Here is a 288,358-nt window from a genome sequence, read left to right on the forward strand (position 1 = left end):
AATACTTTATAATATTTTTATTATATAGTATTTCAGATGACGATATGCTTAATTTTGATCAAGTAAATTAAGATTATTATTTCCGAGTCCGTAGAAATTTATTTATGGTCATATAAAAACCGGGAAGAAACAAGAGCATGACATTGCTAATATGTTGATGGATATTGATGAAACTTCTTAGAAGTTATTTTTCTTAAATACTATATAATATTTTTATTAAAAAATATCAAATATACAAAAACTTAATTTTTTATCACAATTTGTAATAATACATTTTTACTTAATTGTTGGTAAAATTTTTTTCCCAAAATCCATCACTTTCAAACCGCAGGTACGGCAACGATATGCTTAATTTTGATCAAGTAAATTAAGATTATTATTTCCGAGTCCGTAGAAATTTTTTTATGGTCATGTATCCGAAATCAAAAATCATTAACCCTTTAAAACCCGGGAAGAAACAAGAGCATGACGTTGCTAATATGTTGATGGATATTGATGAAACTTCTTAGAAATTATTTTTATTAAATACTATATAATATTTTTATTAAAAGATATCACATATACAAAAACTTGGTTTTTTAACACAATTTTAATTTTACTTAATTGTTGGTCAAATTTTTTCCCGAAATCCTTCACCTTCGAATCGCAGGTACGCAAAACTGTGAGAGGTATTGAGCTCATTCTTTTTATGTTTAATTCTTATATATATATCCCTTATAAAATACAGTATAGAAAATTTCAGTAAAAAATATAGCTGAAGCTCATTTGATTAATTCCCCAACGATAAAAGTCGTCCGACTGCAAGCGACGCCTTTAATAATATATGATTGGGAGAATACTCATCGGTTTGGGTTTTCATGTTTATGAGCCCATTTATACCTAAACAACGTTTACGCTAAATAACCAGTAGTGGTATTATGTTACACTTTTGGTCCAAAGAAGTCAACCTGATTATTAAATCTTATATTATATTGGAGGTAATTGCGCTTTTATAAAGCCAGTGTCCATTTTCAATACAAATCCAGAAAAAAACTTGGTAACCACTTATGTTTCAATGACTACTACTTACCATCTCATTACATAGAAGTGCTAACTTATACTTTCTTATTATCTAATATAGAAGTACTTTATTTTTGTTTTTTTTTCATTTTGTTTGGTCATTTTATTTAATTGCGTGTTAAGAATTGTGTTTTATAAAAAAGAAAACCATTATTTGACACTCAATAAAATAGATATGCATTGGTGCAATGAGTAGAACATTTGACTAACAAACCGAAGTCCCTACTTCGTATTATCGCTGGCTCTTTTTATTATTATAAAACAAAACAATTTACTAAATAACTTCTTTGTAAGATAAATTGTAAATACTTCTTTTACTCCCTATTTGTAAGCGAGCGTTTTTCCTGGGAACCAAATATCATCAACATATATGTTTGTGTAAAATTTTAGCACTCTAGCACCTCCCTATCAACCTAGATCGACTTGGTATCGAATAAGCATCATCTTAGAATGTAACATCCCACATAAATATGTACAATATTTTATATATTCGCACTTAGAATGTTTAAATTCCTTTGTCCTTTTTAATTTATTCTACGCAATTCTAACTTGTTCTTCATAGTCTATTTAGTTTATTTAGGTGCTGTTTCTAGATAGCATGCGAGCACTTTGAGTTAAAATTTTATTTGTATTTTATTATTGTAACAAAAACAAAACACATTTCAAATTATTACTCAAGGTACTCACATGTTATTTGGAAACTACACATTAATCTGATAAAAATGTAAAGTTTATTTCACAAAATGTGACATTTTGTGCAAAGCATGTTGATGCCTGTCATGTTGTTTACTTATTTCATTTTAGTTCTCGTTTATAATAAAATGCATACGTATGGAGAAAACAATTAAATGATAACTTCATGAGAGTTCATTGAATATGTTCTTCTGCTGAACTCTGAATTAGTAAGTAAACCATACTTAGTAAATTAACCATACCAATCAAATATTTGAAGCATGGATGCGAATAAGGGCGTAAAAACCACCTTTTCAAAATCGCGTTTTTTCGCATAATTATATTAAACTAACCTTTTTACATCTATTCATAAAAAAATAAATTGAAAAATATAAATTTTTCGCTAAAATAGATAGTTTTAAAAGCACGATTTTTAAATACTATTTATTTTTTTGGGTAAAAAATATTAGCAATTTAATGTATTTTTCTGTAAAAAATCGTATAAATTATAATTCTAATTGCACCAAATTTGCAGAATGGTTGGAAAACATTTCAAATTTATTAATTTTTTAATTATATTGCAAAAAAGATTATTATTGAATGAATTATTTAAGTATGAAAGTGTGGACAAGAAGAAGGGCGTATATCGATAACTATAGTTATATTTTAAAAAACTATTATATCTTGTTATTTTCGGATTATTTTAGTTAAAGTTTTAATTACTTATAAGGATAATGAAGGATGTCCTTGAAACTTTAGCAAATAATGCTCTAGACTGTTATGTTGAGGCTGTCCAAGTTTTATATAATAAAATAATTAAGAAGTATATAAAAATAACATTTATTTATATATACTTTCAACTAAAATATATGGATATATGCCCTTATTCCATTTTAGCAAAATTTCAAGTATTAATTTTGGCAAGTTGTGACTCGAATTTTTTACTGAGTTTTAGCACATGGATAGATGTGAGTTATATTTATGCATATATGTGAAAAAAGTAGGAAAAAATGCCGATTTTAAAGTTTTATGATGTTTTTATCGTCTCCTGTAAAATTTCCCAAATGGTTTATACGCCCTTATTCGGCTCCATGCTTCATTTGACGAAAAAGGAGTAACCACTATTTATTTTATAGTGTGATACAGAAAAAAATCCCTTTTTGTAGGGATTTTTTTCAAAAATTTCACGTGTAGGGAAAAAGGGAAAGATTTCTAACTATTGTCAAATTGTAGGGATTTTTCAATTTCATAGTTTTTAACAACTAAAAATACACTCTTTCATGTATTAAACTTTTAAATTAAAAATGAAATCAGTTTTAAGTGTATCGTCAGTAAAAATTCTGCTTGTAATTTCTACAATATATGTACCTACATATCGCTACAAGACTGGAATAATCCAAAATTCGGCTTTCTTGAACTAAGGTCTTCAAAACATGCGACATACTAAAATCTTCCATATAGATCAGAGATGCTCAAACACATACTACCATAGACTACCATAGTTTTATTTGCGTTAGTAAAGCAGCAGAGAACAGAATTCAATTCAAAATAAAAGTATACTAATAAAATGACTACAAACTATAAAGTATATGCTAACTGTCAAATATTTATTACGGAGTTTGACAGCCAGCGTATATCAAAGTCTATATATAAAAAACTATCAATTGTTCTCTCATGTTCTCCTACATTAATTCGGCTTTCTCAAAATTGTGTTGTTGTATTTCTGTGTGTATTTTAAAAACGTCGCGCACAGACCTTGCTTTGACAAGTGCTGATCAGCAACTGATTTGATTTTGTTTTTCAAGTTGAGAGCAAACCAACTGATATTGCTCATTATAAAAAGAAGAAGAATTAAACCTATACTGTATGTGTATCAACTTAGCGTCAGCAGAATTTTCTTACCCTATCACGCGTGCTATGTAATGGCAATATTGAGCTTCTCTGATATAGATTTATGAAATTTCAAATATGTCTATTATTTTCGATGTGAAATCGATAAAAACTAAAACCCACGTTTTTGTGAGTATTAGACAACTAAAAATTTAATTTCAATTTAGATGAGAAACATATTAACCTCAACTATCTGAATCTGGACTTTTAAAACCCCTTGAATTGTTTAAACGTTATTAAAAAAATAGTTAAATGTCATTAAATATTCATATCCATTTTTCTTGAAACGATTTTTTGGATTATGCCAATCTTGTAGGGCGATATATTCTGACTCCTTATAGATAGAGTAGTCGGGGGCTTAATGCAGTAACTCAGGATTGAAAAAATGAATTTAATGTTCTGAAAATTTATAAAAGTAAACCGCAAAAAGTAAACGCAAAAGTAAACCTTATTTAAAATAATTATTTTATGAAAATTTTTTTTGTTGGAGGCACATAAAATAATTTTTTATCACGATTCGATATACTGCCATAAATCTTTCAATTGTTTTTTTTAATCTTAACTGAAGAGTCAGGGTTGGAAGATTTGTATGATGTAAAATTGAAAGAAAAAAATTTTAAATTTAAATTCTAGAAATTTCATTCCTAAAAATTAAAAAAAAATACATACATATATATATTATAAAACGGAGCTAATATTTTAGTTTTTGATGTTATTTTTGTATTTTTTTAAGATAAACTTTGAAAAAAATGGAAAAAAGTAGTGTAGGGAAAAATGTAGGGAAAATAAAAAGTGGGTGTAGGGAAAAAAGGGATTTTTTCTCATAAGCGTAGGGATTTCTGAAAAAAATCTCCTGGCATCACTGGTGTGATATGATATATATGATTTATATGATTTTTATACCCTACACCACTATAGTGGGGAGGGTATTATTGTATTTAATTGCAAATAATATCAAAATAAATAATAAAGACATTCTAAAGTAATATCTTCAAAGATATTTATATGAAAACTGTGTAAATAAATATTTGAACGAAGTCAAAATGTAGATATTTTACGGGTCACGTCATTTTCATCGAATATTTAATTTTATGGTGTGAACGCCTTTTTATATTATAAACGAAAAACGTCACGGTATAAGCGTTATCGCAAGGGAAACTAAAATATGCAAATTCATGTTTTTAATAGTGCATCGTATGGACTCATGGATAAAATATTTATATGTTTATATAACTTTAATAATAATATATATATATAATATTTGTTCAATTATCTTTTTCCGTCTAAGAGTAATAGAAGCTATTATTTTACAAAGTCAAATTCTACATAATGTACATTATACCTTATGTAGGGGGTTTTCTTAAGGTCTTTTGCATATAATATTTTTGTTATAGGAATCAATGAGAAAACTTTAAAAATAGTTGAAATTTAATGGTATGTGGTCAAAAAATTATTTTTTTTTTTGTACAGACGCTTTATTAAATTAGTTTTAATAAATTATAGACTAACAAGTGAGAGTGTCATATTCGGCTATGCCGAATTATGTTACCCACTATCAAACTGTATGCCGTGAAAGGAATACTTACTTTTGAATTAAGAAAATATTATTAAATAAATATTAATAAAAATATTTTTATAAACTAAATATTTTTATTCAATTTGTAAACCGTGAATCAGAGCTGTAAATGAATCATTCACTTTTGATTTAAATTCGTTAAGAATTGGCTAAATTTTGAATTAATTCTTTTTACAAAAAAATAATTGAATGAAATTTTAATTAATTCAAATTAATTTGATAAAAATTAAATACAATTCATTTCCAATTCAACTGAATTTGTCAAATGAATTGCAATTCGTTTCTAATTTAAATGAATTTGTCAAATGAATTGCAATTCATTTCCAATTCATTGGAATTGATTTTGAATTAATTCAAATGAATTCGAACAAGGAATTGCAATTCAAATGAAAGAAATCAAAAATGAGTTGCAACCAAATTGAAAAGCAGATCTATGGGAAATAAAAAAAGAAAAAAAAAAGTAAATTTAAAACCTTTGCTTTAGTTGTACACAGAAAAAACTGAAAATACGTTTGACTATTTAAGAATTCGTAGCATAAGAAATCAAAATAAAATTTAAAAAAAAAATCTAAAATAGAAAAGTTGGCCAGAATTTTTTTTCAATCAATAAAAAAAATTATTATTATTGAAGTATTATTGAATTATTATTATTATTATTATTGTTATTATTATTATTATTATTATTATTATTATTATTATTATTATTATTATTATTATTATTATTATTATTATTGAATTAATTGAAAATTTAATCAAATTTATAAATTGAGGTTTTAAACAACGAGATAATTCAGACAAATAAAAAATTGTTTAAATGAAAATTAAAGAAAGAAAATAAACTACCCAGCAGTTCGACGGGACAGTCTCGAACTAACCACTTGACTTACCACTTATGGTGGCCCCTACCTAGGTGACCAACTATTTTCACATGGGCTTATCCTACGAGGAAGTCAGTCGTCACTCTACAGCCTGCAATGAGACTGTTAAGAGGTAGTCAAAAGTAGTCAATGGATGGTAGTCTCCAAATGCGTTCTTAGGATTCAGTCACATTACAAGCACTTTTACTAGTTACTTTACTTGCTATTGACGTGTCCTAGAGGAAAGTCAAGGGTCTCCAAGTAGCTTGTCCAATGGAAAGGTATTGCAGTAGGGTTAAATAACCGGTCCGTCGAAGTATAACTCTCAAAACTTATGAAAAATAAAAATAAAAACACTTAAAAACAAGTAAGAAATTATAGTCGGGCGAGGCCGACCATATAATACCCTACACCTGTTACAAAAATAAAATGTGATTTAGTTTTCATAATAAAGCATTTAAGTTGAATTGTACCTTGCCTTGAATTATACTTAAGCCATTTATTGTTGAACAAAATTGTGGACATTTTAATAAAATTTTGAAGGGGGATTTGTATAGGGGCTATGGTGTAATGAGACCCTATAATTATAAAATTCATGAGAGTCCTTAAGGCTTGGTTTTGCAGCATTTTGTCGAGATACGAGTATATTAAACATAATTATGAACTTAAAAACCCTATTCGTCGGGTTCAGTTGTATGGGGGCTAGGTGAAATAATGGACCGATCTTAACCATTTCCAATAGTTTTTTTCCCTGGGACAATGTGCCAAATTTCATTGAATTATCTTCAAAATTGCGACCTGTAGTTTGATTACAAGGTTTACATGGACGGACGGACAGACGGACGGAGCTAAATCAACTCAGAAAATTATTCTAAGCCGATTGATATACTTGAAGGTGGGTACAGGACCAATATTATTGTGCGTTACAAACATCAGCACAAACCCAATATACCCAAGACTAAAGTAGTGTAGGGTATAAAAATACTTTTATTTCTAGATTAAATAAATATTGAAATAATATCTTCAGTTAAATTGGACCTTTAAACTTTGGAATTCATTAATGACTCTGAAAGAATAGAATTTGTTATATTACGGAAAGATTATTTTTTTCCGTAATCTCTGCTAAAGTTTTTTGATTTTACTCATCTTAAATAAATTCACTATTCCAAATTGTAAATAACTATTTCTTATTTAAATTTTACTATTTTTTAATTAAATTATTTTTTTTTTTATTTTAAAATTCACACAACAAAACTTTTGCGAGAACTGTCTTAAACAACTTATTAAAGTCAACTAACATAAAAATCAAATAACTTAAAAAGTGATGAAATAGTATTCATTTTCATTGATATTCATTTCATTGTCTCTGCACTCAGACAAAACTGATCATGTTTATTCTTTTTCTCTTCACTTCCAACACTGAACACTAAGAAGCATAGAATATTACCGTAGAAGGCCAACTCTCCCGGAAAAAACCTAACTCAGCTGTCAAAAAAACCTAACTCTAAATATGTATTAGTAAGATTTTCTTTAAAAGTGTTAGTGTATAAAAGCTTTTTACCACACATAAAATGCCCACATAGTTGCATAAAATCGGTCGAAATAATAGTAAAATGTTTTTATAGCATTAATTTTCTTATATTATTACATTTTAAATTGTATATTGCATTTATAAAAGCATGATAATATTTTTCCTGCATTTTATATTTGCTAAAATGTAAATTTCTTTAATTTTTTCGATATTCATAAATTTGTTTGCTACTAAAAAATGCTACTCTGCACCTTCAATTTGAAATTAGAAAAACAAAAAATGAAATGTCAAATAATTAAAAAATTAAATTTTTTGGTTTGTGAAAATTAAAAAGATTTTGCTAAAGAAATTATATTAAAATAATTGTAAAAAAATAAAAAATGTGTGTTTGTGTTATAAAATGTGTGTCCGTATTGTTTTTATGTGCGAATTTTGGAATTAAAATATTGAATATTTGTTGTTGTAGCTTTGTGTTGAATTCACACAGAACATGTAAGTGTGAAGAGAGAAAGCTCTTTTATTCGTGGTAAAGCTTGAGTTGGCTATCTATGTCATCTATGCTAAGAAGTGAGACGCTATCATTTTTTCACAACAATAACGTTACGCTCTTTGTCGCGAAAATTCGTGGCTTATAGCACTTGAATATATTTTTCATCACTTAACGTTATATTTTATTATTTTTTTGCACACTTTAAATATATTTAATAGCCCGAAAAAATTTAATTTTTTACAAACGAAAAAATATTTTTTTATTTTTTTGACATTTAATTTTTGTTGTTGAAATTAAAACTGAAAAAAACAATGTTATAAATTTTAGTATGGTACAAGACAAAAATATTTAAAATAATTTATTTATTATTTCAATATTGCAGATTAAAAAGCAAAGATACATTCATATATAACACCTTACAACAAATTGGGAAAAATTGTTGCACACATGACCAAGACCATATACGTTCGAAACTACATACTTGATATAGTTATACTATATTTTCGGTTTTTTATTTTCTGATCGTTTCTTTCTTCACTGAAAGAGGAGAAGAACAGTATTTTTACGAATAAAATAGTTTTAAAATGTTAGAATAAAAAAAACAAAAAAATGTTCTTTAAAATTTTAATCCTTTCATATCCTTATTTTTTATAGTCAGTTTTTTTTTTTGAAAAAAATATATGTCAAATTTACAAATATGGAGTTGCAGACTCCCAAATTTCATCTCTTTATCTTTATTAGTTCTTTGTAAAAAAATTAAAAGTTAAGTTATATTCAAATTACAAAAAATTTTGTTGAGAATATTTTGTAAATTTATTATATTTATATACCAATTACAGACATTGAGATAATGGGGATATATCTCAATGTCTGCTAATTTTTTATCCTAACGTTAAATTTACAGTTTTCAGACAAAATATCTACCAATTAAATTTAACCGGTGGTTGAGATAACAGGCCTTAAAATATATAAAATTTTATTTCGTATGATTATGACTGTTTAGTGATTAAAACATGCATGTTCCGAACTCTAAAATCCACTTCAGGATAATATGATAAGCGCAATATTATTATAAATATAAATTATAATATAATTAATATAAACTTAATTTTATAATATCCATATTAAAGGCCTGCACAAGACAACAATAATGCGACAATTTGTTAAAAAATTTCGTGTGCTTATGATGGCGCACACGATATTTCTTTTACAAATTGTCGCCTTATTATTGTTGTCTTGTGCAGGCCTTTAATCTCTATTTGATTCTAGTCCCTATATGAAGCCACTTTCAGAAAATTATTCTTTCTTCAATATGTCGCAATTGAAATAAAATTCAACATAAATATTTTATTTGCTAAAATAAATCACATTTGAAAGAAACTCAATCACTTTCCTACTTGTTTAAATATTTATGTATATCGTGTTTTACTAATTGCACATGATATACCTTCGCCCTTTTGTATTTAATATAATATATAATAAACTACTTTGATAACATTATTGGGAGGTCAAATGTGTTTTTAAAAGATATATAGAATTTAGAATAACTATAGAGTTCGGAATAATTGTGTTAAATTAAAAAGGAAAATATACTTTCCCAGAAGGTAGTTTTAACATGAAAGGATAAAAAATGAAAGATATCCTTAATCGATTTTTATCCTTTCATATTCTTCAAAGCTTCCACTTTTTTAACTTTTTATCATAGAGATAAAGAAACTCGGTTCCACAATATCAAATTTATAATTTTTGTACATAATATTTTAATTAAAAAAGGACTTTGAAATTTTCAGAGGGGAAAATTTTATTAATTAATTTATTGAGATATTTAAAAAAAATTATAAAAATTAAACAAATGGAGCTATGAAGACCAAATTTCAGACTTTTGTACTCCATTTTAATGTCTTTATTATGAATATTTTTTGTTGAAAAAATTTGTAGAAAATTTCAAGGATAATAAAGGATAAACTTTTAGAAGGATATTTTTTACATCTTTTTATTTAAAAAAAAATAAAACGAAATACGAGATATAAATACTGCAATTGTCCTCTTTAGTTCGATACCCATATTGTTATAATAGGGTGGCTAAAAATATTTTATAAAAATTTTTGAAAATTGTATGTACCTCAAATTTTAAAGTCCTTTAAAAAGGACAAACGATCAGAAAATGAAAAACTGAGTACGCAGTTATACCACATAAATTATGTGCTTTCGTATGTATATGGTTTGGTTCGTGTGTGAAAAATGGTGTTGGACGGTGTAATGTTTATAGATAAATTAATTAATTAATAATTATAATGTTTATAAATATTTAAAAAAATCTTTTAAAATATGAATTTAAATGTAATAATTTTTTTCAATACTTTTAAATCCCATTTTTTGCAACTCTGTTGACTTGAGAATACTACTAATACATTCTTAGAGTTAGGTACCGACTGACAGTAGACTTAGGTACTTTTTGACAGCGTTTCACTTCTTAGTGTTCAGTGACCTCCAATTCTTAAGATTTTTTAAGGGTCCCCTCTCTCGTTTCTGAATGACGTGATGAATGTGTGTACAAAAATATATTTTAATTTCCTTTCACACACGTGCATGCATGCAAATTATTAAATTCGCTAAAGCATATTTTAGGGCGCTATAAAATTTAAATGTTCAATAAATATTGCAATTGTAACACATTTAAGGTATTTACATCATGGAGTTTTTCTATTAAAAATATAAGAAAACTCATTTCCACAAATATTTGATCAATTAAAAGTAGCTGGTGGAGGGTATCTAAGATTCGGCTCAGTCGAATATAGCACCGTAACTTGTTCTTTGCATCACTTCTGCATGCAAAAATACCAAACAATGCAAAATATGCTTGATTTTTTGGCATGTTATATACATATAAGGTAAAAAAGAAGTCATACGAATTGTTCTACTCTAGTTTGTGATCCACCTATGTTTACATATGAACATAATGAACACTATATTTGCATATAAACTTTATTACACTGGAACATTTTCTGATTTTTGATAGTAAGCCTGCTGCAGCTTATGTAACAAAATTAGTACAAATTTCATGCAAAAATAAGTAACTACATATTCGTATGCAGTCTAGTCGTCTTATGAAAACTGTAGACAGATGGCTAAATTTTAGCATACAAATTGCTTATTTACGTAAAGAAGATCTATGAATGACAAAAGGCACAAATTCACACGCTTATCAAATAAGACATATCTTTTGTGTCCTATTTGATACATGCCAACAAACATGATATGTAAATATCCATATAGTTCATGTTTGTGTGTCAGAATTTTTTAATAAATTTTATTAAATAATTTTTAACAAAATCTTTAAAATACCCCCTGCAAAAATTAAGACTACTCCTCAAACGCGTGTAAACAGTACTCCTCAAAGGACTCTCCAACGAGATATAAAACGTTTATTATTAGTGGTAAAAATACTTCATGTCATTTACAAATTTCCGCTATTAAAACACACCTGTAAGACTAGGAGTGGTACAAAATCAATCCAAATATATCGTAAAAACATTATTTAATATTGTGATGTCCTAGGTGAGGTCCATTACATCAGAGTAGTCCAAAACTAGCCCCTTGCTGAAATTATGGGAGTACATGACCCTTAACATGGTCCTATGTAATGCAGGCTATGTACCATGTTGTTTTTAAAAATAATAAACATGATCCATTACTGCATTACATAGGACTACTAAACGGATCAATAATGTTTACAGGCGAGTAGTTTTTGGATTACCAAAATGGATTATTTACTCCAATAATTTTTGCAGTGATACAGGGTAGCCTACTCAAGCCAAATTTAGTTTTATGGGCTTAAATTAGACTTTATTTTCCAACACACGTACAGCACTTCCACAAACAATGGAAATATTTCATTCTCGCTTGACATTTGAATCAAGCAGGTTGTGTAACGGATGCTTTTTCTTATTTTGTTTGTACACTTAAAGAAATGTTTGACCAAAAATGTGAAATGGAATTCTTGTTTGCCGAAAATTTAAAACGACATTTCCAAACATTCCACGGTGAATATGTGAATATCATCGGGGATGAGCGGAAATGTCTTGTTTTAAATTTAAAAAAATTTTATGAGAAAATTATTGCAGATTCTCAAGATTCTACAATTATTAATGATATTCCCTTATCTTCTCGGACAATTGCGCGACGGACTGAGTCTATAAGTGACTTCATCTATTTAAACTTAAGGAATAGAATTTTGAACTGCAAATTCTTTTCCATATGTTTAGATGAAAGCACTGACAGGAACGTCATTGCCCAATTATTGATATGTATAAAAACTGTTGATAACAACTTTGACACTCATGAAGAAATGGTAAGACTAGTTTCTTTACATGAAAATGTCAAAGTAAAGCTTTTATTTGAAATAGTAAATGAAGAAACAATTTCTCTTGCGGATAAAGAGAAATTATGCTCGGTGTGTACGGATGGTGCAAATGTAATGGTAGGAAAACAAAATGGTTTCGTAGGAAATTTAATAAAAAATAATTTTGATATATTTGCTGTTCATTGTATCATTCATCAGCAAGCATTATTTACAAAAGATCTAAATGTAATGGATACAATGAAAATTTCAATTAAAATTGTCAATAAAATTCGGGGAGGCCATAATTCATTGAGCCATAGACTGTTCAAGGAATTACTTGATGAAGTAGATGCAGAATTCGGTGATTTAACTTTGTTCACCGAAGTAAGATGGCTTTCCAAAGGTCGTTGTCTTCAAAGGCTATTCAGTCTTCGGAAGCATGTTATTACATTTTTCGAAGAAAATTCAAGTCCTGGAACGGACGAAGTACTCGCCAGTTTGAAGAATCCTAACTTTATAATCAATTTAGCTTTTTTGACTGACATGACAGAGTTCATAAACGAGTTAAATCTCCAATTGCAGGGGAAAAATAAAACAATTTTTGAACTCGTATCGTCAGTCAGACAATTTGTAAGAAAACTAGAAATTTTATTGTTAAATATAAAGGATAGAAACTTAATTGGTTTGAAGAGAACATTCGAAATTTCAAATGTTTATCCAAACATCGAAATTAAATTTGTAGATGTCATTGAAAGTCTTTTAAGTAATTATAGGGCCCGCTTTGCAGATTTTAATAAAATGGATTTTTTAATCGATTTGCACAATAATCCATTATTGTGTGATCTGCAAAAGCAAAGCCCTATAATTCAAGAAGAGGTAAAGAGGATTAGATTGGATCTAAGTTTACCCCTTTCTAGTGAAAAGGAGTTTTGGGTAAACTTAGATCAAAACCTCTATCCAAATACCAAAAATGAAATCTACAAATTGTATTCGATGTTTGGAACAACATACGTATGTGAATCTTCATTTTCCAGTCTGAAGTTAAAACTCAGTCAAAGAAGAAGTAGACTCACGGACGCAAACGTTGAGCATCTTCTGCGAATCAAGTGTTGTCCTTATGAAGTAGACATTAACTTGATACTGGAAAATGAAAATCATGGAGATTCGGTAACTTTTCAAACTAATTAAGTCTAAATCCTTTGAGTTATACAATAAAATTTCTAGTTTTTCTAAAAAATTGCGTAATTGACAATACGAGTTTTTAATTCTTTAAAAATTAATAAATGTTTTCGAATACTGCATATCTTTGGAAAGCCATCTAATTTCGGTGATTAAAGCCGAAATTCTGCATTTCTTTCTTCAAGTAATTCCTCGAATTTACTATGGCTATTTGTTCTATAGCCAAACTGAATTTTATTGACGATTTTGATTGAAATTTTCATTGTATTCATTACATTCAGATATTTTGTGAATAATGCTTTCTGATGTATGATACAATGAAGAGCAAATATATTAAAATTATTTTTTATTAAATTTCCTACGAAACCTACATTTTTCCTACCATTACATCCGTATCCGCAAAGGGAAACACTTCTTCATTTTTTATATCGAATAAAAGCTCATTTTACATTTCCATGTAAAGGAACTAGTTATCATTTAACTATCAACAATTTTCACACAAATCATTAACTGGGCAATGTCGTTCATATCAGTACTTTCATCTAAACATATTGAATATAATTTACAGCTCTGAATTCTATTCCTTAAATTTGAGTAGATGAATTCACTGACATTTTCGGTTCATCGAATAATTGGCAAAGAAGATAAGGGAAATTCATAAATAATTGTGCAAACTTCATCGGACATGGGACTTTAACTTACATACATTTCGGATATTTAAAAATACATACACACACACATACATACACCCATACATTTACACATACATACACATATTCATTCATTAATTAATTCATTACTTAATCAATTAATTAATTTATTCATTCATTTATTCATTAATTCATGATTCATTCATTCATTCATCCATTCGTTCATCGTTCAATTCATCCATCATTTACTACATACATTCATATGTTTAAAAATATATATAATAGTACACTGTAAAGCAGTGTGCAAGTGTACTAAAAACACACAAAATTATTAAAAATCTTTCTTTCAGTGCTTGTGGAACGCAAGAGTCGTAACCCTGCCAGCAATTTTGTAGTCGACTACGAGAAAAATTCACTTCTAGTTTACTTTTACAGACTGACTATAAGCTAACTACAATGTAGTGCAGAGCTATCCCGAAATTTTGTATTTGGCAACGTAAAGAACCGACTTTTAAATACTAACTACAAGCTAACTATAATGTAATGCAGAAGTGCCTCAAAATTATCTGGAGAGAATTGTATTTCAACATGTTTCCTCTTATTTCTCTATTATTATGATTTTATTTGTTAACTTTAGTAGACTGACTATAAACGAACAACAATGTAATACAGAAATGTTCCAAAATTTGGTATTTATTAACGTAAACAACCGACTTTTAAGGAGTAGCTAAAAGCTAACTATCATATAATGCGAGAGTACCCCAAATTATCTGGAGAGCATTTTGTTTCGACATGTTTTCTCATGTTTCTTTATTATTTGGAATTTTGTTTTACATTTTTGTAATTTTCTTGTATACGTTGTGAAATTAGAGTCAGTAAATTGGAAAAATTAATTGTGAAAGGTTAAATATTTCAAAACTCGGTCCCTAAATTCTAAATTCTGCTGATTAATACTGTAAATATAATACATTAACAGTTAACATTACACATAACATTTCAAAATTTATTTTAGATTTGGATCAATGGGAATCATGGAAATAATGAACAAATCATTCCTAATTTTATGGATACCGGTGTTATTATTAGTTCCCCTGCAGAAAACTGATGTCTATTAATTTTAACGAACTAATATCATAACTTGTATTAAAGCGAAATGTAATTTAGATAACTAGAAGTTAAATTTTAAATATATTTAATTAAAATGTAATTAATTAATACAGTAGGGAATACAAAAGAAAACTATTACTTGACTTTTCTGCAACTAACTTTAAGTTAGTTAATAAAGAGTTACCTTTAAGCTAATTTTTTAGTAACTAACTTTAAGCTAGTTGAAAAGTCATGCAGAGTCGGACAATTGACTACTGCGTAGGATATCGCCATGTTAAAATAGTCAGTTGGCTCCATTAAAAATAATCCAAGAATCAACCATAACTAGTTGATGAAAAAGTCGGCTTTTAATGCATTTAAAGTTAGTTGAGTTGCTGGCAGGGAAAACTCAAACTGCAATAGTATTAGTTTTGGAAATTAATTTTTCGCTCTGCCGATGTGCGGCTTAAATGGTAATTTTTGCCGGGAAACGGTGTTGTCAATTTAACTTTTTCATGGCTAAATTTAGCACATTTCAATTTCGTTTAGCCATCAAAAAATTCTTTTCGTCATTAGTTATTTTTGTTTTTATTTAGCCATTTTTGGCCATTTAAAAATTCAACTTATTACCCTTAAAAATGCATAAATTTATTAGCTCTTTATAAAATTCTAAGGTCATTATGCTAGGTATGTTGTTTTTTTAAAGACACAGAATCAAGTACAGAGTGTAAATGAGCAAAACAATTTTAAACAAGTATGAGTGCTATATTCGGCTGAGCCGAATTTAAATACACTCCACCACCTACTTTTATATTAATACATTTTTAATTGATCAAATATTTATAGAAATTTTTCTCATGTCTAAAATAGAAAAACCACAAGATTTAAACAGTTTAAATCTGTTACAAATGCAAGATTTATTGAACATTACAAACTCAATTTTCTTTAATATTTTTAATCTTTAGCGATATTTAATAATTTGTGTGAAAGATTTAAGGAAATTCAAATTTTCGGGGTAGGATTTAGTATGGGAAATATGAACAATTATGGACCGATCGTAAAAAAGTCTTTAAGTAACATTTCTGTATATAAAAGCTATATTTCAATCAAATTTTGTATCTATATCGTAATTTAGTAATAAGTAATGTGTGTTAAAGTGATTTTCGGAAAGGAAACTTGCATGGGACCGATCGCACATATGAACCGATCGAGAAAAAAATCTTAAAATATCATTTTTGTGTACAAAACTAATATTTGTGCAAAATTTTGTATCAATAGCTTTATTTTGTAATGAGTAATGTGCGTTTAAGAGATTTCCGTAAGAGGACTTTGTATGGGAGCTATGACCAATTAAGGACCGATCGGGAAAAAATTTCACAGTAGCATTTCAGTATTTAAGAACAATACTTGTACCAAATTTTATATGGATATCTTAATTAAGTAATGAGTTATGTGCGTTAAAGTGATTTTCGGGAGGGGACCTTATATGGGAGATATGACCAATTATGGACCGATCGGAAAAAAATTTCTCAGCAATATTTCTGTATATAAGAGCAATACTTGTACTGAATTTTATATGGATATCTTAATTTAGTAATGAGTTATGCGCGTTTAAGTGATTTTCTGGAGGGGAGCTTGTATGGGAGCATTGACCAATTATGGACCGATCCAGAAATTTTTTCTCTATATGAATTCTATTGACATAGAATTTTAATTTGTAAAATTTTTTGAAGATATCAACATTCTGACGGAAGTTATTAACAATAACCTCATTTTCCGGATATATGTACTTTTGTATGGGAAGTATAAGAAATTGTGAATTGATTCCGGCAATTTTCAACAAGAATAAAGTTCTCGTGTAAAAACAAATGTGTTATGATTTTCATGTAATTAAATTACATCAGATTGTGTAAAAAATGCTTATTTTTTCTGAGTTGTTTTAAATTTTGATTTATAACTTTTCCCGATGTGAACCGATTTTGCACATTTTCAATACCAAACTGCCTAGGACAATAGGAAATATTCTGACCAAATGTTAATAATTTGTTTCACTTCGTTTTTACGTGAGCGTGTTTTACACAGACAGACAGACATATGGACGGACGGACAGACGCACATTGCTAAATCGACTCAGAATTTCATAAGGACCAAGCATTTATATATTTCTTGGTGTTACACACGGAATGACCCTCTATCACCACTCATGGTGGTGGAGGGTATAAAAAGTTCATACTACAATGACTACACCAGGGTGCACTTATAAGGTGAAGTCAATTCTACAAAAACAACAACAGTTGTATCTACCTCAAATAAAAAAAAATTTGTGATCAGCTGTTGAATTGACTTCACCTTATAAGTACACCCTGGACTACACCAATGAACGTCAAACATAGACCAGGAGACAAAACACAACACAAACTCTCAGGTATCTTGTTGAAAACATTCTCGATTTTATTTGTTCACTATATTGAAGCATTTCACCTTATAAGTGCACCCTGGACTACACCAATGAACGTCAAACATAGTCCAGAAGACAAAACACAAAACAAACTCTCAGGTATCTTGTTGAAAACATTCTCGATTTTATTTGTTCACTACATTGAAGCATTTCTGTTTTTATATCCTACACCACTACAGTGTGTTTGTACTGATGTTTGTAACACCAAACAAGTTATAGTGCTACATTCGGCTATGCCGAATCTTAAATACCCTCCACAAGCAAGTTACTTTTTATTAAAACCCATTTAATTATATAATTTTTAGATAACTTGACAACATTTTTGTTTCCGTATTGAGGATACTAACATTTATGCATATGTCGAACTAATTTTGATTAGGTCCATTTTAATAGAATGATTTATCTATACACATAACACAATCATGTCGAATTTTATCCGGTTATAATCATTTAATAACGAATTAAGTGATTTTCAGAAGTTAACCTTTTATGGGGATGGACCGATCTGGAAAAAATTCCGTAGAATGATTTATATGTACAAAGTACACATTTATGTCGAATTTTATCCTGATAACTTTGATTATCAATGTGCATTTAAGTAATTTTCGGAAATGGTTCATATGTGGGAGTTGTGACCAATTAAGGACCGATAAGGAAAAAATTTCGTATAATGATTTGTATAAAAAAAATTATGTCGAATTTTACTCCAATAGATTTTATAATTAGTGAAATATGTGCGGTTAGGTGATTTTCGGAAGTGGACTTTATATAGGAAGTATGGCCAATTACGGGCCTACCCGGTAATATATATGTACACAAAACACATTTGTGTCGAATTTTATTAAAATGTCTTTATTTGATAATGAAATATGTGCGTTGAAGTGATTTTTTGAAGTGGACCTTATGTAGGAGCTATTTCAAAATATGGACCGATCAGGAAAAAATTTGGTAGAATGATTTATATGCTCACAAAACAGATTCAAGTCGTACTTTATCCCGACTGAGACATACGTTGGTAGTATGATTTCTGTTCTTATTATTATGTTTGTATGTATAAAATTTTGTGTTGATACCGATATATTTGAGGGAGTTATTAATGATAAACTAATTTCCGGGAATACACACCTTTGTATGGGGGCTATGGGAAATTTTTGATCGATTATTTTGGTTTTCAACATAATTGATCCCTGGTTAAAAAAAAATAATGTGTGACAAAATTCATCGAATTATCTTTTGTATTTTCTGAGAAAACGACTTAAGAATTACGAAAAACACCGTAATTTTTTCGAGGTAGCCTGAAATTTTTACTCATAACTTTTAACGTTGTGAACCGATTTTGCTGATTTTCAATACCAAACTGCTTAGGATAACAATGAATATTTTTGGTGAATTTGGTTGATTTCTTTTGCTTAGTTTTAACTTGAGCGTGTTTTAGGCAGACAGACGGACATAACTAAATCGACTCAGAATTTGATAAGGAACCGGAATATATATACTTTGTTGGGTCTCAGATGAATATTTCTTGGTGTTACACACGGAATGACAAACTTATATATACCCTCTATCACCACTGATGGTGGTAAAGGGTATAAAAAAAATTAACATCAGTAATTATATTCAAGATTTAAAATTAGTGAATATTTTTATACCCTCCACCACCATCAGTGGTGATAGAGGCTATATATAAGTTTGTCGTTCCGTGTGTAACACCAAGAAATATTTATCTAAGACCCAACAAAGTATATATATTCTGGGTCCTTATCAAATTCTGAGTCGATTTAGCTATGTCCGTCTGTCTGTCTGTCTGTGTAAAACACGCTCACGTTAGTTGAAAATGTTTTGTGTACATACAAATCATTCTACCAAATTTTTTACGGATCGGTCCATTATTGGTCATAGCTCCCATATAAAGCCCACTTCCGAAAATCATTTAAAAGCTCATATTTCATTGTCAACTAAAGCTATTTTGATGAAATTCGACACAAATATGTTTAGTCGAAATATAAATCACTCTACGAAATTCTTTCCGGATAGGCCCATAATTGGTCATAGCTCCCATATAAGGTCCACTTCCGAAAATCATTTAAACGCATATATTTCATTGAATTATAAAGCTATCGGGGAAAGATTCGACACAAATCTGTTTTGTATACATACAAATCATTCTACAAAATTTTTTACGGATCGGTCCATAATTGGTCATAGATGCCATATAAGGCTCACTTCCGAAAATCACTTAAAAGCACATATTTCAATGCCAAGTAAAGCTATATTAATAACATTCGGCACAAATATGTTTTACCTAAACATGAATCATTCTACGATTTTTTTTTCGGATAGGCCCATAAATGGTCATAGCTCCCATATAAGGTCCACTTCCGAAAATCACTTAAACGCATATATTTCATTGAATTTTAAAGCTATCGGGATAAAATTCGACAGAAATATATTTTGTGTGCATTGAAATCATTTCACCATTTGTTTTACGGATCGGTCCCTTATTGGTCATAGCTCCCATATAAGGCCCTCTTCCGAAAATAACTTAAAAGCACATATTTCAATGTCAAGTAAAGCTACCTTGACAAAATTCGACACAAATATGTTTTGCCTAAACATGAATAACTCTACGAAATTTTTTCCGGATAGGCCTATAATTGGTCATAGCTCCCATATAAGGTCCACTTGCGAAAATCACTTAAACGCATATATTTCATTGAATTCTAAAGCTATTGGGATAATATTCGACTTGAATATGTTTTGTGTACGTACAAATCATTTTATAAATTTTTTACCTGTCGGTCCATTATTGGTCATAACTCCCATATAAGGTCCACTTACGAAAATCACTTAAAAGCACATATTTCATTATCAAATAAAGCTATCTTGATAAAATTCGACACAAACATGTTTTGTCCAAATATGAATCACTCTGCAAAATGTTTCCCGAATAGGCCCATAATTGGTCATAGTTCCCATATAAGGTCCACTTCCGAAAATCACTTACACGCATATATTTCATTGAATTCTAAAGCTATAGGGGTAAAATTCGATTTGAATAAGTTTTGTGTGCACATAAATCATTCTACCACTTTTTTCTCGGATCGGTCCATTATTGGTCATAGATTCTATATAAGGTCCACTTCTGAGAGTCACTTAAACACTCATATTTCATTGTCAAATAAAGTTAATTTGAGAAAATTCGACACAAATATGTTTTTTCTTAACATAAATCACTCTACGAAATGTTTATAAAACATTGTACCAAATTTTTTCTGGATCGGTCCATATTTGGTAATAGGTCCACTTAAAAAAATCCCTTAAACGCACATATTTAATTATCAAATAAAGATATCTTGATAAAATATGATTTGTGCACATATGAATCACTCTGCGAAATTTTTCCGGATAGGCCCTTAATTGCATATAAAGTCCACTTCCTAAAGTCACCTAAACGCACATATTTCATTGATTAATAAAGCTATTGGAGTAAAATTAGACCTGATCTTTTTCTGCATATAAATCATTATACGAAATTGTTTCCTGATCAGTCCATAATTGGTCACAACTCCCATATTCTGTGTATAGATATGTCATTCTATTAAAATGTTTTCGAACTGGCGTATTAATATAAATTTTTCTGGACCTAATCAAAATTAGTTTGACAAAAATTTTGGCAAGTTATCTAAAAATTAGATAGTTAGATGGGTTTCAATAAAAAGTAGTTTGCTGGTGGAGGGTATTTAAGATTCGGCATAGCCGAATATAGCACTCTAACTTGTTTTTCCTCTGTTTCCTCAATTTTATAGAAAACTCAAAAAATACCAGACGAAGGCCGAAAAAGTTCTAAAAGTGCCGTTTTATAGATTCTCATTGTCATTCTCTACATGATTAATTTCATGCTTCTATGTTCAAGAATATAGAAAATTTAAAAAGTACCTTTTGAAGAAGGAAAAATACCAAAACGTCCCCTTTTTTTCTGTCTGAGTTGGGACCAATTATCAAGATAGCTTTATTTGATAATGAAATATGTGGGCCTTATATGGGAGCTATGAGCAATAATGGACCAATCCGGGAAAAATTTGGTAGAGAGATTTATATGTACACAAATGTAGTGCTTTATCCCGATAGCTTTATTATTCAAAGAAATATATGCGTCTAAGTGATTTTCGTAAGTGGACCTTAAACGGGAGCCTATCCGGAAAAATTTCGTAGAGTGATTCATATAAAGACAAAACATATTTGTGTCGAATTTTATCAAGATAACTTTATTTGACAATGAAATGTGTACGTTTTAGTGATTTTCGGAAGTGGGCCTTATATGGGAGATATGACCAATAATGGACCGATCCGGGAAAAAGTGGTAGAATGATTTATATGTACACAAAACATATTCAAGTCGAAGTTTATCCCTATAGCTTTAGAATTCAATGAAATATATGCGTTTAAGTGATTTTCGGAAGTGGACCTTATATGGGAGCTATGACCAATTATGGGCCCATCCGGAAAAAGTTTCGTAGAGTGATTCATATCTAGACAAAACATATTTGTGTCGAATTTTATCTAGATAGCTTTATTTGACAATGAAATATGTACGATTAAGTGATTTTCGGAAGTGGGCCTTATATGGGAGCTATGACCAATAATGGACCGATCCCTGAAAAAAGTGGTAGAATGATTTATATGTACACAAAACACATTCAAGTCGAATTTTATCCCTATAGCTTTAGAATTCAATGAAATATATGCGTTTAAGTGATTTTCGGAAGTAGACCTTATATGGCAGCTATGACCAATTACGGGACTATCCGGAAAACAATTCGTAGAGTGTTTCATATATAGGCAAAACATATTTGTATCGGATTTTATCAAGTTAGCTTTATTTGACAACGAAATATGTGCGTTTAAGTGATTTTTGGAAGTGGCCCTTATATATGAGCAATAATAGACCTATCCGGGTAGAATGATTTATATATATATAAAACAAGTATACATATAAATGTTGTATTTTAGTTGTATTTTATACCGATAGCTTGAGAATTCAATGAAATATATGCGTTTAAGTGATTTACGGAAGTGGACCTTATATGGGAGCTATGACCAATTATGGTGATTCATATATAGACGAAACATATTTGTGTCGAATTTTATCAAGATAGCTTTATTTGAAAATTAAATATGTGCGTTTAAGTGTTTTTCGGAAGTTGGCCTTATATATAAATGTGGTCAATAATGGACCGATCCGAAAAAATTTTTGTAGAATGATTTGTATGGTCACAAAACATATTCAGCTTGAATTTTATCAACGTTATTTATCAATAAAGGTGATTTTCGGAAGCGGACCTTATATGGGAGCTATGCCCAACTGTGGACCGACTGAGATCTACGTTGGTAGTATGATTTATGTTCATATTATATTAGCATGTACAAAATTTTGTATTGATGCCGATATATTTGAATTTACACCTTTGTATGGGGCTATGGGAAATATTGGATAAATTGTTATAAGTTTGAACACACTTGATCACTGGCAGAAAAAAATAATGAGTGATCAAATTTATCGAAATATCTTTGTAGTTTCTGAGAAAACTACTAAGAATTGGGAACAAACGTTATTTTTTCCGAGGTAGTCTGAAATTTTTACTTATAACTTTACTTTACTTATAACGTCGTGAACCGATTTTGCTGATTTTTAATACCAAACTGTAGCGGATAATAAAGAATGTTTTAGGTGAATTTCTATTGCTCCGTTTTAACGTGAGCGTGTTTTACACAGACAGACAGACGAACATAGCTAAATCGACTCAGAATCTCACAAGGATCAAGAATATATTTATTTTGGACGGACATCGTTGATAGTTTTTGAAATCTGTCAAATATTTCCAAGTTCTAGTTGAAAATAGCTAATAACTATAAAAATGAACATTAATTACTATAAAACTTTAAAAATACTTATATCACCGTAAAATTCAGCACAAATAATTTTGACATACACAAAAATCTTTCAACCTAATTTATTAAAAAAATTGGTCTCTGATTAGGCATAGCTTCCATACAAAGCCCACTTTGATATACCCATAAACTTGGATATATTAACTTAAATATCGCCATTCTGATAACACAAATACACAAACAATTTCTGATAATACAATAATAGGTCATAACTCCCATATAAAGCCGATAACTGAAAATCCATTTTTTCCATACATTTCTTAAAGATATCATTTGTTGAATTTCTGTGCTCTTTTTTCCACTAATCAGCAAAAAATCATAACTATCACCTAATTGAATAAATCACATAAATATCATTGAGAAATCATACGTAATGTGACGTGATGTGACAAACTGTGAAATTTTAACTTTGGTTAGAGTATTAAAACTCCCAAACCGTTCGGCGTTGTTAGGTCAAACTATTGTTATTAAGTTAATTAATACTTTACAAATACTTTCAGAATTAACTTGAAAAATATATTTTCTGTTTAGCTACCTGCAGAGCAATTTCGCAAGGAATATTATTTAGAGATTTTTGACGACAAATATTGAATTTTAATGCGTCATTCGGGTCCATTTTGAAAAAACTTGTTATGCAAAGATATAAATGTTTATAATAGGGTGACAGTGGTATCAATTATGGGGCATTTCAAAAGCGCATTAAGATATGTAAAAATATCCAATTTATTTGAATTATATGTGATGGAATGAATCTTGTATCAATATACATAAAAATTAATGTGTGTTTGTATGTATGTTTGTTTGTTTGTTTGTGCTTTATAGACAGCTAAACGGCTGAACCGATTTCCTTGAAATTTTCTGAGTGTCTTCAGCTATGTCCGGAAGGAACTATAGGCTACCTTTTGTTTTGGAATTTCAAGTAGGCGAGGTGCCGCGCCCACCTACAAAATAAGTATTAAAAGTCGCATATCTCAGAAATTGCAACAGCCAGAGTCCTCAAATTTTGTATGAACAACTTTGACATTCATATGAACACATGTTGACAAAATGGGCAGCATAGGTGGACGTGGCACCTCCCATATAAAGAAAATCTTAAATTAGTATATCTGAGAAAATATAACAGCTAGAGTCCTCAAATTTTTTCGGAGCCACTGTAGTATCGACATGAATATTTAGGACGAACTACCAATAGGGGGCGTGGCAACTCCCTTAGGAATTAAATACCAAAATTCGTTTATCTGGAAAACTATTGGAGTTATAATCTTAAAATTTTGCACGAAGACCTTTAACATCCATATGAATGTTTGCGAGAAAAATGGGCGGACTTTCATAAGCGGTGCTCGGCACCTCCCACATGAATCTACCTATCTTCTATATATATAAAAACTAGCTAAAACCCGGCGTGCTTTGCTACTCTAATATTTACTACTAAAAAATTTTCTAAATATATTGATATACATTTTTGTCTATAAAAATTTTATTAATATTTGTTTGTCACTATCCAAAACCATAAAGTAATAAGACAAAGAAAGTTTGATATTTAAAGTATTTTATTAATTAATGATATTTATGTACATATATTATTTCTTAATAATTATTTCTTACAAGGAGGATTTTATTTCATTGATGCGCCAGGAGAAACCGGAAAAACCTTTCTCATCTCATTAATTTTAGCTAAAGTTCGATCACAAAAGAATATTGCCTTAGCCATTGCGTCATCAGGTATTGCAGCAACACTTTTAGATGTAGGCAGAACTGCGCATTATGCACTCAAATTACCGTTGAAAACACAATTTTCTGAAGATTATGCATGTAATGTTAAGAAAAATTCTTCAATGGGTAAAATACTGCAAACATATAAAATAATATTGTGGGATGAATGCACCATGGTCCACAAAAAATCCTTAGATTCAACTTCAGGTTTTGCAAAACAATTGCTGGATTTAGGAAATGGAAAAATGCCAATTGAGCCAACCACAAATTGTGTAAAGTTTCCCTTTAACTTTTGCAGGATCACACAATCAAAGGAAGAGTTAATAAATTGTGTTTTTCCAAATCTTCAACGTAATTTCAAAAATAGGCAGTGGTTATGTGAGCGTGCTTTACTGCCACCCAAAAACATTGACGTTAATTGTATCAATAATATTATTTTGAATAGAATCGATGGTAATTTAAAAACATATAAATCCTCGATACTGTTACAAATAATGATGATGTCATCAATGTATCCCCACGAATTGAAGTTGAAAATTGGAGTTCCAATTATTTTATTGCGAAATATTGATCCACCACGTCTTTGTAATGGTACTCGATTAACAGTTAAGAAATAAATGAACAACTTAATCGAAGCAACGATTACAACTGGCCAATATAAAGGAACGGATGTCTTACTACCTCGGATCCACCCAATGACAACATCGGAAATGCCATTCGACTTTAAACGGTTGCAATTTCCTATACGTTTGGCATTCGCGATGACAATAAACAAATTTCAGGGTCAATTCCTGCAAGTGTGTGGAATAAATCTTGAAAATCAATGCTTCTCACATGGTCAGCTTTATGTTGCATGCTCACGAGTTGAGAAACCTTCAGATTTGTATATCTACGCGCCTAAGGGGAAAACGAATAATATTGTATATCCCAAGGCTTTAGAATAGGAAATAATTATTAAGAAAAATTTTAATTGTAAATATTAAGTCAATTATATTTTAGTAATTTTGTAATATTTTGTAAATTTATGCTAATGAATAGGAATAAGAAATAATTATTAAGAAATAATATATGTACATAAATATCATTAATTAATAAAATACTTTAAATATCAAACATTCTTTGTCTTATTACTTTATGGTTTTGGATAGTGACAAACAAATATTAATAAAATTTTTATGAACAAAAAATGTATATCAATATATTTTAAAAATTTTTTATTTTATATCGACAGGAGTAGCAAAGCACGCCGGGTTTTAGCTAGTTTTATTACCCAGCAAAAAAATGTTGAAGTTGTTTAAGAAGAAGGGATATTTTCATGATTTCTTTAGTAAGTATTCTATTTAATGCGTTTTAAATACATGCCTAAATTCTAATAAATTTGTCAACAGTGAAGGCATGAAAAATGCACCCAAATTCACTCATGTAACTCCACTATAGGAATTGTAATATTTTACTCTAATTTGGTATTCTCTTAGGAGATTTAACGAAAACGTGCATTTCATACAATAAAGATTAAAAGTGACATTAATTTTTTTATTAGATTTTTGTTAAAATTAGTAATATTAAGTCCATTAAAATTAGTAATATTAAGTCCATTAATAAGAGAAGGAAAAAACCAAGACTGCTTAACGGATTTTAAAACACAATGGGTATTTTTCCTCTGCATGAATTTAAATCCAATCAAAATCAGTTAGTTATGTTTTATCTTATTCTATTTTTGTCAATATCACTCAAAAATATTATTTAAATATTGATAATTAAATCGAAATACCATTAATGCATTTTTAAATAAATATAGTGCACCAATGAAAATTCGTTTGAGAATCATCGAATATTCATTGGTTATAAGAACTCATTTAAATGACGAACTATTTTTGCAAATACGAACCCATGCATGCCAATGACACGCTAATGTTAAAATCATGCATGTTTCCCCTAAATATGAACCAGTTCATTATCAGTTCAACCCATGCATTTACTACTTTTTTGCACGTCTTTTTTTGCTGGGTATATTTTTTATATTCGCAATATAGAAATGTATATCAACAAGTTAGAATGCTGTATTCGGCTTTGCCGAATCTTAAATACCCTCCACAAGCTACTTTTATGTTAATAGTTTTGTAATTGATTAAATATTTGTAAAATAAGTTTTCTCATGTTTTTGAACAGAAAAACCATGATTTAAATAGCTTAAATCTGTTACAAATGCAAAATTATTAGAACATTACAAACACCATTTTCTTTTATATTTTAATAGCGCCCTAAAATATGCTTTAGCTACATAATAATTTGCATTGTTGAATGTGTGTGAAAGTTCCTTGTATGGGATTTAAGAACAGTTATGGAGTATCGTTAAACAAACCCAGTTGGGCATGTCTTTAAGACATCCTCAACGATGGGTACACGATAATGTAAAGTTCTGGGAGACAAATGTAGGACAGTTGGAACAAATCGTCAACGACATTTTTGAACAAGTGTCACGAAAATCGTGGACGATTCAAAGGGAGACAATGTCGGCTTTATGTTCACTGACGACATTATAGAGAATTTAATCCACCGCTTGATCGTCAACGATTACATTGTTGACAATGTCGTCTACTTTAGTATCAATGATTTTTGGACGACAATATCGTCTACTTGGTCATCAATGATTTTTGGACTACAATATCGTTAAATTTGTCGTCAACGATTACATGGATGATAATGCTAGAAATATTATCTTTTCTTTGTTGGTACCACTTAGATCCTACCAGGGATGGCAAATTTGGTACGATGGTACTTTTTTTGATACTATTTGATGTTCAAAAGTACCGTGATACTCCCGAGTCTTATTTGATACTCTCAGGCCAATATCTCAACCTCCGGTTATCGTTTAACAGGTGGATATACTGCCGGTTAAAATAATTTTTGTATGTAAAATGTCAATTTATCGTTATGATAAAACATAATCAGACAATGAGAAAATGGGGTCAAAGTATCTTTAAAAGTTCAAATTTGAAATTCTAAGAATGTTTTGAAATCTAGTTTTAAAAGCCACTTTTTAGAAGTATGTTTTGCAAATAACCAATGCAGCTCATTTCGAATTTTTATCTTGATTGACATTATATGAATATTAATCTAATTAAATTCCATTGTTAATATTATATGAAAAAAATTACCAAAAATTTCAATTTTGAAAAAATATTTGACTTTAAACTAATTATTTCCAAATGATAGAAGCTCGAAGGACTCAATTTCTATCTAATATAAAACGATATGTTTTGAAACTAAGAATTCAACCATAGATAATAAGAGAAATTTTTTGGTGAAAATTATTTGGACTTTAAAGCAAATTACTGTTTCATGTCATGGATGGTCTTATGTATGGTCTCATGTGTAGAATTTGATATGACTATTGATTTTTTAAAAAATGAACACCTATGTACATCGAATTTTAATTTAATAACACATATGTATATTAGGGTGGCCCCAAAATGGAAATTCCTGATGTTCCCACCAAAAATGAAAATTTAGTTCATTCTAAGATACCATTTCTCAAAATTTTTGTCCTGACGTCAATATTTGGTGAGCTGGATCAAAGGATAAAAAGGTCCTTTTTAGGGTTTTTATGTTATTTTTTTCACATTGTTGACAAATAAACCATATGCAAATTTAGTATCATATGAAAGGTCCTTGGGAGACGATTTCAATGACATACACCAAAATGATTACAAATGTCGTATTTTTTCGGAAAAATTTTAAGTTTTTCATATTTTTACATAGAAATATATAATGTAATTAATTGAAATTATTATATTTAAACCTCACCTCACCTAAATTTCACCGAAATGGTTTTTTCTGTTTTTCGAAATTCTTTATATTTTGTATTTTATCTTAATATTTTAAACTATATTTTGTCTCAGGTAATCTGTTAGCTATATTTATCTAACATACATCAGCATACGCGTAATTTCATTAGCTTTACAATGGTATATAACACTTTATTCTATTACACAGTGATACAGCAAAAAAATGCAGGGGTTCTCATATACCAATTCCATTTCGTTATAGTCCATAGAGTAGGAATATATTTTTAATTTTTCCCGATCACTTCGTTTAGTTCCTTTTTAAGAGCAAAAGATGTGAAAAAGAGCTATTTTTGAAGTTTTAACTTTAAAAAAATATAAGTTGGGTAGTTTGCAACCGATTTTCAAATTGGATATTTTGTTTTAATGATACAAGTGTTGTCTTTCAACCCAAAAAAATAAATCCAAAATTTATGATTAATGTCTTGGTTATGGCCATTTAAGTAAAAAAACTCACACTTTTTTCACAATTTTTAATTTTCATACTGCTCTACGTTGGCCATGAAGCAGTAACTTTAGCTTTTATTACATTTGAAAAAAGGCACTTTAAGTTGGGTTTCCAATGATGGTCAATTTAAAATAATCGATGAAAAAGGTTATGAGTTGTGCTAAGTTTTGTAAAAATATTGCATATTTCTTCCATACAAAAACATTCATGTTTCTGGTTTTCTTTGTAACAAGTTTAAAAAATGTTTATAAACATTTTTATACAAAAATTAATTTGTATGGAGAAAACCTAAAATTCGAGGAACATGCTATTAGAAAAATTGGCATAAATCATCCAGTTTTTCATAGATTTTTATGAAATAACAAGTTTTAGAAACCTTCCTTTATGTGATTCTTCAGGAAAGTAATATAAGATGAACTCACTGCCTCATGGCCAAAGTAAAGCATGATGAAAATGAAAATTTTTTAAAATAGTGTGAGTTTTTTTACTTAAACGACCGTAACTCAGACATTTGACCATAAATTTTGGATTTATTGTTTTGGATTAAAAGGCAACACTTGTATCATTAAAAAAAATACCGGATTTGAAAATCGGATGAAAACTTCTAAACTTATGATTTTTCAAATTTAAAACTTCAAAAATGGCTCTTTTTCGCATATTTTGCTCTTAAAAAGTAAGTTAACGAAGTGATAGGGGAAAACTAAAAATATATTCGTACTTTATGGAATATAACGAAATAGAATTGGTATATGAGAACGCCTGCATTTTATTTTTCTTCACTTTTGTATCACAGTGTTATCAATAAAATTTTTCAGTTTAACTATTTACCAATGTCGGTTTTTTCTAAATGTTGATTTTCTCGAATATCGAATAACCCGGTTTTTTAACTTTTTAAAAGCCGGTTTCGAATACTTTTATTTGCTTTGTATTCAAAGATTACTTCAATTAAATTTTGAAATAAATAATAATACCTGTCTAAATTTTAAAATATTCGAGTCAAGAAACTAGAGTATATTTTTCTAAAGCACCTTTGGTTAAACTTTTTTGATTTTCCTAATAATTTTAAAAAAAATTATTTGTAAAATTGATTGGAATAACTGTTGGATAAAATTTTATCAATCTTAAGATTATATTCCAATTACAATAATTAATTTGGCGCTGAAATATTATAGCAGTGTTGGAATGCCTATGAAAATTTACTAAACAGGGACTTTAGAATAAACTAGGATTATGATTCTTCCCAATTTTTTACATTAAAGAAATAATGTTTATTTTAAAAAATCAGTTCGTATAATAAAAATCCGTTTTCTCTGAATTTGAAAAATATCAACCGGTTTTTTTCAAATGTCAACTATTCGAACTACTCGAAAACCGGTTTTTGGAAAATGTCGAATAATAGATCACCCTACCGTATATATAATACCTTTTCTACTTCTGTTGTTAATTATTTAAAAATGTCTAAATATGTGAAGGTGTATTTAAAAAATTAACAACTTTCAGCAAAAAAAAAATATTTTAGTACTCTAAGATCCAAAAAAGTACCCTCTGAAATATTTTTTGATACTGAAACAAAATCTCATTTTCCATCCCTGGATCCTACATCGATGTAGGTACGCCCATCTCCCTGCAGATACTGTTTAAAATGTACGTATTTTAAAACTTATTTAGACGATTTATCCACTTTATCTAAAATAATTTAAATATTTTAAATAAACGGCCACAATTTTTCACGCCTTGAAAAGTAGTTTATATTACTTACCAAAATTGGAAAAAATTATATTTTGACTCAATTTAAATGAAGTTTTATTAATTGAAATTTTACTTAACTAGCTAAAACCCGGCGTGCTTTGCTACTCCTGTCGATATAAAATAAAAAATTTTCAAAATATATTGATATACATTTTTTGTTCATAAAAATTGTATTAATATTTGTTTGTCACTATCCAAAACCATAAAGTAATAAGACAAAGAAAGTTTGATATTTAAAGTATTTTATTAATTATTGATATTTATGTACATATATTATTTCTTAATAATTATTTCTTATTCCTATTCATTAGCATAAATTTACAAAATTACTAAAATATAATTGACTTAATATTTACAATTAAAATTTTTCTTAATAATTATTTCCTATTCTGAAGCATTGGAATATAGAATATTTTTCGTTTTCCCCTCGGGCGCGTTGATATACAAATCCGAAGGTTTCTCAACTCGCGAGCATGCAACATAAAGCTGACCATGTGAGAAGCATGGATTTTCGAGATTTATTCCACACACTTGCAGGGATTGACCCTGAAATTTGTTTATTGTCATCGCGAATGCCAAACGTATAGGAAATTGCAACCGTTTAAAGTCGAATAGAGTAGATATACAAATCTGAAGGTTTCTCAACTCGTGAGCATGCAACATAAAGCTGACCATGTGAGAAGCATTGATTTTCAAGATTTATTCCACACACTTGCAGGAATTGACCCTGAAATTTGTTTATTGTCATCGCGAATGCCAAACGTATAGGAAATTGCAACCGTTTAAAGTCAAATGGCATTTCCGATGTTGTCATTGGGGGGATCCGAGGTAGTAAGACATCCGTTCCTTTATATTGGCCAGTTGTAATCGTTGCTTCGATTAAGTTGTTCATTTATTTCTTAACTGTTAATCGAGTACCATTACAAAGACTTGGTGGATCAATATTTCACAATAAAATAATTGGAACGCCAATTTTCAACTTCAATTCGTGGGGATACATTGACGACATCATCATTATTTGTAACAGTATCGATGGATTTATATGTTTTTAAATTACCATCGATTCTATTCAAAATAATATTATTGATACAATTAACGTCAATGTTTTTGGGTGGCAGTAAAGCACGCTCACATAGCCACTGCCTATTTTTGAAATTACGTTGAAGATTTGGAAAAACACAATTTAGTAACTCTTCCTTTGATTGTGTGATCCTGCAAAAGTTAAAGGGAAACTTTGCACAATTTGTGGTTTGCTCAATTGACATTTTTCCATTTCCTAAATCCAGCAATTGTTTAGCAAAACCTGAAGTTGAATCATAATTTTGCAAATGTACACGCAGGTTTGTTGTTAATTTTAACGTGTGAACATGTTGCCAGAGATATGATGATTTCAGGCAAGCATTGAGTTCATCAGCTGGTGTTGAACCAGGTATCACAGGAAGTTTCTGGCGAAAATCACCCGCTAAAAGAATTAATGCACCTCCAAATAAATTAGAATTACTTCTCATGTCCTTTAAAGTGCAATCAAGCGCTTCTAAGGATTTTTTTGTGGGCCATAGTGCATTTATCCCACACTATTATTTTATATGTTTGCAGGATTTTACCCATTGAATAATTTTTCTTAACATTACATGCATAATCTTCAGAAAATTGTGTTTTCAACGGTAATTTGAGTGCATAATGCGCAGTTCTGCCTCCGAACTTTAGCTAAAATTAATGAGACGAGAAAGGTTTTTCCGGTTCCTCCTGGCGCATCAATGAAATAAAATCCTCCTTGTAAGAAATAATTATTAAGAAATAATATATGTACATAAATATCATTAATTAATAAAATACTTTAAATATCAAATTTTCTTTGTCTTTCTTTGGATAGTGACAAACAAATAAAAATAAAATAAACAAAAAATGTATATCAATATATTTTGAAAATTTTTTATTTTATATCGACAGGTGTAGCAAAGCACGCCGGGTTTTAGCTAGTTTTTATATATATAGAAGATAGATAAATTCATATGGAAGGTGCCAAGCCCGGCTTATGAAAGTCCGCCCATTTTTCTCGCAAATATTCATATGTATGTTAAAGGTCTTCGTGCAAAATTTTAAGATTATAACTCCAATAGTTTTCCAGATAAACGAATTTTGGTATTTAATTCCTATGGGAGATGCCACGCCCCCTATTGGTAGTCCGTCCTAAATATTCATGTCGATACTACAGTGGCTCCGAAAAAATTTGAGGACTCTAGCTGTTATATTTTCTCAGATATACTATTTTAAGATTTTCTTTATATGGGAGGTGCCACGCCCACTGTAGCTATGCTGCACATTTTGATAACATGTGTTCATATGAATGTCAAAGTTGTTCATACAAAATTTGAGGACTCTAGCTGTTGCAATTTCTGAGATATGTGACTTTTAATACTTATTTTGTAGGTGGGCGTGGCACCTCGCCTACTTGAAATTCCGGACAAAGCTGAAGACACTCTGAAAATTTCAAGGAAATCGGTTCAGCCGTTTAGCTGTCTATAAAGCACAAACAAACATCCATACAAACACACATTCATTTTTATATATATAGATATAGATTTCACAACTTAAAATCAATATTGCTTGTTCAAATGTTCGTACTCAAATAAATATTTTTTTAAGTTGTGTCTTTTATCATATCGCAGTTATTTTACCGTTATTTTAATTTTTTTTGCATAGCAATATAACGTATAAGACAAGATGCAACAAAATTGTCGCTGAAAATTTGCGTCAGACCTACTATCCAAAAGTACTAACCGTTGCACAGTGAGAAATTTGGCACTTTTAGAACGACAAAAATAAAAAATAAACGCTTTCCAATTGTCTTGTTTGTTATTATAGGTAACAATAAACATTCCATATGCAAACCTCCTTTAACCCGAAATATAGGGGCTCAAAGTTGCTCCTGAAGCGGCATATTAATTTTAAATTAATTTACAGTATCTTTTCTGTATATAAGAGTATTATTTGTGCCAAATTTTGTATGGATATCATAATTTGAAAATGAGTTATATGCGTTTAAGTGTATTTCTGAAGAGAACCTTGTACGGAAGCTATGACCAATTGTGAACAGATTGGAAAATATTTTACAGTTAAATTTCTATGTAAAGAAGTAATATTTTTTTCTAATTTTGTATAAAATGGCAAATTTTGTATAAATATCTTAATTAAGTAATGAGTTAAGTGTGTTTTAGTGATTTTCGTGTGGGGACCTTGTATGGGAGCTATGACCAATTGTGGGCCCATCGGAAAAAACTTTTACCGTAACATTTCTGTATAAAAAAGTAATATTTGTTCCAAATTTTGTATAAATTTTGAATAAGTAATGAGTTATGTGCGTTTAAGTGATTTTTGGGAGGGGACCTTGTATGGAAGCTATGACCAATAGTGGACCCACCGGAAAAACTTTTACGTTGGCATTTCTGTATACAAAAGTAATATTTGTGGCAAATTTTGTATAAATATGTTATTTAAGTAATTAGTTATGTGCGTTTTAGTGATTTTCGTGTGGGGACTTTGTATGGGAGCTAAGATTAATTGTGGGCCGATCAGAAACAAATTTTAAATATCTTATTTATGTAATGAGTTATGTGAGTTTAACTGATTTTCGTGAGAGGACCTTGTATGGGAGCTATGACCAATTGTGGACCAATCGGAAAAAACGTTTACGATAACATTTCTGTATACAAAAGTAATATTTGTGCAACTTTTGTATAAATATCTTAATTAAGTAATGAGTTATGTGCGTATTAGTGATTTTCATGTGGGGACTTTGTATGGGAGTTATGACCAATTGTAGGCCGATCCGAAAAAACTTTTACTGTAACATTTCTGTATACAAAAGTAATATTTGTGCCAAATTTTGTATTAATATCTTAATTAGGTAATTAGTTATGGGCGTTTAAGTAATTTTCGGGTGGGGACCTTATATGGGAGCTATGACCAAATATGAACCGATCGGAAAAAAATTTAACAGTAAACTTTCTGTTTACAAAATCAATACATGTGGCAAAATTTGTATCGATATCTTGATGTTTTAGTGAGTTATGAGTGTTTAAGTGACTTTTGGGTGGGGACCTTGTATGGGAGCTATGACTAAATATGGACCGATCGTGAATGTTTTTTCTTTGTATGAATTCTATTGATATTAAACTTTATTTTGCTAAATTTTGTGAAGATATCGACATTCTAAGGGAAGTTATTAACAATAAACACATTGTGATTATCTTGGAATTATATTGCACAGTTTTTGTGAAAGTTACATTAAAAGGTGTAAAAAAGTGTAAATTTTTCGGAGTTATTTTAAATTTTGATTCATAACATCTCCCCATGTAAACCGATTTTGCTCATTTTCAATAGCAAACTGCCTAGGATGATCTTTTGGTCGAATTTCATTAATTTACTTAGCTTCGTTTTTACGTGAGCGTGTTTTACACAGACAGACGGACATAGCTAAATCGACAGAATCAGAATTTGATAAGGACCCAGAATATATATACCTTGTTGGGTCTCAGATGAGTATTTCTTGGTGTTACACATGGAATGACAAAGTTATATGTACACTCTATCACCACTGATTGTGGTGGGGGTGTAAAAATAAATATTTAATATGGGTAAAAAACTTTAACATTCGTCATTAAAGAAACATTCACAATGCTAGCAATAATGTGTTTTTTCCATCCATTTCTTGTTTATAAATTTGCAGAGCGAAAAATGGTTTGAATACAATAATGGCATACTTTTAAATATTCAATATTAGTGCAATGGAAAAATAATGCATTATACGCCAAAAATAAGAAATGTCTTCAACTAAATTGTAGGAAATTTAATTGCCTACAGAACTGTATTAGTATCTGAACTCGTACGAATCACAATAAGCGAGATATTTGTAAAAAAATGATTTTTGTAACTTTCTATATCTCCCAGACAAAGCCCTGTTTACCTGGGCTATATATTGGAGCTATGGTAAGCTATCCAATTTTCACCAAACTTTTCAATATGATTTTTATTAAGCTTATTTTTGCAAAATGTTGTTACAGCTACACCATAATTAACAAATTTATGTATATCTTTTATATTATATTCTAGTAAGACATTTGTGTGGTGGTAGGTAAAATCATGGACCAATTTAACCATTTTTATCTATTATTTAATACCGATATATTGCCAAACAAATTGGATTTTCCGTTATAACCCCAAATAATAAACAAATTTTTTAAATATGTAAATCACTAGGTTACGAATCAAGAAAAAATTAGTATACAACTCTAATAGTAAATATTTTTTGTAAGAGCAAAAAATAATTCAATTTCAGTTTGCGCATGATGTAAAAAATTTTACAATTTGACATGTTGAAATTATCATGAAATGTATTTATTTTTAAAATGATATTTAAATGTAGTGTGTAAAACGCATTACTTTTTGCATCTATGTATATAATATTATTTATATACATATGTATGTATGTACATTCATTTGGGTGGCCCCCCGAAATAAGTTACTGATGTTCCCACCGAAAATCAAAAATTTGTTCATTATAAGACACCGCTTCTTTGGTGGGATGGGTCAATGAATTGTAATTGTTTAACTTTTTAAATTTTTTTCATATTTCAAAAAAAGAAATAATATAAAATTTTTTCATTTGAAAGGTCCATGAAAGGTGCTTCAAAAATATTGCTTTCACCGAAACGGTTTTTTCGCTATCGAAATTCAATCTAGATCAAAAGAAGTGATGATTTAAACATAGGCTTGTCATAGGAGGGATGTTCTTTTTATTTGATTCCAAATTCACTGCTTCTGAAGTCATTATTAAGAAGTAATTTTTATGTTTTTTTTTTATGTTATTTTGATGCGAAATTGTATTATAGAATGCAACTAATTTGACTTAAATAATATTAACATTAATAAGGGAAATAGACACGTTTAATACAAAAGTCCAAAAATAAAATTTTTTAACTCATAAAAATGTAAGATCAACAAAAATATATCTTCCGCTTTTCCGAAAGTCATTAAACATAACTTCCACAGAAGGTTAAAAGAACACTTGCTACTATTTCGTTTTATTTTAACTGGGACATTATGCATAATGTTCCAATCCCCATGTTAGGGATGTGTTTTGTTTTCTTTAAAACAATAATAAACTAAAATTAAATTAATATTGTCAACAATAAAATAAATGTATATAAATATTAATATATAATAATTTTAAAGGCTTTATTCATAAACAAATCTTTATTTTATAAACGATTTATAAATCAAATTTTGTATGAAAATTTTGTTTTATAAACTTTTTATGAAATAAAATATATTTTATGAATAAGGGTAAAAAATACAAAACAAATCATGAGAAGTACCTTTTTATCCTGAATGGTATCATCGAATGAACCAAATTTTAACTTTCGCTGGAAACATCAGCAAATTTCATTATAGGGCCACCCTAATATACATAAATATAAATTTATTTATCGCCCGTAAATAATTGTTCTAATCAAAAATAATGACAGGTAAAATCATATTGTAACAAACAGTTCAACATTTAAAATTCAATCACAGCGATTGACATCTACATACAAGCCACTTTGGTTGATAAAAAAGAAAAGAAAATGTTTTTTCGAAACTGTAAAACAAGCAATAAAATTTATAAAATAAAATTTGGAAAAAAATTAAAAAAAAAATGATTAAATTTTAACCCCTTATTCACAAACAACATTTTCATTTTATAAAAGGTTTATAAAACAAAATGTCCATACAAAATCTAATTTATAAAATGTTTATAAAATAAAAATTTTGTTTGTGAATAAGGGCGTAACAATATATATAAAAATTTAAAATATATACATATGTACGCAAGCACCATTTTTTGTGAGTCGGTCTAATATTAGACCGACTCACAAAAAATGGTGCTTGCGTTAACCCCCTCAAAATATTCACTGTTATGTGATATGATGTTTCCCAAAATATTTTGGTTTCAGTGTTGTCCGTTCGTGAGCTGGACAGTTTTCAAGAAAATATCCTATGGGGGACGTGATTTTTCATGTTCAATTCAGCTTCAAAAAATCTTTGTTTTGTTTTATGATGGTTCCCAACAAAGAATAATAAGAAGTTGGACTATGACATTGTTTTACAACAATAACATTTCCTTCTCTTCACAGACTTCTGTGTAAATTCAACACACTTGTGAGAACTCAATTCTCTCACAATACTTCAAAACTTTTTCGCGAAAATACCGGGATAATAGGACTTGAACGACGTTTTTTCACAAACACATAATTTTTTACACAATTTTATCGCATTTAACAATCCGAAATATTTTTATTTTTCACAAACTAAAAAAATATTTTTTAAATTTTTTTGACAATTAATTTTTGTGTGTTGAAATTAAAACTGACAAAACAAAGTTGTATATTTTGGTATTGAAAATGAAAAAAATATTTAAAATAAATTTATTTTTTTGCAAAAAAAGAGATTTTAAGTCCGAAAAATATATTTATTAAATGTTTAATGATTAGATGTGGGCAAAATAAATTAAAAAATCTGCGAATGTAGAAATTTAAATGTTATTTATTTTTCCTAAAATTTTTATGTACGATTTTATGCAAGTATGTATGTTTGGAAAGTGTGGTGAAAGTGGTTGGAGCTCAAATACTAATACAAAAATTCTACCAATACATACTTAGAGTTAGGTACCGAATGACAACTCCTTTACGTACCAACTGACAAGCCCCAATTTCTTTATATTCTTTGGTTCCCAAAATATTTTGAGTCTATCGATATACAATATGTGGTATCATTTGAAAGGTGTTTTAAAGGCGCGTCCAATGATGTGTTAATCATAAATAACAGTCTCCTCATAATTGTCATATTCCAAAAAGATTTAAAATTCTTAGGTTTAATTATATAATTTTTAGATAACTTGACAAAATTTTTGTTTCCGTATTGAGGAAACTAACATTTATGCATATGTTGAACTAATTTTGATTAGGTCCATTTTAATAAAATGATTTATCTATACACAGAACATAATCATGTCGAATTTTATCCGGATATAATTATTTAATAACGAATTAAGTGATATTAAGTGATTTTCAGAAGTTAACCTTTTATGGGAGTTAAGACAACTTATGGACCGATCTGAAAAAATTTTCGTAGAATGATTTATATATACAAAGTAAAGACCGATAAGGAAAAAATTTCGCATAATGATTTATATAAAAAAAATCAAGTCGAATTTTACTCCAATAGATTTATTAATTAATGAAATATGTGCGTTTAAGTGATTTTCGGAAGTGGACTTTATATAGGAGGTATGACCAATTACGGGCCTATCCGGTAATATATATGTACACGAAACATATTTGTGTCGAATTTTATCAAAATATCTTTATTTGATAATGATATATGAGCGTTTAAGTGATTTTTTGAAGTGGACCTTATGTAGGAGCTATTCCAAAATATGGACCGATCCGGAAAGAATTTGGTAGAAATATTTATATCACAAAACATATTCAAGTCGTATTTTATCCCGATAGCTTTATTATTCAAAGGAATGTATGCGTCTAAGGGATTTTCCTAAGTGGACCTAATGCGGGAGCCCACCCGGAAAAAATTTCGTAGAGTGATTCATATAAAGACAAAATATGTTTTGTCGAATTTTATTAAGATAGCTTTATTTGACAATGAAATATGTGATTTTAAGTGATTTTCGGAAGTGGGCCTTATATGGGAGCTATGACCAATAATGGACCGACTGAAATCTACGTTGGTAGTATGATTTCTGTTCATATTATATTTGTATGTACAAGATTGTGTGTTGATACCGATATATTTGAGGGAGTTAATAATGATAAACTAATTTCTGGGAATATATACCTTGGTATGGGGGCTATGGGAAATTTTGGATCAATTATTTTGATTTTCAACATAATTAATCCCAGTTAAAAAAAAATAATGTGTGACAAAATTCATCGAATTATCTTTTGTAGTTTCTGAGAAAAGGACTTAAGAATTACGAAAAAACCCATAATTTTTTCGAGGTAGTCTGAAATTTTTAATCATAACTTTTGACGTTGTGAACCGATTTTGCTGATTTTCAATACCAAACTGCTTAGGATAACAATTTGGTTGGTTTCTTTTGCTTAGTTTTAACGTGAGCGTGTTTTAGGCAGACAGATAGACAGACGGACATAGCTAAATCGACTCAGAATTTGATAAGGACCCGGAATATATATACTTTGTTGGGAGTCAGATGAATATTTCTTGGTGTTACACACGGAATGACAAACTTATATATACCCTCTATCAGCACTGATGGTGGTGGAGTAGGGTTGCCAGCCTGGCTGGATTGTCGAGCTTTTTTGATGCTTGTCCAGTTTTAAGCTAAAATTTAATTTGTCCAGCTAAATAAAATATTTTTAGTACACTGCAATAATTTTACCCTACAACACTTTAGTGGGGAGGGTATATTGGATTTGTGCTGATGTTTGTAACATACAAAAATATTCATCCTAGACCCACCTTAAAGTATACCAATCGGCTTAGAATCGCTTAAGCTTAATGAGTCGATTAAGCTATGTCCGGCCGTCTGGCTGGCTGTCCATGTAAACCTTGTGCGCAAGGTACAGGTTGCAATTTTCAAGATAATTGGATGAAATTTGGCACGCACTTTTTATTTGGACGAAGCCTATTGAAAATGGTTAAAATCGGTCCATTATTTCATCTAGCCCCCATAGAACAGAACCCCCCAAAAAGGGCTTCTGAGCTCATAATTATGTTAAATATACAGATATATCGATAAAATACGGCATAACTAAGTTTTATAGAAGTCTTGATGACCCTACCAAATTTCATAAAGATGGAGCCCCATCTTTATGAAAATTCCTTGAATGTCCCAAATTAACTTATAAACACAAATATCGCGATGAAATTCATCACAATAAAATATTATGTAAATATAAAAATATTCACATAATTTTATCGGGCTTGGTCCATATTTGCCCCTAGCCCCCATATAAAGCCTCTTTCAGAAAATTAGTTTGTCATCCATAAATTGCTTAAATGTATGGGAATAAGGGAATATTGAAGATAAATGCTTTATTATGAAAAATAAATCACATTTAATATTCATAACTGGTGTAGGGTATCATATGGTCGACCACGCCCGACTATACTTTCTTACTTGTTTTTATGTTATCTTTGTCAAATCATGTTAGCCAACACTGATTGTACATTTGTTATACAACTATGTTATGATTTCCCTCTTCTATCATCATGTCTCAACACTTGAACACTCGATAATTTGTAACAATTGTTATTGGATTCCGTTCGCGTACTTTCGAAAACTTGCAACGAGAGAGTAAGAGAGCGGTAAAAATTACAGTTCGTTGATAGAGAATTTTTTGATTTTACTGAATATTTTTTCCCCAGTAAAAAATATCCAACTTATATTCACAACATATATTTGATTTATGAATATGTAAACAAACCAAAGAAATCAAAAATTTGGTAAATTTTAAATTTTTTTAAAGAAATATATAAATTAATAACACACGAATATTAAAAAATTATTTGTAATTATATTTATTTTAATTTTATTTATCATAAATTGGTTTTTAAAAGAGTTTATTTGTCATGAAAAATCATAACAAATATTGTCAATCTAGCGTTTTTAAAACAATTTAGTTTGTCTTTCTCTTAGCGATTTTGTGTAAATTTTTATTTTAATAATATGTTTGTATCATGAAGTTTTAAAACAATAATATATTTTTAATGATACTACATGTTTTGTTAACTTTAAATATTCATTTATTTATAGGAAAAATCAAAGTTACAATTATTTGTTTTTTAGTGTTTTGTTAGCGATTGAGATTTCAGCAAAAGGGCATTACCAATCTTTGTTTATAAACAAAAAATTGGATTTCGCGTATTTTTTTGGATATTTTTTTGATTGAGAGTAAATTAAAAATTACTCTCTATCATAAAGTTACTGTATATTTCTTACAGGAAAGTACGCGAAAAGACCTATTATTGCGAGCGAAAGTCAATTTCTTTACGTACAGCTTACGATTTTTAAAATTTAAAACTTCAAAAATGGAGCTTTTTCACATCTTTTGCTCTAAAAAGTAAGTTAACGAAGTGATCGGGGAAAACTAAAAATATATTCATACTCTGTGGACTATAACAAAACGGAATTGGTATATGAGAACCCCTGCATTTTTTGGTGTATCACTGTGAAATTATTTACACAAAACCAAAATCAGCATTTTCTCAGTATTTTTTATGTCCAGCTTTTTTTGTTTTATCCAGCTTTTTAAAGCCCAATGTCCAGCTTTTTGCGAATCGGAATCTGGCAACCCTATGGTGGAGGGTATAAAAAAATAATTCAAAAATACATTTTTTAAATTTGTTCCAGCTCACGAACGAACATCGCTAGACTTAAAATATTTTGGGAATCATCATAAAACAAAGCAAGGTAAATTTTGGGAGGGGTAACAAAAACACGTTTTTGCTTTCCATACAGAGTGAGTCGCTCTAATATACATATATGTAAAATGCCAACATAAGCTTTAAAAAAGTAAAATATGTTTAAAAAAAACTAAAAAATAATCCGTAAACCAGTGGTCATATCTTCCAATGTAAAAGTTCCAAAAAAATTAACTTAAGCGGATATCTTACTTAGCACTAAAGGATGAAATTATCACCAAATAATTATCACAACAACAAGAGCTTTACACAATTTTAAAAAAAATAAATTTAATATTTTAACATTACACACTTTATTTATTTATTTATTTTATTTATTTATTTGTTGTTCCACACACAAGACTTAAGAGTCTTATATTACAGTACAGAACTGATTAAATGTAATACAATAATGGTATAAAATATTAATTTAAATTATGTAAGAAAGTTATTCAAAATTTTAGAGATCATAAATTGTTTAACAATAATGAAACTAATTACAAAAGTATGAAACTAATAACAAAAGTATAATCACGCATAAAAGGTGTACATTTAATCATATTTAAAATCATGAATATTAGATAAGTTAATTCGAGAATAGTTTAATAATGTTTCTTTTAAAGTTAAACCCGTTACTTAACATTTGAGAACTGTGAGGAATAGAGTTCCAGAGAGGTATAGCTGATGTAAAAAAGTGCCATTTTGAAATGAGACTGCGGTGTTTCAAAACAATTAATCTTTTGCCTCTGTTAGATCTACCAAATCGTAGTCGTTCATATAGGTGGTAGGGTTGTTGGGTATATATTATTTTATGTAGAAAGATCAATCGACGAATTTTTAGTAAGTTATCCAAGCTTGTTCCATAGAGTTTAGAAGAAAATTCTGAGATGTGATCATAACGTTTCAATCCAAATACATATCGAACTACATTATTAAATGTAACATTTAGTTTTCTTGTACTCACAGCGTCACAGCTAGCGAAAAGTTCACAACCGTATAGCAGAATTGGTATTAGATACGTTTTAGCAAGCAAAATACGAATATTCAATGGGGTACAATGTTGAGAGTGCCAAAGAGACCGGATCATGGAGAAGGTACGTCCACAAATATAATTAATATGATCAGGCCACGAAAGATTACTGTTGAATATAATACCAAGATTCTTGGCACTGTTAACAATTTCAATAGGTTGATTATTGATTATTATATTAACATTAGATGATGCATAACTGGTGTGAACGGTTTTACCAATAACTAAACATTTTGATTTATTAGGATTAATGCTTAGTCCATTTGATGTAGCCCACAGATAAATATCATTTAATTCCTTGTTTAACGTTTCAGCACATATGACAAAAGAACTAAATTTACAGCTAATGTAAAGCTGGATGTCATCCGCATACATACGTATTTTACATTTTGTAAGTTTACTTTGCAGATCGTTTGAATACAGCGAGAACAAAAGGGGGCCTAAAATAGATCCCTGAGGAACACCTCTGCATATCGGTAATGGATTACCTTTGATAGTTGGAGTTTTGACATACTGAGATCGGTTATTTAGATACGAGTGAATTAAATTTATGGCGGTACTCGAAAATCCGAACATATTTTGCAGTTTGTAACATAAGATATTGTGGTCGACTGTATCAAAAGCTTTAGAATGATCAAGAAGAACTAAAAATGTAATGTTTCCGTCATCAACATCCTTCCGAATATCCTCAGCGACATCCACAAGTGCAGTTAAACAACTATTATTCTTTCGAAATCCGGATTGGCGATCTGTTAACAAGTTATAATTTTCGATGAATTGCGTTATCTGTGCATGAATGAGTTTTTCAAAAACCTTCGAGAGAAATGGTAGAATAGCTATTGGTCTATAGACCAATATATAGACTATATATAGTCAGAATTTGATTTGGGTATGGGTATTATCTCTGCAGTCTTCCAACGTGTAGGGTAACAACTAGTGGTAATAATTTTATTGTAAATAAAAGTCAAGTAAGGTAATAGTTTAGGTAGGATTATTTTTATGAATTTTGGATGTATACCATCAGCTCCAATGGCATTCGATTTGATTGAGAAACAGGTAGACAAAACATCATATTGATAGACACAAGCAAAAGAAAAATTATTACGAAGTTCATTATTATAATCTCGGTAGTAATTAAGATCAGCCGTAACCATTGGGATATTGAGAAATTGCACATTCATTTCATCGGGATTAACTGATGTACATTCTTGGTTCGCCTTACCTATGCCAATTTCACGAATTACTTGCCATTTTTTTTTTGCGCTCAAAGCATTTGTAAATTTTTTTGCATATAAATTAGATTTAGCTTTTCGAATTAGTTTATTAGCCTCGTTTCTGAGTTTACGATACTGTTCATGCAAATACGTGGTTTTAAAACGTTTCCATCGATCATATGCCAAGTCTCTGCTAAGAATCGCCTGCTTTATGTTATTAGAGAACCAAGGTTTTTTCTTTCGACTAATAGCTATTGTTTTTAAAGGTACCGATAAGTCATACAAGTTATTAATGTTAGATTCTAAGAACATGATCTGCTCATCCACTGAGTGCATATAAAAAAGATGATCCCAATTGATTTGTTGAAATTCATATTCAAGTAAATTAAAATGTATGTTTTTAAAATTACGAAATGTTACGTGTTTATCAGGAACAATGTGTAATTGAAAGTTGTAAGTCATAAATATAAGATCATGCTTTGAAAAACAAGACGCAGAAAGTTGATCATACATTAATATTTTGTATAGTCTATTAACAAAGAACAGATCCAAGAGGGTATTATTAGTTGCGGTGAAGTGAGTAGGCATATTTAAGTTTGGTGATCTAAGTCCTAGCGATTTCATAACGTCCAAAAAATTTCGTTCCACTAATATGTTGGAGTTAAAATCACCAGCAATAACAACATCATCATATCGCACTGATAATAATTCCAGTTTTCTAAAAAAGTGATCCATACGTATGTTCCTATTAGGTCTATAAACACAACATAAAAGTAAATGACGTTCTTCACTGCTTACATCGATAAATATATATTCCACTTGGTTTTCTTCATCAATAACACCATCTAAATGAGTGTTAATAGAGTTATCGGGAACAGCAGATTTGCCAATAACTTTAAATTGAATACCCTTTTTAATATAAATAGCAACGCCACCATAACCATTCCTATCATTTCTACATACATTGTAGCCATCTAATGAGATAGAAGCATCAGAGATACTGGCATCTAACCATGTTTCCGAAATACAGATAAACTCAATTTCTGTGTTTTCAAAAATATAACGGAATTCATCGGTTTTATTTTTAATACTCTGAGCATTGATGTGACAGATTCTGCTACCATTTCTCTGTTTAGCCAAGATATTCACCATATTAGCTAAGCCATCTCTAGAACGAACTCGAGTATTATTCAAAATGCGCATATTCTGACAGTTTCAACAAAAGTAACGATAACATATACATGATTTTAAAGAAAAGAAACATTATTAAATACAAAATTGAGTACAAGATTGACATTACCTTTGCAAACAAATTACACAAATAATACGAAAAAAATATAATGCGAGATATGAAATGTACAAAATAGAATATGATCAAATTTGTAAGAAGTTGATTAAGAAACAGAATAATAAAAAGTTTAACAGTAAGGACAATAATAATTAAAATCAGATTTGACAAGTGAATACTAAAGACAATAATATTAAGGCTAACCATGAAATAAATTATTTAATTGTCCGATATCATCGATTTGGATTCCAGTATCATTAATGGTTTTCTTAACATATATCAAACCACGCATAGAAAAAGCACTGTAGATAAGTTTATCCTTCTTGAGTCGAACTGCCGCTCGCAATATGTTAAAATTATCAGAAGTGAGGTTTTCGTTGACATAGAAATAATTGTCAGAATCGAATCCGATATGACTAAGCTTGAATACAAAATCTTTGTTAGATTTGCGAAAATTAGCTAAAGATTTAAGAAAAAAGTTTTTGTCATATGGAGACCACATTTTAACAATTATTACAGCATCTTTAGAGTTCGTTTTATGCTTGTTATTTTGATTTTGTAAACGAAAAATAGATTTGATTGCTGGAACTGAAACATTTATTGTAGTGCAAATGTTGTTAAAGATTCCATATAAGTCTTCATTTTCATAAAAAGGAATTTCATTAAGACGAATATCACACGCCACAGTATTGTTTTCCTGCCGTTTTATTTTCGATTTTAAAGTTTTAATTTCCTCCTGTATACTTTTAATTTCCACCGTGACTGTTTCCAATTGTTTAACTCTTTAAGTTACATCTTCCAAGTTACTCTTTAACGTGCTAAATCTTTTATCTATCTCATCTAAGAGATCTTCCTTGTACTCCTTAAATTTTGTTTCTATCATTATTTGTAATTGCTCAGTAAGCTTATCAAAACGTTTATCCATGATTGTTATAAACCTGAGTGGAGATTCTGTATTAGCTAAACGTGGAGTTTTACATGCATTATCAATAAAAGAGTTATTTATTTCTCTTAAACGTTTTTGTGCGGGAGTATCAGCCATAGTTAGTGTGTCAGTTGTATTCTTATGAATTATGAAATATTACTTGTTGAACGACTATTGTTATTGTAATTCACTATAGAGAGCAGTATGTACGTTAAGTTCACTGAACCCTCGTTTTAGATCAATATTATTTTGTTTTGATGTTAATATTAGAGTTTTGATGTTGTTTTCAGTGTTGTTGGCACTCTTATTCTCTTTTCTTTTTCCTTGTTATTTTGTTCACACTTTGAACTAAGTTGATGTATTTAGTTTGTTATTGTTTTTTGAGTAAATACAAAGATTGTTCATTTATCTTTTTATATTGTAAATAAATATTAATACGTTTATGTTTGTTTAATTATAGTTAATAGACAACTTTCCTTTTATTATTTATTATATCTTTATTATAACTTTTTTAAATATGTAAAATGTTCATTTGCTATAAAGCTATTTTTATTATCAAATTTGAAAACTAATAAGTTACAAGAGAAAACACAACCGTTCACGTTCGAATACAAATTCTCACTTTGTTGTTATAAAGAAAATTAAATTTACTGTTTACATTATAAATAAGTATGTATAAGTTAATTTTGTTAATTACTTTATCAGTATAAATAATAAATTACTTAATGTAATCATTACCCCCAAGCCTGCTTAACAATTTACTAAAGTTAAGACTGTTAAGTTAGCTTGTTTTGAAAATAAGATTTGTCATTTAATTTACTATATTAAAGTGTCTGGGATTAGCTTGGAGTCACGGATGGAGACGGACGGACAGTCATAGCTAAATCGACTCAGAAAACGAATCTAAGCCGATTGGTATACTATAAGGTATAGGACGAATATTTTTGTAAATTACAAACATCAGCACAAACCCAATATACCCTCCCCACTAAAGTGGTGTAGGGTATAATTAATTGTATTGTCGAATTTGGTAATTAATATGACAATTGGTTTGTCGTAATTTTTGTCTGTGTACATAGATTTTAACCATTTTCGGCCAAGCCATAAATTTTTATTTCCAGAACTTAAATAATGTTTATTTCTGTCTTGATATTATAAATTATGTAATAAAAATAATCCATATTATTACCAAATAATAATTTAAAGGTACAAGTTTATTGTGTTCATCTTGTGTTTCAAAGTTAATTGAATAAATTTTATGTTTTTTCTTTTGTCCATGACCAACAAAATATTGAATGAACAAAATCATAAAATTCAATTACCTTTATCCAATATTTTTGTCTTTTTATCTTGTTGACAATTCATTACGGGAATTTTTTGTTACATCAAAGTTGTTGTTTTATTTTTTTTTATAAAATGATTGATGATTTTGATGGATAACAAAAATTACATTTTGGCATTTTTTCAAGCACTAGAAAGTTAATATTATTTTATGCGTTTAAATATAAAGCGCTCTTCAGTTTAAATTTGGACGCACTTTAATTTGAATTTTGGCGGCCCTGGTGTAAAGAAGCTGCAAATTGATGCTGATGTTCAAATTTATTTCATTCTAAGATGCCATTTCTCAAAATGTTTGTCCTGACGTCAATATTTGGTGAGCTCAAAGGATCAAAGAATAAAAAGGTCCTTTCTTAAGGTTTTTATGATTTTTATCATATTTCATGCAAATAAACCATATGCAAATTTAGTATTATATAAAAGTTCTTTGGGAGACAATTGCAATTACATAACACAATTTTGTCGACAACTCCAAAATTATTATAAATGTCGTAATTTTTCGAAAAATTTTTAAGTTTTTAAAATTTTTACATAGAATTATTTACTGAAATTAATTGAAATCATTTTATTACACAGAAAAAAAGCTTCAGCATAAATATTATGAACTGCTTTCATTGACAAAAGTTAATAATATTTAAGAATAAGTTCCTAAATGGTATGATTTTTTTTAATTTTATTTTTTTAACATAATCTAGAAGCCCTGACTTAAATTCATTCAAATTTATTTTTATACCCACCATCAGAAAAGATGGGGGTATATTGATTTTGTCACTCCGTTTGTAACACATAGAGATATTGGTCGTATACCCATAAAAGTATATATATTCTGGGTCAATATTCTAAGACGATCTAGCCATGACCGCCTGTCTGTCCGCCTGTCAGTTGAAAGCACGGTAGGGTTCGAACGGAAAGAGCTAGAGACATAAAATTTTCTACAAATATTCCTTAAACCCCCTTCACACGAGCACACAAGTAATATGATCTGTCAAAATTTTGTGTAGAAGAGAACGGATGGGATCGTCTAAACGCAATATGTAATGAAACCATCACACATTGAGAGAAAATACGGATGGAAAATTTGACAGTCGTATGGCTCTCTTCATTTTTTGAAATGATTCAAAAAACAAGTAAGTCACATTAGATCAGGGATGTATTTTTATGTAAACCCATACAAAAAAGTGAAACAGCTGTTCTATCTTACTTTGTTATTGTTTTATACCAATCGTGTAAACACAAAAAATATAAATCATACGACTTTTATTCTCTTTTTGGTCATACGGATGGAATTTCATTTTACTTTTTCATTAGACTTGACGTATGTAAAGTGTGACCGTGATAAGGGCCCTTTATATGTAAAGTTTGTTTGGTATTGCAAATGGGCAATATCAGTGCACGATTTCGCATAGCCCCATACAGTGGTCCCCCGAAAAATAGCTTTAAAAGTCATAACTGTTTTAGAAATACGACTATAGCGATGAAATACGATATGTATGTATGTATGTATGTATGTATGTATGTATGTATGTATGTATGTATGTATGTATGTATGTATGTATGTATGTATGTATGTATGTATGTATGTATGTATGTATGTATGTATGTATGTATGTATGTATGTATGTATGTATGTATGTATGTATGTATGTATGTATGTATGTATGTATGTATGTATGTATGTATGTATGTATGTATGTATGTATGTATGTATGTATGTATGTATGTATATACATATGTCAATTGATCATATCTTCTCCTATTCAGAAAGTTTTGGAATTTGTTAATGGTGTATTAAAAAGAAGTATACGAATTTTTATTTTAATTCATATGGGAGGTACCATACATACTCTTTATTGATAGTCCGAGTTGAGGCCATAGTACCTACAATGATGGCATAAATGTCAAAGTTTTTGTAAAATTTAAGGATTCTAGATCTGGTATTATCTCAGCTAAAATTATTTTCGTATTTAATTCATATGGGATTTAAAGATTCCAGCTCTAATAATTTCACTGATAAAAGAATTTTTGTATTTAATTCAAATGGGAGATACCACGGCCCCTATTGCTAGTCCTCACATTTTTGGACCTTCTTATTGATGTTGATACTAAAGCGGCTGTTATATTTTCTCAGGTATACTAATTTAAAGTTTTCTTTATATGGGGATGCCACGCCCACTATAGCTAGCCCAAAACTTTTTTATTGTTGCTGAAAATGAAGATTCCATATTTTATTGCAGTGTATAACAATTTTTGAATTCTACTTGCTACTTTTCGTTGCAATAATCTTATTTATTTTTTGGTAGAAACGATGTAAAATTTTTAAAATTTTTCAAAAAAGCGACGAAAATATTTGCGCAAACTTTTTTTCTAGTCATATCTCATATCTTATATGTATATGTTTCAATGAGTGAAATATCTAGCAACGTTTCTATAGCCTAGCTTGACGTTGTGCATATGACACCATTTGTGCCCAAGCAGCATGTACGCTGAACTCCCTGTCGTAGTTTGATATTATTAAAATTTTTGTCCAAAGAAGTCAACCAGATTATTGAAGCATAAGCTAGAATTAGTCTAATTACACTTTTATAAAACCAATGTGTCATAGTAGGACTAAGACTTCATATAGATCACTTACATATCGCCCAGCACCGATGTGCCATTTTGGTGTCTCCATTTTAATTTTTGGTGAAGGTTTACACTCTGTCTGTCACCGGTATCTTCTTGCCCATGTAACAGGGTTCAGTATACTTAGAAATTGTTGTCGTTCTTGTGAAAAGACAGATACTTAAAGAACCAAATTAATTAATGTTTATCTGTTTCACTTATTGCAAACATTTAAAAAAATGAAGGGAATCACTTATAAAACAAGAACCATTTAATTTTTAAACATAAATTTTTATAAACCGCAAAATGTAGGAAAAGTTTTGTTTCAATTATAACATATCTTTATATTTAGATTTGATTTACAAAATATCAGGGACCGTAACAGTTATAAGTTATATCAAAAAAGTTAATTTATAACAGTTATTTTGTGACTTTAAAAATAAAAATCCATCTGAAAAAGTTATTTTTCAACCTAAAAATAAAAATTCAAATGAAACTTTAAAAAAAAGAGTTTTATTTTTCCGTCATAAAATAAAAATTATTTGAGGAGTTTTATTTTTTCCGTCAGAAAATAAAACTCATTTTCAATAATAATGCCTTCCGAAGAAATTAAAAAAGCTTGTGTTCAGTCATAACAGAAAATTACCATTTGCCATTTTTGATTCAAATGTTTTCAACGTCAGTTCAAATCAACTATTTAATGGACTTGGTCAGATAAACTCAATAAAATAAGAGACGGAAAAGATATATAAAAACATTGTTTGATTTTTTGACGGGGAAAACGAAACTCCCCAAATGAGTTTTATTTTCTGATGGAAAAAATAAAACTCCTCAAATAATTGTTATTTTATGACGGAAAAATAAAACTCATTTTTTAACTGTTTCAATCAGACTTTTATTTTTCCGTTAAAAAATAACTGTTATTTGTAGAGCTAAGAGCGTTTTTTTAAATCACCATATATTCTGAAAAAGCACTTCTTCAATACGATTATATTGGTATATAATAGTATAGGTCTACGTTGACTCCAATATAGAGATTTTTTGGGTTAAAATTTTCAGAATAACTGTTATTTACAGTCCCTGCAAAATATTAACATAACTTCGATGCTATTTATAATAAAATATTCGTAAAAAGTAACATTCAAATATAATTCGAATATTCTATTAATCGACAAAAATTGTTCGAATTATTCTTTATTCTAAATTGGAAAATTTTTTCCTCCATTAATCGAATAATTTTTAGTCGAATGACAACCCTACTGAATATAGAGAGTATATATTGCAGAGGTATATAACTAAATCGACACAGAAAATGATTCTAAGCCGATTGGTATACTTTAAGGTGGGTATAGGACCAATATTATTGTGCGTTACAAACATCAGCACAAACCCAATATGTTTGCTGATGGAATTTACATATATCTCTCCAGGTTACTTAAACGTTATATGTATATGTCATTATAAAGGCCTCAGCTTCTGTTTTCCAAATTCATGGAGAAACTTAAAATCGGTTCAGATTTAACTATGTTACTGAGTTATAAGTGCTTAAAGATACGAAAACCCGGTTTTTTACCCGTAACTCAAGATTTAAAATCAAAACTAATCGATTTTAAATTTCAAAATCGAAAATAATTTAATTTTTGTAGTTTTTAGATTGAAAAACTTTATTTTGTTGATTTCTATATTTTCCAAAAAAATCATATCATTGCCAATTTTCATTCGATTGAAACACTTAATGTCTCTTTGTATTTGAAAAAAAATAAACATAAAGAAAAAAATTAAGTTAAAATTACCTTTTTTAAAGTACAAAAATAGGTAAGAAAATAAAAAAAATTTATTAAGTTCCTAATAAGTCACTTATTTATTTTATTTATTTATTTATTATTTATTTATTGCAAAATAAATTTACAATAAATACAGATTTTTAAAATTAAGACTAGCTACTAGGGCCTTCATCATTTATTTAAATTTGAATTATATTTAGATATAATACAGAAGTCTGTATACTTTTAAATTGAGATTAAAGAAATCGGATTAAAGAAATTTTTGATAAAAATTTTTAAGTCCGACAACTATTTAAAACCGGGGATAACTCCCTATTTTCGGGGTATATTAAAAATTCTAAATATTTCACAGATATTTAGTTAAAGTTTTGTACTAAAAATTAACGGAAAATATATGTGTGTATCAAATTATGAACATGAAAGATATTTAAAAAATACACCATTGTTGCGAGCTTTGTGAATATGGCTTTGTCTCTGAACAGCTAAATAAAGGTTTAGACTATAAGATTTTACGTACGGCTAAGTATATAAAATAAAATGAAATTTCATTAAAAAACACGGATTCGGCTGTGCCGAATCTCTTATTCCCACCATCAAATCGTCAGTCTTAAATTTCAAGTGAATTTCGGAAAGTGGACCTATACTATATAAATCGATATTTTTGCTACCACAATTCAATCCTTTATTGGATTTATTCTAAAATGTTTTATCTATATATATCAAAATGTGCTTGTATGTTTGTTTTTTTTTTTTTTACTTTTTTGGACAATTGGGTTTGTGCTGATGTTTGTAACGCACAATAATATTGGTTCTATACCCACCTTAAAGTATACCAATCGGCTTAGAATCATTTTCAGAGTCAATTTAGCTATGTCCGTGATTTACATTATTTCACCTAGCCCCCATACAACTGAACCCCCGAATAGGGCTTGTAAACCTTGTAATCAAACTACAGGCCGCAAGTTTAAAGATAATTCAATGATATTTGGCACATGATCTTCTATGGTACCGGAGACGAAAATGGTTAACATCGGACCATTATTTCACCTAGGCCCCATACAACTGGTCGGCCTCGGCCGACTATAATTTCTTACTTGTTTTTATATTAAGCTATGTATACACGGTTGTCAGATCTACTAACTTTGGCAGAAAAATGTTCAGAAAATATCTAACAACCGTGTGAACTTATAATTTTTGTCTTGCAACTTTGTTAGAAAAAGTGTTGTCAGTATATTGTAAAACAACAATATTGTCAGGCATCTAACAACCGTGTAAACACATTACGCCTGCCAATAGTGTAAACTGACAATTTTTGTTGTCAGATAATTTTATTGTCTCACAATTGTCTGGCAATGAAATTGTAAGGTCAATTGACAATTTATCTGTTGCTAACAATTTTATTTTGTCGTACATTGACAGATCTAACAACGTTGGTAGATCTGACAACCGTGTATACATAGCTTTATTAAAATTTTTCATAGGTTACATTAAAATCTAAATTAACGTTTGGAAAAATTGGCGAACTTGCAGTAATTTGCGTGGTATTGTAGTTAGAATCTTCAAAATCGTAAAGTGTGTTTTTATTTACATGGCTTTAGTCAGGATGATTGTAGTACTTTTTTATCATATTTTTATGATTTCCTGTAAATTTACTTATGGTCAATTTTGGACCGATCCTTACAAAGATTTTGGTTTCAATAAAACATTTTATAGTATTTCTAAACCATTTATGGCCGTTAATGTCATTCTATAAAAAAGGCCATATTTAGGGGATAAGGTCAATTATGGACCGATACCCATAAAATTTGACAGTTAAAATTATTATACTATCATTTTGAAGAAGTTGTTTATGTCGAATTTCGTTACTATTCTTTAATGTTGAAGCAAGTTATAGTTACGTCGAATTTCATTGCTTTACTATAATTTTGCAGCAAGTTATAAGCGTTATAGTCATTTTCTGAAGGGACCTTATATAGGGGGTAGGGTCAATTTTGGACCGATCATCATAAAATTTGGTAGAGAGATTTATGCTTTTCTAAAACTTCATTATGTTGAATTTCGTTGATTTACACGAATTTTGAAGCAAGTTGTGAACTTTAAAGTAATTTTCTGAGGAACCCTACAGGGGGGTAGGTCAATTATGGGCCGATATCTATAAAATTTGGTAGAGAGATGTTAGTTCCACTAAAACTTGTTTATGTCGAATTTCATTGCTTTGATATCACTTTGAAGCAAGTTATGAGCGTTATAGTCGTTTTCATAGAGGGACCTTATATGGGGGGTAGGGTCAATTATGGACCGATCCTCATAAAATTTGGTAGAGAGATTTTGGTTCTATAAGACTTGTTTATGTGAAATTTTATTGACATACTAAGGTTTTAAATCCAGATATGATTGTTTACACGGTTTTTCGGGGGGACCACTTTTATGGCGGCTATGCGAAAACATGAACCGATATGCCCATTTTATAAAATAAAAAATGCAAAATTTCAGCTCCTTAGATCTTCTCGTTCGGACTCTATCGTGTGGGTCTATGACCAATATTTCGATGTGATATAAACGGAATGACAAAATCAATATACTCCCCACCTTTTTTGATGGTGGGTATAAAAATAATAAAAGTCGTATGATTTATATCATGATAAAAATATGAAGGTAGTGTCATTCCTCTCTCTCAAAAACAGTTTTTGAAGTTTGCTGGTATTTTTTGAAATTCGTATTTTCTAAATAAATAGAACATCGTTGCCACGTATGAAAAAGGGAAAAATAGTTTTTAAGAAATTTGTGTTGTGATTGTGGAATTTATGTTGCTACTTTCAAAAATAATTTAGGTCCAGAGATAACTGTTGTTGAGCTGCCCCGATTAAAAAATGTATTATTTTAGTTTGTTATTTAAATTGTATGCAATGTAGGTTATCATTTGAAAGGGTTTTAAAGCAATGTATAATCATGTCCTTAGGTTTAAGTTAAGAAGGATTATGTGCCATAAAAAGGACAACATCCACTCTTAGACCATAAGGTGATTCCCTTCAAAGAGACTGAAGATCCAAAGACGGAGAAACAAGAACACTAAAAGAAAACAAGAAAGAAATAAAATAGATAGAAAGGAAGGATGAATTGAAACGGGTCCATTCTCATGGCGTATCAACCCAGAATATTTATCGAGCCAATTCCCTAATTAAAGAAACGTGAGATAAACCTAATCTCCAATCGAAGATAATCCTAATCTGCAATAAAAGCTAGTACCCTGCGGGGATTAAATCCCGCAACTTCTTCCAGTTTGTTTTGGAACCTCTTCCCCAGCCATTTCAAACTAATATTCTGTGTCCTCGGACAGTGGCAAATTAGAATGCCTATCAGAATCCATGGAATGTATTTAAGTCCTATGAGTATCTTGGTAACCATCAGGATCTGTCCCTAAGGCATTTCCTCGAATAATAATGGTGTCCATATCAAAGGTTTCACGAATGTTAAATTTTTTCACTTGAAGAAAACCGTGTATTCTTGAACCGGATGGAGCAATTTGATATAGGACTTAACAGGAAGTTTATAGTTTTGGTTGCCCATTTTTCTTCAAATGCATTTTTATTTTTTGTACATTTATTTAAATTTTTATTGAATTTTTTTATTAAATTTGTTTGATTTTTAGTTTAGTTTAAATTGAATTTTATTTTTATTTTGATTGAAAAATAAACAAACAAAAATGGGATTTACAAAATAAATGTGGTAGCTCGATTTATTAAAATACCAGCAAACGTCAGAATGTTAATATGGCGACAAAAAGAGAGAATGACACTACCTTGATATTTTTACCATGATTTATATTTTTTACGTTTACAATATTAGTATAACTAGGCTTGCCAGATTTGAAATCAACAAAAAACGTACATCGTAGTTTAAAAAGGAGTACAATTGAGTAGAAAAAAGTACAATTGTTTATTTTTAAAAAATGTCAATTAAATTGTTCTAAAAACGCTATATTGATGTTGGTTGTTATGATTTTTCACAACAAACTCAATTGAAAACAAATTTATCACAAATAAATTTATAATTAATCCAATTACAAATCATTTTTTAATATTCGTGTGTTATTAATTTATATTTTTTCTTTAAATAATGTGTTGTGAACATTCATATGTTTGATATCTTTTGCTGGAGAAAAAATATCCAGTAAAAAATTCTCTATCAACGAACTGTCATATTATTCATTCTCATACTCTCTCGTTGCAAATTTTGTAAAGTACGCTAACGGAATATAGTAACAAATTGTTACAAATTACCGAGTACTCGAACTGATTGATATATTGTTGATAGAAAAATGTACTAAAAATCCATACAATTTTATTCTGATATTCAAATTTGTCATTTAGCTCTTTTTTATTTAAAACATATTAATTATTACAAGTCAATAACTTTCTTCCAACTACCTCAGATACTTCATTTACGAAAAATTAGAATGGCAGGATCGTTTTTCTTTAAATCGTTCCACAACGGGGATGGATAAAGTCATCGAATGGCACATGACGGAGCATTACAGACTATTTTAACATTCACCTTCGTGAGAAGGGTATATATAAGTTTGTCATTCCGTTTGTAATTTCTATAATATAATTTTCCGACCCCATAAAGTATATATATTCTGTATCATTATAGGTATCGGAGTTGATTAAGCTATCCGAATCTTCAATAATTCTGTTAGACATGCTTTCGAGAAGATCGCTATTTAGCAAAATCGGTCCATAAATACAGGAGATATGAGCAAAAATCCGAGACAACATCTGAAAATTTCATAAAAAAGAAACATTTTTTTTCATGCTTTGATATATTAGTAACAACAACATTGCTTTTTCATTGAGTATTTCGTTTCATATGTTTGGATGGCTGTGTGTTTCATTGCTTTCTGTATATTATTTTTGTTTCTTGGTGCATTCAGTTTCGTATGTTTGGATGTCTGTTGGTTTCATTGCGATGTGTATTTTGTTTTTGTTTTTTTTTTAGTATTTCGTTTGGTATGTTTGTATGCCTGTGTATATTTTTTTTGTTTCTTGGTGTATTCAGTTTCGTATGTTTGGAATCCAAACTTTGGATGTCTGTTGGTTTCATTGCATTGTGTATTTTGTTTTTTTTTCTGTATTTCGTTTCGTATATTTGGATGCTGTTGGTTTTACTGCCTTATGTATTTTGTGTGTTTATTTCGTTTAGCGTTGTTGTTCATTATACCCTCCACCACCATCAGTGCTGATAGAGGGTATATATAACTTTGTCATTCCGTGTGTAACACCAAGAAATATTCATCTGAGACCCAACAAAGTATATATATTCTTGGACCTTATGAAATTCTGAGTCGATTTAGCTATGTCCGTCTGTCCGTCCATTTTTTACACATTCTGATGTAATTTTCTCGAAAACTATGAAAGATAATTCCATGAAAATCAGCATACATTCGTTTCTACACAAGAGCTTGACTCCTGCTGAAAACTGCCAGAATCGGTCCACAATTTCATAAACCTCCCATACAAAAGTACATATTCCCGGAAAATGGGTTTTTTGTTAATAACTTCCGTCACAATGTCGAAATCTTTACAAAATTTTATAAATTACAATGTTATGTCAATAGAATTCATTCAGAGAAACAATTTTCTGGATCGGTCCATAATTGGACATAGCTCCCATACAAGGTCCCCTCCCGAAAATAACTTAAACGCAAATAATTCATTTCTAAATCAAGTTATCTATATAAAATTTGGTATAAGTATTGCCCTCACAGACAGAAGTATTACTGTGAAATTTTTTTTCCATCGGTCCATAATTGGTCATAGCTCCCATACAAGGTCCCCTCCCGAAAATCACTTAAACGCGCATAACTCATTACTAACATAAGACATCCATATAAAATTTGGCACAAGTATTACTCATGTGCACAGAAATATTATTGTGAAATTTTTTTCCGATCGGTCCATTATTGGTCATAGCTCCCATACAAGGTCCCATCCCTAAAATCACTTAAACGCGCATAACTCATTACAAAATTAAGATATCTGTATAAAATTTGGTACAAGTATTGTTCATATGCACAAAAATATTACTGTAAAATTTTTTTCCGATCGGTTCTTAATTGGTCATAGCTCCCACTCAAGGTCCCCTCCCGAAAATCACTTAAACGCACGTCACTCATTACTAAATTAAAATATCCGTATATAGTTCGGTACAAGTATTGCTCTCACATACAGAAATATTACTGTGAAATTTTTTTTCCGATCGGTCCATAATTGGTCATAGCTTCCATACAAAGTCCCTTCCAGAAAATCACTTAAACGCGCATAACTCATTACTAAACTAAGATATCCATATAAAATTTGGTACAAGTATTGCTCAAATGAACAGAAATATTACTGTGAAATTTTTTTCCGATCGGTCCATAATAGGTCATAGCTCCCATACAAGGTCCCTTCCCGAAAATCACTTAAACGCGCATAACTCATTACTAAATTAAGATATCCATATAAAATTTGGTACAAGTATTGCTCATATACACAGAAATATTACTGTAAAATTTTTTTCCTATCGGTCCGTCCTTGGTCATAGCTCCCATGCAAGGTTCCCTCCCGAAAATCACATAAACGCACATAACTCATTACAAAATATTGATATCCATACATTTAGCACAAATATTGCTCTTATATACATAAATTACACTATAAAATTGTTTTACGATCGGTCCATACTTGATCATAGCTCTCATACTAGGCACCCTCCAGAAAATTACTTAAACGTACAATATTAATTACCAAATAATGATATAAATGCAGAATTTTGAAATTTTGTTTTTATATACACAATTGGTCATAGCTCCCATACAGAGTCCTCTTTCGAAAATCTCTTAAATGCACGTTACTTATTACCAAATACGATCGGTTCATAACACACATTACTTATTACTAAATTACAGATACAAAATTTTACTGAAATATATCTTTCATGTCCAGAAGTTTTGCTTAAAGAATTTTTTACGATCGGTCTATAATTGGTCATATCTCCCATACTAGGTCCTGCCCCTAAAACCGTATTTAACTAGTTGCATTATCAATTTGTGTAGAACAAAATTATATATATGTATTTTGAAAATCCTTAAATCTTTCACACACATGCATACATGCAAATTAATAAAAATCGCCAAGCGTTGGTAATGTTCAATAAATCTTGGAATTGTAATAGATTTGAGCTGTTTGAATCTAGGGATTTTTCTATTTAAGATATGAGAAAACTTATTTCTACAAATATTTGATCAATTAGAAAAGTATTAATATAAAAGTAGCTGGTGGAGGGTATTTAAGATTCGGCTCAGCCGAATATAGCACTCTAACTTGTTTTGTTTTGCTATTACTACAACAATGATATAGTCGGGAAAATGAAATAAATTTAAATTTTATGAAATTGATATTTATTAAATACACTATGGTGAAGGGTATATAAGATTTGGCACAGCCGAATATAGTACTCTTACTTGTTTTATTTCGAAAATTCATTAAAAACTTTTATTACATTGATGTCTAAATCAAATTTTAATAACTTTAAAGCAGTTTTAATAAATGTATTATTTAATACATGACAAAGGCATCCAAACCTCATATCAAATGGATGAAAATTATATATTAAGTCCTTAAATAGCGATTCTATAAGTAGAATAATTGTCTATGATCATATTTATACCTATAAAATTATGGTAAAATACAAAAAGAAGTACAAATACTAAAAAGAAGTACATTTGCGTACTTCTTTAGGGGTTATGCAGTTAAAAGTACAATTACTAAAAAAAGTACGCGTACTGCTGAAAACAGTACGTCTGGCAAGCCTAAGTATAACACAATATCAAAGTAAGAAGGAAATAGCTGTTCCACTTTTTTGCATATGTTTACATCCATCCATGATCTAATGTGACTTGCTTGTTTTTTGAATTATTTCCAAAGATGAAAATGTCAAATTTTCCATTCATATTATCTCTCAATGTTTAATTTCGTTTAGACGATCTCACCCGTTCTCTTCCATACAAAATTTTGATATGTCATATTGTGGTATAATGTAAATAAGCTTGAACATACTTTGCTGGAGTATTATTTACATAATTAAATAGAATAATTTGAAATGTCAGTACTAATTTTAAGACAGTGATTTATGTGTGTTCTAAAGTACATACATATAAAAACCTTTTTATATTTAGTTTAAGTTCTTCAGCTCTTTAAAATACATATTTCCTGAGTATATACATATAATAAAATTAAAATTAACTTGATATTTTGATTAAATTTGTTGACATTATATTGAAACGACCCCCTGTAGGTTTTTTTTTTCAAAACACAAAAAATAATAAAGGGATAAATAAGTTTTTCAATATTGGAAATCCTTATCAAAGTAAACAAATGACAGCAAGTGTTCTGGGTTTCGAATCATTCTATCGTTTTTCTTTATTTGACAAATCTACTTCATACGTAGTATGTATGCATTTGCTCGTATACAAACTACAATATCCCACACTTATGATATTATAGCTTGAATATGTTGTTGATTCGACATTGTTCAAATAGTATTTTTATTTTCTTTTTTAATACAGTCTCTTGCCATACTTAAAAAACTCCCTTTAAAGCAAATGTTATTTATACTTATGAAGCGAAAATGTCAATGTGTAACAACTTTTAAAATACCAACCCAGTCATAAGAACGTGGTACAATTTAAAAGTAATTTTATATATAAAGAATTTTTACGTTGTAATGTAAAATTTTTATATTGAATCTTATCACAATAGGCATACAAAAGAAATAGAAAACTTATAACTATAAGCTAATTATATGACTTGTATAAAACTATAATTCTCGACTGTTATTTGTCTATTCATATTGTGACTGATTAACGTTTTTAACAAATTATCAATATTACTACTCACACATTGTGTAGGATTTTTATGCGAATAAAAAACCACTGTTTCAAGAAACAGAACATAGAACATCATACAATCATACTCACCGGCAGATTGACCCTTGGGATCATCTTTAGTAAAATAGAAAATAAAGAAGAAAAAAAAAGGTTAAAAACAACTAAAACTTTTCATTTAGAGAAATGATTATTCAATTGACGGATTAAAGGGAATCATTTCACAAATGCCAGACTTAATGTTTCTGCATGGGTATATGCTTGTACCTTCCAATTTAGAAGTTTAATAAAAAATCAGCAATCATTTCGACTTTTAATATGATGTCAGTTTTAACTTTTATATGTTGAAAGAGACAACAAAACCAAAATATTGTTTTTTTTAATTCAAATGTCATTTTCCTTTATGGGTAAATGTCAGCAAATACCATTGCTACAAATAAAAGGATTCAACGAACGAATTAATCAAATACAATAATTTATTGGTTTTGAACATTTTCTTCTGACAAGGGCTATTCGAAGATGTTTTTTAACAAGCATTTGGATTATTGGTACATGTGTTTGCGGTATTGCTGTATATAAACGGAAATCTTTTTTGTATATGTATTTCCAAAATGAAATGAAGCTATTTGTGAATATTATTTAATGCTTAATTTGAAAGGGATCAAGTTGATATAAATGTCAAATCTTTTTTGCAATATACCGCGTTTTAACTGAATATATAAAGGAAAGGTGAGGAAATGGGTCACCGAATCGTAATTCTGACGGAAAGGGATAATAATGCAGACCAATAGCTAATTTATTAAATTTAGCGTCCAAATATAACACAACAGATCGTCCACGGTCGTTAACAGGCGCAGATGCTCGTCAAAGTGAAGAGTTAATGAGAAATAAAGATACTTCAACTCCAAAAATATATGGTAGTACAATAAATAAAAGTTTTAATCAATGGACTGTTTGTTGATATTCATGTAGAATTGATCAAGCCAAATGAACCGTTGTTCTAAACTAAAACTTGAAGACGTATCTGAATTATTGTATAATGCAGACACGCCTTCGGAATATAGAAATAAGGCAGTGAAAGATTGAAACCGGTTCATTCTATTTAATTGGATCAAATTACATGTTTTTAATCTGCTGCTACCTTTTATACGTATTTTTTACAATAATACAGAAGCGCCTTCGCGTTTTTGATTTATAGCACTAGTTTCTTTTGCTCGATTGATGAATGTAGAACTTCTCTTCTAGAACTTCGTAGTGATCAAAGAACAGTGCTTTTATTTAATGCCTTTGCATCTAATTTTGGAGTTATGGTATCATTATTTCAATTTGTCGTGTTTTAGTGACCTTATGGAGAAGGTATTTATCCACGTGGCCTTAATCCAAGAAGTAAAGTTCGAAGCGCCCGATCACGAAACAGCTGAAGGTAAAATAAAGAGCTGTGTTTTTAAAGTTTTATTTCTATCTAATTACAGTTCTGGTGATTTAACGGTAGTTGCATTAGGGGGACAAGGGCTGCGTTCTTACCTTACGACGAAGATAATCCGCCCACTCGTGCCATACGCACACTAGTAGAATGGTGTAATACCAGGGGCCATGATCTTGTCATCGGATGCTAATGCCCATCATACTCTGTGTTTACTGCTATACCTTCTAACTACCAACCTAAGTGTTTGCAATAGGGATAATAGACCAACGTTTTTCAATAGGATAAGGGAGCAGGTCATTGATATTATTTTGGTAGGGAACTCAGTTAGAATTCTTGATTGGAGAGTATCATTTTCCGATCACCACAGAAAATTTTTACGATACAGGTTACGATGGTTAGGGTCAAATTCAGTAATCTGATTGATACCATACCACCTTCAGAAATGGATGGATTACATGCTACAAAAGACTTGGACGACTCAGTAGATTATCTATCCTGGACTTTAAGGAAAGCCTACTATTCTTCATGCAGGGAGCGGCAGGTACCTAGGAAATGCAGCTAATGAAAGAATTTAGGAAACTATTTAATAAGGCTTGGACGCTTATCGTCAAAGACAGAAATCAGACGAGCTAAGAAGGAATCTTGGAAGCGTTTCTGTGAGGTACTGGAGAGTACCTAGAAGGCATCACGTCTACGCAAGGTGCTATCCAAAGACGCCGGCTAGTCATGCCATAGCTAACTATGATATTTAAGAGCAACCTAGAAACAGGATATATTCCTAAAGTATGGAGAGAGGTTATAGTGGTATTTATCCCCAAATCGGGAAAAGTGGACCATAGTTCCGCTAAAGACATGTGTCAACGCACCAAAACCGAAATATTTTTTTCACCAAGAGTTACAAAATCCCAGAATTCAGACCTCCGCGTTTGGATGGCACTATTTTGAATAACTCAAGCGAAGCTTAATATCTTGGCGTAATTTTAGACTCTAAGCTAACGTGGAAACGTAATGCTGAGAGTCGATTGAAGAAGGCACTATGTGCCTTCTATATATGTACACTGGATGTACACCGCGGTCAGAAGAAATATTTTGACCTACGGAGCTCTTGTTATGTGGAGAGCGGTGGATACCAAGACTCACCTCTGTATTCTAAACAAGTTACAAAGATTAGCATGTCTTGCAATCACTGGCTGTATGGGTTCCACCCCTCAGGCTAGTCTAGAGACGATGTTAAATATAACTCTCCTTGATATACTTATATATCACATGCATTTCTGCTAAATCTGCTGTACGATTTAAATAGTTGAACGGACCATACTACAAAACATATGCAGGCCAATCATGGGGCAGGAAACGGACTACATACTATTTTCACTGAATTTTAATAGGTCATTCAAGACCAGAATACCGCCAAGGGATGATTGGGCCGCGAACACTATCGTAAGGGATGACGTGATCTCAATCTATACTGATGGCTCAAAGACAGAAAGAGGCACGGGATCGGTAATCTCCGAAAAAACTGAATTTTTTACTGTCCCTTTGACTACCAAACACCTGCACGGTCCTTCAGGCAGAGATATATCGATACAGCCGCGATAAGAATCCGGGAACTGAATCTCGAAAATTCGACTATACATATATACATGGACAGGCTTGCATTAATCAAGGCTCTTAAGTCGACATGTCTTCTCAATTGTATTCAATCATTGGCAAAACTGACACAACATCACAATAAGTTGATATGGGTTCCAGGACATGAGGGCATCCGGGGAAATGGAATATCTGATGAGCGCTCAAACAAAGGGTCGTCCCTAGACTTAACCTAACTTAACTTGCGCAAAGGGATATTCATACTTCCCTGGTCACCCTATCGAAATTGGGCTTTGAGTGAGACGGAACTCAGGTGGTCAAGTATCACCACTTGTAAAATATCGAGACTGCTCTGGCCCACTCTGACAGCGCATAGGACTCTTAGTTAGAACTCGATTAGGCTTCTAACTGGTATAATTACTGGGCACTGTATGATTGGACATATGTCGGAACATATGCTCTACCCACGTTATAGCTACTGTAGAAGCTGTTTGGGCGAAGAAGAAGTGGAATCGGTACAACAACTTTTATTTTCATGTGACTACCAAGCCTTACAACAGCTCAAACTACTCTTTCTTGGCGGAGCTCTTTTTTATGATCTGGACTGTCTTGTCTCACAGATGCGTCACTAGTAAATATTATTAGAAATACCGGCTGGTTTTCACGGAGACCGCAAGAACCAAGTAGTCAACGAAATTAGGGAGCATTTCTATAGGTTTCACAATGAGCTACAAGGCCTCCGAGTAAACTCGGCGTGTAACCTAACCGACATAGAAAAAAACACATGTTTGGTTAAAATGTCAAACTTTGACCCACTATAACTCATAGAGTTCTTGACCGATCTTATTGAAAAATTTGTTCAATCTATTATTCAAGACTTACATTGGTCTTTGGGAATACTTCGGTTTTCGGGTTTTTTGATCGAATACAAAACCGTAATGATTTGCAAATATCGGTATAACGTTTTGTCAAAAAATGTACAATATCAGTATAAAAAATAATATTTTATTATACATATAACTTACCTTTTTCATTATTTATTTTATTAAAGAAAATTCAGTAAATTTCATTTAATTGTATTAATATTTTTTCCGTTTATTTATTTCTTAATTTTTTATTGACTAAAGAATTAAATTTACAAAAGGTACATTATTTTCAAAATTTAAACTTTAAACTAATACAAATAAATGAATTGGTTATCATGTCTTTTAATAATTTTATAATTTTTGTTTATTAAATTTTTTAACTAACAAATATCAACCAATGAGAAAAAATAATTTATTTGTTCTTTATTTCTATTTTTGGATTATTCGTACACTTCTTGTACTTCTTCTCTCTAGTCTTATAATTATTGTATTTATACATACTAGTACATAGTAATTTTGTCATTATTAAATTATTTAAAAGTTAATTTAAGTTTTTAGTTGAGTTTTTTTTTTGCTTAGGTTTTTAAATTTACGGTTTTTTGTTTAATATATACAAACATTTTCTTAAATATATAATCTTACATATACACACACATTGTAATATACAACACACACACACATTTACATACATGGTACAGGCAGAGAATATACATGATAGCGATATTATCACAGAGACCATGTTGACCGCATAATGAGGTCCTTAAAGATCATAATCTTACTTACATTTCGGATTTGTATGATTTTGATAAATAGTACTACGGTAATCGACTTGGTTTTGTGTTCTTCAAATTTTAAATCATTATTTTTGTTTTTTGTTTTGTTTGTTAGAGAAAATATATGATCGCTCATGGTTACAGCAAATCATATGAAAATTTTAAATTTATTTTTTTAGGAATACCTCTGAAACAATGCTTATTAGGTGCAAAATATTGTTAAATTTATTGTAGCTATGTTTTCTCTGCGTGCAGGGTTGCATTTATTATTGCATCAATTGTAGAATAGTCATGTATTTTCTCTGTGTAAAATATAAATAAATGCATTAAATATAATTAAATGTATTTACATACTAATAGTTTACCATTAAAAGTAACTTAAATACATTGACATATTTTATATGTATTTAATGTATTAATTTTTAACTAAACTCTCATACACTTAGTACATACATACTTGTGTACATATCGTAGTTTGGTCAAAGAAGTTTGATTTTTAACAACTATTCAATGATGCTAAACATTGAATATTTTCAATAATTTTAGAATAATGCACGACAATCTGCCAAGGACGCAACTACGATATGTACGCATTGAATTCACTATTAATATAGTTTGGTTCTTAACTTTTATTTAAATAAAATATGTGTAGGATGTGTGAATTACTTTGTCTGTATTTGTGCATCTTCGCTGTCAGTTTGACCTTTTCAGTATTTTCCAATAATATTTTTAATTTTTAAAATTGTGTCAGTAATGTTAAATTAAAGAATTAGAATTATATTTAAAAAATTTAAAACTTACATATCGATCATTTACCACAAGATTGGCATAATCCCAAAAAGACGTTTCTAGAAAAATGGCTTTACTATTCCAACGCTGTTCCCTAAATGTCAACCTTTCTCTCTCTATGTCATGTCATGTGAAAATAGGACAAACCAGACTTTAATTTTTCTATATGTATTTCCTATTTCAAATATTAGCAACTGTTTTTTTCGAAATTTTTTATCTATAATAACTTCCAATAAAACAGTATAACTGCTTAAAGCCCCCCAGCACAAAAGAACTTCAAAAGAAGCGAAAAATAAGTAGAATTTACTCTATAGAAGTACTGAAAAAGTGATGATTTTAACACAGACTTGTCTAGGAGGGATATCTCCTTTATTTGATTCTAAATTCACTACTTTTGAAGTCATTCTCAAGATGTAATTTTTATGTTGAAATGTGAAATTATTTTCCTTTTGATTTTTTTAAAATTTATACCAATTTTCATTTTATTTTGGCAGTATAAAATGAAAATCTAACCACTTACATATATACATATATCATAGTGTGAAGTCAGCTCTAACAGGAATTATTGACATCAACAATTCTAATGTTCAGTTTGTGAACAAACTAAATCAAAATATGTTTCCAAATATTTTTTCCAAATTAGCTTCAACATTTTGTATTTCGCAATATAATCTTTCTTTTCAAATTCACAAACCAACATGAGGTATATAAATTATTGTTGTGTAATTTTTAAGTAAAATTAAAATTTATACTGAAAATTTATATAAACTTAAAAATACACCACTATGTATTAGTATAATTGAAATGTATTCTAACATTTTATTTAGACGATTTTGTAGTGTTTTTGTAATATACATATGTATGCGTTTAATTTATGATTTGTTCTAAAATAACTTTCAATACAACTTTTAAAGAAATTATAAAATGTTTATTAAAAGGTACCCTAATATAGTACAAATGGCAAACATTTATAAATATATTCTCAGGATATTTTATACACAAATTTAAATACAATAAGTAAGTATACATATATGTATGTAAATAAACATATTTTAAATGTTTTTTTTCTAAATCAACATTATAAGAATTATTTTATGAAATATTTTATATACATTCAATCCCAATGTGTAAATATTTCATACAAAAATATGTAGGTATAAGTATGTACATTGCACATATATACATATGTATGTATTTAGAATATTGTACTCGAAACTAGTCGCAATGTATTGGAATGTTTAAAATGTTTATTAAAATTTAATGACAATAACTTTGAAAATATCGAAAAAGAGGAAAATATACAACTTAATGACTAGTAATAATATTTGCATTTTTTATTAATAAATCATAGGTACATGATTTTTAGGTTACTAGAAAAATATATAAAAATTTCTTTTTTTAAATATTATATAATAACCAGTGTTGCCATGAGCCTTAGAAAAAGAGGACAAATTGGATTTTTTAAAATGCCAGAACAGGCTGTTTCTAGATAACGTGCGAGTACTTTGAGTAAAAATTTTACTTGTATTTTGTTATTGTAACAAAAACAAAGGCAATGATGTCGCTCTTGTCATAAAGAAAAAATTGTGAACATATAGAATCAAAACAAGTAGGAAAGTATAGTCGAGTATATTTTAAAAACTATTTATTTTTCATAAAGAAGCTTTTATGTTGAATTTTACCTTAATTCCAATGTATTTAAACAAAAACAAAATTTCTAAAAGAGGCTTTATATGGGAGTTATGGTCCTCAACAAATTGGGAGGAAGGATTTTTTTATAAAAAGGTTAGTTATGCGGAATCATTCATTTATCACGATACTGTAAGGTATAAAACGTGGTCTTCATTTTTAAAAAGTTGTAAAAAGTTTTACATTGTGAAACTGCACTATTTTTATTTACGACACATGTACGTATACGTGTTAATATTTATTGATATTACAAATATTAAGTATACGCCTAATTTAGAGTATTTTGTGATTTTGTACTTGAAGATGAATCGTAATTTTGAAGAGAACAAAAATAAGTTTGGTACATACGCAGTTTGTTTACAGAATTAAATACATACATACAAGTATAAACATTATTAGAGTATTTTGTGATTTTGTACTTGAAAATGAATCGTAATTTTGAAGAGAACAAAAATAAGTTTGGTACATACGCAGTTTGTTTACAGAATTAAATACATACATACAAGTATAAACATTATAACAAATTCTGTAAAAATTGGTAATTTTGGATATATTGCCATTCTAGACCTTTCGAATATCATTGGTTTAGGGGATAATACGGTCGCAATGCCGGACTATAATTTTTCACATTTTAAATTCAGATTTTAAAGTATCAAAATTAAGCCTTTTTTTAACCTTATTTTTCAAACGTTTTAGCCTTTTCTTGCCTTTTTTAAAGTCACTTGAATACATAGTAAATATTGGATAATCGAAAAATCAACATTTAGGAAAAAATCAACAGTAGTAAAACAGAAAATTATTAATAAAAAAGAATCCTTAAATACTTGAAACTAATTAAGAATAGTTAACAGTAGTCATCAATATCTTCAAAGATAATTTAATTGTTCATTCAATAATAAAAAATAATTAAAATGCAATATAATAACACACTACGTATGTATGGATAAATTTAATTAAAAATGTTCATAGAATTTTTATTAAATATAATTTAAATTTATTACTGTAACTGTATTCTAATATAAAAAGAAAATATTTAAGTTATTTCAAAATTATATAAATATGCAAGTATTTTATTTCAGGCAAAGGCACATAGTGTTTTCTCTCTATTTAATTTATTATTTTTAATTTCTATTTAATAACAACAACAATAAAACTTAATAGGATATTTAACGTAAATCAATTATTTTTTAATAATATAACTAGTATAATTTAAATAATCCAACAAATTTAATAATAATGGTCAAATACAAATAAATAAACTAACCAATCTACAAAATTATTTAAATTGTTTGCAATATTTATTAAAGTTTGCCAATGTGTTTAATTCCAATTTACATAAGTATGTGTGTGTATGTGCTTAGAGATTGAATAACAAAACATGTTTATGCATGATTATGTGAATTTGAAAAACCGCCCTAACAGAAAAACTATCGATGTGTGTAAATAATAATTAAATTTCCAAAAATTTTATATAATTTATTAAATAAAGAATGACATTCCATTGGTGATTATGATGATAATAATGACATTGATAAGGACCATTACACGCACACACCATAACTGTAGGCAATGTGTGTCTAGAGTGTGCTAGAGTGTCTGTACCCAGTAGTTTTGAGACACAGTGCGGAATTAGCTATTTAATCGTCCTAGTAAGAAGTCAATTTTTACTTCATACATTACAAAGAGACTGTTAGAGAGCTAGTTCAAAGGAGTCAATACAAGACAATGTACCTTTTCGCTTAAGTTTGATTTTTAAGTTTCTACTCTCTAGAAAGCTTGAGGACAGTAAAGTGACTACAGTCTCCGCTCTCACTAACAGAGGGCACACTCTCGTTTACAAAGAGTACATTCGTGACAAAAGAAGAATTAGGGCCGACCAAATGGTTAGACGATGGATTCATTGACTGCTTGTTGAACTGTTGGGTATATATTCATACACATAAACATACATATGTGGGTGGATTGGTGATTCTGTGGTTTTGTGTGAGAAAATTTGTTTAAATATGCAAATAACTGATACAAAAACACAGTAACAATAACAAAACAATTAGTTACATTTGGTTTCATTGTTATTGTTGCTATTTTATTTAGTTATTTTAATTGCGTTATGGAAAATGTGATTTTTAGTAACACTCGTTTCAAATAATTAACATTAAATAAATTGCTTAAAAATTATTTATTTCGTTTATTTCACAAAACTCTATGTAATGCCAGTAAGTAATAAGTGAAGTGATGGTCGAATATATGATAACCTTTACTATACATAATGATTTTTTATATAGCTATTTATTTCCTTTATTTAATAATATACGGATATCATTATATAAAATATTAATTTATAAATGTATGTATGTCAATGTAGACGTTTTTTGAAAGAAATACTAATTTACTTGGTTCAAGGAAATAGTCCACTGAATTTGATTTAAACCTGTTCATGATTTCACATAGCCTTCACACAAATGCATCTTGTTGAAATTTGTGTAATTGTATAAGCTTCCTTAAACATAAATTAATCTTCCAAAATCTATTAATATTGGTTCATATTAGGAATTCTGAAAATCACTGGAGTACATTATTTGACTATAATTTGTTACTGTTTAACATTAAATATCTTAGTAATTAATTACGTAATGGTAAAAGGATTCAAGTTTTCTTTTGTTAAAATGTTGACTTTGTGAAAATTTATTTTTGGTCGAATAGTATATACTAAAACATTAAAACAAACAAGTACGTGTTGACCAGTGAAATTTGTGAATAAATATGACCTTGTCATAGTGACATGACATTACTTCTCACTGGCTATGAATGTGTCAAATGTATAAAGGAGAAAATATTATAGTTGGCAGTTTGATAGGCCTTAACTTTATATATATACCTTCATATAAGAAGTTGAAGCTCTGAACAGACAGAGTTTTATCAAAAGTAATCTTTGGTCTCCACCAGAATTAAGTTTAAGAGTTTTAATGGTCTTCACCAGTATAAATTGAGTTTAAATGGTCTACACCAGTAAACCTCACTCTGAAGTAAAACAAAAGTACGCGTTTAATGCAAATAACTCATGTCATGGAAACAGTTAAAGAAATACACTTAATTAGTGTGAGTGAGACTCAATTTTGCCAATCTCTAGAAGTTCTTCAAATACCCTTTTTAAGTGGACCTAAATACATATAAAAATATAAGAATAGGTTAGTCATTGAACTCCATAATGCATAGAGTAAATTTTAAAATAAGGCCTTTAATATGGCCCATTGAATATTTTTCACTCTTCTATATACATATATGTACTTAAATTTACTTTATTCTGAAGTTTATGCATGTGTAAATGTATGACAGCCATTATTTATCGGTATTTGCTATTTTCTTCTTGCTTCTGTCATTGTTATTTAATACAAACAATTAGAACCAATTATGGGCTATTTATATTAGTTAATTTATTGAAATATGTAAGTAGTTTTATGAATCTCATTTATATTCATATTGCTGTATATATGTATATGTACATATGACATTAGAGTGACTTAAAAAATGTCATACATATTTGTGGCATTAGAGTTTGGAAAAAAATCTGTTAAAGTTTTCTTTACATACATATGTATGTATGTATCTATAGCTAAATAAATATAGAAAATTTATTTTTATAGTTATTTTTACGTTAGCTTGATACGAAGGAATAACCCTAATATTTATGTCCTTCATGTGATACTATGGCTTTCTAAAAGTGTTTGAAACTAATGAATTGTAATAGAAAGGGCATAGTATGTATGTATGCATAGTATGTATGTATGCATATACCTACATACATATGTAGATAAAAATATGTAATATACAATATAAATATAATTTAGTATTACATCTACATTATGATGAAGACATTCTATTTTTATAAAATTTAATTATATTCACATGAAATAGCAAAATTTAAATGAATCGATTTTTACGCTTCGACGCAATTTTGATTAATTTATTAATAATATAAACAATATGTAAATAAAATACTTTCAATACTTTGTATCTAGATATAAAGCAGATTATTTCACAACTCATGAAAATGACTTACATTTATTTTATTTATATTTAATTATTTCTATATTTTTTCTAAAGAACTCACAGAGATCGATTAGCAATTGAATTTCTGTAATAGAAAACCTAATAATGGTTGTCTGTTGCACAGTGGTATAAAAAAAAGGAAATAATTATGTAATATATAAAGGGTTTGTCCGAGGAAATATTTAATATTTTATGGTAAAATTGTCAAATTCATATTATGTATGTAAAAAACAAATAGAGGAAATTTTACCATGACATGTTAAATATTTCCTCCATAATTTTGCATGTAAAAAGAATTCAGAAATTTATACATTTTTTAGCTTTTTTAAAAAAATGTGTCAAAAATAAATTTAAATATATTTCATTTACAGTTAGCTTTTCAAAAAATATAAATCGTTTATATGTACATCTTTTCAGAAATGTTGATATAATTTAAAAGGAAATAAGTACATTATCCAAAAAATCAGTCATGATTTTTAATTTTGATACATACATACATTTGACGGCCTTCGGACGGGCGCAGGGGTTTTAAACTCTGGGGTGTGTCATTTAGTTAGGTCTATGGACATTATGACACTGTACATTATGACACGTCATCTGTAATTTGCTAATGTGCAGAAACACAGAGGAGTTAAGGTTTTAAATATCGCTCATTTACTGCAAGATTGGCATAATTATTAATAATGACTGACAAAAGTTTTTCTATAAATATTTAACATTTTATTTTAATTTCAAAAAAGCGTATAAAGAAATTTTTAGTATGTTTGAACAATTTGTTCCATTCACGATAATAATTTGCAATATTTGATTTTATGAATACTTGATCCATTAAAAGTATTTCGGACATTTCTCTTGTATATTCCAGTAATTTATTGTTAAGTGTTAAATTAAAAGTAAATTGGTAAACATAAAAAATAAGAAAAAAAAAAAAAAAATATAAAAAAAACCAAAAAGTAATGTCACTAACTTTTTTCCTTTGTCCAAAATAAAACATTTTATGTTTTATTTTTGTATATACCTAATATTATATCTTCATCAGCAACCTGAACTTTAAATAGGTTGTTTTTTTTATATTTAAAAAAAAATGTGTGAAAGGAACCTTTTTTTCATTTTTTCAACGAATTATTCCAACATAAAAATAGCTTTTGACCGAATCTTTCAGTAAAACCTCTATTCGTTTAACCATTAAAATAAATATCATATAAAACACTTATACAGAAAAAATCGGTAAAAGATATTTAATTGATTAATAGTGTTTCATGAGCAGGATAACCAAAATATGCAAATGGTTGTTTTTTATGGTGTGTCGTATGGGTTAATTGACAAGATATTTACACGTTTCAAAATAATTTAAGAATTCTCTTATTGATTTGTTAGAGCATACATTTGATTTAAATAGCATATTTAAGGCATTATTTCATATTATACATTTTTAGCGCATATTTTGGTATTTTATGCATAATTTTTTTATGTCTGTATATTTTTAAGATTTTTCCTAATTTATTTTTTTTACACTTGGGGAAGGACAGGTGTCATGAGTAAGCTCAATCTAACCCCGACAAAGGAAAAGGCAATCACTAGTTAGATTCAATAGAAGGGGCCTACCCAACATCAGGTGAAAACACCCTATTTATTTTATGAGGAATGCTCATGTCCCTAGAAAACATTCTCATCATCTAAAGACTCACCACAGTGCAATCCTGGACCTCTTCCCGCGAATTTGGGTTTAAACCACAGCCACTATGTGGATCTCGAAGGAACCTCAACCAGCCAGGACAAGTCCTGTGGGCAACAGGCCACCCGTATTACCAGATTATGTGGTTCTCTGGTTAGACCTCATGCTAAATCATACCAAAGACTAGCCGAGGAGTGAAGTGACATCACCAGTTTATAGTACCGGCAGACTAGAGGTGCTGGTAGCACCTCTCTTCCCCCGGATTGCAATACACCAAGATGCGGTCTATCATCAAGGAAACATGTCCAGTTTTTACTGCATGTTTTATGCACTTAAAACACTTTTAGGGCATATTTTTGGTTTCCCTGCTGATGAGCAAAAAAGGTAAAATTACAAAAAAGAAAAATTATCAATTTTATCATGCTCTTCTAGAATCGAAGTTGAGTATGTCAGGATTTTTCGTATTATTTGTAAACAAACAGATTTACGTCTTCCTTGGTTTGACATTCAGCCCTGATGGTTGACATTTCAAGGAATTTCTTCAATATTCGACGTATTTAATCTTTAGTTTTTTTACTTTAACAGTATCACAAAACTACAAATATCAATCTACGTTTTTTGTTTCGATTTATTTAAATTTATGTTTGCCTTTTTGGCCAGCTTTTTGGTTTAAACACTACTTAGTACGATTATTGAAATGCTAAAAAACCAAAAAATAAACTTTAGTTAGGATAAAGTTCTAAGTACACAATCGTGGTTACTCAAAGAAATATTTTGAAGAAATTTGTAAATTTTTTTTTATATTAGCATCATTCAAAACTTTGTACAACAAAACTCGGAAAGTTAATGTAAATATAAGAACACTACATACAGTCCATTGCATAAGATCAACGTTGCACAGTGGTTTAGAAACTTTTATTTTTGGAAATAATTCGTTATCTCTAGAACTATTGGATATATCGCAATGAAATTTCACACATTTTGAGTTGAGGTGTTTTCGAGTTGATTGAGAGTTTTAGGTGATCGTGGGCGAAATGAGAGCCAGTGGGTAGCCCTTCAAAGTTGGTCACCTCGGGTATTATTATTTTTTAAAAAAATCGTCAAAAACTGATCTGAATGTTTCAGCTCATTAAATACATCTACTACTTAAGAAAATCTAAGAAACTATGTTTGTTTGCACATTTTATTTAATTGCGTGTTAAGAATGTTGTTTTACAAAAAAGTAAACAAAATTAAATATGTATGTGAAAACCATTATTTGACGCGCAATAAAATAGTTAAGCAGTGGTGCAGTGAGTAGAAAAGTTGACTAACAAACCGAAGTCCCTGGTTCGTATTCTAGCTGGCCCTTTTTATTATTAAAAAATAAAATAACTTACTAAACAACTACTTTGTAAAAAAAATTGCAAGTACATATTTAACTCCTTATTTGTAAGCGAGCGTGGAAGTACTTGACTCAAATGACATCACCGTGTTGAAATAATGACTTAAAATATAAATGAAGAAGTAGTGAAGAGAGGTTTTATTAGCTTTTTAACTCATTAATGTGAGTTTTTACTGGGTAGAACAGTTGACTAACAAGCCGAAGTCCCTGGTCCGTATTCTAGCTGGCTCTTTTTACTATTAAAAAATAAAATAACTTACTAAACAACTTTTTAGTAAGGGAAATTGCAAGTACTTCTTTAACTCCCTATTTGTAAGCAAGCGTGGAAGTACTTGCCTCCAATGACATCACCGTGTTAAAATAATGACTTAAAATGTAAATGAAGAAGTAGTGAAGAGAGATTTTATTAGCTATTTAGCTCATTACTTTTCAATGTGGGTTTTTCCTGGGTTATTATTTAAACTCTTCATGAGCAAAAGAAAAAAATCTTGTTTAATTTATACAGTTTATGTTCGCAATAAGACAAGCTATGATTAGTTAATATATGTATGTGCATATATACCTATGTATGTATATGCATGTAGTTTATTTATTTTGCTAAATGTTTCCTAATTAATTTAATAATTTTCCTAGAAGTTTATATACAATGTTTCTCTCAGCCTGTCGGTAGAGCTGTCTATCTGTCAGTTTGTTTGTCCGTTTTAATATCTACATGCATATCACAACTACTTTTTCACATTCCTAAATTCATTCTATTTCCAGTGGTATGTAAACTCGTGAACAATAAAATAATTGTCAATATTTTTATAAAATATTTTTATATTTTATAAAAAGAAATAACTCTAATTAAATAAATTCATTCATTATTACTTGGACAATGAGAAGAAAGTGTGAGAATAACTATTTTCGATAAAGCATAGTATCATGGAATTTCGTTATAATTTTAAATTAAATTATTAAACTTTATTTAACTTTCAAATAAAAGTAATACACACATACACACCTATTTTTCTGTTCACACGTGTATTTTTCTTATTTATACTAAATTGTTGATTGTACTTTTAATACATACACACTCATGCATTTCGACACACACAATTACGCACATATACACCCACGCCCACAATAACTTGAGTCAATTTAACAATCAAATGTATATTAGGGTTGCGGAAAAATAAGGTACTGATGTTCCCACCGAAAATTAAAGTTTATAAGTTACCATTTCTCAACATTTTTGTACTGAGGTCAATATTGGGTGAGCTGGGTCAAACAATAAAAATTTCCTTTTTTAAGGATTTTCCATTTTTTCATGTTTCACTCATAGGAATGATATGCAATTTTGATGCCATGTGAAAAATATTTTATTCTAGTTCAAAAATATTGAATATTTTATAAATTTTCCGAAAATTTAAAATTGTTTTAAATTTTTGGTTACGTCTTTTTAGTTAAATATTTTGTATGTGTGAAGGAACATTAAGTGTTTCAGTTAAATGAAAAGCTTATGAAATTACACGTTTATATATTATGTAGACATATCGATTAGAATATATACTAGATGGAATTTTTAAAAACAGAAAAACCATTCTGATGAATATCCTTTGATACAGCTCACCAAATATTGAGAAATTACATCTTTGAATAAACTAAATTTTCATGTTCGCAGGATTTCCACACCCTAATGTATGTATATGGCTAAAAGTCATTGTATTTAATGTATTATATTATCCTGTCCATGTATGGTTAAAAATGTATGTACGTATTGTATATGTACATATGTAGATATAGACAACATTATTGGTTTTTGTTATATTTTTACTTAAATATAAATATTTTGTTAGTTAAATTGTATATATTTACATTACCGGAAGCTCGTCCATTTTTTTGTTGTAGAAAGCAAAATGTTCACTCTTGTTGTTGTTGTTGGTTGTTTTGGTGGTAGTGGCTGTTTGTTGCACGATGTATTTTTTCAAAAAATATTTCTTTCAATTGAATCCCGATAAGTTCAAGAACTTTCAGATATACATATAATAGAAAGAAAACAATATTTCAGAAGATGGTTCAATGGCTGGTTGGCTGTTAACAACCAGTGCTGTCAATATATTGTTGATTTGCATGAAGTTGTCCTTTTTAACCGAGCAATATTATTTGTATTGTACAACAATGAAAAGATGTTGTCAATGCCAGATAAATTTCTGTACCTTTGTTTAATATATTTTTTATTTTTACAGAAATAGATCTCATATTTATGTAAAGGTATTGTCCTTTCTTCTTTCATTGCATGCTTGAGAGCTCAACAATGCTCAACAATTTTCGACTTTTATTGAAATAACAAGCATTCCAGAACAATTGTTTACCATTTTAGGCAATATTTAGTTCAGTTCATTTTATTGTTTGTTTGTCTTTTCAGTTTGCTTGTTTATTTGTTCTTTTCATCTGCTTTTCTTTTATTTTTGCTCCTTTTTATTATCAATTGAATTGGCATATTATCGCTATCAACGTTTACGCCAATTTTTTAAGTGGTTCTGAAGTTTTACTTCGAGAACAATTACTGGTTTGCTGCTGTTATTGTTGTTGTAAAGACGGTGATGATGACTTGGCTGCGGCCGCAGCACTGTACATTGTATTATGCTCATTTTGTCATCCGTAATAGAATTGCGAGTTAACAGCCACCCCAGTTGATAAAGTACGTGGAGCCAAACCATCATAGGTTGACGTTGAACCTGCTGCCATTGATTGTTGCTGTTGTTGGTGGTGATGAGGAGCGGACGAAGGTGGTGGTGGCGATGCTGTAGAAACAGCCGCAGAATTTGCCTGTTTCATACGTCTGAGTGTGGCAGTCGTTGACGTTAAACCACTATTGCTAGTTGTTTGCATTTGTATCGTTGGTTGTTGCTGCTGGTATTGTTGGCACAGGTATGTTTCATTGTTAGACATTGACGTTGGTGGTGTGCTCATATTGGGCGGCCTTTGTAGTACATTTTCACTGTTCAGTATGTAGCCGGAACGAAAAGTTGGCGCTGTCGTGTATTGTGCCAACGAAGAAATGGGAACCACAGTACCTTCATAGTAACAATGAAATGAATAAAATAAAAATAAATAAATAAAACTGTGCACTTTAATGTTTGAATAGACAAATAAGATTGAAAGCATAAATGTTTTATACATTTTGGGAGGGGAAAAGCTCTTAAGCACTACAATATAATTTCAAGAGGTTTCTTTTATTTTTTTTCATGGTGTCTATGATAGTTATTAAATTAATCGAGTTTCACTTCAAATAATTTTCAAATACTTGCAAGTATTTTCACATTAAAACACGATAACAAGTGAAAAATTATAATTGGTCCTGCCGGCCCATACGTTATTTGTGGAAGTAATTGTAGTATTCATACATACATGGTAATTAAATTATGTTATTTATGAACCAAACTTAAATGATTCATTTGTATGTATTTTTAAACTGACAAACTAATTTTGTGAAAAGTTATTTATAACGGGTTTGGTGATAATTTAATGCAGATTTTCATAAGAATTGGTATATGGTTTTGCTATAACCTACACTCACATAGTGGGGAGGGTATTATACGTTTGTGCTGATGTTTGTAAGTCACAAAAATATTGGTCCTACACCCTTAAAGTATACCGACCGACTCAGAAACACTTTCTGAGTCGATTAAGCCATGTCCGTCCGTCTGTCCGGCTGGCTGGCTGTCCATGTAAATCGTGCGCTCAAGGTACAGGTCGCAATTTTCAAGATATTTTGATGAAACTTGGACCATACCCAACGACGAAGCCTATTGAAAATGGTTGAAATCGGTCCATTATTTCACCTAGCCCCCATACAACCCTACCCCCCGGAAAGGGTTTTTGAGTTCATAATTATGTTAAATATTGTAGTATCTCTACAAAAATCGGCAAAACTTAGTTCTATATAAGTCTTAATAATACTACCAATTTTCATAATTATCGGACTTTATTTGACCCTAGCCCCCATAAAAAGACCCCTTCTGAAAATGACTTGAAAGTCAATAATTCCCAAATAAACACTAGTATCACTATAAAATGCAGCATACATAACCCTAATGTAAATGTAAAGCCATGTACCAAAATTTATATGGATAGGCCCATATTTACCCTTGCCCCCATATAACCTCTCTTTTAAAAAATCACTTTTTTCAACAAATTGTTAAAATATTTCTGAATTAAGGTAAACAACTTAAATGCTTTGTTATTAAATATAATCCACATTTTTAACAAACTCAGTGGTGTAGGGTATCATATGGTCGGCCATGCCCGACTATACTTTCCTACTTGTTTATTTATATAAACCTAATAATTATGTCGATTTCATTGTTAACCACATCACCTAAACTTCACATTCAAAGGTGAACGCCTTATAAAGAAACGTAAATCACTCCAAATTTAGACGAACATAAAAAATGCAAAAAAAACTTACCGATAACATTACTACCCGAACTAACAATTGAACCACCGCCGGCACTACCAAGAACAATTGCCGGTGCTAAAATTCCACTTATTGCAGGTGACCCTGAACTTGAACCGCTTGTTGGAGCGTATACTTGAGATGATATTCCCAAAATATCAGGTGATTGTCTTGGACCACACAAAATCGTTGTATTGCTCATTAGACTTGATGATACGGATCCCGCCGTACTACTCTGTGACATTAGTGTATTTGAAGGACCCAAGGTACCGTAAAGATTCGTAGTTGGTGCATAACTCATGTAATTCTGCATTAAAGAAAAAAATACAAAAAGAACACGGATAAAGAACATGTTATTAAATGAATATTCACAAACATTTTATTAATTTATGGCAACCGCACAGTCTATGAACACAAATTAAACTGTACAATTTATGTACCAAAAAACTCATAGTTGTTTGGGGCCAAAACAAAAAAAAAAAAATTAAATGAAAAACCAAAATCATAAATATTTAACAACAAAACTGAAAATATTAATGTAAGTAAGTATAGTTGTCCTGTAATAGTTTTTGCAAAGATTGCAATTGTCGTAGCCGTTGTTCTTTTTGGTCACTTGAGTTTATTTACTTACCTCGTTCTTTGACACACTTGGCACTGGAATTGGCGTTTGTAAATCGATGTCAGCATCTACTTCGGAAATTGTGTCGTTAAAGCCGTTTGGTATTGTAGTCTCACCGACTCCTTCGTTGCCTCCTGCACCGCCCCCACCACCGCCTAGAGTACCACCAACACCTCCTTTGCCGGACGAGGTTGAATGGGTGTCAGTTGCGCTCTCGTGACGCTTCAACAGCACCACTCTGACCGCAACAGCAACTATACAAAGTATTACACCCACTGAACCAGCCGTCAGAAGATAGACAAACAAACGTTCTTGGTCGCCTGTGCATTCAATGGTGCGGTGCCCACAAAAATATTTTGTGAACAACATTGGAAAATGAAAAATAAGAACAATGGAAAGAAAGAGGAAAATAAAAGAAAACACCAGTTAAAATATAACCACAAAACTTTTTTGTTTATGTGTTTGTGTGGAAAATCCTAAATGAACACTGGTAATTGGTAGCTATGAGTAACATGTACTCCTATATATAAACGTGGCAATAAATCCTTAACTTAATTGCAATGTCATTTGTTAAGTTCATCCATTTCTTCGTCATTCAGTTATTTTTCACTCTTATAAACCGTTTTGCGGTTGGAGGTGAACAAACATGTTTTTCTTCGGTTCGTTTGCAAAAACTTTTCTTCTAATTTGTGTTCAAATGTACATATTTATGTGTATTTTTTTCTTTTTGCTTTAATTACCTTCTAAACTTATATCGGCGCTATGTGTCATGACGGGATTTACGCTACCAATATCACCATCGAAACCCAACGAACCATTATTGGCTCTATTAGCACTTGTGGCAGTGTTATATGTTGCATTAACAGCTGTTGTTGTGTTCGCATTGTTGCGAGCAGCGGGCGCTGTTGTATTGCTATACAGCTTTGGTATTGCTTCAGATTCTTTGTAGAACAATTCATCATCGTACAAATCATTAACATCACCCTCAAAGTCTTCTGGTTCATCAGCTTCAACCTCTGTTTCATAGCGATCCATAAGCACTTGTTTCGGTACTGAAATCAAATAAAGCAGAAATGTTTTTCATCATCACTTGGTTGGCTGGATGGTTGACTGGCATCATAGCGAAAAAATAAATGTTTGTATAAAGCAAAATGATTTATGTCTGGTGTGATGTGATTTCGCTTCGCAAAAGTACACCCCCCCCCCCCCCCCCCTCTGTGTCAAAGTTTCCACACAACAAGTGCGTAAAGTTTAGTTATACATATTTCTTGAGTAGAAAAAATATTACAAGTTAACATAGTATATAACATGGTGTTGACAAGGTTAAGTAGTAAATAGCCTTGTGGTACACAGAAACTTAACTCAGCAATTTTTGGACATTTTGGATAACCACAATGAAATGGCTTTTTTAATTAATCGATTTTAAATGTTTTGAGTGTTAAATGAAAACTTAGTAAATAATGTTATTTAATTAAAATTTAAAGTATGTCACTAACTAATAACCCCAAATGTATGCTATACAATTTGTAAGGAAAACAAACATATAAAAGTAATATTTAACTTAGTAATTAGATTTAATTTTTAAATTATTAATTTCGTCATTAACATTTAATGACGTCGTTATTTTTATTACATTTTAGTTATTTATTTTGCGCAGGCGTAGCGAGTATTCGAGTTTATATTTTGAAGATGGACCCACAGAGCTATAACGAATGTTACAGTGGACGTTCAAATTGTAAATGTTTTTTTATACCCACTATCAAAAAAGATGGGGGGTATATTGATTATGTCATTCCGTGTGTAACACATCGAAATATTGTTCACAGACCCCATAAAGTATATATTTTCTGGGACCTCCTAAGATTCTAAGACGATCTAGCTATGTCCGTCCGTCTGTCCGTTGTTGGCACGATAGCCTCCACAAAAAAAGAAATATTGAGATGAAATTTTTCCTAAATATTTCTTATTGATCAGAAATATTTGGTATTGAAAATGGGCAAAATCGGTCAACAATTTCACATAGCCCCCATACAAATGTACCTCCCGGAATATTGTGTAAAGAGCTTCAAACATTCACAAATTCGTTGTTTATGAAGAAAATGCCACAAAATTTCGCATAAGTCAGTTTTTGACATCTGAAATGGAATTCTAAATCATGACGAACATAGGACCATAATTTCCCCTTCAGAAAATTTTAACCCTCATTATTGGTATAAAAAGAGGAGTATAGCGAAAAAAATTTACATAAGTAAGTATCTTAGGAGCCAAAACCTCTCCACCAAATTGTATGTGGATCGGTCCATAATTGACCCTACTCCCATATTAGGCCCAGACAGTACGATACCTAAATTTCAAATTAATTTTCGAAATTTTTACATTTCTTGAAATTTTAGTTTTAAATTCAACTTATTTTACCTGTCCATCAAGATACTTTGATATTTAAGCCCCTTTTTAACCACCAAGAATGGGTTGATTTGCCAAAATGTGAAATATTGCTTAAAATCGTTAGCAATTTCTTTAACTTTTTTAACTTTTTATTAAAGAAAATTTGAAAGTCGTGGCTCCAATTCAGCCGTCAGAGCTCATATGGTCAACCAAGCGATGAAAAAACACACCTTATCATAAAGAACCGAGGAAACAGTATATTTTGATATTGGGAATATCATTTACAATTAAAATTTTTAAAAATAAATACAAAACGCAGTTTAAGAAATCTCAGCTTATGTCCCCAGTGTAATACTGTGAACGTTTCTATTATTTTTTCCAATGCCAAATTTTTTTAATACCAATAAAATACGATGGAGCAAAAAAAGTTACAAACTCCATTTATCATAGGAAAGTAGACCTAAATACCTTGTATATTAACCAAATTTTATGTGGATCAGAGGTTAATTGACTCTACCCCCATATCATTACTGGCCTAAAAAACGAGTATAGCGATAAAATTCGATATAAACATGACTTGTATGAACCAAGATCGTAATTTTACGTGGATCGGTCTATAAATGACCCTACCCCCATATAAGGCCCCTTCAGAAAAAGACTTTAAAACTTAGTACTGGCTTAAAAATACTAGTAGATCTATGATATTCGACATAAACTAGTTTTGTATGAGCCAACATCTCTCTACAAAATTGTGTGGGGTCGGTCCATAATTGACCCTACCCCCCTTTAAGGTCCCCATCAGGAAATTACAGCGATGAAATTCGACACTGATAAGTTCTATAGGAACCGAAATCTCTCTATCAATTTTTATGAGGAGCAGTCCATAATAACCCTACCCCATATAAATTCCCCCTCAGAAAATGACTACAACGCCAAATATACGAATACCACAATGCAATTCGACATAAACTAATTTTGAGCTAAAATCTCTTAACCATATTTTATGAGGATCGGTCCATAATTAACCCTAACCCCGTATAAGGTCCCCTTAAAGAAAATGGCTTTAATGCTCATTACCGGCTTATATATATAAATATAAATTAATATTAATTACTGATCTGATAATAATCCAAGCTTAAAAATTTCGTAACTTCTTTTTTATGAAAATTTTATGTATAATACGAAATATTATTTAATTAACCCATTTCTTATTTTACGAAAATACGAAGAAAACTAATATTTAAATAGAAATTTATGATAAACAAAACATTTTAAATAATTTTATAAATATTTTATTTATTTTTTATTTTGTGGTAGCGCAAGTTTGTTAAATCTTTAACCATAATAGGTTTCCAGGAAAAAATAATATTCTATTGTATACATTCATATGTATGTAAGTAAATACATATGGGCAATTTCGTGTCAAGTGACCCAATTTAAAAAATCGATTAGGATGATACATATTTGCACTAAGGTTAGTCCTATTGGATAGTGGGAGAGACAGACACAAATTTTAATTTTGTTTAATTACAAAAAAATCAAAATGTGATATTTTTACCAGGCATGGGGGGTAATGATTACACAAAGAAATTAATTACAAGGTCAATTACAATTACTTGTAATGTTGTAATTGAACAATAACCAATTACAATTACTTGTAATTGTAACTGAAATTTTTCCAATTACAATTACATACTTGTAATGTGGCAAAACTTCAATTACAATTACAAATAATTGTAATTGGCAAAACTTCAATTACAATTAAAATTAATTGTAATTGGAAAAACTTCAATTACTATTACATGTAATTGTAATTGGTAATGCTTCAATTACAATTACATTTGAAGTAATAATAGTCTTTACTCGCCAAGCCTGATTTTTACTCAAAAGAAAGCTTATACAATTTCCTTTAAGGGTTTATAATGGGATGGGAGTGGGAATTCTATCAAAAAATTATTTTTTAACTCAAGAAAAAGATTTTTCAATATTTGTCACATGTACCATTTTCATTTTCCCCTTTTTTAAAAATTGACTTTTTATGTAAATTAAAAAAAAAAAAATAAAGATTGAAGAAATTTGCTAGAAGCAATAGGTGACAATTTACACTAATTTGGAAAAAGTCCTGTATGACCAATGTCCAACTTTGACCTCTAACTCCAGCATTTCATGAACGATAGAGTTGAAAATTGTGTCTTTCCTACTTTCCAATAATACTTAATTTGGTGCAAATTTCATCCAAATAGATTTTTAAAGTTGGGTCACTTGACACGAAATTACCCATATATTAAATCTATTAAAAGTTAATATACAAAAACCAACATTTTCGATTTTAGTCGAATGTGACCACACATTCATAAATATTGAGAGCGATGCAAGTTTATACATTAGGGATATAACTATATTTTGCTAGTTGTTTGGCATGCCTCCACGTGAAGGCCAATTTTGTATAAGTAATGAAATTATTTTTTTTAGGTCATTTGGAATCAAAAACATTAAGCACCAATACCTGTTTCTAATATACATAAATCAATTTTTCCACATTTCCACCGAAACGTCTTTTGTTACATTACGTCAAGCATTTTTTAACTGCCTATATCTCGAGACTTTTCAATTCGATTGGTCTCCACAAAAAATTTCCATAAAAATAATAAGAAACTCAACATTCACGCACTAAACGAGTTGAAATATTTTGATCAGATTTTTTTTCGTTCATATCTCCGATACTTATAGACTAATTTTACTGGTTTTACACATCTCTCTCACCATGCACCCCAGAAAATGGCTTTAACGTACATAATTTACTTATAACATTACCACACGATAAAATTCGAAATAATTATAAGTTTATGGGGATCGGAAAATTTTTGACACCCGCCCCATATAAAACTTCTTTTAAATAATTAATTTTTTTATAAAAAAATGTAAAATATAACGGAATTAAAACAAAATTCTACATAAATGCGCTAATATTTGTATTAAATCATATTTAAATATATTCGTAATTTTTGTAGGTTATCATATGGTCGGCCGTACTCGACTATACTTTCCTGTTATAATTCACACATGTTCGTTATTTGAATTATTGCCATTCTCGATATCGTGACTCGTGGATTTTGGGAAAATCACATATTTTTAATATTTTAGAGAATACGTCATAATTCCCTACTCCTGTACATTTCAAATAAAGTATTTCTAGAGTATTATAGCCCAGATAATATAAAATATACCTCCGAAGTTTTATTCAAATCGGGCAATTTTAACCCATAATCTGTGGAGGTCAAAGGTCAAATTTTTCAATATTTGTGAATTCTCAGTTTGAATTATTATTTATAGTTTTACAGCCCGAAGAATAATTCTAGATGGGGGAGGATAAAATTCTTAACTTAATTTTTTGGAGCACTCTAATGTACATATACATATGTACATATATGTATGTATATTACTATTATATGATTTTTTATTTATTTAATTTTTTTTTATTCTATTTTTTGTGTCAGAATTTATAGCATAAAATAATATAAATTTAAACATATTCAACCCGGCTTTTGTCCTCTTGTGAAAAGTATTGAGGTTATTTTCAAAGTTTATGGTACAGGAAAATGACAAAATAGTAATATAGATAAAAATTTAAGAAAACAAAAGAATACTATTTAACTCTTGTTTTTTTATATTTTAGAATTTAATAATTAAATTTATAAGTTTTGGAAAAATTTCTTATAAGACCTAATTGGAAATTGTATCAACTATTGGTCGACTTTATCATATGTTAGGTTAGGTCAGGTTAGGTTGATACTACATCAAATCCAAAGAAATACACTTAGGCCACTATCGGGCCTGTTGTGCGCTCCTTTTCATATGTAGTTCAGATATATTTTTTAAAGATTTTTTATAACATTATTTAAATTTTCCACAAAATAATTTTATCTTGCTGAAAAATGCACAGAAAAATTCTGAGAGTGCTGTTCTTTAGATTTTCATTTAAATTGGAATTATTGTGTAAAAAATCTTGATAGAGCTTTCCGACATTTCTCGGAAATATTTCCTATTGGGCATGATAGCAAATAATGTTTAATTCATTAAATAAATGACTTTAGGGTAGTATTTTGTTTGATATGTAATTGAATTTGCAAAATTTCACAAAAAACTTTATATTTTTTATTTGCATATAATAAAGAACAATAGGATATTCTTCGGAATATTGCAATGTTATAATTTTACAATAAATTTATACAATTTTTGACAAGATTTTAATTTAATTCCTAATTTTTAGACTCTCTACCACGATAAATGGAGATAGAGGGTATATATGTATAAGTTTATCAGTCCGTCTGTAACACTGCAATGTAAATAATTGTATGAAAATCACCACACATTTGTTTCTATAAGAAAACTTGATTTCTTTTGAAAATTCGAGGAATCGATCTACAATTTCATATACCTCCCATACAAATGTACATATTCCCGGAAAATGAATTTATTGCTAATAATTTCGTTAGAATATCGATAACTTTACAAAAATGTACAACTTTTAGAGCGGGTTTTTGAGTTGGCAATCAAATGCCAATTAATAATCAGATTAGTTAACCTAATCAAAAATTTAATCTGATGTTTTTGAGTACAATATTAAACTTCGCAGTGTTGCCATACAAAACGACTGAAAATGTCACTGTTCGTTATCAAAACAATGCCTGTTTTATAAAACAGAACAGACAATTGTGAATTTAATATGAAAATTAATGAAAACTTAAATTTATAAATTTATTTATACTAATCAATAAATAGAACATTTTAATGTTTATATTTATAAAAATTGTATTAATTTTTTTGCATCAGCTGTTTATATTTTGCATTTCATGTTTAAGTTTAAACCACCTCCATTGGGCGCTTAAACTTGCAAACAAAATTAACTAACTGAGTACTCAAAAACAACTTTCGAGGATTAATTTGAATTTAATCGCTAATCTTTTTCCTAAAGATTGGCCCTTAAAGTTCAAGTCAGTAAAATTCATATAAAGATAAAAAATTATAAACCAGTCCATAATTGGTCAAAGCTCTCTTATAAGATCCTCTTCCAAAAATCACTTAATCGCAAATTACTTATTACGAAATAATAATATCCATACAAAATTTGGAACAAATATTACATTTATTTACAGAAATGTTATTGTAAATATTTTTTTCGATCGGTTCATGATTGATCATAGCTCTTATACAAGGTCTCCTTCCGAAAATTAAACGAAAATTACTCGTTACAAAATAAACGATATACATATATACACAATTTAGCACAAATATTGCTTTTGTATCGGTCCATTTTTGGTCATGGCTTCCATACAAGGACCCCTTGAGGATGTTATTAACGATAAATCCATTTCCGGAAATATGTACCTTTGTATGGGGGCTATGGAAAATTTTGGATCGATTGTTATGATTTTGAACATAATTGATCCCTGGGTAAAAAAATTCGCAACAAATTCTTTTTGGTTTAAAATTTATACCAAACATTGATCATGTATTGACGAATCCTTTGCCATCAAAAACTCATTTTGGCCCAATATTGATATATAATTTATAGGGTCGGAAAATTATATTGCAGAATGTCTGCAAATGCAATGACAAACCTTCATACATATATACATATAAGTACCATTCTCACGCAGGTGAGAATCAATGTAAACAAATCACAAATCATTTGATACAGCTAGTCAAAGAACAAAAGAAAATTAGAGAAACGATATTTTAGACATATTTTTCTCAATTTATCTCTGTTAGGAAAATCTACTTTTGATACCACCCTAATATACATAGGTGTATCTATGTTGTACAATGTATGTATGTGAAGCATAAATTAACAAAACTAAATCAAAGAAACACACTGATAAAGGGTATAATACTGTAATAACAATTGTTCATATCGTACATAAGTCACGATTTACTTACCACAAGTGTAAACAACTTTCAGATACATCCGTGAATTGGGTTGACATGGTGAACCGAACGTATTGGCATCTGCGGCCAGATTGCAACGTCGACGTCCATGACAGATTTGCATAACGGTTTCAGTGGCGTACGAAGCCAAACAAGCTGAACGGTTCAATTGTTAAATTAAATTGCAATATCGTTGCATAAAACGAGAAGAACAAGATTAAAAAATACACAAAATCAGCATATAAATGAAATGCATAAAAACAAAATCAAAAACATTACAATAAAAAAATACATAAAACAACAAGATGTAAAAGAAAAAGGAAACCGAGAAAATTGAATTAATTAAATTGATTCTATGCTCGTTTTTTCTACCATTGTTATATTGCTGTGGAATTGGTATGGGTTCTATAATGGACATGGGTACATAGTGCTGATGGTGATTAAGTTTCATAGGCTTCCTTTGATTCTACTTTTCACAATCACCAAATGTTTCCAAAAATACCAATACCACAACAACTGTATACCGAAAAAACCTCTTTCCTTTTGTACTTTTGACATTTGGAAAGTTTTATTTTTTAACTACGTTTGCAGTTTAACAAACAATATTTGATCTATACTGTAGAACAATGGTAAAACCTCAATACAATGTCATTTACATACATACATGAGTATGTAATGTAGAAAGAATCTACTCACTTTCTTCACGTACACCCTGTGGCTGGGGACACTGTATGCTCTCGTATTCGGTTCGTCCAAAACTTGCACTATAGACAGCAATACGAGAATATGGATTACACTCCAGCTGTGCAACATCATTGTGGCAGGCCACCTTGCTGCGAAATTCATCTGTAAAATTGAAAATGCATTTAGAATACAAAATAAAATTAACACTTGTATATCCTTTCATTACACAAATACGCACACACACCGACACTGAGAATCTTGAAATCTAAACACAGATACTTAGACGTACCATGTATATTCTTTTCAATCCCAACAAACAACAACTCAAATATGAATTCATAAAATGTGACTTGAATTAAAAAAGTTTATTAAATTTTTATTTTCATACATATTTTTCAGTCTAAACAAATTATTTTAAACTAAAACAGCCCAGGAAAATTGTATAAAGCAGTTTCGCTATTAATTCTAGAATGCAAAAATTTCTATTTAAAATACAATTGTTGTATAGTTCTGAATATTTATCTATAATTGCAGATACTTTTTGAACACAAAACATTTGTAAAACTTTTAAGGCCCTATTCATAAACAAATTGTTGTTTTATACACATTGGTTATGAATATGGGGGTTAATATTCAAAATTAAAAAAAAAAAAAAATTGCAATCATTTTACGTCGATCGTACTTATGGTTCAAAAGTAATATTAACTATAGGAATCATAAATTTTTTCGTGGACAGGACTTATAAATTGTGTAATTGTTGTATGAAATATTTTAACCTTTATGTAAGTATTAAAAAAATTCTTGACTTTTTATAAAAAATAAAAAAATAAAAAAAAATTGAAGAATGGCAGAAAAGTTTTGTCAAGACTAGTTCAGAACCTGGTTCTACATCTTACATTTTATATTATGGTCATAAATATGTATGTATATGGTTTAATATTCTAATTAACTTCAATCCAAAATGTTTGTTGGCACAGTTGTGTCCCAGAATGTGTTAAATTTTCAAATTCATAAGAGTTTATATTAAAGCGAATAACCATAAAATGGGTAGATGTACGACTAAACAAAGCAATTTTACAGGATACAGAAGTATACCAAAGACCTTTTCTCATAACTACACATACATACATACATATGTATGTACATTAGGGTTAGAACTTTTCTGTGATAATAAAATAATAAAATGCAATTTTCAATTTGGTGAAAAAACTTCCCGCACCGAAAGCAATTTCTAAAAAATTAATTTTAATAATTTTTATATAAATGTATACTAATACTATTGCATATTCAATATTATAGCGATTTATTAGAAATTGCATAACATAGCTTTAAAGAACAATATTAAGATAATGTAATAATGTATTTAAAATCCAAAACACTAATTATTCCCGTTTTTCGCCTTTTTTCCCCATCTTTACACCCCTTTTGGTACTAAAAGCTAAATGGAAAATATATTTTAGCTCTAGAACAATACAATAATCATTATTTAATACCAAAAATGCTAATTATGCCCGTTTTTCCCCTTTCTCCTTATCTTTTGACCACTTTTGGTCCTACTTTCGAAAAATAATATAGCCTATTGACGCTTCCAGACATTAATCTATCTATGTTCCAAATTTCAAGGACCCCAGCCATTTAGGCGTGATTAACGCACAAACAAACAAATAAATAAATAAACTTACAAAGAGGTTTATAATATATATTAGGATTAAGAAAATGTCATAAATATTCCATGTATATTTTTCTCGAAAATATAGTTTTTGAGTTATGAGACCATTGTAGGTAAATAAGCGACATGTTTTGTTCATTGTTATTAGAGTATGCTTTTGATAATGTTTGTCTACGGGCCATATTTAGCTTTCATTGGTGTCAATGTAGTATAAAAATTTTAAAAATTGTTTTGCACATTTACATTCTTGCTATCGAGTCCTAGGCTATCCAATGGACTCTGTGTCTTTAAAAATCCGACATACCTAGCTTGATTGTCTTAGAATTACATACATATGGGGAATTTCATGTCAAGTGATCCAACTCAAAAAAATCGATTTCGGCAAAGTTGGGTCAAAGTTGGACATTTTGGTCATACAGGGTTTTATTCAAATGACTGCAACTTTGCACCTATTAGTCCTAGCAAAAATTGTCCAAATGAGTTCAGATAGCTATTTCTCCATTTTTCCCAAAAAAAATAATATTCTTTTCTAATATATTTAAAAAAAAAATTTCAAAATGGGCCTTATTTCTTAAAAGAAAGCTTATACAATTTCCTGAAAGGCCTTTATAGTCCCATAATGGGATGCGAGTGGGTGGAGGGTATTTATGATTCGGCATGGCCGAATATAGCACTCTGACTTGTTTAAGCTTATACAATTTCCTTGAACGGCTTTATAGTCCCATAATGGGATGCGAGTTGGATATCTATCAAAAAAATTATTTTTTAACCCAAGAATAAAATTTTTTTCAATATTTGTCAAAATGGACGTTATTTTGTATTTAAAAAAAGCTTAACCATTGAACTATGAGATAGTAGGCCGCAAGTTCTATACTAGCCTTGATGACTCTCATGAATTTTATAATTTTAGGGTCCCATTTGACCCTATACAATTTTACTTAAATGTCCACAATTTTATTCAACAATAAACGGCTTAAGTATATCTGAGGCAAGATACAATTCAACAAAATGATTTGATACCGATATCATCATTCAGTTATGAAATATCTTTTTTTGTGTTTTTTTTTTTTTGATCCAAAATATATTTTGCAGTGTGATATATGTATACACAATAAATATTTATGGTGAATATTATTTCAATATCTTTATTTCTAAATTAGTTATTTGTATTTTAGTATTTTTCGAAAGTGGACCATATATGGGAGCTGTGACCAATAATCGACCTATACAGATCTACGTCGGTAATGTGATTTCTGTTCTCATTATATACATATGTGCAAAATTTCGTGGTGATACCGATATTTTTGCCGAAGTTATTAACGATAAATCTATTTCCGAGAATATGAACCTTTGTATGGAGTCTATGAGAAATTTTGAATCGATTGTTTTCAGTTTGGACATTTTTGATCCCAGGGTAAAGAAAATAACATGTGACAAAATTTATTCTATTATCTTTAGTAGTTTCTGAGAAAACTACTCAAGAATAAGGAAAAAAACTTAATTTTTTCGAGGTAGTCTGAAATTTTTACTCATAACTTTTTACGTTGTGGACCAATCCCGCTTAGGACAATAGTGAATATTTTCAGTGAAGTTGGCTGATTTATTTCGCTTAGGTTTAACGTGAGAGTGTTTGAGGCAGACAGACGGACACTGCTAAATCGACTCAGAATTTCATGAGGATCCAGAATATATATACTTTGTTTGGTCTCAGATAAATATTTCTTGGTGTTACACACGGAATGACAAACTTATATATACCCTCTTATCACCACTAATGGTGGTGGACCAATAGGTAAAAAGTTACACTCATTTGAATAAAACCCTGTTTGACCAAAATGTCAAACTTTGAACCCCTCTAAGTTCGGCAGTTCTTAACCGATAGAGCTGAAAATTTGTATCTGACCTACTATCCAATAGTACTAACCTTAGTGCAAATTTCGTTGGGTCACTTGACATGAAATATTTATAAAGAGCTAATGAATATACGCTTTTCTAAGGGTATTTATTTGAATGACCAAAAATGGGCTAAATGAAAATAAATAAATGGCTAGAAAATTTACTAAAAACTATATTATGAAAAGGATTAAGGTATACTCTATAGGTGTTTAGATACGTTTTTCGCGATTCTGAAACTTGTACTTTTATAAACAATTTTTGATCGAATTTGTCACTCTCGAATATTTTGAATTCATTCAACTGCCACTATTTTCTGTTAAACGATTATTTAACAAAGGATACACTAATCTGAACGAGATATCTTCAATACTCCTGGTACCTTGCTTAATTTCTTATATGGTAAAAATTATTTTTTAAGTCAAGAATAAGATTATTCAATATATATTTAACACATATTCTCTTTCTGTTCGATTAACCGAATAAATTTAAATTATTTGATTATCTGAATAATGATCTGAAATCTGATGGAAACTGTGATCACTAGGTATCCTGACACCATTCATATTTCCTATAAAAATTAATGTACATAGCAAGAAGATGGAGTTTTATGCAGTCAAAAAGCACTATTGCCATATACTTAATACCAAAATAAATTTTCTAATATGTACGAATGAGTTTTTTAAAAGATCTGAATTCAAATTCTATTTTTTTATATTTTTTTATTTTTAAACTTCACTTGTGTTCACACATTGTAGAAAATTAAAACGATAAATCAGTGAGGTTACAATAAGAAATATCATGTTAGTATGTGTTTGTTGGAATGTTAGAAATCTATGTATCTGTGTGTGTGGAAGGAAGTGAAAATATGTGTGTGTATGTGTGCGAGAGAAAGTATGACTGAACAATTTAGTTGTAAATGGTACGTGTTGTAATATCTTTTGGTATTCAAATTGTTTAAATTCATTTTGTTTTTAGTATTTTTGTGAATATATGTAGTATGTACTTTCTTTTCATTTCATTTAAGCTAACGAAAACTATAAAAGATTATGCTCTTTATCTACATGCATACACATACAACCAGTGATGCCAGGAGATTTTTTTCAGAAATCCCTACGCTTATGAGAAAAAATCCCTTTTTTCCCTACACCCACTTTTTATTTTCCCTACATTTTTCCCTACACTACTTTTTTCCATTTTCTTAAAAAAATATAAAAATAGCATCAAAAACTAAAATATTAGCTCCGTTTTATAATATAAATATATGTATGTATTTTTTTTTTATTTTTAGGAATGAAATTTCTAGAATTTAAATTTAATTTTTTTTTTTTTTTCAATTTTACATCATACAAATCTTCCAACCCTGACTCTTCAGTTAAGATTAAAAAAAAAACAATTGAAAGATTTATGGCAGTATATCGAATCGTGATAAAAATTTATTTTATGTGCCTCCAACAAAAAAATTTTCATAAAATAATTATTTTAAATAAGGTTTACTTTTGCGTTTACCTTTTTTTTTACCTGAGTTACTGCATTAAGCCCCTGACTACTCTATCTATAAGGAGTCAGAATATATCGCCCTACAGGATTGGCATAATCCAAAAAGTCGTTTCAAGAAAAATGGATATGAATATTTAATGACATTTAACAATTTTTTTATAACTTTTAAACAAATCAAGGGGTTTTAAAAATCCAGATTCAGATAGTTGAGGTTAATATGTTTCTCATCTAAATTGAAATTAAATTTTTAGTTGTCTAATATTCACAAAAACGTGGGTTTTAGTTTTTACGTTTACAAAAAATCGATTTCACATCGAAAATAATAGACATATTTGAAATTTCATAATTCTATATGAAAGATTTTAGTATGTCGCATGTTTTGAAGACCTTAGTTCAAGAAAGCCGAATTTTGGATTATGCCAGTCTTGTAGCGATATGTAGGTACATATATTGTAGAAATTACAAGCGGAATTTTTACTAACGATACACTTAAAACTGATTTCATTTTTAATTTAAAAGTTTAATACATGAAAGAGTATATTTTTAGTTGTTAAAAACTATGAATTTGAAAAATCCCTACAATTTGACAATAGTAAGAAATCTTTCCCTTTTTCCCTACACGTGAAATTTTTGAAAAAAATCCCTACAAAAAGGGAAAAATCCCTACACTTGGCATCACTGCATACAACATATGTTTGTATGTGTGGATCTGTGTATACACTTTTGAATGTATGTTTGTGCAGGGAAATAACTGTGTGTTATTGCTTTTGAAACTAATACTTTTTGTCGAACTCGTACTCGTATAATAGACATAAATCCTGACGAAAAAAGCTTAAGGGATTTAATTTTCATCGAAAATTTTGGTAGTTCTATTAGAACAACAGCAATAATAAAAAAATAATAATAACTTCATCGACTCAACACTACTTTAAGATTTGTTTCATATGCATGGTACTACCATATTTATGTAAATATGTATGTATTTTGAAAGTATTAAAACCTCACTTGAATTAACAAATGAAGTAGTTTTTGAATAAATACAATTAAAAACTGCAATATATTAAATTGTATATTTCATGTTGGTCTTTGGGTAATATATCATGCTGTCAAATAAAACAACACTTTTATATGTAATAATTTTTATGAATATGATTGTGTATTAATTTAATAGTACATATTTGAAATAAAGACATATTTATTGAAGACTTGAAGTGCAAGGCTTAGATAATCATCTAGAGGCTTGATGATCATATAAAAAATATGAAAAAAAATGGCAAAACCTTAAAAAATGATATTTTTATGCTTTGACCCATGTTTCTTACTTATTACTGTTTTTTTCAAAAATTCCCTACTTTGCTAAAATGTAGGGAAACTAGCATACAAAAATTTAATGAAAGAGTGGAAAACCAAAAGTAATGATAAGAGTGAGCTACTATCAGAAAAAAAGCAATCCAATATAAAAGTATGTAAATCCTTGATAGTTTTTATAGCCCAAGTAAAGAAATTCACAACATAGTAGGTTAATTTATACGAACCTATCATGAAGTTCATAAGCCTTTTTATGAATTCAAATTCATTTAGTCAATATATTTGCCCATTTTGAATTCAAACATGAAGAGGTAAATTGTATAAACACATGTGATTAAAATACATTAAATTTAGCATGAAACTTTTACCAAATTACACTTAAGACATGCAGAATTAAGTATAAAAACTTTTTCAGAAAAATTATCACTTTTTGTAAAACTATCTTGTATGAATGTATGTATGAGTGTACCTCTATTAGTATATGTGTGTGTTTGTGTGGCAATATGAATGAATTTAGCTGTTATCTACCAGGTTGTTAAAAGTTTCACTCTTAAGTACCTTAACTTTTGTTGTTGTTGCTGCTTCTGTTATTTTTATAGCTACAACATTCATTTACAGCAAAAAGCAAAATACGTACTTAAACTTAAAATTGTCTGACTCTAAAGAGTTTTAATACACATATTTATGCAGTAGTGACAGGACAATATAAAAGACCAAAAAATAGACGGTAGTACCTAGTAGTGGTGAAGCAAACAAAACAAACAATTTAATCCACATAGGAAATTTAGTGGTGACGATAACGATTTTAATATTTTTTTTGTGGACCGATTTGGACCAGTTTTAATATTAAAAATTTAGGATGAATAAAACTAAATTGTTTAAAATATCATTCCCCAAGGGGCTGTCGTTTAGATAATATTGTTTATATAAATATAAATCAATATCCCTCCTATATTTTTTACGGTAAATATAACAATTGGAGGCATATATACATACCAGGAAAATATGGAATTAATTACTAATTAGGTTAAGCGAAGAAAATTCCAAATGGGATTGTATATTTAAAATAATTTCTGCCATCTGCACGAATATAAGTTGTTCTTGTAAAAGTATTAGTATTCATAAAAGTTTCTTTTAATAGATGCTTGTTTGTTATTTAGTTACTCTCAGTTGGAAAAAGGACATTTTACTTTTACGTACAGTTTCACTTTGTGTGACTTCAAGTATGAGTGCGAGAAAGAATACTGTTTAGGTAAATGTATACAACTACTACCCTGCAACTCGTATTGACCAGTGATTTACTTGCCTTTGTAACAAGGGCTAATTGTTGGAATAGTACTTATAATTATAATTAGTTAGGAGAAAATCAGTTTTGAAGAAAAGTACTGTACCTCAAGTTATGAAAAGTCAGGTTTTTGCATTCTTAGAATCACCTTACTCATATCTATGATGTATACGTTTTTTTTTTATCGGATCCGAACTTACGACAATATGCACATATACATATTTTAAGAAGTTATATAAAATGGTCCACGATGAATCGAATCTTGGCTCAGAATTACCATTACATAAGGTTTTTGAGATTCTTGTTCCAAGTTTTGAAAAAAACCTGTTTGACTTAAAAATAATGGTTTAATCTCTGTTTTATTAGCTTCCTTCTTCAAGATACATATCTTAACATAAATCTTGAGACTTTTTTTAAATTTTGTTGTGTAATGTACAATCAATATTGTCTTATAAAAACTAGTTTTAATATTTACAAATCTTAAGGCACCGGTGCATAGATTGTACATAATAACTAATACATTGACTCAAATTTTGGAATAAATATTGACCAAATATTGGTACATGGACCCTTGTTAAACTGTTGGGTAAGAAAGAAGTATGTATGTATTTAGGTGTAAGTATAAAACTACTATGAGAATGAACTAAAACATGCACATATAAAATTAACTTGATATTTTGTTTATTCAACTTTTTATGACTTTTGTTGTTCTGTTTCGTATGTTTGCGTATAATTGTATTTACGTACCGTACCCTACGAGTGCTGGTGTTGATTATTATTATATTGTTATTATTATTAGTATGAATGAATAGTTTATAGTATATATATTTTTGGCTCTCTTGTTTCTCCCTCTCTATGTGTGCATGCGGCATTACAAAAATAAAAACAAATTTAGATACTTACATGGACGGCATTTATATGCAACTTCAACAATTTTTCTTCTCTTTGGACAGGGGTCTGAGCTGATGATACTCGAACTAATTGTACTGCTGCTGTGATAACTACTCGAACCACTTGCATCACCCACACCACTGGCTCCCAATCCATAGAATTGTGGGCGACCATTAAATTTGCAATGCTTCTTTTTTTGGCAAGCTTCGACAACTGTTTGCAACAGTGAATACTTTTGTTTATTGGATTTGTTCATCAGTTTATAATGGAACGATAAAAATATAAAGAACAAAAAAACAACAATTAAAATTAAATAGTACACAAAACTGACATACACAATACATACATATGTATATGAATATATTAGACCGACTCAAAATAAAATGATGTTTGATTTACTCTTCTCAAAATATATTTTGTTATGTGATATGATTTAGTAATTTCCGTTTGTGAGCTGCACCTGTAATATTTTTTTGGGTAACTTATTATGGCATAACAAGGTACATATTGAGAAGGGTAAATACAGTACCATTTTTAATAAGTCGGTCTAATGTACATACATACATATACATAGTATACAACTAACTATATAAACATTTACAAACATATATTATTATGTAATTTTGTTATACATATCTGTGTGCAATCAAAATATTATTTTTATATTTGGGTCCACCTTTATTTTAGCTGCTATTGATCTAATTTTTTAAAAACTAAACATTTTCACTAAACTAAATATTTCAGCATTTTGTATGACAAATGCTTATTCTCTCAGAATAAATATATTGGAAAACAATAGCACCCTAACAAATACATACATATGTAAAATCAAAAAAATGTTCGTAATGCTTGAGAATTTATTTTATTTGCAATTTATTTTACAGTAAAGGATAAAGTTATTTATCTAATATATTAATTTAAACAAAAACACTTTAAAGTTAAATAGTCAACACTTGATGTTATTATGAAAAATATTTTATTAAATAAAAAATATCTTACATTCAAAAATTTATTAGATTTTATTTGTTTGCACAATATGTATACATGTATGTTCAACATGTATACATATTATTCGTTGGAAAAAATATTGGAGGAATATATTCCTTAATAAATACACTGTTGGAAAAATAATAAGAACTATGTATAACAGCCCTCCGCTCAGGAACGTTTGAATTTTTTTCAAAAGAAATCAAAAAAAGTCCTATTATTTACCCAATTTTTTTCATTTTTAAATCGATTTTCGGCACGGGTTCCTGTTAGCTTAAGAAACTAGTAACCAAAATACTACAAAAACCCATCCAAAATACTACAAAAACCCATCTGAGCAAAATCGATATTTTTTTGGAAACCTTTAATGTACATACATCCTCACTAAGCATGTTAAAATTTCTGTAAGTTCAGCTTTTGTGAAAAGTACTATTCATTTGTATGTAAGTACGTTTTAAAAAAGTGCCAAATTATTTAACCGAATTTGGTCGTAAGTGGGGCTTGCAATCTGAATTCCAAAAAAACACACCATTTAGTGTAAATGGACTCGTTTTAATTTTCAGTATTTAATCAAATTTCTTATAGTTTACAGAATGATATCTCATAAGAAAGTTATTAGAATTACAATTTATTAATTTATCTCATCATTATATCTAAAGTGCAGAAAAACGTTGAAAAATATTAACTTTCCAAAAGCATAAAATATATGTTTACATACTTATAGAGATAAATATAAAAATCTGTGATTTTTACCAACAATTTGTTTGTTAACTGACCATTAAATTATTTATTTAAGGATATGTCTACATATACATATGTATGTATAAACATTTATTGTAAAAATACATTCGAATACTAAAATATTCATGTGAATCCATTATAAAATGAATTTCTAAAGTAAAACGAGTAATGTAAAAAAATTGTATTTTATGTAAATAAAATGTAATGTAAAAAAATTGTATTTATGTAAATAAAAATGCAATCGGACAATTGCTTAAATTCTATTTAGTTGGTGAATACGATACAAATACTAATCGAATTGTAGATGGGGCTGATTTAACGAAAGTAGATTTACCGACAATATTTCCGAAAAAAAGTGTGCAAACCCGCTTAATCAAATGTTTGATATTTTAAAAAGTAAGAGTGTATAGACAGATTGTCATGTAGTTTGTATATATCCTGCAAAAACATGGTAATGACTTGTACTTACTCAACAACTTTCTTTTCAATAACTACTACATACCGTCTACATTATTTAGAAAGAGTCTAGTAATGACTTACAAATAATATAATATGTAAGTATTTACTTTTCTACCACGCCATATTGTTTTCGAATTTCGATTTTAGTTTTTTGTTAGAATCATTAGTATACGTATCTCCGTAGGCTCTTTTTTTCAAAAACAAAACTACTTACTTAACACTTTATTTACAGGCGATCGTAGTAAGTAGTAAGTACTTATTTTGTTCATTAGTGTCAAAAACTAACTGCTGTTAAGTTTTAGCTCAATTAGATAACATTAAAATAATATTTTCTTAGCCTTGGATCAGTCCTAGTTCATTGAGGAGTACTCTATACACGCGGATGCGGAGTAGTCTCAATTTTTGCATATGTATATAACATAGATACATATGTAAATAAAAAGTGTTAAATTTTTCATTCTTTCACATGTGTGTAGACATGACAATGATTTAAATTGTGTTACGATAATTTTGAATGACATTTACATAATTCTGAATGTTACGTTTGGTGATTGTTAATCGATTAAAATGCGTTGATGTCATAGTTGGTAGAGATGTCATGTCAAAATGTTTTATTTCTTTTATGTATGTGTATTTATACACACTTATATACATCTGTATATGTATGCATACATGTGTACAAATATTCATTTATTTATTTTCCATTTTTAATAAAACAACAAAAAAGAAGTAGAAAAAACACAATACCTGCAATGCATTTGGCCACATGCAGTTCTCTGGTGTATTATCATCATTGTCAGCCGTGCTGGTGGTTGTTGCCGCATCCGCTGCAGAGACAGCACTCAGACTCGCCACTTCAGATAAATGTGCACCATTTACATAACGATTTGCGGGTACTTTTTGTGTGGGCGAACCAAACGTTGAGCCACGTAGTAAGTGTTTAGCTTTAGTGCGATTTTCAATTCCATCACCGTTGGCAGGACATAATTCCTCAATACTTATGCCATCTGTTTCAATTGAAATGAAAATAATAATAACAATACCAACAATATAAAATAAAATAAAAATATGTACATAAAATATTAATGCCTTGTCACAACAATGATATACGCAAAATCAGCAAAAATGTTTTATTTATTGTATTTTTTAAAATTTATGTACTTATTTTTTTGTATTCTTGTGTGTATTGAATATGAAATTCTATTTAAATTTACTTTGTTACAAATACATATAGATAAGTTTAGATGCCAAACAAATGAATACGCTTTTATGTAACAAATGTTATTGAACTAAATTTAATGGAATTTTTTCCTTTGAAATTTAATAATAATATATTAGTTAGTTAGCTAGTTACTTTGAAAGGAGGATGTATATATGTACATCAAATCCGAAGAAATACACCTGGGCCTTTATCGCGCCTGTACGCTCGTTAACCAGTGCCTCAGGTGGAATTCGAACCCACTACCTCCGGTCTACCAGACTAGAACACTAACCACTAACCTACCGAAGGACACTTTACAATATATTAAAGACCAATATTTTGATATGTATGTTAAAACGGAATGACATTTTTTTAATGGTGGATATAAAATACTCCTAAAACCGGTTAACTAGATGCATAACAGTTAGGAAAATTATCATTATTGTTTTTAAGTCACATGGAGATTTTCTCAAAATTTTAAAATTTGGCTAACAAAATTGTTAAAGGTATGAAATTGGAGTTTTGAAACTGCCGTCTGAAGGGTTTCACATTTGTGACTACACCCCAGATAAGGTTTGTACTATCTAATGACATTTAATTTTAACGAAATAATTTTTAGAATATTTCCAAAAATGTGTTAATTTTTTTAAAATATTTATCATTTTACTGTTTTGTGACGCTAATGATCTGACTAATTTGTCATAAGTTTTAAAATTATTTACCGATTTTTGTATTTTATATTTTATAGGAACGATACTTGAATATATATTCCATTTATTTGCTGTTAAGATTTAAAAATTAAAATTTAATTGCAAAATTTTTGCATAAACCATTTTTGACTTCAGAGCCTTTGGCGCCACCAGTTAACGTAGTCCTATAGTCCAAAATTTTTCCGGAATGGATTTTCTTATTTCTAACTTCTATAAAATTAAAGAATTGAAGATTTGAGACACAAGTATACAGTCACGGGGAATAAAACATCAAAATGTGGAAAATTGGTGGGTGATACGAATTTTGTATTGACTTTTTCGGGATCAGCATACCACATAATTCTAGAATTAGTGAAAATTATTTAAAAAGTTTTTTCATAGTTGGCCTGTGTAATTATTTGTGGTGTTAATTATCATTAATTTATTACTTAAATTTGTCGGTGAATCAATTAAGTCTGATACTTTTCCCTAATTTTTCAGTTCTCAGGAAACTTAAATGTATTTTTTAGAGAACACCAAATAAATCCTACTTTAGGTGCTCATAACATTATTTCTTAATTGAATCGAATTACATTATTTCTTTGATGTCGTATAAATTGTAAGGCACTATTGAAGAAAATATTTATAATGTCACTCTACCTAAATACAACAAACATTTTATTTCTTTTGTATGAATTAATTATATTACATTGTATATGTATAACACAATGTAAGCAAAAGAAATTTAATTTATTTTGGCACTTATGATCAATTAAAAAGTAAAATATAAATTTCTCTGTAACTTTTTATTTTGCTTCGGACGTTCGATGGCATCAATTTAATAAGTGTCTGCAGTAGTTGGCGATGAACTTTACAACTTACCTTTGGCTATAAACTTATTGTACTGTGCAAATTCAATGGATATACTTGTGCCACGTGGACATGTAATTACAACTTGATCTGTGTCACAGGCAGCTTTTTGATATGTGCGCAGTGTTGCTGACAAAAGTGCTGCACCGAACATCCGGTTAAGTCATCAATGTTTTTTATTCAATTTTAAAAAGATTGAAAAAAAAAATAATTTATGCGTATATATGCGTGTATACGAACGTGTATGAATGTTGAATAAATAATTTAATACACAATATTTGTATTTGTATTGCAATTACATTTTCCAATATGTTCACAGGTGTTTGCGCGCGTGTATATATATGTGGAAACATTTTTATGTTTTTATGAAGGCATAATCAAATGTAGTGATGCATGATCAAATAATATGGCCAATATTTTTCATCGTCATCATCATGGCCGACAGCATCAGCCGGAGCAGGCAGAAGGCGCCATCATAATAAACGTCAACGTCGTCAACACCATATCCAACAACAAAAAATAGAAACCGTGTATGTTTGTGTTCAGATGATGATGTTTGTTTAACAAATATAAACGAGGTCAATGCGTCGAGTTGGTTGGTGAATGTGAACAAAAAGAACATCATGAGGAGTGGAAGAGAGACAGAGAGGAATAAAGTTTATGGATATTAAACGTACAGCATGCATGTTGTGCATTTAACATTCATTCATTTATTTATTCGTTCATTCATCAACCCAACGAGGTTGTTGTGTTGCGTTGTGTTCATTGTAGCCATTCGTTTTAATCACCATTATTTAAACGAAGTTTAAAGAAAAATGGCAAAAAACAGTAGCAACATCGAATTTATGCAACATTTATTATTCCATAATATTGCGTTATTTTTGTTGTTGTTGTTGAGAAATATTAAGCGTCAACATCAATATCACACGATCATATTGAAGTCAGTCACATCAAATACAGATTAGAGCATAGAAGAGCAATATTGAATGGGATTAAGTTTGTTGGTTTTAGGTTTGTGTTTAGGTTTCCATTCCAGAGAGGCACGCCAAGTGATGAAGATGCAAATTTTTCATATTATTTCAAATTATGTATTAAATGACACATACATTGTTCGTTGAGAGACAAGAAAAGCATAGAAAAAGAAATATAACAAAACAGCATCAGGATGTAGACCGGAATCAGTGTCAATGCATTTGATGTGACAAATGATGTAATTAGTGCCATAGTGCATATAAACACGCATAGATACGTAGCCATATAAAAAATAAAAAAAATTCATGTAACAAATTGTTGAAATTCACATACATACATTATTGTTGTTGTAGTTTTCATCAGCCATTGCAAGTAAATTGTACATATGAAAAGAGAAGAGAAAAAAATGAAAGAAAAATTATTTAATTTAGTTTGATATTCTATCTTTTTTGCATTTATTACACTAGATATGTAAGTATGTATGTATGTAAATACATTAGACCTGTCCCTAGAAGCTGGTCTTATTCATTAGTATCTGAAACTGACTGAGAATTTTTAAATTAATTTAATTGATTCAATTAATTTTTTAACTGAAATGTCGAAATACTTTTCTTATTTGGTCTTTTGTTTTGATATTTTGTTTTGGTTAATTATGCAAAGAAAGTTTATAATTCTTAAATAGACATTAACATTTTAACCATAAGTAGTTATATTTTCTTGACTGTTTAAAAACGTATAAATGATTGATAAAATTATAAAAAATACAAATTGATAAATTAATTTAAAGTGTTTATAATTATTTCTTCGATTGAAAAAGGTATTATATTACAATTTTGATAATTGATATTATCATTAGCTTGCTTTTAACGACAAACTGATCCCTTTTTAATACCAAACACTTCAGATCAAATAATATATAACAATCAAATAGCAATATTTTTGTTGGTGGACATGAAAATAACGCTTATACAGAGCAGATTTAATGTGCTTTTAAAAGAATTCTTAATTTTAAAACTAACTTTTAACTGCAATTATCTGTGATTTTTACATACATACATATATACATACATACATATGTATGTTAAATTAAGTTTTACATGGTAGTATCATAATAACATTAATAGTAAAGTGCTGTAGCTAAATAATTGACATATATTGGGTATGAGTAAGAAGATAGATTTTTAGCAGTTTTCAGTTATAAATTTATTTACGAATTATTCTACTACCAAATTACTTTATATAACAAATAGCATAATTTATATTTTAAAAATCTTATAAAAAATACATCACTTTGTGCAACGTAGCTGTAATAAAAATGTTTTATTTTTTTTTTTTGCACACAAGCACGAAATAAATAATTTTCAGGACAATTATTTATTAGCTTAATATTGAAAATAACACAAAAATCTTAAAAGCCATGTACCAGCCGAGGTATTTGCTGATTGAGACGTTAATTTTTTCACTTGCTGTCAAATTTTCGTGTTTCAGTCAGAAATAAATACATTAATGCGGCTTAATATTATACGCTGATTACACTTCCAAGAAATAAATTATAATTTATACATAAAGTGTTGCTTATATTGACAAGAAGCACATAAATCATTTTTTTTCGAGGGTCGTTTGTAGAAAGTATTTTTATATGTGTTATCATACAGGATTACATTGATGATTTTCTTTATAAGTATTTATTTATACCACCTGCTTTAGTATCTTCTGAGTTGATAGTACGATGAGCAACTGTCCGTCTCTGTATCCATGTTAATGTTATCAAACTAAAAATGTACCTTGTGTTCACAGAACGAAAAATCACATTCTGAATCTATTTTTCTCAATTGTAGTTTAAAAATGTACTTGAAAATTTAAGTACATACGATTTTACTAAGGCAAACTTAAGCACAAAATTTATTAAAAAAAGTATTAAGTGGTTAAGATTTTGTCAAATGACAAAATCTATCAAGCTATCAAGTAAAAATTGTACTTGATAGCTAGCACCAAATTAAATGAAGTATTTAGTACTTGATTCGAGCAATCCGTTCGTTTGAGACCGCCTCAGATTAAATTATGTACGGAAAACTGAATCCTTTCTTTATATATAAAAAATGTTGTGACGTGGCATTGATATATTTTTTTAATAAATCGTATGTAATTCTCGTTATAAACGTTAAATTTTTTTTAAAAATAGAAAAATGTGATTTCGAATTAGAAAAATGCTTTTGCCTATAAACAAATGCTTTTGTTATGACAATTATTTACTTATCATTTTTATGTTTTCTGTTATTTTGTCAAATAAATACATTTATAAATGTTTTGATTTGAATTTGATGACTTCATCTCGGTTTAGAAATATGATGACACGAACAAAAATAATAAAAATGTAAAACAACAGGAAATTTCAAAATAAACATGTCATCAAATCCGTTTTTTGTTTATTCCAGTTAAATAAAAAGAAAAACAAAATTTTTGGCTGTAACTTGTTTAAATTAATACACATTTTTTATCACTTTATTTTTTATTCCGTATTACAACATTTTACTAACAAACATGCTCACACTAAATTGGATAATATGCTGAAAATGTGTAAGTTAAGTGAATTTTTGTTTTTTTTTTTTTATATATTTGTTGAGGATTTTTTATTATATTATTTTTTTTATTTTTTGTTTTGTTGGCTTAGTGACCATTCATATTTTACGACTTTGTTTTTACTGTCAATTATAAATAAGCGGCATAATGGTATAATTTGTGTACAGAATAAAACTGCTATTCCATCCATAACTTTCGTTCATCCTTAATATCAATTATTCCATCTCTGATTTGGATTATTTGATAATAAAATATGCATATAACTTACATTTGAATTTAAAAATGTTGTACACAAAGAAATAATAGCAAATTAATTTTTTGTTCCCTTCAACCACCAAGGTTAGTACTTTTGGGTATTTGCTTTAATAATTCGCTTGACCATGACATTCTATCTGGGATCAGTGTTTCAAAGTTACCAACATATTCTATGTCGGATAAGTCCAATGATTGTGTCTACCCTTCAAATGTGTCCAGAATTATTAATGAGGTGTCCAATAACAGCTTTTGGTTAGTTCGCCTAAAGTTATGAACCGTTCGACTGTAAGTTCCGCTTCATATCTTATATATGTTTCAATGGGTGGAATATCAAGCAAAGTTTCCAGAACCTTGGTTGGTGAAGTGATCATGGCACCACTTATACCCAAGAAGCATTTACGCTGAACTCCCTGCAGTTTGTCCAATGAAGTCCACAAGATTATTGAAGCTTAAGCTAGAATTGGTCTAATTACACTTCTATAAGGCCAATGTGTTATTTTAGGACTAAGGACACATTTCATGCCTATGGTTCTCCTACACAAGTAATTTTAATTTTTTTCCCTTAGAAGTATTGCGACATAGTCTGATAAGTATGAAAAAATTATAAGAAATACAAAAATTAACTGAATACACCTACTGTGTGTAACTATGATAAAAATAAAACATCGTTAATTTGTCGACACTGACGTGATTCATGTTTTCTTTTACAATCATTGCCATCATCGATGTTCAACAACATGGGCATGAGTTGAGTTTAAGTACGAAATTCTTTAAACGATTTCTTTCCTTTTGAAGGCTATGAAAATACTTTTTTACACAGAACGGATGATGAAGGCTAAACTTTGTTGAAGGAAGCAGGAAAGGAAAAATTAAGATGGAAAGGAATATTTAAATATTATTATTTGTCTGTATATGTATATGAATAAGTGAGAATGTGTGTGTGTACATATACACATACATATGTACAATGTATCGTACCATAAATAAAAAAGAAATGTAATTCATTTTTATCATTGGAATTATTAAACTTTTATGACTGCTGCTGCTACTACTTGTTAGTAATACAACTGACTATATAGTGCTGCTGACAACGACATTACTGCCGAGATGTCCTCCTTGGGCTTGCGGTACAATCAAGCTCATTGCCGCAAAAAAAAAATGGAGAAAATAACCGACTGAGATTTCCTTTTATTACATTTATTATTGCCGTTGTTTGTGTTCTGGTAATATTTGTCTGTTTGCTTATTTGTTGTTAGCCTGTTTGTATTGTTTCTTTTATTTGTTCGTTAGTAGATGGGGAGCTATCATTTTTATTATTATTTATTGTTATTTATTTAATTTTTTTGTCTTTCTCATTTTATTTTATTGGTTACAATTCAATACGATTCAAGCTTTTTTCTCATTTAGCAGAAACAAAACAAAATTTCATTCTTAAGACGATTTAATTTTTTTACTTCATAAAGAAAAATTTAAGCAATAATATCATGAATTTAATCTGTATAAATACTCTTAAGCGGATAGTCGTCTTCTTTCTTTTCCTTTTTATTTATTTATTTTTTAAGACTAAGACAACAAATGAGTAGATATGTTTCATGTTCTTAATAATTTTCCTTTAATGCCCTAGTAAGCACACCAATGTCTCCAAAAATATTATAAGTATATTATATTTAAACCCTACACTAACTGTTAAATATTTGTGCTAGTGTTTGCTTTTTCAAATTCTTCAAAGATATATTTGAGGTTCAAAAATCTCTTAGATATATTTATACGAAATGACACCCTACTTGTAGTTGGTGTAAGGCATCATCTAGTCGGCTATATCCGTATTTTGGTCAGACGCCCCTTAAATAATGCTGCAATAAATAATCTACATTTAGCTTAAGAATATTCAGTTCCTTCTTCAAGGATACATTTGAGGTTCAAAAATCTCTTAGATATATTGTTATATTTATAAGAAATGACACCATACATGTAGTTGGTGTAAGGCATCATCTAGTCGGCTATTTTCGTATTTTGGTCAGACGCCCCTTAAATAATGCTGCAGTAAATAAATAAACTACTTTTAGCTTAAAATATAAAGTTCCTTTCGATATTAAGTCTAGCAAGCCTAGGCTTAAGTGTACATAAAAATAATAATTTATAAATAGTTGTTTAATATCTGTTAGTTATAAAAATGTTCTTCGTTTTTATTTCTTTTTAACTATAAATATTTTTTAAAAGAAATTCTCTTAAAAAGTTATTTTATTACTTGCTTGCAATTTATTTTTTATATTCATTCATATTTACAGAGCTGGTCATAACAAAGGGAAAACATAAATTTGTAAATCGTTTTCATTTTATTCTTTTAACAGCACACGTTAGAGGAAGGAAATGTATTTAAAGATATTTTCTCCGTTTTTCTATGCAAATATTTGTGTCATAGTTTGCTGTCCATCTACTGGTTGTTTAATACTGAGTCATAAAATAAATATTTACTTTTTATGTTCCGCCACCATACATACATGATGTTATTAAAACAACTGTCAGTCAGTCACTTTATGAATAGTTTACAAAACTAACGTGGAAATATGTATGTATTCAGAGTCCGCTGTAAACAGTATAAAGAAAAAACTTTGGTCGGAGAAAAATTTATTTGTTTTTCTTATTTGAGGACAGTTAACACATGTAAATTTGTATTATTAAATAGCAAATATGATATGAGTCATTTGGATAAGAAGATATTTTTTTTTGAGATTTATTAATATTTAAGCACATAGTAATTTTGCATAAATAATGACCATAAGAACAATAAAATATTTAAATAGACATATTTATTTAAATAAAAAAAATAAATGTATGATTAAAAAATATTTTTCATGGCAATTTCGAACAGAATCATGATTTGTACTATTTCATTTTTGACGAGGAGGGCTTTAATGCCTTAAGAAGATACTCTGATAGATGGTTTTAGACTCTAAAACCATCTATCAGAGTAACTCTAAAATTTAGAGTTTAAAATTCAATGTAGAACTATTATTCTAGACGTAACAAAATTTTTTTCTAGAAGTTTACTAAATATTCGTTTAGCTAAAGTCGATATAAACAAATATTTTATTTATATGAGCACTTTATACATAATTCATTTTATGAGATTTTACTATTTAATGATGCGAAAATGCAATATAAAAGAGGATTTTAATTAAATACCTAAATATTTAATTAAAACATTAGCTATAATATACCTAAAGGGTTTCCACTCACTCAATTGAACAACACATTGGTAATAAATACAATACTTACTGTTAACGCAATAAACAATTTATGTTGGTTATTTCTCTTCTAAATTATTTTATGACTTCATACTAAAACTAAAATTTTTATGTGAACTTTATAGTTTTCATACTAAAATCAGGACATACCCTGCTAACGGTTTAATAAAGGAAATTACGATTTAATGTTAAGTTTTCATTCGAAATGTATATCCATTGTGTTGTTTAAATGATTTGTTTTATTACTTTTGTATATACATTTTTTTGTATATAGAAATGTGTGTACAATGTATAAACCTCGAATGTTCCATACACATAGAGCGTCCGTTTGTGGGCAATGATCAAATTGTTCAATGATTCAATATTGATGGCTATTAAATTGAAGAAATAAAATATATGTATATCTGTAGGTACGTTTAAATTGAATGAATGACTGTATCAACAAATGAATGATCCATTTATTATGCTTTTATAACTTTTAGCTTAATGAGTAAAGTTTTAATGATGATAAAATGATATTGCGGGTGGCATTAGTGGTTGTATTAATTTATACCACATGTGATCTATGAACATTGTACAACCTGGTTATGTGGTAGCTTGCAGTATGCTGGCAATTAAGTTGAATCAATATGAATCCATATATAACTACCTAGTATACCATTAACTTTCACTTGGAAACTTACAAGTACATATTTTATGATATAAAGTCCTGAGAAATAATCAAACATTATAAAAATATGTGCAATTTTTACTTATTTGGAATATTTATAAGTGATTAGATGTTTGTGTAATTTCATTAGATTTTATTCAACAAAAGACCTCGATAAACTGATATCATTAGGTTAAAATCATTAAATTATTTGCAACATGAAAATGCTTTCTGTCCAATATATAAACGGAATAAACTATTAATAACAATTACTTAAAATTGTTTATCGATTACGTATACTTAATGTGTATTAAACATGTTACTTATACACCCCATACATAAACTACGTTCGGTCGAAAATATGCTTTTCTCTCTGAGCAACTTCTATTATTGAAATTAAATTGTATTTTAACACAAATGAATTGAAATTTGCCCCGAGAATTTATTGCAGCATATTTAAGAAATTTTTTTTAGTTTGGAAAAATTTTACAAAAATACGAATTTTTATGATTTTTTTTTAACGCTTACTTGGTGTAGACTGTGGGCAAAATTTTAAAAGATCTTGTTAAATGGATTTGAAAACATTATAGTTTTTTATATTGAATGTAATAAAGGATATATGTATATAAGAATTAAACATAAACAGAATGAACTCAATTTCTCTTATAGTTTTACCGTACCTGCGATGTGAAATATTTCGGTAAAACGACAAATTTTGCTAATAATTAAGTACAAATGTATTATTACAAATTTATTTAGAAAATTTATTTTAATTACAATGGGCAGTTTTTAAAGCTTACTTTATTCCAAAAAAAAATCGTCCTAAATTTTAATTCCTATACCTATTTTAATTCCTCAATAAAAAATTTTCAATCTAAAATAATATTTATATTTGCAGTATTGGCCGAAAAATGGATTGTAGGAAAATTTAATGTGAATAATTCATTTACTAATATGTATGTACGTACATTAGTCAGCAATAAACAAATTTTTAAGAATTAATTTATTTAAATGCAATTAAACTGATTTATTTTTAAATAATACAATTTGCTTTAAACTAATTTTAAATTCAATTAAGCACGTATTTGCTTTTGGCAACTACTAGTTCATATACGAATAATTAATTACTTCAACAGAACTATATTTATACATATCTAAGCAAAGAAATATTAATAACAAATTCCACTAACTATTGTATTTGAATAAATAATTTACATCAAAAATTTTTAATTTGCAATGGTTGTTATTTTGTATGTTATATTTTCTTCGTAAATTTAACATATTTGAAAATAATTTGAACAAATTTAAAAGAAGAGAGATAAAATTACTGAAAGACTTATAGTAATTAAAATATAGGTCCTATTTAAATACACACTCACACACATACATGTCAACACGATTTAAATATTAATTAAATTTTAGGGTTTTTGTTTTAAGGTTATGCATATTTAAGAAGGACGAAAAATAAACAAAATATCTAAAATATTTTTTAGGGGAGCTTCTGTGGAAAGAAAAAAAGGAAGAAGTTGTTATTTAAGTTACAAAAAATGATTTAAAGGAAAAGTGACAACTGTTGAAATGTGTGAAACATTTTTTGAAATTTTAATTATGGTTAAGATTTTAATCTCAATGAATATTTTATGTAAATATGTAGTTAAATATAACTAAAATAATGTTGAAGCCTTCAGCATAAAATAGCATTAGTTAAACATATAAACTTTAAAATAAAAAGACGAATAGGGGCAGAAATTACAACGTGTAAAAAGTTAAAAAATATTCAAAGCCCATTTGAAAGGAAATCTAACCCGATATGGAAAGTTTTCATCTCTAGTATCACTTATATATAGTGAAATTTAGAAATTTATTTAAAAAAAACTAATATTTAAGGACTTATGAATACCATGTCCAATTGGCATTTCAATATACAATCCTTCCTTCAAACTTTAATGAGAAAGATTCATCTAAAAAAGTAATTGTTGTAAAGTTGGATTAACGCCTGTATTAAATTTTGTATAATTTTGATAAAGACTACTCACATGGTAGTATAAGCTATATACTATAAATCTTGAGGAAAATATTTACAAGCCCTTGTAGACCACGTTGCTAAATTTAGCTTTTTATGGCAGGATATGCTGGTTTATCATTTCAGACTTATATTTACAAAATGTTATTTAGGTATGTGTATTTGAAATATTTGACATTATTGTAAATATGCAAACTTATGGCCAGGGATGCATTTTGTGCGATGTAGAGATATCTCATATTAAATGAATAATTAACATTTTTGTTAAAGTATTTCTTCTGGTCACAACGATTTTTAGTGCATTATAAGTCGTTTATAAATTCCAAAATAAACATGCCAAACTATTTTTTAATTATTTTTCTGTATATCCTAAAAACTACGAAAATTTTGACACCTAAACAATAATAATCTCTTTATGGGCCAAAAATAAACTACAAAATTTTTAAATTATAAAAATAACCCGTTTAAACAAATTCCCACCATTGTATGAAGAAATTTGTTATTTATTAAGACGAATAAATAACTTTGATGATAAAATGCAGGATGAACTTACTTGTTTACTGCGTGAGTATAATAGAAATCGAGAAGTTTCTCAAACGTTCTCAAAACAGTAATTTGAACAACCACAGGCGTAGCTAGCGAAGGGAGGTCACAATTAAAGCAGGGGCTCAATGTCTATGTCGAGACAGTCGTCGTCTACATCCGTTCCCGATGAATCATCGCGAGCCTGAACACTATTTATACTTAATAGTCCTGGACATACATTTTTTTATTGATATAGATGCATTATATATTCAAAGGTCAATTTTTCCCTCCTATGGCAACTTCCATATACCTAAGGATTCAATGATATATTAATGTACATATGTATCTATACTAAAAGGTGCAAATATCTTATTAAGTAATCCATAATATTTCTCAAAATGACATTTTTCAACTAAATATTATAATATTTTAAAGATTTCCAAACATTTCGGTTAACCGGTTTTTTATGCTCGGTTAACCGACAAACCGGTTTTCTAGAAATGGTAAATTTTCGGTTAACCGAAAAAACGGTTGATTTGTTTTACTTTCAAATTAGGCGTATACATAATATTTGCAATATCAAGAAATCATTAACACGTATACGTCGTTAATAAAAACAGTGCAATTTCACAATGTAAAAATTTCTCCACTTGAAACGAAAAATGAAGATGATGATTTTTGGTTTTATGTGGTCACAATTTTTTCTTTATGAGAAGGGCTACAACTTTTCCATTGGACACTCTAGCGTACATACTATAGAACTAGATAGGATACGAAATGAAATTAAAAAACATACATATGTATTTTTAAATTCTGTGCATTTTAATTGCCAAACCTATGTATATGTACGTTAGGGTTATAACTTTTATAGAATTTTTGAAAATTTTATTCCATGTAGAGTATAAAAAAGTACTTCGAATAAGTAAATGCTTTTAAATTATCGATATTTACTCTAAACAAAATTTTAAATTTTTTATACAAAATTGGAAATTTTCGATATGAAGAAGTGTCATTGTTTGACCCACGACATTTAAACAAATAGACTGCAAAGATATGGCTTATACCTCTTCTAAAGTTACTACCCAAACATACTATGAGATACAACATTGTACATCTATTTTACACATAAATAAATACATATCTACAATTGTAATAATATTATATAATATTTCGTTTTTATAAAAATGTTACTAATAAAAACAATTACTGATATAAAATTGCACATTTCAGTTCACTTCCACTGAGTTTTAATGTTCATTTTGAAAGTCATAATTGTTTTTGTATTTTTGTTATTTTTTGTTGACCATTAAAGTTGTTTTATTTAATAAAAATATTTTGTGGTTAAATCTACAAAAATATTTGCTATGTTTTAACTTGAAAAACTAATTCCAATTTTTGAAAGAAAAATTATATAAAAAGGAAATCTCATTATGTCCACAACATAAATTACGTTTAAATTTGATTATAAAAACTGCATTAAGGACACTATCTAAGTTTTTTTCAAACACACACAAACCCCTCACACATCTAATATGGAGGATAAAGTAAAAAAAAACTTAACGAAAAACAACCGCCACGCTAAGCTTTGTAATAGGAAATAAAAAATAAAACAACTAAAAAAAAGTTAGAAAAAATTATATGAAAATAATGGAAAATTTAAAAGTAATTTTCTCTTACCCAAAGGATCTATGCGCAAAATAATTTCACCAGCTACAACATCAATTGCAAGGAAAAACATTAGAGTAAACCAACATTTTGCTTGGGAAATTTCCATTATTCTTGTGGTCATGTACCGCCAACTATACAGCGGATACCGATGATTTTGCATCCGCTTGCCTGCTATCGGTGTATGTGTAGTTGCTAATGCAACTTTTACTCCTGTAGCCTTAGATACTTTTGCAGTTGCTGTTGATATTGTTATTCTGGTGGATGACAGCAATGTAGATATAGACGTTGATGCCGATGTCGAAATCGCCAACAGTATTGATAGTGAAGGCGTTGTTTTAATTTTATAAAAATTTTTTGGCATCAAAAACCAAACAAGAAACCACACAGTAAGCTCAAAATCCAAATTGTTTGGTATGTAAAATTTCGCCAGCACATAATAATCATTTACGAATATTGGTTGTGTACAGGAAAGTGGTCGTACTGATGGTGATGATGGCGGCGGTAAGGATTTTTTATATCGTATATAAGCTGATACAGCAGCATCACCATCAATTTCCATCAATAAATGCACTTAAATAATTCGAATAAAAAAAAATACAGGACCGAGATCTTTGTAAATCAAAACCAAATTTGTACTACGTTACCGACCGATTGAAACAACGGCAACCAACAATTACATACACGTATTTATTTAAATTTGATCAGATTTCATTTTTATTTTTCCAACTTTTTTGTTATTGTTTTTTTGTTTGAGTGTTTGTTTATTTAATCTTTATTGTATATTTTATTTTTTTTTTTCACTTGAAATACAATAAAATTTAATTTCGAGATAAAATACAAATATAAAAACTTTGTTTTTTACACTTAATACTTTGTTAATAATTCACATTCATTTTAATACTTTAACTGTCAGAACTTGAAAGGGATCTTGGGTTTTTTGTTACACTCTTTTGCATTTTCAACTTTAAACAATTTATTCAGTTGGGGTTTATTTTAATTCACTTTTACGCTGTGTTTTGTCAGGAAATAAATGAAATTGCGTGAATTCGTTGCATATATGTGTGCGTTCGATTGCGATTGTGAATGTGTAATGCGTTAGACCCTGCAGTTTGGGGTTACCAACCAGAACTAGGTAGTAATATATGTCCCAGTAAGTACTGAACTCAAACTTCATACACTACAACTAACGTACACTTCGAAATAATTAAATGTGTGTTTTGATGGCAAACTATCCAGAAAATAAATTTTATAATTTTATATTGAATATATAAATTTATACTGGTTATTTTGGACCAACAATTTATGTTCTTGGCTTCTTCTTCTTTTCATCTGCCGTATAATATAGAGAGTTTTTAATATAGACGCCCGATTTAAAATATTTATATCGAACATAATAATATGTTAAAGTATAAAAAGGATATATTGACTCTTTGAAAAACTGCTGGAAAGTGAGGTTTTGTACAAAATTTGTGCATTTAATATAACTGTAAATGTAGTTCGTTTAATTTCCGGAAATACCGACTGATAACAACGAGACAAATCGACAAAAACTACAAATGCAAAATACACACACATTCATTTCATTAAAAAAAAACTGCACAAAAAAAGAAACACAAAATTTATTTGGACGGTTGCCTGATTCACATGGTTGAGATATTTATTTTAGCATAAAAAATATGAATACATGGCAAAAACATACATACATAAAAATATATGTATATACATATGTACATATGTACATATATGTGTATGTATGAATTTATGTGAATATAGTATTTGTGTATACTAGACATGTCCCTTAAAAAACAGAACTGATCTAGATTATTCTAAAATTTATTTATTTTGGTTACTTTAAATACTTGTCTGATTGGCTTCAGATTTTATTTTAGTTAGTTTAAGATACTGACAGATAGAAGTTAATTGTTTAGGGCAGTTCTAATGATATGTAAAACTAATATATTTGTTTAAAAATACGTTTTATGTTGTTGCATAAGAGAGGAAATTAAAATAAATTGCATATGCAACGTATATTTTTGTAGCCATATATAGTAATTCCTTTTAAGAATTTAAATGACATATGTAAAATATTTTTAAGCCACTACCAAAGAATATATTTTCTGGGTCCTTAGATCCGACATACTAACTTAAGCTAAATAAAACTTTCCAAATCAATCGGAATAATAACTTCCATAAAAAAAAAAAAAAAACATAAAAAATATGTACCTACTAAGGTTGTCAATTATTCGTGTTTAAAATTATTCGAATAAACATTTTAAATTCTATTTTAATTCGATTAGTATATTCAGTTTTAAAAAATTACTGGATCGAATGATGAATATACGTTTTATTCGAATAATTTACTAAAATAAAAATAATTTTTTAATAAAAAATACTATTTATTTATTCCTAAAAGAAATATAGTTATTTATATCGACATGCCATATTCAAAAAGTGTTAACTCAATCTTGGGCTAAAGTGAGTTTTAAATGATATGCATTCTCTACGTCTGTAACTGTAACTGCTTTTTTGTTATTTTACTATTTGAGAAATTTTCGAATAGGTTTTGTAACTAACTCTTTCCGATTTTGATGAAATTTGATGCACACATTCTTTATATAAATCCATTACGGTTCAGACTTTTTCGAAGATCAAAATTTATAGTTTTTAAGAGTTTTTCAACAAGTATTAAATTTATATTTGATAATTTTTGGACTGAAATTAATGCTTATGTGTTGTAGTTTGGCAATATTTTATTTAAAATATTATAATTTTAACATCAGGAGAATAACATCAAAAGACGCTCTTTAGTCAAGGACACCACCTTTAAGTATACCAATCGACTTAGAATAATTGTCTGAGTCGATTAATGAAATTCGGGATAATTAACTTTAATGTCAACAAAAATCCCTCCACCAAATTTCTCAAGGACACAGGTGTTCTAGTCTGTCAAATCGGAAGTCCTCGGTTCGATTTCCACCAAAGAGATTGATAAATAAGCACATAACATACCCGATGGAGGGCTAGGTGTATTTCTTCGGATTTGATGTAACATAGTACATCCTAACTTTCTAACTAAGAGAAACAATTGTATTAAGAAGAAATGCAATAGAAATGGATTCCATTTGTATTTTCAAGAAATCGTTTTTACCAATTTTATTAACATCGTAAGACCAAAACAAGTCCTTTTAGTCCATATAGTTGTAGAATATCATATAGTCGAACTTTACCGACTATAGTTTTTTGCTTGTTTGTTATTATTATCTTTTTATGCTGCTGGTATGGAATGTTGCAATTTTATGAATGAGTTCATGTTTTACATACTAAAGCACTTCAAAGGATTTTAAGTGGTTTTTAATGAGCGCCAAAGAATAAATGTTTTGCACCTGTAGTACACAAATCACATTTGCCAACAATTCATCACACATGAAAAAATATTGAGGAATAAATGTCTGAGTCCTTAATTAAAATGGATGTTTACGATGCGGTAGCTTCAGCTTTTTTATTTTCTCCAAAATTTCATAAGCTATTGTTTAAAATTTAACTAACCATGACGTTATACTATAAACAAGTTAGTATATTTTAAGTATGTTTATAAATTTACATAACGTGTGAAAAATCATATTTTTTATTATTATTATTACATATTAATATATAATTAGAATGTGCGTGTTTTTAGAAAATTATCATTACATGTAACCGGAATGTTTTGGAAAAAAATAACATATGTTTTTTGTAATATTACAAAAACTTTTGTATGTCGTTCAATTTGTAACGTTAGCAACTATGAAATACAAAAAAGGTGTAAAAATAAAAAATATATCATTATTTTTGTCCTGACAACACAATTTTTGTTATCAATGCTATGAATTTTTTTCATAGAAAATGTTTGTAGTCACATTTTCAATTTTGTATTTATCATTTCTAGAAACACAAATTTCCCACAGATGCCAATACTCTAACCAATGTATATATTATAGAATTCTAATATTTTAATTCAAAAGACTACAAATCAATGGAAAACAAAGAAAATTCAAATTTATGCACAAACCGTAATAATGACCAAAACTTTAATATTTATTTGTTTTTAGTATTAATGCATGAATAAGTACGAGTAAATGTCGGACATAGCCATCTGACTACAAAAGAATTCTCTTGTTGCTTTTTAATAATACAAAAAAATGCTTTTAGTTTTGGTTATTTTTTTTTATTTTTTACACTTGCATAACTACGAAATATTTCAAGTATGACCCTGGTAATTCAAATCCCATGCAATACTTGTGAAAATTCTAACCAGAGATAAAAGAAATAGAAAAGCTGCCTTTTTATGTTTTGTTAAATGGGATAAAATATCAAAAGAATCAAATAACTGTGATTATGAAAAAGAAAGTTATTAAAATCAGTCTTTCAGCAACATTGTTTTTTAAAATTTATTCTACTCAATGATGAAATCTTTTTTACTCTATGTGCGATTTTGCCATGAATTTCGCAGAAGAACTCATTTTAATTTGAGACCTATAAGAGACCGATCGTAGTATTTGGTACAATAATCAACATCGTATAAGATTTATGTATGACGTATTTTATCTAAATATTGAAATATAGACAATATCTTGTCCAGTAGAACGATTATGGATAGCAAATAATATTTTTCGGAATCAAACACAATCACCACTAAAATCAATAAATTTATAATTTCTGTTGCAAAATGTATCATGTTGAGGGTAAATTTAATGAACATTTGATACGCGATATCTCGGCTGTGCTCTTATGGCTACAGCGGAACAATACAAATAACTAAACAAGTTAGAGATCGATATTCGGCTGAGCCGAATCTCAAATACCCCCACCAGCAACTTTAATATTAAATAAGTTTTCTTTTGGTTTTAAAAATAAACTGATTTTCCGGGAATTTGTAGATTTATATGGGAGATATATGAAGATGTGGACCGATTCCGCCAATTTTCAACAGGGATCAAGCTTTCATATAGAAACCAATCTGTGGTGATTTTCATGATATTCTAATGTACAGTTTTTGTGAAAATTACATTATAATGTGTAAAAAAATACTGTTTTCCGGAGTCCTTTTAAATTTAGATTCATATCTTTTCCCGATGTGAACCGATTTTGTTAATTTTCAATACCAAACAACTTAGGAAAATGGAGAACATTTTGGGTGAATTTGGTTAAATTCTATTGCTTCGTTTTATCGTGAGCGTGTTTTACACAGACAGACGGACAGACGGACATAGCTAGATCGACTCAGAATTTGATAAGGACCCAGAATATATGTATATACTTTGTTAGGTCTCAGATGAATACTTCTTGGTGTTACACACGGAATGAAAGTTATATATACCTGATAGTGGTGGATGGTATAAAAATAAACCAAAATTTGTATTACCTTCCTGCAGAAAAAATCGAATGTATTAAAATTCTCTGTAAGTCGCCGTTTTCGGTGTACTCTTTTAACAATTTATTGGAATTTTTTCTAACATATACAATTTAATCCCTATTCACCAAAAATGTTGTCGCAATGTCAAATGATTTTATTATAATTATAATCATTCTAAAATGTTTACCATAAAGTACAGACTTAAAGAATTATCAAGATATACATGGATAATCCCATTGTACCCAACCCGAGCTTATAACAAGTAAGAGTCCTATATTCGGCTGTGCTGAATCTTATACCCTTCACCATGATGTGTTAAATAGAATAGTCAGTACAAAAAATCAAAAAATACCAGTTGTAAATCGCAAAAGTATCCATTTATAGATTTTCGATCAATCAGAGTGTTGCATATGTGCATAAGAACCAGAGAATGTATCATTCATAGAAAAAAAGTTGAAAAAATCGTTTCCTTCAGATTTGTATGTTCTCACTATAAATTTGCATGTTCTCACTATAAATACTAAATTTCATGTTTCTTGCTCCAATATTATAGAATATAACAAAAAGTACCTTTTAGAGAACGAAAAAGTACCAAAGGTCCCCTTTTATATGTTCCCACCTAATCCGGGATCCACATGCTTAATTTCATGATTCCAGGTAAAATATTATAGAAAATTCAAAAAGTACCTTTTGTGAAACGAAAAAGTACCAAAAAGTCCCCTTTATTTGTTCTCATTTAATCCGGGTTCTACATATTTTGTTCCATGTTTCTAGGTTTAATGTTATAGTAAGTTCAAAAAGTACCTTTTGTAAAAAGAAAAAGCACCAAAAACTCCCCTTTTATAGGTTCTCACCTAATCAAGGCTCTGCATGCTAAATTTCATGCTTCTAGGTTCAATATTATAGAAAATTCAAAAAGTACCTTTTGTAGAACCAAAAAGTACCAAAAAGTCCCCTTTTATGGGTTCTCGCCTAATCAAGGCCCTACATCCTAAATTTCGTGTTTCTAGGTTCGATATTATAGAAAAGTCAAAAAGTACCTTTTGTGGAACGAAGAAGTACCAAAAAGTCCCCTTTTATAGGTTTTCACCTAATCCGGGCCCTACATGCTAAATTTCATGTTTCTAGGTTCAGTATTGCAAAAAATTCAAAAAGTACCTTTTGTAGAACGAAAAAGTACCAAAAAGTCCCCTTTTATAGGATCTCACCTAATCCAGGCCCTATATACCTAATGTCAAGTTTCTAGGGTTAATATTATAGAAAATTCAAAAAGTACCTTTTGAAGAACGAAAATGTACCAAAAAGTCCCCTTGTATAGGTTCTCACCTTATCCGAGCTCTACATGCTTAATTTCATGTTTATAGGTTCAATATTATAGATAATCCTCTTTTATGTGTTCGCACCTAATCCGGGCTCTACATACTAAATTACATGTTTCTAGCCAATAACAACATACTGCTTGGTTCATAACGTGACATCATACTCAGCTTTGTTTTAATAAACAATAAAAAAATTATCGTATGATTATGTGTTTTGTTGTTGTAGTTTGCAGTTTCTGTCTGAGCATGAATAAAAAATCTAAATTTTTTATGAAATTTTTAGAGGTTGTCTCGGATTTTTGCTCATATATTCGGTATTCATGGACCGATTTTGCTGATTTTAAATAACGATCTTCTCGAAACCATGTCTAATAGAATTATTGTAGATTTGGATCTCACCGATATCTGGTATCCTCTAAAAACTGATTTCAACAAACATTCAGACGGACAGACAGACCGACCGACCGACGGACAGAGCTTAATCAACTCCGCTACCTATAAGGATCCAGAATATATATACTTTATGTGGTCGGAAAATTATATTATAGAAATTACAAATGGAATGACAAACTTATATATACGCTTCTCACAAAGGTGAAGGGTATACAAATAAATTTAAAGACTGTTTTTTAATTATATTTTAAAAAAATCTTAAAAAGTTAATCTGTTTACTTTATTTTTCAATAAAATTCAAATTAATTAATTGAATTAAATTAAATTGAAAATTTTAAAATTTATCGTAAGGTTTTTTTTATCATTTTACAATTAAATACACTAACCCTTTAGATGCTAAAGTAATATTATAGAAATCAAATTTTACAAAAAAAACTCAGCCTTCAAAAAAAATGCAAATCCTTTAAACGAAATAATATTATTATTACTACTTTTTCTATTCTCTGTATAGATCTAGTTAATTGATAACATTTAGATTTAAAAATATTATTTTCGTGTTCTTTTTATTAAATTTACATAATTCTACTTTAATTTTTAGGTCAAATTAAGGACAATATATTTTTTTAGGAAAAAATTCAAATACAGGCAAATCCCGGTATAACGAATGATATAATGTCAGGCACTTTTGTTAAATCGAAAAATTCGTTATATTGGAATTATTTTTTCTAGTAAATTTCTTTATTTAATGGACAAAAAACTATTCAAATTTATGTATGAATTCATTACTTCAAATTTTATTTCAAATAACTTCGAACAGATTTTTCATTTTGAACATCTAGACGGTTTGAAAATTTTTTTGATTGATTTTTGTTTTTATTTGTTTGATCCAAATTCAATCTAAAAGATAAAATTAAACTCTTTTTAATAAAAAAACTGAAGTTGAGAATCGACAACTGAGTCTCATGCTGATAATTTCAAACCCCTGTGCCATGTTGGGATATCTTCGTCCTCCTCGAAATAATTTATTTTGCCGTAAAATTGTATTAATTGAATGTATCCGGTTTAAACTTTATTCAAGCTAAAGTTATCATTAAATTCACATCTAACGGATTTAGGCTTTTTAGATTATAGTGTATGGCATTTTGTTCGGTAGGTCAGATAGGCAGAATATCTAAAATAAGGAACGAGTTCTTTCATTTTTACATTATATTCTAATTGCTCCATAATGTTTTTGACATTAATAATATCAATATAAAGTCAAAAGCTGTATTTTTTCTTTTTATTCGTTATATCGAGTGTAAAATTTCTTAAACGTTCGCTATATAAGGTAGTTAATGTTCAAAATTTGGCTGTTCGTTGTATCGGATGAGATTCGTTATACCGGGATTTGCCTGTATCAGACTTTCTAATTTGATTTGCACTAATGCCAAATTTATGTTGTCTTACATCAGAGAAAAATTAAATCTGATAATGGGAAATAGATTGAAATTTTTAAAATTAAATAGAAAAGTACAAAACTTTACCGAACTGGTTGATAAAGCGGGTTAATTACAAGTAATTCTTGATGCACAATACATTACAGGGAAAATTCATTCTTCAGCCGCACTATTCGCATGTGGAATAAACTTTCTCTACACCTCTTATTCATTAGAAGAAACTTACTGTAAATTAGTTTAAATAAAGACTAGAATTAAGATACCATTGTATTATTGAAGAAACTTGATTTCGTACTACAAATACTTAACACTGCAAATATGGTATATCATATTACTTTCAACACCATATTTTCACACATTAAAAGCATTAAATGAGGTACATATGTATGTAAATAGATATTTGTTCCTCTTATTTTAAACTGCAGTATTTTATGAAAACCTAAAGTAATTTACTTCAACATCTATGATAAATAAACACATGTACAAAATACTTGAAATTGAGTCTTCTTCTCTAATAGTTTTGCATCGTACATACATAAATACCTAAATATGTACATATGTATGTATGTACATTAGGGTGATGACTTTTTTTGTAAATATCAAATTTTACATGCACTAGACAAAAATGTCTATAAAAAATATTAAGAAAAACAATCTTATTTTTTCGATGCAATCAAAAAAGTTCTGCAGTAATGAAATTGAATATTTGCTCTATATGTATGTATTTACATATTTTAAGTTTATTTGAAATATCTCTCAGAAGTTTTAAGCTTACTTAGAAGCATATACATACATATGGGCAATTCCATGAAAAGGTAAACTACGACTGAAAAAATAAAACCCTTATAACTTCTGCATTTTTGGAGATAATTCCACAAAATTTGGTATATATTTTATAGCACCAAAGACGAAAACTGTTGAAAATTTTTGAAATCGGTCTATTTTTACACCTCGCCGTCATACAAACGGACCCGAAAATATCACTTTTTGGCTCATAATTCTGTTAATTATAATACTATCCCTTCAAAAATCGGCAGATCTAAAATGTTTATAAGCCTAAACCTTTATGCCAATTTTCATAACGATTGGACCTCATTTGACCCTAGTTCCATTCAAAGTTTAATTTCAGGAAAACACTTAAACGTCCGTAACTCACCTCTAATCACTAGTATTATGATAAAATTTGGCACAAATAAGTTTTATATGAATTAAAATCACACCCTAGATTTTTATGAGGATCGGTCCATATTTGACCCTAGTCGCAATATAACTCCCGTTTTTTATTTTTATCTATAAATTACTTAGATATGTATATAGGTCGGCCATGTCCGACTGCACTTTGCTACTCCTTATGATTTGTTGAAGTGTGTGTATGCATATATATTTAAAAATGTTCATTATAAAATTATATTAATTTTTTTTGTTTAAAAATTATGGATTACTAATGAAAAATGTGTCCCATAGTGTAAGAAATTAAAACAAAAAAGATACACCTACAGAATTCGCAGATTTTCGTAAATATTTACATGTACTTTAAAAACACTTCCGTTTTTTGTCACGTATGATATCGCCATATTTTAATCCATATTTTGGAAAACAATATTCCGAATAGGATGATTCCTTTTGCAAATATAGTATTCTTTAAATGGAACAGAATGACAAAATTGTTTTCCAAGTACTCCTAATTTTACAAAATCTATACCACTCTGAAAGCGTGCGAATGTCACATACAATCGTATGAAATTGCCCATATGTAGATCACTTCCCATACGATATGTATGTATGTATATCAAATGAATGATGATCTTTAAATTATCTTAATTTTGTTATATATAAAGGTTAAACCCACCAAAATCGAACAATTTTTAATCGTTTATATCTTCAAAACTAGTTAATAAAATCGAAATGAAAATTTGTGTGTTAAAATGAAAAATAATATTTAATTGTTTAAAATTTTTTTATAAGTTATTAAAAACATAACATGAATGAAAAATAAATGAATTAGGCTTAAGCCTGATGTACATTTTTCTATTGAACTAGGCCATGGTTTTCACATATAAATATAATTAGGAACACATACACATATAACGTGTTGTTGTATATTTATATACATTTACTTATGTAAATATGTATATGGACTTTTATTACATTGAATTACAAGTGCACACACATGAATACATACATATGTATGTATATGTATGTTTAAGAATATTTCCCTATAGATTTACGAGTATGTTTTTGTCTAAACAGTTTTTATTTAAAATAAACTCGACTTGTAAATTACAAGTACATACTCGTACATGTGTAAATAAGTTCATTAATTATAAAAGTATGTATATTAACGTAACTGTTGTGAATTCCGAAAAATATGTAAATACAATATACATATGTTAATATGTATGTGTAAATAATTTGCATTCTCACTTCTCTAACTCTAGTAATATTACATAATTACGTGTGTCCAGTTTATTTACCGAAAATTTTTAGCAAATTGAATATATACACGCAGTGAAAAAATTATGAGTCGAGATATTCAATAATAACTTAAAACAATATAAAAACAAGTAAGAAATTATAGTCGGGCGTGGCCGACCATATGATACCCTACACCAGTTATGAATATTAAATGTGATTTATTTTTCATAATAAAGCATTTATCTTCAATATTCCCTTGTTCCGATACATTTAAGCAATTTATGGATGAAAAACTAATTTTCTGAAAGAGGCATTATATGGGGGCTAGGGGCAAATATGGACCAAGCCCGATAAAATTTTGTGAATATATTTATATTGACATAATATTTTATTGTGCTGAATTTCATCGCGATATTTGTGTTTATAAGCTAATTTGGGACATTCAAGTAATTTTCTGAAGGGGACTTTGTATGGGAGCTAGGGTCAAATGTGGCCCGATCTTTATGAAATTTGGCAGGGTCATCAAGACTTCTATAAAACTTAGTTGTGCCGTATTTTATCGATATATCTGTATATTTAACATAATTATGAGCTCAGAAGCCCTTTTCGGGGGGTTCTGTTCTATGGGGGCTAGGTGAAATAATGGACCGATCTTAACCATTTTCAATAGGCTTCGTCCTTAGGTCAAATAAAACGTGCGTGCCAAATTTCATCCAATTATCTTGAAAATTGCGACCTGTACCTTGCGCACAAGGTTTACATGGACAGCCAGCCAGCCAGCCAGCCAGACGGACGGACGGACGGACGGACGGACATAGCTTAATCGACTCAGAAAACGATTCTAAGCCGATTGGTATACTTTAAGGTGGGTCTAGGACGAATATTTTTGTATGTTACAAACATCAGCACAAATCCAATATACCCTCCCCACTAAAGTGGTGTAGGGTATAAAAATACATTTACTGAAATCCTTAAGGTATGTATGTGGGCTTTAACAAAGCAAAAAAAAAAAAGAACTTACGAAGAAGCAAAAAAAAGAAGTAGAATTTACTCCATGCAAGTATTGAAAAATACCTGACTTCCTTCGGAAGTTATTAAACATCCCTAATTGCTACTTTTGAAGTGGTGATAAATGTTATCCTTTTTGAAGTTCTTCGCTTTATTTTTGTGATTTATTTATGTATGTATTTTGAAAAATAACTGAATTTTTAACATGTTTTAGTGAAATTCAAACTCCAGAACTTTTTGGAGAACAGTTTTTATATTGAAATGTTTTTGTCTTTTCATGCACAGATTTTAAGGGGTATACATATTTGACCAAGTATAAAATTCATTCTTCAGCCGCACTATTCGCATGTGGAATAAACTTTCTCTACACCTCTTATTCATTAGAAGAAACTTACTGTAAATTAGTTTAAATAAAGACTAGAATTAAGATACCATTGTATTATTGAAGAAACTTGATTTCGTACTACAAATACTTAACACTGCAAATATGGTATATCATATTACTTTCAACACCATATTTTCACACATTAAAAGCATTAAATGAGGTACATATGTATGTAAATAGATATTTGTTCCTCTTATTTTAAACTGCAGTATTTTATGAAAACCTAAAGTAATTTACTTCAACATCTATGATAAATAAACACATGTACAAAATACTTGAAATTGAGTCTTCTTCTCTAATAGTTTTGCATCGTACATACATAAATACCTAAATATGTACATATGTATGTATGTACATTAGGGTGATGACTTTTTTTGTAAATATCAAATTTTACATGCACTAGACAAAAATGTCTATAAAAAATATTAAGAAAAACAATCTTATTTTTTCGATGCAATCAAAAAAGTTCTGCAGTAATGAAATTGAATATTTGCTCTATATATGTATGTATTTACATATTTTAAGTTTATTTGAAATATCTCTCAGAAGTTTTAAGCTTACTTAGAAGCATATACATACATATGGGCAATTCCATGAAAAGGTAAACTACGACTGAAAAAATAAAACCCTTATAACTTCTGCATTTTTGGAGATAATTCCACAAAATTTGGTATATATTTTATAGCACCAAAGACGAAAACTGTTGAAAATTTTTGAAATCGGTCTATTTTTACACCTCGCCGTCATACAAACGGACCCGAAAATATCACTTTTTGGCTCATAATTCTGTTAATTATAATACTATCCCTTCAAAAATCGGCAGATCTAAAATGTTTATAAGCCTAAACCTTTATGCCAATTTTCAAAACGATTGGACCTCATTTGACCCTAGTTCCATTCAAAGTTTAATTTCAGGAAAACACTTAAACGTCCGTAACTCACCTCTAATCACTAGTATTATGATAAAATTTGGCACAAATAAGTTTTATATGAATTAAAATCACACCCTAGATTTTTATGAGGATCGGTCCATATTTGACCCTAGTCGCAATATAACTCCCGTTTTTTATTTTTATCTATAAATTACTTAGATATGTATATAGGTCGGCCATGTCCGACTGCACTTTGCTACTCCTTATGATTTGTTGAAGTGTGTGTATGCATATATATTTAAAAATGTTCATTATAAAATTATATTAATTTTTTTTGTTTAAAAATTATGGATTACTAATGAAAAATGTGTCCCATAGTGTAAGAAATTAAAACAAAAAAGATACACCTACAGAATTCGCAGATTTTCGTAAATATTTACATGTACTTTAAAAACACTTCCGTTTTTTGTCACGTATGATATCGCCATATTTTAATCCATATTTTGGAAAACAATATTCCGAATAGGATGATTCCTTTTGCAAATATAGTATTCTTTAAATGGAACAGAATGACAAAATTGTTTTCCAAGTACTCCTAATTTTACAAAATCTATACCACTCTGAAAGCGTGCGAATGTCACATACAATCGTATGAAATTGCCCATATGTAGATCACTTCCCATACGATATGTATGTATGTATATCAAATGAATGATGATCTTTAAATTATCTTAATTTTGTTATATATAAAGGTTAAACCCACCAAAATCGAACAATTTTTAATCGTTTATATCTTCAAAACTAGTTAATAAAATCGAAATGAAAATTTGTGTGTTAAAATGAAAAATAATATTTAATTGTTTAAAATTTTTTTATAAGTTATTAAAAACATAACATGAATGAAAAATAAATGAATTAGGCTTAAGCCTGATGTACATTTTTCTATTGAACTAGGCCATGGTTTTCACATATAAATATAATTAGGAACACATACACATATAACGTGTTGTTGTATATTTATATACATTTACTTATGTAAATATGTATATGGACTTTTATTACATTGAATTACAAGTGCACACACATGAATACATACATATGTATGTATATGTATGTTTAAGAATATTTCCCTATAGATTTACGAGTATGTTTTTGTCTAAACAGTTTTTATTTAAAATAAACTCGACTTGTAAATTACAAGTACATACTCGTACATGTGTAAATAAGTTCATTAATTATAAAAGTATGTATATTAACGTAACTGTTGTGAATTCCGAAAAATATGTAAATACAATATACATATGTTAATATGTATGTGTAAATAATTTGCATTCTCACTTCTCTAACTCTAGTAATATTACATAATTACGTGTGTCCAGTTTATTTACCGAAAATTTTTAGCAAATTGAATATATACACGCAGTGAAAAAATTATGAGTCGAGATATTCAATAATAACTTAAAACAATATAAAAACAAGTAAGAAATTATAGTCGGGCGTGGCCGACCATATGATACCCTACACCAGTTATGAATATTAAATGTGATTTATTTTTCATAATAAAGCATTTATCTTCAATATTCCCTTGTTCCGATACATTTAAGCAATTTATGGATGAAAAACTAATTTTCTGAAAGAGGCATTATATGGGGGCTAGGGGCAAATATGGACCAAGCCCGATAAAATTTTGTGAATATATTTATATTGACATAATATTTTATTGTGCTGAATTTCATCGCGATATTTGTGTTTATAAGCTAATTTGGGACATTCAAGTAATTTTCTGAAGGGGACTTTGTATGGGAGCTAGGGTCAAATGTGGCCCGATCTTTATGAAATTTGGCAGGGTCATCAAGACTTCTATAAAACTTAGTTGTGCCGTATTTTATCGATATATCTGTATATTTAACATAATTATGAGCTCAGAAGCCCTTTTCGGGGGGTTCTGTTCTATGGGGGCTAGGTGAAATAATGGACCGATCTTAACCATTTTCAATAGGCTTCGTCCTTAGGTCAAATAAAACGTGCGTGCCAAATTTCATCCAATTATCTTGAAAATTGCGACCTGTACCTTGCGCACAAAGTTTACATGGACAGCCAGCCAGCCAGCCAGCCAGACGGACGGACGGACATAGCTTAATCGACTCAGAAAACGATTCTAAGCCGATTGGTATACTTTAAGGTGGGTCTAGGACGAATATTTTTGTATGTTACAAACATCAGCACAAATCCAATATACCCTCCCCACTAAAGTGGTGTAGGGTATAAAAATACATTTACTGAAATCCTTAAGGTATGTATGTGGGCTTTAACAAAGCAAAAAAAAAAAAGAACTTACGAAGAAGCAAAAAAAAAGAAGTAGAATTTACTCCATGCAAGTATTGAAAAATACCTGACTTCCTTCGGAAGTTATTAAACATCCCTAATTGCTACTTTTGAAGTGGTGATAAATGTTATCCTTTTTGAAGTTCTTCGCTTTATTTTTGTGATTTATTTATGTATGTATTTTGAAAAATAACTGAATTTTTAACATGTTTTAGTGAAATTCAAACTCCAGAACTTTTTGGAGAACAGTTTTTATATTGAAATGTTTTTGTCTTTTCATGCACAGATTTTAAGGGGTATACATATTTGACCAAGTATAATACCATACAGCAATATTTACCTTTATAAAAATAATCTGTCCAAAATGAAGAATTTACGATGGTAAAATGAAATCTAATATAGAGCATCATCTAGTCAATATAAATAAAAAACTTAAAGTAGCGGACTTAATGTGATAGTGGAAGTCAATAGCACCTTTATAGTTATATCCAACTAACTAGTTATCTATGGTAAATAAAGTGGTCGATATTTTGACGAATTTTTTATGCCAAATTGCATTTTTGCAAAAACGTCAATTATTGTGTTTTTTTAGTAATATATTTAAGAGCTGTTAGGTTAGGTTGATAGGAGGAAGTACACTACATAAAATCCGAAAATAATCAAGGAAGAAAAATTCGTCTGAATCCGCACGTCCAATTTTTATAGCTGTGACTGTAATCCTTTGTGTCCACTCAGAATACCTACCATCATACTTAGCTCAGACTTGCTCATTTTGAGGAGGCTTCTCGTCCTGGTCTCGTTAGGGCCCCTCCCATAGAATATTTGTGGTTCTACCCACCGTTTCATTATTACAAGAGGCCTTATGGGTTCCTCTCACCCATATTTTTAATTCTGCCCTCGTTGCGTCAAATTATTTTGCGTTCGTCAGGTTAATTACACCGATCTGCCTTCCTTTTAAAGCTATAACATTCGCTATCTCGTTGGCGACTACTCAAGAGTGGTTTAGTACCCATATGATGTAAACCTTTACAATCCAATACGGTCTTCGATTTAACTCTATCATCTGATATCGCCCTAATTTCCTTCTGGCTGTCGGTAAATATGTTATGCCTTGTGGGCGCCATATTTATTATAATCCAATTTACCCATTCCGTTATTGCTCGGCCTCTGCCTGTGTTGTTATTAGGTAAACGGTGGTATATTTTTGTTTTTTTTTTTTCAATATAGAACCCCAGGCCCACTTTTTCCCACAATTTAGAGCCATCCGTGTAACAACGGATTTCTACTAGTATTTTCTGTAATGTTCCGCTTGACCAAGACATTCTATCTGGTATCAGCGTTTCAAAGTTTCTGACATATTCTGTGTCAGGTATGCGATCAGGCACGTCCGATCCAATGTGTCCAGTATAATTTGATGGCGTGTCCTATAACAGCTTTTGGCCAGTTCTTTGTAAGTTAAAATTATAAGTGTGGAAAAATTTTCAGTCAAAAAACATATACAGTAAACAGCTGTTTTATAAATATTAGATTTTTTTAAATAATAATTATACAATTTACAGCAAAGTAAACATTGTATTACCAAAGTTTTACGGTCACAATAGAATATTGAATGAACCGATTCAGATACATGTAAAGCATGCAGAGAGAAGGTAAAAAGACTATAATGTTTTCTCTGTCATTGCCAGACTTTCGACGAAATTATATACAAATATATTGGTAGCCTTTTACTCTAGATATTACACAGCGGTAAAAAATATACACGCCTGGTACCAAATTGACATCAAATTTTTCAATAACATCCATTGTCAAGTATATACATACAAACAACAACAACATGTAATATAGACCACGCAACTTTGTCAATATTGCAACAATTCGTTGTCGCAATCTAAACATTATGCATATCCGTTGTCTAAATGTTAACAAACGTTGTAAGCTCACTATTTACAACGCATTTTGAGCTTACCATGTTTGTTAACATTACATGTTGTTGTTGTATGTATGTATATACTTGACAATGGATGTTATTGAAAAATTTGGTGTCAATTTGGTACCAAGCGTATATATTTTTTTATTGGAAAATTCTAAGGTATACTTCGTCCAGGAAACTAAGTTTCTGAATATTGGAAGATAATTCTATATATAGATCGCAAGGTGCTACTGATGCATTTTTCCCATACTTTTATATGGTTTGACACTTCTTACTTAGGTATACTTGTGTAATCAAAAACCTCATCTTCAATTCTTAATGTCTAAAGTGTATAAAGTTTCCCCTATTAACACTGGATTTAATTTGTAAAATATAATAAAGTTATCCAAAGTAAGTGTAACCACTTAATACTTATGATGTTATGATTTTAAATTAATGTTAAATAATATTTGTTTAAAACTTAACACACAGAGTTATTTTTACAGGATTAAATCATAATGTGTTATAAGTACTTAAGATGTTATATGATTTAATGGATAATCTGGATTAGCGCGCAATTATTACAGGATATAATACCATTTTCTTTTTCCTTTAGCTCAATACTGTTTGGATAATAAAGAGATTGTAATATTTATTTAACAATAAATATTTTTTTTTTTTTTTTATTTTTTGCATGAAAACGCTTTTTATTATATAATTTGTTTGTCATACAAATTTAACTTTTTAATTGATTTTGTGTACATTTTGTTTTTATTTTTTCACAACCTGTTTTATTAATAATATTCTGGTTCATAAAATATATCGTTGCATAAACTCTTTAATCTACAATAAATCCAATTGTGGAATAAAAATTCCATATTTCGTGGAGCTTAACTTGTTTATATTTATTTTTTATTTACGTTTAATTAAATTGATTTAAAAAGTAAGTATCAATGTGATTTGTTTTAAATTTTTACGATATCAATGGTTTTAATTCGTTTATTTTTTAGTATATAATTTAATATTATATTTTTAATTTCTCATATACATTTTTATATTCGTACTCGTAAACGCATATTTTGTTAGCAACATTTTAATTAACTCCGGGTAATTACACACATCCTCTTCATATTTACAAGCTCGCAGCCAAACACATAGTATATAGACTTGGTGTATTTATATGCATTAATTTTTTATGGTGACATTATTAATACACTGTCACAAGAAGATTCGCACACACATATTTAAGTATTTGTTTTTTTATATAAATTATATACAAAAGTACATATGTGGACAGAAAAATAGGTCCAGATATTTTAGATTATTTAATATAATATTTAATAGAAAAAATATAGATTTAAACAAGTTAGAGTGCTATATTCGGCTGAGCCGAATCTTAAATACCCTCCACCAGCTACTTTTATATTAATACTTTCCTAATTGATCAAATATTTGTAGAAATAAGTTTTCTCATATCTTAAATAGAAAAATCCCAAGATTCAAACAGCTCAAATCTATTACAATTCCAAGATTTATTGAACATTACCAACGCTTGGCGATTTTTATTAATTTGCATGTATGCATGTGTGTGAAAGATTTAAGGATTTTCAAAATACATATATATAATTTTGTTCTACACAAATTGATAATGCAACTAGTTAAATACGGTTTTAGGGGGACCTAGTATGGGAGATATGACCAATTATAGTCCGATCGTAAAAAATTCTTTAAGCAAAACTTCTGGACACGAAAGCTATATTTCAGTAAAATTTTGTATCTATATCGTAATTTAGTAATAAGTAATGTGTGATATGAACCGATCGTGCAAAAATCTTGAAATATAATTTTTGTATCAATAGCTTTATTTGGTAATGAGTAACGTGCATTTAAGAGATTTTCGAAAGAGGACCTTGTATGGAAGCTATGACCAATTGTGTATATAAAAACAAAATTTCAAAATTCTGTATCTATATCATTATTTGGTAATGAATATTGTACAATAAAGTAATTTTCTGGAGGGGGTCTAGTATGAGAGCTATGACCAAGTATGGACCGATCGTAAAACAATTTTATAGTGTAATTTATGTATATAAGAGCAATATTTGTTCTAAATATATGGATATGTTTATGTGATTTTCGGGAGGGAACCTTGCATGGGAGTTATGACCAAGGATGGACCGATAGGAAAAAAATTTTACAGTAATATTTCTGTGCATATGAGCAATAATTGTACCAAATTTTATATGGATATCTCAATTTAGTAATGAGTTATGCGCGTTTAAGTGATTTTCGGGAAGGGACCTTGTATGGGAGCTATGACCAATTATGGACCGATCGGAAAAAAATTTCACAGTAATATTTCTGTATATGTGAGCAATACCTGTACCAAATGTGTGGATATCATAATTTAGTAGTGAGTTATGTGCGTTTAAGTGATTTTCGGGAGTGGACCTTGAGTGGGAGCTATGACCAATTATGAACCGATCGGAAAAAAATTTCACAGTAATATTTTTGTGCATATGAGCAATACTTGTACCAAATTTTATATGAATGTCTTATGTTAGTAATGAGTTATGCGCGTTTAAGTGATTTTCGGGAGGGGACCTAGTATGGGAGCTATGACCAATTATGGACCGACGGAAAAAAATTTCATAGTAATACTTCTGTCTGTGAGGGCAATACTTGTACCAAATTTTATATAGATAACTTGATTTAGAAATGAATTATTTGCGTTTAAGTTATTTTCGGGAGTGGACCTTGTATGGGAGCTAGACCGATCCAGAAAATTTTTTCTCGGAATGAATTCTATTGACATAAGATTTTAATTTGTAAAATTTTGTAAAGATTTCGACATTGTGACGGAAGTTATTAACAAAAAACCCATTTTCCGGGAATATGTACTTTTGTATGGGAGGTATATGAAATTGTGGACCGATTCTGGCAATTTTCAGAAAGAGTCAAGCTCTTGTGTGGAAACGAATGTGTGCTGATTTTCATGGAATTATCTTTCATAGTTTTCGAGAAAATTACATCAGAATGTGTAAAAAATGCTTATTTTTTCGAGGTTGTTTCAAATTTTGATTCATAACTTTTCCCGGTGTGAACCGATTTTGCTCATTTTCAATACCAAACTGCCTAGGATAATAATAAATATTTTGGGTGAATTTCGTTAATTTTTGTTGCTTCGTGTTAACGTGAGAATGTTTTATACAGACAGACAGACGGACAGACAGACAGACAGACGGACGGACGGACAGACGGACATAGCTAAATCGACTCAGAATTTCATAAGGTCCAAGAATGTATGTACTTTGTTGGGTCTCAGATGAATATTTCTTGGTGTTACACACGGAATGACAAAGTTATATATACCCTCTATCACCACTGATGGTGGTGGAGGGTATAAAAAGTATTTTTTTATATAATTGAATTTAAAACTGTTCTTCGATTCAACCTATTTGTGTTTATTCACATTTCCTCTATTTATATATTTAATTCAAAACTTTTCGTCGGTTTACGAAATTTAGAAATTTCAAATCTGCCATATTCGTTCCACATTAGAGCTTAAATAAGTTTATTACTTTTTCCAGAGCGTTAAAAAGTTTCCGTGGCAAATGCTTTAAAGTTTTCGATATTTACTCTAAACAAAATTTAAAAATTTTTAATATAAAACTGAAAAGGCCGCCCCCGCCCCCTCTAGAATTGTTCTATGAGTTGTAAAACTATGTCATACAGAAAATTAGGCTGATAGGATAACGTTAACAGGTGCCGCGACGGCTCTGAAGTTTCGAAGTGTAAATTTAGTAATAAATTTTGAACTTTATTGTAAAGGAATCGTAATGTGCACAGAGTAAGCATTTCGGAATGATATAAAACACAAAAATTGCTTTAAAAGTTATCATACTAATGAAAATTCATGTAAATGTATCTGTGAATGGTTTTAGAAAATCGATTTGATACGGAAGTTTTTTTGCACCAAAATGTCCCTAGAAAAAGGTTTTCGTTATTAGAACACTACTGTCTACCACGTAGTGACAGTGCCTATTTTTGTTTATATACTAATGTATGTACATAAACATATAACTATATCGTAGTAATGTATTCTGAATTCCTTAGTTTGGTCCCTATCTAATTTTTACTCGATTTGGCTGGCGAGAATGGGCACGAATTTTGTCAAAAATTTTCACAGATTAAAAAACTTTGTTTTCTATTAAAGGAAATTGAAAAAAAAAATAAATGTAATGCCTACACCTATTTGCCTGTCCTCATATGAATATATGTATTTATTTGCGTTGGAGAGTGAATGCATGTGTAACGAAATGTTTAACATTTGCACATTCATACGACATAAATTATTATCCTGAATCCTTATTAACGAATACAAACGCATACATATATACTTTAATTACACGCACATCAAGACACACGGACACATTCTGATAACTGGCGTTTTTTTTATATTTTTCTTTTGTTGCCTTTGTTTCTGAACAGTTTTTTATGCCTCATAAATCTGAAGCATTCACAACATCACATCATATTTAAAACACCATATCGGCATAACAATGTGTGTATGAAAATAATTAAAATAAAACACAAAACCGACAGAAGCAAAAACAAAAAAAGAATTTGAATAGATGTTTTTAAATACCCGTTGATAGCTTATTAAATTTAAAGAGTATTTACACTAGCACAAACACATAAAAGCAGAGATGGGAGCAAGCTTAACACTGTAATCCACGGTTGTGTGCCAGCAGTCCCACCTTCTTTAGCTCAAGTTGCACCAACACATTCTTCCTCAGTGTACAAACGAGTATGTGTTTTAATTTATTTTTTATTATTTTTCCTTTAAGCCTTTCGTTACATTTATTTTTTTAGATTATTTTTTGAACAAAAAACACACCACTCACGATAGAAATTCATTATGCGGCGACGAACGACCAACAAACAAACAATGGAAAACCAGCACAAATAATTTGAGCTACGAAGGATTATTGCAAAAAGGAGCTTAAATGTAGTATGTATTATACATGTTATTTGTTTCCATTTTCTATTTTTTTCTTCAATCAAAGTAAAATTTAATTCTCACTCTTTGCGCGAACACGACCATTAAGTTTTCGTTCTAGTTTTGTACTGAAGAATTAAGTAAAATTCAGTTGGAGTATGTCGGCAAAACAGTGGTTTCATTTAACATAACAGATGTTGTCCAACAGTGGGGCACATTCCGGAGTACATACACACAGTTGTCGACCTCACTTAACATAAGGGATATTTTCTCTTAAAATGCCTTTAACAATTAGACAGACAATTTAAGAGAATTTACTAAAATGAACCCCCTTTTAACCCCAACATGTTGCACATAAATTTTTGTTATTACATGCAATGTTATCTTAACTAAAAATGTCTCTGCGCATGTTATTCTTTAAATATACAGTTACTAATGATTCTCTTTAAAGGAATTTAAGAAAAAGGACCTATTTTAACATGAAAAGAGAGCAGCATGAGGTATTGTTAAATATTCTGTAAAATTATATTTATTTGTGGTTATTTTAAATATTTAATGTAGGTCAGTGTACTGTTTATATTTGGATGTGGGTTAAATGCGTTCAATATGGTTACTCATCAAATGTATTACAATTTTCAAGCACTCAAATTTACAAAAACGTACGAGATACAACAATGAACATTGGGTGTCACAGCAACACGTTGCGTTACAAGTGTGAAATGAACATTTTGTTTAAAGATAACAGAAAAAATAAAACAATCCCACACATTTTTAATTATTTTAAAATTTTGATTTTCGTAAAAGGTAGTCTTTTGATAAAACCATTATAAACCTGTGGGATGTTAATCAAAGTTAAGGGTTTTTTGAATATACAATTAATATATTAACATTCTTATTTAATACCATCACTTTCCATGACAACAAATTTTTCCACAAATTTTTATTTCTTAAGTCAAATGTTCTATAATTGACTACAAAAAGATTAGTTTTAAATAACAATTAATGTCTTATAAAAACTTACATTGAAAAGTGATGTATTAAAAAAACTATTAAAACTACTTTTCACTACTTATTCTTTGGCATTTTAACTCATTATTATAACACGGCGATGTCATTGGAGGCAAGTACTTAACACGGTCGCTTGAAAATAATTACTTGAATAAGTAAAGCTCTAAAAGAATTCATTCCTTATTTATTTTCTTAAATTGAGTTATATTATAAAGAATTAAACATTCTTCAAATTCATTTCCGATGATTTAATTCCTAGAATTTATTCTTAAAGCTTTCGATGTAGTTGAGTTAACTCTCTAATAAATTAATTCCTATCGAATTAATTACAAAATTAATTCGTGAATGAATAAATTTTGTTTGCATTCAATCTGTTAAAAATTTAATTAAAATAAATTTCAACAATTCCTATTAATTTTTAAATTCCCTCTGAATGATAAAAAGTTTGTTTAAATTCAATCTATTACAAATTGAATTTAAAAAATTTTCAACCATTCAAATAGATTAAATGAAAGTTTTGTTTTATAATTCAAAAGCATTCACTATTTGAAAAATTACTTTTTTTTTATTTCACTCAATTTGTAATAGAAGGAATTAAACAAATAAGAATGATCATTCAATTGAATTAATTCCTATGAAGAATGAATTCTCTTTGGAATTAATTCAATGGAATATAAAGCCAAGGAATTCATCTTTAGAATTTAAATGATTTTAAAGAATGGAACATTCAGAAATTTGAAACCGAAATCAAAATATAAGGAAATTAATTCCAAGCTTTGTGAATAAGTCATTAAATTTAAAAAATTTTTTTGTTTTACCCACACCATGTTACCCTGATGAAAGACCTTTATTTTGGTGTTATTGCAATCCAGTGGAAAAGTTGTACCAGTACCTTTATGATCAAATGTACTCTCGGCTTTACCTTGGAATGATTTGAGATGGGGTCGAACCAGAGAATCACATAATCTGGTACCACGGGAACCGGTAGTCGCTGGGCAGTATTTCGGACTTTGTCTTGCCCCGGTTATTGGAGAGGCCCATCTGGGGTGGACGTGGTGGCTGTGGTTTAAATCCAAATTCGAGGGAAGATAATGTTGGATGCTGTTGCCGAGACAATCGATACCCCATAGAGGAGTGACTGTGGGACTAAGCGTTGGAAATGAGTTGGTGTTAAGTGTATATAACAAGGGAGTGGTCAAGTGGTGAGTCAAGTACCCGAGTCGTTCCCGTACTAAAATTTCAATGTATTTTTTTTCTGATTTTTCTGATTACTTCTGACTAAAACCTGTAAAACTGACGAGTACAGGAACAGACTTTTTGTAATTTAAAAAATAAAACTTGTCATTTCTAAAAAATAAACAATATAAGTAATTATTCAGGATGCACTAAGTAAGGTGAAATCGTTAAGGCAGCTGATTTTTATTTGTTTATTAAAAAAGTGTATTCTGAAAAAAAAAAAAAAAATTAAATCTTTTCAAATAAGAATATTCAGAAGCCTTAAAACGTTATCCTGCTGTAGATGCAAGTTAAATGTAACTACGGTTTTATAGGTAATATTGTGAAACAACAACAAAAACTATTTCATTCCAATGCTTATTATTGTATTATTATTGTAATGTTGTATTTGTTGCCGAAACGCTCTCATCTTACTTATTACATCATGTAATTAATTTTCAAATATAATCTTAATAACTATTAGTGTTTTTTTAAGGATTCAATTTAAACAAATTCATTTTTAAATAGAAATATTTCAGATAACTATGTATATATAATATATGTATGTACATTGTACATATATAGCATATATACTTATAAGCACTAATCCAAAAATAAAAATTGAGATCTATGTTTTTGAAGATTTTTGCAAGAGTTTTCCTTTATGCAATTGATGAGAAAAAACTAATATTATGTCAATACTTTCAACCAGCCATCCATTACCTTGGTAGATGATGCTGATGTTGCTGGTGATGGCAATGGTGAACAATAAGCAATAATGGTAAATTGCTTCTAAAGTAAACGAGAATAAGATGAAGAAAAATAGTTGTGTCAATGCATACAAAAATAACTGATGAGGAGACACATCTGTAAAATACTTAGTTTAGAAACAGAGACGGAGAATGAGTCAAGTGTAGATTGTTAAGTGTATACTTTAGTTAAATGACATTTTCCAGAAGTAAAACAAGAAATTATAGTCGGTCGTGGCCGACCATATAATACCATACACGAGTTAAGAAAATAAAATGGGATTTATTTTACCTTTACCTTTGATATTTTTAAGCAATTTATTGATGAGAACCCAATTTTCTGGGCTTGGGGAAAATGTAGACCGATCCTCATAAAATTTGGTGGATGGATCTACTCGCCATTAGCCTTTTAAGCGAATTTTGGACATTTAACTCATTTTCGGAAGGGGTATTTTTATGAGGACTAGGGTCAATTGATCATTACAAAATTCGTCATGGTCATCGAGGCAACTTGTGTGCAGCTTTTTGTCGAGATACGAGTATGTTCAACATACATAATTATGAGCTCAAAAGACCTATTCGAGAGGTTCAGTTGTATGGCGGCTAGATGAAAAAAATTACGATTTTAACAATTTAATAAATTGGGACCTGCAATTTGATTACAGCCGGAAAGACATAGCTAAATCGAATAAGAGAATAATTCTAAGACGAAGATGGGTATAAGACCAATATTGTGCGTTACAAACATCAGCACAAACCCAATATACCCACCCTACTAAAGTGGTGTAGGGTATAAATATACAAACAAAAAAAACCTATACATTTCAGAATCTACATGGTCTTGTAAACATTAGACTCACTCACTCTCTAAGACAGAGTATGAAAAGCTGGCACCAATGGAAGTTGATGACAGCTTTTTTTCTTCTAAGTTCCATTCCTGTTGCTTAATGCTAATATTTTTTACATTTTTCATTTTTTAACTGATGATTGTTCGTTAAAAAGGGCTTAAGAAAAAAAGTAAAAATACTCAAAGATGCATATAATATACAGCTATTAGTGTCTATGTTTGAAAACTGTGTATACATATGTATATATGTACGTATAAATACGTGTATCTACTTCAATAAGTACACATGTGGAAGGAAAATTAGGTGAGAATTTGTTTAGTGATAACTAAGTAAATAAAATAAATGATAAGTGTATTTGGATGAGCTGAATCGGAAATCGAATTGTAAAGGATGTCCTACATTTGTATGTATAAAGTTAGACCTTGCCCCCCTCTTTCAGAAAATCACTTTTTTTGTCAACAAATTTGGTAATATATTTCGGAATTAAAGTAAGCAAGTGAGAGTGTTATATCCGGTTGTGCTGAATCTCATATACCCATCATCAAATCTTATGCAGTAAAAGGAATGCTCCCCGATAAACAGCAGTGTGATATTTGGAAAAACTTAAGTCAATTAAGGACCGAGCTCTTTTGAATTAACAAAATATTAATTTTTAAAAACGAAATATTTTTGTTCAAATTTTTAAACCATGAACATACATAGGGTCAATTATGGACCGATTGTCGTAAAATTATATAGAAAGATTTCGGTTCGTATAATACTTATTGCTTAGAATTTCATCGCTCTATTCGTATTTTCAATTCAGTCAAGTGCGTAAGAGTAATTGTCTGAAGAGGACCTTATGTGGGGGTAGGGTCAATTATGGACCGATCCTCACTAAATTTGGTAGAAAGATTTTGACTCGAATTTCATCGCTTTATTCTTATTTTTAAGCCAGTAATGAGCCTTAAAGTTATTTTCTGAATGGAACCTTATATGGAGTTAGGGTCAATTATACATATATCAACTCTCATAAAAGAAACTTATTTATGTCAAATTTCATCGCTATACTAGTACTTTTAAGAATGTAATGAGCGTTAAAGTCATTTTCTGAAGGAGACCTTATATGGGAGGTAGGGTTAATTATGGACCGATCGTCATAAATTTGGTAGAGAGATTTTGGCTCATATGAAACACATTTATGTCGAATTTCATCGTTATACTCATGCTTTTAAAACTGTTATGACCTTTATTTTTCTTAGTGAAGGGTACATTCTTATTTGTTTAGATTTGTTCTCGTTCATTTTATAACTATTTTTTTGACCACATGTTACTTCTGACAGTAACTACAATTTTTTTGTCGTTGTTGTTTCTTTTTTTACATTATATACATATGAACATGTGGATAAGTAAATGTTTGTGTAAAAAATACATAAATTACGCAAACATACATACATATCAACACATGTAATATTTTGTTCAGTGCCGGTGAAAGGAAACGGAAATACTTCAAGGATTCAGGGATTTAACAATTTGGATTAAACATAAATTGCAGTTATGTGTTGTATACATTGTATAAAGTGAATAAAGAATATTCTTGTCGAACATTTTTACCATACTTGCAGCAAGCAGAGATAAGATACACATGCATACGTATGTAAGTATGTATGTGAATTCTAATCGATTGTTTATATCAATATCAAGGTGAAAAACAACTTACTTATTTCTAGACGATAAAATTCAATGTTTAGCAGTTGTTGTTTCAATGAAAATACAGAAATGAATTTCTTAAATACATTTATTTTTTTAATATACTAACAATGATGTTATTATATAAAAAATTTAATTCATTTCTATAACAATAATTAATTCCCAATCTCAAATCCTTATTAAAATATAAATATCCTGTACATATTATCATAATTAAAAGCAGTATGTATTTTTAGAAGACTTTGTGTTTTTGGATACAACATTATTGTTGTATGAATTTATTTCAAAATATTTTAAATGGCATCTTGCCAAAATATGTCCCTGAGGCATAATTTTAATGAAATAATAATTATTTTATAAACACAACTTATCCTATTTGTAAAAGGATTTAGTTTGCAACAAATTATGACACACATACAACAATACGTAAATATTCGTACTACATATTTGTAATATGTAGTACGAAGTGTTGAAAGTAGTGTTCATGTACCCTTAGACTTCCAATACTTAACGAATAGTTTTTGAAATCTTATTTTTTAATATACATAGAAGATCTAATATTAACTACAAATATACATACATACATACTTGTGTTTATAGCCCCAAAATATAAAATAATTTAATTAAGCACATATTTTGAATTTTCGTAAAAGACTTAGCAAACATTGTGTTGTAAAGCCTCATTTGGTAGCTGTTTGTTGGTTATTAATTGTTATAAAATTTTAATTTTAGAAATATTACACTTACAGCATATTGCATCTGCAGTTCAAGTGAAGTTTAATGTATTTAAAAATTTTGAACAAAATTAAGGCTATTAAGTGAAGTTATTAAATCTCTTTTATTTTTCGTCATCTTGAACAAACAATTTATTTTACTTGTACATGAAGGAATGAATTGTTAGTTTTTGAAAAAAATATTTGGTAAATGGCTTCGTACACTTAACACATTGCAGCTTAATTATTTCCTATCATACTTCCAATTAATAAAATAATAGTTATGCTTTAATTTTTAAAGGAAACATTTTAAGTCCCAAACCACATACATATTAAAGAAAACAAAAACAAAGTTATTAAGGACACAGATAGAAGTTATAAACAGATTACCAAACATCAGGCATGGGGGGTAATGATTACACAAAGTAATTCATTACATGGCCAATTACAATTACTTGTAATGTGTTATTGAGAAATAACCAATTACAAAAACTTGTAATTCTAATTGAAGTTTTCCTAATTACAATTACTTGTATTTGTAATTGAAGTTTCCAATTAAAATTACTTGTAATTGTAATTAAGGTATTACTAATTACAAATTACATGTAATTATAAGGAACAAAATTCACAATTACAAGTAATTGTAGTTGGCAAAACTTCAATTACAAATAATTGTAATTGGAAAAACTTCAATTACAATTAAAAGTAATTGTAAATGTAGTCATTACCCCCCAACCCCGCCAAACATTAAGGTGGATATCATATTATAGTTGTTAAGTTAGGTAACGTTATGTTTAAGGAGACCCACACAAGCTGTGAGAGTTTACAAGAGGAATTAGCTGATCCATAGTAAGTCTTCAGACTTCATATTTTGAGGCTAAGAACAAGTCAAGCCAATTTCAGAAATCCTGTTTTGAAGTGAAGAGTATTCAAGAGATTGAGTTCTGCATCAATTTTTTTTAGAAGTCAATAATTTGTTATATAGTATATTCTTTATTTCCATTTTCTCTATTTGTTGTTTGAGGGACTTAATCATTGTATGAAAGTGATGAACTTTTAAAATGAACTACAACTATGATTTTATTTTAATGTTACCTTAAACACTGCTGATTCTTAATTCGGTGAAAAAATCTCATTTATTTTATTGGCTTGTCTTACAAACTGTAAAAGTAGAATGACACTCGATAAACTTATAAGAACGTTAAAGGATTTTAAAACTTTAATTATAAAATTCTCACGTCTATTTGGACTTTTTTCTCGGTTTCTCTACGTTTCATTTTGTTTACAAATTACAGCAATTTTGTGGTCAATAACAGAAACGATTTTGGAGTACAATAATGGAAATTAATGAATGGTTGGGTTCGGAAAAACTAAGAGGGGAAAATGAAACACAAATCTTTATATTTACACGTACGAAGAAGTATGCATCTGCAGACATTAGTATGTCAGTTGATAAATTTTCGTAAATGTGTGTAGGTAGATCTAAAACCCAGCATCTTTGTAAAGCATCTCCTTTAAATAGTATTTTACCAGAATGTCTAAATACCAATAAAAATCACGGCAATGGCTTGTACTTACTCAACAATATGCTTTTCAATAACAACAACTTACCATCAGCATTACTTAGCAGCACTCTAGTAATGACTTTCTTTTAATCTGATATAGAAATACTTTATTTTCATTTTGTTTGCGCATTTTATTTAATTGCGTGTTAAGAATTGTGTTTTACAAAAATGAAGCAGTGGTGCAGTAAGTAAAACATTTGAGTAACAAACCGGATTGTATTCTCGCTGGATCTTTTTTTATTAAAAAATAAAACAACATACTAAACAACATCTTTAACTCCCTATTTGTAAGCGAGTGTGATGACATTACCGTGTTAAAATAATGAGTTTAAATATTTGATTGGCTTGAAATGTTGAAAAAAAATCAATTAAGTCTTAAGTGTTCCCAAAAAAATAAATATATTATGATATATTATATATTATATTATGATATATAACATTAAAATAAATTTATTATGAAACCAATTTCTAGATAGTCAACCCGAACTGCAGGGTAAATATGTTGTAGGTGTACTTATGTCATTGTTTGTGTAGGGAGTAATTTGTGAACATATGAGGTCCTTAAAATAAAGACCTTAATGGTAGAAAGTTAAGCACGTACGTTGATTTAAATTGATGGCATGGATGTTTAATATGAATGAAAGGTAGTATTGTAAGACATTGAAAGTGTTTTAACTAAATATTCAACCAAATATTTATTTATATAAGCAGACATACAAATATAGAATGAATCTAATGCCTATATAAGTAAACGTGTGAATATCTTACAATAGTCATTTAATCTTCATAACAAATGTCAAGAAGACATTTACAATGTACACAGAAACTTTCTGGCTAATTTAATGCTAAATATATTGATATATAGACTATATAGATACTAACTAAGATGCATCGGGATTGCAACAAAATCATAGCGAATACTTAGTATTTCATCAATGTCTACCTTGCATGAATATTTCTATGGGAGAGTATAAAAGAAAAATATTGACAAATTGTAGGATTTATTTTGCAAAAAATGTCTGACAATTTAATCATCGACTGGTTAGTAACTCCTCAAAGGTATGCCACAAGAAATTGAAAAACTTTTAGTTAGTAATCATCTTTAGAAATCATAGGAAACTTGCTTGTCAAAGTGGCTTAAATCAAAATGGCACACATTAAAGTCTACAATTATAAAGGCAACATACACTTAGACACATGTCTAATAAAGACATCACTTGTCTGCAGTATAATTCGATGTTCTCCCTCTTATCTTTCCTTGTTATCATCATTTCCATAAGCTAAAACATTTGACTCATTCAGGTATCCTTCGACATGTCATTCAAGTAGACTCTTTTTAATTTTGTTTGTTTGCTTTCATGCAATCATGTCTGACTTTGAACTGCTTCGTTTCGGCTGTCCTTTTTACAGTCACAGAATTTTTTATATTTTGCTTGTTTATGCTTTGGGTACAATTCATATAAAAATTCAAGTGCAGTTTACACAACACATCCACCAGCATAAATGTTACCTTCTCATATGCATGTTTTCACGTATTACACTAATAGTATCCCTCATTTGCCGTTCTTCACGAATCTATGTATATAAACAATATCCTGACTGCAACGTTGATGGTGCCTGCTACATCTATCTACAAATTTATTTTAGACATCTGACTGCAATGAATGCATGTATGGGTCCCATTTACTTATACTTTCGTCGCAGCCAGTTCCTACAAAAACACATTTAACATGTTGTTGTTCGTTGTTGTACTTGTAATTTGCAAATATGTATTTGTAACTCGTACAAATATGCCTGATTTCGAGATACAACAAAGATGTCAGTCAGCCAGTCTCTGGAGTAACACTAATGATGACAGCAATACATGTAACACAAGCCACTTGCATTCTCTATAGAAGGCAGTTATTTTAAAAATGTTCTAAATCAGAAATGCGAATAAATTTGTTATGTTGATTTTTTATTTATTCTAGAAGTAACGCATCGAAATAATTTTCTTGAGTACCTATATATGTCCTTGAAGGACTTGAGGGGATTTTTTCAAAATATCCCTTGTTGATTAGAAATGTGTGGTAATGGCAAACCAGGTCAATAGAAATTATGAGCATAGATGGGACACTACCCAGTGTTTACCCGGTAGTTGGGGGTAAATATATTTTTTAATACCTTTTTTGTTGTTTTAAAGACCCAATCTAATCTAACACTCATAGGTTTGGGAATTAATGTCGAAGTGCTTTACGTGAACACCTGCCGTGTTGGCCTATTTCACGGTGGTCTTTTGCAATCACTTCATTGTGCTTCTTACACGCAGGTGGAAATTTTCGTATATAGAATTTCCGGTACAGTATACTTGCACTTTGCTCAAGTACTCGAGCTATCTAATCTCTTGCCATAGTAGTCCCGTTGGGGAATGATTCAAGCTCAATCTAACCCCGACAAAGGAAAAGGCAATCAATGGTTAGAGTCAATAGATGGGGCGGACCCAACATCAGGTGAAAACACCCTATTGATCTTATGGGGATGCTCTGTCCCTACAAACATTCTTATCATCTAAAGATTCACCCCAGTGCATTCCTGAACCTCTTAATTATGTGGTGCCCTGGTTAGATATGTTATGTAACATTTAAAAATAGTAAAAGTATGAACATTAGGGTGGCTCGTTTGTTGGAGGAAAAATAAGGTGTTAATGTTCCCAACTAAAATTAAAATTTAATTGATTCTAAGATGCCATGTCTCAAAAATTTTGTGCTGAGGTCAATATTTGGTGAGCTGGATCAAAGGATATAAAGGTCTTTTTTTGAGGTTTTTATGATTTTTTTCATATTTGTTCCAAGGAAAAGATATGAAATATTGGTCCTTGGGAGACGCTTTTAATTGCATGTCAGAAATTTTTGTGTATCAAAAAATATTTCAGAGGGTACTTTTTTGGATCTTAGAGTACTAAAATATTTTTTTGTTGAAAGTTGTTACAGCCTGTTTTTCTAAAACAATTTAGTTCTCACACGAACATTTCATTTTATTACGATCAAGTTTAAAATTAGGTTTTTATAAAACATTTGAAAGTTTTCGTTTAAAAATGTCTAAAATGAAATGAGCTTTTCTATCGTAACAGAACATTATTGCCTACGTATTTCATTTCTGAATTTTTAAATATTTTTTCATGTAGTAATAAGGTGTTTGGTGTTAACCCTAAAAAATAAAAATAAAATAATTTTAGAAAAAAATTGAAATTATGAAAAAATGTTTTTTTAAAAACAACATGAAAATTGTATGCAATGTCTCAAGAAATTTAAAGGTTTGTATTGCGAATTACATTCTGGTTCAAATGGCCACATATTATTACGTATTTTGGTAAAATTTTCGTTATTTTTTGGGCAAACGAAAGGCCTTTGCCTATCGTCTATTTCTGACATTTCTTTCGTTTATTACGAACGAATTCATTTTCTAAAAACCAAAAATATATGGAAAAATAAAGCTCTTTCGTTGTCACTCACATGAAAATTTATTTTTTCGTTACAAAAACGTAAAGCCAATTTCGTTCGTTATTTTTAAGAACGAAGACAAATTTTCATTTTAGAAAAACAACCTGTTAATTTCTTAAATACACCTTCACATATTTAGACATTTTTAAATAATCAACAACAGAAGTAGAAAAGTTATTATATATACCGTAGGGTGATCGATTATTCGACCTTTTCCAAAAACCGGTTTTCGAGTAGTTCGAATAGTTGAAATTTGAAAAAAACCGGTTGATATTTTTCAAATTCAGAGAAAACGCTTTTTTATTATGTATAAATAAAAACATCTAGTTTAATTTGAAAAAAAATTATGACCCGAACTGATTTTTTAACATAAACATTATTTCTTTAATGTAAAAAATTGGGAAGAATCATAATCCTAGTTTATTCTAGTCCCTGTTTAGTAAATTTTCATAGGCATTCCAACACTGCTATAATATTTCAGCGAGAAATTAATTATTGTAATTGGAATATAATCTTAAGATTGATAAAATTTTATCCAACAGTTATTACTATTTATTTCAAAATTTAATTGAAGTAATCTTTGAATACAAAGCAAATAAAAGTATTCGAAACCGGCTTTTAAAAAGTTAAAAAACCGGGTTATTCGATATTCGAAAAAATCAACATTTAGAAAAAACCGACACTAAATCAGAAAAAACCGGCTTTAAGACCGATTGAAAAACAGAATCGATCACTCTATTATACATATATTGATATAATGAATCCTTGTCCGTCCCTCAATGTTAACCTTTTAGATATAATTTGATGAACTTCAATGTCCATGGTATCATATAGATACTAGAGCCCTGCATGAGTAACTCTATTTGCTACACACAATGAGTGACTCATTGCTTTGCACTCAACTCATTGTTTGTTTAGAATAGTATTTACAAAGTTTTGTTATACTCAAACGTTGTGAGTACTATCAAGTGAATGTGCAACTACATTCAAATCGAGCGAGTAAACAATTTGTTTATGTTAAAACAATACAAAATAGATTGTTTGAATCGAATGAATCGATTCAAACTTTTTCTTGAATAAATGGTGAAAATTTTGAATGCTGTTAAAACTAGTTCCTGTGGCCCGAATTCGCTGAAATTTGGTAGTCTTGAGTACAATTGATGACAAGATAATATTATGTTCGAATATTCGAAATTAAGTTCGAAAATTCGAAGTTATGTTCGAAAAATTTTTTATGCTTTTAAATTATTCTTTGAGTCCAAAAAACTAAAAAAAAAATTTTCGAAAATTCGAACTCATGTTCGAAAAAAATTTAAAGCTGATAAAACCAGTTTCCGTGGACCAAATTGGCTGAAATTTGGCAGTGTTAAGTACAGTTGATGACGCTACTATATTATCTTCGACTATTCGAAATTAAGTTCGAAAATTCGAAGTAATATTCAAAAAATCTGTTAATTTGTCGAACTTAAAAATTGTTTTGCTTTCACTCGATTCACTCACTGTATACTACTTGAATTGAATCACACAAACACTCTCATTACTTGTTTCGTTTGAATTGAGTATTGACTAACATTCCTTATTTTCAAATATACTATTCATTTCATTCATAAAACAATGAGTGAGTCAAACACAGTGTTTGAAAAAAATCAAATGTTTTAATTTATTATTTAAGTCACTCATGCAGGGCTCTAATAGATACCATAATAATATTACCCCGATATTGTACTTCGTAAATATGTATATTAAAATCAGTCATGATAAAGTTTGTTATATTTTAATAAATCCTGTCTTAAAGAAATTCAGGCCACATTTGGCCCTACTCAAGGATGAATTTAGAAATTCAACTTATTTATTTATTATAAGTAAATTTTCATAGGCATTCCAACACTGCTATAATATTTCAGCGAGAAATTAATTATTGTAATTGGAATATAATCTTAAGATTGATAAAATTTTATCCAACAGTTATTACTATTTATTTCAAAATTTAATTGAAGTAATCTTTGAATACAAAGCAAATAAAAGTATTCGAAACCGGCTTTTAAAAAGTTAAAAAACCGGGTTATTCGATATTCGAAAAAATCAACATTTAGAAAAAACCGACACTAAATCAGAAAAAACCGGCTTTAAGACCGATTGAAAAACAGAATCGATCACTCTATTATACATATATTGATATAATGAATCCTTGTCCGTCCCTCAATGTTAACCTTTTAGATATAATTTGATGAACTTCAATGTCCATGGTATCATATAGATACTAGAGCCCTGCATGAGTAACTCTATTTGCTACACACAATGAGTGACTCATTGCTTTGCACTCAACTCATTGTTTGTTTAGAATAGTATTTACAAAGTTTTGTTATACTCAAACGTTGTGAGTACTATCAAGTGAATGTGCAACTACATTCAAATCGAGCGAGTAAACAATTTGTTTATGTTAAAACAATACAAAATAGATTGTTTGAATCGAATGAATCGATTCAAACTTTTTCTTGAATAAATGGTGAAAATTTTGAATGCTGTTAAAACTAGTTCCTGTGGCCCGAATTCGCTGAAATTTGGTAGTCTTGAGTACAATTGATGACAAGATAATATTATGTTCGAATATTCGAAATTAAGTTCGAAAATTCGAAGTTATGTTCGAAAAATTTTTTATGCTTTTAAATTATTCTTTGAGTCCAAAAAACTAAAAAAAAAATTTTCGAAAATTCGAACTCATGTTCGAAAAAAATTTAAAGCTGATAAAACCAGTTTCCGTGGACCAAATTGGCTGAAATTTGGCAGTGTTAAGTACAGTTGATGACGCTACTATATTATCTTCGACTATTCGAAATTAAGTTCGAAAATTCGAAGTAATATTCAAAAAATCTGTTAATTTGTCGAACTTAAAAATTGTTTTGCTTTCACTCGATTCACTCACTGTATACTACTTGAATTGAATCACACAAACACTCTCATTACTTGTTTCGTTTGAATTGAGTATTGACTAACATTCCTTATTTTCAAATATACTATTCATTTCATTCATAAAACAATGAGTGAGTCAAACACAGTGTTTGAAAAAAATCAAATGTTTTAATTTATTATTTAAGTCACTCATGCAGGGCTCTAATAGATACCATAATAATATTACCCCGATATTGTACTTCGTAAATATGTATATTAAAATCAGTCATGATAAAGTTTGTTATATTTTAATAAATCCTGTCTTAAAGAAATTCAGGCCACATTTGGCCCTACTCAAGGATGAATTTAGAAATTCAACTTATTTATTTATTATACGCTAACAATTGAGCTACAAATATTAGTGGCGATAGTTTATTGTCAATAAATCTCTTATATACATTAGGATGGCCTGGTTCTCAACTAAAATTAAAGTTTAATTGATTATAAGATATCGTTTCTCACAATTTTTGTCCTGGGGTCAATATTTGGCGAGCTGGATCAAAGGTTAAAAAGTCCTTTTTTGAGGTTTTTATGATTTTTTTCATATTTCTTCCAAAGGAAAGATATAAAATTTTAGTATCAATATAAAGGTCCTTGGGAGACGCTTTCAATGGCATACCAGAAATTTTTGTGTAACAGTAAAAATAATTTAAATTTCCTAATTTTTCGTAAAAGTTTCAGATTTTTTACATTTTAACATATATGATTTTAATATAATTGATTGAAATTAATACACAATAATCCTCAATAAAATCTACGAAACGGGTTTTTCCGTTTTTCAAAATTCAATCTAGATCAAATTTTATTAAAATTTATCGAAGCTTATGTACGCTACCAAAACATTGCGAAATAATGTAAACAATAACATAGAAATCGTTATTTACAAAGCAAGCGTAACAAACAAGTAGATGTTTAGGATAAATTGTGTTACTACGTTAGTTAAACTGAAAAATTTGATTGATAATAGAATGAAACCATAAAGTGTTAATTACCATTGTAAAGCTAATACGCATATCCTGATGTACATATTAAGTATGTTAGATAAATATAGCTAACAGAATACCTGGGACAAAATAGAGTTTAAAATATTAAGATAAAATACAAAACATAAAGAATTTCGAAAAACAGAAAAAACCTTTTCGGTAAAATTTAGGTGAGGTGAGGTTTCTAATATAATAATTTCAATTAATTACATTATATATTTCTATGCAAAAATATGAAAAACATAAAATTTTTCAGAAAAATTACGACATTCGTAATTATTTTGGTGTAATCAATTTGTGTATGATACTAAATTTGCATATGGTTTATTTGTCAAAAATGTGAAAAAAATATCATAAAAACCCTAAAAAGCACCTTTTTATCCTTTGATCCAGCTCACCAAATATTGACGTCAGGACAAAAATTTTGAGAAATGGTATCTTAGAATGAACTAAATTTTCATTTTCGGTGGGAACATCAGCAATTTCCATTTTGGAGCCAACCTAATATACATATGTGTTATTAAATTAAAATTCGATGTACATATCAAATTCTACACATGAGACCATACATAAGATCATCCATGACATGAAACAATAATTTGCTTTAAAGTCCAAATAATTTTCACCAAAAATTTCTCTTATTATCTATGGTTGAATTCTTCTAGAAATTAAGTCCTTCGAGCTTCTATCATTTGGAAATAATTAGTTTTAAATTCAAATATTTTTTCAAAATTTAAATTTTTGGTAATTTTTTCATATAATATTAACATTGGAATTTAATTAGATTAATATTCATATAATGTCAATCAAGATAAAAATTCGAAATGAGCTGCATTGGTTATTTGCAAAACATACTTCTAAAAAGTGGCTTTTAAAACTAGATTTCAAAACATTCTTAGAATTTCAAATTTGAACTTTTAAAGATACTTTGACCCCCATTTTCTCATTGTCTGATTATGTTTTATCATAACGATAAATTGACATTTTACATACAAAAATTATTTTAAGTATATCCACCTGTTAAACGATAACCGCAGGTTGAGATATTGGCCCTGAGAGTATCAAATAAGACTCGGGAGTATCAGGGTCTCATTGTCTGATTATGTTTTATCATAACGATAAATTGACATTTTACATACAAAAATTATTTTAAGTATATCCACCTGTTAAACGATAACCGCAGGTTGAGATATTGGCCCTGAGAGTATCAAATAAGACTCGGGAGTATCACGGTACTTTTGAACATCAAATAGTATCAAAAAAAGTACCATCGTACCAAATTTGCCATACCTGAGCACAAGTAGTCAAAAAGACGAGCGACGAATAAATTGGTGTAGAGTGACCCTCTAACATTTTGGTTTTAGACTTTTTTGTAAATTAAGTTATTATTTTGTTGTAAGTAGTGTTTTCTTTTATTTTTATGGTTTGTAAATTAAGTTAACGCTATTTTTTATTAATATATTTTTCTTTCAATATGAAAATAAAAAATATTAAAAAATTTTTCAATAAAATATTATTTATTTTAGAAATACGGTCACACCAATCAGTATGTAAACAAAAATTGATTTGAAAATTCATAATTATACCCTACACCACTATAGTGGGGAGGGTATTATGCGTTTGTGCTGATGTTTGTAACACCCAAAAATATTGGTCCTACACCCACCTTAAAGTATACCAATCGGTTCAGAATCACTTCCTGGGTCGATTATGCTATGTCCGTCCGTCTGTCTGTCTGTCTGTGTGTCCATGTAAAGCTTGTGCGCACTCTACATGTCGTAATTTTTGAGATAATTTAATGAAATTTGGAACATGCACTTTCTTTGGTCCAAGGACGAACGCTATTGAAAATGGTTGAAATCGGTCCATATTTCACCTAGCCCCCATACAACCGGACCCCCCGAATAGGTCTTTTGACCTCATAATTATGTTAAATGATCTACTATCTCTACAAAAATTGGAAAAATTTAGTTTTATATATGTCTTAATAATACTAGTGATTTTCGTAAAGATCGGACATTATTTGACCCTAGCCCCCATACAAAGTACCCCTTGAATGTCCACAATTCACTTATAAACACTAGTATCACGATGAAATTTGGTAAAAATGAGTTTTGTATGGACATAATTCCCAACAATAAATTTTATAAGGATCGGTCCGGGTATATGCCCTAGCCCCCATATACCCGGACCTTCCGAACTTTGTCAAATATACTACTATCTCTCCAAAAATCGGCACAACTAAGTTTGATATAATTATAAATAACACTGTCGATTTTTATAATGATCGTGCATTATTTGACCCTATCCCCCATACAAAATCCCCCTCAGAAAATTACTTGAATGTCCACAATTCATTTATAAACACTAGCATCACGATGAAATTTGCCACAAATATATTTTATATAAACATAAGTTTTGCCCTAGCCCCCATACAACCGGACCTACCGATTTGGGCCTTTTAGCTCATAACTACGACAAATATACTACTATCTTCCCAAAAATTGCCACAACTAAGTTTGATATAATTATAAATAACACTGTCATTTTTCGCCATGATCGGAAATAAAACGTAGCCTATTGCCAGATATACAGGAATACGCTGTGAAAATCTGAAGGAAACATAATAACACACAAACATACAAACAAACACACATTAATTTTTATATATGTATATAGATAATTCCCAATAATACATTTTCTAAGGATCGGCTCAATTTCTGTCCTAGCTCCCATACATCCGGACCTTCTGATTACGGCCTTTTATCTTTTAACTACGTCTAATATGCTACTATCTATCCAAAAGTCGGCACAATGTGGTGATGTTTGTAACACTCAAAAATATTTGTCCTTATTAAGCTATGTGCGTCTTTGTGACCGTGTAAACCTTGTGTGCACGCAACAGATCACAATTTTGAACATAATTTGTTAAAATGGGTCACATATTATTCTCTGGATCCAATGACGAAGGCTGTTGAAAATTATTGAAATCGGTCTTTTATTTCTCCTAGTCAGCATACAACCGTACATGAACAGACATAATTTGGAACCTATATAAGTTTAACAGAAATGTTTCATTATTGAAATTAATCACATTTAATATTCGCAGTTGGTGTAGGTTATCATATGTTCGGCCACGCCCGACTATAATTTCTTACTTGTTTTTTATTAATTTCGTGTAGTTTGTTTAAAAAATTATGAAAATATTATTGGTTGTGCTTTTATCTTACGGAAAGTGCCGTGAAAATTCGGAAAAAATAATAAATATTAAAGCAATTCGTAATACGGAAAGATTTATTGGGTTGCAGTCGACGAATATACGCAACTAATCATTGTCAAGCAATTCGTTGTGTTGGACGAAATCGTTCGTCCCAATTGTGCGTATACCATTAAGATTATATTCCAATAACAATAATTAAAATTATACCATTAAGATTATATTCCAATAACAATAATTAATTTGCGGCTAAAATATTATGGAAGTGTTGGAATGCCTATGAAAATTGTCTAAACAGGGATTTTAGAATAAGCTATAATTACGTAGTTACTTATGTTTAACCGAAGTGTCTCACTTTTTTCTAATTTTGTTTTACATTAAAGAAATAATGTAAATCAGACGACTAGATCTAAAGTTATAATCTTTTAAACTGTTACAAATCTGTTCGGGCCATGTTTTATTAATCAAATTTAAACATAAATCTTAGTTTCTTCAAATAAAAATAGATTTTGTTATTTATAATGAAAACCGGTTAACCGTTTTTTTTTTCTGAATTTGAAAAATGTCAACCGGTGTTTTTTATACCCTCCACCACCATCAGTGGTGATAGAGGGTATATATAACTTTGTCATTCCGTGTGTAACACCAAGAAATATTCCTCTGAGACCCAACAAAGTATATATATTCTGAGTCCTTATGAAATTCTGAGTCGATTTAGCTATGTCCGTCTGTCCGTCCGTCCGTCCGTCTGTCTGTCTGTCTGTGTAAAACACGCTCACGTTAAAACGAAGCAATATAATTTAACCAAATTCACCCAAAATATTCATTATTATCCGGTACAGTTTGGTATTGAAAATGAGCAATATCGGTTCACATCGGGAAAAGTTATGAATCAAAATTTAAAACAACCTCGAAAAAAATAAGCATTTTTTACACATTCTAATGTAATTTTCTCGAAAACTATGCAAGATAATTCCATGAAAATCATCATACATTCGTCTCTACATAAGATCTTGATCCTTCCAGAAAATTGCCAGAATCGGTCCACAATTTCATATACCTCCCATACAAAAGTACATATTCCCGGAAAATGGCTTTTTTGTTAATAACTTCCGTCAGAATGTCGATATATTCACAAAATTTTACAAATTAAAATCTTATGTCAATAGAATTCTTTCAGAGAAAAATTTTCTGTATCGGTACATAATTGGACATAGCTCCCATACAAGGTCCCCTCCCGAAAATCACTTAAACGCGCATAACTCATTACTAAATAAAGATATCCATATAAAATTTGGTATAAGTATTGCCCATATGCATAGAAATATTACTGTGAAAATTTTTTCCGATTGGTCCATAACTAGTTATAGCTCCTATACAAGGTCCCCTCCCGAAAATCACTTAAACGCACATAACTCATTACTAAATATAAAGTTTGGCAGAAGTATTGCTCATATACAGAGAAATATTACTGTGAAATTGTTTTCCTATCGGTCCATAATTCATCATAGCTGCTATACAAGGTGCCTTTCAGAAAACACTGAAAGGCACATAACTCATTACCAAATAGTGATACCCATAAAATATTTGGCATTAATACTATTTTTGTACACATAAATGTTATTTCAACATTTTTTCACGATTAGTTCAACCTTGGTCATAGCTGCCATACAAGGTTCCCTCCCGAAAATCACTTAAACGCACATAATTCATTACCAAATATTGATTTAGCAAACTTATTGCTCTTATATACATAAATTACACTATAAAATTGTTTTACGATCGGTCCATATTTGGTCATAGCTCTCATACTAGGTCCCCTCCAGAAAATCACTTAAATGCACAATATTCATTACCAAATAATGATATAGATACAGAATTTTGAAATTTTGTCTTTATATACATAATTGGTCATAGCTCATATACAAGGTCCTTTTACGAAAATCTCTTAAACGCACATTACTCATTACCAAATAAAGCTATTGATACAAAATTTGCCACAAATATTAGTTTTGTATTCAAAAATTCTATTTCAAGATTTTTCACGATCGGCTCATAACATGGGTGCGGTCGGTCCCATACAAGGTTCCCTTCCGAAAATCACTTAAACACACGTTACTTATCACTAAATTACGATATAGATATAAAATTTTACTGAAATATAGCTTTTATGTACAGAAATTTAGCTTAAAAAATTTTTTACGATCGGACTTGGTCATATCTAGGTCCTGCCCCTGAAAGCACTTTAACCGTATTTAACTAGTTGCATTATCAATTTGTGTAGATTATATATATGTATTTTGAAAATCCTTTAATTTTTCACACACATGCAAATTACTAAATATCGCTAAGCGCTATAAAAATATAAAGAAAATTGTGTTTGTAATGTTCAATAAATCTTGGAATTGTAATAGATTTAAGTTGTTTAAATCTTGGGATTTTTCTATTTAAGACATGAGAAAACTTATTTCTACAAATATTTGATCAATTAGAAAAGTATTAATATAAAAGTAGCTGGTGGATGGTATTTAAGATTCGGCTCGACCATACATTGTATATGCGAATGTGTGAAATCTTATATGTACACACTTCTCCATAGAATACGCCAAATAAAAATATTCATCATTGCTTAATTTTTGTACCTACTAAGTAAAAAATATTAAGTTTTTCATTTTAAATAAATTTCAAATATTTACCTTTAGCGGCCTTATTTAATATTTCTGCAGAATCGTACATTGTTGACTGACGTTTGTTAGAAAGGACAAAAATTTCGTCAGTATACAAAGAGAATGTTTGATAATATTTAATTAAGTTTTGTCACTTTTGTAGACACAACATGTAGTATTGTAATTACTGTATCTAGTCGTTTTAGTTTATGTAGTTGTATGCAATAGTTGATTCGTAGATACATACTTAATTACCCAATTGCAATTCGCTCATTTACATCAAAAGCGTTCTAATTCAGAAAATATGGTTTTGTTAAAATATAATTTTACTAGTAATACTTATACAAAAAAACACTGTAAGTATGTGAAATTGACATAGAAATACTTAGAAACACGTAATAAGGAGATCTTGTAATTTGAAGTTTGTAATACCTCTGAAGAGATTACATCTTTGTTAAAACTTAACTCTATCCAAATATTAGTCTAAATACTATAAATACTTAAAAACAAACTAAAAACCCAATAATTGTGAAGAACAAACAAATATTTTTTAATTGAAACCCACAATAATTAAATGTAAAAAAATAATACAAAATATTTGTTTTTGTTTTCAAAGCCGGGTTCACAATGCTAGCAACCAATTCTTTTTAAAACTCGCGATTATCTTGCGCCACAATATCACTATTTGATCTTGTACACATTTTTAAAAAAGACGCTTTACTTATTCATTAGCGTTTTAATGCGGTGATGGCAAGTACTTACCACGCTCGCTTACAAATAACTACTTCAGTACTTATAAATAGGGAGCTAAAATGTTGTTGACATAGCATAGTCGACTACTACTTTTTACTAAAATCCATTTAACTATCTAATTTTTTAGATAAGGAAGGCCTTATATGGGAGCTATGACCAATAATGGACCGATCCGCGGAAAAATTGGTAGAATGATTTATATAAACACAAAACATATTCAAGTGGAATTTTATAACGATAGCTTTATTTATCAATGAAACATATGCGTTTAAGTGATTTTCGGAAGTGGGAGCTATGACCAGTTATGGTCCTATCCGAAAAAAATATTCGTAGAGTGATTCATATGTAGACAAAACATATTTGTGTCGAATTTTATCAAGATACCTTTATTTGAAAATTAAATATTATATGGGTGCTATGACTACTAATGGACCGATCCAAAAAGAAATTTGGTAGAATGATTAGTATGTACACAAAACATATTCAGCTCGAATTTTATCATAAAGCTTTATTTATCAATGAAATATGTACGTTTAGGTGATTTCTGGAAGTGGACCTTATATGGGAGCTATGACCAATTGTGGACCGACTTAGATCTACGTTAGTAGTATGATTTCTATTCATATTATATTTGTATGTACATGTACATTTTGTATTGATACCGATATAATTGAGGGAGTTATTAACGATAAACTAATATCCAGGAATATACACCTTTGTATGGGGGCTATGCGAAATATTGGCACAAAAAAATAATGTGTGACAAAATTCATGGAAATATCTTTGGAAGTTTCTGAGAAATCTACTTAAGAATTAGGAAAAAAACGTTATTTTTTTTCGAGGTGGTCTGAAATTTTTACTCATAACTTTTTACGTTGTGAACCGATTTTACTGATTTTCAACACTAAACTGTACCGGATAATAAAGAATGTTTTGGGTAAATTTCGAATTTTTATTGCTTCGTTTTAACGTGAGCGTGTTTTACACAGACAGACAGACAGACGGACATAGCTAAATCGACTCAGAATTTCATAAGGATCAAGAATATATATACTTTGCTGGGTTTCAGATGAATATATCTTGGTTTTACACACGGAATGACAAAGTTATATATACCCTCTATCACCACTGATGGTGGAGAAGGGAATAAAAAAGTGTGAAACTACGTCATTATTTTTTCGCAGTTGTTAAAAAAGTTCACGCACCAAATGTCTATCCGTCTGTTTTTTAAAATTAATTTTTTGGAAGCTCCATAAATCGCGCAAATCCAAATCTTAAATAATTCAATTAGATATACTTTTAATAATTTAGCTGTTTAAAACCAGTAAAATCGGTCCATAAGAATCGGAGATATGGTCAAAACAAGTATGATCAACAAATATATTTTATGGGCTTTTTGATTTATACAGAAAAAATTATCAGTAGTTTATTTTCAATTAACATGTTTTTCTCTTTCTTTAGTTTTAATTTAAGCAATTTTTTATTTGTCTTAATTATCTCGTTGTTTAAAACCTAAGTTTACAAATTTGATTAAATTTTTAATTGATTCAATTAGTTTATTAATTGATTGAAAAAATTTTTCTGGCCAACTTTTCTATTTTAGTTTTTTTTAAATATTTTATTTTGATTTCTTATGCTAACAATGTTTATAATTCCTAAATAGTCAATACGATTTTAGGCATATAATATTCAAGTTTCCTGACAATTTATAAAACACTTTATATGTTCAAATTTGATAATAAAGTGATATTTTTTGTAAATGCTCAACGCATTGTTAAAGGTCAAGCATTCCTTTAACATTGTGAGTAATCAGTTAATAATTTGATTGTTTTAATCATCAACTTAATTGGTTTTTAATACATTTTCTACCAAACAAACTAATTCATTTGATTAATAAATTAATAAAAATTAGAATTTATTTTTATTAAATATTTAATTTATACAATTAATGAACTAATCAATTTTAATTTTTTTCTCAATTATTGATATTAATTGTTCTGATTAATTCGTTATTTGGAAAAAAAAGTATTTTTTTAATTTTTTACAAATTTGATAATTGATATCATCATTTTGGTGATAGGTGCAAAACTTGCTTGATACAATTATTTTCATAATTGAAACATATTTTTAGTTTTTTCTGTGTAGGGATGTTATATAGTATATTTGCGTAAAAATCAAAAAGTATACTTTTCGGTAAAAAATTACCATATATAAATATTAAAATTTTTAAATAATTTAAATAAAAACTTGAAAAAAATTGGTTTATATTAGAAATTGGGGTTGGTGCGTGATGTTTTTGAATCAAAATGACCTAAAAAAATGATTTTTAATACTTATACCACATTGGCAATCACGTTGCGGTATGCCAAAAATTTCGCCAAATTAGTTATATCCCTAATGTACTTACATAAGAACTTAAAAGTAATACAGACGGTATGTAGTAGTCATTGAAAAGTAATTGGTTATATAAGTGCAAGTCATTGCCGAGTTTTTGTTTATAAATGTTTTGAATATACATAGAAGAGCGTGAGTTTATTATCGTAAAGCAGTGTCTATGATTCATTTCTTTCTATTCTATGGACTTGTACTTAAAAAACAACTTTTCATACAAAATTTGATTTATAAATCTCTAATAATTGAATAAGACCCAAAACCTGAAAATGGACGGTCTATTTAAAAAAATTTTAGTTAGTTAGTTAGTTTGAAAGGAGGATGTATATACATCAAATCCGAAGAAATACACCTAGGCCTCTATCGGGCCTGTTGTGCGCTTCTTAACCAGTGCCTCAGGTGGGAGTCGAACCCACCACCTCCGGTCTACCAGTCTAGAGCACTAACCACTAACCTACCGGAGGCCACCTAACCTACCGGAGGCCAAAAAAATTTTAACAAATGAACAATAAATTTAGTAATTTCATACATAATAGGATAAAATCAAAAATCGTTCTGGGACAGTACCTGGTATTTCAAAACGGAGGACGAATTAGATTCTGCGTTCCAAAATTAAGTTTACGCGTTTTGCTGTAGGTTTGTCATTGAAAAATTATTTTATAAAAAAGTATTTCAAATGTTTCGGAGTACTCATTCTCGAAACCCCAAATTTTTAGTTGGAATACTATTGCAGTAAATGAAATATTTGTAAACAACAGCTGACGTTAATGTATCTACCCAAATGAATTCGAATGTACTGCATATGTATACATATGTATGTACATATGTGCAGATATGCATATATTAAAAACATTAGGAAAATGTGCCTAATGCCATGTAAACCTAATATTATACTTATATCTTATGCAATATCTTCTAAATTAGTATTTTTAATTAAAAACTTAATAATCTTATTTCTTTTCTTAAAGGTGAATTTCCAGATTTTAAACGATTTTCACAAAAGGTTGTCTCTTAAAAGTTGCATTATAATTAAGCATAAAAAGTACATTTGAACTCCTCTAATAAACCTATATTATATTCATATATACTAATGCTTACTATAATAATGTTTTTCATAACCCCAAGTGGGTGGTATGATATTAGTTGAGAATATAAACATTGCTACAAACTTGTGTGTATCCATAGCATGCATATTTATAACGAATTTTTAATTTCGACAATTATTCGTACATGTATGTAGAGGGGCCCAAAAAACTAGATTTAGTTTGAGTAAGTATTTTTTGTACAAAAATTAGCTATTGAAAAATTGTAGTCCAATCATATAAGAGAGAAATGTGTTGATTAAAAGCAGGGACTGTAAATAACTGTTATTCTGAAATTTTTAACCCAAAAAATCTCTATGTTGGAGTCAACATAGACCTATACTATTATATACCAATATACTCGTATAGATGTGCTTTTTCAGAATATATGGTGATTTAAAAAAAACGATCTTAGCTCCACAAATAACAGTTATTATTTAACGGAAAAATAAAAGTCTGATTGAAACAGTTAAAAAATGAGTTTTATTTTTCGTGGTAAAATAAGAATTATTTGAGGAGTTTTATTTTTTCCATCAGAAAATAAAACTCATTTGGGGAGTTTTGTTTTCCCCGTCAAAAAATCAAACAATGTTTTTATATATTTTTTCAGTCTCTTATTTAATTAAATAGTTGATTTGAACTGACGTTGAAAACATCTGAATCAAAAACGGAAAATGGTAATTTTCTGTTATGACTGGACACAAGCTTTTTTAATTTCTTCGGAAGGCATTATTATTGAAAATGAGTTTTTAAAACTCTTCAAATAATTTTTATTTTATGACGGAAAAATAAAACTCTTTTTTTAAAAGTTTCATTTCAATTTTTATTTTTAGGTTGAAAAATAACTTTTTCAGATGGATTTTTATTTTTAAAGCCTCAAAATAACTGTTTTAAATTAACTTTTTTGATATAACTTATAACTGTTACGGTCCCTGATTAAAAGTTATAAACTTGTGTACATAATTGATGATTTCTTCAGAAATATTTTTATTTAATTATATAATTCTGATACATATATCGAAGGGGAAATAAGCAATTGAGATTTTAGATATGAAACAAAACACATCTAAAGCTAATCTATATATTTGGTCCCCTCTAATGTACATAACCTATTGCATACAGATGTATGTATGTATGTATAAACATAAATACCCTGCAGTTCGACAAAGAGTCAATGCATAGGAAAAAGACAGTGATTTCCACTTATGTTAAACCACCTGGTGGGCTCTAATTCGTCTTTCGTCACGGATGTACTCTTTATAAACGAGGGTGAAGGTAATCGTCACTTTAGTGTCCCCTTTGTAAGCGAGAGAGGGGACACTTAAAAAACACTTGTCTCTCTCTTTGTAACCTATGGGGTGACGATTGACTTCCTCGTAGGACAAGCACATGTTAAAATAGCTAGTCACCTGTGGTAGGCTAAATAGGAAGCTCGGGACTGTCCGCCCGAACTGCTGGGTACATTCATATGTGTGTATGTAGGTACATATGCATTTATTATTTCTAGATGACATTTAAAGCATTCCAAGTGACATTATTTTGTTTTAAATATTGTGTATAATTAAAGATATTTTTAACAAAAAAGTAGAGAGAAGCATTTCAAATAATTTTTTTCAAAGTATCTTTTTTTTTGTTTTAATTGCATTTAATAAACTCATTTAATTGGAATGCATTTGTTTTTACCATTGTAATATATGGGTGTTTTTCTTTCGAATCAATTTAATTTAATAAATTTTATTTATAATGAACATTTATTTTTGAAGCAAATTCAAATAAGTTTCTATGAGTCCAATTGTTTTTGAAAACTTTTAGCTCTGTTAAGATTTATTCTGATATTTGCTGCTCCTAAAATAAGCTATACACTCCCCTTAAAGTATACCAATTAGAATCTCGTTTTGAGCCTATTCATCTGAGAGTCCATGTAAACCTTGTGCGCACGATATAGGTCGAAATTTTCAAGATAATTTTACACGCAGACTGTTGAAAATGGGTAAAATCGGTCCACATAGCTTACATGCAATAGGTCTTTTGAGCACATAATTATGTTAAATAAAAATCGACACAACTATTTAAGTTTAAATTAATCTTCGACTGCCGATTATCATCATGATCGAGCCTCATTTGACTTCAGAAAATGTCTTGAAAGTCAATAATTTGCCTAAAAATAAATAACTTATATAAACACAAATATATTCGCCAAATTTCATATGGATCGTACAATATTTATCGTCCTAAAAAATTAAATGTACGTTTAAATATGTTCGAATATATGTACATATGTATGTATGTATTAATATCAAGACACTTTAATAGTTTTACAAAAATTTAAGAAAAAACTTCATTACGATTTCTGCCACTCTTCGGACTCTTTAGCTATCCTTGGAAAATACATTTGTGATTAGCTATCAAGCAGTTTTAGATAATAAGTATGTGTGAATTAAAGAAATAACATTAAGAATAAAATATTTTTAAGGATACTTCTTATGGACTTAACAAACAAATATTTATTTTACTTTGTCTTATCGTAATGTGTCATTCGGCAAAAAAAGAAAAACATTTTATTTAATATGTTGCAATCCTTTTGAGTTTTATTCATGAGTTTATTTTTCTAACAATTTATATTCTTTTGAATAAAATATTCATATTTTTCTTAATTTTTATTACTTACAAGTCAATTTATGTATGTTTAATTTTCTTGTATGTAATTTATGCAAACGTCAGTGTTTTTATATGTCATTTCTTGGACACACTCGTAGATTGTTTGCACATAAAATAAAATTTTAATTTTCATTAAGAAAACTGCGTTCACAGCACCTAAATAAAGTTCACACTCATAAAAACGTATAAGAAGAATCAGTAGTTCACAGTATATGAATATGTATAGGTTGTACCAAAAAGAAATGTTATTTCTAAATCTTAAGAAAACGAAATTATAAATCATTATCAAATTATAATAAAATCTGAATGAGTACAACGCGTTATAAGCGATCATACATTGCACACCACAAGCGATATCGAAATGTAGCCTCGTATCGGTGATTGTTTTAATAATCATTTATATAAGTCGAATTTTACATACATACATACATACATACATACATACATACATACATACATACATACATACATACATACATACATACATACATACATACATACATACATACATATTTACATACATTAATATATATACATACATTAAAGTGAAATATTTTATAAATAGCTCCTATAAGGACCTTTGGTCAATTACTGATGATAATCAGCTAATTATCTGAAAGGCATCTTATAAAAGGGCGATTCTCATTTATGGATCGATTATTACGAACATTTTTAGTATTATTTTGGATTAAAATGCTCGGTGTTAGTGTTTGATACAAACATTCTCAACAATTTCACATTTTGGAACACTCTTTGTATGCGTATATTTAACACACATTCATACATATGTAAAGAAAATAGTTATATACATGTGTAATAAGTAGAATAAATTATTCATTTTTTTCTTCCACACAAATGAACATTTACATATGTATAGATGTATGTATGTTATTCTTGTGTTTGTCATTTCATTTTATGTTCCTGATGACCACTTGGGTCAGTTTATGTTGTCATTTCAGCACTCATGCCTGTCATTTTCCATTTTATTGTTCTTCTGTTTCCTTGTTCACATTTAAGGTTATTATTTTGTTGTTTGTGTGTCCATCTGTCTGTCTGCCGGTTCTACTTCAACACATACTCAAAGTAGATAGTTCTGCTTGATATTTTACACTTTTAATATTTTACAAGTTTTACATACAGATGGATAATAAGTGTATAGAGTTCGACCGAATATTCGGTTTAGTACACAAATCAGAAACAAATCATAGTTTCTGGATCTTCGAGAGACAAATATGCACAAGCACTTTTATGGAATCAAGTTAATATTTATAAAATTTTCCAGAAAAACGTTTCTCTCAAATATTAGGTTAGCTCAAGATTCGGCTTGAATAGTATCTAGTTCGGTCCTATTCCATTATATTATGAAACTATAATTTGTACATACGTACATACATATGGATATGTTATGTATATATGTATGTGTGTACTGGTTAAGAAACAAATGTTGGGTCAGTTGGATTGTTCGTGTGTTTGTTTGTTCATGTGCTGATTACTTCACGTAGTTTTGTAATCCGTTGTGGTCATGTCTGACTGCCTTTCCTCTATGCAGGTTGTTAAATCTTGCCAACAATTTTGTTTTTGTTATAAACTCTCACTGTCACAATCTGGTCAACAACACGGCAACAGTTAGAAATCTGTGCATAAAACAAAACGGACATAAAAATCGAATAAAAACATTAAAACTCTTGCACTGCTTTTTAGGGTACATCACATCACATCTTTTAGAATTACACACATACTTTTAAAAACATAAAAATGTATGAGCCAGTATATTCCTGCCAACTTACACACTCAGATAAGGGCCCTTTTTGTTAAGTTGTAAAGTAAATGACATGTAACTCAAACAAAAGAGGAAATCACAATTATCTTCATACACCTTGCGAAGTTGCATACTTGCACAATCTGATTTATGACATTTTTCATTACTGTCTACACGTTTGTGACAACAGTATGAGAACATATTTTTTAAAATCTAGACAGCTTCTTTAACATTCCACTAATTTGGGAATGTTAGATGTTCATCTTCCGCTTTAAAAACTGGTTACATGAAATGATTATGGTCGACATTTGAAGAACGTTCTTTTGCGACAACAGTATGGAAACATATTTTTTAACATCTAGAGATGTTCTTGAAGATTCCACAAATTTGATAACAAAAAGCTATTTTTGTAAAATATTTTAAAAAATACTTCTATGAATTTCTTAATTGATAAAAACATTTAAAAATTTCTGAAAAGTAGACTTAATTTCCATTCCATAGATATATAAAACGACTACCTTGTCCCTTTCACATATAAGGAGGAAATATTAAGATTTCATGGTAAAATTGTGGCAACAAAAATTAAATAATACGTATACGTCACGTATCCATGTTGTAGATGAGAATACAAAGCGGGACATTTTTACCATGAGATGCTAAATATTTCCTCTTTAATTTCACTTGCGAGTAAATGTTTAATAAATCAATGGATTGGTAGGCCAAAATGAACCGAGTTAAATTTTTTCGGTATTAGAACGTAGTGATGAGGCCTTATTTTTGTTATAGTTATTGTAATATTTCTCTAAGTTCATCGTAGTTGTTGTTAAACTAACACATATTACACTTTCCTTCCCAAGAGTATACTTTAGGGTGTCCCGTGGACCACTTTTTTGGAGGAATACCTCTCAAACGATGTGTTTTAATGTACTAAATACGATAAAAATAAAAAAACATTTTTTTGAAAAGGTCCTCAGTACTCTACCTGCGATTAAATCTCTTGATGTCAATTCAATATGTTAAAAAATCTTTTCGAAATAGATCTCAAAAATTCGCTAATTTCAGCTTATTTTGAAAAAAATAATAAAAATTTTTGTTATTGTATTTCTGGTACACAAAACATAACACTAAAGTGTATTATAAGGGGCATATAAATTAAAAAAAAATAAAACAAGTTAGAGTGCTATATTCGGTTGAGCCGAATCTTAAATACCCTCCACCAGCTACTTTTATATTAATATTTATTTAATTGATCAAATATTTGTAGAAATAAGTTTTCTCGCGTCTTTATTAGAAAACCTGAAAGATTTAAATAGCCTAAAGCCCATTATTATAACTTGCCAATAACTAAAGTTAGGAAGTTATCGTACACATAATGTGTTTTTGGTTATTGCAAGTCAACTTTAAGCTAAAAGTGTCCGATAGGCTAACGGGAAGATCACCTTACCTTTAACTTTTAACGTAAGCTTTAAGAATTTTTGTAAAAATATGAAGTAAAAATAAATTCAATGTCATTTTTTATATGAAAAATATTATTAACAGCTAAAAGTATGCTACGGTTTATGCATAATAAAAAATTAAGTTGTAATAATGAAAATAATTAAAGTTCACTTTATTCCTCACTTGAATTAAATTTAACTTTTACTATTACGAACTTTAAAAGCAAGTTGTAATAATGGCCCTAAATTTACTACAAATGCAAAATTTATTAAACATTACAAACGCCATTTTTTGTATATTTTAATAGCGCCCTAAAATATGCTTTAGCGATATTTAATAATTTGCATGTATGTGAAAGATTTAAGGGAATTCAAATATATTGTTGTTGTTGTTAGTTTATACTAAACTAATTTTAATAAAAATAATGCAACTAGTTAAATACGGTTGAAGTGATTTTCGGAACGGACCTAGTATGGGAAATCTGACCAATTGTAGACCGATCGTAACAAATTTTTACAGCAACATTTCTGTATATAAAAGTCAAATTTTGTATCTATATCGTTATTTGGTAATAAGTAATATGTGTCTAAGTGCTATTTGGAAGCGTACTTGCATAGAAATGATGGCACCCATATTATGAACTGGTAGTGAAACAAATTTGAAATTGCGTTTTTGTATACAAAACTAATATTAAGGATACCATTATTTGGTAATGAGTAATATACGTTTATGATATTTTCGGAAGGGTACCTGGTATGGCGTACATTTCTATAAAAAAAATATTTGTACATAAAAAAAATATTTGTGCCAAATTTTGTATGGATATCTTAGTTTTGTAAAGAATAATGTGCGTTTAAGTGTTTTTCTGTATGAAAGCTATGACCAATTGTGGACCAATGCGAAAAAAAATCCACAATAACATTTCTGTATATAAAAGCAATATTTGTGCTAAATCTTGTAAGGAGATCTTAATTTAGTAATGAGTTATGTTCGTTTAAGTGATTTTCGGAAGGGGAAGTTGTATGGGGGCTATGACCAATTATGAGAGAATTTTACAATATCATATCTGTATATAAAAGCCAAATCTTGTGTGAATATCTTAATTTAGTAATGAGTTATATGTGTTTAAGTGATTTTGGGGAGGGGACATTGTATGGGGGCTATGACCAAATATGGACCAATCGTGGATAAATTAAAAATTACATGTCTGTATACAAAAGTAACATTTGTGCCAAATTTTGTACGGATATCATTATTGGGTAAGGAGTTATGTGCGTTTAAGTGTTTTTTTAAAGGGGAACTTGTATGGGAGCTATGACCAATTGTGGAACGATCCAAAAAAAAAAATTTACAGTATCACATTTGTATATTAAGGAAATATGTGTGCCAAATCTTGTATGGATATCTTAATTTAGTAATGAGTTATATGCGTTAAAGTGATTTTCGGAAGGGTACCTTGTATGGGGGCTATGACCAATTATGGACCGATCCAGAAAATTGTTTTCTATATGAATTCTATTAAAACTTTAATTTGTAAAATTTTGTAAAAATTCCGACATTCTTACGAAAGTTATTAACAGTAAACTCATTTTCCGCGAATATGTACATTTGTATGGGAGGTATATGAAGTTGTGGACCGAAATGTGCTTTGATTTTCATGAAAGTAAAGTGCACGGTTTCTGTGAAAATTGCATTTTGATTCATATTTTTTGCCGATGTGAACCCGATACTCATTTTCAACAACAAACAGCCTAGGACGATAATAAATATTTTGGGTGAATTTCTCTAATTTTTGTTGCTTCGTGTTAACCTGAGAATGTTTTATACAGACAGACAAACAGACGGACGGACAGACGGACATAGATAGATCGACTCAGAATTTCATAAGGTCCAAGAATATACATATATATATATATATATATATATATATATATATATATATATATATATATATATATATATATATATATATATATATATATATATATATATATATATATATGTACTTTGTTTTGTCTCAAATGAATATTTCTTGATGTTATACACGGAATAACAAAGTTATATATACCCTCTATCACAATGGTGGTGGAGGGTATAAAAATGGCATCTATTCACTAAGATTTAAGATTATTGCAACGTAATTTTTAATATTTTTGTGACAGGAGTTGTGAAGAAGATCAGTAAATTTTTTTACTTAAAAAATAGCTACAACTTTAAATAATTGACACTTTTTTAGAATTTTCTTTCTTTATGAATAATTCAAAAATTTTACGTCCCAGTTTATTTTTTTAATACTTTTTTGGACTTAGACGGCCAAAGTCCAAAAGAAGTCCATATTGGTTTTATATCATGAGCAAAATCGTTGTAAACTAGTGTAATTTCTAGAGAAGACACTTTTATACCTATCAATACTAATTTTATTTAGACATGTCTTTTCATCTACATATCTTAAAGACATGCTATTTAATGTAAAAATTCATACAAATAAGTAAGCCACATAGTCTGACATATTTACAAGGATAAATATTGATGGATGTCTTCTATTTATTTACTTAAATGTGTTAAAGTAGCAAACAATTCTCCGGGGAAATTAAAACTTTTTTTAAGCAAAAATTTAAAGTAAGAAAAGCCAATAATTTTATGTTGCTATAAATAAGTATATTTATAGCAACATAAAATTAAAACAACATGATTTAACAAACATTTTGCAATAATGGCATTAAAATAAAGCTTTGAAATCATAAAAGATTCAGTTTGTGCTATAAAACGTTTGCAAAGAAGCTTTTAGTATTACAGCTACTATAAGGAAAATTTGTATGTGATATATTTCCGCCGAAAAGCTTGATGAAAGTGTAATAATTCAGTTTTAATAGACACTTTTTTGTCGAAAATGAATTTTTTAACCATAAAGGATTTAATTTGTGCTATAAAATGTTTGTCCATCGTTTAGTATAACAGCTTCTATAACGAATATTTGTTTGAGATATTTTTGTGCTCAAAAGCTTAATGAAAGTATAATAATCCAGTTTTTAGTAGAATTATTAATTAAAACCAAACATGTTTATGAAAAGTATGTGATTACTTTTAATCGTCCTGTGTAAAATTCGAGAAGTAGACATATGCATTTCTGTTAGAAAAAGTTCATATTATATACATACTTACGTTTTAGTAAGTTGTTTCTATGTATACATTACAATAATTTTTATAAGATAATTTGTACTAAATTTGGTTTTAGTAAACCGTTTTTATGATATACAACCAAGAAGATAAATGTTATACAGTATAACATTTATCTTAAAGATTTTATAACATAAAATACAAATATGAATACTATAATTATTGTCTCAAAGAAAATACAAATAGAATATAATAAAAAACTTCGGATAACTTCCATATCCTATATTAACTGTAATATGAAAAATATTTATCTGTTATAAAACAAAAGTATTAACACTGCTTTCATTCATTTTTATATCAGGATAAATATATGTACATACATATGTATGTGTACTGAAAGCTTTTATCCTTTGGCTTTAGGACAATGTTATAAACATTATGTTATTACAGAAAGCTTTATTTTAAATGTTTTTCTTATTATGTCAAAATAAGCTTTTATATGTTTCTTATGAATTTTTACTGTAAATTGTTTGATTTCCTTAAAGATACGAAACATATGTACACACATATTTAGATGCATTGTTTAGAAACATTGTTGCATATAATGCAAATCATAAAATAATCAAGTTTATAAAAAAATAACATATTAGCAACATACTTCTTTAAATATTGTATTACATCTGCGTGGCTGCAATGGAAATAATATATTGTGTATGTTCCCGTATTCGCCAGATTAGCAGCATTTACAGTAAATCATTCCCATACTTAAAATTTAAATTTCTATATGTATCAGTGATACATTTATGTACGTACATATGTATATGGACTCTTTTAGCTATTATAATAACGTCGAAAACTAAGAATATATAGTCGTGTATAAATATATATTTAAATGATTTATATACGACCGTTTTAACCCAATAACACCCACGGCGAATTACGTTTACTTGTGTATATAAACCGATTTAAGTTAAAACATTTTTCTATCTTGCCTGGTTTTGATTTTAGAAGACGTTACATATACGTATCAGTGGCCATTACCCACGAGTTTTTGTCCTTTGATTATTTTAAGTAAACGTTATATTTTTTTAAAAAAAATCGTAAAAAATTAGTTAATTATTAAGTTTAAAGCATAAACTATCTTATATGGTATATCATACAAATTTTTTTCATATAAATTAAAAAATAATTTATAAGTGTAAAATTTTAATTGGTGGAATTTTGTAATTTCTTTCATGAATTTAATAATGAAATTTGTATAACTTCTTGCAATTATATTCCGATTTTCATTCTTCTGATAAATAAACTATTTTTGGAGCAGATTTCATAAAAAAGTAAGCTAGTTCATTATTTATATCATATGTAGAGGGGGACTAAAAGTACTGAGAACCACCCACTGTTACATATACGTAACACCTTAATTGTCATCTTTATCAAATTTCGAGAAGAAAATCATCGAAATCGTCAATTAAAATTGTCATTAAATCGTCAGAACTATTTTCCATAATGTACATATTTGATGGCATTTCTACTTATATTTTTATACCCTCCACCACCATCAGTGGTGATAGAGGGTATATATAACTTTGTCATTCCGTGTGTAACACCAAGAAATATTCATCTGAGACCCAACAAAGTATATATATTCTTGAACCTTATGAAATTCTGAGTCGATTTAGCTATGTTCGTCTGTCCGTCCGTCCGTCCGCCTTTCTGTCTGTCTGTATAAAACATTCTCACGTTAACACGAAGCAACAAAAATTAACAAAATTCACCCAAAATATTTACTATTGTCCTAGGCAGTTTGGTATTGAAAATGAGCAAAATCGGTTTACACCGGGAAAAGTTATTAATCAAAATTTGAAACAACCTCGAAAAAAATAAGCATTTTTTACACATTCTGAGGTAATTTTCTCGAAAACTATGAAAGATAATTCCATGAAAATCAGCATACATTCGTTTCTACACAAGAGCTTGATTCCTGCTGAAAGTTGCCAGAATCGGTCCACAATTTCATATACCTCCCATACAAAAGTACATATTCCCGGAAAATGGGATTTTTGTTAATAACTTCCGTCACAATGTCGAAATCTTTACACAATTTTACAAATTATAATCTTATGTCAATAGAATTCATTCAGAGAACAAATTTTCTGGATCGGTCCATAATTGGACATAGCTCAAATACAAGGTCCCCTACCGAAAATAACTTAAACGCAAATAATTCATTTCTAAATCAAGTTATCTATATAAAATTTGGTACAAGTATTGCACTCACATACAGAAGTATTACTGTGAAATTTTTTTCCGATCGGTTCATAATTGGTCATAGCACCCATACAAGGTCCCATCCCTAAAATCACTTAAACGCGCATAACTCATTACAAAATTAAGATATCCATATAAAATTTGGTACATGTATTACTCTCACATACAGAAATATTACTGAGAAATTTGTTTTCTGATCGGTCCATAATTGGTCATAGCTCCCATACACGGTCCCCTCCCGAAAATCACTTAAACGCACATAACTCATTAACAAATTAAGATATCCATATAAAATTTGGTACAAGTATTGCTCATATGCACAAAAATATTACTGTGAAATTTTTTTCCGATTGGTTCATAATTGGTCATAGCTGCTACTCACGGTCCCTTCCCGAAAATCACTTAAACGCACATAACTCATTACTAAATTAAGATATCCACATAAAATTTGGTACAGGTTTTGCTCACATATACAGAAATATTGCTGTGAAATTTTTTCCGATCGGTTCATAATTGGTCCTAGCTCCCATACAAGGTCCCTTCCCGAAAATCACTTAAAGGCGCATAACTCATTACTAAATTAAGATATCCATATAAAATTTGGTACAAGTATTGCTCATATGCACAGAAATATTACTGTAAAATTTTTTTCCTATCGGTCCATCCTTGGTCATAGCTCCCATGCAAGGTTCCCTCCCGAAAATCACATAAACGCACATAACTCATTACAACTCATAAATTACACTATAAAATTGTTTTACGATCGGTCCATACTTAGTCATAGCTCTCATACTAGGCCCCCTCCAGAAAATTACTTAAATGTACAATATTCATTACCAAATAATGATATAGATACAGAATTTTGAAATTTTGTTTTTATATACACAATTGGTCATTGCTCCCATACAAAAATTCTATTTCAAGATTTTTGCACGATCGGCTCATAACACACATTACTTATTACTAAATTACGATATAGATACAAAATTTTACTGAAATATAGCTTTCATGTCCAGAAGTTGGTCATATCACCCATACTAGGTCCTGCCCCTAAAACCGTATTTAACTAGTTGCATTATCAGTTTGTGTAGATTAAAATTATATATATGTATTTTGAAAATCCTTAAATCTTTCACACACAGGCATACATGCAAATTAATAAAAATCGCCAAGCGTTGGTAATGTTCAATAAATCTTGGAATTGTAATAGATATGAGCTGTTTGAATCTAGGGATTTTTCTATTTAAGATATGAGAAAACTTATTTCTACAAATATTTGATCAATTAGAAAAGTGTTAATATAAATGTAGCTGGTGGAGGGTATTTAAGATTCGGCTCAGCCGAATATAGCACTCTAACTTGTTATTATTTATTTTAACTGTCGAGACATTTTTACCAATTTTGATAGTTTTAGTAGTTCCCAGCAAAAACTCGGTAATGGGTTTTACTTCCATAATCACTTACTTTGCAATGACTACTACTTATCGTCTGCATTACTTAGAAGTACTCTAGTAATGACTTTCTTATAATCTGATATAGAAATACTTTATTTACGGCTTTGTCATTTTGTTTGCACATTTTATTTAATTGCGTATTAAGAATTGTGTTTTACATAAAAGAAAACAAAAAAAAAAAACATTATTTGACGCGCAATAAAATAGCTAAGCAGTGGTGCAGTGAGTAGAACATTTGACTAACAAACCGAAGTCCCTGGTTCGTATTCTAGGTGGCTCTTTTTATTATTAAAAAATAAAACAACTTACAAAACAACTTCTTTGTAATCACATAACCCTGTTAAAATAATGACTTAAAATGCTAATGAAGAAGTAGTGAAAAAAGGTTTTATTAGTTTTTTACTCATTACTTTTCAATGTAAGTTTTTCCTGGTTTATATTGAGTTTTTGTAAACTATTTGATATGATCTCTTGTAAATGCATGTATATGGGATGTTTTAAGTATTACATCCTTTTTTCGATTTTTTCTTTAAATATTTTTTTAATACATGGGCAATTTCGTGTCAAGTGACCCAACTCAAAAAATCGATTTGAATGAAATTTGCACCAAGTTTAGTACTATTGGATAGTAGGCCAAATACAGTTTTTCAGCTCTATCGGTCAAGAATTTTCAGCATAAATATTATGAACTGTATTCATTGACAAAAGTTAATAATATTTAAGAACAAGTTCCTAAATGGTATGAATTTTTAATTTTTTATGATTTCAAGCATAATCTAGACTTGTTTCAATATTTGACTTATTTCAATATTTAAAATTTATTTTTATTTTTCTATTTGTTAAAAAATGTTTGAAAATTTCTTTTGAAATTGTTTTTATTTCTATGTACATATATGGTTTTTAGATTAAAATCAATGAATTCCAGTTATGTATTATTTATGTGTGTCAAAGATAAAAAGTAGGCACTAACCTACATATGTAGTTATTTGTAAGTCATTTCAAAACTCTTTCTAAGTAATGCAGTATTTAGCAACCATTGAAAAGTAAGTACTTCAGTAAGTACAAGTCATCACCATGTTTTTGCTGGGTTCTTTATAAAACATATTTAACTGTAAATACCTAACCAAATATAAAAATACTAAAAAATTCATTTATAAAAAAATAAATAACGTCAACCACCTGTTATTGGTTTTCCTTTCAATTTAAGAACTTTGTCTCACGCCACCTGTCACAAGTATAACATTCAACAATAATATGATAAATATTTGTTACGAGAGTTCTCAAGAGATGAGCTTGACATTAAAGTATGAGTCACGATTATTTATTGTTTAAATTTTTTCCTGTATTAAAATACCATTAACAAAAAAACACAATGCAAAACATTAATTTAAATTTTATTCTTTAAGTGTAATTTAATTTACAGTCTTGAAAAATTAAATTTTTTTTTTTTTTTTGTAAAAGGCAAAAATAGGTTTCCTGTTAACGTGGACACTTTATTTTAACAAGATAAAATTTGTCATAAATGTATTATAATTATTAGAAATCTACTTTGTTGCAGAAAATTATATACCAAAATTAGTAAAGAACAAGTTAGAGTGCTATATCGACTGAGCCGAATCTTAAATACCCTCCACCAGCTACTTTCATATTAATACTATTTTAATTAACCAAATATTTTTGAAAATAGATGTTTTCTTATAAAAAAATCCAAAATTTGATTTTTTTAAATCTGTTACAATTGTAAGATTTATTTGAACATTGCAAAAAATAATTTTTTTATGTGAAAAAAATCTATATAAAAGCAATATTTGTACCATATTTTGTGTCTTCTCTTTATTTGCTAATGAGTATTGCAAGTGAGTATGCGTTTAAGTGATTTTCGGGAGTGTAGATTGCATGGGACCAATTAATGACCGATCGTGAAAAATTTGTATAGCTACATTTCTGTATATAATTGTGTTAAATTATTTGAAATGAGATTAAATTATTATGTATTTGGCTAGATATTTGTAAAAAGAATTTTGACCTCCAATATCTCACTTAATGATGACTTTTAACCCCTTAATTAAGACCTCAAGATGAAGACATGTGCTAACTTTCATTATGCTATCTAAAATTTCTAAGTTTGCCCATTTTTTTTACTAATTTTCCAAGACTATTATTTTAGTTTTAACTACTTCAATGCTATTATTCGTTATTTAATTTGAATAAAGAATAAGAAAAACAAGTTAGATTGTTATATTCAGCTATGGCGAATCTTAAATGCCCTCCTCTAGCAAGCTACTTTTAACTAAAACCCACTTTACTATCTAATTTTTAGATAACTTACCAAAATTTTCGTCGCACTAATTTTGATAGGCCAAATAGAAAATATTTTAACAGAATGATTTATCTATACACAAATTCGCAATTCGCAAATTAAACCACAGCACAGTCCCAATCTAGAACGACAAAATCCAAAATAATTTTTTTTTTAATTTTCGCGATTTTTATATATTAGTGACCTAAGACTTCCATGGAGAAATGTACAAATGTGAATAAATTCTATATGGAGTTAGGTATTTACACAATTTAATCTTTATATACATACATATGTATAACAAGTTGGAGTGCTATATTCGGCTATGCCGAATCTTAAATACCCTCCACCAGCAAGTTACTTTTTATTAAAACCCATTTAATTATATAATTTATAGATAACTTGACAAAATTTTTGTTTCCGCATTGAAGGTACTAACATTTATGCATATGTCGAACTAATTTTGATTAGGTCCAGAAAAATGTATATTAATAGGCCATTTTAAGAGAGTATCTATCTATATATATAAAAATGAATGTGTGTTTGTTTGTATGTTTGAACGTTATAGACTACTAAACGGCTGAACCGATTTTCTTGAAATTTTCACAGCGTATTCCTGCATGTCTGGAATAGGTAATAGGCTACTTTTTATTTCGAAATTTCAAGTGGGCGATGAGCCACACCCACATTAATAAAATATAAAATCCGTATATTTGAGATAATATAACAGTTAGAGTCCTCAAATTTTGTCGGAGCCACTTTAGTGTCAATATGATCATTTAGGACAAAAAGTAGGCGGACTAGCATTAGGGGGCGTGGTACCTCCCATATAAATTAAATACAAAAATTCGTTTATCTGGGAAACTAATAGAACTAAATTCTTAAAATTAAGCACGAAGAACTTTAACATCCATGTAAACATTTTGGGTAATAAATTGGCGGACTACCCATGAGGGAAGCGGCACCTCCCATATTAATTAAAAACAAAAATTCTATCTGGGAAACTAATAGAACTAAATTCTTAAAACTTTGCACGAAGAACTTTAATATTCATTTGAACATTTTTAAGGAAAAAAGAGCGGACCTTCATCTGGGGGGCTTAGAGCCCCCATATGAATAAAATTGAAAAATTCGTATATCTGAGAAACTACTAGAGCTAGAATCTTTAAATTTTACTTGAAGAACTTTGACATTCATCTGAACATTTAGAGTATAACGGGCGGTCTTCCAATGGGGTACTTGGTACCTCCCATATGAATTAAATACAAAATTTCGTTTAACTGGGAAACTAATAGAACTAGATTTTTCAAATTTTGCACAAATTATTTTAATATTCATCTGAATATTTTGGAGGAAAAAGGGAGGACTTTCATCCGGGGAGCATGAAGCCCCCACATGAATTAAATTCGTATATCTGAGAAACTATTAGAGCTAGAATCTTCAAATTTTACATGGAGAACTTTGAAATTCATGTGAACATTTAGAGCATAACGGGCGGACTTTCAATGAGTGGCTTGGCACAACATATATGAATTAAATATAAAATTTCGTGCATGTTGGAAACTCTTATATTATTCAAATTTTTTATAGATAGATAGAAACTGGCGAACTTGCAGTAATTTGCTTGACATCTTTCATATGTAACATATTCCTTTTAGGGTAGCAAAGCACACTGGGTATAGCTAGTATATCTAAACACAGAACATACTCATGCCGAATTTTATCCGGATATAATCATTTAATAACGAATTAATGGTAATAAGCGATTTTCAGAAGTAAACCTTATATGAGAGCTAATACAACTTATGGACCAATACGGACAAAAATTTAATGATTTCTACATACAAAATAGACATTTATGTCGAATTTTATCCTGATAACTTTGATTGTCAATGTGCAGTTAAGTAATTTTCGGAAATTGGCCTTATATGGGAGTTGTGACCAATTATGGACTGATCAGGAAAAAATTTCGTATAATTATTTATGTATATGCAAAAAAAAAGTCGAATTTTACTCCAATAGTCTTGGACTTTATATAGCAGCTATGACCAATTATGGGCCTATCCGGAAAAATTTCGTAGGGTGATTCATATGTAAGAAAACATATTTGTGTCGAATTTTATCAAGATAGCTTCATTTGATAATGAAATATGTGCGTTTAAGTGATTTTTTGAAGTTGACCTTATATGGGAGCTATTATCAAATATAGACCGATCCGGGAAAAAATTTGGTAGAATGATTTATATGTATACAAAACATATTCAAGTCGAATTTTATCACAATAGCTGTATTTATCAATAAACTATGTGCGTTTAGGTGATTTTCGGAAGTGGACCTTATATGGGAGCTATGACCAGTTATGGACCTATCCAGAAAAAATTCGTAGAGTGATTCATATTTAGACAAATTTGTGTCGAATTTCATCAAGATAACTTTGTTTGACAATGAAATATGTGCGTTTAAGTGATTTTCAGAAGTGGGCCTTATATGGGAGCTATGATCAATAATGGACCGATCCGAAAAAATTTTTGTAGAATGATTTGTATGTACACAAAACATATTCTACTCGAATTTTATCATAATAGCTGTATCTATCAATAAAATATGTGCGTTTAGGTGATTTTGTGGACCTTATATGTGAGCTATGATTTCTCTTCATATTGTATTTGCATGTACAAAATTTGTGTTGATAACGACATAATTGAGGGAGTTATTAACGATAAATTAATATGAGAAATATTGGATCAATTGTTATGAGTTTGGTTGATTTCCTTTTCTTAGTTTTAACGTGAGAATTTCACAAGGACCCAAAATATATATACTTTGATGGATCTAAGATGAATATTTCTTGGTGTTACATATGGAATCACAAACTTATATATACCCTCTATCACCACTGATGATGGTTTAATAAAAATAAAAAGTAAATAAAAAGAACAAACATTAACTTAATTAATATGGACCTCTTAAAATTTTAAACATTTGTTTAATGTAAAAATAACTGAAATAATTTTATTGTTTTAACACTTCCACTTCAAAGACTATTAGCGGTCGTTCTTTTTAAGTGGTTCTTATGATCAAATGCTACACTTTAGTTTACTGAAAATTAAGTTTTATTTTAATAAACTTTATTTCTGAATATATATTTTCTAATAATTTTCATTTTAAATGAGAATATAAATTTAAGTAAATGTCATTTGAATGAATTAGATCATATACTTTGAGTGTGAGTGTGTGTGCAGTATTTATTGAAGCATTAAATGGACTTTTTGTTGTTATTTTGTCTTAATTCATTTTATCCAAACATTCGGGGCATCAATGCAGTCTCAGCATTAACAGAAACATCAACCACAACAATATTTTAAGTAGCAAAAAAAAAAAAAGACCGAGAAGAATTATCATGAATAATAAAATCTGCTTCGTTATGTATATTCTTTTGTGATGACATCACTACCCATGTACAGTAGTTTTCCGATTTAACGAACCTATATGTTGTCAGGCCTGTTCGTTAAATCGAAAAGTTCGTTATATGCAGTACTAACTCGAAAGTGTCTTTTGGGTACATAAATAATTAAAATTACATAAAATCAAATTTTTAAAAATATGTTTCAGGAAATATTTGTTCAATTCACAATCAAGTTGTATATTGTATCTACTAAAGTGTAGTAACAGTGATTGTGAACAGATCTTTGCAGCAAGCCATAAGTTTATGTTCTCAATGAAAAAAAAAAAACAATCAAAACAAACAATGTCAAAAGATAAAAAAATCAAATAATATTAAATTAATTAAACAAGCGAAATAAACCAAATTAATTTCTTTTAATTTAAAATTCTCTTATTTTCTTTATTCCACATTTAAAACTAATAAATAGTTTTTAATAAAAATTTATTTTTGTTTGTTTTGGTAAACAGCTGTTTGTTTGAATTTCTGTGTTACCACTTTAGCGTTTTTTATGCCAAAATCGATTGAATTTTTTATTTATATGCTGAAATAAACATATGAAAAATTGTAAGAGTTGTATAGAGCAGCGGTTCCCACAGATTTTTACTTCGCGGACCCCTTGAAGAACTTATGTAATTTCGCGGACCCCCATACATATTTTTTCCCGTACATTGAGAATATATAATATTTCAGATAGGTTTACAATTGCATGTTTTGAAGATAGAATGACTTCTTTGTAGATATGTTAACATGATGTTTAATTTTATGATCGTGAGATCTTTCATGTTCATTTTTCTTCAAGGTAGCGAAAAGGTTTCTTTATCAAATATTGTCACATGTGCTTAAGGAGTCACGTTTCAAAAATTTGTTGCGATTGCAAAGGGTGAACTGAGTAAGTGAGCTGAGTTTTCGGGAAAATAATATAAGAAAGTTGGACTTCTTCTACGTTGTTGCGGAATGCTTTATCCGCATTATATATGATTTGAACTCTTTGTTAAAGTACTGTGAATTTGGAACTTAAATTTAAATTTTAAAGTACCAACGAATTATTTTACTTCATGGTTTTTGGCTACATATTTACGCGAAACGCTATGGATTTTCTGATGTTAATTTAATAATATGTATTGGTCGACAAAATCAAGTTAAAATCTGTGTATCACGTCGGATTGGAATATTTATAAAGAGATGCATAAAGAGTCACCTCTGTTTTGGAAATATATAATTTTAGTCCTTTCAAACGAGAACACTTTTGCTTACAATTTGATAAACTTAAATCTGTAATAAGCTTGTCTTTGAATTGAACTTCATACTCCGGAATACCAGTATCCCTAATTTAATTGTAAGGCAGAGTATTATTTGTCTGAAATAAAAACCATTATTTCAGTACATATACAGGAAATAAAAATTACAAATCACGCAGTACTTTACTTTATAAAAGTTATACAATAAATTTGTAGGGCCTAGCTTCTTCCTGATAAACAACCGAAAAAATAAAATTCAAAAAGCCACCAAAAAATTTGGGATTATTGCACAAAAATTGGATATATTTGTACATACATATAAAAGCAGAATATTGTTTATTCGTGGTTTTTTTCGTTCGTCTTCGCGGACCCCCTAGGATTTTACTACGGACCACTAGGGGTCCGCGGACCCCCATTTGGGAACCGTTGGTATAGAGCTTTTGCATATAAAATACCAACAACATTGTTATAACTATTGTAGCAGCTGCTGACATACTACGTATACAACGCTACAACATCGATTGTGAATTGAACAATTATTCTTTAGACAATATTTTATAAGAATTTTATGAAAAACTAGCAATTTATATCACAATGTGAAAACAATAAAGAAATCTGAAAAAAAACACAGTTTATTTCGTAAAACTAATCTACGTTCTGGAAAAGCACTCGGACGACATAATTCTTAAAAAAGTTGAAACCCAATGTCTTGAATTGCGATGAATCTGAATCTGGCCTCAGAATTCCTCCATTACATCAGGCTTAGGAAATAGATTAATGTAAAGTTATTACAACGCGAATTAAGTTTAATTGTTGCAATATTGCCTCTGTCATATCTTGTTCTTTTTCCTTCTTTGAGATATCTGAACCCAAAGTTTTAAAAAATCTTTTTTCCTTTATTTTACAGCGATTCCTGTAAATATCCTTTTTCCAAAAGAAAAACTTTTTAAATTGTTTATTCTATAACATATCGTTTCTTACAATTTCTTACAATTGATTTTTATTGGAAAAAATTATCGTCATAAAGGGGACTTGTAAGTTTGCCGAAAAATAAAAGCGAAATGTTAAGGTATAAGATTGGTAAAGTCTTTATTTTGAACGTCAATTTCTATGATTTCAAATTCTGAGGCCAAATTCTGGTTGTCCTGATTTTCTAGATTTTGCGACATTAAGGATTGTAGATTTGATTATCTCATATTTTTTGTATAAATCTTTAATAACAAATCTCAGATTATCTAGATCCTTCATTTTACTAAATTAGAAAAAATCAACTCTCGAAATCCATATTCGAAAGCAATGGAAAAGGAAAATACCCCTCCTAAAACGTCGAAGCTTTTCTGAAATGTTTTTTAGTTATTTTTGTTAATTAAACTCTAATTTCAATTAATTTTATTTATATTTGTTCGTTAAACTGAGTACAAAAAGTATTTTTTGTTCGTTATGTAAGGTACTCAATGTAAAAATATTGATAGTTCGCTAAATGCGATGTTCGTAGAAACGAATGTTCGTTAAATCGGAAAACTACTGTATATAGACATCTGTGAATCCCTACTAGTGTTAGTATGGTTATGTGGTTATTTGTGAATGTTTTAGTGTTTCACTTCATGGTATTCCATCTTTAGGCATTGATATGAATAGATATGGAAAGAGCATTAACACAATCCATCCACAATTAGAGAAAGAAGTAATTTTCTGCTTCGTTGCGGTAATAATTTGTATGACAAAATATATTTTTGTATCTGTACACTTGTGGACAGAAATGTAGGTTTGCATAGATTTGTAAAAGTGAACGTTTTCTACAGTTTCAATGAATCAAGTTGTTATTTAACGTTACAAGAAAAATTATCATTAATAGAGGTATATTTAGCAAAATGTAAATTTATAAATTCCGTATGGTAGTCTTATATGTATATGGCCTTAATCGTTCACTTTGAAATGTATTACCATTTTATTGCCAAATATTGATATAATACCAAGATAACTTGAAAAGTAGATATGCTTGTATCAGTTATTGACTTAAATTGTAGAGGGGTATAACAAGCTAATGTTTTACAGATTTTTTGTTATAAATTATATGAAAATTCCTGTATTTTGGTCGACATACATTTCTTTCCGCATCATTAACAAACAAGTTCATTTCATTACTATTTCTGTTCGCGAACTAAGCTTTATAAGGCATGTCAAGACAAGGAGTAAATTCTAATCATATTCAATTAGTTTGTGATCTGTAGTTTAATTATAATGGACGGGTAGGCGAATGACATCGTTACAGTGGTGTAAGTTTTATTTAAAATAAACACATCTATTTTTCTGTCCACATATGTGAGAATGTACTATGTATAAACATATACATATTTTTTAACAAACAGATACTATATTTCTTATCATACCCTAAACGGGCGGTTTGTGTTAGTGTGAGACTAAAGTAAAATTTAGTAGTAGTTGATGGAACTAAAGGAAAAAAAAATAAGCAGCAAAATAATAAAAAACAACAATAGAAGATACAACTGAAGTATAATGTATAATTTAGTTTGTTTATGTGTATTATTTGGTTGTTTGAATAAAATAAAATATCTATGAGAACAATTCCTCGGCAATACAAATGCTGCCATAAATCCACCAAAACACATCCGCCCATTCTGTTTGTTTGTTGTGTTTTTGGCCTGTACTCGTATCATTGTTTCTATGTTTTTTTGTGTTTTATTTTTTAAATCGTTCATTTGCCACTACCAACAAATAAAGCGATCAAATGGGGATTTTCTTATTTTGTACGCATTATAACGGCTTCATCAATTTGGGGAGAAAATAAAAAAAAACGAACAAAACACAGGAAAAAGTTATTACAAAAACACCAAACAGCCTTAACAATTGATTTTTTGTTTTAAAGCACTACAGAAAACAAACAGACTACAATACTTAGAATGTCTGAAAATTTCAACGCCAATCAGATTTATACGGATGAAAGAAATTGTCACCCTACATTTACCAAAAACATTCGCTCCGTTTGTTGCCAGAAGAAAGTGATAAAATAAAAAATTTCCATTTCTATAAAATATAGTATCTACTTAGCAATTTGTAGGAGTGAGAATATGGTTTCGCTCATCTTCTAATTTCATGTTTAATTGATAACAGATAAATTGCTTTTCAAAATAACAAATCACATTAATGCCAGTTTCATCTCATTTAAGATATGTTTCGATCACAGCTGTCGAATGTAAGAAGAAACAATATTCTCAACCCATAAATTTATCTGTAGATGATAAGTTGATGCACATCAATACGGGTTTCATTAAGATATTTTTTTTTTTCTGTTTAAGAAGGAACAAATTAAAATTCCTTTATAGTCAAATAAACCAAATATTGTATCAATTTTACAAATTTTGTCAAAATTAAAAAGTTTTCTATAAATAAAAATGTTTATAAAAATTACATTTCTAGCTAAAAAATAAAACGAAGTACTTTCGAAAGAACATTTATCACCACTTCAAAAGTAGCACCAAGTTTTTTTACCTTCTGTGGAAGTGATGTTTAATGTCTTCCGAAGAAGCGAAAGGTCTTTTTCAGTTATTCCAAAGAGTAAATTCTACTTCTTTTTCGTTTCTTTGGAAGCTTTTTTGTTGGGTTATAATGATGAACAAATGACATTTCGATAAAAAGTACATTCAAACGATGAAATATTTGACGAAGAAGACGTAACCGCTATTTTTAGCAAATGTTTTTTGATCTTGATTGATAATAACACTTAATTGATAATAATCTTAAAGAAATCAATAAGTCATAAATTTGTATATAGAAAGATCATCTTTTATTACAACAGATTAATGTTAAGAACAAATTAATGTAGAGTACAAAATTCAACCAAGTCTTATTTTGAAAGTAAAATATGGGATTTATTTATAAAAGGGCTGCCATTGCTCGCTCAATAACAATGAAACAAATAACAAAAAAATGTATGAACAAATGGTCTATTAAGAAATAAAATAAAGCAAAGGCATTAGTAGTTGAATCTATATAAAATGTTTTTCTTTCTGGTATTAATCGTTCTAGTTCAACAATATGATACCCTATACCGAATTGGAAATATAGTAATTTCAGAAAGTTTACCTTAAATGGGACTCCTTTTCTCCCAAAAATTGCCCGGAAAAATATTTGAATATACAAGACATTTAATATACACTCATAATATTTACCAAATTGTCCAATTCTACTTATGGACTAGGTCAATAGGACCTTAGCCTTATATTAGAGGCAATAGCAATAGAAATTTGTATGTATTAGTATGCGAACCCCTACTTTAAAATACATACATATATTTTTTATTAAATAGAGTAGAATGAAAAACAGAAATCAATAGGATGTTTATACATAGCATTTAATTCTTTTTATTTCTAAATTTTTAGTAAGAAAATTTTATCTATTCAAGGAAGGATTAATTTACATTCAGTAAAAATAAATCATTTAAACAAATATATATATGTATGTATATACAAAGTCATAATATAATTAGAACAAAAAAGGATTTGCAATAATTTAAATAATATTATATAAAGTGTCTGTATTATATGTTAATACCATGTGTATTTAAGTAATATAAATGTGTCTAAATGATAAATAAATTGTTTTTCTCTCCAGGAGTCTGTAATAAAAGTGTTAGTAGATATTGTTGTGATTTATTACATTTGGAAACATTTAAACTACAAGTTAATTTTGTGACACACTTAATGGCAAATGGATATAATTAGATAAATATAAAATTAAAATGTGAATGTAATACAATGATATCGTCATCCGAAATGTAAAAGGGGGTAACAACACTTTTTTTCGATTTTAAAATGTATAGAATCACCTACTCTAATTTTTCAAGATTTTTTCTATTAATAGTACGTATACGTCACGTATTCAATGCAATATTGTTTAAAAAAACGAGAGGTATATAATTTTACCATGAGATGTTCAATATGTCCTCCTTAATTTTACGTAGACGCTTTATAAATCAATGGATTGTAAGTTAAATCTACTTTTTAGAAATTTAGAAAATCCAAAAATTAAGAAAATCGAGAAATATTTTGACCGCTATTATGAAAAACTGAAGTAGAATGAGTAAAGGTATTAAAACTTAATTTTAAAATGAGAATATCTCCTAAGCTATAAGGCATAATTGAATTTTATAGTGCTCAAAGAGGAAATTCTATATTTTTTTTTTTGAACACAAAATGAGCTTTTCTACTTTGCGGGCCCCTTGCCGTGACCCTGGTAGGCGCTTTCTCTTTGCGCATGTGAAATTTTATTTAATTTGGACTAACAAATTGTGGGCATGGTTATCATAATACATAATTATATTAGTTTATGGTATAAATTTTAATACATTTTAAAAATACCTTGTAAAATTTAATCATATTTATTCACTCAAGTGCATAAATTTTCCAAACTAAAAGTGGGCATGTCATTATTATTTTTTAAAAAATAATTTTTAATAAAACAATAATCAATTTTGCATTTCTTAAATTTTATCAGTAACTCATTTGGCTTTAAAGTCTACAATGTTAAATTTAAGAAAACAAATTTAAACGCCCTATAAATTTGTTTTAAAGGGAAGGTCGATTACTTATATGTATATGCAGATATATAACTAAACATAAAGAACATATGTATTATTAAATCGGCTCAGGAAATTATTTTAAAAATATTAGTGTTGTATAAATCAACTATTTGTTTAATATAAATACACATCTACAGACATATGTATGTAATTTGTAAATAATGATGACACTGATGATTATGGCGGTTAAAGTTTATACGAATTAACTTAAATGTCATATGATTAATATACACACATAAATAAGGGTCAAAATAATATTACTTGGGGCTAAATTATGTAATAATAAAAATAGTAATAAGTCTGACAAGAGATTATTATTATTATATTAATGTTTATGTGATGCCTCCTATAATAGTATATTTTCCACTAGGTTTATTTGTAAATCTGTATGTATTGTATGTATGAGCGATTGAGTATAATTTAAATGTGATTTTCTAGTGCTAATATGAATATATGTGTTTATGAGGCTGTTAAAACAAATTGAAAATAATAGATATTGGTGGGATTAACTTGTTGTTTGATGACAAAGATAAATTATATAGAAGACAGTTAGTCGTTTAACACTTCCATCTTCTCATACACATACATATATATGTACATATATACATATTGAAATATCCTTGTGTCAATATATGTATGTAAGTGTTTAAGATCCTGCATACACATACAACATATGCATAGTTTCGGTATGATGATGCCAGACTATAAATTCTTATATTGGCAATGAGTTATATTTGTTAAAATTATTTAGTTTGGAATTGGTATAAATAGATTGCTTAGTAGCATTAATTTAAAAATATTATATCTTTCCATAGTTAATCATGAAAATATATGTAAGTCAAAATTAAAATAAAATCGACGTAAAATTGCTCCTAGAAATTTTGGAACTAAATACTATAACATATGTACATATTGAGACATCAATATAAGTCATATTTTCAATTAACAGCATTTATTTAACTGGCAACACCATTAACTTTTTACAGTAACTACGAACGCAATACGTATTTGTATCTGTGGAAACCTATACAAACTTGAATACAAAACTTAACTAAAACATACAAACCTGATTTAACGATGTGGTTACAGATGATTTAAAAGCAATTTAAATAAGTGCATGAGGTACGAACGAGTAGAAAAGCGTGATACAATGAATGTATGGCTGTAGATAAATATTCCCAAATGTAGATATTTCAATTCCTGCGCTACATACATACATTTTAGAGACACAATTTGTCATCAATGTTTTTTACGGATATAAAGAATATGATTGCCATAAACGTCTATGCATTTTACAGAGTCGTAACTGCTAACATTTTCAATTGAAATTGTAACAAAATTGTATCATTGCAAAGTTATTAGAAATCGGCTGTTATAAAATAATCCCAGCACACAGTGGGGCAGAATGGAAATTTTTTGGAAATAAATCTGGCATTTCTAAACGGCTGATCCGATCGGGATAAAATTTGGCGTGAGCGTAGCCAAGGAGTATTCGAGTTTAAGTTTTTAAGATGAACCCTCCAGATGCCCCAGGGACGGCGCTGTGGCGGCTCAAAGTAGGGTACCTACGACATGTAAAATTTTTAAACTCGTGCCATTTTTTTGTTTTTCAGCGCTCGACGAGATCTTGAAAAAACATGCTTGGACATACTACTTATCTCTTATAATATCCGAGTTATAGGCATTTAAAAATTTAGTGATACAAAATTTACCATACCTTGGTCCGCCTTTTTTTGGACCAAATGGACTCAATTTTTTCTTGTTAGTTAGACAATAAAATTTCCAATAATATACAAAAAATTTCAGATCAATATCGTTTACAGATCCAAAAATATACGTTTTTTAATTTAAAAATTCAAAAAATTTATAGATTTTGGCGTTTTTTTGCCAAAAATGTGTCTTAACTCTTTTATTAATAAAATAAAATTTTTATTAAGAACATATAACAATTTTATAGTTTTCTAAAAGGTATCTTTACGCAGAACGCGTTGGCGTAAAAAACTTGTCCTATTTTTTGAAAATGTTGCCACTGCGTCCTTCCGAATATGACCTATTTTTTATCAAAACTTCAACTTTGGGCGACATGTTCTAAAATCCCAAAGCTGGGATCAGAAAACTGAAAGCAGTTTTGGAAACCTCAATATGTTTTCTATTTACTCCAAAAGTATTTTCCCAGCCCTGAAAGAAATGTGGACCCTATGGGCAAAAAAGTAAAAAATCCCATTTTTGGGATTTTCATTCCTATTTTTGGGAATTGCGGGATGCCCTTTGACCTTTTCAATTTTTTTTTTGCATATTCTTATTTGAAATGACAAATTTAACAAGCGTTGAAAATTTCATTGAGTTTTGTTCATAAATAAAGATTTTGTCATATATTACATATTTGTTTAATTTCTAAAACTATGATTTATATCAAAATTTTAATAGGATCGCAGATAGCTACAACAATTTAGTCCATATTTATCCCTTAATATCATTTTTTAGTTAGATATGGAAATTCTCGACCCTTTACAAAAAATTTCAAGCCAATATCTCAATTACATTCAAAAATATGTTCATTTAAACCTGTGTCCTTTAATTTCATCTTTTTCATATTTTAGTATTAAGTATGACAGCACATATTTAAATCTTATATTTACCTATTTTCTATTTGTTTGCTTATCCTTATAATTGCAAGGTCTTATTATGCTTAAATTTTCAAAAATTTATAACTATTTTTTACCTAAATTTTTTCGACAGATCATTTCGTTCTGTTTCGTTTATGATCATGTAGGTAAAAATATACAGGTAATGATAATTTCGATTCATTCACTAATAAGAAATATCAATGACTGAATTACAGGTTATAGTAATATAGTCCTAAATGTTAATAGGTAGACAATTCGTAATTTTTTACTTTGGAATACCTGTATCGGAAATGACAAGAATTGGTATATAAGTAAACTTCTCAGATTTTAAGTACCATATTTAATAAATCTACAATGAAGATTACATTAAAGTACGAAGAGTTGTGTTCCGTTTTATGGAGTATATCTTCAAAAGGGCCAGAAAGAATTGAAGACATTTCAAATTATATAAAAACTACATATAGTAGAAAAGTAGACAAAACAGGCATATCAAAAATGGAAAACTTTTTAAAACTTTTTGATGTAAAAAGTAAGTCTGTGGATGGAAATCAAAAGAAATTTCGATTAAAATTTTGTAGTTGGATGGAAACTACTACGGAAATCTCAACTTACAACACATCAACAGGAGCGCCTTGCAAGTCATACGAAGACTTATGTTCAAGGTAAAAAAAAAGAGGGTCACACAAAAACTTTTTTCAATCTCAAATGAGGAAATTGCTGATACATTTAACGAAATGCTGAAAAAGGAAAACCAACATATGGATGTCGTACATATTGCAACTATTCTTCCTAATGCATCACCAAAACGACTTAAGCGAATTGTGGCAAGTATACCAACTCCAACATCATAATCAAATTTTACTGAAGAGGAAGCAATAGCGCTTATGTTGGAACTGGGTCTCAGTCGAAATAAGTACCAAATATTAAGGAAAGCTCTGCATGAAAAAGGACACAATATATTACCATCATACAAGACGATCCAGGAAAAAAAAAAAAAAACAAACTATCCTACTAAATCAACAAAAAATAATGAAGAATTGAAAGAACTGAGAGCTGCGGAAAAAAGCAGAATCCAAGAAGAATTTAAAGTTCAGATGGGATTAAACATCGACAAACCACTTTCAAGTTGCGGTAGTACAAATGACGGTAATACATACGTCGAGAAGGTTTTTTCGTGATTTTGAAATTACTTCAAAAATAACTGGAATCGACAAGGAGTTGCTTCGAAGAGTTAAAACTATTTTAATGGCACTGAATAGTAAACATAAAATTAATGAAAATCGATTTGGGGAATACACATCTGAAATTTCTAAATTACTTGTATCTCTGTATCCATGGAGGGAACTAACACCAACAGTACACAAAGTATTGTGTCATGGTCGAATAATAATTGAATCGAATATTCTTCCACTTGGAGAGTTAACAGAAGAAGCCCAGAAAGCGAGAAATCGAGATTTTAAGCATGTTCAACTATTCAGCTCAAGAAAATGCTCCAGGCAATCACAGAATGAAGATATTTTTAATAGTTTACTTCTATCTTCTGATCCTGTTCTTTCAACTATGCGAAAAAGATGGATTTGTTATGAAACTCTATCATCTCAAAACAAGGAAGATTTAAAGGACTTATATTACCTTCTGGATATGTATACCGATATGACAGATTATTTTATAGAAAATAAGTAGTGTTAGGAATTAACTATATAAGTAGGTTGTAAGAATTAATTGTATTATGTTTAAGATAAACAGTTCAAATAAAAAAGCTATTATACTAACTGATGATATTGTATTAAATTGTGTTTTATATTTCGGTGGGCGGGAAAGGTAATTTGTGTGGGGTGATTTAGGTGTTGTTGTGCGTGGCTCATAATAAAATTATAATTTTTTTTTATTTTATATACAATATTATAATAAAATAATTAACTAAATGATTTTTAAAAATTGTCCAAATATTTTATTCAACACCAAATGTATGTTCTGTCATACTTAATACTAAAATATGAAAAAGATGAAATTAAAGGACACAGGTTTAAATGAACATATTTTTGAATGTAATTGAGATATTGGCTTGAAATTTTTTGTAAAGGGTCGAGAATTTCCATATCTAACTAAAAAATTATATTAAGGGATAAATATGGACTAAATTGTTGTAGCTATCTGCGATCCTATTAAAATTTTGATATAAATCATAGTTTTAGAAATTAAACAAATATGTAATATATGACAAAATCTTTATTTATGAACAAAACTCAATGAAATTTTCAACGCTTGTTAAATTTGTCATTTCAAATAAGAATATGCAAAAAAAAAATTGAAAAGGTCAAAGGGCATCCCGCAATTCCCAAAAATAGGAATGAAAATCCCAAAAATGGGATTTTTTACTTTTTTGCCCATAGGGTCCACATTTCTTTCAGGGCTGGGAAAATACTTTTGGAGTAAATAGAAAACATATTGAGGTTTCCAAAACTGCTTTCAGTTTTCTGATCCCAGCTTTGGGATTTTAGAACATGTCGCCCAAAGTTGAAGTTTTGATAAAAAATAGGTCATATTCGGAAGGACGCAGTGGCAACATTTTCAAAAAATAGGACAAGTTTTTTACGCCAACGCGTTCTGCGTAAAGATACCTTTTAGAAAACTATAAAATTGTTATATGTTCTTAATAAAAATTTTATTTTATTAATAAAAGAGTTAAGACACATTTTTGGCAAAAAAACGCCAAAAATCTAAAATTTTTTGAATTTTTAAATTAAAAAACGTATATTTTTGGATCTGTAAACGATATTGATCTGAAATTTTTTGTATATTATTGGAAATTTTGTTGTCTAACTAACAAGAAAAAATTGAGTCCATTTGGTCCAAAATTACGCCCGGTATTCAAAAAAAGGCGGACCAAGGTATGGTAAATTTTGTATCACTAAATTTTTAAATGCCTATAACTCGGATATTATAAGAGATAAGTAGTATGTCCAAGCATGTTTTTTCAAGATCTCGTCGAGCGCTTTCACAAAATATAAAAATCTTTGTATTTGGGTGAAAAACAAAAAAATGGCACGAGTTTAAAAATTGTACATGTCGTAGGTACCCTACTTTGAGCCGCCACAGCGCCGTCCCTGGGGCATCTGCAGGGTTCATCTTAAAAACTTAAACTCGAATACTCCTTGGCTACGCTCACGCCAAATTTTATCCCGATCGGATCAGCCGTTTAGAAATGCCAGATTTATTTCCAAAAAATTTCCATTCTGCCCCACTGTGCAGCAGCACGAAAAAACCTTTATATTTGTGTGCAGATACAGTCACTAGTATTTAAACAAACTACATACATACATACATATGTACATATGTATGTGAAAATATCTATTTTTGAAAGAAATAATAAAAACCGCAAAACATCTGTTCGCTATTATTGGCATTCTATCGGCTAGCAACACATAATAACCCCTATAGCCAATAGAAGTGAAAACTTGCGAAGCGAACTTGCCGTGAACAGTTCATTCACAATAGTTGATTTTGTTCGTTGTTTACACAATATGTACTATGAAAAAATTTGAAAAAACTTAGTAAACGAAAAATATTAAAGAGGTGAAATTTCAAAATTAATAGTTATCACCAAAAATATAATAAGTAAAATACTTAACCCCTTATTCATAAAGATATTAATCGTTTTTTTAGGTTTATAACACACATTTCCCATATAAAATCCCTACAATAAACCATCAATAACTTTATTAAGCATTTATGAATATGGGGGTTATATACTAAATTAAATTCTGAATGAAGTCTAATAAAAATAGTCTACCGAGATGTAAACAATATTGAACAATTTGTATTTAGTTAAACAATTTAAATTGTGTATATTAATTTATAGTTCTTTTTGGACAAATCGTTATCGAGTTTACTATAATGTGATATGCTATTTCTACAATTGCCTATATACATATGAGCAATTCCATAAAAAGGTAAAATACGACTCAATTTGGTATATGATCTTTTGTAGCGCCAAAGACGAAGACTGTTGAAAATTTTTGAAATCGGTCTATTTTTACACCTCGTCGCCATACAAACGGAACCGAAAATATCACTTTTTAGCTCATAATTCTGTTAATTATTCAAAAATCGGCAGATCTAAAATGTTTATAAGCCTAAAACTTTATGCCGATTTTCATAACGAGTGGACCTCATTTGACCCTAGTTCCATTCAAAGTTTACTTTCAGAAAAACACTTAAACGTCCGTAACTCACCTCTAATCACTAGTATTATGATAAAATTTGGCACAAATAAGTTTTATATGAATTAAAATCACACCCTAGAATTTTATGAGGATCGGTCCATATTTGACCCTACTCGCCATATAACTCCAGTTTTTTATTTTTATCTATAAATTGCTTAAACATAGGTCGGCCTTGTCCGACTGCACTTTCCTACTCCTTTTGATTTGTTGAAGTGTGTGTATGCATATACATATTTCCAAAATATATATTTTATAACCTAAAAAAAATCAGGAGAAAAATCTGTCAAATACGATGTGTCACGTACGATATTTAAATATGTTCATTATAAAATTATATTAATTTCTTTTTTTTTTTTTAATTATGGATTACTAATGAAAAATTTGTCCCATAGTGTAAGAAATTAAAACAAAAAAGATATACCTAAAGAATTCGCAGATTTTCATAAATATTTACACGTACTTTAAAAACACTTCCGTTTTTTGTATGATATCGTCCTATTTTAATCCATATTTTGGAAAACAAGGTTCCGAATGGGATGATTCCTTTTGCAAATATAGTATTCTTTAAATGGAACAGAAAGACAAAATTCTTTTCCAAATACTACTAATTTTACAAAATCTATACCACTTTTAAGGCGTTCGAATGTCACATACAATCGTATGGATTTGCCAATATGTAATTTTTTTTATAAAAGTAGAAAAAATAAATATTTAATAAGAAGGCCATTATCTCACGTGTCATAGGTAAAAACATCACAAGTTTATTATTTATATTTCACTTTTTTCTAGAAAAATCCAACAAACGATGCGCAATTTTTGAGCTTATCGCGGGAAAAATAATTAAAATTTTTGTTTCAGTATTTATATTGTGCAAAACCAATTTTAGTGCATTATAAAAGAATCTAAAAAATTTTGAAATAGACCAAATCAAATGCCAAAATAATTTGTAAATACTTTTCTGTTTAAGCTAAAAATTACGACAATTTTAACAACAAAAAATAATTTGTGGATTGATTTCGATGAAATTTTCTGCATAAATATAAAATTCAAAGCCTTACAAAATGTTCAAATTTGTTACCGTTTAGATTTAATTGATGTTTATATTTTTTAAGACTTTTTCTCAATGAAAAATATATTTTCTAATCTATTTATCCGATAATGTAAATCTTACCCAGCAAAAACATGGTAAAGACTTGTACTTACCCAACAACTTACATTTCAATGACTACTGCATACCGTCGTCATTACTTAAAATAAATCCTATATCGAATAACCTGATATGTAATTAGTAAATTTTTAGCTTTGGTATTTTGTCATCCAGTCCAGGAAAGGAAAGTTTAGTTTGAGTAAAATAAAAATTTTTGAAATTTGTATGGAAATTTGTATAGATAGATAACTACCCTGCAAAAATTTACATTGAAAAGTATCAAATAGAACGGCAAAACTCAAAATAAAGTGCTTACGTATCTGAATATATGTAAGTCATTATAAAGGTGCTTAAAAGTAATGCAGACGGAATGTAGTTAGTAGTCATTGAGAAGTTGGTGGTTATGTAAGTACATGTCATTAGCGGATTTTTGTAGTGTATATTAGAAAATATTATCGTAAATTAAACTTTTTGCCTTTGTGAAAGAAATCTTAAAAATATGTACTTTGAACGTCGTAGTTTACTATACTTCATTTTATTTTTAAAAGCTTAATAATTATAGTAGCTATAAATACTAATCATCACTTGTACTATCAAAGGTAATTATTTAGTTGTATAGAAGTGATATACCTACAAAGCGTTTAAACTCTTATACATACTTACATATTATATCTTACCCACATTTGCATTGGTTTATATGGTGCTGAAAACTTACCTGAAAAAATAAAGAAAAAGAATTTGGTTAGGAGAAAGCGATAACGATTTAGATAAAAAACGGTTTTAGAAATGTGAGACGATTAATTTACTTTGAATAGCAAATATATCTAGTATATAAAAAATAATTTCATTGAAAAAAAAAAACAAGCATACACAAACTCAGATAATAACTAGAACGTATTGAAAATATCCTTAAAAAGGCTGCAAATTTATCAATATAAGCGATAAAGCTTATTTAAAGATTATAATTTTGATTTATAAGCTGTTGAAAGATTCAAAGAAAATTGATAATACTAGCACACAACTTTTCTTTTGTGAAAAATTATTTTAGGATTTTGCTTATTGTTTAAAGAAAGATTGTAAAAAAAGGGAAAAAATAAATACAAATTGAAAAAAGATTTTCAATATTTTCCTTTAAGATTAAAATATGAATTATTTACAGCTTGAAAGGATTCAATATTTTTCGCTCTCAATAACAGATAACGGTAAAATAATTTATGTAAATTCAAAAAAAAAAAATAGAAATGTCAAAGTTAAATACATATTATTTAAATACGTATGTATGGTATGTATATGTATGAATAAAAAGAATTTGTAATGCTTCTATGAATATTATGAACGAATAGACTTTCCATAGTTATTAATTCCTAACATACAATATTTCCACCTCCATCTGCAGTCTTTGGCACCACGTAATATAAACCGAAGGAAGCAATTATATTATTTCGTCTTTATGAGCGAGTTTCTTTTTTCCATTTAATTTTTTTTCTATCCCTCTAGTATTAGTCAGTCAGTCTATTCTTATCATTTCCGTCACAGAATTGAAATCTTAAAAAGCTTAGGCATGTTCAGCTTGATATTACCTTAATGACTTTCAACACCTTTCCCTACAGGCTTTAAGTTAAAACATTTTTATATATATATACAAACATTTAGTTCGACTACATATTTAGTAAGTATATTTGTAGTAAATATATATGTATGTATGTATATTCAGTTCTAGGTAGTATTTAGTAATTTACAAAAGCTTAGTAAATAAGTAGTAATATAACACCTCCAATTACCACCCGTCGAAAAATAATATTCAAAGATTACCTTAAGGAATTTGTCTATATACAGTTATAAAAAATTCCAAAGTATTTAATGCAAAATTAGAAAATGTGGTTGGGAGTTGACAAGGTATACATTTTTAACATCAAGTGTCATAGCAAACAACTCAAAATAACAAATTTTACTTTTAAGTTTGTTTATGTTTTTGTCTTCATCATAGAAAAAGTTCGAGAATAAAATAATTGCTTTTAAAAATGTTTTAGCTGAAAGTATTAATAAACAGTTTAAATTGCAGCCAGAAGCGAAAGTACTAGTAAAAATAACAACATAGTTGTATTACTTCACTGTTATTAATCTGAAATTTTAGTTGTTTTTATGTAAAGTTAATTTAAATTTTTATTTATAACTATATATCAAATTTCTATTTAGGAGGTAAAATTTAACAGTTTTTAAATATTTTAATAAGACCTGGCTAGGACCAGCCGTAAATAAAGATTTCATTCACCTTTCATAATATTAATTTAATCTATTAGTAAATATTGTTCCGAAAAATAAGCAGAAATTTGATAAAATTTTAAAATGTTCATAAAATTTTCTCAATAGGTTTTTAGCTTAGTTTTATTTTGAATAAAATCAGTCCACGCAAATTAAAATTAAATTAAAATCTATGGATGTCCAATATGAAAAAATATCTTCTGTCTGTCTGCATGTTCGCTAAAAACAGTATTCTGAAGGCTTCAGATATCATCTGGACCAAATTTTGTATCATTCTATGGGAAATACTTTCATGAATTTTGTAATTGGTAGCCAGCAACATCGATCCATAATCGTATGATGAAAAAGGATATGATTTTTACTATATTTTGGTATTTATTTCAAAATATTGTGCAAATAATTTTTTTTTTTCAAATTTCTATTTTCTTTTAATTAAAAAAAAATTATTCGTTGATGCTAAATAGGTATTTTATGTAAATATATTAAATTCCACCAAAAATACATAGAAATAAACATCCACTCGTACGTGTTATATAAATATGTAAGTAGAGGGCAATAGAACCTAATAGAAGATACCCAGGAAAAATATTTCATGGCCAATGTTTAGAATATGTGTGTGATATATAACAATAATGTTTGAAATGACCAAAGACCGATTTTAAGACCTACCCAGCAAAAATTTGATAATGGGTTGTACTTACATAACCACTTACTTTTCAATGACTACTACTTTTCGTCTGCATTACTTAGAAGTACTCCAGTAATAATTTTTTTAAATCTGATATAGAAGTACTTTAGTGCTGCAGTGAGTAAAACATTTGATTACCAACTTGAAGTCCCTAGATCGTATTCTCTCTGGATATTTTTATTATTAAAAAAAAAAAACAACTTACTCAACAACTTTTTTGTAAGCGAAAATGTAAATACCGCCTTAACTTCCTATTTGTAAGCGAGCTCGGAACTTCTTGCCTCCAATGGCAACACCGTGTTAAAATAATGACTTATAATGCTAATGAAGAAGTAGTGAAAAGTGGTTTTATTAACATTTTAACTCATTACTTTTCAATGTAAGTTTTTCCTGGGTAGTTAGATAAAGAATTTATCATTAATAAACATTTTAAATAAAATCAATTTTATTTATTGTTTCTCTATAAAGTTCGGCTCATAACTGATCTTGATATAGTTTTTTGTCCTAAAATCACTCATAAATACCGTATTAATGTTGTATTTTCATCAAATTCGATATAAATTAATCCATTTAACAAATTCTGTTAGGATTGTAGCATTATAGGACTTAGACCTCATAGTATGTCCTCGGTGTGTTTTTCCATTACATTTATTTTCAATACTGTTACACAACTAAGTATTTTTTTTAACGTGGAAGTTAACTTCGTAAAATTTTAAATGAAATATGTATTTTTTACTATACCTATGTACTTACATAAATATTTGTAGACAAATGTTTCTTTAACTATGTACAGATATCAACATATTCATTGCTTCTTTTATTCCAAAAGGAAATAGAAGTGAAATTTACATTTCGTTATTATAAAATGTTAAATTCGTCATCAATCATTTACATACTTTAATACAATATTTTTCATTCATACCAACAAAGTACATTAAGCATGAATAGAAAACTGAAGCGTACAAAAAAAAATGAATATAAAAATGTGGTAAAACTTCATAACTCAGTGAAATCGTGAGTGAAACTTGGGAATAATTGAGTAAAATGAAAAACACAAAGGATTAATAAGAAACAAAGTATAAAAAAAAGAAATTGTTAAAAAAGAAACATTTTGATTTCTCAATTCTATTATACGCTTCAGCTGTTTATGTCAGAAACAAAATTTTAAGAAAATAAAAAAGTCCTTAAAAAGTATTTTAATATACTTTAAAGCTTTTTTTGTTTTTATCAAATATTTAATATCGACCATTTCCTAGAAAATTATAATAAAATTTGATAAAAAAGGTTTCTTTTTCATGAATACATCATTTTTAGTAACAACAACACCACATAGTAAAACATAAACATGTATTCATATGTATCTACATTCTACGAGCAGGGTAGTAAATATGTAAGTGTTTTGTGTGAATTTAAAAACTTTGCACATATCTCGTTTGTCAAGTTAACAAACAAAGAACACATCCATTCAGTCAGTATATGTTAATCCTGCCCTTCATTATGGTGATTTAACTGAAACATCCATTCTATTCCTTTTGTTCAGATTTTTCTGAGTTTTAAATTTATTAAACTTATTGAAAAATTCTAATAAATATTTCATATTTCCAATTGTTTCTTTAGTATGATATTATAAAGTTATCATTAATGTATAGCGTATAGGTGAAATCCTACTACAGCTCCTTTTATAGAAAAATATTTTAAACAGCTTTTATAGTTTATTGACGAATCTTCATTTCAATGATAAAATTACGTTAATAAAATAATTTGCTTTCATTATTTTCTTTCATATAATAAAATGAAGATATTATTTTCTTATCTTCTTTGTATGATATCTTTCAAATGTTTTTGGGTTAGAATAATAAAATCCACCGGAGTTAGGATTAATGCGTAAAAATGTTTGAAATTACAAACCCAACAAAAAAAAAACTTCCAAAGAAGCGAAAAAGAAGTAGAATTGTCATAGGAAGAATGTCCTTTTTATTTGATTTCAAATACACTACTTCCGAAGTCATTCTCAAGAAGCAATTTGTATGGTCTTATTTTAAGTTATTTGGAAGTGAAATTGTAGTATTACACCTTGTAACAATTTTGACAAAAAGCTTTCACAAATAGAAAAGTTGACTTACAATTTCAAAGAAATATTTTTAATATTTATATGTGTTGTATGATGCTAATATTGGTATCAAATGAAAGCTGGGAATGTGTAGATATATCTATATTACTTATTTCACTTCGACAAAAATCGAAAAAGAAATTAAATTTAAAAAGGTCTCAATTTCGAAACAAAAATAGTTAATACTAATGGTGTTATAGAATACAACTTATATGACTTAAATAATACTTATTAACATAAATAAAGGAATTTAAGATGAAACCCGAAAATACAAGTTTTTCAAAACAAAATTCAGTACAAAACTGTGTTTATAAACCGAAAAACCGGTTTTTATTGCATATTCGGTTTTTCGCAAACCGGTTTTTTAAAACATTAGTTTTCGGTTAACCGGGTTATCCGGTTTTTAAGTCTCGGTTAACCGGTTTCAAAAAATGTAATTTTTAGTAAACCAATAAAAAATTAACTATTTAAACAAATTCCAACCGTTATATGAAGAAATTTGTTATTTATTAAGACGAATAAATAACTTTGATGATAAAATGCAGGATGCACTTACTTGTTTACTTCGTGAGTATAATAAAAATCGAGAAGTTTCTCAAACGTTCTCAAAATGGACTTCATTTATCGAAACATAAGGATTGTTGTCGCTGTCCGAGAATTTATGCTGCTGGGGTTTTCACAAACTGTAATGGCGCTTAGGTTGATTGACATTAAGTCAGAATGACACCTGTCAGTATTCCTAAGCGTCATTCACAGAAATTTGAATAACCACAGGCGTAGCGAGCGGAGGGAGGTCACAATTAAAGCAGGGACTCAATATCTATGTCGAGACAGTCATCGTCTACTTCCGCTCCCGATGAATCGTCGCGAGCCTGAACATATTTATACTTGATAGTCCTAGACATAATATTTTTTATTGATATAGATGCATTATATATTCAAAGGTCAATTTATCTCTCCTATGGCAACTTCCATATACCTAACGAATCAATAATATCTTCAGATCTGTATAAGTTTGTTTTTATATGATATATTAATGTACATATCTATACTAAAAGGTGCAAATATCTTGTTAAGTAATTCATAATACTTCGCAAAGTGACATTTTTCAACTAAATATTATATATTAAATATTATAAGATTTCCAAACATTTTGGTTAACCGGTTTAACCGGGTTTTTTATACTCGGTTAACAGACAAACCGGTTTTCTAGAAATGGTCAATTTTCGGCTTACCGAAAAACCGGGTTTTCCAAAAGTCGTTTTTTTATAAATACTAGTACAAAATTATAAATCTTCAGTTGTAAAAAATAAATATAATCGCTTTTTTGGAAGTGAATAAATATAACTTCCACAGATGCTAAAAAATCCACTTTAAAGTGCTATTATTAAGAATGGTTTTTTATTATACTTCCTGCAAATTCTTTAAATATTTTAATATTAGCAAGTGTGTTATACTAAAATTAATTCATTTGATAGTTAGTTTGTATGGAGGATGTATATTAGGGAAGTTGCGAATACCTGTTTAGCAAATTCAAATGCGAAAGCGAATATAAAATTTAATTTTTTTTCAAATGCGAATCCAAATATGTAGTATAATAGTAACATAGTAAATTTGATTAGAATAGTGTGCAAGTTAAAAATACGCAATTTATTTTGATAGAAAATCGAGTTGGAACAACATTTTTACTTCATAATATAAAACTGAAACAAAAATACAGGACTGGACATTTTAATTTCTATTCGCTAAAAGCATTGACTTAATTGTTTTAAATTTTAGAAGAAGTAGTGTTCGCTAAAACATGCGAAACATTTGGGCAATTTCATATTAAGTGACCCAAATTAAAAAATCGATTTTGACGAAATTTGCTTTAAGGAATAAGATTTTTTTTTCAATATTTTATATCGATTTTTAAAGTTGGGTCACGAAATGACTAATATGTATATTAGAGATGCTCAAAAAAAATAAATTTTGTTTGGATGGGTCTTATTTTTTCATTAGTGTCTAAAACTAACTGATATTAAATTCTAGCATATAGAAGATTTATACCTCGTTGGATATTTAATGATACTATGTGTAATTTTTTAGGTCATGAAAATGTAACCACATTTTTCGTGATAAAATAAAAAAGTCCCATGTCTCCCAGTTTTGCAAAAAGTCATGGACATTTTCATGGGCAAAGCATTTATGCCTTTCTCAGGATCATATCATGCAAACTCTCTGAGGCAAAGTTGTACCTCTTGTCATAAAGAACAAAAAGTGTAAACATTTCAAGTGAACATTTTTATATAGTGAAATTGCACTGCTTTTATTAACGACACCTGTACCTATACGTGTTAATGATTTATTTATATTACAAATATTAAGTATACGCCTAATGTAGAGATTGGATAGTTGGCTCTATCGGTCAAGAACAGAGTTACAGGGGTGTAATTCATCCTAATTACACACATGAAATTGGCCATATGTATTTTGCAAATAGTAACTTTTATGATATAAATTTGGCTGATATTAAACTTCACCTGGAATAAACATTAAATTAAAAAAAAACTCTATTGTTTTTACATACGCACCCTCCTTACTGTTATGATACTTTAATAATTTTAAGAAACTGATTTCGTTTTATATAAAAAATTTGTGTAATACATATTATGCACATACAAAATACATATGTATGTACATGTAGGAATTTGTCTATATAGCCACACACATGTAACGCATACGTAAAATATGATTAAATGCGACATGAATTTTTCAATTAAATATAAGAATTTCCGTAAAAAGTGAATAAAATATATATATTTTTATAACATCAAATACATGTAAATAAAACCAAACATTTAAAATATGAATGTACAATACTTACATACATACTATCCAGTAGATTTACAAGAAGTCGATATACCCTTTATATGGAATTTTTAAAAATTATTTAAACAGCCTGGTGTAATCTGTGACAAAGTCAACTGTTAAATATGGCGGTAAGTTGTAAACGCTATGTTAGAATTTTATTATAGATACTTCCTTAGAACATAACTTCCTTGAGCATAAATGCAGAAGTTAAATAATGATAAAAAGGAGATACTCTTGAAGTCATGACAATGTAATTCTTTTGGAAGTATGTATGTATGTATGCCCTAGTTAATAAATTAGGGACAACAATATTGACCTGCAGGGTACCGAGTCAATTAAGAATATGGATGCTTTTCAGTGTGTTGTAATGTACAATACTCACATGTATGAATGAGGAGTATAGAATTAAACTGATGCAACCCAGCATGATATAAACACATTTGATAAAAAAAACAACTAACGCCTAAATGAACATTGGAATTTAACCATACTTGTAGATTGAATAATAAAGAGTACGTGCGAAATAAATGGTGCACTCTTTTACGACCAATTTTCTTTTATATATGTATGATGAATCGATAAAAAGTCACGTCTGGCCTGCGCACAGACACATAATGCTTCATCGACTGATAACGGTCGGACATAGCTGGATCGTCTTAGAATTTCTAATGGATCCCAAATATACGTATGTAGGTCTTCGACCAATATTACAAACGGATCCATAGAATAATCAGTACTCCACTTACACTCATTACATGTCCAGCATATACTTTTTATTGATTGTTTTATATGTATGAACAATGTACAATCTGTTGAAAGAAGTCTGTTGTCTGATGAGCTTGTCGTACTATTTGTAACACATAGAAAAGCATATGGAGTAATCAGCAAAAAAATTGAATTTGATTATAAGGTCTCAAATGTGGAACTAACATTGTATTTAATAGAGATAATAACAGTTGGTGGAACATCGTTCAATATATTTCCAGTTTGATCATTTCGAGTTTTGATTTAATCTAGAAATTTATATTTCTAGCTATTTTACAATTTAAAAATCGCTTTGAAAAATCTTAAATTTTAGCATTTCAGTTAAACTTTTTTGAGATTTTTAAAAAACTAAAAAAATTAATAAATAAATAAATATTTTTTCTTTTAATAACAATCTAAAGCCCACTCTAGTGATATGTATGTCCATACCCATTAGAAAGTATAACTCCCATCTACATATGTATCTGCAACAAAATGTTAGATTGTATTGATTTAAAATAAAGTCTTGGCGATTATAAACTCCAAATATTTTATTAAGATAACAATGCCAAATGTAATAAAGTGTATATAAATTTCGGTACAGCCGAATATAAATACAAACTCTTTCTATTTTTCGAAATTGTTCAGCAGAAAATATTGAATGAATGTGGTTTGATGTCGTTAGACTATTGAGGATTTAGATTAAATTTTTTTCTTTTACATCCATAGATATTTTCCATTGCATATACATATGTAAGTTTTTTGTTGGTTATCAATGTAGGTATTTTGAAGAATGTATGTAGTATTTTATAATAAAAACACGTTCTATGTGTATTTGTCATAAAACGTTGCTGACAGCATCAATCACGATTACAACCGACATCTGGCTACAATCTCTCACACTTTTTCTTCTCTTGATTTCCTATTCCTTTGCTATTCATTCTGCTGGATGTGTTTCCTGTTTTTTATCTTTTTTTATTTGACATTCCTCAAGACGCAATTGATTTGCGGATTTTGATGTTTTGACATAAAAACAAAATATTTATTGTTATTTTTTACTGCAATAAACACTTGAAAAATACATAAAAAACAAATTATATAAATAAATTCACGTCTGTTTGTGTGTGTTTATTATGTACTATTCTTTCGATTTAAAGTCAGTAACTCCTTAAATGTCACTTGTCAAGATGTCTAATATTATAATGCCAACCCAACAACTGATGCTTCGCCACATTAAAAAAATTACCGTTTAACCTAGAAGGTATTTTTATAACAATGGTGTCAAATCCAGCATCTGTTTTGGGAATTTAAAAGTTCAATAAAAATAAATAAAAGTTGTACTTATAGTTGACAGATTGGAATTAGCAAACAGCTTAATTAAAAAACTTATTTAAAACATTTAACAAAATTCTAAAATCATTAAAATTGGAAGCATTTAATGTACTGTGAATTAGGGTGAAATGATTTTATAAATAAATTAATTTATTTTTATTTTTAGTAAATTAAAAAGTAATTTCAAAAAATTTGAAACAGAAAATTGAACAAGATTTCAATGAAATTCGGTACACAGATTCTTCCTATAAATACGAAATTTAAATTTCTCCAAAATTTCCAAATTCGTTACGGTTTAGATTTTATCGAATTTCGATGAAATTTATTTTTTTTCATTTAATGTTTTGTTTTTTATTTGTTATTCCAGCAAAATATAATTGATGTCATACTTTACAAACGACATATTAATCACATCTAAAAATACGATTACATATTTTTCGCTTTTATAAACCAAATATTTCCTTACAAATAAACACCCAGTTAAAAGTGAGGAAAGAGATGTAGAAAAATCACTACAAATAACATATTCGATGAACTTCAAATTCTGGTGAAAAACCAATGAAATTTACATAAGCGTGTCATTGAATGTGGTTATTTTTGACATCCAAATATTGGATTTTTTTGCTTCTAAAAATAACTTTAGATGTAGTTCAAAGTCATAAATAACAACATCCCTCCAATGACACGCTAATGTAAAATTAATTGGTTTTTTACCCGAATTTGAAGCACTTCGGGTTACTAGTTGTGATGAAAATACTACATCTCTTTCCACACTTTTTTTTGCTGGGATGATATACTTTAAATATACCAATCGGCTCAGAATCACTTTCTGAGTCGGCCTGTGTGTCAATGTAAACCTTGTACACACGTTGAAGGTGAAGATGAAATTTAGCACCCTTCTATTGACCCAAGGATGAAACCAATTGAAAATGGTTAAAATCGGTCCATTATTTCACCTAGACCCATACAACCGTGCCCCCCGATTCACATTAGTAAGTCAGATTGCAAATTAAATATGCAGATTAATGCTTCGAGTACATGGATGTTGTATGTAATGATGATGTATGTAACGTGACCAGATGGATTTTTAATAAAAGCGGGATCCGAGCAATTGAAATGCCAGATTTTGAAAATTTCCATTCATTAAGTCTTAAAGTTAATATCACAACAAATAAAAGTGTTATATTCGACAAAGACGAATCTAAATACATAAGCATATCGATATTAATATCGATATGGAAGACACAATTTTATATTAGGGATATTAGGGAAGACACAATTTTATATTAAGAGTTTTAGTTATTTTTATGTGCAAAAATTTTATTAGTGTTACAACACTAATAAAATGCTTTTCTTGTCACAAAAATGTTGAAAATTCCGTTGAAATATTCTTAGTAAATCTTTATGAATATTATTGAGAATGATATACTCAATTTTTAGCCCTGATACCAAGGCATACTATTTAGGATTGAATTTTGATTAATAAAGGTAAGACAAACATGAAACAAAAACCTGAAAATTTTGGGTAGATATCTTTCCTTTCGACTTTTTAAAATTTTTGTCGGCCTTACTCGGCAAAAAAGCACAGCTTTATAAGTTAAAAGTGACGTGTTTTTATTTAAAAATGTATGTCCATATTTACCCACATTTTGAAAAGTTATTAAAAACTACTATAATATCTCTTTTGAATCTCAATTTTCTACCAAAATTTCTAAATTTAAATATATTACAAATTGATTACAATAAAGTTAAGTATGATTGACCTGTTATGTAAAAAAAGCTGGATTTTTTAATAAAAAGCAGGATTGAAATCTTAGTCGGGATATCTGGTCACGTTAGATATATGGTAATCAAACTGAATGAAGTTAATCGTTCTTCAAATTAGTAAATAGAAGATGAATTGCGAATGAGAAACTGAATTATGAATACATGTATGTATTTGCCTTGTAAACCAGCACACAAGCATTACTTCGTCGGATTTAAAAAAAATTACAGTGCCCATTTTTCATATAATTAGTTTAGAGATAGCAATATTTCTTTTTGAAATATTGTTCAAAAAATTAAAATGTGCTTTTTACTCGTGTAATGTGTTTATTTACTAACCCTAGCTGTTAAACATTATTTTTTTAATATCATCAGTAGGTGAATAAAATTTAATTTTTCAATTGATAAATGTTTCACCATTACATTTTATATTAATCATGGCATCACAATAAAATTAAAGAATATTTCATGTTACAAATCCATAAATTTATTTCACTTCCAGATGTTTATTAGTACTTTTCTATTTATTTTTAATTAGCTTTTTTGTAATAAAAGCGGTTTGATTTATTTATTTTGACTACCTTATTTTGCACTGTTAACAATATATTGTATGTATACTTATGTACATACATATTTATAAGTACAAAAGTTTATCATACAGTTCAGCTTGATAACCCGTTGTTTAAAGAGTATTTATTTTAACATGAGAATGTCATAGGAGGATATCAACTGACCATTTACCGACTACGACCACACTTCAATTTTATTACAAATACACTATTGATGACGAATTCAGAAAATGTAAAAAGGATAGCAAAACACCGGAACACTTTTTTTATTTTAGGAAATTACATCCAGGAGACTGAGTTTTAAGGCATCACATGATAATTCCTCTTTAAAGTGATTCACTCACCAAAAGAATCCATATAAAGAGAGCACAAAAAGCGCGATGTATATCTATTAGGGTGATCGACTCGATTTTTCAACCGGTTTTAAAACCGTTTTTTTCTGCTTTACCAGTGTCGGTTTTTTCTTAATGTTGATTTTTCGAATATCGAATAACCCGGTTTTTTCACTTTTTAAAACCCGGTTTCGAATACTTTTATTTGCTTTGTATTCAAAGATTATTTAAATGAAATTTTTAAGTAAATAATAATACAGCCCGTCTAAATTTTAAAAATATTCGAGTCGAGGAACTAGCGTATATTTTTCTACAGCTCCTTTGGTTAAACTTCTTTGATTTTCCTAATTAATTAAAAAAATTTATTTGTAAAATTGATAACTGTTTGATAAAATTTTATCAATCTTAAGATTATATTCCAATTACAATAATTAATTTACGGCTGAAATTTTATGGAAGTGTTGGAATGCCTATGCAAATTTCCTAAACAGGGCTTTTAAAATAAGCTAGGATTACATAGTACCTTATGTTTAACAGAAGTGTCCCACTTTTTTCCTAATTTTTTTATATTAAAGAAATAATGTAAATCAGACGACTAGATCTAAAGTTATAATCTTTTAAACTGTTAAAAATCATTTCGGGCCATGTTTTATTAATCAAATTTAAACATAAACATTAAGTTTTTTAAATTAAAATATATTTTTTTTATTTATAATGAAAAACCGGTTAACCGGTTTTTTCTGTATTTGAAAAATATCAACCGGTTTTTTTTAAATGTCAACTATTCGAACTATTCGAACTATTCGAAAACCGGTTTTTGGAAAATGTCGAATAATCGATCACCCTAAAGCTGGAGGTCCACACCACGCGTTCTACGCTTCTTCGCATTTTACGCGGCTGTCAAAAAATTTGAATCATTGTTGTTGTGTGCTAGAAGTTACAAGCACAAAAGCGTAGGATGCCTTGACGCGTAGAATGCTTAAAGTAGATCTACTTTCTACTTTTGTAAGCGTCATAAGCGGCGTACGAATATGTCAGCTGATTTTGACAATTTATATTCTATTTTTAATGTGTATTTATCAATTTTAATAACTAAAACGAGTTAAATTGTGAAAATATAAACAAAAAACTTAAAAAAAACGCGAAGTTCTTTGTAAATAAAGCAAAAATTTGACGCTTAAGAAGCGTAGCATGTAACTTGATGCGTAGAATGCAAAGAATGTATGAAAAGCACGAAATGCTTTGCCGCGAAGACGCGTAGTGTGGACCTCCAGCTTAATATCTATTAAATATGATTGCAGCATTTTCCGTTTTAACCTAAATATTTACATACAAAATTTTGGGGAAATAATGCATAAAAGGAATACACTTACTCCATGTAAAACTGCAGGGTTACGTATTTATACATACATACGTATATAAATATGTATATATGAATGTATTTTCAGTGAATTTGTAGGTGAACATTTAATACTAAATGAATTATACGCATACGTGATTAAATACAAATCTTCTTTTAAAGCGATTAAATTAACTATAATTAAAATTCCATGCATTGTTTTAAGATGTGGCAGAGGTAGTTAATTTCCATACACTTGTTAGAATTGCCACAAAAAAATAGATTAATGATCATTAAATTTAATGGCAATTTCTTAGTGCTACGACTAACAGGAGCGAGTAAATAATTCACCCAAAAGATACACATACATACATCATCGAGATGTGAATGAGATAAAACTTAAGCAGATGCTAATTATCTGCAGTTTATTTACACTGTGTTTAACAATAATAAATGAACAAGACCAACCAACAAAAAACAAACAAACGAACCAAAAACGATCCAATGAATGGTTGGGTGAATAATTGGAATTTAGGTTAAACAGGAGCAGCACATGAATGTGCGTACAGGAGTATGTATTACATGGGTAAAAGATTATATCAGGTGCGTGGGAATACAGTGGTAAGACCAATGTTGTTATGCTTAACACATCCTTTGGGCCATTTATTAAATGTAAATAAATTAACGAATGAACTGAATATAAAATTGCTCGTTTAAGGTATTTTTTTAAATGTACAAAGATTTAAAAGTACTTATTTAATTACAATATTTATATGAAGAAGTACATTTATAAATTATTAAAAGATATATTTCAACATCATCTTAAAAACTTCACTTTTAAACTTTAAACATTTTGTTAAACGGATTTAAAACTATATTTTTTTTGTTTAGGGTGCCCCAAAATGGTGTTCATGCCAAAAATTAAAATTTAGTTCATTATATGGTGTCTTAGATCAAAATTTTTTCAGCTATATCTGTGGATAATACTATGTTTCCACTTGCTTGACATCTACTAGATTTGCTTTTTCAAGCTGTTTCCACTGAGCTTATTCGTTTTTGATATTCGAATTTTCGAAAAAATCACGTCATTTTATTTTGATACAACAACAGTAATGTCAATATACTTTGAATTTATGCATTAAAAATTCAAAATTACAGTTGTAAATGTATAAATTTTATTATTAAATGCCACTAATTTTAAAATTATTATTTGTTGTGTTTTTATTTCAAAATGAAAAGTCACTTTTTCGATGAAAACATTCAACTTGAATGGATAGACTATAGTTGTATTTGCTTATCCTAGACACAACGCAGAGTTGTATAAGCAAATCATGTTCGAAAAAATACATTATCGACATGTTTTAAATCAATTCTAGTAGATTAATAGCCCATTCAGACCAAACGAAATTAAGTAATTTGGGGATTTCGATCGAAATCTACTCGAAATTAATTTATTTCCCATACATTTTGTTAATTTGAAATCAAGTAATTTTGCTTAATTTCATTGAAATTAACTTGAAATCCCAATGAACCACCCTGTCTTAGTGTAAAAAGTACCTATTTTTACAACCATTCACAAAAGAAAAAAATAATAAACATTTCAAAACTATATAAAAAACAATAAAATTTAATTGAAATTTTAAAAAATATTATAAAAGTGGTAATTATAACATTTAAACATTACCAAAGTTAAATTTTAAGCAAAATTGCGTTTTTTGCTGACAAGCAAAATCCGTCCAAGTGTAAAAAACACCGGTCTGAACAGGTAAGATTTCATTTATAATTTCGAGCCCAAATTACTTAATTTCGACTCGGTCTGAATGGGCTATAAGTATATTTGGATTTGTCATTAATGTATGGCAAATCTACATGATTTCAATTAGTTTTGCCCAAATCCACTAAATTTGCTCAAAACGCCTCAGTGGAAACATATCATAGTGGAAACATAACATAGAAAGGTCCTTTCTTATGATATGAAAATTTTATATCTTTTCCCTTTGGAAGAAATATCAAATAATCATGAAAACTTCAAAAAGAACCTTTTTATTCTTTAACCCTTTGCAAACATTTTGAAATTGCTGCTTGTGTAGCTCCCAATTATATTCTTAGCTTCTGAGTTTGACAGCAATCCTCATGTAGTAATGCCTTCAATTCTTGGACTGATTTTTAAACGGGTCTTATTTTCTTCATAAGTATCAAAAATTGACTAGAAAATAGTGATCCACTCAGATAACGGAACTCATGCCGGAAAAAATATTTCGCAACGTGTATGTCTTTAAACTTTTATTCGTTAACAAGTAAAGCAAGATTTAACCAAATCTTTTATGTATGTTCTTACTCATATTTGGCCAAATGTATCCAATGTAAGCAAGATCTCGAAATGTGTGAAAAAGACTTTTTAAATTGAGGTATCACAATGGTTCTGAGTCTGCAACGACTTTAACTTTTTTCAAAATTTAAGAAGTGGATTCTTGATTTGACAAAAATTTACGCTGTTTAGAAATTTGCGTTATGCGATAAATAGCATCTACTACCGAGTTATCAGAATCTTTAATGTGACAGATATCTGTTGAAAAAATTTAATTGACGGTATTTCGTGGACTTGATTAGTGGAGAATTTGCTTGGCAGCTAACGTGAATGACTTGTGTTCTGTAAATATAGTGAATTTTTTTCCTTCCAACATGTGACGATAATACTTTACCACCGTGTATATTGCCAGAAGTTCCCTGTAGTACATACTATACTTTTTCTGCGTCTCATTAAATTTTCTTGAGAAAAATTATATACATATATATATATATATGTATATACATATATCAATTGTCAGCAATTTTGCCAAGATTATCTGAATGTATGTATGTACATATGTATGTATGTATGTATGTATGTATGTATGTATGTATGTATGTATGTATGTATGTATGTATGTATGTATGTATGTATGTATGTATGTATGTATGTATGTATGTATGTATGTATGTATGTATGTATGTATGTATGTATGTATGTATGTATGTATGTATGTATGTATGTATGTATGTATGTATGTATGTATGTATGTATGTATGTATGTATGTATGTATGTATGTATGTATGTATGTATGTATGTATGTATGTATGTATGTATGTATGTATGTATGTATGTATGTATGTATGTATGTATGTATGTATGTATGTATGTATGTATGTATGTATGTATGTATGTATGTATGTATGTATGTATGTATGTATGTATGTATGTATGTATGTATGTATGTATGTATGTATGTATGTATGTATGTATGTATGTATGTATGTATGTATGTATGTATGTATGTATGTATGTATGTATGTATGTGTATGTATGTATGTATGTATGTATGTATGTATGTATGTGTATGTATGTATGTATGTATGTATGTATGTATGTATGTAGATGTATGTATGTATGTATGTATGTATGTAGTATGTATGTATGTATGTAGGATGTATGTATGATGTATGTATGTATGTATGTATGTATGTATGTATGTATGTATGTATGATGATGTATGTAGTATGTATGTATGTATGTATGTAGGTATGTGTATGTATGTATGTATGTAGTATGTATGTATGTATGTATGTAGTATGTATGTGTATGTATGTATGTATGTATGTATGTAGTATGTATGTATGTATGTTGTATGTATGTATGTATGTATGTATGTATGTATGTATGTATGTATGTATGTATGTATATATGTATGTATGTATGTATGTATATATATGTATATATGATGTATGTATGTATATGTATGTATGTATGTAGTATGTATGTATGTATGTATATTTGCGGAAAAATAACGGGGCTAACAATAAGAGCATGGTACCTCCCATATGAATTCAGTTTTTACATCTGCGAAAATATAGAATCTAGAATCCTCAAATTGTGTACGAAAAACTTTGACATCCATGCAAACATTTGGTTAATAAATTGGCGAATTAACTTTAATTAGGGGGCATGGCACCTCCCATATGAATTAAATACAAAAATTGGTAAAGAAATCTCTTATTTTGCACAAGCAACATTGAAATCCATATGAATTTTTATGTAGTTATAGTTACAAGTTCAACATATAGCAAATCCGGAAAAAGAACTTTCATTTATTTTATTTTGATTAAAAACTTTTGACCGATTAAACTTTATTATTCGCAGATTTTTTTCTTTTTAGACGGTTGATGGTCGAACAATTTCATAGATCGAGGACAGTTCTAATGTTAAATTAACCAATAATTAATTATATTCATCTCTTGTTTAAACTTCCTAAAAGTAATTTATATATAAATTACTTTTATATGTTATAATTATAAGTTTCAATTTTAAAATAATTACAATACATAAAAATATATATAATTTCGCTTAAATTTTAGATTAATTTCTTTAATTTTTAAATTAAATTTTGAACTCAAAAATTATAAAAGAAAACAATAATTTTTTTTAATATATTTATTTGTATTGGAGAATTCAAATTTAAATTCGAACTTAAGGTCCGTTTTGTTGTTAGGGAAAAAACAAGTTAGAGTGCTATATTCGGCTGAGCCGAATCTTCAATACCCTCCACCAGCTGCTTTTATATTAATACTTTTCTAATTGATCAAATATTTGTAGAAAAAAGTTTTCTCATATCTTAAATAGAAAAATCGGTAGATTCAAACAGCTCAAATCTATTACAATTCCAAGATTTATTGAACATTACCAACGCTTGGCGATTTTTATTAATTTGCATGTATGCATGTGTGTGAAAGATTTAAGGATTATCAAAATACATATATATAATTTTGTTCTACACAAATTGATAATGCAACTAGTTAAATACGGTTTTAGGGGCAGGACCTAGTATGGGAGATATGACCAATTATAGACCGATCGTAAAAAATTCTTTAAGCAAAACTTCTGGAAATGAAAGCTATATTTCAGTAAAATTTTGTATCTATATCGTAATTTAGTAATAAGTAATGTGTGTTATGAACCGATCGTGCAAAAATCTTGAAATAGAATTTTTATATCAATAGCTTTATTTGGTAATGAGTAATGTGCATTCAAGAGATTTTCGAAAGAGGACCTTGTGTATATAAAAACAAAATTTCAAAATTCTGTATCTATATCATTATTTGGTAATTAATATTGTACATTTAAGTAATTTTCTGGAGGGGGCCTAGTATGAGAGCTATGACCAAGTATGGACCGATCGTAAAACAATTTTATAGTGTAATTTATGTATATAAGAGCAATATTTGTGCTAAATGTATGGATATCAATATTTTGTAATGAGTTATGTGCGTTTATGTGATTTTCGGGAGGGAACCTTGCATGGGAGCTATGACCAAGGATGGACCGATAGGAAAAAAATTCCACAGTAATATTTCTGTGCATTTGAGCAATACTTGTACCAAATTTTATATGGATATCTTAATTTAGTAATAGTTATGCGCGTTTAAGTGATTTTCTGGAAGGGACCTTGTATGGGAGCTATGACCAATTATGAACCCCTCGGAAAAAAATGTCACAGTAATATATCTGTATATGTGAGCAATACCTGTACCAAATTTTATGTGGATATCTTAATTTAGTAATGAGTTATGTACGTTTAAGTGATTTTCGGGAGGGGACCTTGAGTGGGAGCTATGACCAGTTATAAACCGATCGGAAAAAAAATTCATGTAATATTTTTGTGCATATGAGCAATACCTGTACCAAATTTTATATAGATATCTTAATTTGTTAATGAGTTATGTGCGTTTAAGTGATTTTCGGGAGGGGACCGTGTATGGGACCGATCAGAAAAAAAATTTCTCAGTAATATTTCTGTATGTGAGAGTAATACATGTACCAAATTTTATATGGATATCTTAATTTTGTAATGAGTTATGCGCGTTTAAGTGATTTTAGGGATAGGACCTTGTATGGGAGCTATGACCAATAATGGACCGATCGGAAAAAAAATTCACAATAATATTTCTGTGCACATGAGTAATACTTGTACCAAATTGTATATGGATGTATTATGTTAGTAATGAGTTATGCGCGTTTAAGTGATTTTCGGGAGGGGACCTTGTATGGGAGCTATGACCAATTATGGACCGATGGAAAAAAAATGTCAAAGTAATACTTCTGTATGTGAGGGCAATACTTGTACCAAATTTTATATAGATAACTTGATTTAGAAATGAATTATGTGCGTTTAAGTTATTTTCGGGAGGGGACCTTGTATGGGAGCTATGTCCAATTATGGACCGATCCAGAAAATTTTTCTCTGAATGATTTCTATTGACATAAGATTTTAATTTGTAAAATTTTGTAAAGATTTCGACATTGTGACGGAAGTTATTAATAAAAAACCCATTTTCCGGGAATATGTACTTTTGTATGGGAGGTATATGAAATTGTGTTGGGTCTCAGATGAATATTTCTTGGTGTTACACACGGAATGACAAAGTTATATATACCCTCTATCACCACTGATGGTGGTGGAGGGTATAAAAACCCATTTTCCGGGAATATGTACTTTTGTATGGGAGGTATATGAAATTGTGGACCGATTCAGGCAATTTTCAGCGGGAATCAAGCTCTTGTATAGAAACGAAAGTATGCTGATTTTCATGGAATTATCATTCACAGTTTTCGAGAAAATTACATCAGAATGTGTAAAAAATGCTTATTTTTTTCGAGGTTGTTTCAAATTTTGATTCATAACTTTTCCCGGAGTGAACCGATTTTGCTCATTTTCAATACCAAACTGCCTAGGACAATAATAAATATTTTGGGTGATTTTCGTTAATTTTTGTTGCTTCGTGTTAACGTGAGAATGTTTTATACAGACAGACAGACAGACGGACGGACGGACGGACGGACGGACAGACGGACATAGCTAAATCGACTCAGAATTTCATAAGGTCCAAGAATATATATACTTTGTTGGGTCTCAGATGAATATTTCTTGGTGTTACACACGGAATGACAAAGTTATATATACCCTCTATCACCACTGATGGTGGTGGAGGGTATAATAAACTTGTTTAATTATAATATACTTTACAATAAATTAAATCTGTGCTTCTTGGAGTTAACCTTCACATTTATCTAAAGTACTCATAATCCGATTTATAATTTACAACAATTCAAACTAATTAGATACTACCCTAATGTATGTAAATATGTAAGTATGTCTATAGGATATAACAAATCCAATTTAACAATTACGATTTTTGCTTAATACAGCTCCAGTCTCATTCTTTTCACAGCAAATAATTGTATACGCTACTGTATCTTTGTTGTCGAAATCTTATGGTTATTTGTTTTTAGAAAAATAACAAGAAAATAAAAAACAAGTTAGAGTGCTATATTCGGCTGAGCCGAATCTTCAATACCCTCCACCAGCTGCTTTTATATTAATACTTTTCTAATTGATCAAATATTTGTAGAAAAAAGTTTTCTCATATCTTAAATAGAAAAATCCGTAGATTCAAACAGCTCAAATCTATTACAATTCCAAGATTTATTGAACATTACCAACGCTTGGCGATTTTTATTAATTTGCATGTATGCATGTGTGTGAAAGATTTAAGGATTATCAAAATACATATATATAATTTTGTTCTACAAAAATTGATAATGCAACTAGTTAAATACGGTTTTAGGGGCAGGACCTAGTATGGGAGATATGACCAATTATAGACCGATCGTAAAAAATTCTTTAAGCAAAACTTCTGGAAATGAAAGCTATATTTCAGTAAAATTTTGTATCTATATCGTAATTTAGTAATAAGTAATGTGTGTTATGAACCGATCGTGCAAAAATCTTGAAATAGAATTTTTATATCAATAGCTTTATTTGGTAATGAGTAATGTGCATTTAAGAGATTTTCGAAAGAGGACCTTGTGTATATAAAAACAAAATTTCAAAATTCTGTATCTATATCATTATTTGGTAATTAATATTGTACATTTAAGTAATTTTCTGGAGGGGGCCTAGTATGAGAGCTATGACCAAGTATGGACCGATCGTAAAACAATTTTATAGTGTAATTTATGTATATAAGAGCAATATTTGTGCTAAATGTATGGATATCAATATTTTGTAATGAGTTATGTGCGTTTATGTGATTTTCGGGAGGGAACCTTGCATGGGAGCTATGACCAAGGATGGACCGATAGGAAAAAAATTCCACAGTAATATTTCTGTGCATTTGAGCAATACTTGTACCAAATTTTATATGGATATCTTAATTTAGTAATAGTTATGCGCGTTTAAGTGATTTTCTGGAAGGGACCTTGTATGGGAGCTATGACCAATTATGAACCCCTCGGAAAAAAATGTCACAGTAATATATCTGTATATGTGAGCAATACCTGTACCAAATTTTATGTGGATATCTTAATTTAGTAATGAGTTATGTACGTTTAAGTGATTTTCGGGAGGGGACCTTGAGTGGGAGCTATGACCAGTTATAAACCGATCGGAAAAAAAATTCATGTAATATTTTTGTGCATATGAGCAATACCTGTACCAAATTTTATATAGATATCTTAATTTGTTAATGAGTTATGTGCGTTTAAGTGATTTTCGGGAGGGGACCGTGTATGGGACCGATCAGAAAAAAAATTTCTCAGTAATATTTCTGTATGTGAGAGTAATACATGTACCAAATTTTATATGGATATCTTAATTTTGTAATGAGTTATGCGCGTTTAAGTGATTTTAGGGATAGGACCTTGTATGGGAGCTATGACCAATAATGGACCGATCGGAAAAAAAATTCACAATAATATTTCTGTGCACATGAGTAATACTTGTACCAAATTGTATATGGATGTATTATGTTAGTAATGAGTTATGCGCGTTTAAGTGATTTTCGGGAGGGGACCTTGTATGGGAGCTATGACCAATTATGGACCGATGGAAAAAAAATGTCAAAGTAATACTTCTGTATGTGAGGGCAATACTTGTACCAAATTTTATATAGATAACTTGATTTAGAAATGAATTATGTGCGTTTAAGTTATTTTCGGGAGGGGACCTTGTATGGGAGCTATGTCCAATTATGGACCGATCCAGAAAATTTTTCTCTGAATGATTTCTATTGACATAAGATTTTAATTTGTAAAATTTTGTAAAGATTTCGACATTGTGACGGAAGTTATTAATAAAAAACCCATTTTCCGGGAATATGTACTTTTGTATGGGAGGTATATGAAATTGTGGACCGATTCAGGCAATTTTCAGCGGGAATCAAGCTCTTGTATAGAAACGAATGTATGCTGATTTTCATGGAATTATCATTCACAGTTTTCGAGAAAATTACATCAGAATGTGTAAAAAATGCTTATTTTTTTCGAGGTTGTTTCAAATTTTGATTCATAACTTTTCCCGGAGTGAACCGATTTTGCTCATTTTCAATACCAAACTGCCTAGGACAATAATAAATATTTTGGGTGATTTTCGTTAATTTTTGTTGCTTCGTGTTAACGTGAGAATGTTTTATACAGACAGACAGAGGGACGGACGGACGGACGGACAGACGGACATAGCTAAATCGACTCAGAATTTCATAAGGTCCAAGAATATATATACTTTGTTGGGTCTCAGATGAATATTTCTTGGTGTTACACACGGAATGACAAAGTTATATATACCCTCTATCACCACTGATGGTGGTGGAGGGTATAAAAACCCATTTTCCGGGAATATGTACTTTTGTATGGGAGGTATATGAAATTGTGGACCGATTCAGGCAATTTTCAGCGGGAATCAAGCTCTTGTATAGAAACGAATGTATGCTGATTTTCATGGAATTATCATTCACAGTTTTCGAGAAAATTACATCAGAATGTGTAAAAAATGCTTATTTTTTTCGAGGTTGTTTCAAATTTTGATTCATAACTTTTCCCGGAGTGAACCGATTTTGCTCATTTTCAATACCAAACTGCCTAGGACAATAATAAATATTTTGGGTGATTTTCGTTAATTTTTGTTGCTTCGTGTTAACGTGAGAATGTTTTATACAGACAGACAGACAGACAGACAGACAGACGGACGGACGGACGGACGGACGGACAGACGGACATAGCTAAATCGACTCAGAATTTCATAAGGTCCAAGAATATATATACTTTGTTGGGTCTCAGATGAATATTTCTTGGTGTTACACACGGAATGACAAAGTTATATATACCCTCTATCACCACTGATGGTGGTGGAGGGTATAATAATGGAATTTAAGTATTAAACAAAGCCATTAAATTGCTACACACAAACACACTTCCAAGGTTATGTAGAAAATTAACAGGATTTTGAACCAAAAACGAAATATTTTATATTTCACTTTAGTTTTAAACGCAATAATAGAACTAAATATGTTTTTTGGTGTTGAAACCAATGATTTGGCACTTTAAGTTGACTCTATTTTTAAAAGTCATTTAAAAGTACTCTTCGACAAAAACTAAACTACTTAATTGTTATAACCAAAAATTTGTACAATTGAGAGCAATTTTCGATATTATGCGAATATAGATATATAAATTAACCTTAAACATTTTGTTTTTCTTAATACTTTCAACTAAGATAGAACTATTTTGCAATTCACAACTGTACTGAGAAATGAAAGCAATGAATGACTTTGTTATTTTTATTAAATATAACAATAACAAAAAATAACAAAAACATAGAAATAATATTTGGTAATTTTGAACAAACATACAATAATATTGGCAATATGTATTGGGTATTGACAGGACTATTAAATAAATTAAAAGTAAATAGACAATCATATACATTTACGATTATCAACCATACTTCCGACCATTTTCGATAACTAAATAAGCAATGAACTGAACTCAATAGAAGGAAACCAAAAAACAATTTTGTTCTTTAAATACTATATATTCCATAGATAGACACAATGACAATGAAACTAAATAAAGTAATATGTTTCAGAGGAAAGTCCCCCAAGCGAGAAATATAAATAATATTTTATATTGTTTTAGATGTATATTAGTTTTTTCTGATTTATTTTCACACTGTAAGATAGTGTGGCAAGTTGAAACGTTTTACATCGCCAATAATGGAGAAAACAACACTAGAAATATAAAGACAAATCAAGAGTGTCAAATGGTTGATTTTTTCCAGATGTATGTATAAACTGTAATGATATCGACAATGATGCCATGTAGTAGGATCCAGAATTTGGAATATTAGATTTTGACATCAGGCCATTTATATTGCTCAATTGCTACTAAATGATCATAATACAAAAAAATGTTTTTAATTCAATATCTGTCTTAAAGTAAAGTGCTTTTAAATTGTCATAAGAGCATACCGCAAACGTATGCTAATTTAAAATCTCTTTAATGTAAAATATATACATATTCACTTATAATACTTCGTATTTTTGGCAGAGTAGCAAATATGGCATTTATTTCTTAATACCATAACCAGATAGATATGTTTTGTTATAAAATTTTAATTTCTGAATAGTTCAGAATAGCTTACAATAAAAAATATTTTAGCTCAATCTATAAATTCAATGTCATATTGTCTCGATTCATTAGACATCATCCCATTTATTTTAAACATCTTTACAACCATTCAAACAAATATTTTACACAAACATGGAAGTACAAATAAATGCTTGTGTAACTACATATGAACGTACACACATGTAAACATAAATGCGTAAATGTATACAATTTGCTGTAGAACTAAAGGATATCTTAGACAAGTAATAGCCTTCAATACAATTGAACATTAGGACGGCCCACTTTTCACTTAAAAGCTCAAGTTTATGTTTATATATTTATGTTAATGCACACATGTCACTTAGAAAAAACCATACGGTCTTTGTTCAATTGCCAAAAAAAGGGCATGGTAAAAAGAATTAGCAGTTTCCAAGAGCCTTTTTGTCTTTTTAAACGGCTATTTAAATTGGCTTGAACCATAATCTAATAATTGCAAGCAAATACAATCCCCCGTTTTTCGTATGAAACGAACTATTTTATAACATATGTAATTCTTCGTCACTCTACCAAAAAAAGTGAATCCTTCGATAGCAAACTATATACACTGTCGGTATGCATTGACGTCGAAGGTGCTTTCAATAACGTGCACACTGATACTCTTATCCCTAGACCAGTTTTATTTTGACCGGGTGCTCCGTAACTGGATCAACTACATGCTAAGGAACAGATGGATAAGCTGCGAAATGTACGATATTACTATTAGGAAAAAAGTATTTCGCGGTATACCACAGGGTGGCATTTTTTCACCTTTACTCTGGGTTACCACGATTAATAGCCTCCTAAGGACCCTAACCGAGAAAGGACTTAGACCTGTCTGCTATGCAGGATCCAAATTACTTGTGTAGAAGAACTGAGAAGGCTCTGAATACGGCCATGAGCTGGGCTCAGCCAAGAGGTCTGAATGTTAACCCAGCGAAGACAGAAATCTGTTTTTTCACGGTTTTCTACGTATACTGAACCTTGCTTCCTGGGCAAGAAGATACCGGTGACAGGCAAAGTTAACTACTTATGTGTAATTCTCGACCGGAAATTAAAATGGAGACATCACATAGAGGATAGGATCAACAAGGCACATCGGTGCTGGGCGATATGTAGGAGAACTATAGGCATGAAATGGGGTCTTAGTCCTACTATGACAAATTGGCTTTATAAAAGTGTAATTAGACCAATTCTAGCTTATGCTTCAATAATCTGGTGGACTGCTTTGGACAAAACGTGTAATATCAAACTACTACAGGAAGTTCAGCGTACATGCTGCTTGGGTATAAGTGGTGCTATGTGTACTACTTCAACCAAAGGTTGAACGTTGCTAGATATTCCACCCATTGAAACATATTTAAGATATGAGGCGGCGCTTACAGCCGAACGTCTCTTTACTTTAGACGAACTGGCCAAAAGCGGTTATAGGACACGTCATCAATGTATACTGGACACATTGGAAGGTTATACACAATCATCGGACGTGTCTGATCGCATACCAGACACAGAAACTTTGAAACGCCACAGCGCTTAATATATTTACCGACAGCCAGAAGGCAATTAGGGCGATATCAGGCGATAGAATTAAATCTAAGACCGTATTGGATTGTAAGAAAGCTTTAACTTAATAATCTCCCAGAGGTAAGGTTTATATCATATGGGTACCAGGACACTCGAGAGTAGTCGGCAACGAAAGGGCGAATGAAATAGCTTTAAAGGGAAGGGAGCTCGAGGTAGTTAACCTGACGAACGCAAAATAATTCGACGCAACAAAAGCTGAACTAAAAATATGGGTGAGAGAATCCCAAAAGGCGGACCGATCCTCATAAAATGTAATGAAACGGTCGGTAGAACCGCAAAGATCCTATAGGGTGACCCTGATGAGAACAAGACGAGAAATCTCCTCAAAATGAGCAAGTCTGAAGTTTGTATGTTGGTACGTATTCTGAGTCGACACACAGGATTACCAGCACATCTCGTAATCCTGTGTGATGTGACTAATGTAGAGCATGTGGAGAGGACAGTGAAACTCTGGAGCACTTTCTTTGCCACTGTCAAGCATTCGTCGAAGTTAGATCCAAGTATCTTGGAAGTAATGTTATTCCGGAAATAACATTCCTGACTAATACTGATTGGAAAATTCTTATGAATTACGTGCAGGAAACTGAGTTTCTGAACATTGAAAAATATTATATATACTCAGTGAACAAACAATTTTTTTTCACTTTTTAACCTAAATACTACAAATTTGCAAGTTCAAATATTTGATTATATATTAGTTTAGAAGATATAAAGGGTAAGATTGATTATATATTAGTTTAGAATACATAAAGGGTAATGTACGTCTTCACCTATCTGCTCTTTTCCGGAGTTTATGAAGATATAGTTTAATTTTAACTTTCGTTATTTTATTATGTAAAATATTTTTTTTATCACTAAATATTCGAAAAAGGATCTAAATACATTGGAGGATCTAAATACATACACAAGTATATAGTCAAAAACATATTAAATGTCAAAATTTTATAAACTAACTTTAGCTGTGTGATGATGAACCAGTCACTCAATAACACTTCCCTTTTTATATGAGGATTCAAAAACATTTTTTTTTTTTTTTTGAAAAAAATCGTATATGATTTACTAGATTTTGTGATTCCTTGAAATGAATAAGGGAATAATCGAAAAAAAAATGTTTGAAAGAGTAATTTTAATCCTTTTATCAACGCCTAGAGGTGGGACATGTAATTTAGTTAGAAACTTCGGTAAATGTTTTTGGGATCAGCCTAAGTTGAAGTATAAGTTTTTTTCAGTATTTGTGTGTGCGTACGTAAGTCTATTTAAATTATTTTTTTATTTCTGCGGCTGAATGTAAACTTTTGTAAGTGTATTTCTTTTTTAAGCTTTTGCTTGTTTACTTACTTACCCAATTTCTCGCCACAGAAAACATGAACCCAGAATTGAGCGAAAATCAAAACCAGCAAACATCCATATTCTACCGACAATTGCCTCAACATAGGAGGAGGCTGAAGAAAAAACATTGTGAACAGAAAAGGAATTTACGGGTGAAGGAACTCCGTTGTGTATCGTTGTTTAAAGTATAAAAGGATTTAGCTTGTTACGTTTTAGTTATTTTTTTTCTTCACTTTTTTCTCCTTCTTATGTTTTACCCGATTTTGTTTTATATTTAAGGATTTCGAGGCAACACGAGAAAGAATTATTTTGATGAAAAATAAGTATTTAGATGTTTTTCACAACACTGACTTTGACTTTGAATGGCAATATATAGAAGATGTTTAACGAATTCTTTGAATTTTTTTGTTTAGTTTTTCTCCTTTTTATTATTGTATTCACTTTTTTAGGATTTGTTTTATTTTTGAAATTTTTTTTAAATATTTATTTGATTCCATCCGATAATTTTGTTTCGGTTTTATTGTTCTATTTGAAATAGTATATAAAAAGTTTCATTACTGTCACAAATCACAATTCAAGTAGACTGCTGTACATTTGATGAGGTCGTTTTTTGTAGTTTATACTGCTGCCTGGATTGTTTTTTCGGCTGTTGTCTCTTTCTTGTTGTTGTATTTATATCCTTGAAATTGTTTTCTTTTTTTAAAGGCATTTTGCGTTGTTTTTATTTTTGTTTTAATTTAATTTCATCTTCATTTATGTCGTTTATTTGTTTTTTTTTTCGTTTCTCTTTTTTTTTTTTTTGTTTAAAAATTATTTATTATGTTGCCTTAACACTTTTTAAAGATTCTTGTGTAATTTCATCCTTTTTGTTTGGTAACATTTTTCAAATACCTTTTAATTAAAATTAAAAACACAAAAAATAATCTTCGCTTGAAATATCACACCATCAATTTAAACGAGTAATAAATATCAAGTTATTTTTTATTTTTTCATGGAGTTTTATAATGTTTTAATTAACTTTATTTTTGTTTATTTATATACTATTTTGTTTTTATTTTTCTTTTCCACGGTCGGCAAGCTCATCAGTTTCCCTGAAAAAGGGTTAAATTAAATTGTAAAACTTGGTTAATTTTTAAACACTCATTTAATTGTTACTAATTGCGTTTTTTTTAATTTAGTAAAAGAAATATTGGTCAATATCATAGGTGTGCACTTTTCAGTACCTGTAAAATTTCAATAAAAATAAATGTTAAATGGTTGCTGACAAATTTCCAGTATTCAGTAAAGTTTTACCAATTATGTTCTGAAAATCGTTTCAGCATTCACTGAATTCTGACATTTTTATCAGTAAAAACCAGTAAAAATTTACTGAATGCTTAATGTATTGAATTAATAATGAAGTACCCATGTATGGTCAACATGCAGAGTTTGAACATGAAATATACATATTTAGTTTGAATTACATATAAATGTACATTAGTGTTTTTCTTTTATTCATTTCCCGGGAAAACGGGATTCATTTTGAAATTTCCCGGGATTCCGGGAATTCTCGCCTAGAACAAATTATTAAATTTTACGAATATATCCGCCATTTAAATACGTATTCGTATTATTTTTAAGATATTTATAGTTATATACACGTAAAAAGGCTATGAAAATTAAATAAAAAGTGGTAAAGTTACAGGATTCTAATGTATATTATGTTCAAGACTGAAATATTTTTATCGGAATAATACCTACACCACTATAGGGTAATTCTACAGACATTTCGACCACTTCAAATTTTCATCCCTTTCGATTTAGTTATAACTCGAAACATACATTCTACTCTTAATTGCGGTTTCTATGGCGTGATCCTTACATCATTCGGTTCATATTTTATGGGCCTCTAAAGTAGGGCATCTCGGGTATTTTTGTGCAAAATTAGAAATGTTGATGACTGAATAACTTTATAACCAGTTATCTGATTTTAACAAATGATGCTTCGTTCGACAGGTCTTGAATTACTCGTTTTTAACATTTCATTAAAATTACATGAAGTCCTGGCGCAAGGACCATATAGTGGAAAATGTCCTTTATCCTTGAATATCATAAAAAAGGATATTTTGTTTTTCTTAATTTTTTAATGACAAATAGGCAAAATTATTCTTATTGCTGTGTAAAAATTTTATAATGGGATCTCAAGGGGTTTGGATGTTATAGGAGTTTTTATTTAGCTACATTTACAATTTCCATAGTAAATGAGTGCTTTTTATACATTTTAACACATTTATAGTCTAGTAAATTGAGGTTTTAATGCCGAATAAAGTAAAATTACCACAGACCATCAAATTAATGTTATAAATATGATGGTGAATAATATATGAAATCATGTCTTATATAATAGAAATATTGGAGGTCATAGGTCAAAATAATCAATTTTATGAAATATCTCCTTTTTCATACATCCTACGGATTTATGAGTCATTACAAAATTTGTAGAAAATCAAATTTGCATTTTTGTTTCAGACAATTTTTCCCTGTTATCAGCAGTTTTGGAGTTATAGTCATTTTTTGTCCATTTAAGATATGGTTTTCTAACCTCAATATATTTTGAACTACAAACGTAATTGTGATATTTTTATATACAGCCAATAGTAATAACAACATGTCATTATTTAATTATACTTTTCGCGCCTCTCTGACCCATAGTGCGATCTCTTGTAATGTAAATTTTTAAATTAAATTAGAGGCTATAATAACAAATCGAAATTAATGAAACTTAGTGGATATAATATAACTGATAAAAGCTTTAAACCTACCAAAATTTATTGATATCGGAGCAAGTTTTCATATTGTAAAATACATACGGAATAAACTGCATAGTGAAATGCAATATAAACTGCATAATGAAATGCAATATATAATACTGTGAAAAAACTTTCATGTTGTATGTATATATGAACAGATATTTGTTAAAATCGGCGACGCTGATTCTTTAACCAGACGAGTTATGCGTACCAAGTTTAACTTCGATTCATCATTACAGCTTCTAAACTAATTTTAAAATTTACATTACAAGAGATAGCACTATGGGTCAGAGAGCAACTCTGGCGCGAGAAGTATAATTAAATAATTATATGTGTTCCTTATTAAAGGCTAAACGAACAATTATCACAATTACGTTTGTAGTTCAAAATATATTGAGGTTAGAAAACCATATCTTAAATGAACAATAAATGACTATAACTCCAAAACTGCTGATAATAGGGAAAAATTAAATATTGACATGTTGTTATTACAATTGGCTGTACATAAAGTTATCACAATTACGTTTGTAGTTCAAAATATATTGAGGTTAGAAAACCATATCTTAAATGGACAAAAAATGACTATAACTCCAAAACTGCTGATAATAGGGAAAAATTGTCTAAAACCAAAATGCCGTAAATTTGATTTTCTACAAATCCTAAATCCGTAGGATGTATGAAAAAGGAGATATTTCAAAAAATTTATTATTTTGACCTATGACCTCCAATATTTCTATTATATAAGACATGATTTCATATATTATTCACCATCATATTTATAACATTAATTTGATGGTCTGTGGTAATTTTTACTTTATTCGGCATTTAAACCTCAATTTACTAGACTATAAATGCGTTAAAATGTATAAAAAGCACTCATTTACTATGGAAATTGTAAATATAGCTAAATAAAAACTCCTATAACTTCCAAGCCCCTTGAGAACCCATTATAAAATTTTTACACAGCAATAAGAATAATTTTGCCTATTTGTCATTAAAAAATTAAGAAAAACAAAATATCCTTTTTTATGATATTCAAGGATGAAGGACATTTTCCACTATATGGTCCTTGCGCCAGGACTTCATGTAATTTTAATGAAATGCCAAAAACGAGTAATCGAATACCTGTCGAACGAAGCATTATTTGTTAAAATCGGATAACTGGTTCCAAAGTTATTCAGTCATCAACATTTCTATTTTGAACAAAAATACCCGAGATGCCCTACTTTAAAGACCCATAAAAAATGAACTGAATGAGTTAAGGATCCAATTTATACGCCATAGAAACCGCATTCAGGAGTAGAATATATGCTCCCGATTTGAAAAAAAATCGAAGGAGACAAAAATTTAAAACAGCGTTTTTTGGTCGATTTATTTTGGAATTGCCCTATAGTGGTGAGTATATTATGAATTTGTGCTGATGTTTAAAATAAATGAACATATTGGCAGAATACCCACCGTAAAGCATACCAATAGGCTCTGTCCGTCTATGTAAATCTTTAATATATTAAAGATCACTGCTCTTTTACCCCAAGAACGAACCCTATTTAAAATGGTTTATATGAAACTATTATTTCACCTACCCCCAAATAACCGAACCTGACTATTTGCCATATTTCTGTCAAGTTTTAATCCGACGTCGATATTTTTAATGAAATATATTCGTTTTAGTATTTTTTGAAACGATGTTTTTTTCCTTAAATGGAGCCACAACTTATAATGGACCAATTAGAAAACATTTAAGCAAAATTATTTATATTTATATACAAAGAACATGCTCATGTTGAATTTTATCCGGATATAATCATTTAATAAAGAATTATGTGGTATTAAAGGTGGAAGTACACAACACGCGTTGTACGCCGCAACGCGTTCTTTTAAGAAGTTACACACTATAGTTAGTAACGCGTCTGTCGCGAAAAGTTCAGCAACTTTCAACTTTTGAAGCGTCGGCAGCTGATCAGGGTTGTATTTTATTTTGAATAGAATAAAAATATACTAATATGAAATAAATCTCACCAACAATGAAATTTCACCAACAAAGAAAAATATTAAAAATTTCAACAAAAACTTAAAATTTTACTATTTTAAACAGTAATAGCGTTAAAAAACATTAAAAGAAGGATCAAAAAACGTGGTGTGTATCTTGCAGCTTATAAAGCGCGAAAATTTTGAAAAGCGTAAAACGCGTTGCCGCCTCAACGCGTGTTGTGTACTACCACCTTAAGTGACTTTCAGAAGTGAACCTTATATGGGAGCTATGACTAATTATGGACCGATCTGGAAAAAATTCCGTATACCGGATTCGGCAAAAATTTCGCATAAACATATTCACGTTGAATTTTATCCAGATAGCTTTATTAGTTAATGAAATATGTGCGTTTAAGTGATTTTCGGAAGTTGACCTTATATGGGAGCTATGACCAATTACGGCCCTATCCCGGAAAAAATCGTAGATTGATTGATACATACACAAAACATATTCATGTCGAATTTTATCTCGATAGCTTAATTTATCAATGAAAAATGCGCGTTTAAGTAATTTTCCGAAGAGGGCCTATATGGGAGCTATGACCAATTACGGGCCTATCCCGAAAAAATTCGTAGAGTGATTGATACATACACAAAACATATTCATGTCGAATTTTATAACGATAGATAACGATTAATCAATGAAATATGCGCGTTTAAGTGATTTTCCGAAGAGGGCCTCTTATGGGAACTATGACCAATTGTGAACTGCTTCGGAAAAAATCGCTGAATGATTTATGTGTACACAAAACATATTCATGTCGAATTTTACCCCGATTGCTTTATTAGTTAATGAAATATGAGCGATTAAGTGATTTTCGGAAGTGGACCTTTTATGGGAGCTATGACCAATTATGGACCGATTCGGAAAAAATTTCGTAAAGTGATTAATACATACACAAAACGTATATACGCTTTTAAGTGATTTTCGGAAGTGGGCCTTATATGGGAGCCATGACCAATTGTGGACCGATAACAATCTACATTAGTGGTATGATTTCTGTTCATATTATATTTTATATGTGCAAAATTTTGAGTTGATACCGATATATTTGAGGAAGTTATTAACGATAAATCCATTTCCGGAAATATGTACCTTTGTATGGGGGCAATGGGAAATTTTGGATCGATTGTTATGATTTTTAATATAATTGATCCCTGGGTAAAATAATGACTTGTGACAAAATTCGTCGAATTATCTTTTGTAGATTCTGAGAAAACTGCTTAAGAATTACGAAAAAAACGTACTTTCATATCATTATTAAAATTTTTTATATATCAAAATTTTTTATCTATTTTGGTTCTGACCATATAATAACTTACACCAGTCCTTCGTTTCTGTATTTTTCTCGAATCGAGAAAAATATGATAGTCTTTCAGTTCTTAACGGGATTATTATTCAGTTTATTTTCAAAATGTACGCCTTAAAATTTAAAAACAAATATTTAAATTGTTTTGTGTTCGCCCTGTTTTATACAGGATGATCACAAATTTTCCGACAATTTTTCTCGATGTGCAAAACACAGAAACGGGGTACAGTTATGAGTGTAAAATGTGATTTAGCTTCCGATATATTTAAACAATTTATTGTTAAACAAGTAAGAAATTATAGTCGGGCCAGGCCGACCATATAATACCCTACACCTGTTACAAAAATGAAATGTGATTTTGTTTTCATAATAAAGCATTGTAGTTGAATTGTACCTTGCCTCAGATATACTTAAGCCATTTATTGTTGAATAAAATTGTGGACATTTAAGTCAAATTTTGAAGGGGGCTTTGTATAGGTGCTATGGTCAAATGAGACCCTATAATTATAAAATTCATGAGAGTCATCAAGGCTAGTATAGCACTTGGTTTTACAGCTTTTTGTTGAGATACGAGTATATTAAACAATTATGAATTTAAAAGCCCTATTCGTCGGGTTAGGGGCTAGGTGAAATTATCTTCGAAATTGCGACCTGTAGTTTGATTACAAGGTTTACAAGCCATATTCAGGTGTTCAGTTGTATGGGGGCTAGGTGAAATAATGGACCGATATTAACCATTTTTAATAGGCTTTGTCTCCGGTACCATAGAAGATCATGTGCCAAATTTAATTGAATTATCTTCAAAATTGCAACCTGTAGTTTGATTACAAAGTTTACAAGCCATTTTCAGGTGTTCAGTTGTATGGCGGCTAGGTGAAATAATAGACCGATGTTATCCATTTTCAATAGGCTTTGTCTCCGGTGCCATAGAAGATCATGTGCCAAATTTCATTGAATTATCATCAAAATTGCAACCTGTAGTTTGATTACAACGTTTACAAGCCCTATTCAGGGGTACAGTTTTATGGGGGCTAGGTGAAATAATGGACCGATGTTGACCATTTTCAATAGGCTTGGTCCCTGGTTCAATAGAAGATTATATACCAAATTTCATTTAATTATCTTCAAAATTGCGACCTGTAGTTTGATTACAATGTTTACATAGACGGACGGTCAGATTTGTATACTTAAAGGTGGGTATAGGACCAGTATTATATATCGTTACAAACATCAGCACAAACTCCACTAAAGTGGTGTAGGGTATAATTAAAGAATGAAGAAAACAAGCTGATTGAAAATAAATTGACAATAACTTTTTCTGTGTAAAAACGTTAATTTTTTAACTTATCAGATATACTCAGAATTGCAGTGTTCTCGGGGGCTACGATGTAATTTAAGAAGAAATTATTTTTAATATGTTTCAAATGTTTTCTTATCAAATATACAAAAAAAATAAATTTTTAGATTTTTACAGTTTTGTGAAATTATCCCGATTCTGAGTCACTTGGATTTGGTATTTACAATCATAAGAACAAACGCATAATATCCTTTATGCACAGAAAAAACTGAAAATGTGTTTTAATTAATTTATCATTAATTGAATGCTTACAACATTAAAGGATTCCTTTACCTTTTACAATGCGTAAAGCACTCTCAAAAATATCTCTTTATTGTCACATTTGAGCAAATAAAGTGATTTATAAATTTTAAAATATTTATGAAACTTCAACTTCTTATGCCTAAAATATTATTGACTATTTGGGAATTATTTTCCGTTATAAATAATGAAATTATTTAAATAAAATATCAAAATAAAAAACCAAAATAAAAAAGTAGGCTGGAAAAACTTTTTCAGCCAATTAATAAATTAATTGATTCAATTAAAAGTTTAATCAAATTTGTATACTTAGGATCAAAACAATGAGATAATTATGACAATTAAAAAATTATTTAAATAAAAGTTAAAGAAAGAGGAAAACATGTTAATTGAAAATAAACTACCGATAATTTTTTCTGTGTGGGTATGGGTTTTGAAAAAGTAATAAAATGAGAAACAAATTACTTTAAAAATTGCCTTTTTAAATTGTTTCAGCCATCAAAAGGCTCAAAATATTTTGGGAATCATCGTCAAGGTAAATTTTGAGCATGATTTTTCGTTCCATACGGAGTGAGTTGGTCTATTTCCTACTCGAAGTAATTGAAGTATAATAACATAATGAATTCTAATTACATCCTTATGTTATATTATTAGTAAAAATTTAAGATAAAAAATAAATAGATTTGAATTAAAAAAATCATTTTCCGTATGAATTCTAAACATACTTAAGTGTACATTTTTTACTTTCAATATCATATTGTTGTGTGTGTTTTTGGGTAATCAAATCTATTGCCATAATTTTCCTAAACTCAATCTATTTTTAGTGATTGTAAAATCATTTTTTGTGTTACGCTTTCGTTTCAATTTCTAATTTAATATATTTTCTGCCCTGGTAAGTTTTTATTGTTTTTCATTTAAGTAGTGGCTTTTATCCTTGGTATCCCCTTTGGATTTATGAAACCAAATAATAATTTCCTAAACTTTTTTTTGTGAAATTTTCACAAGTAAATCCCTGATCATCCCTCACATTAATGTTGGTTAGTTAGAAAATGTGTGTGTCTTTATTTTAAAAGTTTTAGTTTTTATTTATGCTAATTTTTTTGTTCTTGATAAAAAAAACTAATATTTAGTAGATGTGGAAATCTCAAACAAAATTAAACTTAATCGCATTTGAAAGTGATTTGTGTTGACCTCTATTTGGTAACAGTGGGTGGGAGATATCTATTGTTTTAAATAAAATTTATTTGGGTCAAAAACCTTTTGAAGTCATGCAAGGGTTTTAATATCCGATTATATATTTATCTTGTATGTGTACTATCTATTTTTGCTATTTATGAATTTTAAAAATCTTCACTTGTTTTCGGTAGCAAAAGGATAATGCTACGTGATAAATACTTTTGGGCTAAACTTATTTCATAATGATAATCATTTAAGATAAAAAAGGGTTTTTACTCGTAATTTGTGTCTTATATTTATTGTATTTTATCACCAAACAATTAATCGATTCTGTGAAATTTTTCCATAACATTTATGGTAATATCCTTTTAAACTGTCACTCAATCCCCAGAAAGCGGTTCAGAATTAATTTATATACATTTGTCTACTTTTAATAGGAATATTAAAAATAAATTAAATGTTTTCATTATGTTTCCTTTTAATAAAAAATTTGAAAAAGGAAAAGAAATTTCAATATAAATGGCTTTAATACCAATGGTTAATTTCCGAAAATTGTCAATAATACATATGGAAAATTTCGTGTCAAGTAACCCAACTTTTAAAATGCCTTCCGATGATGAAATTTGCACCAAGGTAAGTACTATTGGATAGTAGGCCAGACACTCTTTTCAGTTCTAGCGGTCAAAAACTGCCGGAGTAAGAGTGGGTCAAAGTTGAACATTTTGGTCATAAAGGGTTTTTTTCAAATTGGTCTTAGGTCTCCGGTAGGTTAGGTGGCCTCCGGTAGGTTAGTGTGGCCTCCGGTAGGTTAGTGGTTAGTGTTCTAGTCTGGTAGACTGGAGGTGGTGGGTTCGATTCCCACCTGAGGCATTGGTTAAGGAGCGCACAACAGTCCCAATAGAGGCCTATGTGTATTTCTTCGGCTTTGATGTATATACGTCCTCATTTCAAACTAACTAACTGGTCTTAGGAAAAATTGCCCGAAGAACTTCAGATTGCTATTTCTTTATTGTTTCCAACATCAGTAATTTCCACTTTGTACATACATACATACATATCTATATTAGAGTATTAATTTTCCAGTTTTACACCCACCATCAAAAACTATAGTGCTGAAATTATACATAAACAAGTTTCATAAATACCGAGTCTCTCTACCAAATTTTAGGAAGATAATTGACCTAATCCCCCTTATAAGGTCCCTTTTAGAAAATAACGCTCATTGCTGGATTAAAACTGTCAGTATAGCAAGGAAATTCAACATAAGTAAGTAAATCCAAAATCTCTTTTCTTATTCGTATCAGGATCGGTTCACAATTGACCCTCATATGCTCATATATGTCTTTCAAATGTCGGTATAGCGATGAAATTCGACATAAACAAGTTAAATGAGAACCGAAATCACTCTACCACATTTTATGGAAATCGGTCCGTAATCTTATATAACAAATTTTATGATGATCGATATATAATTGACCCTACTCATCTTAAAAGCCCTCTTCGAGAAAATCAGTTCATATTTAATAAATAATTTCAAATTTTAGCATTAAGCTAGGTACTCTGTTCAAAATTTCACGTGAAATTTTAAAAAACTATTTACATACAAAAACAATTTAAGGAAAATTGTATGGAATAATGTCGCTGAATTAGTACTCTGTTTGTATTGTTTAAAAACATGTTAAATGTTTCTAAAAAGATTTCAGAAACATTTTTTTTCAATTGTATGAAATAATATAGATTATAGTTAGTTCACGTCAAATTTTAAATAAAAGTTTATTAACAAGACTTAAATTATTGAAGACCGTGTGCCCTCCAGTATCCATTATCTACTAGGAGATATTTCATAATTTAGATAAATTTTTCATTCATAAAAAATGTTTTAACAACAAGTTAGAGTGCTATATTCTATTTTTATATTACTGGCCTTGTATGGGACCAATCGGACCCATATTATGGACCGGTCGTGAAAATATTTGAAAATGTGCATTTAAGTGATTTTCTGAAGGGGACCTTGTATGGGAGCTGGGACCAATTATGGACCGATCGTTAAAACATTTTACAGTATTTGTATACCCTCCACCATCATCAGTGGTCATAGAGGATATATATAAGTTCGCCATTCCATGTGTAACACCAAGAAATATTCATCTTAGATCCAACAAAGTATATAAATTCAGGGTCCTTGTGAAATTCTGAGTCTATTAAGCTAGGTCCGTCTGTCTGTCGGTCTGTCTGTGTAAAATAAGCTCATGTTTAAACTAAGTAAATGGAATCAACCAAATTCACAAAAATATTTGTTATTGTCCTAAGCAGTTTTGTATTGAAAATCAGCAAAATTGGCTTAAAAAGGTTTGAGTAAGAATTTCAGACTACCTCGAAAACAATTAAGTTTTTTCCCAATTCTTAAGCAGTTTTCTCAGAAAGTACCAAAGATATTTCTATGAATTTTGTTACACACAGTTTTTTTCTGCCAAAGATCAAGTATATTCAAAATCGTAACAATTGATCCAATGTTTTTAGCTTAAAGTTAATAACTTCCTCATATACATATATCGGTAGCAACACAAGACTGTACATGTAAATATAATATGAACAGAAATCATACTACCAACGTAGATCTGTATCGGTCCACAATTTTTCATAGCTCCCATATAAGGTCCACTTCCGAATTTCATTGTCAAATAAAGCTATTTTGATAAAATTCTACACAAATATGTTTTGTCTATATATGAATCACCACTTCAGAAAATTACTTAAACGAAAATATTTCATTGAATAATAAAGCTATTGGGATAAAATTTGACTTATTGACACAAGCCGATATTTGCATATCTAATGATCTAAGTCCATATATAGTAGACCTACCTTAATACACTTTATCTTCATTCTTAAAGAAAATAAGTTATTAATAGTATTATGTTACTTTTAACTAATCGATGATCATAAGTTTAACACACTATGCTATTTTCACACACAAAACTGCAAGAAAAATCATATGGAGGAGAATCATATGGAGGAAATACATATATTATAAGAAGGAATCCTCCCAAAAATTTTATTATTTAGAGTATTGTTATTTATATACACTCAATAAAAATTAATTCCAATTTGAGATTAATCCAGAATTGTAATAATTTATACATACATAAACATTTACCACGCGAACCATTAATACTGAGTAATAATTCACTAGTTTTCATTTTTAATTCACACAAATGAAAAAAAAATTTGAATCAAGAGATTCCTGTTGCGATTAAACATTTATTTAAGTATTCCATGGTACATAATTAATTAATAGATATAAAAGAATATTGATTTTATTGTTAATGATTTCACATTAAATGGATGTTTTAATTAATCCCATTAATTTTAGGTTTTTTTATGCGAAATGATAAACATATATTTACTTTTTCTTTTTTTTTTAAACATTTGATTTCATCATTTTATAAACTCTGCACATTGACCATTAATGTAAATTGTTTTATATTTATTAAAAATATGGAAAAAATATTTTTAAACAATTAGTTAAGGAGTTGGATTTGTTTTAATTAATTACATTAAAATTCATTTAAAATGAAAAATAAATTTTCAATCATTATACACTTAATCCACATGTTTTATTATTTTCACAATTCTCTGTTTGGAATCTGCTATGCAATGATATGTATTTTAATTCTATAATAATTAATTTTGCTTTTTTTATTAATTATATATTGGCACATTTTATAATAATTGGAATATTTTTACATTTATAATTTTACTGGCCGGGCTTTTTATTGTAATAAATTGACTTCATAATTATTTTTTTATTCTCATAGACGACAATACACACATTATATTTGGCATAATATTTAAACAGGAGGATTTTTTATTATTAATTTCCTCATTTTTTTTTTTTTTTTTAATTTGTGGACATTTAGTTTTTTATGAAAAATCATAATTGCAAAAATTCACAAGCACACTCACAAAATTAAATAGCCAATTATTAAACATTCCTATGTTGTGCATATTTCTAAAGCAAACACAGTAAATTATTGTAATCTGAATGAAGTATGATATGAATTTTGTATTTTATTAATTAAATATATCTTATTAATTTTCTCCTTTGTACTTGTAAATTCTGTAGTAATAAATGGAGGAGGAGATTAAGCCAACAACCGGAAGCGGATGTAATAAATGCAACAGTAGAAACACAAAATAAACAACATCTATTTAATAATCCACTTGACCTTATTTAATTTACTTTTATTATTTTTTTGTTTAATTTTCATATTTAATTTATTTATTATGTTGACGCTTTAAATTGGCGGCAATACACAGCAACACTCACATTTATATACGTACATACATCCATATGAATGTGTGTAGTCTGCAATACACTTATTCTATCACTGGTATGAGAAGCAGGTGCTAGAACACACTAAATTGAAATAATTTATTTAAAGGACATGGCCAACACCAAATGTGCAGTGTTTAAAATGTGGGTTTATTTCATTTCACTTTTTTCGTTTTTGTTTGATTTAGATTTTTTATCCAATTGTATGTTAAACTGACACAGTAACGATACGTTGACGATAATTACGACATTAAAGACGACGAATTGTTTGTTATTATAAATTTTCGTTTAGCTTTCATGTGTTGAAACGAGCGCACAGTAATAAATCGCTGGTAGGAAACGGACATTACTTACTACTGCACCGACTAGCGTTGAACTGACAAACGTTACAATTTTAATAAGGACACGCACGCACATTATTTGCTTATCCTTACGGCAAGGATGCTAGTAGTAGTTGCAAAGTACAAAATACATATATAAGAGCAAATGTTTAACATTCGAATTTTAAGAGCATAAACATAAAGAAAAAGCTTTTCTATGCCTACACACTCTCTCAGCAGTTATAGAGTCGAACTCCTTGCTCTGGTAGTGTGTGAGCAGTATAGCTAGCTGTATGTCCTGATTATGTTGTAGCTCAACAGTAGAAATAAAATTATGTTTTAGAAGTTTTGTTGGAATTTTGGCTGCCAAAATAAAATGTTATTTTACATTTGCCATCATTTTACCATAAATGCACCCAAGTGTGTCCTTTTGGCCAAATAAATGTTTATATTTTTTCATTCTGTTTGTAGTCTGTTTATTTTTTTTTTTTTGTGCAAATTCATTTTATTTAATTTTATTATTTCTGTTTTTTGGGTTCTCTCTTTCTCAGCGAGCATAAAGCTTATCCTGGGAGTATTATAAAATTTGAATATTTCATTCATTTACTAGACCACATTATTATTTTCATAACATCTTTAAAGTTGTTAAGTATTTGTTAAATTGTTAATGTTTGCCGCATTATTTCAACAAAATTACTTGAATAGAAATATACAATTATAATTTGACTTCTTACATACCCCCTGAATGAACAAATTCCAATATAAAGTACAAGAATATACATATAAAAATAGCTTCACACTCCATTCTAAGAATATGTTCAACCAATTTACATTTTAACGTAATGTAATTAGAACCGATAACGTAAACCTGGAAAATATGTGTCAAATATACAACAGAAACTGTTACAAGAACAACATCTACACAAAGAAATTCACAGATATTATATATATACATGTATACAAAAATAGGTGTGCTTTTTTTAAGATACATACTTATGTCGTAAAAATTTACTTTAATAAGGACAACATCGGATTATTTGAATATTCGATTAATCGACAAAAATTATTCGAATTATTCTCTATTCTAAATTGAAGATTTTTTATTCGTTATCGAATAATTTTTAGTATGTTTGATAACAAATTGAAGACCAACGTAAGACAATTTTACTGTTAAATAGAAAGTAATCGGTTAATTGAGATAAATTATTCGGTTTATTCGTTATTTGAAATTTGGAAATTTTCATTTATTCGAGTAATTAATCGTCAAAAAAGAAATCGAATAACCGATCAACGATTAATCTCTTGAATAACGTCATAGTTGTACAATAATTGTACAAATAGTCATGCTACTATTATAAAAAGAACTTCGCACCTATATTTACGTTCACATGTATATATTTGTAAGTAAATGTGGCAAGATTATTACTAAATACATATACAACAAGATGTCTTGTTAAATGTATATTCATTCATAGATTGTATATTTTACGTTTTTGTGTGTAGATTATGAATAATTATTCATTAATTTAAAAGTAGATGTGTTTTTGTGAGTTTGTATAGTTTAAAATTGTCTAGTCTAGTTTACCTTAATTATGTTGGAATTAGTCACGAATCCTTAAGCTTAGACAAGTTACATACATACATATCGGGTATAATTTGAATAATTGCATCCGAAAGTTTCCTTTTTTCAAGATGTAATTTATATACAAATATGTACATTTAGTCAAATACATTTTGAGAAAAAAATTCTTAAAACGGATACAGAATATTTTGTATAGAAAATGTTATACCTTGCAACTTTAATTATAAGAAAATATTATTAAAATTTTAATACTGAACTAAACATATTGTGTACATTAGACGCGTTCAAAAAATATGAATTTTGATTGGATGGTTCTCCCCAGATAGCATTTGGAAGATTGTTCGATGATTAATCAGTAAACTGACTCATTTTTGACTCCTTTTGATGACCAAAACGTGATTAATAAGTTAAGCGCTTAAAAAATGATTCGAAAATGATCCCGATATATGATTGAAAACTGAAAAAAATCGGTTCACATCGGGAAAAGTTATGAATCAAAATTTAAACAAGTTAGAGTGCTATATTCGGCTGAGCCGAATCTTAAATACCCTCCACCAGCAACTTTTGTATTAATACATTTCTAATTAATAAAATATTTGTAGAAATAAGTTTTCTCATGTCATAAATAGAAAAATCCCAAGATTTAAACAGCTTAAATCTACTACAATTCCAAGATTTATTGAACATTAGACACGCCACTTTCTTTTAAATTTTTATAGCGCCCTAAGATATGCTTTAGCGATATCTAGTATTTGCTTGTGTCTGAAAGATTTAAGGATTTTCAAAATACATATAATTTTGTTCTACACAAATTGATAATGCAAATAGTTAAATACGGTTAAAGCGCTTTTAGGGGCAGGACCTAGTATGATAAATACGACCAAATATAGACCGATCGTGAAAAATTTTTGAAATAACATTAAGTGCTTTTTGCATTACAAAATAATATTTATGAACAAAAATAGTATTTATTTATATCATTATTTGGTAATGAGTTATGTGCCTTTAAGTGTTTTTCTGAAAGGGACCTTGTATGGGAGCTATGATCAATTATGGATATAGGAAAACAATTTCACAGTAATATTTCTCTGTTTATGAGCAATATTTCTGCCAAACTTTATATGGAAATCTTAATTTAGTAATGAGTTATGTGCGTTTAAGTGATTTTCGGGAGGGGACCTTGTATGGGAGCTATGACCATTTATGGACCGATCGGAAAAAAAATTTCAGTAATATTTCTGTGCATATGAGTAATACTTGTACCAAATTTTATATGGATATCTTAATTTAGTTATGAGTTATGCGCGTTTAAGTGATTTTCGGGAGGGGACCTTGTATGGGAGCTATGACCAATTATGGACCGATCCATAAAATTTTTCCTCTGAAAGAATTCTATTGACATAAGATTTTAATTTGTGAAACTTTGTGAAGATATCGACAGTGTGGCGGAAGTTATTAACAAAAAAACCATTTTCCGGGAATATGTACTTTTGTATGGGAGGTATATGAAATTGTTTACCGATTCCGGCAATTTTCAGCAGGGATCAAGATCATCTGCAGAAACGAATGTATGGTGATTTCCATGGCATTATCTTGCATAGTTTTCGAGAAAATTACATCAGAATGTGTAAAAAATGCTTATTTTTTTCCGAGGTTGTTTTAAATTTTGATTCATAACTTTTCCCGCTGTGAACCGATTTTGCCCATTTGCAATGCCAAACAACTTAGGAAAATGAAGAACATTTTGGGTGAATTTGGTTAAACTCTATTGCTTCGTTTTATCGTGAGCGTGTTTTACACAGACAGACGGACATAGCTAAATCGACTCAGAATTTGATAAGGACCCAGAATATATATACTTTGTTGGGTCTCAGATGAATATTTCTTGGTGTTACACACGGAATGACAAAGTTATATATACCCTCTATCACCACTGATGGTGGTGGAGGGTATAAAAAACTCCGAAGAAATTAAGCTTTTTTTACATATTCTAATGATTTTTTTTTCACAAAAACTGTGCAATATAAATCCATGAAAATCATCACACATTTGTTTCTATACAAGAGCTTTATTCCTGTTGAAAATTGGCGGAATTGGTCCACAATTTCATATACTTCCCATAGAAATGTACATATTCCCGGAAAATGAGTTTATTTTGATATCTTCACAAAATTTTACAAGCTAAAGATTTATGTCAGTAGAAATCATCCAGAGGAAAAAATTTCTGGATCGGTCCATAATTGGTCATAGCTCCCATACAAGGTCTCCTACAGAAAATCATAACTCATTATCAAATGATGATATTCATCCAAAATTTGGTACACACTATCTTTGTATACAGAAATGTTGCTTTACAATTTTTTTCACGATGGGCTTATATTTGGTCATAGCTCCCATACAAGGTCGCTTCACGAAAATCACTTAAACGCACATAACGCATTTCTAAATTAAGATATCCATACACAATTTGGTAAAAATATTGCTTTTATATACAGAAATATTACTGTAAATTTTCCGATCGGTCCGCAATTGGTTATAGCACCCATACAAGGTCCCCTTCCGAATTAAGATGTTCATAAAAAAATTGACACAAATATTGCTTTTATATGTATACAGAAATGTTACTGTTTTCCGATCGGTCCACATAGCTCCCATACAAGGTCCACTTCAGAAAAACACATAAATACATATAATTCATTACCAAACACTGATATCCATACAAAATTTGACACAAATATTATTTTTATACAATGTAATTTTATCCATATAAAATTTGGCATAAATAACACTATGCGACAAAAATAAATACCTGGGAAGTGATACTATTTTTCTGAAAGGTGGGTCCGAGTAGAACAAGAATATGTTTTTGAAATTTGCCAAACACCTCCAAAATCTTGAGTTACGGGTAAAAAACTGTTTTTTCGTACCTTTAGTCACTTATAAGTCAGTAACTTAGTTAAATCTGAACCGATTTTAAGTTTCTTCACGGATTTAGAAAGCAGAAGCTGAGGCCTTTATAATAACATATATAAGTTAAAGTAACCTGGGGAGATATGTGTGAATTTCATCAGCAAACATATTTTTTATTTTAGTTTTGCACCGTTGTCCAAGTTTGGAGATGTTTTTTGAAAGTATTTTATATAGGATCCGCACTGTTTATTAATTGATTAGAAACCCATGTCTATTCATGAGAAAAACGCAACTTTGTTTTTAAAAATCCGTTATCTTTCTGATCTTTTGATCTTTTTCTTAATAAAAATTTTTTCATAAACTGATTTTCTGAAGGATGCTCGAAAAATTTGGTGTAAGGATTTATGTTTATATAAAAGTTATTTATTCTGAATTTCATCGTGATATTAATATTAAGAGGAGAATTATGGAATTCAAGTCATTTTGAAGGAGGGTATCGGGACTAGGGTCAAATAATACCGTATTGTCTAAAAAATCAGCAGTATCACTAAAGATTACAACAGACTCATTTATACCGATTTTTGTATTGTTTGGACCTTATTTGATCCCAGTCCCCGTGCAAATCCTCCTTCAGAAAATGACTTGAATTCCATAATTATCTTAATTACATCAATATCATGATGAAATTCAGCATAAATTACTTTTATATAAATCTAAATATTTTCACTGAATTGTATGAGGATGGGCCCATATTTAGCCCTATCTCCCATATGTAGCATCCTTCGGAAAATCAGTTTTGGAAAAATTTTGTATTAAGAAAATGATCAGTAACTCCATCAATTGCTAACGGATTTTTAAAAACAAAGTTGTGTTTTTCTCATGAATAGACATGGGTTTCTTATCAATTAATAAATAGTACGGTTCCTATATAAAATACTTTCAAAAAACATCTCCAAACTTGTACAACGGTGCAAAATTAAAATAAACAAGTAAGAGTGCTATATTCGGCTGTGCCGAATCTTATATACCCTTCACCATAGTGTATTTAAAATATATAAATTTTATAAAATTTAAATTTATGTACCTATGTACATATTTAATTTTCCCGATTATATCATTATTATAGCAATAGCAAAACAAAATGAACAACAACAACGCTAAACGAAATAAACACTCAAAAAACAAAATACACAAGGCAGTAAAACCAACAGACATCCAAACATACGAAACAAAATACACAAAAAAACAAAATACACAACGCAATGAAACCAACAGACATCAAACATACGAAACTGTACACCAACAAACAAAAACAATATACACAAGGCAATGAAACACACAGCCATCCAAACATACAAAACTGAATACACCAAGAAACAAAAACAATATACACAAGGCAATGAAACACACAGCCATCCAAACATATAAAACTGAATAGACCCAGAAACAAGAACAATATACACAAGGCAATGAAACACACAGCCATCCAAACATACGAAACGAAATACTCGAAAAAAAAAACAAAAACAAAATACACAACGCAATCAAACCAACAGACATCCAAACATACGAAACTGAATACACCAAGAAACAAAAACAATATACACATTAGGGATGCCAAACGGGAATTCCCGATTTTCGGGATTTGAAAGTACCGAAAACCGGGATTTTAAAAAATGAAATCCCGGGAAATTTCGGGATTTTAAAATCCCGAATTTTTAAGTATTTTCCCGCTATTTTATACATTATAAAGTACTAAATAAGAGAATTTAAAAAGTTTTTGGACTTAAGATGACTCTACTAACTTACAAGCTGAAATATCAAAAAAAAGTAAGAGTGCTATATTCGGCTATGCCGAATATGCTTTTCTATAAACATCAGGGTGATATTACTCATCAAATTTACTGATAGGACCTTATATGAGAGGTAGGGTGAATCATTGACCGTTTTTATAAAATTTTTCATAATTTTTTTAGACCAATTTTGGTTCATACACTTTCCGGTAGGAAGATTTACGTTCCTATAAAAGTTTCTTAGCTTTTGGCGAGTAAGAAACTTACTTATCTCAAATTTCATCTCTACACTCGTACTTGTAAGCCAGTAATGAGCGTTAAAGTATTTATCTGGATGGGACCTTATGTAGGGGTAGGGTCACTTATGGACCGAAACACATAAAACTTGGTAGAGAGATTTTGACTCGCATGAAACATATGTGTATCGAATTTCATCGCTATACTCGTATTTTTAAGCCAGTAATGAGCGTTAAAGTCATTTTTTTTAACGGGACCTTATATGGGGGTAGGGTCAATTATGAACCGACCCACATAAAATTTGGTAGAGAGGTTTTGGCTCGTCAGGGATTTACGCATATAAAATTTCATTGCTATACTAAATAGGCATAGATACTATCGGATATATAAAAATAACAAGTACGAAATTATAGGCGGGCGAGGCCGACCATATAACCCCATACACCAGTTATGAGAGTAAAATGTAATTTAGTTTTCATAATAAAAGTATACCTCGCCTCCGATATATTCTAGCACTTTATTGTTAAAAAACTATTTTTCTGAAATATGCTTGGGGGAAGGACGCCATCATATGAGTCGATCCTCATAAAATTTGGAGGGCGAATTTACGGTTACATAAAATGTTTTATGCTGAATTTCATTGCGACAGTTCTCTTTTTAAGCGAATTGTGGACACTAATTCTTTTTTAAAGCTGTGTTTTGTATGGGGGCTCGGATCAAAAGCCCGATCATTTCAAATTTCATCAGCGTATTTTAGGAGAGTATAAAACAAAAGCACTACTCCGGAGAAACCCAATATACCATCCCTACTAAGGGTATAAAAAGGGCAATAAATAGGCATTGATACTATCGGATATCTATAATGGAAGTCAACCTGTCAATAAGATGGCGAGAAGATAATTCCCTTGGTTAGTAAACACGGGATATAGGTGCGGTACAAATGCTCTATGTAGCCTCGTATGGATCCCCATTACACATACTATTTAAATATTATTTGGAAACCATTGTAAATTTGGATATCATGGGTATTATTTCAGGTTTTTATTCTACTATTCAGTGCCTGGGATGGAAAGATTTTTATTCTAAGTATGTACTTTGAATTAATTTGTTTTTCTTTTCACAAAATGCTTATTGGAAAGTAAACACCTACTAAGAGTATTCATATTGCAATATGAAATAAAACATTTTATTTTTGTCGGTAAATTATTAAGATTTTTTGAATTTTTTTTATATTTTTCGGGATTTAGAAATCCCGAAAATCCCGGGATCCCGATATCGGGATTCCGGGATTTATTTAAAAATCCCGAATCCCGGGATTTCTAAAAACCAGTCCCGATTGGCATCCCTAATACACATGCCAATGAAACACACAGCCATCCAAACATGTGAAACGAAATACTCAATGAATAAGCAGTGTTGTTGTTGCTTATTAATCAAAACATGAAAAAAATTTTATATTTTTATGAAATTTTCAGAGGTTGTCTCGGATTTTTGCTTATATCTCCGTCATTTATGGACCGATTTTGTTGATTATATAGCGATCTTCTCGAAAGCATGTCTAACAGAATTATTGAAGATTCGGATCTCGCCAATATCTGGGGTCCTCTAAAAACTGATTTCAACAGACAGACAGACAGATCTCTCCAGGTTACTTAAATGTTATATATGTCATTATAAAGGTCTCAGCTGCTGCCCTCTAAATCCATGCAGAAACTTGATTGAAATCGGTTCAGATTTAACTATGTTACTGACTTATAAGTGCCTAAATGTACGAAAAACCGTTTTTTTTACCCGTAACTCAAGATTTTGGAGGTATTTGGCAAATTTCAAAAACATATTCTTAATCTACTCGGATCCACCTTTCAGAAAAATAGTATCACTTCCCAGGAATTTCAATTTTCGTTTTTTTTGTCTCACCTTGTAATGCTTTATCTTTAGAAATATTACTTCGAATTTCATTTCAATAGAAATATTGATCCATATTAAGTCATAGCTCCCACACAAGATATCCTTACGAAAATCACTTAAATATACATTACTCATTACTCAAATAGCGATACAGATACAGTTAGTTAGTTAGTTAGTTAGTTTGAAAGGAGGATGTATATACATCAAATCCGAAGAAATACACCTAGGCCTCTATCGGGCTTGTTGTGCGCTCCTTAACCAGTGCCTCAGGTGGGAATCGAACCCACCACCTCCGGTCTACCAGACTAGAACACTAACCACTAACCTACCGGAGGCCACGATACAGATACAGAAAGTAGAAATTTTGCCTCTGTTATTGTGAAATTTTTTACGATCGGTCCATAATTGGTCATAGCTTCCCTACAAGCTCTTCTTCCGAAAATCTCTTAAACACACATTACTTATTACCAAATAATGATATAGATACAAAATTTGACTGAATATAGCTTTTATATACAAAAATGTTACTGTAAGAACTTTTTACGATCGGTCTATAATTGGTCATAGCTCCCATACTAGGCCCCTTCCCGAAAACAACTTTAACCGTATTTAACTAGTTGCATTATCTTTAGTAAAATTTGTTTAGTATAAACAATTTGTGTACAACAATATATTTTAATTTCCTTCAATCTTTCACACACATGAATACATGCAAATTATTAAATATCTATAAAGCATATTTTAGGGCGCTATAAAAATATTTTAAAGAAAATTGTGTTGGTAATATTCAATAAATCTTGCAATTGTTACAGAATTAAGGTATTTGAATCGTGGGGTTTTTTTTATTATTGGTGGAGCGTATTAAAGATTCGGCTCTATATATCGAAATTCATAACTTCAGCGGTAAAGGGTAAAGTTAATGTTCATTTGCATACATTGATCTATAGATTTAATATTGTAAAATTATTATGATATATAAATGATATTATAACATAAAATCTCCAAAGCCCACAATTATTTTTTATTGCAAATAAGAAACAAGTCATACTTATTCATAGGAATGGTTAATCAAAATTTATTATCCATGGGAACTTTCTCTTATACATACATACATATGTACTCCATCCATTCACTTTATTGCATGAAATACAATTTAAATTTATTCATAACTATTTATTCGCATTTAGGTAGTTAGTCTACATTTAATATTCATTTTAATACCTCGTTAAGCCTCTATTTAACTTTGTTCTTCTTAATTATGTACATTATTAAGACGCTTTTTTGTTCTTTTGTGTTTTTTCATCGTTTCTTAAATATTGTAGCTAAATGTAATATTTTTGTGGACTTATGAAGAATTAAGAAAACATTTGTGTACTAAATGATGGGTGGCAGATTATTTACTATGACACAAATGCTTTGGAATAATGGTAAACTTAAATTTTTAAAATTTCTTTGTTTAATTTTATAATTTTAAAGCAATAACACCAACACATTGATATCTTTTTATACCCTCCACCACCATCAGTGGTGATAGAGGGTATATATAAGTTTGTCATTCCGTGTGTAACACCAAGAAATATTCATCTGAGACCCAACAAAGTATATATATTCTGGGTCCTTATGGAATTCTGAGTCGATTTAGCTATGTCCGTCTGTCTGTCCGTCCGTCTGTCTGTCTGTGTAAAACGAAGCAATATAATTTAACCAAATTCACCCAAAATATAAATTATTATCCGGTACAGTTTGGTATTGAAAATGAGCAAAATCGGTTCACATCGGGAAAAGTTATGAATCAAAATTTAAAACAACTCCGAAAAAATAAGAATTTTTTACACATACTGATGTAATTTTCTCGAAAACTATGCAAGATAATTTCATGAACGTCATCATACATTCGTTTCTACACAAGATCTTGATTCCTGCTGAAAATTGAAATTTTCTGGATCGGTCCATAATTGGACATAGCTCCCATACAAGGTCCCCTCCCGAAAATCCCTTCAAAGCACATAACTCATTACTAAATTAAGATATCCATATAACATTTGGTACAAGAATTGCTCTCACATACAGAAATATTACTATGCAATTTTTTTGCGATCGGTCCATAATTGGTCATAGCTCCCATACAAGGACCCTTCCCGAAAATCACTTAAACGCGCATAACTTATTACTAAATTAAGATATCCATATAAAATTTGAAATAGGTATTGCTCATATGCACAGACATATTACTATGAAATTTTTTTCCGATCGGTACATAATTGGTCATAGCTCCCATACAAGGTCCCTTCCCGAAAATTACTTAAACGCACATAACTCATTACTAAATCAAGATATCCATATCAAATTTGGTACAATTATTGCTCTCGCATACAGAAATATTACTATGAAATTTTTTTCCGATCGGTCCATAATTGGTCATAGCTCCCATACAAGGACCCTTCCCGAAAATCATTTAAACGCCCATGATTTATTACTAAATTAAGATATCTATATACAATTTGGTACAAGTATATTATATGCACAGAAATATTACAGTGAAATTTTTTTCCGATCGGTCCATAATTGGTCATAACTCCCATATAAGGTCCCCTCCCGAAAATCACTTAAACGCACATAACTCATTACTAAATGAAAATATCCATATAAAGATTGGTATAAGTATAGCTCTCACATATAGAAATATTACTATGAATTTTTTTTCCGATCGGTCCATAATTGGTCATAGCTCCCGTACAAGGTCCCCTTCCTAAAATCACTTAAACGCACATAACTCATTACTTAATTAAGATATCCATATAAAAAAGTATTGCTCACATATACAGAAATATTAATATGGAAGTTTTTTCCGATCGGTCCATAATTGGTCGTAGCTCCCATACAAGGTCCCCTCCCGAAAATCACTTAAACGCACATAACGCATTACAAAATATTGATATCCATACATTTAGCATAAATATTGCTCTTATATACATAAATTACACTATAAAATTGTTTTGCAATCGGTCCATATTTGGTCATAGCTCTCATACTAGGTCCCCTCCAGAAAATCACTTAAATGCACAATATTCATTGCCAAATAATGATATAGATACAGAATTTTGAAATTTTGTTTTTATATACATAATTGGTCATAGCTCCCATACAATTTCTTTTACGAAACTCTCTTAAACGCACATTACTCATTACCAAATAAAGCTATTGATACAAAAAAAAAAATTCAATTTCAAGACTTTTTCACGATCGGTCCATAACATGGGTGCGGCGGTCCCATGCAAGTGTCCCTTCCCTAAATTACGATATAGATATAAAATTTGTCTGAAATATAGCTTTTATGTACAGAAATTTTGCTTAAAGAATATTTTACGATCGGTCTATAATTGGTCATATCTCCCTTACTAGGTCCTGCCCCTAAAAGCAATTTAACCGTATTTAACTAGTTGTATTATCAATTTGTGCAGAACAAAATTATATATATATGTATTTTGAAAATCCTTAAATCTTTCACACACATACATACATGCACATTATTAAATATCGTTAAAGCATATCTAAGGGCGCTATAAAAATATAAAAGAAAATGGGGTTTGTAATGTTCAACAAATCTTGGAATTGTAACAGATTTAAGCTGTTTAAATCTTGAGGTTTTTCTATTTAAGACATGAGAAAACTTATTTCTACAAATATTTGATCAATTAAAAAAGTATTAATATAAAAGTAGCTGGAGGAGGGCTGGAGGGTATTTAAGATTCGGCTCAGCCGAATATAGCACTCTAACTTGTTTAACATTAAATCTTCATTAATATGTTTATATAAAAATTTTAATAACGAACAAATTTTGTTAAAATTTTTATTATCTGAGCGAAAAAAAAATATTTTTTAGACATAGTTGGGATTCAATATACTCAACATGCTATTATGTTAAAATTATTGTAGATATTATATTGCTTATTAAAAAATGTATGTATCTTTCATTTTTCTAATTCTTACAGAAAAAATGACTAATAATGTGATATCATACCTTTAATGAGAGTTTTTGGATCAGTGATAATTCCCACTCATTCATCTGCATATATGCTTTGATAGAATTGGGATGTACCAAAAATCCCTAAGAGCAAGAGAAAAATAATTAAGAATGCTTATTTGGAGGTTAATAAATTCCCATCTAACAAATTTGTTTCTTTATCAACTTCGAATTAAATAATACCCCAGCATTTTATTGTAAATTGTATAATAACACATTTTGGGACTTTCGTGGTTTTTGTATTATGGTGATTGTGCATTCTGATCACCGATACAAAAACTTTCTGAAAATTTCTGAAATGATATCATATCGGGAGACATTTTCTAAGTGCTATATTCGGCTGAGCTATATTCGATGTACATTGAATTTATTAAGAGTTTGTAGAATAACGCTTGTATTTATAAAAAAATATTTTTTTGCTTTTAATGCACTCAATAGTTAAAGCACACTTTAGCCTTAAAAACCAATTATAAAATTGTGATATTCATAAACAAATAATAAACGTATATTAACTATTGTGCTGATTTATGTTTAAGTTGGCAGCACTGTACAATATGGCTGTCATTTTATGTGTTAGTGTTGCGTACAATTAGGATAAAATATTCGTTGATTCGGTTTTCTTAATTTCATATTTTTGTTTATAATAGATTTTTGACAATAAAAACAAACTTTTAAGAAAAATAAATATATATATGGCTTTAATAAATGTCTATTTAGTTCAGATGTATAAATATAACATATAATTTCTAATTATTATTAAAAGTATCCGAATAACGGATATTTTGCGACAAAATATACATCACTATGACACATTTTCTTATTTTTACTTATTTTCCTTGTAATTTTTGATAAATTTTTGCAAATATTGATAAATTTCTTTGATATTTGACTAATTTTAATGCCGGCGAATATATTTTGCATTAGTATAACACTAATCAATATAATTTACATGGTTAATTACTTTATGGCATTATATTTAACCAACAAACTTTGAAAAAGCCAAATCAAATGATTTTGTCCATCATTTGGTTGACAGACGGGCACTTCCAAATTGCCTAAAAATAGTGCTGGACAATTGGAATATTGTCAAATATTCATGCATTAATCCAATAATGCCTAGATTTGAGTTTTTTCCTCAAAATATAATCGTTTAAAAATTTTCTGGGATTTTATTTACAAATTTGTAAACGTTAAAATTAGAATTTTTAGATTTTATTTTAAAAGAAACCATAATTAGTTTTCGCAATCAACCTAAAATTACCGGAAAAATCTTTATCTGAGAAAAAAATTGTTAAAAATCAACTTATTGTTGGCTTAAAGAAGGGTCGAGCCTACAATAAAATTCTTCTAATTGTCAATGGTTTATTGAAGGTGTTTTAAGCTATTTCACGTTTATAAATACGATTTTCCTGAATTTTGCCTAAAATTGTTTAATAAACCTAAAATAAGTTTTTATAAATACAGCCGTAAGGCTTTGCAATTAAATGCATTTTATAGATTACGTTATAGATTACGTTTACAAATATTGCTGAAGCTATGAATGTAATGCTAACATCCGCTACATGGTATTATAATTTGGTCAAATATACCCCTTAAATCCAAATTTCGAACGAAATCTCAAAATCTGTACATAAAATGGAAAGAATTTTATAATTTAAAGTTGTTTTCCAAAAAGTCATATGTGGAGTATTTTTGAATTGCGCTAAAACGCGTTAAAAACTCAGTTATTTTTTAAAATAAATATTAATTGCATTTGTTAACGAATCCGCGAAGAGACATATATTTATTGTTGAAAACACGATAGAGTCGAAAAGAAACAAGATAGAAAACTGAAATATTTTGCCAAAATATTTTTAATTGACCCAGTTTGATTGGTATTGAAAATGCGAAATATCTGTCAACGATTTCACTTAGCCCCCATATTATGCCCTATTCAGAAAATTACTATATTGCTTAAAAAAGCAATTCAATATAAAACAGTTTTATTGGAAATGTATTTGTCAAAGTTTATGAGGATCGGTATATAATTGACTCTATCCCTCATAAAAAGTCTCCTCAGAAAATGACTTTAAAGCTCATAATAGACTGCAATATAGCAACAAAATTCAACACAATCAAGTTTTAAAGGAACTAAAATATCTCTGTCAGATTTTATGAGAATTGGTCCATAATTGATCATACGTCTCATATAAGATCCCGTACAGAAAATTACATTAACGCTCATAACTGTCTTCATAATACCAGTTTAGCTACGAAATTTAACATAGTTACAAGTTCCACTTCAGAAAATGAATTTGTTATTTTAATGTCCAAATGTAAACATGAAACAAATAAAAATAATTTTGTTTACTTTTTTCTTAATTGGATTATTTTTTATTCGAATTTTGGTTAAAAAAAATTTTGTTGTGGCAACACTGCTTACCTATATACATATACATATCTATATATATATAAATTAATGTGTGTTTGTATGTATGTTTGTTTGGACTTTATAGGCGGCCGGAAATAACATCTTAACCAACACCGATTGGAAGATTCTTAGGAATTACGTCCAGGAAACTGAGTTTCTGAACATGGAAAAATAATACATTCAGTAAACAATTTTTTTTTCTTGAAATTTTCACAGTGTTTTCCGGTATGTCTGGAGGGAACAATAGGCTATCTTTTGTTTTGGAAAATTAAGTAGTCGAGGTGCCACGCCCACATACATAATAAGTATCTAAAGTCGCATATCTCAGAGACTACAACAGCTAGATTTCCCAAATTTTGTATGAATAACTTTGACATCCATATGAATACATGTTGACAAAATAGGTAGCCTAGCTACAGTGGGCGTGACACCTCCCATTTAAACAAATCTTAAATTAGTATATCTGAAAAAGTATAACAGCAAGAGTTCTCAAATTTTTTCGGAGCCACTTTAGTATTGACATAAATATTTAGGACAAAAAAATTGGCAGACTAGCAATAGTGGGCGTGGTACCTCCCATAGGAATTACATTGTAAAATTAGTTTATCATGGAAACTATTGGAGTTAGAATTGCACGAAGACCTTTAACATCCATGTGAATATTTGGAAGAGAAATGAGCGGACTTTCATAAGGGGGACTCGGCACCTCCCATATGAATTAAATACAAAACTTCGTTTATCTGAAAAACTATTAGGCTAAAATTCTAAAATTTTGCACGAACAATTTTGATATCCATGTCAACATTTATGTAATAAATTAAGGAAATTGATTTTAGGGGCAGGTACCTCTCATATGAATTATAAATAGAAATCTTCAAATTTTGTACGAAGAACTGTGAAGATTTGGGAGGAAAAGGGGGGACTATCATTAGGGAGGATTGGAACCTCCCATATGAATTAAGTACAAAAATTCGTATTTTTGGGAAACAGTTAGAGCTAGAATCATCAAACTTTGCACGAAAAACTTTGGGCAATAAATTTGTGGTCTTTCAATAGAGGGCTCCCACCATATGAATTAAATACAAAAACTGGTATATCTGGGAAACTGTTATAGGTAGAATCTTCAAAAATCGTAAAGTCCGTTTTTATTTATATTAATTGTTGGGTAGCAAAGAACACTGGCTCTAGCTAGCAATATACATATATACAATATGTATATTACTATCTATCTATCTATCTATCTATCTATCTATCTATCTATCTATCTATCTATCTATCTATCTATCTATCTATCTATCTATCTATCTATCTATCTATCTATCTATCTATCTATCTATCTATCTATCTATCTATCTATCTATCTATCTATCTATCTATCTATCTATCTATCTATCTATCTATCTATCTATCTATCTATCTATCTATCTATCTATCTATCTATCTATCTATCTATCTATCTATCTATCTATCTATCTATCTATCTATCTATCTATCTATCTATCTATCTATCTATCTATCTATCTATCTATCTATCTATCTATCTATCTATCTATCTATCTATCTATCTATCTATCTATCTATCTATCTATCCTATCTATCTATCTATCTATCTATCTATCTATCTATCTATCTATCTATCTATCTATCTATCTATCTATCTATCTATCTATCTATCTATCTATCTATCTATCTATCTATCTATCTATCTATCTATCTATCTACCTATATCAATAAAAGAGTAATGTTTGTTCGTTATCGATAAACTCAAAAACTACTAGGCGAAACGTGATCAAATTTCGTGTATGTGTTATATAGCGAATTAGTTTCAGATTTTCGCATATTACATCTTAAATACATACTTATTTTTTTTAAATTTTACAGATTCCCATTTAGAGAGTACTATAAGATATTTATTTCTGCAATTTTTGGCGTAGAACACCAAAAAAGAGTGAAAAAGAAGGAAAATTTTGTTACATTTTTACCAAAAAAATATTTATTTCATATTTTCTTTACTAACACGTTTTAATTATTTTATTATGATTTATCTTAGCAGAAAGCAATATCGCGAATAATTTAGGTTTAATTTACTTATTGGTTAATGTGCCTTACTACTTTCTTAAAGCTCTTTGTTTTAATTTATAATCAGTAATTTTACAAGAACAAAATCTACTCTTCTCTATAAAAATAAAAGAGTAGGAAGTACTTTATAGGTATAAAAGACCATATTTATTTATTTTTTTTTATTTGTTGCTTCAAAATGTAATTCCCAATTATTTTTTTTCAATGCTACACGGAAATAACTGAAAAACGATTTCAATTACCAAAACCTCGTTTTCAATTATTTTATTTTTTGAAGTTCAACCTATAACAAAAATTGTATATTCAATTACTACTTATAATTAATTTCGTACACAAAATTTTTATTTTTTCTATTTTTGTTGTTGTTAAATACGTATTTGATTATACATTTTTATGAATCAAATACAAAATGAATTGAACCCTTTTAAAATTTTTGATTAATCGTTTAATTGAAAATTTTTTTAAATTAATTGTTTCTGTGTACAAAATGGAAAAAATATAATATTTAAAAAATTTTTTCATTCAAATCCATATACATGTATATATCGTCATATGAAATCCAAAAAGCCCTAAGTTACATTGAACAATTTTTTCAGGAGAAGCAAAAAAACGTCTAAATGATAAACCAAAAATGTTCAACATTTTCTCAAGTTAATCTTATTTCTAATTGATTGAACTATTATTTGAAGAAAAATGTGCGGTTTTTGTTTTACTTACGGAGATGTGAAACTTACGCGCTTGAAAATTTGTTTTTTCTGAAACCCAAAAGGGCGTAAGTTACATTAAAAAATAGTACGTTTTAACATTTTCAACTACATTGAAATCAGTTTTTGTTGGTCAAATAGGCCCAAAACATGGAAGGCATAAGCATTCTTTGTTTTCATAAAGATTTTCGGAAATTAAAATTTTTCTTTCAAAAAATTCAAAAACTGTTAAAATAATCTCTATATTAAAAGGATTCGCTGGATTGTGGATTCCGATAAAATTGTGAATTATCTAATGAAATTTTTAAATTATCTTGATTTGCCTGGTACACCGCCTCATATTTTGGAATTAAAAATTGGTGTACCAATTATTCTTTTACGAAATATAAATCCACCACGTCTATATAATGGGACTAGATTGGTTGTAAAACAATTGTTAAACAATATTATTGGAGCAACTATATTAACTGGTAAATACAAAGGAGAAAACGTACTAACTCCACGTATACCAATTACATCGTCTGATATGGAATTCGAATTTAATCGTATTCAGTTTCCAGTGCGTCTAGCGTTTGCTATGACCATAAATAAATCACAAGGTAGTCGTCTGTGGGTCAGTCGTTGGAAGTCTGTGGGTTAAATCTTGAAACTGCATGTTTTTCGCATGGTTTGATGTTCAAGTGTTGGAAAACCATCAGCACTATTCATACTGACCAATGAGGGTAAAACCAAAAATGTGGTTTATCATAAAGCATTGGAATAAATTTTAGAAAAATACAAAAAAGCACGGTAGTGGGATAGACACCAAGTTCAACCCCAATTTCAGAATTAATTATTTCTATTAGTTGGAGTATTTGAATTAGTGAAATTAATGAAACATTCAGACAATATTTCTGCCAATTTCGGAGCGGGACCTTATATGGGAGCTACGAACAATTCTGGACCGTTCATAAAAAAATGTATAGAATAACTGGTAGACTTATAAATAATATTTATATGTGCAAAATTTTGTATCGATATCTGTCGAATCTTAAAAAAAGGCAGTTGGAACATTTATATGGTTGTAATATTTTAAGATTACCGAGCAATTCTTTAAACTGCATATTTGTCTGTCTATGTGTCCATGTATACCCAGGCCGTAATTTTCAAGATAATTTAGCACATACATCTCCAGCTAATATCACTACAAAAATCGACATAATTAAGTTTTAATTAATTAATATACTGCCGACTCTCACCACGATCGGGTTTTATTTGACCCCTGTCCCTATACTAACTCCCCTTCAGAAAATTACTGGAACGTCCATAATTCAATTAAAAACAAGTAGGAAAGTATAGTCGGGCAAGTTCGAATATATGATACCCTACATCATGAGTATATTTTAAATACGAAAACCTTAATTCCGATGTATTTAAGCAATTTATGGAAGTAAAAAATGTCTAAAAGAGGCTTAATATGGGAATTAAGGAGCGATGTATTTTCAAATAAAGGTTGGTTATGCTGAATTTCATCACGATACTAATGGTTATAAGTAAATTTTTGGACGTTTAAGATATTTTTTTACCCTACATCACTTTAGTGGGGAGGGTATATTGGGTTTGTGCTGATGTTTGTAACACACAATAAAATTCACCCTATACCCACCTTAAAGTAAACCAATCGGCTTAGAATCATTTCTGGCTGGCTGTCTATGTAACCTTGTGCGCAAGATACAAGTCGCAATTTTCAAGATAATTGGATGAAATTTTTGTCCCAAAGACAAAGCCTATTGAAAATGGTTAAAATCGGCCCATTATTTCACCTAGCCCCCATACAACAGAACCCCCCGAAGAGGGTCTTTGAGCTCACAATTATGTTTAATATACAAGGGACCAAATTATGGCATACGATTCTATTGAGATTTCGATCGATATCGTATGCTGTAATTTGGGCCCAGTATCTCGATAAAATAAATATAAATCTATTCACAAAATTTTATCGGGACCGGTCCATATTTGCCCCTACCCCCCATATAAAGCCACTTTCGGAAACAAGGTAATATTGAAAATAAATGCTTTATTACGAAAAATAAATCACATTTAATATTCATAACTGGTGTAGGGTATCATTTCTATGTAATAAAATAATTGAGATACCCAGTAAAATATTTTCAAATTTTGGTAATGAGTATTGTAGGTAATGTAGTTATTTCCCACATTACTTGGTAATGAGTGGTCTTTATTAATAAAATTATTTCATTTTTTGGATAGGATTTGTAGCCAGATGCGTATGTCTAATATGGAATTAGTTAATGGTTTTAAACCTAGTCGATATTAGAATATTTTTGAAGAAATATTGATTTGTACCTTTGTGTAAAAACTATTCCAAATAGCACGATCAAACAACTTGTTAATGGAGCATTGGGTAATAGATTAGACTAAACACAGAAAATAACTGTAAAGCCGGTTTTAAATCCGGAAAAGTCGGGTAAGCACTTTTGTAACCAGTTATTTTTTGGTCATCGTCAAACAAAACTAAGTAGTTATTCACCCAAAATTACTTACCCAAAATTACCTGGTAAGTAAAGATTTTGCTGGGTATTTTTAATTTAGTTAAGCACTATTTATGATCCCAATGAAACGCGTAAATCAAGGATTACCTGTAGTTTAAAAATCTTATCCCACAGCAATATACATATATATTTAACATAGAAGAAAGCAACTCTCGATAACACAAACAAAATACTGCGGCTATAATAGCAAAACGAGGCAAATAGAGATTCTGCAATGACAATTTTTATGTGTTCTGTAGTCGCATACTAAAATAAACATTAAAAACGAAATGTTGATTGACTTTTAAAAGTGATTTAAGTCATTAGCTTTAGGTAAAAGTTTTTATACATACTTTCAATGAATGACAACTTTTGTTAAAGTGCAAACAACTTTTTCCTCTTTTTTGTACCAATAAACTTTGACTTTGATGAAACATGAGGCATACAAACGTCTTTAATAACTTTCGCACGTACAAAAGTACCAAATCTTTTCTTAGAGGCCTCCAGAATGAGCGAACGAAATAAATAAATGACTGAATAGTTTCTTTACACTTTTTTTTACTTTCAGGCCACAAGCTAAAAGTTATTTCCTTAAAGAGCCCTTGATAAAATGCTTTATTTTCGCATTTTGATTTACGAAAAAAGGAAAATATATACGAGTATATTTTTCCGTAAGCTAAACCACCATAAAACTTTTTCCTGTTTGCCTTTTGTTTATGTGACAATACATATTGGAATGGCCAAGAGGTCGGTTTCTTGCTTCTTTTGCAGGAGTTGATGGTGATAATATGGGTGCGTGTGTCAATGTGTGTTATTGTTAACAAACAAAGAAAAGCCATTTGGACCAATTTAATATCGCATATTTATAATTGGATAAAGTCATGGCTCATTAGAGATTTTTACAGTACAAAAAACACAAATCTTTCTGACAGTTTCTCCTCAATTTGACACAAAGATTAAAATGACTTTTAAAAGAAGACCACACTTAACGATATCTTTCTTGGGGAAGTATTAAATTAATATAACTTTGAATGATAAATACAAGGTACTCATTATGTAATTATTCAAATTTCATTATTATTTTGCAAAGTTCTTTATTAAACATGTTTTAATATACTTTTAGGTACAATTGTATAATTGTTTGGATTAAAAGTAGAACTAATGGAAAATTTATGAAAAAGACAGAACATTCGATAATTTATTATTGAAGCAATTGTCTTGTATTACTTAGCTAATTAGTAACTTTGAACCATTTCAAACATCGTTGATATGGTTCAAAGTTACTCTATATCATTTCTTTGCTAAAGTATTTTGATTAAAAATAGATTCGGACGTTGTAAATTAAAAAATCTACTTTTCGGTATCAGTTAAATCTTTAAAGTTTAACACAACAAAATAAAATTTTTTAATTATATTAGGAACTCAAAACCCAACGACCCGAATGAAAAGGATATAGTAACAAATATTTTAAGAGTTGCTTATATTTAAAACAATCTTTCAGATGACCAAAAATGTTTTTTTTTTAACTTTATGATGGATATCTCGAAGAAAGAAGGATATATAACAGTGGTTAACTATTTATTATAAAGGCGGGAGATTAAACTTTCAGATCATATAATAGCGTCTTATATATGACCAAAAATGATGTGACGAATAAAATCGGATTCCCTTTAGAAAAATATGCTGACATCTTTCCAATTTTTGTTCCGCCTGTGTAATATTCTGCTGCACAATTAAATAGGGCATAATTATATCAACAGATGATGATATTAACTTTATTCGTCTTCAATATATTGATTTTAACTATAAACATTCTCTTCCGACGTGATAAACAAGTTTCAACGTAATATTGTCGAACAATATAATTAAACAGAAAATCCATGGACAGTTCATAACTTTATAATTCTATATTACGAAAATCACGAAAGTTACAAGTTCCAAAATTATGAAAGTTATATCTGAACATTAAATTGGTGGAACTTTATTAAATTTGGATATGAGATAACATAATATTATATTAGAATATTCGAAATTAAGTTCGAAAATTCGAAGTTATGTTAGAAAATTGTTTTACGGCCTTAAATTATTCTTTGGGTACAAAAAACTAAAAAAATTCGAATACTCGAACTCATGGTCGAAAAAAATTGACAGTTTATAAAACCAGTTTCCGTGGACCAATTGGCTGAAATTTGGCAGTGTTAAGTGCAATTGATGACTACCATATTATCTTCGAATATTCGAAATTAATTTCGAAATTTGGAAGGAATATTCGAAAAATCTCTTAATTTGTCGAACATAAACTTTTTTTGCTTTCACTCGATTCACTCACTGTATAGTGTGTACTTGACTTGAATCACACAAACACTCTCATTACTTGTATCGTTTGCACTGAGTATTGGCTAACACTCCTTATTTTCAAATATACTATTCATTTCATTCATAAAACTATGACTGAGTTAAACATAGTATTTGAAAATAAGTTAGAGTTCAATATTCGGCTATGCCGAATCTTAAATACCCTCCACGAGCAAGCTACTTTTTATTAAAACTCGTTTAACTATCTAATTTTTAGATAACTTGACAAAATTTTTGTTTCCGTAGTGAGGGTACTAACATTTATGCATATGCGAAACTAATTTTGATTAGCTCCAGAAAAAATTTATATTAAAAGGCCAGTTCGGAAACATTTTAATAGAATGATTTATTTATACACAGAATTTTATCTGGATATAATCATTTAATAGTGAATTAAGTGGTATTATGTGATTTTCAGAAGTAAAATTCCGTATAACGATTTACTATATATACAAAATACACATTTATGTCGAATTTTATCCCGATAACATTGATTGTCAATGTGCGTTTAAGTAATTTTCGGAAATTGTCTTTATATGGAAGTTGTGACCAATTATGGACCGATCAGGAAAAAAAATCAAGTCGAATTTTATTCCAATGGATTTATTAATTAATAAAATATGTGCGATTAAGTGATTTTCGGAACTGTACCGCAATTCAGTAACTTTTTAACTACAAAATTTTGTTGTTAAATTGTAAAAATTCGTAAGTTAACAATAATTGTCGTTAAGTGGTATTCTGAATTATATTTCACCGATTTTTTTAGTTAAACATAACGAAAAGTATCGGCAATGTAACGACAAATAAAAAGTTCACGTTAATAATTTTATATTTTAAAAATATTTCAATACAAAACTTTTGACATTCTCATATTTTTCCGATATTTGTCGTTAAAATATTCTAAGGTCGTTAAAAAGTTACAGAATTGAAAATTCGTTAATGCAACCGATATTTATCGTTACTTTACGATATCGGTAGTTAAAATTAAAAAAATACAGAATTGCGGTACTGAACATTATATGGGAGCTATGACGAATTATGCTCCTATTCGGAACAAATTTCGTAGAGTGATTCATATATAGACGAAACCTATTTGTGTCGAATTTTATCAAGATATCTTTATTTGACAATTAAATATGTGCGTTTAAGTGATTTTAGGAAGTGGTCCTCTATAGGAGTTATGACCAATAATAGACCGATCCGAAAAAAAATTGGTAGAATGATTTGTATGTATACCGATAGCTTTAGAATTCAATGAAATATGTGCGTTTAGGTGATTTTCGGAAGTGGATCTTATATGGGAGCTATGACCAATTGTGAACTGACTGAGATCTACTTTGGTAGTATGATTTCTATTCATATTATATTTGCATGTACAAAACTTTGTGTTGATACCGATATATTTGAGGGAGTTATTAACGATAAATATATACGCCTTTGTATGGGGGCTATGAGAAATATTGGATCAATTGTTATGAGTTTGAGCATACTTGATCCCTGGTGAAAAAATAATGTGTGACAAAATTCATCGAAATATCTTTGGTAGTTTCTGAAAAAACTACTTAAGGATTGGGAAAAAACGTAATTTTTTTCGAGGTAGTCTGAAATTTTTACTCATAACTTTTTACGTCGTGAACCGATTTGGCTGATTTTCCATACCGGACTGTACTGTACCGGATAATAAGGACCCTTAATATATATACTTTGTTGGGTCTCAGATGAATATTTCTTTGTATTACACACGGAATGACAAATTTATATATGCCCTCCATCACCATTAGTGGTGATGGAGGGTATAATAACAACTTTATTATGACTAACCCTTTAACGCACAGAACTAAACCGCTGAATTTTTAATGGAACTAACTGCACTACATATCTTATTTTGACGTATTTTGAATATTTTTAATGTCTGCATAGCTAAATCGACTCAGAATTTCATAAGAATCAGGAATATATATATACTTTGTTGGGTCTCAGATTAATATTTCTTGGTGTTACACACGGAATGACAAAGTTATATATATCCTCTATCACCACTGATAGTGGTGGAGGGTATAAAAATTTAATGTTTTAATTTATAAATTAAGTCACTCATACATTGCTCTAATATGTATGTACATATGTATATGTATCTTAAAATTTCCTGTAGATTTGTATAATAAATTGAGATTTGAAGTATATTCCGCACTTTTTAGTCTATAAAATTTGTTACCCAATATAAGTGGTTTAGCCGCAGATATGCAGATGTTGGTTGGAATTTTAACTAAATAATTACGAATTTATTATTACTGATGCAAAACTTTAATAGATGGTATGATATCTCAATTTCAAAAAACATTGTGTGAAGCCTAATATTCATACATACGCAGCAAAAATTGTTAAGGGTTTAAAAAACCCAAAATTTACTTACACAATAGCATTTTAAGTCATTGTTTTATCTCCGTCATGTCATTAGAGAGATGTACTTACCAAAAACGCTTACAAGTAATTAGACTACATACATATACATATACATATGTATATAATCGGGACGATATGTAGTAGTCATTGTAAAGTATGCTGTTAGGTAAGCAATTCCAAAGTTTATAATTCTAAAATTTGTATCAAAATTTTTATTTTTTGCAAATATCAGGAATAGTTTGACGAATTTTTCATCTAGAACTAAATTATTTTATTTAAATAAGTTAATTTTCAATTTTACAAAAAAATTCAAACCAATATACGGTTTACACTATCTAATGAAAATAAAAATTAACATTTAAATAAATACCAATATATTTGATTTAATGGCATGGTTTTATTAGAACGCTTCCCAAAATGTGTTGAATTTTTTTAAATCAGTATTCTTTTAAATCTGCACACCATATAATACTAGGTTTAGTGAAAATTACACTATGCGACAAATATAAATACCTGGGAAGTGATACTATTTTTCTGAAAGGTAGATCCGAGTAGAACAAGAATCTGTTTTTGAAATTTGCCAAACAGTCAGTCAGTAACATAGTTGAATCTCAACCAATTTTAAGTTTATCAACGGATTAAGAAAACAGAAGCTTAGGTCTTTATAATGACATACTATATCATGTTTAGATAACCTGGATAATTATTTGTGCATTTCATCGGCAAGCATATTTATACCCTACACCACTTTAGTGGGGAGGGTATATTGGGTTTGTTCTGATGTTTGTAACATACAAAAATATTCGCCCTATACCCACCTTAGAATCGTTTTCTGAGTTGATTTAGCTATGTCCGCCCGTCCGTCCGGCTGGCTGTCCATGTAAACTTTGTGCGCAAGGTACAGGTCGCAATTTTCAAGATAACTGGATGAAATTTGGCACACACACTTTTTTTGACTCAAGGACGAAGTCTAGCCCCATACAACATAACCCCCCGAAAAGGACTTCTGAGTTCATAATTATGTTAAATATACCTGTATATCGATAAAAAGCGGCACAACTAATTTTTATACAAGCCTTGAGGACCTTGCCAAATTTCATAAAGATCGGGCCTCATTTGACCCTAGCTCCCATACAAAGTCCCCTTCAGAAAATTATTTGAATATTCAAAATTAACTTGTTTTTACAAAGTATTTTATATAGGTACTGTACTATTTATTAATGCATTAGAAAACTATGTCTGTTCATGTGTAAAACGCAACAAAATTGTTCAAAACCTGATTTTCTGAATGATGCTTTGTATGAGGGATAGGGTTAAATATGGTCCGATCCTCCTAAAATTTGGTAAAACTATTTATGTTTATATAAAAGTTATTTATGCTGAGTTTTATCATAATATTAATATAATTAAGAGAATTATGGAATTAAAGTCACTTTTTGAAGAAGGGTTTGTATGGGGACTAGGGTCAATAAAAGGCGCTCTTAAAAGGTTAATTTTTGTACATACTTACATATGTATGTTGATCCATAACGACTACATTTATAAAACTAATTTTTGTCTGAGAATGCTAATAAAATTAATATCATTACCAATAAAGTCAGTAAAAGAAGATATTCAAAAACGATTTGTAATTTTAGTAAAAGTTTAATACCGGCTGTTATATAAAAAAGTGTTTAGTGAACCATTGCTAACTTTAATAATAGTTTTTTGAATATGGTTGTAAATATTTATTATACAATACCATTAACCTATCGTTTTGTAAAAAAACAAACAAAACTAAAACAGAGACGACCTATGAGCACAAACTTTCAAATCTGTAGACATTTATTTTTGTTAAAGATACGTTCATACCCGGCAGTTCGGTGAAATTGATTCTAGCTAATACATACATACATATATATGTATACTAGGGTAAGCAGTTATAGAATTACTTATGTGAATAGTTATTTTAATATACATACATATTTAATCGATTAAAAATGGGCAATTGACTCTACTAGATTAATAAATTTACAGTACAGACAAATAGATTAAAATTAAAATATTCTGTTTAAAATGGATAACTAACTGTATTCCCTGTAAAACATCTAGGTACATATTTATTTACACATACATATTTATTTATATTAAAGTCTTTACGTACACACACATCGTATACACACCCATGTGCTTGTATGTATGTATCATTGTGTATGCATGTCCATTTCAAATGTATTTTTATTTTCGTTTACACATCCATGAACATGACCCTGCTCACTTTGATATGTTTGCCGCACCGATTCTGAATTAATATGTAATTTATATTATGTATGGTGTCCGTTTGATAAACATGTCCATCCCAAGAATCCACCCACATTAATATCGCAAACAAGAGAACATATCAGTGTCAACGAAGAGTGACAGTTATTGCTAAAGGGGGTCAATTTTGTGGGTGAAGTCTTTCTAAGGATTTTATTCATTTTATTGTGGCTTTTAAACGGAGGTTCAACAAATTTTAATTATTATGCTCCTTTAATTGTTATGTTCTTTTAATATGTATCCCATGTGTGTGTTTGACTGGTTGTTAGTTTCTTCTTGGTTATATTAAATTTAATTACCAATAAGAAATTTTGTATTTTCTTTAATTTTTTTTTGAAGAACTGTTATTGGAATATGGACATCAGGTGAAAGTGATGAAGACATTGCTGTCAGATATTTCAGTCCCAAATAATTTTTTGTATCCCTAATTACACAAAATATTATATTTTCCGTATTAAATTCTTAAGGTCTCTCTTTCACGTATATGGGGCCTGGTATCCCGAAGATTATTTTTTTAAGTTTTCACTCTGTAGAGCATAATTTGGAGTTCACTGCTACAGTAAATAGATCTTTATGTAGAATACTAAGTCCTTTTTTAGAATTTGTTGCCAAATAGGATAACAAGCTGCGATAGCCTTCAAAAAACATTTTTTAAATCATTAAAAATGTTCAAAATACGTCAAAATATGATATGTACCGTAGTTAGTTCCATTAAAAATTCAGCGGTTTAGGTTTTGTGCGTTAAAGGGTAGGTCATAATAAAGTTGTTATTTTGTTATAGGTTTATAGGCCTTTTATGAAATAAAAACTTGATTATAAGGGTTATACGATATCTCCATAGATAAGGTTTGTTTGTTATGTACAAAAATTAATTTTTCACTTATTTAATTCTGATAAATTTTTGATGGTAGATTAATGCTAACACGCAGGGTTTCCTTGAAAATTAGCACATTTTTTAATGTGCTAATTTTCAATTCTAAGTGGATCGGTCAATTCTAAGTGGATCGGTCTGTTGAAAGCACGATAGGGTACGAACGGAAGGAGGCATAGGGATGAAATTTCACACAAAATGGACCATACCGTCCAAGTTTTCCCATAGCCCCCATACAAGTGGGCCTTCTGAAAACATAACTTTTTTTTAAATTCCAGAATAGCGATGAAATTCGACATAGACAAATTTTATATGAACCAAAATCTCTCTGCAACATTTTATGAGTATCGGTACATAATTGACCAACACCCTCTTCAGAAAAAGGATTAAAAATACGAGTACAGCGATTAAATATGGCACAGACATGTATCATACGAATGGAAATTTTTCTACAAATTTTATGAAGATTGCACAGTGGGGCAGAATGGAAATTTTTTGGAAATAAATCTGGCATTTCTAAACGGCTGATCCGATCGGGATAAAATTTGGCGTGATCATAGCCAAGGAGTATTCGAGTTTAAGTTTTGAAGATGAACCCTGCAGATGCCCCAGGGACGGCACTGTGGCGGCTCAAAGTGGGGTACCTACGACATGTAAAATTTTTAAACTCGTGCCATTTTTTTGTTTTTCACCCAAATACAATATATTTATATTTTGTGAAAGCGCTCGACGAGATCTTGAAAAAACATGCTTGGACATACTACTTATCTCTTATAATATCCGAGTTATAGGCATTTAAAAATTTAGTGATACAAAATTTACCATACCTTGGTCCGCCTTTTTTTGAATACCGGGCGTAATTTTGGACCAAATGGACTCAATTTTTTCTTGTTAGTTAGACAACAAAATTTCCAATAATATACAAAAAATTTCAGATCAATATCATTTACAGATCCAAAAATATACGTTTTTTAATTTAAAAATTCAAAAAATTTTAGATTTTTGGCGTTTTTTTGCCAAAAATGTGTCTTAACTCTTTTATTAATAAAATAAAATTTTCTTTAAGAACATATAACAATTTTATAGTTTTCTAAAAGGTATCTTTACGCAGAACGCTTTGGCGTAAAAAACTTGTCCTATTTTTTGAAAATGTTGCCACTGCGTCCTTCCGAATATGACCTATTTTTTATCAAAACTTCAACTTTGGGCGACATGTTCTAAAATCCCAAAGCTGGGATCAGAAAACAGAAAGCAGTTTTGGAAACCTCAATATGTTTTCTATTTACTCCAAAAGTATTTTCCCAGCCCTGAAAGAAATGTGGACCCTATGGGCAAAAAAGTAAAAAATCCCATTTTTGGGATTTTCATTCCTATTTTTGGGAATTGCGGGATGCCCTTTGACCTTTTCAATTTTTTTTTTGCATTTTCTTATTTGAAATGACAAATTTAACAAGCGTTGAAAATTTCATTGAGTTTTGTTCATAAATAAAGATTTTGTCGTATATTACATATTTGTTTAATTTCTAAAACTATGATTTATATCAAAATTTTAATAGGGTCGCAGATAGCTACAACAATTTAGTCCATATTTATCCCTTAATATAATTTTTTAGTTAGATATGGAAATTCTCGACCCTTTACAAAAAATTTCAAGCCAATATCTCAATTACATTCAAAAATATGTTCATTTAAACCTGTGTCCTTTAATTTCATCTTTTTCATATTTTAGTATTAAGTATGACAGAACATACATTTGGTGTTGAATAAAATATTTGGACAATTTTTAAAAATTATTTAGTTAATTATTTTATTATAATATTGTATATAAAATAAAAAAAATTATAATTTTATTATGAGCCACGCACAACAACACCTAAATCACCCCACACAAATTACCTTTCCCGCCCACCGAAATATAAAACACAATTTAATACAATATCATCAGTTAGTATAATAGCTTTTTTTATTTGAACTGTTTATCTTAAACATAATACAATTAATTCTTACAACCTACTTATATAGTTAATTCCTAACACTACTTATATTCTATAAAATAATCTGTCATATCGGTATACATATCCAGAAGGTAATATAAGTACTTTAAATCTTCCTTGTTTTGAGATGATAGAGTTTCATAACAAATCCATCTTTTTCGCATAGTTGAAAGAACAGGATCAGAAGATAGAAGTAAACTATTAAAAATATCTTCATTCTGTGATTGCCTGGAGCATTTTCTTGAGCTGAATAGTTGAACATGCTTAAAATCTCGATTCCTCGCTTCCTGGGCTTCTTCTCTCCAAGTGGAAGAATATTCGATTCAATTATTATTTGACCATGACACAATATTTTGTGTACTATTGCTGTTAGTTCCCTCCATGGATACAGAGATACAAGTAATTTAGAAATTTCAGATGTGTATTCCCCAAATCGATTTCCATTAATTTTATGTTTACTATTCAGTGCCATTAAAATAGTGTTAACTCTTCGAAGCAACTCCTTGTCGATTCCAGTTATTTTTGAAGTAATTTAAAAATCACGAAAAAACCTTCTCGCCGTATTACCGTCATTTGTACTACCGCAACTTGAAAGTGGTTTGTCGATGTTTAATCCCAACTGAACTTTAAATTCTTCTTGGATTCTGCGTTTTTCCGCAGGTCTCAGTTTTTTCAATTCTTCATTATTTTTTGTTGATTTAGTAGGATAGTTTGTTTTTTTTTCCTGGATCGCCTTGTATGATGGTAATATATTGTGTCCTTTTTCATGCAGAGCTTTCCTTAATATTTGGTACTTATTTCGACTGAGACCCAGTTCCAACATAAGCGCTATTGCTTCCTCTTCAGTAAAATTTGATTATGATGTTGGAGTTGGTATACTTTCCACAATTCGCTTAAGTCGTTTTGGTGATGCATTAGGAAGAATAGTTGCAATATGTACGACATCCATAGGTTGGTTTTCCTTTTTCAGCATTTCGTTAAATGTATCAGCAATTTCCTCATTTGAGATTGAAAAAAGTTTTTGTGTGACCCTCTTTTTTTTTTTGACCTTGAACATAAGTCTTCGTATGACTTGCAAGGCGCTCCTGTTGATGTGTTGTAAGTTGAGATTTCCGTAGTAGTTTCCATCCAACTACAAAATTTTAATCGAAATTTCTTTTGATTTCCATCCACAGACTTACTTTTTACATCAAAAAGTTTTCAATTTTTGATATGCCTGTTTTGTCTACTTTTCTACTATATGTAGTTTTTATATAATTTGAAATGTCTTCAATTCTTTCTGGCCCTTTTGAAGATACACTCCATAAAACGGAACACAACTCTTCGTACTTTAATGTAATCTTCATTGTAGATTTATTAAATATGGTACTTAAAATCTGAGAAGTTTACTTATATACCAATTCTTGTCATTTCCGATACAGGTATTCCAAAGTAAAAAATTACGAATTGTCTACCTATTAACATTTAGGACTATATTACTATAACCTGTAATTCAGTCATTGATATTTCTTATTAGTGAATGAATCGAAATTATCATTACCTGTATATTTTTACCTACATGATCATAAACGAAACAGAACGAAATGATCTGTCGAAAAAATTTAGGTAAAAAATAGTTATAAATTTTTGAAAATTTAAGCATAATAGAACCTTTTAATTATAAGGATAAGCAAACAAATAGAAAATAGGTAAATATAAGATTTAAATATGTGCTGTCATACTTAATACTAAAATATGAAAAAGATGAAATTAAAGGACACAGGTTTAAATGAACATATTTTTGAATGTAATTGAGATATTGGCTTGAAATTTTTTGTAAAGGGTCGAGAATTTCCATATCTAACTAAAAAATGATATTAAGGGATAAATATGGACTAAATTGTTGTAGCTATCTGCGATCCTATTAAAATTTTGATATAAATCATAGTTTTAGAAATTAAACAAATATGTAATATATGACAAAATCTTTATTTATGAACAAAACTCAATGAAATTTTCAACGCTTGTTAAATTTGGCATTTCAAATAAGAAAATGCAAAAAAAAAAATTGAAAAGGTCAAAGGGCATCCCGCAATTCCCAAAAATAGGAATGAAAATCCCAAAAATGGGATTTTTTACTTTTTTGCCCATAGGGTCCACATTTCTTTCAGGGCTGGGAAAATACTTTTGGAGTAAATAGAAAACATATTGAGGTTTCCAAAACTGCTTTCTGTTTTCTGATCCCAGCTTTGGGATTTTAGAACATGTCGCCCAAAGTTGAAGTTTTGATAAAAAATAGGTCATATTCGGAAGGACGCAGTGGCAACATTTTCAAAAAATAGGACAAGTTTTTTACGCCAAAGCGTTCTGCGTAAAGATACCTTTTAGAAAACTATAAAATTGTTATATGTTCTTAAAGAAAATTTTATTTTATTAATAAAAGAGTTAAGACACATTTTTGGCAAAAAAACGCCAAAAATCTAAAATTTTTTGAATTTTTAAATTAAAAAACGTATATTTTTGGATCTGTAAATGATATTGATCTGAAATTTTTTGTATATTATTGGAAATTTTGTTGTCTAACTAACAAGAAAAAATTGAGTCCATTTGGTCCAAAATTACGCCCGGTATTCAAAAAAAGGCGGACCAAGGTATGGTAAATTTTGTATCACTAAATTTTTAAATGCCTATAACTCGGATATTATAAGAGATAAGTAGTATGTCCAAGCATGTTTTTTCAAGATCTCGTCGAGCGCTTTCACAAAATATAAAAATCTTTGTATTTGGGTGAAAAACAAAAAAATGGCACGAGTTTAAAAATTTTACATGTCGTAGGTACCCCACTTTGAGCCGCCACAGTGCCGTCCCTGGGGCATCTGCAGGGTTCATCTTCAAAACTTAAACTCGAATACTCCTTGGCTATGATCACGCCAAATTTTATCCCGATCGGATCAGCCGTTTAGAAATGCCAGATTTATTTCCAAAAAATTTCCATTCTGCCCCACTGTGCGATTGGTCCATAATTGCCCCTATCTCCCAATTAAGGTACCCTTTAGAAGATGACTTTAACGATCATTACTGGCTTAAAACTATAAGTACAGCGATGAAAATCAATTTCACACTTTTATAATGCTCCAAAAGTGCTTTAGAGTTATCCAAAGACGCACTTATTTCAAAAAATATTTAAAAATGTTTTTCATTACGCATAATCAAAGTATGCTTTTTGTTGAGACAAATGGTGCAAAATCATTATACATGTTATATATGGAACATTAATTGGGTGGATTTTTATTAAATTCGGAGGTGATGATGAAAAAAATCATTGTTTGATGGGAAATTATTAACCCACAAGTTAACATTATTAACATTATAACTCCTTAACGGATTACAATAAATTAAACATTTTTTAAGGGCATTGAATATTATAAAATCAAGCTTTGAATTTTTATACCCTACACTAATATAGTGGGGAGGGTATTAAACGTTTGTGCTGATGTTTGTAACACACAAAAATATTGGTCCTACACCCACCTTAAAGTATATCGATCGATTCAGAATAATTTTTTGAGTCGATTAAGACATGTCTGTCCATCCGTCTGTCCGGCTGGCTGGCTGTCCATGTAAACTTTGTGCGCAAGGTACAGGCCGCAAATTTTCAAGATAATTTGATGAAATTTGGACCAAGCATGTTTTTTGGCACAGGGACGAAGCCTATTGAAAATGGTTGAAATCGGTCCATTATTTCACCTAGCTCCCATTCAACCCATTCAACCGTACGTAATTATGCCATAATTACGTGAAATATACTACTATCTCTCTAAAAATTGGCACAAATAAGTTTTATAAAAGTATAAATGACATTGCAGATTTTCGTAATGATCGGCCCTTATTTGACCCTAGCCCCCATACAATCCCCCCTTCAAAAAATGTCTTAAAGGTCTAAAATTGACTTGTAACCATTTATATTGCAATGAAACTCAACAAAACTAACTGCTATTTAGATATATATCCTTTTCCCAAATTTAATGAGGATCTTCCCATGTTTGACCTATACTCCTATATGAAAATTTAGAATATTTGTTTTTTATCAAAAAATTGCTTACATACTTTGCAATTAAGGTAAAATTCAACATAAAAGTTTCGTTATGAAAAAAAAAAATTGTAAAATATACACATGGTGTAGGGTATTATATGGTCGGCCATGCCCGACTATACTTTCCTACTTATTTTAATTGCATTTTTTCTTTTGTTCTTATGCATTTATAGTGCATCCAAATTCTGTTAAATTAAGTTTATATATCTTAAAATTTCCTATAGAATTGTATACCAAAGTCGGATTTGATATATGTTCAGCAGTTTTCTTTCTATCAAAAAATGTCGCCCAAAATCGGTGTTTTTATCACAATTTCAAAAATATCGTGTGAAGCCTAATAAATATGTACTATAAAAGACAATAACAAAAGCATCGATTCATAAATACTAGGGTTGTCATTCGAATAAAAATGATTCGATTAATCCAGGAAAATAATAAGTTTTTCTTCGAGCGAATAAAAATTTTCCAATTTAGAATAATGAATAACTCGAACAATTTTTGTCGATCGAATATTCGAATAATATTTGAATGTTGCTTTTTACGAATATTTTATTTTTTATTTGATAGCATTGCAATTATGTTAATAATTTGTAAAATAAATCTAAATACAAGGATATGTTATAATTGAAACAAAACTTTTACTACTTTTTACTGTTTATAAACATTTTTCTTTTATAATGTTAAAAATAGTATGGTTCTAGTTTTAAAAGCGATTCTCTTTATTTTTTGAAATGTTTGTAATAAGTGAAACAGATAATACTTAATTAATTTGGTTCTTTAAGTATCGGTCTTTTCACAAGAAAGACAACAATTTCTAAGTATACTGAATCTTGTTTCCTGGGCAAGAAGATACCGGTAATACACAGATTGTAACCCCTCACCGAAAATTAAAATGGAGACACCACATAGAGGATAGGAACAAAAAGGCACATCAGTGCTGGGAGATATGTAGGAGAACTATAGGCATGAAATGGGGTTTTTGCCGTACAATGACATATTGGTTTTAAGTAGGTAGGTAGGTCGATAGGAGGATGTATACTACATCAAATCCGAAGAAATACACCTAGGCTACAATCGAGCCTGTTGTGGGCTGAACTGAATGAATTATTTTTCAGTGTTCAGAAACTCAGTTTCCTGAACGTAATTTCTAAGAATCTTCCAATCAGTGTTAGCCAGGAATGTTATTTCCGGAATAACATCACCTCCAAGATACTTGGATCTAACTTCGACGAATGCCAGACAGTGTCAAAGAAAGAGCTACAGAGTTTCACTGTCCTCTCCACATGCTCTACATTTTTTTTCCGAAAGAGAAGTAACACTCAGGCATTAATGCCTATAAATACAGAGACCGTGTTACTTTCTTTAGAAAGGGATAGAGTAGAGGAGAAAGCTGGTGAAAGTGAAGGATAGAAGAAAGCTTTTTTTTCATTTACAACTCTGTAATTGCACGTTATGTTTATTTTTAGAACAGTGTTGCAGCGCCTCTTTTGTTGAGTAGGCGCATTAGTTTAAGCTTTTTATAGCCAATTTGTATTTATTTTACTTCGTTCGTCAATCACGCCTAAACGGCTGGACTGATTTTCTTCAAATTTGGAACATAGTTAGATCTATACTTGGAGAGTATATTTTTCAGAACTTGGACTAGGAGGGGGCAAAAATGGGGTAAAATGGGTGAAAAACGGGCAAAATGAGTACTTTTGATAGTAAATACTGATTTTGTCTATCCTTAAGCAAAATAATTTTCGATTAAACTACTTAATTTGTTAGAAATATATATTAACAAAGTGCCGTTGCGCAAATTGGAACGATTTTTTCTATTCTAAAGCCAAAATATTATAAACTATGATTTTGATAGTCTCAGACATACATATGTACATATATTTAGAAATCCCACCCTTAGGGGAAAAAACGGGTAAAAAGGGAAATCTGTTTTTGCTGCGTAAAGAGACTTAATAAATGGATATTTTCAGACAATTCAAACTACTTCAATGAATAAATAACACAAATAAATAAACAAGTAAAAATTAATAGTTGGATATGGCTGACCATATGATGCCCTACACCAGTGATTATGATACAAATGTTGATTATTTTTTTAATAATAAAGCATTTAAATTTATTTTTACCTTAATTCAGAAATATTTTAACAATTTATTGACAAAAAAGGATTTTCTAAAAGAGGGTTATATGGGGGTAGGTGGTTAATATGGGCCTATTCTTATAAATTTTGGTAAAGGTATTTACGTCTACATTAGAGTTATTTATATAAAATATCGCCGTAATGTTAGTGTTTATAAGTGAATTTGAACCATCAAGTCCTTTTATGAAGGCGACTTTATATGGGGGATGTGATCAAATAAGGACCGATCATTACGAAAATCAGCAGTGTCATTAAAACTTATAAAAAACTTAGTTTTACTGATTTTTGGTGTGATACAAGAACATTTAACACATTTATGAGCTTAAATTCAGGGGTGCGATTGTATGGGGGAAATAATGGTCCGATTTTAACTGTTTTCAATAGGATTCGTTCTTGGAAGAGTATGTGCCAATTTTCAAATTATCTTGCAAATTGCGACCTGTAGCGTGTGCATAATGTTTTAATTACACTTAATTTGAAACATATGTAGTTAGATATATAGGTGTATGGTGTGATATACTATATTGTTTTCCAAAACTTGGTTAAGAAGGGACAAGAAGGGGTATGTGGATGAAAAAGAGACAAAATTCGTACTTTTGGGAGTAAATACTAATTATTGTCTATATTCAAGCAAAAACATTTCCGATTAAGCTTTTAAAGTGTCTGAAATATGTATTATGTAGCAAAGTTCTGTTTCGAAATAAGAGAAAAGGCGAAAAAAAGGAAAAATTGTTACTTCTATGTTATAGTCTGATTTTTTTTTCGTTCTAAAGTAAAAATATTTTAGACAATGTGTTTTTAGTTTCAGAGATATGTGTATTCCAAAGTCCACCCCTAGAGGGAAAAACAGGAAAAATAAATTCAATCTAAACGGGTAAATTTGAGAAATACATATTTTTTTAATAATATTTTTTCTTAATCGGTCAAGAAATGTGTTTTTCAAAAATGTTTTTGCAAAACATCATTAAAGAGGGAAAGATTCCTCTCTGACGTGATTTTCTACAAAATCGATTTCTGATACAAAATATATTAAACAGAATACATACATTTCAATGGAGAAAGAGGTATGGGTAGTATTTTTGGTACTGTGTTGGTACCTTTTATAAATATTCAATGAAATTTCTTTTATAGCTTTACTAGCTTTACCCAGTGTGCTTTGCTACCCTAAAAGCAGTATAAATAAAAAACCCACTTAACGATTTTGAAGATTCTACCTGCAATAGTTCTCTAGATTTACAATATGTTACATATTAGAGATGCCAAGCAAATTACTGAAAGTTCGCCAATTTCTATCTATCTATGAAAAATTTGAATAATATAATAGTTTCCAAGATATACGAAATTTTGTATTTAATTCATTTATGAAGTGCCAAGTCCCCAATTGAAAGCTCGCCCGTTATTCTCTAAATGTTCACATGAATGTCAGAGTTTTTTATGTAAAATTTTAAGATTCTAGCTCTAGTAGTTTCCAGATATACAATTATTCTATTTCATTCATGTGGAGGCTTCAAGCTCCCCAGATGAAAGTCCGATCTTTTTCCTCCAAAATATTCAGATGATAATTGAAGTAATTTCTGCAAAATTTGAAGAATCTAGTTCTATTAGTTTCCCAGATAAACGAAATTTTATATTTAAGTCATATGGAAGTTGTCAAGTTCAGCAGTTTTGTAGTCTATAACGTTCAAACATACAAACATACAAACAAACACACATTCATTTTTATATATATAGATAAGATCACAAAGAAATTGTAAGGAGTTTCTTCATAAGGAGACCTTCAGCATTTTTTGAAACATGATTAAGTTAGGGAAAAATTATCACTTTATGCTTTAAGTCAAGAATTATTCTTTCTTCTAAGTTAAATATGTATATTATAGTTTTACCTAACTAGATAGTATTAGAATCATAATTTTGGAATCCTTTAGCTTTGTAAATTGGAAAAAAATTTGTGAAGTAATCTCTTAGTGAGGAGTAAAATGAGTAAAATTTTTTCATTTCGTAAATGCAATGTTATGTTATTTAAATCAACGAAATTTTTATATATCTGAATGTTGAAAAATTTCAGAAATTGATCTATTAGATTAGTTTACTCTAATCTGAGCTACAGACGCTCTACATTCATCTGAATCCGCACGTCTAATTTTGCATAGATGTGCTCGTAATCCTGTGTGTCCACTCAGAATACGTACCATCATAATAACTTCAGACTTGCGCTTTTGAGGAGATTTTTCGTCTTGCTCTCATCAGGGTCACCCCATAGGATCTTCGTGGTCCTACCCACTGTTTCATTATTCCAGGAGGACTTAGGGGATTCTCTCACCCATATTTTTAGGTTTGTACGCTGAACTTCATGTAGTAGTTTGATATTACACTTTTTGTCTAAAGCAGTCCACCAGATTATTGAACCATAAGCTAGAATTGGTCTAATTACACTTTTATAAAGCCAATTTGTCATAGTAGGGCTAAGACCCTATTTCATGCCTATAGTTCTCCTACATATCGTCCAGCACCGATATGCCTTGTTGATCCTATCCTCTATGTAGTGTCTCCATTTTAATTTCCGGTCGAGAATTACACATAAGTACATAACTTTGTCTGTCTGCCCAGGAAGCAAGGTTCAGTATACGTAGAAATTTTTGTCTTTCTTGTGAAAAGACAGATTTCCGTTTTTGCCGGGTTAACATTGAGGCCTCTCGGTTGAGTCCAGCTGAAGGCCGTATTCAGAGCCTCCTAAACTCTTCTACACAAGTAATTTGAATCCTTTCCCTTTAAAAGTATTACGGCATCGTCTGCATAGCAGACAGGTCTAAGTCCTTTCTCGGTTAGGGTCCTTATGAGGCTATTAATCGTGGTAACCCAGAGTAAAGATGACAAAATGCCACCCTGTAGTATACCTTTTTCCTGATAGTTATATCGTACATCTCGCAGCTTATAAATCTGTTCCTTAGCATGTGGTTGATCCAGTTACGGAGCACCCGGTCAACATAAAACTGATCTAGGAATTGGATAAGAATATCAGTGTGCACGTTATTGAAGGCGCCTCCGATGTCTATGCATACCGCCAATGTATATAGTTTGCTATCAAAGGATGCACCTATGTAGTGGACAACTTCGTTTAAAGCGGTTTCCACCGATCGTCCCTTTACATAAGCATGCTGCTTAAATTTTAGGTCTTTGTCGGGTATACTGCTTTTAAACATACTATCGACTATCCGTTCCAAAGGTTTAAGTAGGAAGGACGTAAGACTTATCGGTCTATAAGACTTAGGTGTCGCATAGCTAGGTTTCCCTGGTTTAGGTATAAATATTACCCTTGCATCCTGCCATTTAATCGGGGTATATGTGAATTTCAAGCATGCAGTGAATATCTGAGACAGATGTACGGAAATCAGTCCCGCCTCCATATGTAAGAGTGATGGAAAATTCCATCTGGCCCTGTAGCTTTATATGGAGCGATGCTCTTGATTGCCCCTTTAACCATATCATATGTAATTACAATTTCTGTGTTAGCCTCCCCTTCCTCCAATATCGGTTCATCTATGTTATTCGATATTCCGGGTGTGAAATGAGAGTCCATTAGGAGTTTCATTGTCTCCTCCATATGGTCCAGCCTCCTACCCGTGTCATCGACCATATATTCCGGTAGGACATGAGTTTTGGATAGGATTTTTTATCTTCGATACGTCATTTACCTGTTCACAGAAAAGTTTCCAGGAGTCTCGTTTGGCTTTACGTACAATTTTCTTATATTCACCAAGTTTATTACGATACTCATCCCAGTATACTGCGGTCTTTTTCCGCCGTGCTTGGTTAAATAGCTTGGAAGAGTCTTACCAAGGTTCCGATTCAACCAAGGCACTGGTGAGCATTTCTACTTTGGCGTCTATGTCCTCTTTATTTCAACATTGAAAATTGTCCTGACATAAACGGTTCTTTAGTAAGGAACCGAACATTGTCCAGTTAGTTTTAGACTTATTCCGAAACTTTATCGGTTTTGGTGCCGGCCGTAGTATTTTGAATCTTATGTACCGATGGTCAAAAAAGGAGTGCTCGTCCGAAACTCTCCAATCCTGAATTTCGTTTATAAGCTCTTCTGAACATATAGTTATATCTAATACTTCTTCTCTGATTCAATTGGCGAAGGTAGCTTTATTACCTAAGCTCGATGTGATCAAGTCTTTAGTATTAAGAAAATCCATGAGGGCTTGTCCTCTGCGATTGGTGTTTGTAGTACCCCAAGCTGCATGGTGGGAGTTGGCATCACAACCTATTACAATTTTGTTATTTTTCCTTTGTGCCTCTTCGACCAGTTCCATCAGCTCCGACGTTGGTGGTAGTGTCGGAGAATCGAAAGGCAAGTAAACAGATGCAAGGTATATGTTGCCACGATAATCCTATTGAGAGGAGAAAACATTAGTTCTTTTGACATAATATACATGTTCTCGTTTGAGACCCTGTATCAGCGTAGAAAAGTTGGAAATGTACGTGATTTAATCCCCAAACCTTGTTGCGAATCGTCCAAGGTTCCTGGGTTAAAGCTATATGTATCTTGGTGGCTGTCTCGCTCCGATGGAGGCTTATTTGGATAACCTCAATCATTGTCATCCATTTAAACTGTCTTCCAGGGAGTTAGTGATCACCTCCCCGATAGTTGGATTTGACTCCTACGGGTAACCTGAAGTGGCTATAGATGCAGAGGGTATCATTGATGACACTGCGGTGTAATTATTAGGCATAGGAAGAACAGTCTTTTTAATCGACACTTTCCCAATTTTGGACAGCACTGCTGTTCTGTCTTCTGGCGAGTGAGTGATTTCTTCCTCGCTTTTAGGATTTGACTCCTCAAAATTACCAGTACTTGCTAATGATGTTTGGGTACCGTCTTAACTGTTTTTGTGTCCTTATCGGGACCGGTTTTGACATCCCTTTCAATCGGCGCATCCCCAGTTTTGGGGGAAAGGGCAGCTGCACCTTCTTTTGGCGAGTTAGTGGTACCTTCTTCGCTTTTAGGATTTGACTTCTTAACGTTATCAGACTTCTTAACGTTGCTACTAATGCTGTGGTCTTAGGTATTTTAGTGTCCTTTTCGAGGCTTGTTGTAACAGCTCTTCCAATCGGCACCTTCCCAATTTTTAATATGACAGCTTTAGAGGCGAATTAAGCCCTACCTTTATTATTGGCAAGACTAGCCATAGATTTCTGGTCGATACCTATTACAAATAAAGTTCCCTCAGGTTCTTCTTTCCTGTAAGAGACATCCCATTTTTCCACGGCCAGCTCAGCATTTTGACCACCAAGTATTTGTTCATTAGCCAGTTTACTGCCCCATCCTTTTATGTAAACAGTGGACTTTAAGAGCACCGGAAGCTCGCTCTTCTTTGCCAGTCCCAGCTTAGCGACGTCCCAGGTAGGAAGGATACTTTCCACCAAGTTCTTTAGGGTGCTGACACATTGGTGAGGTGCCAACATCATCAACATCACGCCCATGCTGGTCCACTATCTTATTGTTCACCAGAACTTCTGCCTTACTCTGTTGGTCTATTGGAATTTTGCCTGTCGAATCGTAAACTGTATAGTAGAGATCGTCCCGGTGTCTTCTTCTGGCAACTTTGGCGTAAGATGGCGGCTCTTTTCCTTTTCCACTGTCTAGCCTATCTTCCCTCGCTTTTCGGGGCTTCTTCACCCGTACCGTCGAGGTTGATTTCGCTGACGTGGGTGTCTTCGGGATATCTATCTTGGCGTTGTCACCGTTACTCTCAGGATTCTGACTTGAGGTTCCTTTGAGTGAAGTATGGCTTGACTTCGACTGTGTATTAGAAGACGGGGAGCTCTTTTTCTTCTCAGGTTTATTCTCAGTTGTCAACTCTTCGAAAGACCTGATCCTCTTTGCCTCAGATCTTGTGAGAGAGTCCGATTTTTCCTTTGGAGTGTCGTTGGATTGACTAACTATGATTTCCTGAAGCATCTTTTTCAGCTTCCTCCTCTGTGCTCCAGATAGTCTTTTCTTAGTAATAGGTAGTTTAGCTATGCTATCACTCACCTGTTTCACCATTTGCCCTACTTCATCCTTTTTGGGATTTGCTATAATGGTGTTGTTATTATCTTCTAAGGATTCAGAGTCGGAACCCTCACCTATATTTAAAGGCAGAGGTAGCTTAGAGCTCTCTCCGAGTACATTCTTCTCTTTCACCCCTACGTTTTTGCCAATGGCATGCTGTACACTTGACGCATTGTCCGCCACGGAGGCCAAGATACCCACCTCCGTAGTAGTATTTTGCTCACGATTTCAGGATGACGACGACACGTGACTCGTGAGTGGATCAACACTTGCCGCTGGTACCGTAACTTTCATCTTTTTATTTTTATTTTCCATGTTGTTTTTTTTTCCAGTTTTTTGGTCCGCCCTCCCTCAGCATGAGCCAAACTAGGAGGACAGATGGTTCATCACCACCCCCTATCCGCCACCCGGGGACGCGCTCGGTAGAAAAAACGGGAAAACTCCCCCGAGATTGTGTAATTAGACTAATTGTGGCTTATGCTTCAATAATCTGGTTGACTTTTTTGGACAAAAAAACTACAACAGGGAGTTCAGCGTATAGTACATGCTGCTTGGGTACAAGAAGTGGCATAGGCACAGCCTCGAGCAGGGCTCTAAAAACGTTGCTAGATATTCCACCCATTGACACATATTTAAGATATGAGGTGACACTTGTGACGATCGCACAGAATATGCCGTAAATTTTGAAACACTGAGCCCAGATAGAATGTCTTGGTCAAGCGAAACATTTCTCACGAACACTGGTTGGGAAATTCTAGGAATTACGGCCAGGAAACAGAGTTTCAGACCTTTGAAAAATAATACATTCAGTGCACACTATGTTGTTTTTTTAAATTTTCACAGTGTCTTTGTGTATTCCTGGAAGGAACTATAGGCTACTTTTTATTTTGATATTTCAAGTAAGCAAAATGCCACACAAGTATTCTATTTCAGAAACTATTCTATTTCAGAAACTATAGAAAGTATTCTATTTCAGAAACTATTACAGCTAGAGTCCTCAAATTTTATATGGACAATTTTGACATAGATGTGAACAATGAACTTCCTACATACAGCAAATATTGAATTTCCATTTCTTTTGCAAGAACAACATATTGGCATATAAGCATTAGGGGGCGTGACACCACCTATATGAATAAAGTACAAAATTTCGTATATCTGGAAACTATTAGAGATAGAATTATCAAATTTGCAAGAAAAACTTGACACCTATGTGAACTACAACAGGTAGGAGACTGAACTGTTGTACAAGTAGCTTTAGCATCAATATGAACATTTGGTTTAAGAATAAGTCGACTAGAAATACTGGTTTTTAGTGTAGCAAAGCACTCTGGGTAAGCTAGTATAATATAAATCACATCGGTCAATAATTAGTCATAGCTCATTTATAAGGTCCACTTCCGATAATTACTTATAAGTATAATATCATTGACAAAAAAAGTTATCTGGATAAAATTCGACATGAATGTGATTTTTGTATATTTATATTTTTTCAATGTCGGTCCATAGTAGGCTCCCTACATGTTTCACTTCTAAAAATCACTAAATACCACATAATTTATTATTAAATTATAATAACCGGATAAAACTCGACATGAGTATGTTCTGTGTATAGATAAATCATTTTGCTTAAATTTTTCGAATTGGCCCATTATTGGTCATAGATCCCATATAAGCTAGTTCTACGAAATTTTTTAGTATCAGCAGAATCGGCACATAATAGGTCATCATAGTACCCGTAAAATGTCTGTATCTGAAAGTTACTTAATACAAATGTTTCTAGACCTAATCAAAATAAGTTACATACATGCCTAAAGACTTAAGGCCTTATTCATTAAAACATTTTTATTTTATAAGCTCTTTATAAATCAAATTTTGTATGGAAATTTTATTTTATAAGCCTTTTATAAATAAATGTTGTTTATGAATAAGGAAGTTAGTCCTTAGAATAAACTATAAATCAGTCCCTTAAACTTTAACAATATTGGGTTTTAATAAATCGTAACTTACTTGTTTTTTTTCGATAAGTTCAAACTTTTATAAAAATGTCCAAATTTGTCCAGCGAAAAAACATAATTCGAAAATAAAACGTAGTCTGTTGAATGAGAATGTGTTATTTTTCCTGCAAAAACTTGCGATAATTGAAAATATAAATATATTTCTGGACAATGAGTGAGAATGATTCTATTATTTTGTACTTAGATTAATCTAGTTCTGTTATAAATTATTATTAGTTATAAATTATTTAGGAGACCAATTCATATGTCATATAAACCGTATTTAAAAGCAGAATATATGCACCAAGTTTAAAAAAAATCGAAGAGGTTAAAATTTTAATATAGCCTTTTTTGTTTGATTTGGAATGACTCTATACGAACAATTGGGACGAACGACGAATTTTTCGTCAGATATAGAACACACTAAGAATTATGCTACACGCACAAGTGGGACGAAAATATATGTGCGTATGACGAAATTCGTCGTACGAAACGAACTGTGAGATAGGTTTATTTCTATATCATGACCGTTTATTTCTATAGAGCAATGGTGCCCAAAATCACTATTCCCTATCACGCGAGATAGGGCAAGAATATTCTGCTGACGTTGCGTTGACTCACCTACACTATAAGCTTACTTGTGTATTTTCTTATTTGAGCATGTGCTAGTTGATTATCTCTCAATTTGCAAAACAAAATCAACTCAGTTGCTGATCAGCATTTGTCGAAGTAAGATCTGCACGCAACTTTTTTAAAATCCACACAGAAATACAACAATAAAATTTTGAGAAAGCCGAATTTATGTAGGTGAACGAGAGAGCACAGCTAATAGTTTTTTATATATGAACTTTAATGTACGCTGTCTGTCAAAATCCATAATATCAATTTGACAGTTAGAATATACTTTTTAGTATGCAGTCATTTTATTAGTACAGTTTTATTTTGGGTTACATTTTGTTCTCTGCTGCTTTACCAATACAAATGAATGTGTAACAGTGTGTGTATGGGCAACACTGCTATAGAGTGACCGTATTTCATTTTAGATCAGAGGATCTCAAGATTGCCATTTCATAGCACGCGTGATAGGGTAAGAAAATTCTGCTTACGCTAAGTTGATACACATACACTATAGGTTTAATTCTTCTTTTTATAATGAGCAATATCAGTTGGTTTGCTCTCAACTTGAAAAACAAAATCAAATCAGTTGCTGATCAGCACTTGTTGAAGCAAGGTCTGTGCGCGACGTTTTTAAAATACACACAGAAATACAACAACAAAATTTTGAAAAAGCCGAATCAATGTAGGAGAACAGTTGATAGTTTCTTATGTATAGACTTTGATATACGCTGGCTGTCAAAATCCATAATAAATATTTGACAGTTAGCATATACTTTATAGTTTGTAGTAATTTTTAAGTTGAATTGCACCTTGTCTCAGATATACTTAAGCCATTTATTGTTGAATAAATTTGTGGACATTTAAGTAAAATTTTCAAGGGGGCTTTGTATAGGGGCTATGGTCAAATGAGACCCTGTAATTATAAAATTCATGAGGGTCATCAAGGCTAGTATAGAACTTGGTTTTGCAGCTTTTTGTCGAGATACGAGTATATTAAACATAATCATGAACTTAAGAGCCCTATATGGCTGGTTCAGTTGTATGGGGGCTAGGTGAAATAATGAACCAATATTAACCATTTTCAATAGGCTTCATCCCCGGTACCATAGAAGATCATGTGCAAATTTCGTAAAATTATCTTCAAAATTGCGATCTGTAGTATGACTATAAAGTTTACAAGCCCTAATCAGAGGTTTAGTTGTATGGGGGCTAGGTGAAATAATGGACCGATCTTAACCATTTTCAATACACTTCGTCATCTAGAATATCATGTACCAAATTTCATTGAATTATCTTCAATGACACAGAAAATAATTCTAAGCCGATTGGTATACTTTAAGTTGGGTATAGGACCAATATTATTGAGCGTTACAAACATCAGCACAAACCCAATATACCCTCGCCACTAAAATGGTTGTAGGGTATAAAAAATCGAATAATATTAAATTAATTAAACAATCGAAATAAACCAAATTAATTTCTTTGAATTTTAAATTCTTTTAATTTCTTTATTCCACATTTTAAACGAATAAATAAACTGTTTTTAATAAAATTTAATTTTTTTAAACAGCTGTTTGTTTGTGATTTCAGTGTTACCACTTTATCGTTTTTTATGCCAAAATCGATTGAATTTTTTGTTGATACGCTGAAATAAACAATTGACAACACTAAACTTTCTTACAACATTCGAAAAACATACGAATGGTCCAAGGCATACTTTAACAAGGTACCAGCACTTGAGAGCAACCGCACGATTGTCACAAATTGTTTTCTTTCAATATTCAAAACATAAATATATTCAATGAATTTTTGAATTTAAATATTATTAGATTGAGAAATGTGGTTACCCCATTCAGAATGTTAACAAAAATTGATTTCAAAATTAATAAATAAATTCAATTTCGTGCAATTTGCTTGAATTTTATATGAAAAATTTTTATTATTTAAAAGTGAAATTATGTCGTAAAAGTGCCGTGAAATTAAAAGAAATAGTGTAGGATATTGTAAAATTATTTGCAGTGCGTAAAAGTTTATTGTGTTCCATGTCTCGAATTTACGCAACCAATTTTCGTCAAACAGTTCGCCGTGTTGAACGAAATTCGTCCCAATGCCTTATTAGCTTACATGTTTTAAAAGAAAAGTTGTGGGTCAAAAGGTACCAAAACAAGTACTAATTTTGTATAGCCCACTGATCCAACTTTCAAAACGGAACTCTGCTAATACATTTGTCTGAAACTTTAGAAAGCTATATCGATAATATTTTCGCTCTATAACATTTCTAATTGAATTTCAAAAATTTTAAAATACATTCATATACATATATTTTTCAAATTTTCAATTATATTTCAGAAATTTCTAATTGTATTTCAGAAATTTTCAATAATTGAATACAATAATAAAATTATTATAATGTTTTGAAATACAAATGGAAAATTCTGAAATACAATTGAGAAACTCTGAAGTAGAATTAGACATTTCTGATATACAATTGAAAATTTACGAAATATAATTAGAATTTTATGAAATAGTAGTATACCCTGTGTGCTTCGCTACCATAACCAAAATGAAATACATACAACATTTTGTTTACTTTTATAGAAAATTAAAAATTTTTTAATATTTCAGTTTTTTACGTTCAATATCACGTGAATAAATTCGCATTCAGGAAGAAGCTTGCATTTTTAGTTTCATTCGTTTAGCTTCCACATTATAGATAATTTCGAAAGTACTATTTGGAAAAAAAGTACTATAAAATATCTCTTATAGATTCTCATTTAATCAAAAATTTTATGTTTCTGGGTTCAATATTATAGACAATTCAAAAAATTGTATTTGATGAATGAAAAAGTACCAAAAGTCCCTTTCAGTAGATTCTCATTTACTATGATCCCTACATTTTAAATTTAATATTTCTATGTTCAATATCTTAAAAATATCAAAAAGTACCATCGGAGAAACGAAAAAGTACAAACATCCCTCTCAATAAATTCTCATTTAATATGAACCGTGTGTCATGTGTTACCATTTGAAGAATGGAAAAGTATTAAAGAGTACCCACTTACAGAATATTATTCAGTCAAGGCCATGTATTTTAAATATTTTAGGTTGAATATTTTATGCAAAGTACTAATAAAATTAGTACAATTTTTCCCCTTTTCGCTTAGAAATGTACTTTTTTGAGAATTAAGTTTACAAAATGTTCCGTATTTAAATCTATATATCTCAGATAAAACTCAAACGATTCAAATCTGCATTAATTTGTTCCAGAAAAATTGTGCTTTCAAAAAGTACCAAACAATTTACTCGGATTTGGTCCTATATAGGCAAAATACTTTAGCTTATTTTGTGTGAGTAAATAAACTACTTTTTCAAATTTTGTAAAAATTGGCTCAATGAGTTTGAATAAAATTTAATTTCCCGTTTTTCCCCTTTTTGGTACTTTTTCCCCAGTGAAATAGCAAAAATTTTGTTTCAATAAATATTACAGAGTTAGTCCGTAATTTAATAGGAATACTTCAATAAATCGAAAACGTGCTAAAAAAAGTACCAAAAATACAGTTTTATCCCTTTTACACCCAAAAAAATGTTATGTTGTTTATTAGTAAAAAATTTATAAAGGTCTAAAAAAGGTATCAAAATCGCCTTTGTTACACATTTTCCCCCCTTAAAAGGGTGGGATGAACCAAACGTAATGAAGCAAACTAAAAATAATGTGGATTATTTTGCTAAAAGTTGGTTTACTTGAGATCCCTCTATTGTCCCATTGTATATATTGTTGAGTACACTATAAGCAATCTTATGTGGAGGAATAAAAACATGGAAGGTACCTTTCTTGAGATAACATTGACTAAAGGCCGCTGTTTGATGTCATCATCCTTACGTTAAAACTGTAATGTTTTAAATAAAATATTGTCGAACTACAAGACATAGGCTTTAATTGAGGACTAAAGCGATTAAAATCGGATAAAGAAAGAAAATTACAATGTCAAATTTAATGCTTGTTGAAAAAAAAAAAATATGAACTTTAAACCGGATAAAATCTGAACCGTAACGAATTTAGAAATTTCGGAGAACTTTAAATTCCGTATTTACATGAAGAGTGTGCGCACCGAATTTCATCGAAATCAGAGAGGGTTATGTGCAAAATCCTACTTTTTGGTTAGAAAATTTTTGAAATTAATCTATTAAGTTTTTTACTTACTTAAAGAAGTACGGTTAAAGAAGTAGAGGGATTGTATTGGAATTCTCCAGTACTAAACAAATCATTTTTTGACATTTTCAATTTGGGTAATAGAATTACATTATCGAAAACAATGTCAGCCGTCCAATAAAAATTAAAATTTGTCGAATCAATTGATTGCAAAAAACTAGGAGTACAATTTTTTGTAAAAATAGGAAGAAAAGAAGATACTATTAGCTTTTACTTTCCAGATTTTACACCTAAACATACAACGAGCCTATATATCTAGACAATTCATTAGTTCTGAACGTAAAATCATTCGATGTTGGAAAAAAACAAGGCGATGTATAAACATTTGTCCTTTTTGTGTACATCGTCCACAAGAAGAG

At 29.5% G+C, this 288,358-nt stretch overlaps 1 protein-coding gene across 3 annotated transcripts; it reads right to left on the reverse strand.

The window, feature by feature from the left end:
- Nucleotides 1–78,310: 78,310 nt before the first annotated feature.
- Nucleotides 78,311–238,842, reverse strand: LOC119604549. 3 transcript variants are annotated; one of them, XM_037957239.1, is made up of 11 exons: nt 238,480–238,842; nt 225,260–226,337; nt 103,883–104,011; nt 101,858–102,117; nt 98,936–99,155; nt 90,390–90,539; nt 89,706–89,849; nt 82,121–82,432; nt 81,393–81,700; nt 80,774–81,068; nt 78,311–79,379 (listed from the first exon to the last, which is right to left on the reverse strand). In XM_037957239.1, exons 2-11 carry the CDS (start codon nt 225,372–225,374, stop codon nt 78,958–78,960), a joined length of 2,355 nt encoding a protein of 784 aa, XP_037813167.1. In that variant the 5' UTR covers nt 225,375–226,337; nt 238,480–238,842; the 3' UTR covers nt 78,311–78,957. The 3 variants fall into 3 exon arrangements, with proteins under 3 accessions (XP_037813167.1, XP_037813177.1, XP_037813158.1); XM_037957249.1 differs by having other exon boundaries at nt 225,260–226,469; XM_037957230.1 differs by lacking the exons at nt 225,260–226,337; nt 238,480–238,842 and adding an exon at nt 115,800–116,325.
- Nucleotides 238,843–288,358: the final 49,516 nt, after the last annotated feature.

The sequence above is a fragment of the Lucilia sericata genome, unplaced genomic scaffold (genome assembly GCF_015586225.1).
Source record: "Lucilia sericata isolate MDLA Ls3-8-SP2 unplaced genomic scaffold, ASM1558622v1 Contig000013F_arrow, whole genome shotgun sequence".
Taxonomy (NCBI): Eukaryota; Metazoa; Arthropoda; class Insecta; order Diptera; family Calliphoridae; genus Lucilia; species Lucilia sericata.

Coding starts and splice junctions, on each gene's coding strand:
- LOC119604549 (XM_037957230.1), bottom strand. CDS start 116,151: ATGCCAAAAAATTTTTATAAAATTAAAACAACGCCTTCACTATCAATA. Junction 104,012..115,799: donor TTTGCGCATAGATCCTTTGG/GTAAGAGAAAAT, acceptor TGTTCGGTGCAG/CACTTTTGTCAGCAACACTG. Junction 81,069..81,392: donor CAAGTGTGTCAAAGAACGAG/GTAAGTAAATAA, acceptor TCTTTAATGCAG/AATTACATGAGTTATGCACC.